Source organism: Aulonocara stuartgranti (genome assembly GCF_965226115.1).
Source record: "Aulonocara stuartgranti genome assembly, chromosome: 15".
In the NCBI taxonomy this organism is placed as follows: domain Eukaryota; kingdom Metazoa; phylum Chordata; class Actinopteri; order Cichliformes; family Cichlidae; genus Aulonocara; species Aulonocara stuartgranti.
Window position 1 is genome coordinate 10,385,169 of NC_138951.1, and position 285,636 is coordinate 10,670,804.

Consider the following 285,636-nt stretch of genomic DNA (forward strand, 5'->3'; position numbering starts at 1 on the left):
CTGAAGCTTATGCTATGGGATTTGATGGTGTGAAAAAAGTTCATCCTGGGATAAAGAACCTTGTAGGCGTTTTGTTAAACTTTCTTTAACCTGTAGCTTATGGCCTTTAAAGCCCTGATCCATGACAAGAGGTATATTTTATTTACTTGCTGAGGCCATGGCCACATAAATGAATACTTTTGAAAACGCACGTTCGATCGCTCTGTCTTGTTTTTTCAGAGATGTGCGTTTCCCACCCAGAAAAGACCCACCTTGAAAGGGGATAACTTTAAAAACATCTCCACAGTAGTTATAGAAAATGTAGCTTTTGAAAAATCTGACCTTTCTAACCTTTTGCTGCATGTAAACAGGGCTTCTCACTTTCCTTTACTTGAGTCTGTTTTCTCTAACCTCAGCTTCCTTCCCCCGTGACGCAAGGAAGGAATGAAAGCGAGTTGCATTTTCCATATGGGACATCCCTCCTTAATCTTTTTTATACCTTGAAGTGACATCTGCCTGGTCATGACGCACAGCTGCACAGCCTGACATTCGGCTTTCATGAATTGCTCTGGACAGTCAGAAAAGTGGCAAATATTTCACCTAAAGTCTATAATTAGTTTGTAAAAGTTTACAGGCACAGTCAATCTATTCGGCTCTAGAATAGGTAGCCTTAATATTTGATGTAATAGCCTACTCTGCTGCTTGGTGGGGAAATAAATAAGTCACCATGGCTGAGCTGAGATGCTTGGAAAGGAACAAGATGCCTAGCTGACTAATAAAAAGGTGGCATGACATTTTTTATGATTCACTTATTATATAAATCACACCCTCCAAATAACTCCAAGGTGTAAAAATATGGTCACATCCTTTGTGTAGACATGGGTTTCGTTTTTCTTTCACCATCCACAATCAAACTTAGAGTGACCACATGCTTTCTACTTCCTACACGGGAACCGGTGAGGACAAAAGAAAGGACACGTTAAACAAAATCAAACACAAAATGTCAAATAGATTTTTTGTTTGTTGGTTTGTTTTTAATGTCACCGACTGAGAACCTGTGAGAAGCTTTGCTCTCACCGTGTGAAAATCCCTAATGTGGTATCAGAAATAATGTAGTCCTATATAAAAAAGGAAGGTTTCAGGACTCCCATAGGCCCCTTGCACAACCTTTAAAAGCAATAATTTAAAATAACTTGACGTAATTGCTTTCTGGCTGGTTTTATCAGTCTCTCACGTCATTGTGGAGGAATTTGGCTACTCCTCTTAACCATATTGCCCTCAAGGATTGCGAGCATTTCTTTATGCACAGCTATTTTAAGGTCCCACCACAGTATTTCATTCAGGCTGGATCATTGTAACACCTTGATTCTTTTCTTTTTCAGCCATTCTGGTGTAGATTCACGGCTGTGCTCATTGTCTTAACCTTACTTTAGTGCACAAGGTTTCCACAAGGTGGTGGGTCACCCCTCCACCACCGTGCTTCACAGTTTGTACTGATAAGCTGTGTTTGATTTTCACCTAATGTGGTGTTGTGCACTATGGCCAAACATCTCATGTGTCTGAAAGACATTTTTCCAGATGTTTTGTCATTGGTTCAGATTCATCTCTTCAAACCTAAACCATCCTGCCATGTTATTTTTAGAGAGAAGCTTTCTCTGTGGCAATCCTTCAAAGTAAACCATAGTATAACCATAGTCAGTGTTTTTCTATTTGTACTGTCATGAGCTTTAACATTTAACACACTAAATAAGAGTCTAAACATCTAACTCTTGGTTTGTTTTTCCAGTTTCTCAGCGCATTGCATGCTCCGACCTTGTTGTACATTTGCTGGGATGACCCCTCTTGGATAGTGGCATTGTGTTAATGTAGACCTGAATGCTTCAGACCAGCGAAGTTATTTTTTTTATAGAGATGCTCACACTTGCTGAGGATCAGTTAATCAAGTGCATTTGATTAGCACGACTTGGCTCCTATGGAAGCAATAAGCATGTACTTCATATTTCACAGGAGTGCACAGTCCTATGAAAACCTTTATGTTTGGTTTTTTGACCCCCAGCTGGTCGCAGCAGATGGCTGCCCCTCCCTGGTTCTGCCTGAAGTTTCTTCCTGTTAAAAGGGAGTTTTTCCTTCCCACCGAAGCAGTTGCTCATAGAGGGTCATCTGGGGTTTTTGCTGTTTTCTGTATAATTGTAGGGTATTTACCTTACAATAAAGGGCCTTGAGGCAACTCATTGTGATTTAGCACTATATAAATACAGCTGAATTGAACTGAATTGAATATATAAGGAGTCCTGCTGTAAAGAAACTAAAGACTACTTTGAAGGAAATAAATACTTTGTAGGATGATCCACTAGAATCCCTAACCATTAAGCGTTGTCACAAAATTCAAAATATATTCTCTGGTTTTTAGAGATACCTTCTCAACATGAAAAAAACATGAGAAACTTATCTCTAGTTAATATATAAGAATGCAATAATGACTCAAATGACACCTTATAAGGAGACGGGTAAGGTGTTGTATCCCCTTACCCTCCAATTCAATTTATAAATCGGGCATTCAAGCACCCTTTGTATTGGATTTCTGTATCCCTGTACTTAACACAGACCCACTGCAGATCAGTGATTCTTTGTAGGATGGAAAACATCAGTGGAAGAGCTTTCTCATCAGAGACCCCGTGAACCTTTTTTTTGAAAATGTCAGTTGAAGTCTGCAAGAGCAAACGTTGGCTTTGATTTAAAATGCATTCAAACAGCTGACACATTCAAAGTGATGCTGGCCAACAATCAATATCTGGGTTAGAGGTTTGCAGACAGTCAATGAGGATTTAAATAACTGGAGAAAAGCTCCAGGGATGGACCTACTGTTATGCAGGAGAGAGGGCACGAGGAAACAGTATTACCTAATTGCCAGGACTCCTGTGGGATTAGTTTACAGCGCAGTAGCACAGGAATTACTGTTAACTCAGAAAACCAGCCAAACAGAAGATCCACAAAGTCTTTAAGCAATAAAGTGTCCTTGTGTGCAGAAGTTTATGTTCCCTGTGTTAATTCATTTTGCCATAACATTTGACAATCCACTCATTAGATTAGATTAGATTAGATTAGATTAGATGAAACTTTATTAATCCCTCGGGTGGGTTCCTCCGGGAAATTCAGTTTCCAGTAGCAAAGCACCGAAAGAAGTTGCATGTTACAGATACATTAAGGGGAATGAGAGTAGGGATATAAGCATAAATGCACCATATATACACATATACACATATATAGATACAGAATATACAATATGGATAAATAGGATTGCTCATTTGAGTGAGTTTAATGCACAGTGATTATTGCACAGTCAAATATAAGAAAGAGACAAAAAACAAAAAACAAATATTGCAGATATTGCACCGTGTAGAAAAGCCCCTACAGCCCCTATGATACAGGTGACAGCTCAAAGTTACCTGTGTGTTTTGTCAGCTGTGTTAAACTTGTTAACGTCAACCTTTTCCATGAACGGTTAGTTTCTGCTTCATAACATCCTCTTCCTCCGACTGGCTTCATAACCGGAAATGAATCATTCTATTATAACTGTTATAGGTACTATAATGGAAAATGTACTCCTAAAAAAAAGCAAAAGGTGTACTTTTTATACTTGTTTGTATCAAAAAAATGAAACATTTAAACACATTAATACAAATCCAGACATCTATAGCTCATGGACATCAGCAACTATAATACAGACAGGAATATGGCATTCCCACCTTGTGGAGTTCATCTAATCAGGTCCTGTGTGCTGTTCTTATTATTGTTTCCTTTGAGGCCTCTCTGTACTGAGCATTGCTGATGCAAGTGTCAGTCAAACATAAGGGAGTCACTCCAACATGTCCAGCACACTAAGTTCTGTGGGGCTGGGAAGTCTTTGCTGAACATAGTAAACCTGCTACTCTCTGTTTATATCCAATGGTTCGTTGGTTGCTTTTTCACTCATCTTCACTTCACTGCTGTTGATTTTCTTTACTCATTTCAGGTATTACCAGCAAAATAGTTGCATGTTTAATCATCTGGGAATTTACCCAGATTTATTTATTTAGACAGAGATCTTGATATACCCCCCCTCCCACACACACACACACAAATGTTCAGCACAAAGTTACGCTGATGGGGGAGGTGCTGAAATCAGGGTGAGTGTCCATTTAGTGAAGGTAAACGAACTCCAGAGGCCCAGTGAGTCCGGACTGACGAAGGAAGGGAGGCAGGGAGGCAAGCAGGCGAAGCGAGAGGACGGGCCCTTGCCAGTGACTGCACAGTTTGGGGGACACTCCTCTCTTGTGGACTGGGCAGTATACCCAAACCTTGTCGCCTGGCATGAAAAACCCCCCTCGGCACTTGGTGTCGTAGGCTCTTCTCTGTCGTACTCCGGCGCTGGCCAGGGCCTGGCGGGTGTAGTCATGAACCACCTGCAGCCGCTCCCTCAGCCTCCTGTAGTAGTCCATCTCTGGCCCACCATCAGCGTCCGGAGCTCCCGTTCAAACATCAGAGCGGTAGGTGTGCACTGGCTGGACTCCTGAACCGCAGTCCGATACGACCAAAGGACCAGGGGCAGATGTCAGTCCCAATCCCGCTGGTGGCGGCTGGTGAGAATGGCGAGCTGGGTGGCCAGCGTGCGGTTGAAGCGCTCAACCAAGCCATCGCTTTGAGGGTGGAGCGGTGTGGTTCTTGTCTTCTCCACCCCCAGCCGCCGGCAGATCTCCCCGAAGACCTTTGATTCGAAGTTACACCCCTGGTCACTGTGGAACTCAGCCGGGACCCCAAAACGGGTGAACATCTCCTCCACCAGCTTCTCGGCCGTCGTCGTTGCGCTCTGGTCCGGCACCGCATAGGCCTCTGGCCACTTCGTGAAATAGTCCATAGCCACCAACACATACTGGTTCCCTGACTCTGTGATGGGAAAAGGCCCTAGGACGTCCACTCCCACTCTTTCCATTGGGGCCCCCACCAGGTACTGCTGAAGGGGGGCAGTGGAGCGTTGAGTTGGGCCCTTCTGTGCCGTGCAGGTGTCACAGCAGTGCACATGAAGTTCCACATCCCGTCGACAGCCAGGCCAGTAGAACCATCCCCTGAGGCGGCGGAGAGTTTTGGCGTTCCCATAGTGTCCTGCCCCCACCGAGTCGTGGACCAGCTCAAGCACCTGTGACCGCAGCGACCAAGGCACCAACAGCTGCAGGAGATCTCTGCCCTGACCGGGAGCCCGCCATCTCCGGTACAGGAGGCCGTCATGGGTCTCAAGATTGTTGTGCTGGGAGTAGTAGGCCTTCACCTCGGGCTCCTGTCCCGACACCCCCGTCCAGGCGGGGCGTTGCGCCGCCTCAGCCAGGCCCCCACCTGAACCAACGTCGCGTCGGCCTCCTGCTCCCGCTTCAGCTGCTGCGTTGTCAATGGGAGCCACCCCCCTCCGCCAGCTGTGGCCTGAGCAGTAGCCACCCCCAGCACCTCCTGAGCCCGCTCCCCCTGTCGCAGGCAGTAGCGGCACTCGACGGCTACGCAGGGCCGTCTGGAGAGCGCATCAGCGTTGCCATGCTGTTGACCTGCCCGATGCTGGATCTCGAAGTCGTAGCCCTGAAGGACCTCCAGCCAGCGGGCCACCTGCCCTTCTCGGTGTTTGAAGTTCAGGAGCCAAGTCAGAGACGCATGGTCAGTGCGCAGGAGGAACCGGCAGTCGTGCAGATATGGCTGGAAGTGCCGCACCGCTAGCACTACGGCCAGCAGCTCCCGCCGGGTCACGCAGTAGTTCCTCTCGGCTCGCCCCAAGGCACGACTGAAGTACGCACCACCCATTCTCCAGCCTCGTCCTGCTGGGAAAGGACCGCCCCGACTCCTACATTGCTAGCATCAGTGTCCACAATGAAAGGTTGCCGGGCGTGGGGGTAGGCCAGGCCTGGGACTCTGGTGAGGGCCTCCTTCAGCTGTGCAAAAGCCCCAGCACAGGCATCCCCCCAGCCAAACAGCTGTCCCTTGTCAGTCAGGCGGTGGAGGGGGCTGGCCATCGTCGTGAACCCCTTGATGAACCGATGGTAGTAGGAGGCTAGGCCCAGGAAGCTCCGCAGTTCTTGGACATTCGAGGGAGTCCGCCAGTCCCGGACTGCAGCCACTTTTGCGGGGTCAGTGGCGACACCTCGAGCGCTGATCACATGGCCCAAGAACGGGGTCTCTCTCACCAACAGCTGGCATTTCGCGGGGTTGAGCCGCAGCCCAACTCGTTGGATGGCACTCAAGACCTCGCTCAGGTGAGACAGTACACTGTCGAAGTCGCCGCCGTGCACCAACAGGTCATCCAGGTACACAACGCAGCGGCTACGAGGGATATCCACGAGCACCCTCTCCATCAGCCTCTCAAACGTCGCTGGCGCATTGCAGAGCCCAAATGGCATGACCCTGAACTACCACAGGCCCTGTCCAATGGTGAATGCAGTCTTAGGCCTTGCTTCGGGGGCTAGCTCCACCTGCCAGTAACCACTGCGTAGGTCGAGGGAGCTGAACCAGCAGGAGCCGGTAACGTAATCTAGGGCCTCGTCGATCCGCGGAAGCGGGTACGAGTCCTTCTTGGTGACTGCATTGAGACGGCGATAGTCCACACAGAACCTCGGGCTGCCATCCAGCTGAGCGGCAGCTGCCCGACGCCTGTCTTGTCTGGTCCCCTCCGCTCCCTGCTTTTGGCCGCGCTGGAGGGCAAAAGTCTCTGCGCCAAGAGTGATAGCCAGCTTCGCGATGTCGACGCAGGCCCCCCAGCGGCTCAGCAGATCCAGGCCAATGATGCACCGGTCTTGAATGTCGGCGAGCCAGAAGTCGTGCACCAGCCCCAGATCCTTCACTTGGATTCCCAACGGTTTCTTCCCCCACATAACAGTTTTCTCCCCCGTCACTGTCATCAGCTGGGTGTCTATGGGCAACCAACCCTTCACCAGTGGCCCGGATGTTCCAGGGAGCATGCCAGGTCGTATCAGGGAAATGGTAGACCCCGTGTCCACCAGGGCCTGGCATGGCTGGTCCTCAACACAGCAGCTCAGGTAGAGTCCCTTGAGGTTCCCAACTCGGCCCACCACCGTGCATCGTCCTTGGAGGGGGGCAGGAAGCTGGAGCGGTGGTCCCCTCGCTACACCGCTCCCTCCTCGTTTCCCTGAGGCTGCGTAGTTCTGGTCTTCGGGGCTGGTGCTGGGCAGTCACGCGCCACGTGGCCAGGCTCATCGCACCGGTTGGTCGGTTGACGAGGACGCCTCCGGGGCACCGAAGCCTGTTCTAACGTTTGAGTCTAAGGTTTATTTTTTAGCACCTGACAGCTCTTTTTTTGCTTCTCATCCGTAAATACTCTGCATATTCTTTCACGTGATTCAGTTTATTTTGAAAAGTCTCAACAGGATCTTGAGCTTTATTGTGAAAGGTTTATGTGGAAAATAAACAAGCGGACAACGCATGAGAACAGGCGCTTGTCCGTCTGTAGTGTGGTTATATTAAATATAAGAGAAAGAGAGAACTTTAAGAAATTAATATAGCCACTACAGTGACCATCAAAACGATAAAAAATATTGCCTTAAACAGTTTATTTTGCGACACCACGAAACAAATGATAGCGTAAAATGAAACGATAGATGTTTTTATATCGTCATCTGATATATACAGTGTTGGGGAGTAACGGAATACATGTACCGCCGTTACGTATTTAAAATACAAAATATGAGTAACTGTATTCCGTTACAGTTACCGTTTAAAAAGGTGGTATTCAGAATACAGTTACTTTGTTGAAATAAATGGATTACACTGCGGTACTTTCCTGTTTCATTTTGTCACGGGTCAGGACTGTTTGGGTTTTGTTTGACAGCTACGTTCTGTCGTTCCAGGCGGCAGCGTTACGGTTGCCATGGTTACAGGGCGACGCTCGCTCTCTCTCTCTGCGACTGTGTGTTTCCTGGGTGAGAGAGCGCCTTTTCGTTGTTGTTGTTGTGCTAAGCTAACAGGCAGAATGCTACAAGCATAGCTCTAAAGAATGTAGCAGTGTAGTCCGTGTTGCAGGGAGAATGGACTGCCATACACGTTATGGGTGTGTGAGCGCGAGGAGGGAGAAAAGGGGGAGTGGAAAGGTACGAGATGTCATTGAGGAAAAACGGGAGCTGGAAGCATGTAAATATAATAATAACCACTTCAGCCAAGAAGAGTGCCTGACGAGCCCAGTTGTAAGTAAGCTATTAACTTAGACCCCCGGAGAGCAGTCATTTTGGTTTTCTACCTTAGACCCCCGCGGAGTCATCATTTTGCGTTTCTACCTTTAAAAGCCGGAGAGCAGTCAGTCAAATGCTGGAGTCATTCATATGTATATTAGGTCGTTACCTAGGAATTCTGGAGGGAGGGGAGTGGGGGTGAGTGATTGAGGGGGTGGGGGAGTGGAGTGTTTCAGTTTGCCATCTTAGGGAGAAATCAACACATGTCCTTTGTATGTCCTTTGTTGCTGACATTTATTGATGAAAACAGTACAAAAAACCAACCATTTGTACACATATTTACAAATAATGATAAAAAGTGAGTGAGTACATTTCAACATTTTCAGCAATCACTCACAATCCTGGCACTGCCACGGTATCTGTCGTCTGCATTTACCACATGTGTACCTGTAGCAGTGAACACATCGCACAGTGGCCTGATTTTTTTTGCATCTGTGTTTGACCTGACACGTGGCCCTTTTTCCAGGGCTCGGTGTGGAGGGTTGTGTCCGAAGCAACTGATCTTTTCTTGCCTTCTTCGCAGCTACATGAGAGCGAGCCAACTCCCTTGCAAGCTCCACCAGGAACTCCACCCGTCTTTCCTTCGTCCCGGTGCATGCTTGATACAGCACATGTGCATTCAGTGCTGCCATGTCAATCATGTTATAAAACACGGTGACTGGCCAGCGCCGTGTTCCTTTGCGGACAGTGTACTCCCGAACCATCTGGTCCATCACATCCACGCCACACTTTGTTTTGTTGTAAAGGGTGACAGTGTTTGGCTTCCTTTTGGTAGTGTTATCAGTCTGAACCACGCTGTGCATGCTGCTAAGAATATAGACTGTCTTCTTACATTTGGCCGCATACGCCGTCAGCGTGGCAGCAGAGGTTGAAAACACCTAAGAAATAAGATAAATTGTTATTTCCATAGCCCTTTTACACACAATGAAACACATAAACATAGAACCACAAAAGACCTGCAACATACCTGAGTGGTGAATTCATTGCGATCTGTCTGTCTAGTGGATTGAGGAATTTCCCTGCGAATCTTGTTGACTGTGCCGAGGATGGTGGTTTTCCGTCCAAGAAGTTTTTGCGCAAGTGAAAGCGATGTGAAGAAATTGTCCGTGGTAACATTTCTGCCCTTGTCTAGGAATGGTTCCATCAGCCTCATTACTACATTTTCAGAAAGTCTCTCCCCAGTGGGACGATTGGGGTCCTTGCCAAGATATGGGAAGACATTGCAAATGTACTTGGATTTTAGGTCGCAGGCCACCCAAAACTTGATCCCAAACTTGTCCGGTTTACTTGCAATATACTGCAGGAAACAGCACCGAGTCTTTGATGGGAAAAGCTGTTCATCAACGGTGATATGTAGACCAGGGTTGTAGCACGTGATGCAGTTGGTGACAAATGATCCCCACACACTGGAAATTGCAGCGAACTTATCAGTCTTTGCTCGATCACTGCGGGTGGACTTGTCATCAAAGCGTAGGTGTTGCATGATGTCTTGGAAGCGGTTTCGTGCCATAGTTCCAATTATCTGTGGGTTTCCCAGGTTTGCTGACCAGCAGTCGTTTACCGATGGAACCCTGTAAACCCCCCGCAAGATGACAATTGCAATAAATGCCATTAGTTCAGGGAGGTCCATGAACCAATGAATATGCTCCGTTTGCTGTGCATGTTGAATAGTCCATTCTTGAATGCTATGAAGCATGTCAAGAGTGATGAAACACAGGAAGCTCTGAAGGCGACTCGAGATACTTCTCCTGGCCTTAGCCATTGGCTCTCCATCTGCAGTGTACAGTTCTATTGGGGTGAAAGGGAGACGGGTCCCCACATGTTCTTCACGCCACACTGTGCCATCTTTCGCTGTCTCAGTCCCCAAACAAGCTCTCTTTTTCGGTGGAGAAGCAGTCTCCTCATCTGCAGTGTGAACAAATTCAAATTGTGAGCAATGGGAAGGTCAAACAAACTTACTAACTACATCCACTTACTTGTTTGAAATGAAAAAGGAAATAACATGAAATGAAACTAACCGGAAGACTGATCAGACAGCTCTGAGTCCGAATCCGGCTGAACTTCTAGGTCTTCTCCATCCGAGTCACAAGGGTCGACTTCCGTCAGGATCATTTCCAACGCCTGCTGAGTAGTGAGTCTTCTCTGCATTTTCTTTCCTTGGAGAGGAGGTCCGTACACCACAGAATTCTTCAGGGCAATGAAGGGGTAGGCTAAGTGCAGTGAGATTGTGTCATATATATACCCAGTACAAAAAACACCCAGTGCTCTGATTGGTGCACAATCATAGAGATGATTGTGCACCAATCATAGAGCACTGGGTGTGCCCCGTCACAGTACCCCGCTTAGCGGGGCACACCCAGTGCTCTATGATGGCATTTATTGCAATTGTCATCTTGCGGGGGGTTTACAGGGTTCCATCGGTAAATGACTGCTGGTCAGCAAACCTGGGAAACCCACAGATAATTGGAACTATGGCACGAAACCGCTTCCAAGACATCATGCAACACCTACGCTTTGATGACAAGTCCACCCGCAGTGATCGAGCAAAGACTGATAAGTTCGCTGCAATTTCCAGTGTGTGGGGATCATTTGTCACCAACTGCATCACGTGCTACAACCCTGGTCTACATATCACCGTTGATGAACAGCTTTTCCCATCAAAGACTCGGTGCTGTTTCCTGCAGTATATTGCAAGTAAACCGGACAAGTTTGGGATCAAGTTTTGGGTGGCCTGCGACCTAAAATCCAAGTACATTTGCAATGTCTTCCCATATCTTGGCAAGGACCCCAATCGTCCCACTGGGGAGAGACTTTCTGAAAATGTAGTAATGAGGCTGATGGAACCATTCCTAGACAAGGGCAGAAATGTTACCACGGACAATTTCTTCACATCGCTTTCACTTGCGCAAAAACTTCTTGGACGGAAAACCACCATCCTCGGCACAGTCAACAAGATTCGCAGGGAAATTCCTCAATCCACTAGACAGACAGATCGCAATGAATTCACCACTCAGGTATGTTGCAGGTCTTTTGTGGTTCTATGTTTATGTGTTTCATTGTGTGTAAAAGGGCTATGGAAATAACAATTTATCTTATTTCTTAGGTGTTTTCAACCTCTGCTGCCACGCTGACGGCGTATGCGGCCAAATGTAAGAAGACAGTCTATATTCTTAGCAGCATGCACAGCGTGGTTCAGACTGATAACACTACCAAAAGGAAGCCAAACACTGTCACCCTTTACAACAAAACAAAGTGTGGCGTGGATGTGATGGACCAGATGGTTCGGGAGTACACTGTCCGCAAAGGAACACGGCGCTGGCCAGTCACCGTGTTTTATAACATGATTGACATGGCAGCACTGAATGCACATGTGCTGTATCAAGCATGCACCGGGACGAAGGAAAGACGGGTGGAGTTCCTGGTGGAGCTTGCAAGGGAGTTGGCTCGCTCTCATGTAGCTGCGAAGAAGGCAAGAAAAGATCAGTTGCTTCGGACACAACCCTCCACACCGAGCCCTGGAAAAAGGGCCACGTGTCAGGTCAAACACAGATGCAAAAAAAATCAGGCCACTGTGCGATGTGTTCACTGCTACAGGTACACATGTGGTAAATGCAGACGACAGATACCGTGGCAGTGCCAGGATTGTGAGTGATTGCTGAAAATGTTGAAATGTACTCACTCACTTTTTATCATTATTTGTAAATATGTGTACAAATGGTTGGTTTTTTGTACTGTTTTCATCAATAAATGTCAGCAACAAAGGACATACAAAGGACATGTGTTGATTTCTCCCTAAGATGGCAAACTGAAACACTCCACTCCCCCACCCCCTCAATCACTCACCCCCACTCCCCTCCCTCCAGAATTCCTAGGTAACGACCTAATATACATATGAATGACTAGCCAATTTAGCTTCCACTTCCAGCATTTGACTGCTCTCCGGCTTTTAAAGGTAGAACGGTAGAAGCCTGGAAATCCCAGTGTTAAAACTCGACTGTACACCGTGTTCGTGTTTTCCTCCGAAAACAATAAGTTCCGTTGGAGCAGTCTTTCAACGCCTCTCTCTGTCTCTCGCAAGAAAAGTTGACCCACACAACAAAGTAAAGCTATTTTTCGGCTACAAGCTGACAGGGACCCTGCCGTATTAGCCAGAGGTCCCTTTACTACAGTTCGGAGTCGCGGACCTTCAGTAATAGTAATAAATCACACAGCAATAGTACATTCACGTAGTTGTAAAAAGCATGATAATATATTAAGTAATCCAAAGTATTCAGAATACGTTACTGTCATTGAGTAACGTAACGGAATACGTTACAGAATACATTTTGGGGCATGTATTCTGTATTCTGTAATGGAATACATTTTAAAAGTAACCTTCCCAACACTGGATATATATCGTTATGTCGAACAGCCCTAATACAAGACTTGACTAGACACTAGATTAGACATTAGTTAGCCACCGGGACTAACGAAGGTTAGCAGACAATCTGGCGAAGAGCACTGGTCTTATATACAGCCATCGGCGCAACTTTGTGCTGAACATTGGGGGGGTCAAGATCTCTGTCTAAATAAATAAATCCGGGTAAATTCCCAGATTATTAAACAGGCAACTATTTTGCTGTTAATACCTGAAATGAGTAAAGAAAATCAACAGCCTAATTATGCAAGATAATTCCTAATTTTATTGGGGGGGTTATATTGGTTGGGTCTGATTATTGGGGATGGTCATAACCCCCCTAACCTCCCTGGAAATTACGTCCCTGTAATCTCCCAACCACGGAGATTAGTAGCAGGTGTAGGCAATGAAAAGGCTGAAGAGGCTCCACTCAAGGGCAGAGACCAGAGCCTGGAGGAAACACACAGCCACTCAACCGGACCATGACATGGTGTGCAGCATGTCCTTAAAATAACAGAGGAAACTCTGCAGGTGGAAGACAGAATAAGAAGTAAATTGTGGAGTAGCCTCCTCAGAATCTGGACCTCATCATTACTGAAGTGGCTAGAATTTGTCTAAACAGAAAGCCTTGATCCAAAAATGAAGCCTAAACTTTCACACCAGCCTCCCATTTTCCTTGCAAAAATACAAAGAAATGATGGGTAGTTTAAGATGCAGTACCGTATCTTACAAACAGGGTCAGGTTTTCTGTCAAAATAATAAACCTATATCCTTATAGTACTCACGATGACTGTAATTATATTTAGGAATCCACTAAAGCAATAACTATTCTCATTGCAATAAAATGATCCTACATTGCAAAGGACAGGTGCTTAGAAACCAACTCAATGGTAAAAATCAGATCCATGTAACTAATGCCCACTAGCCATTAGAAACCCAACGGCAATAAGCAGGGGCCACAGGAGGAGACAGATGCTGCTGATGCTATATCATGAGTGGGAGACTGACTAGAGTACATTCCTAAAAATAGCTGAAATACTACACATATACTGAATTAGTGTGTGGACACTTTAAATAATGTGCATGACATCACTCATATATGCTGGTTATGAACACTCATTCACTGTGAAGCTGTACAGTTTAATGAAGGAACAAGTCATGTTTCTTCTCCACCATCATCTGTAACACTTCTAAAACCTAAAACGGATTAATGAGATGATAATACTTAAATGGTAGGTGTTTAGACAGAGTTATTATTTGGTGGTGATTCACATCCTGCACAGACCTGCCTTGGGGTTGCAGTGTTATTAAATAGTGGAAGCAATCAACATCAGCGGGGAGCTGAATTACACTCCTAAGTGCTGTAGGAATGCATCATCTCTGTTTGTTATAACCTTTATTTCTCCACTGAAGAGGAGGCTTAGCAAGCATGTCCTTTTTGTTTTAGCATTCGCATCCAGTAATGACTCAAATTCACAAGCAGGCGCTGTCCAGAACAAACACCACCTGCAGAGCAGGGCCACATGGAGGTTAAGCAGGTTAAAACTGCGGAGAGAGGAGAGAATAGCTCCCACTTCAGAATGCCACTTCCTGTCTCGCCTTCAAGCTACAAACATCATACCCCTAAATATAACCAAAGAGTTATACTTCCTTATCACTGATGATTATCCGAGCCTTAGGCGGTTCAGGAGAGTTGTGATCTGGAAGGTTTTATCTTTTTCTCTTCCTGCCGACAGTGATGACCGGGATTTGTGATGTAACTAAAGGGCTGCCAGGAAACACATTCATCTAAGTAACTAGTAGCCTTTCAGCCTTTGGTGTGTATTGGTGATATTCATAGAAACTAAGCATCATTACCTAAAAACAGAGGTAATATTTTGTGTGAAAATGCTGTATATAAAGTAGAGATATTGATTTTACATTTAGGCGTATTAATGCAATATTAGAGTATTTAAAGGTTTATCTGAGGGGGCTAAGATATTTTAAAGATTGATTCTTGTATAAGTGGTTAAATAATCAGCATTTTTAATTTTATGCTTAATTCACAATTCACCCAAAGCTTTAATATGATTACTGTAATAATTTCTTTGTTTTTCTATTTGTTACTGATCAAATTTTCTATTTTCCAAGTGTGGCAGTGCATGGCTCGCTAAAACACTTTGTGAAAACGGGATAAGCTGTGGTCAAAGCACGTCCAGGCGGACCCAAAGGGAAGATCAATACACTGTGGTCCTAGAGACTGAAGCTACAAAATTTTCTAAATAAAGAAAGCAAGACTGCAATCAGCAGAGGTTCTTTCACAAGAAGGCTGCAGTTTCAGTGTCAGTGTGTCCTCGTATTTCACAGTAAAGGATGGAAAATTTAGCTATTTGCTGATCAATCCATTAGGAGATTAGTGGGAGTATCAGAAAATAGTATGTAAAGGAGATGAGCAGGAGAAATAATGACACCACAGTGTATCAAACCCACAGTGAAGCACCGAGGTGGGAAGATTCATGTCTGGGGGTGTTTTGCTTCTCCAGAGTTGGAAAACTCCACCGGATCAACTGCATCATTAGAAGCTTCAAAGCTTTACTGGCAATATGAGAAAAACAAAGCAGACCAAGAAGCGCTGACTCTGAATGACTTTTCTACACAGTCACTTCAGCCCTATTTAACATGTAACAACAGAGAAAGCCAGGAATTCCTGACATGACACGAAGCTCTTTGGATGATTTTCAGAAAGTGAGGGGCAGGGAGAGAATGAACTATTCTCCGTGAAAAAAAAAGATTAAATTCAAAACAGATGCTAAAATTTCTTCACAAGCAGTCTCACAATTTTGGGTTTAGTTGGTATATACGTTTACCAACCACGTTATTAGCAGTTTGTTCATGCATATATCTAATCTACCAGTCACATGGCAGCAAATCTTTGCATTTATGCATGCAGAGATGATCAAGACGAGCTACTGAAGTTCAAACTAAGCAAACTAAGAATCTGCATAAAAGGGGATTTAAGTGACTTTGAATGTGGCATGGTTTTTGGTGATGGGCAGGCTGCTAGGGTTTACAGAGAATGGCCAAAAAAGAGAAAATATCCAGCGAGCTGTGGTTCTTTGGGTGAAAATGATGCCAGAGGTAAGAGGAGAATGGCCATACCTCTCCTCTCCTGTTAGCTAACAGCGGGAATTAAGGCTACAACTCACACGTGCTCACTAAAACTGAACAATAGAAAATAGGAAAAATGTTTTCTGGTGTCATGAGTCTCAGCTTCTGCTGCAACATTTGAAAGTTTTGGTCACAAATCGGTGTAAACAACATGAACACATGGATCCATCCTGCCCGGAATCAGTTCAGACTGGTGGTGTCTGACATGAATGCATGACACGTAACACAACACATCTTTGTATGTGCATCGCTCATTAGATATTTGTGTCAATGAGAAGGTGAACAGGTATATCTGATGAACCTCCAATGAAAAGGTGGCAAAACTTACTTACTAGGTAGTCAACATAAGACAATAACGTATCATTTTAAGGTCATTTGGGCTGATTTTTCTGTTTTAACTGTATCATAAAGTAATAGTTCACATGTTTGCAGGTAGTCAGAAAAGACTGTTGCTTATTGATGAGTAGTTGAAGGGGGCAGACTGTGGATGCTTATATTAAGAATAGCCAAAGACATAATTAGGTCACGATATGTGCATTTTTTTCTACTCTTGCTTTGTATAATGGCAGTCAGAGGAGGTATCCTCAATACGGTCAATTCAGGAACATATCTCTGACTTTGAGCACAGCAACCTGACCCACATGCATCTGTAATTCAATATAATAGACCTTTTTTAAAAATCATATGAGCATCTTCTGTCTCATTTTTCACTCACTGTGTCCTTTCAGCTATAAAATGATAACAAATAGCTGGAGATAGGCCGGTTTATGAAAGGAAAGTGTTCTATATCTCTTACAATGGGTGCTTGTTCTCCACTTGTGCTGTTCTGTGTGACTTGTCCTTGTGCACCTAACCCTGCAGCAAACGAGCGGCAGAATGTGTTTGGCACTGGCACTAAAGCTTCAGCTGCACAATATTTCCGTTTTAAAAGCACCACGTGTGTTTATTTCTTTATTTGTGTGTATCATCCGCACTTGAGGTCCACTCATGACGTCCAAACAGTGAGTCAGGTCCTTATAATGAAGTTTTCACGCAGGGATACATGCACACCTTGTCAAAACGAGAACCACAGAGAAACGATCCAATCAGTCAAATCGATTGGCACCCTTCACTGTTGCTCAGAGGATAATGATGTCAGTGATTAGAGCTGACCTTTGAGGGATTTAAAGCGTGGACATGGGTCCGCTAATGAACAGCAGTTGTGTTTCTTTTTAATCAGTATACGATAACGTAAACATGCTTTCAAGAAATGCAGGGTACTTATAGGGTTTCAAGACTGTGTCGCAATCAGAGGAGGATTACAAAGAGGGGGGGGGAAGTTAACCAGTTAACCACAGCCTCATCACCCGGCTGATGAAGCCAGCCTCGCTATTGATTAAAAAGTGTGTGGGAAGCGTTTAAACATACCATACGCAAAACTCCACGAATGCACGACTCCTCCCCATCAAGAGAAGGAGCAGGAGACCCTTTACCTCAATCACACCCCGAGGCCTTGAGACGCTTTACTTCACATGTCTATAAAAAGAGCTTTCCTCCCTTAAGGAAGCAACAGCAGACCCTCTCCTACTGAGCATTTCTCAAAGAGCAGAGAGAAAGCAGGAGAGGAGGAGAGGGACCACAGTTTAGAGTCACCAGTCTGGAGGATCTGTGGACAAAAGGAGTGACAAAAGCAAGAGGAGAGAAAGCATCTGAAAAAGGTAACAAATATATTTATATGATTTGTTTTTTTAAACTTGCTTGTTTGGCGTGACTTGTTGGATGAGCTCAAATTAACTTATTTGCTAAACTCCCTTATTCATGGATTTGGGAATTTCTACTATTTTATATGATGTGCTTGCAGCAAAGGATACACAGTTATGATGAATTCAGCTTTCCTTTAATGTAAACAAAAGGTGATCTAACTTACAAAACAGTAGAAATCATTTCACACGTACAATTTTGCATTTATTTTGATTGCAGCGCTCATGCCTCTTTTATCGGAGTCTGTCTGTGGAGAGCACAGCTCAGCTGTGAGTCATTCAGTAGGAAGACGAGTCTCTGCCAGACTCGCAAAGACAATGGCTCACCGAGGACTCACTCTTTAGAATAGTGAAGGAGGAAGTGAGAAAAATCCAATACCCCGGCAAAGAAAAGAAAAAAGATTGTTTACATCTTTAAACGGTTAACACGCCCAGGGAAAAGTTTGACAAGTGAGACAGGATTTTTCTCAACATCTGTGAAGCATCAGATGACTGGCAGTGTGTCGGATTTAACCAAAAGCAGTGAACATGGGGTTTATATACTGCACTTCGGTTTCATATTATAGATATTACCTTTTTATAATAAGAAAGCTGTCCTCGAGACTGATTGGAAATAGGAGAGTATAGAAAAGAGAAAACGCAATAAGAAGCATGAGAGGATATTCATCCTCATGACTTCAATAACCAAATTGTTCATATTCAATTAAGTAGCACACTTCAAAATGTACTTATTGTTGTGTATTTCTGTTAAGTTTTATTGAGACAATTAGATTCATTTTTTCCTGCTTGGTTTCCAGGCAAGAAAACAACTCTGAGCTCAGAAAATGAAAGTATTTTAGGGTCTATTTTGAAATCCCTGCTAGAAATTTATGTCTGAAAGGAAGTCCTTTATCAGAATTATTAACAGTTCCTTTGGCTGTCCCTGAACACAAGCAGCAATACTGTTCTCTCTATTCTCCCAACCTAGTTATAGTCTGAGAGAAAGAAAGAAAGACAAACAGCTCCCTAATGTCTTAGCATGCAGTTTGGTCAAATCCACTTTTATTTATTGCGTCCGATTTCAAAACTAAGATGATGACAGAAAAAATGTTCATCTGAAAGCTTCAAAGCAGAACTCCACAACCCATTGGGTGATGTCAAAGTAGCTACATCTGTCTTCAATTAGTCAAGACTGAAAAAAAACATTGCAGTCCTGCTGCTGAAAGACAAAAGTTGCTTCATAGCTCCTTGCGTTTTCAAAAAAGGAAGCTTAAATTTATTGGCAGTAGAATAACACAGCCTTGCAGCGGTAGACAGTGACATCAGGATCCCAGCTGGTTGCTCTCTGCACACAGAGAACAGTGCTGTGAAAAAGTATTTGCCCCCCTGCCTGATTTTGTTTTCATTCAGTTTTTTGTTTTTGCATATTTGTCACACTTTCACAACATCACATATTTTTTTTAATATTGGACAAATATAACCCACATTAATATAAAAATGCATTGTGATCCCAAAGAATTCTGGGAAAATATTTTGTGGACTGAAAAGACTTTTTTTTTTTTTTGGAAGGTTAGAGTCCCGTTATGTGCAATGTAAAACTAACACAACATTAAATAAAAAGAAAATCATATCAACAGACAAACATGGTGGTGGTAGCGTGATGGTTTTTGCTGCTTCGGGATCTGGAAAATTGATAGAACCATGAATTCTGCTTCCCGAACATAAAATCCTGAAGGTGAATGTCAGGCCATCAGTTCATGTCTTGAAGCCCAACCACACTTGAGTTTAACACACAAGCAAGTCCACCTCTGAAAAAAACCTAAAGGAAGGGTTTGGGGGTGGCCTAGTCGGCGCCTGGACTTAAATCAGACTAAGATGCTTTGGCATGACTTTAAAAAGACTGTTCAGGCAAACCCTCTAATGTGTCTGATTTAAAACAATTCTGCAAAGAAGAGTGGACCAAAATTCCTCCACAGTGACGTGAAAGGCTCGTTGCTAGTTCATGCTTCGCTTGCTGCCAAGGGTGTTCCACCAGTTAGTAAGATTAGGAGCAATTACTTTTTCATACAGGGCCTTAGGTGTAGGTAAATTAAATCATCATTTAAAAAAAAATCTTCAAATCTATTATCTTCATATATTTTCAGTCTAAATCTCACATGAAATTAACCCATCAAGGGAACAGAAGACCCTGCCCTGTCCCTCCTCTGTTTTGAACCTCATCAGTCCTGCTGATCATTTTGACACAGTCCTCGGTGCTGAAGGTTCATCCTTTGAAAAATAAAAATAAAAATACTGCCACATGTTTGACACCTTCAAAATAAAATACATGTGCTCCTGATAAACAAACACCAAAAAGAGAACATAGTTGTTTAAGTTCACGTGTTTAAGTTCATGACACACCAGCTACAAAAGCTCGGCTCTCTGGCTATTTCGAAGGTAGTGTTCAAACACATCACGTTACATAAGGACGGGCGGAAAGTGTTACGCAAGCGCAATTATTAAGAGACACCTACTGTATTTCTTCACAAAATAACATTTCAAGATGACTAATGAATATTTTTGTCTGCTGAGACTCAAAGCTTTCCCCACTGTGGCTTCACTTCTGCAGCTCCACCCCAGTCGAGTTGGTGTCCTGTGCACCGGGCTGAAGATGGTGTGCCAGTGCTGGTTGTTGGTGGCGGTGATGGCATTTGTGTGCATCCCCGGGTTTGAGTCAGTATGCTGGGACAACTCCATCTGCAAGGACCTGAGCAACAAGGCGAGGATACTGGTAGGTCGAACAGCCCTGCCACTTCTTTTAGATCGTCATCACTGGCCAAGAAAACTTATCGGAGCCCTATGTTGCACATTTTCATCTCATCCGTAAGCGCAATGTAAAACATATTTAATGGAATCTGGTCAAATTAAATGTAAGTAAACCTTACATTTTAATCAAAATTATCGCTTCCACTAATCTTTTTTTTTGTTAGTGTCAAGGTGATGAGTACTTAGAAGTACTTAGAAAATGGAAACTTAAAATTCAGAGCATATAACATTACTTCCTTTTCCCCCAGCAAAGCCAGGAGATCTGTGGTGATAGTGAACAATTTCATTCTTTGACAAATAAGTTGATGTGAAAGCTGAAAAGATGAGTCAACACAGTCCTTAAATGTAATTTCTTGTTTCTTGAGTTGTCCATGTGATAGTAGCCTTAAGTGGGTGTGTTTGGATACAGAACAAGCTGCAGTTATTTTATCAATGCAACACTAAATTTAAAACCTAGAAAAGCCATCTGTAATTTTTAACACCCATAAGCAATAAAGGGGATGTTTGTTTGTTTGTTGTTGGTTTTGGGGATTTTTTCCTATCATGCCAAGTCTTATGACTTCACCAGCAGCTGTCAGGGAACTTCAAGTCTTCCTGCTCTGTATGACATTATCTTTGCCATTTCTTCCACACAGGACTGTGTTCACCTCTGCATGTCTGTGATCCAGACTGAAATCCCAGAGCTCAGTGCATTGGCCCTGAAAGTTGACAGTGATGCTGATGCTGGTGATGGTGGTGGTGATGATTATGATGATGACCTCTTACTCAGAGTTATTCTAGCCACACTGGCTTCCCATGACAAAATATCCGAGTCAGATCTGAAAGCCCGCAGCGACGAGCGGCGCTCCTACAGAATGGAGCACTTCCGCTGGGGCAAACCAGCAGGACTTAAGATGCGAGAGCCAAAGCTTAAGGCCCGCAGTGACGAGAGACGCTCCTATTCAATGGAGCACTTCCGCTGGGGGAAGCCCTCGGGCCGTAAACGCCGACCTGTTAAAGTCTTTGCCTCTTCTCTGGAAGGAGGAAGCTCCTCTGAGGGCCGTTTTCCCTTTCAGGCTCGCAGACAGCTGAGCAGTAGCGAAGATGAAGCGGAGGGGGACATTGATGGAGGAAGTAATGAAAATCAGGGATTGCTGAGGGCCAGGGACAGCTCCAAATCACAAAGCCCCTTGAGCTTGCAGGAGAGGAAAGATAGGACCTATAAGATGAGTCACTTCAGATGGGGCAGCCCACCTGCATCCAAACGTAACGGCGGCTTTATGAAGCCGTGGGAGGAGAAACCTCAGGGGCAGCTGGCCAAGTTCTTCAGGAACATTTTAAAGATGTGAAGAGAATAATGGGATAAATGGAAGATTCAGCAGGGGAGGCGGATAGCTCAGAGAGTCAAATAGCCATTGCATGTTAGTAACCACATGTCTTAATTTTAAATTACACAAACTCGTTGCTATCTTTTAGCATGTTATTGAATGTCTTTCACCGACGCACCCACTGACTGCCTTCAACTTCTTGGCCTCGAATCCAAAGCATTCTGAGAGCATACTCATCTTAACTTTATGAAGAATCAAGCTGAACAGTGACCGTCACAGCGAGGTCAAAGGTGACTGTAAGGAAATAAATTATTGAGACAGTTTTTAAAAAGTCATGTCTTTATGTAAATAAAAAATAATATTAAAGATCCTGTTTGTGGCAAATAATACATGGAATCTTTTGCCTAAGGTCATTTATTAAGCAAAACCTTGATGAGAGCTGACAAGTTGTGAGCTCTCATCAAGTGTGAGTTGTTATGTCTGTCAAACTGCGTTATAGGGCATTTTTAATGCATTGAACTAACTGGAACCCAATCTAACAAGGAAAACATAATAAATAAATAAGATCTGAACGCCTGGAGAAATGTTGCACAAGGTCACTTAAAAACAAACAAACAAACAAACAAATAAACTATGAAGACACGAGGGGTGACTCAATACTTTTACCCAGGACTGTGTCTTTAGACAAATCTGAGGATTTAGGGGAAGGGGAATGGACAAAATTCTGAATATTAAGACTGATAAAATACAAGAAAAAGGATTTAAACGTTTTTAACAACAAGGTGAGTTTGAGTTTCTTTTAAACTTGTGGGTATGGTGGAGTATCCTTTATTCAGAGGTAATGATTTGAGTATCTTTTACTGGACAGCAGTGGAGCACCTTCTCTACCAGACTCATTCAGCTCCACTGTCACCAGTATGGATGCATGAAATCCTTCATACCATTTTCATTAAACCATTATAATAGAATGAGATAAATAATTTCTTATTTTTTTAGGACTTACAGAGTCCATGAATGATTGTGCATAAGTTTAATGAAAATGCAGCCAGACTTAGACTGCCACCCACTGGACCTGAAGCATAACCACAGAAAATCAGCACTACTCTGAGCTTCAGCTGCTTAATTAATTCTTAATTCTCAGATTGTTTAATTTCATAGCCGACTGTGACACCAGGCTCAGAATACATAATAGTGTGACGTGAATTTGAGGTTGTGAGTTCAGATCCTTGAAAATGCTACACTATAGGAAAAATGTGCTACTCATGTGCTGGGAGATGGATCACGTACTCAGATGACCTCAACAGGAGGTAATTGAATTAAACATTACTTTGAACACTGCGACTACCGAACAGTGGTGCCGGATTTAATGAGTCGACGTGGTTTTTACCAAACGATGATCCCCTTCTTCGTCTCAGAGAGTTTCCATTAGCAGGCAAATTAAAACGAAGACAGACTTTTCATGGTTAGAGATAAATTTATTCTACAACACGGTAACATCCACTAGCATGCAAAGTCAGGTATGACACGCATAAGGCATTTTCTCCATGTAAAAGCTGCCTTTCTCACTAGGTATTCCAGTTTTTAAAGTGCAAAGTTCACAGAACAGATTTGACCTACAGCACTAAATTGTAAAACAGAGCTATTAACCAGACATGTAATGACAAAAAGTAAGTTTGGATTACCGTCAGTTAATATTACATTACGTGATGCAATGACGACACGCGGACTGATAGATTTACAGGTCTTCACTGCCAAGTTCAAGATGCTGAAAACACAATTTTACAAGGTGTAACTGGAAGGTTTAGACAGCTGCACACGGCTCTTAAGTAGCTTTTTCTGCATTAACGTGGTGGAAAGAGTCACTGGACAGAACTGTAAACTACGTCTGGAGAGCTTGGTCTTCGGTAATGATGACACAGACACGCACACACCTGTACGAGCGTTAGCACAGACACATAAATACGCTCACTCGCGCACTGATCAAAAAGGGGTAAACGTGAACAGACGATCACATACACTGGCATGTGCTGACACGGATATACACAGGACATGACATTCAAAAACAGAAAAAACAAAAGAAGAGCCAGTGGAAATGCTCATGACAGGGATGAACTAGACACCGTCTTCTGTTCTGAACAAGATGGTTGCAAAACGGCTGGAACGGGTGCGGTTCACTCACAGAAGCAGCACAGAGGGAGAGAGAGTGAGGGGTGGTCTCTTAAAAATGTCACAAAACTGAACCATCACAGCACCACAACAACAGCAGGCACAATTTAGAAACGCACAAACATGATCTGCTACCTACAGTTGGACCGTGTTAGCCAGACTCTTGACAAATTATTGCCATCATACTTGTTGTTATACCTGTGTGTGTGTTTGTGCACACACTGGGCTTTTAGATGTTTTTGAATCTTGCTGAGACATGCAGCTGAAAAAGCTGCGGTATAGTAAAAAAATCATAGTGCAAACTCATTCCAGCAGGACTGAGAATGTAAATGGAAACAATGCAGGTCAGGGTTATGGTAATGAAACCTGTTTGAGTAAAGCTGAAAATGATCTTTTTCCAGCATTGCCTCGGTAACCCTTTATTAATCGCTGTGACATACTGGCCTTGAGATGATGCAAATTTCTCCTGTGGGCTGCTCAGATGTTAGGATTTCACGTGCTGCTGGTTACTTATTAGAGATTTTAACATTGTCTATCTGAATACTAAGTGGATTTCTCTTTTATCTATGAACACAACCAGTGCAGAGGCAGTCTAAAATTAGAATATACAGTATATATACACACGCACATTAACATCCTTATGCTGTACATCAGCTTAAAGATTTATATATTCCTCTGTATGTACACATTTATATGGAAAGGGGAGAAAAATAAATGTTTTTTTAGCATTTGATCTGGTAAACATTGCTGTAAATCCTTTAGTGTGGTCATGACTGGTGCAATGTGTTTTAACTAAATAGATTAATATTTAGGTAAAAGAAACAGAAAGAGGCGAAAAAGCACTTCTGGGTAACACTAAGAAGGCAAAACCAAGCTACAATAAAGCCTAAAAGATGGATGCTCAGCAGCTAAGTGGCATGGGAGATGAGGATAATTACCTTTATGTCTATACAACAATCAGACATACACACAAATACAATCAAGTAAATTAAAATGTTTCAGTTTCCACAAACACTCTTTCTGGTCATCAAAACAATTAAAAAAAATAAAAAATAATAATAATATTAATAAGCAGTCTAGCAATCTAATTTTGTGATCAAAGGTAGTATGGCACCCTGGAAGGGACAAACAAGTTTAAAAAAATGCACAAGAATAATAGTGCTATCAAAAAGTTTCCAGTCGCAGGCATGCGACTACTCAACTCATTCTCAAGACAATAAATAACATCCAGTCGGTCAAGTTTTCCCCTCACAGTTCTTGACAATTTCTAATTTGAAAATCCAACCAGTGGAGTTTCTACAGACATCCCAGTCCCCAGTCACACAGGCCTAGAGACTGGTTGGAGACCACCTGGAGACCATCTTGAGACCACCTGGAGACATGAATATGCCAGCAAACTGCCAGCAAGTAGTTGGTGGCAGATGCAGGAGGTTGTCTTTAGTTTGCACAGAAGACACCAGCTTATCTGCAAACACTCGCCAACTACTTACTGAGCAGCTATGAAATTGTCTTCAAAGTAAAAGCTGCACCTTTTGAGACATGTTGGCTTCAGCAATTAGGCACAACTTTTATTTGAAGGTGAACTTTGCAACCAATTTCACCAGGCAAGTGCCATCAATTTCCAGCAACCACTCGCCAACTGATCGGGGATTGCATATCATTCCCAATAGGCCGCTGGCTGCCAGGGGTCCCTAACCAGTCTCTAGGGATGAGTAACTGATGCAGTAGAAGTGAGTGAAATACGTTTGTTTTCCTGCTCAATATAGACACTGGTGAGCTTGTTTTTGTTGCAATCAGAGGCTAAAATAAAATCTCAGACAGCTAAGAGGTGTTCTTTAGTTACAGCTGAGTTTGTCCCACGTGCACTGTGGCTGTTTGATTCCACGGTCAAGACGATTTTACAGTGAGGATCGGTTGCCCTTTCAAATCTTTTCTCTGTCCTTGAAGGCTCTACTGTACGCTTACGTTGCTGAAGACTTTGTGGTTTAGTAAACACATAGGTCAGGAAACTTCATCTCGTAAATGGGTACAGATCGACTCTGGCTTTGGCCGTAACCTGATGAAATGGTTCCAGATGGGCTGGGAGGGGGTCTGAACAGAAAGAGGAAGAAAATAAAGCTGTTAGTTCCAAAACATAAAAATGCAGGTATTCTCCTGTTAGTCAGAATGACTGCCATCCATATTATTATTGACTACTCCCATCCCAAAGCTCTGTCCCTTACCTGATTGTGATCTCAAAGATTTGATTTAGTTTGCTCTGCAGTTGTGTGGCCTATAAGGGACAGAAGACATCAAAAACAATACATTTAAGACCTTCTTTTAAAAAAAAAACTAAAAAACACCCCACACACACACACACACACACACACATAAGCAGTTTTTTTTTTATTTTTCAACAGGGTAGGGGGTCTATACCCTGGCACCACAGTGGGCAGCTATCTCCTCAAAGGGGGCCTTCTGGAACTTCTCCACCACTTGTCTCCTCCGCTCCCTCTCCTGCTCCTCCATACCCACACTGTCCACTAGAGGGAGACAAAAAGCAATATAATGTAGCGTGTGCCTCAAAGTGAAAACATCAAGACAAAGTTCACGGACACTTTATACAAAAGTAGTTTGTATTTGTTCCCTGCTGTCATGCTTTGGTAAATTACGTCAACATTTAGAACATCAATCCATCATTGTAAACTAATAAAAAGGGCTTTGCAAATGAAGAGAGTGGATTTACCAATGGCATTTTTCAGGGTTTCAAATGTGATCTCCTCTGCTGGAGTCCTCTGCAGACCAGAACAAGAATCTATGTTAAATATCTTTGTACAGGGTACATTTGAGGGTACAGGGTACAAGGTTGTGAAGTCTTTTTTTTCACCTCTTCCTTCTCTGGGCTATTTCGGGACTCAACCTCCACCTGAAGTGAGATGGTCTCACCGATGCTCTTTCTCTTGGACAGACGGTCCTCATCTGGAAGCAGAGTGCAGAAAATTTATTGAGTTTTTTCAATAACTTTTTTCACCACATGTTCATATGCCTCTGCAAACCGCCTGAGTCATGCTGTCCATACTCTGCACAGTGTTAATACAGCTTCAAGGTGGGTACAAAGGATTGATGGCACCAACTCAGACCATCTGACCAAATATGAAATATGGTAACAATCTCCCCTTTTCTTAAATAATAGAAGAGTATTATATTATAGTAAGGCTGACCTTTAGAATAAAAAATGTCACTTTTCCTACAAGACATCTTTGTGAATGTTTCTAATAATTGTTATATGAATTCATGAGTTATGGCTAAAAACCTCTTTTTGTGAGGTCACAGTGATCCTCAGGAACCACCAGAATGTATTGGGTCCATCTTCAACTCCAAGCGGATAACTTTGACAACCAAATTTTAAAGCAATTTTCTCAAGAATAGAAGGGATGAACAAATGGAAAGATAATTCATCATCGACCTGAAAACAAAATGCTCACAATCTCAGCTGCTGCTGGCACAGTGACATGAAAAAAAGAGGAAATATAAACAAAAAAAACCCCCAGAGAAATTAAGACCTTTGCATCCGAACGACTAGTTTTAGACTCCTTACCAGTATACTGAGGGACATAAGGTGTGGCGAGTCTCTCTGTATTATAACCACTTCCTCCAAGGCTCTCTGTGATCTTTGACTGGAGGAACAAAACACTTCCTTCTACTTTGTCCAGTGAAGAATGCAATCTAGGAAGAAAAATAAACTGCATTCAAAAGCAGGAATTTAAAATTATTACTGTGTATCTGAATATCAAATTAAACACTTGTGGGTTGCAGCTGGTACATACTTTGGACTGTCAACAAAGACGGCCTCGGGCAAAAGGTAAGGACTCTCTTTCTGTCTCACCTCAATTACCTAAAAGGCAGAGAGTCAGGGGATAAACAAACAGTTACAGTAGCATTAAAACACAGACACGCAAAGAGGCTCAGACACACACCTCGTGAATGTGCTGGCAGAAGGCTGGGACGGTGGTGAGCTGGCAAATGAGGTTGAGGTAGGCGGCGACAAGGGCATGAACAGCACAGCGGTTATAAACAGGCAGAGCCTCGTCGGTGGACAGAGCCAGATCCTGGAAAGGAAACAGAGACACCGCACTGTGAAACACCCTACCTCAGAAGGATTTGTTCTCATCTTGTAATGTTTGGTCGTTTTATTTGTTTTTGATTTTAAACCATCAGCTATGACACTGTCCCAGTGTTACAGCTGATGGTCAGTGTCATTTGTGAAATGATACATGTGAAACTGACGCTTTCTAAGCTGCGATTAGGATATTTTTCATCTTGTAGTTCAAATGTAGTAGATAAATGCAGCTCGGGGAATAAACAGGCTACTTAAAACTCTACATTTATACCTGCAAGGCAAGTGCGAGGCGAATCAGGTCCACCACCACCTCTTCATTGGCCAGCTCTACACTGAGAAGACCTAACAGGGCAAAGAGGGTCTCGTAGTGCTCCCGGCCACTGCTCTCCTCCTTGCAGCCCAGGTAGATGTGGCGATATAGCTGCTGGGCATGCTGTGAATGGATGAAGCGCAGGGTAAATGGAACTCGAAATGTCTAGTGCAGATACATTGGTGTAAAGATTTATTGTCAAAATTATTTTAAAATAAATATTTAATGTTTATGTGAATTTACATAATTCACAGGGATGTTGTTCAGCAGGCGGAACAGGTTGTCAACTAAATAAATTTAAAAAATTACCTTCTTCATGAATAAATTGTCCTGCCTGGAGCACTTGTCAACTTTGAGCTTCAGCACAGAGATGTCCGAGATGCTGCTACACAGAAAGAAGACCAAAGAGACACAAACTGTAACTGAAGTATGGGTTTATAAGGGAAGTATAAAAACACTTCAGCCCTTCAATCTTCCTGCAAAAACAATCACACACCTCATATTGGCAAACTTGGGCCTGTTTTCATGCCTGTCAATGAGACTGAGGAGGATTTGCAGCACCAACAGACGGACTTCTGGATCCTCGGTTAGAGAGAAGGACAGCAGGGGCTCCAAGAAAGAGCTGGGCAGCGCTGTCAGCATGTTGGTAGTCTGGAAACCTGCAGTTACCTACGAGGGGGATGATCAAATCCCACACATAGTTTACAAAACTGAACATGCACTGGAACATCAAGGTAACTGCAGTGTGGTTATAATTTCCCAAGTTAGCAATAACTTGAGAGACTCTTATGCTGCGACAGTGTCGCAAACTATCTTAGTTTAAGTGACACTTCTGAGACTTTCATTAGCAAAGATCAAGAACTTGCCCATAAAGCCTAACAAGGCCACTGATTTTACAATCATGCGGTTTGATAGGAATACGCATTTCGTGTCAGTCTTTATAAATTCATGAAGATCCACAAGTTTCTTAAAAATTAAATCATTGAGAAATGATAACTTACCTGGACCAAGGACTTGAGTAACATAACCTGAATCATCCTGGTACCCTCAGGCCTGGAATTACAAACAGCAAATAAAGACTGTGCCCTTAAGTTTACCAACATACAGGTGAATACTGTTTGAGTCAACTTACCCAGAGTCCGAGGAGGGCAAAGTAAGGTGAATTCCAGGAACAGGGATCTTTCCCATAATGAAGAGCATGACCTCTGATCTCTGGTAAGTTGGTAGAGTGTTGGCAAATGAACCTGAAAGGGACAGAACCAGACAGTTTGTACCAAATGAAATAAAATGTTCAACAAAAGAAAAAAGAAAAGAAAAAAAATCTATATTAGTAATTAGGAATCCTCCAAGGGACTCATTTACTATTTGTTTAAACAGGAGAAAAAGAACAAGACTAGTGGAGTAGCCTGGATATAGGAAAACACTCAGAAGAGATCAAAGTGAGTTTAATTAAATAGGCAACATTAAACACTGCCTACACAAATATTACGTAGGTAATTTAAACACCATTTGAAACTGTTAGTCACTCCAATAATTGAGAAGCACTCTACATGTCACTGAAACGGGTAGCCAACCAGAACAATCCATGCACACAATATCAGATTATTTGAAACTCAGTGAGCATGCATCAACCAGCATGCAGCCTGTTTCAGTTGCTCCTGTTTGTTCTCTTTACTTTAATTTTTTTCTTACTTATTTCTTTGTCCTTTACTTTGTACTTAAGAGTGTTCGCCTGTTTTAATAGCTTTCTTTTCAATCATGTGGATATCTTTACATACTTTTCTTAGGGATTATTAAAGTATTTTGATTGTTGATTGATTGTTTGCTAATGTCAGCAGTGCTAGGGTCAGCTTACAGATATATTTCAGGCCCCTGAAGGTTCTTATGTGTACCAGATATTTTCTACCTACCAACCAACCACCTACCAATTCTTAGCATTTATGCTCCTGTAACAACTTTTAAAAGTATTACATCATTTTTATTTTACAGCAGTAACATGTAGTTTATATCCAGAAACTATGCGTGATATATTATGACGCTATAAGGTTGCCTGGCAACCATGCAACCACAGGCTAAAATGAGCTGTGATTTTTTTGTTTTTTTGCTTTAATGCACCTACACACAACGCATTATAAAAGCATCCTATCATTTACTAACAGCAAAAACAGGCCAAACCATGCTGGAGCATGGGAACATACTAGTTGAATAATAATATAACCAACTAATATTCTGTTGCCAAATAGCATCTGCAGCAATCCACACACATATAGTCACACACATACCTAGTAATAACAATTACTACTTGCACATACATCTACTAAACACTCCCTCACTAACAAATACAAAGCACTCAGACTCACCAATGGTCCTGATTACAGCCTCCTGCAGCTGCCTCTCCTCATGAGCTTTGATGATCTTAGTGCCGATGTTGGTGCTGCCGTCATATGAGCCGGTTAGCTCGTAGTCTACACTCAGACGAAGTTGCCGCAGCAGGGTGTTGAACACCTCTAGCACTGTGGGACCTGCAAATACACAGTTTATAGTTAAAAAAAAAAAACATTCACATCTCTATGTGTTTATGACTTTACATGACCTTGGAGGATTGCAACTTACCTACAGAACCACTGGCTGCAATGGCAGCTGCTTCCAGCAAGACTTCCACTATCCCAGCTCGCACCGTGGCTGAATTCTTGCTGTTCGCATCCAGGTGACCGAGAAGTTGCTGGATTACCAAGTGTGAGTGCTGGGACTGAAAGAAAAACAACAAAAAACCGAGGAAATTATTGACCTGTCTTGAAAAAAAGAAAAATACAGAAAAGAAAAAAAGAGTGAGAGAGAAAGTGACAGAAAACTGTTGTATTGAAGTAATACGCTTAATTAAATGGCAAACTAAAAACTGGATATTGGTGATAAAGTGCATTACTCCTTTTGCATTTTTCATTCAGGCCCAAAATGAACCACAGCTGTGAGCAAATAGGCTGAAGCCCAAATTGAAATCAGTGAGAACTTCATGAATATTGAAGCACATTTCTTCTTTGCACCACTAAAATGTGCAATAACCACTTGCAAAGATTTAAAAAAAAAAACATGGTGGTCAAAAATTCATACAAAAGTTTTCCATATTCCATTTCAACCTAGTAATGAAGTCAGCAGAGTGTGAGACAGAGAAAAGAGGCAAGGGTAAGGCTGTGAAGGATATCATGGCAGTGTATCACTCACCTGAATGGAGTACATTATGATCTTGAAGCAACGCACTGCAAAGGTCTTTCCCTCCCATAGAGAGTGGTTATCTAAGTGCCTGTGGGGTTATGAACAGAGGAAGAGAAACAGGTTGGATACACAGGATGTAATAACACAGCAGTAGGGATGATGGAGAGCAGTAAGGCATAAAGACCGCATTTAGCCCAGACAGCATACATCATGTCTGGGTTTAAGAATGAATGTAAAACTGAAAATAGGAGTTAGTAGTGCACAGATAAATACTTACTATGACATACGGTTTGCTTTACAGTAAGTAATTAAATACTTAAAAACATTCTCTCAATCTGACATTGATAGAACGTGGAAAATGTGCAATTAAGCTGAGCACACGACTGCTGAGACTAAAATTGACAGATAATTTAAAACGGATTTGCTTAACAATATAAATGTAAAATATAAGTGTGCAAGGAAAATGTGTGTAGGACATGGGAACAGAAATGAAGAAAAAGGCATTGAGGCACTACAAAGTACCTAAAACTGGGCATTTTTAAAACCCATAATGTAGTCAACATTTACCTCTATTTGCAAGGGCCTGAAATATTCATACTGTTATATCCAATCTATTAACTTATGTACCTGCCAACTAAAAGGTCAGCCACAACTTCCAAAACACCCCTGCACAGCCCCCGCACATGGGCAAATGTGGGGACAGGAAAAGGCTAAGACAGATAAAATACTTAATTTCAGGAGGAACAACCAAGATGGATAAATTCAAATACAAAAAAAAAAAAAATCAGAAATGTATTGGTAGAACAAAAAAGAAAAACTTAAATAAGATCACGTCTTGCAAAAATAAATGCAGTAATATAGAATTTAAATGTCCCATCTGCAAACCATGCAGTCACAATTCAAGAACAACTCCATAACCTTGCATTGACCTTGTCACAGCCCCACGTGCCCATTAGTGTAAAGATTAAGATGCGCCTGACATGCAGCGTTGTCTTCAAGTTTACTCACTATGTTTAAAAAAAACAAAAAAACAAACAAACCACACGACCGCATGCAGGAACACATCACAAACAGAGGCTATTTCTTATGAATACGACTGTTTGGTTGTCTCACATCAGCACGGGCGTGACGGCATTCTTGATGTTGCCATAGGCGGCTCGTCCAAGCAGCTCCCTGAAGCAGCGCTCCGTCAGCTCCACCGGGCTTTCCTTCTCCTTCTCTGATGCCTGCAGCGGAGAGGGAGAGCGGCTGGCAGGGAGCGATGAGGGTGAGGAAGCAGAAAAGGAGAGGAGTGGGGGGGGGGGGGGGGGGGGGGGGGGAGCAGGGAGGAGACGAGCAGAGAGAGGCAGAGGAAGGCAAATTGGGAGGGTGCAGACAGAGAGAGAGAGAACAGAGAACAGGCAAGGCACTGAAATTAACTTAATATAATGACATTTCAACAAATGCTCTATTTCTTACACAAACACAGTCTGTACGGCTGAATCTCTGCAGCTGTGCTTCTGAGCTGACTTTACCCTCTGCAGTTTGTCTGCAGTTTGTCTGCAGTTTGACGCATTTACGTACTGTGTCCAAATTTGTACACGCAAACGTTTCATGTCAATCGTGTGGTCTCTCGCTCTCGTGTCCAGCCCTTTTTCATTCTCATGTATAGTTAAAAACATCCGCCATAGCTCCATCTTGGTCTTGACTAGCCTCGGGTAGTCCACCAATGATGACATTATTTATTCAAAGCCTAACTCTTTCATCTTGCCTGCTGTTTCCGTGGAGCAAATGTGAGTTCCTGCCCCATCTTTTGTATTCAAAACTAAAATACGCAAAAATTAAAAAAAATTAAATAAAGTAAAACACACTAAACTAGCAAGAGCACACAAGCTGATGTCAGTGAGGTTTTTCAGTGATATTTTCTGTCAGCTGCAGAAAAAAAAAATATCATGCTGTTTAAAGTTTCTTTATTTGTTCAGTGGTTACAAAGCATTGTGGCAGAAAAAGGTTGTTTCATCCCGCGCAATCTCTCTCAAGTAAACATCTGCTGTGAGGACAAATTTGCATCACCAGTATTTGAAAAAGCGAACTTAGCTATAGCTACCTGATCTCAGATGTGCTGTTTATGAGTCTATGTGAAAAATACCTCAGATGAACAACAAGCTTCTGTTTTTTTTAGGCAACTACATACATTACAAACAATCCTCATGTGTTCTTGAAGTTTAAACACAAAACAAAGTCCAGAGAGCTTCTGTCATCTGCATCAATAAACTTTCCCAGTCCCAGCTGTCAGAAGGTTGACTAAAGCTGATCTTTACGTGATTTGAAAATCCACCATCTGTAAGGTAATTAGGCTCTGTACTGATTGCTGTGGGTAATGACAAGCTAGACCCAGTGTGAGAGGAAATGAGGATGCACAGCAGGGGGATAACACACAGAGCAGAGAGAAGCTGAGAATGAAATGTGACTCCCTGTTGCAATAAATCTGTCTGTCTCCGTCTTTGAATAACTCTCCCATTTCTATCACTCTAATTTCCATTATCTATCCTTCACCAGATCTCCCAATGTTCTTTTTGCTGCCCTCCCTCTTTGCTTTCCTAACTTTCAGATCTCGGCATTGACGTCAAAGTGAATTTGAGTATGTGTAATACAGCCAAGAGAGAGAAACTCCAGACTGCTGCTGGCATCCTCTACCTCTGTGTTTGTGAGCTATAATTCTTCACCCATTGCAATATTTCTGTGCATGCTTTTTCCTCCTTTCATATTCACTCCTTTTCTCTTTGGAATCTGAACCACGTGTCTTGGTTTCCTTGTTCTTGGCTGCTCTGGGTGGGTTACCAGATGTCCAAAAGGGGAAACAGAGCTGTCGGTGATGACAGTGATGATGAATGACATGGGTGATCGCTGGCTAGACAGCCAGGACAAATATGGCCTAATGTGAGACAAACAACACCAGTTGGCTATCGTGTATCTGGATTGTGTTATCTAAGGCAGGCAGGTCAACACTAGCTGCTGTTAACTCAACAAATTTCTCTCCACACGTTAAATGGTGTGTTTAAGCTCCTTTGTGAGCAACTTAGACAGAAAAGACTTTCTCCTGGTAACCCTCGCACTGTCATAAACTTCAACATTTAAGCTTTAGGTTTTTTTGCAGATTTTCTGAGCTTGGCTGAATAAATTGGTGGGAGGTCCACTGCTGGGACGATTGGCCACTGTCCTCAATGTTTTCCACTTGTGAATAATCTTTCTCACTGTGGAAGGATGGACTTCAAATTGATTGGATATGGCCTTATTGATGGGTGGCAGCAATTACTTACCTAAGATCACTGCTAAAAACTTCCCCTCTCAGCCAAACGCTTCAGTCCTGCAGACTGCCAAAACCACTGCCTTTATAGAGGTTCTCAAATTCACTGATGAGCAAATAATCAAATTTATTAGCAGGAGCTAGTTGCTACTTACCCTCTTAACTGTTATGAAAGCAATAAGGGTGCTTTTCACACAATGCTTCTGCATTTTGGCTTAATTTGTATTAAATAAACAATAGCACACTGTAATATGTCATATATTATTGTTCATCTGAGGTTGCATATACTCAATTTTCAGAAGTGGTATGGACCAGATGATTTTTATGAAACGCTTACACTGAAGTTCACATGTCCAGTTAAGCACTATGAAAAGCCTCATCTTAGTTATTATACCACAGCATGTATTTTTAATTTCTCTTTGATATTTGGGCTGATTGTTTTTACATTCATCAGGACCCAAAGAATTACCAGATATTTTTTTTACCTAATTTTTGTTTCTAAGAAAAATGAGAGCCACATATTCGTTTAAAATTTTGATAGAACAATAGCAGTATAATGTCGTCGTAAGTGGATATCAGGCCCTTGTAGAGCAAAATTGAGTATTTTGGTCTAAATAACCCAAAATGTGATGTCCACATGTGTGGACGCCAGGTACTAGGAGGTTAATGGTTAATGTTTAATATAATACGTTACACTGAAAAGCTAATGGAGCACATCTACTCTGCTGCATATGTAATCCACATTTGCATTTTATTGTTTGCACTCACTCACCTCTCGGTACGCTCTCCACTCTGCAGGTTGAAAAGCAGAGAGGGGACAATCTTGTCCATGTGCTGAGGGTCCCAGATATTGGCCTGCAGTTCATCATTGACTGTCTTTCTCACCACACCCTGAAGACCCTTGATACCTGCCATGCGGATCCTTACAGCAACAATCACACACGCACACAGAAACCATCTGACTGGTTACTCGGCCTATAAATAGGTAACCATATTTAGGAAATTATATTTGCACCTAGCTTTGTTGTTTGAATTGCTGTTTTTTATTCTTTTCTTTTTTTTCCATGTCAAAGCTATATTTGATTTGTCAAACGATTTTACAGTCTATTTTCAGCAATAGAAAGCAATGACTTAACATTTCTTTTCTTTTTTTTTTAAGTGTACAAAAGAAAATGTCCAAAAAAGGAATAAAAACTAAAAATAAACACTACCCATGTAGACTCAGAATAGCACTTATTTAACAACTCCATCTCTACTGCAGTCGAGCGTCTCTGTTACGTACTTGGTGCGGATGTCTGGGTCCTCATAGCCTGAATGGCACATCTCACTGAAGCGGGACACGAAAAAGTCATAACTGCGGTGGTACGATGGCGTATCTTCTTCTATGTTGGCAAATTTTACAAACTAACGACAGAAGAAGGTAAGACAGGGGAAAAAAAGACATCCAGTTTTAATAGCATACAGATACACTTCAGCCTAAAAGATTTACAATAATATGCCCATTCCTTAAAAAGCCCAAGCCCAATAACCTGAGATCTGAGTGGTGCATATCTGGTAAATTAAAGCCAAACTAGAGCTCTCTTAACACAGGATTAAAAGTGAAAAACACAGGGCAGAGGGAGGCTTTCCCACTGGGCAAGAAAATGTCACCAAGTAAACAGGCTGACATTTAGCTTCACACGACTCTCCAATTAATAGATTATGAAGTGAATTTCTTTAGAATCAAGCCAGATCATGATACTATGTGAATCAAGAATTACATCATAAAAAGTCAATACAGAAAATCATAATTATGCCATGCAAAGTAACACAGAAGTGTAGAAAATTAGCATCTAATGACGTCCTTGCTGAATCATTTCCTGTGTAGAGAATGAGTGCATGGAGTGGTTTTTGAAATTTAATGAAGTATCCTTGAAGTATCCTCGCTTCAAATTAAATGAAGCGAGCCGATAACAGTTCCTGTGAAGCCGCTCAGCTGCTGCAGCAATTTACTGCCACAGTTGATTCCTGGAAGCTGCCCAGTGTTACTGGCAGTAATGATGGGCAGCTTCCAGGTATTAATGTATCAACTATGCTGAAACTCTTCTTATTGCTTTCAGTTAGTTATAGAATTTTAGCATAGTGTCCAAAACCAGAGGCAATAGAAAACAGAGAAAACCTCCATCATCTCAATCACAGATTCCAAAGAAATAAAAGCAGGCTGACACAATCAATAGGTCTGGTGCTCAGGGCTGTGTTAGAGATTTCTCAGGAGTACAAGGTTTAGTGAAGGTTTTAGTCAGAGAAACAGAGTGCAACAATATCTGGCCAAGTTTGAGTCCTGTTGTAATAACCTCTTTAATCTTCCTTTTAATTCATTTCTCTCTGACTCTGACCTGCTTCTGATGAGCTACACTGTGCACACAAAGACAGTCAGAAGCTGTATGGCAGCTGCTCATGGTTTTGGCTGGTCTTAATATTTGTGTAATTTATGTCAATTCAATGTAGTTTACAGTTTGTACACATGGTGTCACTTCTGTGTGATTCACACAGAACTAGGGCAGGAACTTTTACATGCTCGGGGCCCTCATGCTTAGTATACCATGCAGAGGTATAGCGTCATTTATGTACTGAAATATAGTCTTGAATGAACAACTGAAGATCTCAAGCAATGTCCACACTGGGAGCGTCAAAGAAAGCCAAGGGCATTTGGCGACTTCAAGCAACTACAGGTAAAACAACCTCTGGAGATGCAAAGCGTGTGTGTGTGTGTGTGTGTGTGTGTGTGTGTGCGTGTGTGTGTGTGAGAAAAGAAGGGGGCACAGAGATAAACATTTTTATTCCCAGAGGAGTGACTGAAGCAGCTACCAATGAGTGACATATGACCTCGTAGTAAATAAATTATAGTTACCTAGGCAACCAGAACCAGGAATGTCCACAATTGACCAGCCTTTAGTCACAAAGCCTTGTGTGATGAGTGTGCACGTAGCTTTATGGCTCTATAAGAACGGTACAATACAGCCAACTAACAACAACCTGTTTCACAAGCCTGAATTTGACACCTACTGGCAGTACTGAGCACATTTAATACAACAAAATACATCCTGATGCAATAAAACTTTAATTTTGTTTTTGCACATATGTCGGGAAGTCTTACCTAGCCTAGTTCACAGGTCTGAACACCACAGCTTGACAGGTGGATAGGAAGTTTAATTAAAATAACAAAGAAAAGATCTTTGTTGCACAGTTTACCTGCACCATACAGTTTAGACTTCCCTTTCAAGCCTCATCACTTTGAGATTGCACTCAAAACATATCATGGAGGAGTTTCAAAGCACTTTTCAGTTCAGTGACTTTTTGAAGGTTCTGTTCTGTGTCTTCATGTCTTTGCTGGTGTGTGAATTCAAACATAAAATAACATTGCAAATTATATTATTTGGTAACAGAAATTGTCTCACGGTAAATTAATACACGGGCCTTTTTAAACTCAGTAAAGAGGTAAGCTACTCAGTCTCTGGCCTCACTTGAAACTGTCTTTAGATTCAATTTTCCATTTCATTAAGCATTCTATCATATGCAGCTTTTTAACTTGCGGGTGCGGAGGAGGTCTGTTTAGTTTGTCATGTGCACAAGGCTATGCAGGTCACAGCTACAACCTGGCAGCCAGATTAAATTTTAAGAAGGGCCTGATTTTGTCCCATAGGCATGTGCTCTACATACACACACACACATTATATAATTTTATTTTGTGTGTATATATAAATTTCTTCTACTTGCTGAGTGTGTCAGGCTTTGTATTTGTGTTTTGGGTTTATAAAAGTGTGCAAGACAGAATGACAGCGACAAGCTAGCATGTCTCATCAGCCTGCACAGATGACTGCAGAGCATCGGCCGTATAGTCTAAAGCTAATCTGATTTCCTTTACGTGTCCTCTCCTGACCCAGCAGACAGTGCTGATAGCTGCTTCCCACATCAGAAGATACTCATCACTTCTCTCTGCCTACCACTCCGTCCCTGAGCTCTGATCTTTCTCAACACAGTATTCTCTCAAGGTTAACATCTCTCGCCTTTTACCATCACGTCAGGAAAGTAAATGCACCCTGTCAATTTCAGATAATACCTCTAAATCCACTCAAATGGGCAGTATTTGCTGCAGCAGGAAAGCTTAGAAACTAAGACACATTAACATCCAACAGCTTGGGTGTGAGAGCATTTCTGTAAATTTATATCACTAAAACAGCTGACTTGTGTCTGAAAAGATAGAACACATTATAGCTAGGCAAGTTTTCTTGATTATTAAATTGTAAATCAACTAAAGAAGTGTCTATGTTTAAAATCCAATAATATAATCTGAATGAAAGGACTAACATCCAGCAACATTGCACCCCTTGATTTGTTTTCCATACTTTTACTATTTTATACTACAGGCACTTAATTCTGTTGTAGATATAAGACAAGTATGCAAACCTATTTTTCCACAAAGCAAAATTGACAGAGAAATGCAGCTACCAGTCTTCTTTTTTTGATTGTTTGTTTGTTTTTGGTGGTTCATTATAAACAATGGGAGTCATCAAACTGATATAATGCAATAGTGAAATCCTGGAAACTCACTGAGTTGGTTCCTAGGATCTGCAGGCTGGGTTTGTCTGACTCCAGAAGCTTGCGCACCATCTTCAGAAAGCTCTCCACAAACAGGTTGATGCTTTGGCAGTGACATGCCATCAGCAGCTGGTCCAGGGCTTCCATGGCTATGCACACATACCTGGAATGGCAAAAGAGAGAATAGAGAGTCACTTTAACCCTGAAGATAAATGTAGTCTGTGCCTGCAAGAAATCAAAATAAGATAAGCTTTCCCAGACAAACTCTGGAGACTGAGCATATTCAGCTGGACTCTGCCAAGTGTAAATATAATCTGTACAGGCTGTTTGCATTTGTGAGAATCATTGCAGGGTGCTCAGAGAAAAACAACTTCACTGGAATATAAAGTAAGTGCAGACTGAACAAACACATCACAACGCATAACCCAAACCAATCGTGTTCTTTTTTATTAAAAACAGACCCATTTTCCTCCATGTCTTGTTGGTTATATTGCGAAGATAGTGACAGTGAGTTTCGAATGTAACGAGGAAACAGGGTCAAGAACACGCACGCAGAATACAAAGAAGGATTTTTACAGCACAGTCTTAAGCGCTTAGATAAGCTCAGATCTTATGCAGAGATCAGAACAAATCTCTTTGATGAAAGGATATTACAAGCACCATTTTTCCTATTACCAACAGCCAAGCCACCTCAAAATCTTCCCAGAATTTTTATGTTACAGCTTCAGTTGTGCTAGATTTAAATAAACTGATATGTGGCAAAGAATAAACACAAAAGACGCACAAACACCAAATGTTTAAGAGACTACAGTTGAAGCTCACCCGTATCTATGCCGAGCCACATCCCTTGACAGCCTCTCAGACAGGTAGGCTCCGATACGGTCCAGCTTCTCTGGAGCTGACAAGGCGTAGAATGTCAGCTTTTCCATGTTGGCCTTGACCAGACCATCCTAGGTGGGTGACAGAGGGAGACGGCAAAAGTGGGACACTTTGCAATAATCCAAAGGATCAGTTAACCCAGAATTTAAAAAAAAAAAAAAAAAAAATTGTCCGATGGGATTTACATACATGGGTTAATGTTCACTAACAGGCTTTGGCTCGGTTTACTTTTACAGCTTTTTTTATGTCAATGGGGATAATAATTTATAAAATTGTTGTTCCAGAAATGTTTCTCTAATGCAACTGTGTGTGTTTAGTGACAAATATAAATCTATTCATTTCTAAAAACCCCAAATCAATGAGTATAACTAGATCATCAGGTTTTAACTCCTACTTTTCCCCTTGACCTACTTTACTGCTCTTCAGTTTGGTCTGGGGGAAGAGAGAGCTAAAAACACCAACAGTCCTCTGAGATCTCACTTACATTCGGACAAGACCAAAGAAAAAAAAAAGAAAAAGAAGAAAGGAGTGAATGAAATAAAATTTGAAGGTTTTACACATCCGGACAAGACATGAGCGGTGTGTTACAAAAAAGAAAGAGTACACCTCATATTTCTGTAGCTTTTAAAAGTCACAACTGTTTTTAGTCTCTGACAACCTTTGGCCCACTTGTCTTTATAAAAGCGCAGATCTGTTAAGGTCCCATCAAAACATTTCAATCAGGTTGAGCTTTGAACTTATACTGGGCTACTGCAACACCTTGATTCTTTTCCTTTTCCTCCATTCTGCTGCAGATTTGCTGCTGTGCTTGAGAGTATTGTCCTGATGAACGACCCAGTTTTATTCAAGCTTTAGCTGTCAGACATATGGCCTCATATTCGACTCTAGAATACTTAGTTGCTATACTATAGTTCATGGTTGACTCAATGACTGCTGCAGAGGTCCTTTGGCCGCAAAACAAGCCAAAATCTTCACCCCTCCACCACTGCACTTGATAGTTGGTATGAGGTGTTTGAGCTTGATTTTGGTCTTGTCTGTCCAAAGGTCATGTCCCAGAAGTCGCATGGTTTGTTCAGATTCAGTTCCGCAAACATAAGCTGTTCTGTCATGTCCTTTTTAGAGAGGGTTACCAAGCGTTTTTCTGGTAACCCTGCCAAACAAGCCATACTTGTTCAACCTTTTACTAATTGTGCTGTCATGAACTTTAACATTTAAATTTGCTAGAGTCTGAGATGGCGGGGGGGGGGGTTGCAGGAGGGGTGTCTGACAGTCTGACTTTGAGATGATACGATATCCACTGCTGAGAAGTTTGGAAACCACCCTGAAAGCTTTCCACTTGCGAATAATCTTTCTTCCTGTACAATGATGAAGTTCCAACTGTTGGCAAATGGCTTCATTCTCATTACTTCTCCAAGGTAATTGCTGGTGTCTTTCTTTCTTTGCTTTGTGTTAGCAAATTTCCACAACTTAAGACAACATGATTTTTATTGTCTTGATACATAAAACCTTAGAACTGGAAGAAGGTGTAATTTGTTTTTCTCAATATTGTACCCACATTAACAGAAAAAAAAAGTTACTTTCATAGACACTGTATAAATGAAAATGGGTAACTCTCTGTAAAATGATAAATCTTGTGATGAAGACATGAGCACCAGTGGAACTACTTATACAACCCAAGCATCCTGTACATAATTGTTCCTTTTATTGTTATAAGTTATGAATATAATTTGCCATTTACACGCACAAAAAAATAGCACATCACAATATGTTCAAAACAACTCACTCATGTTAGCTGGGGATGTGTCTCTAACCAAGGGACACATTTTAGCAGGATGAACAATAACAATGCCCCTTTTAATGTAAGTGCCTAAGTGGTAATGTCACAGCATGCACAAAAACAGGATGCAGTCATTGTTTTTATATATCTGAATTCAATCTAAGAGAGCACATCTGCTGTCATACCTGCGTACGAAGAATGCGCTACCAACTACCATCTTCTTGAAATTAGTTTAATGAGCAATAACCAGTTTGACTGTTAAGTTTACCTACAAACATGGCTTCTCATCCAAACCATCAACACAATTTTTAAGAGAAGACAGAAAAAGCACCAGTGAAATTAGTAGCTTTTTTTGGTCGCTACATTTCAGAATTTTCCAGTTTCACTACCCAGCCACTGCACATTTACAAATTAAATAGGACCTCAATTCTTTTCCAAATTTATTTTTTAGCAAAGACAAGTAAAAAAGAAAACAAATACATACAAACCTAAGAATACATTGCTATATTTAACTTCTTTACCATCAAGTATTTCAATAAATGCATATATACACACATTCACATGCTCACACGATGTGACACAATTTCGAGTCAACATTATCAGACTCCTTAATTATGCCTAATCTGCTGGAGCACCATTAGTTACAGACTCAGCCACTGCAGGTTTCATTTTGGAGCACAATAAGCAGGTGCACAGAGACAAAAAGCAGGGGGGGGAAAAAGAGTTAAGTATAACTATGCCGCTGTACTGCAGACCATAGATCTAAAAGGTAAAGTGGGTTACTGCAGCAGCATTGAGGCAGTAATGAAGAGCAAATCAGCTTCTTCGTCTCAGCCCAGATTAATTCCCTTTATGAGTCATCTGCATCAGATCTCAGTAAATCAGAAAAATGGTAGGAAAGATGAGCTTTGAAGAAGGCAGTTATGTAGCTCAATATAAATCCTCCTAAATATAAATTGCCATAACTATTTATATTTGCAAGCAAAGCGACCACAGATGGATCCTACCAGCTAAACCTGGCAAAGCTCAATTTTTATCCTTAACGTACAATGACCCCAGTTATTTTTTATCCACAGATACGAAAGCACCAAATGATTTCTATATGTAACTCTACACTATGTAGACGAATGGTATTTGACTTTGACAACATGAGGTATTAATAAAAAAACAGAAAGAGTCACTTCTCACCTCTGGATCTTCTGGGAAGATGTTGTCTACCAGTCTCTTGTACCGAGGCCTGAGTGCCCCGCAACAGCCACAAACCCCTGAGGAAGGAGAAAATGGAGAGGAAAAACAAAAACAAGAGAGAAGTGCTCAATTAGGCTTGTGCAGCATGACTGATAGAAATACAATAAATCAGGTCTTTTTCCTTTTTTCTTTTTCTGGTAGTAGTATTAGTCTGCACTCTGTCAGCCAAAGTAATGAGGTAGTCTCAAATCAGCCACATTTCGGTACCGATTCAATGAACACTGCAACAAATGGGCAATAAAAAAGTCATTCCAGTTCAGCAACTAATGACTTCACATTATTGCTCTCTAGGGCTGCCACGATTTGTCGACTAGTCACGATTACGTCGACTATCAAAATCGTCGACGACTGATTTAATAGTCGACGTGTCGTTTGAAGCTTTGTAAGATCGCAAAAGACGCAGGAATAATAGCAGGATTTAAGAGTGTAATAACGGACTGAAACAGAAGATGGCAGCACAGCATGTACAAGGATGCCAGCTGCCGTTAAACCCCGAAGAAGAAGAAGCAGCTGTGTCCCAGAATTCATAGCGCGGCCCAGCTTAGTTTCCAACAATGGCGGTAGCTAGTTAGTTTTAATATTACTCTTATTATTCTTTCTGGGTCACAAAATAAACGTTTAACATATTTTCAGGCGAGAATGTAGCTGTGTAAACCTCAAATATCGGCTCAGTTTATCAGGACACCACATATTTTCAAAAGCGCTCCGACGTTTTCGGAGACGTCTGTTACCCACTAGCTCGATAGCTAGCCGGGGGCTAGGTCACTAGCGCCGTGAGAACACCGGACTCCCGGCAAATTGTTTTCAAACCCACCGCTGTCTTTCGTGACTCAGGTTAAATATATATGAGTCACTTAGATAAATTAAAAATGTTGTTGTTTGGCTTTTTTTTTTTTTTTTTTTTTTTGTATTTTATTTGTTCCTGAGTAAATCGGTTTGGCTGAGATTAAAGTTATAGTTTTTACACAGCTGAATAAACGTCAAGCAGACAACTGATTATCAGAAGTGTGAGATGCTGGAGAATATACTCCGGTGTCCTGTTATATTTTAGATAGCAAGGAGTTTATTAAACTTTACCGAAACAATCTGCAAATTTCATTAAAATTGAATAAACTATCATCTTGTCTTTATTTTTAGTTAGCACCTTAAAAGCTTAAAGCTGTAAGCTAATGATAGTTATATAAGAGCAGATGCTGCTGGTGCAATAAGCTGTAGTTTTACGTCCAGTGATGGTTGCTGCATTTTATTTTTGAAGGACTTTTTGTTTATTTTGGATGATGATGATGATGATCTGATTAGTCGACTAATCGCATAAATAATCGGTGACTAGTCGACTATCAAAATAATCGTTTGTGGCAGCCCTATTGCTCTCACAACAGAAGTAATGGCTGAAAGCTGGAAAAAAAATAAGTTACAGAAAATAAACATTAACTTTAACAGAAGTCATACTGACCTGTCAGCAAGAAAAAAAAAAAACACAACTGCAGCCAGGAAAATGGACAAAATGGATTTGTTCATATTTGTCAACTGACAATAGTCAGGCCGTAATATCATTAATTTAGCAGCATACATAAATATAAACGCATGAACTTACAAATACATATAGCCTGAGACAAATAAAAAAAAATGTGTACAGTAGAAGGTGACTTCATGTCAGCTTTTAAAGAAATTCCTATACACACAATACGCCTACTTCATGCGGTACGGGTATGACATAATCACTCAAACTTTTGTTTTTAGCGTTAAAAAGATTTATCAAACCGAAACTTTATGTCACAAAACACATGTCAAATCAAGGCGATTCTGTGGAAAGACACTTCAGGACACCAACATATGGAAGGAATGTGGTCACCAGACAATTACAGTGACAGCAATGCCACTGAGATGAAACAGGCACACACACGCACACACACACACACACCTCGCTTTCTCTCAGTCAAGACAGCCTTAAAGAGAATGATGCAGCACAAAGTACGAACTGTGAACAGTGATTTTTTTCTGACTTTGCACTGAGGAGAAAGCAAGCCAGGCAGAGAGGCAGAGAGCTGACATGATTGGTTGAGGGAATTCAGCAGTGATGAGTCATAAGGAAGACCCTGTGAAAATGAAAAAGGGACACCCTCCAAAATTCCCAAATTACGCTTTTACCTTTGAAGCATACGTGCATTTTTCCCCCCATCTTACTTCCTTTAAACTCACCGTGTGAGTTTTAGAGTCATAAAGCTAGACGAAAAAAGTAGGTCATAATGCAGTCAGCATTGCAGGCAAGTAATGAATGGTTCTCTGACACAAATAGAGACAGGAGGTATTTAACGTTTATTAAAAGAAAAGAAAATCAGTGCACTAAGAAAGATTTTCATCTGCCCTTCCTTTCTCCCAACGTCATCTTCTTCCCTTTTCTTAACTTAAATTAAAAAGTCGTTTATTAATCATTATTGTTGCTGCTGTTACACAGACTGAGCAACGTCTCATGAAATGGCAGTAAAAAAAACATTCTGAGCACACAGACAACATTATTAGCGGTCTATTTGCTACACCTTTGCAATAATGGCTTCCATGGATGGGGAATGGATGTTTGTGTCTGTGTGTGCCTGTATGTCTGTGTCTATATGTCAGGTTGGGTATCAGACGCCACCTCTCAGGGGACACCTCAGGCCCTCCAAGGTTTGGAGGCCTATCTCCGCCCACCACCACTTCCCCTGCCAGTGGCGGACTCCCTCAGGTGTCGGTGCGTTGGTGGTTCTTTGTGTCTGGGGGTGGGCGTCCAGGTACACACCGGCTCACTCCTTGGCGGCCGCTTATCGGGGCCTGGAGCCTGGGGCTCGCTTGGGCCCCTTCGGAGGTGGGGTGCCCCCGGCCTCTCGGCCTGGGGCTCGGTCACTCAGGCACAGCTGGGGGCCGGCGGAGCTCATGGGCGCGTCACTGCAACTCCCCCTGGCTTCTGCTCCGCGGCTGCTGAGTGAGCCCTCATCTGGGACTCTCCTCAGCTCTTACTGGAACAGTGGCGCGGCTGCCCCTCTGTTGGTCTTCCATGGTCTCTTGTGTTCTGGGGGCCTCTGGATGTCTGGAGTTTTGATCTCCTCCATACCCGCTTCACACCCCGGAGGACGGGGCTGTGGCCCCCCCACACACTCCCTAGCAGATCATTACATGGAGAAACCTTTGGAATACAAGCGCGCTGATCCACACAGGTATGCACACGGGTGTTCACTGCTCGTAGACCCAAATTACACCTTTCTTGGCTGCTACCTCGAAGCACATCTGTCCTGCGTGCTGCACAACAACATTGAATATTTAGTATTTACTGCTGTTTACACTTAGCTAGATTAATGCGATGGTGTTGTGTTTAGTATGTTGCTTTGTTTTTTTTCTGCTTGTTTTCTATTCTTCTCTCAACAGGTGATCCAGGAGATTTTTATTTTTTTTCTCCCCCCCTTTCTCACTGTCCCTCTCCCCTTCTGTTTTTCCTTTCCTTCCTCTTTCTTTCTCCCTTTCCTATCCCTCACTCATGTCTGTCCCGTCTGTAACATCTGAAAATAAAATATAATAAATAATAAAAACAAAGATCGACCAAATGGACCAATACGGCAATGCCACGATGATCCATTTGGCAAAGTAAATCCATTGGGTATCCTTGCTGGTCTTCAGACAACAATTCTGATGGCTAAAGAACCAAATGGGACAGGCAAATAAATAAATAAATAAATAAATAAACAAACAAACAAACAAACAAACTACTACCAAAAAAGCTATTTTCTGTTCTACAAACAACACCATCAACAACACTGCTCACGCTATGCCAGAACTGACAAATATGACTTGCAAAATACTTTGTGAAATCCAATAAATAAGAAAAGCCTATATATTTGGACGTGACAACATTTCCCCTTGTTAAATAAATATAAGTGATTATAATCACCATGCCTTGGTGTTAGCAACGTATCTATTAAGACAAAGACGGGAAATGTAAAGATTTTATGCACTCTTCAATATTTGTTCATAACGAGTCATATCTGTATAATAACGTATTAAAATATTACTTGGTAAATATCAAACACTGATATCAAACCATGAGTGTGTAACACCCACGATATAACCACACAAGATATCGCAATACCATGTTGCATCAATTCTTTCCCTCATCCCTAGTGTCTTTGTTAGTACAATCATGACAGGAAATTATACCTAATTGTGTAAGCAATCATCTTCATTGGGACATGTGTTGCTGCTTGAAAAACTTCCCATCACAAGACGTTGTTGGAAGTCAAATATGTGTGAGAAGAGGTCATGCATTACCAAAGTTAATTATAAATGGACACTTTTCAAGCCTGAAATGTGAGACACCTGTACTCCCAAAGAAACAGGACTATCCAATCTAGAACTTAATTGGCACAATCAAACTGTAAAAATCAAGGAAACAAACATCAGCCAATGCACCTGAGTCACTGATGCTATCCCTAACGCTGAGTCCCTTCTCAAGACAAAAGCAAAGCTTTGGGTGGAAAATGATTTATTCCCAAGAGATGTGCATGCATGAGGGTTTTTTTTTTCTCAAAGCACAAACATATCAAAGTCACATAGTATAACAACAGAAAAATTAAAAACAAAATATTTTCACACACTTTGTCTTATCTTGCATTTTTGGCCAACCAACTTTTGAAAACAAACACATTTAACATTTTATATTAATTCCCAGTATTAAAAAAAAAAGAAAGAAAGAAAGAAAGAAAGAAAGAAAGAAAATGAGTGTTGAGACTATTTAGACTTCTGAGCACTGCTGCTATAGAGATCGTCATTTAGACCGAGCAACAAGGCTGTGTATCAACATTTAGTAGCCTTCTGCTACATTATCAGTGACCCACGCCTGGCAAGGCAGCTGCAAGAACAGATAAGATGTCCCTAATAGACCTTTTAATAAAGTTATCACTTTGAGTACTAAAAGCGCGTTTTTCAAGACTCATGTCTGCTCTCTAAGTTGTGTTGAACTCGGTAGGAGTTGTCATCCATGTGCTCATCTCAGGGAAGTGTGAGTCTACTCGTAGCACTTCTTCTCTTTCCTCTATCACTTCAAACACTAATGAGGCCTCTGCAACTCTCCCTCCCTTCCTGCACCCACCTAAACTCCATCCACCTCCTGTTCACATCCTTGTTGTATTGGCTCAGGGCATGAGTGTAGGAGTCAACACTGAATTAATAAAAAAATACAGTGGGTCCCTAGTCTCCAGAAGAAAGGGTACCGGACAGACAGAGAATGGGCAGGAGAATGAGAGAAAGACATATACAGAGATGGGAGTGTGATGGGGGAGGTGAAATGAGATGTGCTGAATGAGTCACAGATTAGTGCTACTTATTGCATCTGCTCTGTCCAGGACAAATCTGTCCTGTCCTCTCTGTCAGCTGCACATAAAATTTTTTGGGGAAAGTCATTTCTAAATAAACTAAATTATGTAATATATTGCCATTTTATTTCACACACCTGTGGTGCAGCATTTGGATATATCCTGCCTTTTCCCTCCTTTTTAAAAAATTGTAACCAGTTCTCTTTACTTCAGTGTTAGATCAACTGACTGACACCAAACAGCATATTTGTTTCTACAACTCAACAAACTTGATGAAAGTGGCTCAAAGAGGCCGATTACACCCACAGGTCTTTATAACATAAAATTAAACTACCGCCATTTAAAACATTTAGATATTCTGCTTGCACTCTAATTGTAATGTGTGTACTGCAATGCCGCTTCTCTGAGGAAATTTCTCCAGCTGATTTGCTGGCACAGAAATTCCTGTGATGTTTCAAAGTTGTGTTCAGTTTCTGTTATAAGGAATGAGGGCTGTTTTGTGCTTCTGCTAATGATGGGTTAGTTAGGGAGAAAAAAAACTTAGAAGGCAAAACAAAGTGGGTGCACAATGATTTGGTCGACAGTGGTGAAAAGCACAAAGCAGGGGGTCTCACGACATCCACCCACGCTGTGCTGCAAGGTGACAACACATTTATGGGCTGGACACCGAGCTCCTCCACACAGACTCAAATAAGGAATAAAACCTACACAGCAAACACTGTGAGCAACACACTGACGAGCTTGAAACACAGGAACAATAAATCACTTGTAGCTCTAACACTAATACAACGACAAGGTGAACATCTATCGCTACTAATTGGATGTTAAGCTACACAATCTTCCAGCATGAAGTTATGAGTGGATATATACACACATGTAAGGGTGGGGGGGCCACCATCCTTCAAATCGCCACAGGAAGAAGCCAGCCAATCACAATCTATTTTTATCCTCCTAACAATGGGCCGGTACATTAACAGATTACACTCTCCATTTCCCCCAGGATATCAGCTTAACATTTCCACTTTAGGGTGAGAGAGAAATGGAGAGAAGGGAGGACAAAACTGCACGTGGAAGTAAGAAAAATAAAGGCAAGCAAAAATACATAGCTACAGAAGACATGTTTTTGCATGATAATAACAATTTTTGAAAAAAAAAAAACAGAAAAAAAGAAAAAATCCTCCACCCACTTACACAAACACCATGAGGTGTTAATAACTGCACTGTGGGTTCCCACATATCAGCTGTAGACACTAGTGCTAAATAAAAAAATAAATAAATAACAGAAATTATCTCAAAGGATGCTACAAAAACATACATGTGAATGCACAAGGTGGTGCATGACGCTTTACGCATCTTGCAGTGTCATCTGCACCTGCTGTCCCAAATCTGCTCTGTTGTGCCTGAAGTCACATGGCGGATAAGAGAGAATAAATACAGTCCTGACACCCAGCAACAACAATATTTAACACACTTAATATCTGCCTGTGTGTATGGAGGTGTGCGTATACTTGGGAAACAGAACTGCAGGTGCACATTCAGACCTCACCTTCACCTAGGGTCATGCAAAGCGGTGGTTTTGAAGGCCAACGCTGACACACAGGCATACAGTGACCTTGCTGTAAATATACATACTTCCCCAAGAAACACATCACTTCTCATGAGGGTTACAAAGCAAGCTGCCCTTCAGGGGTGTCATTACATAAGAGGGAGGGGGGAGAGAGACAAAGTCCTGCTATTTTTACATCAGCAAACATCTTCAAACGTTGTACTCACACAAAGAAATGCAAGCACACAGCAGAATCTGGCAATACGGAGAGCAAACGAGAAACGAGGAGCGCGTAAGCAAATAACAAATAATGAGCAAGCCCATTTCAACAGCTAACCAGTATGCACAGACGCTGTCACTGAGTTTGGGAATACTGTACAGCAGATGAGGAGAGGAGCAGAGTACATATCATAGAGAAGAGGGTGACAGCCTTTTGGGAAGTGTGACAGGGAATAAAAATATTTGGGGATGACATAAAAACTACTCAAATGTCCTGCTTATATATAACCATAACACTCCACCATACCTGCCCACCATATCGCTTAGGTATGTTTGAGGTACTGGAAAACATGGAATTTCATAAGGAAAACATCATATACATCAGTTTTTCAGCCAATTAAGCCAAGAGCCAGATTCACAGCACACATTCGATCAGTGTGGGTGGAAGCAAACATGGCTGGTGTAATCCGACCAACACACTGATGGCCAGACCCCGCTGCCAACAAATCTATATAACACAAACCTGGTCCAACACACTATGAATCCCTTAAACCTGCACAGACACTATAAGCTGAGCACACTGTACAGCCTTCAGTTTGAAGCGCCTGTGTTAAAAATCCACTCCAAACCAAAACCTTACTCCATCAACAGTCTGCAATTCAAAGCAAAGCTGGCTACATTTTTAATTAACACTAATCAATTAACCATATATCAACATGCCTCAGTAACATCAGAGCCAAAATAAATGTCAAAAACCATCTGGGGGATTTCATCAAATCTAAAAATGATCTTACCAGAGCTTTTCTGTTTTTAAAGAAACATAATTTAACACATAGTATCTAAAATACTGAAGAATCATACATATATGAACGCAAGGTTATAACGCAAACACCCAAAGTTAACCAGAGTTAGCAAATACTTAATACACTGACAGAGAACACACCCTGTTAACACCAACTATAACAGAAAGAAACATTATCAGTGATAGTTAGGAGTAAATAAGTGTCTATTACCAAACATAAACATCTTCAAAGCAGAGTCCCCGAGTAATCTATTACTGTAATGTAACAGTGAGTATCCTTTTAAGTGTCCAAGTTCTCATAAGGCGCTTTCAGGAGCTGCTACACTCTAGTCAGAACTGCTTTTTATCGCAAGAAAGCCGAGAAGGAAACATCTTTGTAGAATGTAGGAAAACAGGCTAAACGGCGGATGCCTGATATTACTCACATGTTTACACAGCCCAGAATGCACAGACCAATACGCAATGGAAAAAGGATTGTTAACCTTACCGTACATTAGTCGTGATGTGGAAGTCGCTCACTACGGCCGTTTATGTTTTCTTAATGCAGCTTCAGTTCCTCATGCAGACACACTGCTGTGCCTAGAGGCACTGAAAATGCACACAAACACACGCACCGCTCAGCCTGGGATAAATGCCTGCACGTGTGCTTGGAGCTAAAAGGCATATGAATGTGCACCGTGATTGGTGCAGAGGCTGGCTCGCTGCTATGAGTTACACACGCACAGTCTCCTTGCCATGCAGGCACACACACAGTCATTCACACACTTGCGCACAAAAAGGGGCTGAGAGGCAACGTCAGAGGAAAGCATGCCGTGATGACCTTGGATTTTCCCATTCTTCTGCAACAGTGCTCCTTCTTAACGGGGGCAGTGCAGATTTTGACATGCAAGCGTGCATACAAGCACACCAAACTCACTTATAATCTACCTTTCAATTACAGAGGGAAAAAAAGGCAAGGACTGACAGAATAAGAGCGAAATGTGCACCACAAAGATGAAAAGGGAGAATACCTCCTTCCCACACAACCCTCTCGTCTCCCTCTCTCCAGCCCCTGCCAGCATCACTCTTGCCCTCCTCTCATCATTAATCTTCCCCTCTTTTCTGCTTTACTTAAATTCAGCTTTTCCTTCTGCACTTATGCAACCTTCTGCCACACTTCCTTACAGTAGGAAATGTGCGATTACATAACCATGTGTACTGATATTTGCATAAACAAAAGCAAATAACCATTCCTTTTAATGAAGTGACAGTTTACGTTTTCTCTTCCAGGTTTCATTTTCTAAAAAAAAAAAAACAGCAGATAAATTCAACAGTAGGGCTGGGCCATATCATACCATTTATGGTAATACATGCTGGGCAACGGTGAGAAAATGAAATATTGAATATGGGTAAAACACGCATGCGCAATGCCTTTGTTTTCATACGCACATGGCGGAAAAAGCACGGCGGCGACAGAGAATGAGAAGGGCGAAAGCAGATCGTTGAATGAAACGGATGAACCAGAATTGGTTTGTAAAAATGCTGCAACTTCAGTGGTGTGGAACTGGTTTAGCTTTCATCCGTCAAATACACACCAAAGCACTATTTTTGGCAGAGCATGCTAGCGGGCCGTCGTTATTACCGTGTTTTTTGGAAACTACGCCACACTTAAAATCAATCCTTTTCTGAAAATCAGCAGTGCCCCTTATAATCCCGTGTGCCTTATGTATGAATTCTGGTTGTGTTTACTGACCTCAAAACAATTTTATGTGTTACACGGTGCTCGAAAATCTGTCAAATGTTTTAGTATGACTTTGCTAAGCTACGAACCTGCACCGCTTGATGGATTGTCGGAGCATTACAGCTATCGTAGGCAGGAGCCTCGTGCAGTGATGCGTACGGTGCTTTAACATAATATTACCGTATTGTGTGTGTATAACCTCTTTTTAATGTTTTGTGGATATTATACATGGTTATGCTGAGGATATGTCGGCCAATTTCCATTGGAAATGCCTTTTGATTAAACTGTCAGCAAGGAATTTGCATTTGCACTGTTACATTTTTTATATAACTTTAATGCACATAAAAAACAGCTGCTTGTTTATGTGAAAATACATAGATGGGGTTTTTTTGCACTAATAAAGTTGTGGAGTTGTAAAGTAATTTGTCTAGTGTCAATTATATCGTCAGTTATATCGTTATCGCAAATTTTCAAATGTATGTCGTGATAAATATTTTTGGTCATATCGCCCTGCTCTATGCAACAGCGCTTGCTTCCATCTCACGAATGGCAAAGCTCATCACCAGAGCAACATGAATGCGCCACAAAAGCAGAACTTTCAAATGAATCCTATCTTTTTATAACTATTACCACAAAGCCATTAAAAAGAGATACGATCATCACATTTGTTCTAATGCACAAATTTGCAGCGGTTTGATCAGAAACCTCACAATACTGCAGTGCACTCATAAAAACTCAAATGCACACTTATTATGTATTAAGTGCTCAGTCTCTCTGGTTCACAGTTTTCAGTCTTCTAAGACGATCTTATAATGAACTAAACATCTAAAATAACAACATGTTAGGTGTTTCTCTCTTATGTGAAATAGTAGCAGCTCACAGGGTTTTAGAATGCAAAGATCCATCAATCAAGCTCAGTTCTGCAATTCCCAAAAGTGCATTATTGATTGCCTATTGATTGCCAATGAAATCAGCAGTTGTACAATTAATTGAGGTTGGCAATAAATTGATTGTAGTAATAAATAAAATCTGCCTTGGTAACTGGGCAACACTGTTTAGCAGCACCTTGTATTATTAACTGTGAACAATCTCAAGCAACTTTGAGAGAGGCAGACCCCAAATAATAGTTTCCATTTTCACAATGACTTATTTTTAAGTAATGTGAATTTGGGAAGTATGGTAAAAACCAGCTATTCAGTGACACTAAGCAGGGTCCCAAAGACCACAGGGGAGGTGATGTTGTCACTTACCCTTGCCAACGCGATGGTCCAGAAGGGTACGACAGTCCAGTGCCAGCCTCTGAGTGGCCGGGACATCAGGCGGAGGCAAAGGCATGGTAGGCAACAGACACACACACACACACACACTCAGACAAACACTACTCCTTTCATAGATACAAAAACCTTTCTTCCTAAATCCAAACGTATATAATATAAACAAAACTTGGTTTCTTGTTTAACAGAACTTGGTTTCTGCACCTACACATAAAAGCTAAACTTCCATCCCAACACAAACACTCAAACCTAGAAACAAAACTTCTCCAAAAACTTTAAAATACAACTAAACTTCACCAAGACACCCCACTGAACACCAACTTGTATGTCCTTGTCACACAGCTTCCTTGTAATGTATGCCACTGCATACACAGGTTGTCCGCATTAACGAAGAGATTAGTGATTAGTCCTTCTATAGCAGCTCTGCTCCGTGTGCATCCCTCTCATTAATAAACATCTCACTGACACAATGGACCCCACTATCCAGCTGGGACTGCTCGCTGGGCGAGAGAGGGAGAAAGAAAGAGTAGGGTGGAGAGAAGCAGGGCAAAAGGGGCACTGTGGGATAGCCATTCAGTGAGTGGGCTTGAGATTCAAGGAATGCAGCCATGGATGTCAGCTAAGGATGCCAGCACAGGCAAAAGGTCTGCAGGGGATTTTTGGTGCAAGTTCACACACTTGGCTGCAGGACCAGATAGATCATCCAGCCGAGAAACAACAATGGGAAGCTTCTATAACAAAAACTTTCCTTCTATCTGATAGCAGTGGTTCATCGTGGAGTGTATGTTTATTGGTGTATGCATTTTGGGCTCCTTTTTTTGGTTCAACTTCATGTGGAGGACATGATTTATTACTCTAGGCAGTGATGGAGCAGGTGTAAAATAGCTTGCCGTTAACGCACCTGACATGCTGAATATCAGTCACAAGGAGGCGTTGCTTTTCCAGGATCCAAGAGAAGGGCAGATGGGTGGTACTTAAGTCCTGAGCTGAGTCTCCACCACTGCTTCGAAAATCAGGAAAGCTGCTGGATTGTCTTCGGCCTGCTGAAGTTGGAATGCCCAAATTAGCGGAAGCACTAATATATACTGCTAACACCGAGTATATCCGAACCGATCATTTTCCTTCATCGTTTTCCTAGCCAGTGACAAGAATATGGTGAAATTATCCTCCAGCATCTGGACAGAAATGCGAAATCAAGAGTTACCGGTTAAATAATAACACGTTAGCATTCCCATTCAACAACCATTTTCTTCTACAGCACTCCAGTACATTTCCTTGATTTCTTTTAAGTTTAGACACAAACTTGTCTCTACTAGGTGTAACAAGCCTAACTCCTACGATTCAAATGTAGGCATAGCTCCTAGCGAAGTATGCTAACGTTAACGTGGCTAACTATATCTATAGCCCCCCGTTATTTATTAATGTCGGAAAACATTTTTTGCTTACCATGAATTAAAAAACAGTTAAATCCCAAAAGTATGAGGCATGCGGACAGGTAACGGTGGACAACTTAACTAAAGTTTAGCTACGCCGGGACATCATTTACTTAGCCAGACGGCTAGCAGAGCAGTTGCTCCTGGCTAGCCGTAAATATGGTGACAGCCCACCACTCGATTGAGCCTTTAGTCATGTTAGAACATGTACAATTCACACAGGACCTGCCCCTGTCTTTGAATCACTGGATAAATACTGAGAGGGAAAAACATAAATTTAAACAAAGCTTTATTGGGTAAGATTCTGAAAACATAATAAGAAATAATACAGATTTATTGGAGTACAGAAAAAAATACAGTACTAGGCGTAAAGTTACTTAATCTAATAACCTAATTTAATTTAGTCTAGTGGATGTTACTGATGTTGCAAAGCAGCTGGTAAGATTATAAAAGTCAAGAGGACACTGGTAGTCATTATACATGACAAATATTGGCTTTTTGTTTCCAGAGAAGATGCCAATACAAATCATCTGAATACAAATTCAAACGCCATACAGTGTTTAAATCAACTCCTCAAACGGTTTTCTATTCAGTGCTGGACTCCACTGGATGATACACTACCTTTCTTATTTCTTGTGCAATTCCCTTGTAAATTTCTGTCAATTTACAAACAGTGGGACTGATAAAGGCTCCCTAATCTTACCTTTTTTCCGTTTACATATAGAAAAATCTTTTAAAGAAATGAAATGTGGATGCTATGTGTTTGATGCATTTTCCAGCTGCGGATGGGGCATCCTGCTTTCCAATAGTCTTTCATTCTACCAGTTGGTGGAAGCACTGAGTCAAGATCATTTTTTTAGACATTTTAAAGCTTGTTATCGTCCATAATCACTCTTTCACTTTAAGATTAACATTGCATGAAAAATATTAGGAAGTGAACATTTAACACATTACTTTATCTGGCACCTTGTCAAAACTTGGTGCTGCCATTCACTCCTCGGGATCTTTTAGCCCTACTGTGCCATCAGTGTTTTATGTGGTGTTAGTTTTGAATAACATTTAAATGAATTTAATTACATTTAATTATTCAAATGCTCGGCAAGATATGGCCATAGTGCAGGTTGTGAGTCCAAACAGTTTGATTAGGTGCTTGTACAGCTTTTGAAGCGAGCCTTGAGGTCTGAGCATGGAAGCCTCTGTAAACAGCATGGGAAATCGATGCAATTACTGGTGGCTTACCTGAAGCAGTGTGTGTGCTGAGGTCCTATGCTGCCTGCTGATGACAACTGTTTTCACCTTATAGGTGAAACATTCAGGTACTTGTAATAAGGAATTGGGTTCGCTATGCCATATGGGCCCTCAATCTTTGGGGGTGGGGAGATCCATTGAGAAAAGGGGCCGCCTTCTCAAAGTATTGCTAAACATCTGTTTGTTTTCAAGCTGCTGTTTGTGAGTGAGCAGTAGGTATACTTATCCTGATGCCAAAACGAAATGGGTTCATGAAGTTGCCGTTTCAGTAAGTACTTGTAACTGATAGTAATTAGTGTATTTTGATGCAAGAGTAGAGCAACATAGTTATCACATTAGTCTAATGCAGCCAGGCCTATTGGGTGAAGGATAGGTCTCAGCCTGCTGAGAAATAAAATATCTAATAAAATACTAAAACATTTGAACTTTTCACCACCATAGAAGGACTTGAGTTAAGGGCTTGGGATGATGATGCCTCAGTTTCTGGATATGAGGCGTCTTAGTTGGAGACAAACAGTACTCTGAGAAGCAGGCTACGTTCTCAACAGATTTCTGTGGTTGATGAAAATTGTAAAATGTCAGTGAAATGCTACTTTAGAGTACTCTCTGTAATGCTTTGACCCCTGCTGACCTGTACACTTCCTTACGTTAAAGAGGTTTGTACAACTGCCAGAACTTCACACACGTGTCAGAGCTACACTTCAACGGACAGAAATAGCTCAGTGTACAACATATGCGCGATCCTTGGCACAGTCAGGCTGTTAGGTCTGTTCTATTGCTGGTATGGCTTTAGTTATCTCATTAGTGTGTAGCCAGAAATGTTAGTCGTAATGCTAATTATATTCTGAGGTTTTGCCCATAGTGGACTAACTCCTAGTTAGGTGTAAACAAGTTTACAGTTCAATTCAATCAGAGTCACAAAAGAAAACCACAGACTGTCAGGTAAAGTAGATTAACAATCACAGACATTTGTATATACAGAATATCAAAAGCTGGGTCATTACAAGGTGATCTGCACTCATCTTTACTTTACTCCTTCCCCCTTGTTGTTTGTTGTGCCATTTGAGGAGTAAACATACTTAAAGGTGCCTTATTTCAAGTGTCAGAGAGCTTTGTTGATAAGGAAGCAGTTAAAGCAGTACTAGTTGCCTTAGACCTGGCAGCTATTTTTAGTTGTACCGTAATCAGCAAGAAAGGTCTGAGCTACAGCGTCACAGTGGGACAGATGGAGACTCATTACATCAGTCTTAGGGGGTTTGCAAGTCTGAAAAACTTTAACCAGCTTACAACAATAATGACCATAAGCCAGCTGGAGACATCAGCCCAGTAACGGATTCAATCATCGCAGATCTCGTGCTTTTCTTTGCTTCTTTAACCTATTGCACACTCAGTATTACCCTGTACAGTTTGTGTGGATGTTACCATGAAACCTGTTAAAAGCAATAAATACATCCATATTCATACGACTCTGCATTATTGTATCGACATTATAATCAATCCGGTCCTTTTGTGTTGTATATGTTGCAGTTTCTTCTGCCCTCTTGGGCATCTCTCTCTTAAAAAACACATGTTTAATGTCTTTTTAGCCAAGTAAATAAAGGATATTTACAACTGACTTTGCCAAAAACTGTTTGCAGCTTCTAATTTGCGATAGGGATGTTCTTTCTGACTCAAAATGTCTCGATATTATTCATAAGAGATACATTTGACATATGTTTGACAACTTATAAGCTAACAAGTATTTACAACAGTTTAAATACAGGCAATTTTTCAGAAATACCGGAAATTAGCTTATGACAGTTGATCACTTTTTGGCATAATGCTGACTCTGCTGAAGGTGTTTTTCCTTCCCTCTGTTGCCAAATGCTTTTTCATAGGTGGTTGTGTAATTGTTTCTTTTTTCTTTCTAATATTATAGGTTTTACAATATAAAGCACCTTGAAGCAACTGTTGCTGTGAATTGGTGCTATATAAATAAAACTGAATTGAATTGTGAAAAAACAAGTCTTTCTATTGTGTAACAATAACCAACCTCATATACTGTATGATAATATATAAGAAATCCAAGCAAAATATTATGTTGGTATTGCTCTTGGAGCAATGTGTTCATCCATCAGAATATAATTTAACAATTTACTTCATAAGAAAGAAAAACAACAGAAGATTTGCTGACTGAAGTCTTACCAGATGGAGTGTTTGTAAGAAATATTGTATTTATATAGAAGCATTGTCAGTAATTCAGGGTTAGAAGACAAACGGTAACTGGAGAGCTCTGTATTTCCAACACTGAGCTTCGGCATTAAATGTGGAAATGACTTCTCTTCACACAGACACACACATAGCAAGCAGAATTTGTGTTATCGTGGGAAACAGTATTTGATGATTTTGTATTAAAAGCTAGAACTTGTTCTTTAAGTTCAAATGGGTAACTTTGGTAATTCATAAGATAATAACATGAAATTTGTATGTTTGTGTTTTGTTATGAAAATCTGGACCTTACAAATAAAATGTTAAAAATAAAGAAGAGCCTTGAAATTTGTATTTAGACAGATGTGGAGTGACTTTGTACACCTACTCAGAAACACTTGGATTTTAAAATGTTTAGCAAAGGCAGCTTCGTTGCCTTTTGTTTGCTGAAGCACCTTGGGCTCCTGCTGCCAGGTGGGAGATGATTCAGTTTCCTTGCTCTCACATTCAACCTCGCTTTGCCTTTTAGGCATTGTTTTTGCCTGTGCACTGTATGAAAGGAATTTGTCACCCCCGTGTCTGTAATTTCACAGACAGGTAGTTTAGTAACCAGAAGCCCAAAGGCATGAGGCAGCACTGCTGTTTTATTATTATTTTTTTGCACATTACCAGAAGTAAAACAAAGAGTGTATTAAAGTGCTATGTATCAATGCATTAATGTTTCCCCTGCTTCAATAAGATTTGTTGACTTGACCAAATGAGAGCACACTGCCTTTACCTTGGTGTTATCCTGGTGCCAGTGACCTCGGTTTTACAGGCCAGTGAGAGTGGCCGCTGACTAATTAATCCTCTTTGCACTCTTCACTCCTGCAGCTCTGCTTTGTGGCAGTTCTTGACATCATTTCAAAACAGTCCAGATGGTGACCTGCAGTCCTGAAAGAACGACTCCAGGAGTCTCGCCAGGCCTGTATGTCGCTGTCCGCATCAGTGTTGGATACGGCATTGCAACGAGGGCTGCTTCAAGTTTCAGTTTTCCTTTTATAGGTTGTGTCTTAAATATCAAAGCCGATGAAATCAACAAAAATGGATTATGATGAGCTGGATGCACGTATACAATGGCAGAAACTAGGTATTGTCAGTGGATGCACTATACGGGAAACGTTACAGGTCAGTTGTGTGGTTTACAATCCTTTTGCTTCTTTTTTTTGGGGGGGGGGGGGGGGGGTCCTTTGACACATTGTAGGTTACGGGGAGCTTATTGTCCGCTTGGGACAGCTGAAACTGCTGAAAGAGGAATGACAAAGGGATTCTTCTACATCCGAGAAACTGTAATGTTTGTAATGTTCAAAAACAAATAAAGATGCACACTTAATACTATACCTAATTACTCATCTAATATGATGTGTTTTAGCATATCCAGTCTGTTCTGTGCAGATACATGATCTTGGTGAGAATCAGCCCGGTGGCAGTAGACTGTGAGTGGGTGGGACAACAGCATCCAGAGCCAGAAGGACCTGGAGGAGTTTAACTCTGAGCATTAACCAGCTCAGCTCTAAATCTGGCCAGATAATTCGTTGGAAAGCTGCCTTTCTTCTGGCACACACTGCGTAAACACGTGGAGCCGACCAGGTGGCCCTTTCTGGCATGGTTGAACGTGTGCAGCATAACAAATTTTATCTAAAAGAATAAGGAACTCAGACAGATTTGTTACTCAATTTATATAGTGCATAAAGACCTTTGATTATTAAATCCTTCACGCGGGGTATTCAGATGCATCAAACTGCAAAAATCCTTTATATTTAGCATTTTATGATAGTAGATGCATCAGTGGCTTTGGTACAGAAAGCCACCCAAAGTTCCTCTTTATAAAAGTCTATCAATCAAATTCCCTTTTCCTCATTTATTCAAACAAATACTCACACTGCAGGTCATTCATAATGAAATATTTCTGTAAGACAAATTCATATTAGGCAAAATTAGGTAGATGAAAGATGAAAGTTGAAATGAATTAAAGTGGGTTTACTTTACATGTTAATTACTGGCCATAATGTCCAGTTATCTCTTTGAATTTAGTATTCTACTTTGACTTGTCTGTCAAAACAGCTTCCAAATCTGTGATATAAATAAAGTTGTAATTATTATTATTATTATAAAACTTACTGATGAACTCTAATGTTTTTTTAAGCAATAACACCAAATCTGGTCCTTACTGACTCCCCTTTTCCCTTCACGTTCCAGGCTCCTACCTGCTCCTGATCCAATACCAACAGCTGAGGTCAGCTGAGGTCGCCACCATGGTGACCTTCGCTAACACAACGCAGGTCTCCCCCATGGGGCTGCGTGAGCTGCCCTGTGTAACCCCCACCATGTCCCCTGGCCTGCGGCGGAAAAAGATGCTGTGGCAGAACGCAGTAAAACACATCATTATGCAGCAGGATCTCAGTACCCAGGTGATTGAGTTTTAGATTGTTGTAAATGTGTTCTGATTTTTTTTTTTGTGCACACTAGTATTGTGTACTGGAAGAGGCTGTGTCTGTCTGTGTGGCGCTCTGGCCTTATGACGCACTTTTTATACTGCATTCAAAAGTGTACCTCACTAATGGCTATCAAGCACACATGAAATTTTTGATTCTTTTCAAAATAAAGCTATTACTCTTACCATTACAATCTAATGCGCTCTTACCATTATGCATATCTAATGTGTGTTGAAATGGTTTTGGCATTTATATTTCAAAAATGATTCACATTTACAATAGACATGTGATAATAAAGCAAGCCTCACAAGATCCTTCTAGAAGCAAGTCTCAACATTCAGCATCCATAAAGGTAACCGGTAGCACACAGACTCATTCTATCCCCATGTGGCAAATAAGAGACGAAAGCAAAATAAAGAAAGTTACAAGTGAAAAGAGACAGGTGTGTAGCAGCTTTGTACACCTACTCAGAAACGATTGGATTTAGGTTTTTAGCATTTTTTGCCTTTTTTGTTTGCTGAAGCACCTCGGGGTCCTGCTGCCAGGTGGGGGATGATTCAGCTTCCTTGCTTTCAGACTCAACCTTGCTTTGCCTTTTAGGCCTTGTTTTTTTTTTAACCTGTGCATGGTTTGAAAGGAGTGTCTCAACCCTGTGCCTCTTAATTTCACAGACAGATACTTTAGTAACCAGCGGCCCAAAGGCATGAAGCAGCACTGCTGTTTTATTATTATTTCTACATCATAATAGGGGTAAAAGTAAAAGAGTATTAGAAAGATATGCAACGATGAATTAATGTTCCTCCTGCTTCAAAAGGATTTGTTGACTTGGCTAAATAAGTGAGCGCTGCCTTTACCTTGGCATTGGCCTGATGCCAGTGACCTCGGTTTTAAAGGCCAGTAAAAGTGGCTGCTGACTAATTAATCCTCTTTGTGTGTGAATGTGGCTGTTTTTAGACTATCCATGTAAGTGTAATTGTTATTTTTGCATGCTGAATCTTGTCTACCCTGATTTGCCAAATAAGATATAATAGCCTTGTAACTTTTTTGAATGAAGGATCCTGTTTTTATCCTTTGACAGTTGGGTGTTGAACCAGCACGCAAAATCTTTGTGACAGATACCTACATAGAGGAGATCAACAGGCAAATCCGCAGCAAAGCCTCACGTGGGGTAACAAAGCGCCGTTCTTCCACGTTCAGAGTCCATCCCTTGGTTCGCGATTCCACCAGCACCGGGGGTGCTTTTAACAACTACTCCAGCGACGCTGACTTCTTCGTCCACTGGGGTCGAACTGTCTGTGGTGTCTACATACCCACGCTATTGCACACCTTCAAGTCCCACGACCTGGAGAAACTCTACCAGCAGCACTCTTCCACCCAAAGACGTAATTCTCTGGCCATCACCAATGTGATAGACGTGGTGGCCAAGCTGCACATGTTGGTTCTGTACCTGGCATTGGCGCCGGAAGCTTCCACAGACACTTTGCGTGGCTGCCTGACGGGCATGTTCATGGTGTTAGCAACAGTTCTGTGCGTCATAGTGTTAACCCACAAAGACTCCGTGTCCCCACAGTGGCTTCACTACGCCGGCCTCGCCAGCTGGTTGTCACAGACCACACAGGTGCTGGGGGGTCTGGTGTACGGACTAGAAAAAGACCCATCGTGGTACCTTTTGTTCACTTTGTTCGCAACATACACACTGCTGCCATTACCTCTGCTGTGGGCCATATGTGCGGGCACCCTGTCCTCAATGCTGCACATTCTGGTAGAGATAGTATGCTGCTACACTGATGCTTTGCTTCTGAGAAAGGTGAAAAAAAAAGTCCCCTTTGAATTTCCTTTCCTACTGTTACATTTTTTAAATGTATATCATGCCGATAAATCAGTGATACACTGTTAAGGCTTATGGAAAGTTTGATTTCTTAGACTTTACAGCAGTGTTAGGCACAAATCTACAAAATTTGAGAAAAAAACTATTTCATTGTACTTGTTGAAAGCTCATGGGTCTCTATTGACATATTAATCAACAAATAATAAGGAATTAGAAACCCTCCCCCCAAGCTTCAGTCCAATACTCTTTCCCCAATTTCCCCTTCAAACTTTTTTTAAAGCTTTTTTTCCATGAATTAATGTAGTATTCACACTCTTTCGATGCAGGTGGTTGCCAAAGGCCTGCTGTACCTGGGGATGAACACAGCTGGCTTGTTCATCCACTACCTGACAGACCACGCTCAGCGCCAGGTTTTTCTGGAGACCCGTCGTTGCATTGAAGGACGCCTCAAATTAGAGCAAGAGAATCAAAGACAGGTACAATGAAGATGGGAGCTGTCCTGAAATTTAAAGCCAGAGAATTATCTGTGTTATGATGAAAGCTTTGGTTGCATTAACTCACTTCCATGACTCTCACATTGTTACACTTCTTCACAGGACCGCCTAGTTTTGTCGATCCTGCCTCGCTTTGTTGCCTTGGAGATGATTGCTGACATGAGTGCTATGGAAGATGATCTAAACCCTCAAGAGTTTCACAAGATCTATATCCACCAGTACAAAGATGTCAGGTATACATGCATGAGTTAGTATATTAGTAGTTAAATTTGTAACCTTGTAACCTTGACTCGTAAGATTTATAAGCCAAGTGGGTTTCACTCTGATTATCAAGTTGCAGGCCAACCTAATGCCAATAGTAAGTGTTTGCTATGTCATTTCAGACTTTTTAGTCCTTCTCTCCTTCTTGTAGCATCCTTTTTGCAGACATCAAGGGTTTCACTTTGTTGTCTATGAACCTGTCAGCCCAGGATCTGGTTCGAACCCTCAATGAGCTCTTTGGACGTTTTGACCGACTGGCAGAGGTGAGGGCCTGAGCGAGCCCTTTTTGGTTGATGTAAAACATCTTCCAGCTTCTAATGTCCTTCTTCTTCTTCTTTTATCACAGGAACACCACTGCTTGCGGATAAAGATACTGGGAGACTGTTACTACTGTGTGTCAGGGGTTCCCGAGCCCCAGCGTGCCCATGCCCGTTATTGTGTTGAGATGGGTCTGGCTATGATCAACACTATACGGTCAGTCATCATATTTAAAGACACAAACACAAGTTAATTAAAAAAAACCAAAATCACGTGGTTTTAAAATTATGTAAATATAACCTCAGCTAAGTAACAAAAGATTAACACAAAACAAAGCTGAAATGCAGAAGCACTGTGTGAAAATTTTAAGTACTCCTTTGCTGCTTCCACATGAATTAAGCAGGTAAGTAGCATCCAGATCCTGCTAATTAAGTGCACTTGATTAATTGATGATCAACAACTGTGAGCACCTAAGTAAAAGCAGAGGTCTGGGCAGTTTGCTGGTGTGCAGCATTCAGGTGTGTATCAATACATTGTGTAACACAATGCTTCTGCGTCAACCTTGAAAAAGGGTCCACCTTCTTATGGGTCTATAGGTATCCATATGAGAGTGTAAGATCCTATTTTTGTTTGTAAGACACGATCACTTTACCTCACAAAATCACCAGGTATGTACAGAAGCAGCTGAACTTCGACATGGACATGAGGATCGGCATCCACTCGGGCTCTGTCCTCTGTGGGGTATTGGGTCTGCAGAAATGGCACTTTGATGTCTGGTCCTGGGACGTGGGCATCGCCAACATGCTGGAAGCGGGGGGCATACCTGGGTGAGCACCAGCAACCATTAGAGAAACTCCTGTCAAGTATGTTACCTGACAAAGATGTGCCTGACAGGTTTCCAGGCTTTCTGTAAGATAATATTTAAGAAAAGAATAAAAAACGTGCTATTTAATTTCGTAATAGGTACATTTGGAGGGGGTATATATTTTCATCTGGTGATGCATTAATGATGACCTCTTGTCTTACATCATCCACAATATTTTTTAATTTCTTTCTGCATGAATTTTTCTTTCTCCCTGAAACAGACGCATCCACATCTCAAGGGCAACTCTCGATTGTCTAGAAGGCACTTACAAGACAGAAGAGGGCCATGGTCGTGATAGGAATGCTTTCCTACGAAAATACAATATTGACACCTTCCTCATCTGCCCTCAGCAGGACAGAGACAAAGTTAACCACATCAAGCCCCCCAAAGTTCAAAAACCAATTCAAACCTGGAGTCCGGACATACCTTTTAAGACTGTCGTTGACATGAACAGCGTAAGTGCGCAAATACCAAACAGAAAGGAAGGTGCTGAATTTGGTGCCTTTGGTCAGGTGGTGACGAATTTGAATTGAAGAATCTGAAGAGCTCGGCACATCTGAGACTCACCTGTACTCACCTAATCAGTCATTTCTATTCTTTTCTTTTAGATTCTAGCTGCTTTTACAAATGGCTCAATGCCCACCCTTTGGCAGTCCAACTCGAGAGAGATTAACAAACGCATCAAGCATGCCATCGAGCTTCGAAGTAGTGAGCGTATGCACAGAGAGCACATCACACCACTGACCCTTGTCTTCAAGGACACAAACATCGAGGACAAGGTAGACTGTGAAGAAAAGATAGAGATGCAAACTGTTTTTTAAAGACGCAGCTAAAAGTGACATTTATTTTTCTCGCTTTTGGCCCATCCAGTTCTCCCAGATGAGAGATGAAATGTTCAACTCCAATCTGGTCTGCTCCTTCATCCTGCTTCTGTTTCTCATGGCTGCCCAGGCCCTCATCCCTGCCCCCAGGTAGGAAACTCCAATATGTTACAACTGTTAATTCCACTTATTATGATTCCATTAAGTCATTTTGTACCTAAATCCAGCTTATAGCATTTTAAATAAATATCAATTCCACATCGGTATAACCAGTATTATAAAAAGAGCTTCCTGTAGTGTTTTGACCAGACTTTATTGCTACTGTGCTTAAGTTTTTGTTTTTCTTTACTTTGGTGCCACCTGCTGGTATTTAAAAGAATGCACTGACCCGTGCAGTCACACTGGACACCTGAACTTGTTTTTTTCTGTTCTACACTGTATTAATATTATTAACATTCATGACTTCACTCACTTTCTTCTTCTTCTTAACCCCCTCTTCCCTCCCCAATCGTAGACTGTTCCCTGCTGTCCTCCAGTTTTCAGTCTTTCTGCTTGCCCACGTGCTGCTGCTACTTGTTGCCCTTGCCGAAGAGTTCAAGTGGACTCCTTCATCACTGCAGCACTTCTGTTGCTGGATTCATGAAAACAACAGTGCCCGTAACCTGTTTACTCTCATAGCGATCTTCATCAACTTTGGGTTGGCCTCTACTGACATGGTGAGAGTCTGAATAACACAAGAGAAGAGTAATTTACATAAACTGCCATGTTCTTCAACACGACTTTTTCCTTTGTATGTCTGCAGTATTGCACCTGGTAACTGACCCTTGTAAACCAAATGCACATTAATTTGCATAATCCTCTCTGAAATGCATATGCAAAAAGAGGAAAGTTGCACTTCCCTGCTGATATTTATAGCACACTTGGCATGCAAACAGGACAGAGGAGTGCAAGAAGGTAAAAAATGAAGTAAGCACAGGGGTCTTTCGTGTGATGTAAAAAGCCCATTTAGATATAAGAAGGTAAAGGGGTTCTTTTGCAGTGATAAAATTATTTAGTAAACCTTCTTTTTATTAGAAAAAAGCACAAAATTAAGCAAAACCTCATTAAAGGTTTTAAATCACCAGTTTTAAGAAAGTTTGACTACCGGTTTATATTTGTTATGCTCTATGATGCAGAATCAGGTTGGAACATTTTGTGCTGTTTGCAGGTGTGGTGCATCCTCATGAACACAGGAGAGGCTGACATAACTGAGAAGACTGGCACAGGCTCACGTCCACTCACTGTCTGCTCTTACCCTGAGGCAAGCAAACAGTAGTTTAAATTTGGGACAATTATTATAGAGATTTTATGTGATTTCCTGTTGATTTATCCAAATGTCTGTCTTGTATTAAAAATACTAACAATAAATCACATTGGGTTTCAGTAAAATGAGGTTATTACTGCTTGTTTCATCTTTCCCAATTTGTTCCCTTTAGATTTTTGTGTTGAGCGGGGTGATTGCCATGGTGACGTGTGCGGTTTTTCTGCGTCTGAACTCGCTGCTGAAGCTGGCAACGCTGCTGCTAGCAGTGGCTGTCTACTCCTACCTCAGCCACCTCGCCTTTGTCTCACTCACGCGCCACGATACGCTGCACAGGTCAGTGTATGAGCAGCGAGCAGCATACAAACTGCACAGCTGCTGTAGTTTTACTACACAGTGCTATATTTAAATATTCGCCTCTATACACAATTTATGATCAAAAGTTTTGGGCCACACCAGTTAATTGAGCCAACCTCATCCTACATTAACATCAGCACAAAAACTGTGCACTGGGAGCTTCATGCCATGTGTTCCAAAGCTGAGCATCTCCTTTAAGTGTAATGTGTAGGTATATTTTTGCCCACAGAGTGTATCGATTTTCCTAATATACTTTGTTACAGGTCTCACTATGTCAGAAGAAATGGAATTTCCTTCCTTCTCATGGCCATATTTATTGTTGCCGTCTTCTATAATGGACGTCAGGTGCTCATACACTTCATTTTCCCAGATTGAACTTATAGATGATCCTGTCACTATAGCAACACTTTCTGGTCTGTGTTATTGAAACTAAAACTGTTTTCTGTCACACAGGACTGTGTTGCAGGTAGATGATGTTCTATCTCACTGTATCTTTTCTATCCAGTGGGAGGCTACTGCCAGACTGGACTTCCTGTGGCGTCTGCAGGCCCAGCAGGAGGTGGCAGACATGAGGGAGTTGCGGGAACACAATGAGTGTTTGCTATACAACATCCTACCAGTTCATGTAGCTCAACATTTCTTGGACCGGAGCAAGCATGACGAGGTAGCTGAAACACCCCAAAACCTTTAGCCTCACTTCTTTTGACTCATAGTCTGGTCCACAGCAGAATCAGTCTGAGTAACCATCAGTGCTTTGAAAATACTGATTGGACCAATGAATAGCAACCTCTGTCTACGGTTTAACCTATATTGAAATTGTACAATTAAAATTAACGTTATGTAGTACTTTTTAAAATCTGGCACTTTCCTTTATTTATAATCCGATCATTTTTTAAAAGATCTCCAACCCCACTGGGTGATATGCAGCCCCAAACCATGACAGAACCTCCACCATGTTTTACACATGGCTGTAGACACTCAATGTTATACCGCTTTACCTCCTCAGTACATAGCGACGGTGATTTTAACATAATTTCACATTTGGATTCACCACTTTATAAGACTCGTTGCCATGGATATTCAGTTACTTTCCTCCCTGTTTCCCTTACTTATTAATGGCTTCTTGACAGCCACCCTTCCACTGACACCATTTTTGATCAGGCTTCAGTGAACAGTAGATGGATCAACTGAGGGCCAGGTGCATCTCTCAGGTCCTGTTTCTTCTTTTGTCGTCCACTTGTCCAGTTTTAAGACACATCATGCACATGCATGCGCTCTTGGTGCAAAAATACTATTTTATGACTGTCAAACTGTGTTATACTTTGCATTTTTCATCAATTCAACTAAACAAATTGGAACAAATGATGTGGTTTTATAACGTTGGGCGGCTCAAGACTTTTGCACAGTACCTTACCTGACTCAAACAAAGAGGATTTTGAAGAAATCACCCATCATGACTCTTCTTTTAGGATCTTTACTCCCAATCCTATGATGAAGTGGGCGTCATGTTTGCCTCCATCGCTGGGTTCGATGAGTACTTCGAGGAGAAAGAGTTCAAGCATGAAGGAGTGGAATGCCTCCGCCTACTCAATGAGATAATTGCCGGCTTTGATGAGGTGAGTGTTGGACTCAAAATGATCATATGACAGTGGTTTATTTATGGATTATCCCTTTTGGTCCAATTATTTATCGGTTAAAATAAAACAGAGACAGTGTAGTTCAATCCAGGCTGTGGGTTGACACAAGTCCTGCTTTGATAAATAGGATAGCCTCTAATTGCATAAGTCAGCTGCTAAACTTGATGTGTAATTTAATCTTATCTTCTAACAAGCTGTTTGAGGAGCCGTATTTTCACCATGTGGAGAAGATTAAGACAATTGGGAGCTGCTACATGGCGGCATCAGGTTTAGCTCCAGATAAACAGGTGGGAGATTTTTCTGTATGTGGTCTTATTTCCTTTTGTCTTATTAGCTTTGCTTTGATTTGTGGTACTTGTTATGATATTATCTCCTTGCATGAAACTGTATGTTTATCTTTGTCTCCTCCAGAAATCAATGGATGAATGGAACCACCTGAGCGAGCTGGTTTTGTTTGCATTGGCGATGCAGGAGACCTTGAAAGAGATTATTAGGAACTCTACTCAACGCTTTCAGCTGCGTGTGGGTAAGAAGCTGCCCTGCCACAGCCCCACAAAAGCACACACGCACGATTTCTAGTGTTGTAGCAAATATCTGAAATTATTGTCTGGGTTTGGACTCATGCAGGCATTGCTCACGGGCCCGTGGTCGCTGGGGTGATCGGTGCCACCAAACCGCAGTACGATATCTGGGGCTCCACAGTGAACTTAGCCAGCCGCATGGACAGCACAGGTGTGAGCGGACGCATCCAAGTACCCGAAGCCACCCGAAGGATCCTGACAGATTGGGGCTTCGTCCTGGAGCTGCGTGGAGAAATATTTGTCAAAGGGGTGAGTGGAGACTGACTATGAAGAGTAGTTAAGCTTAAACAAGTGTTGTTTATTTTTAAAACGCCACAGCATTGTGGTCTATAAGGTAAGGTTCTTAAATCAATGAATGACATCTTCGGAATTAGGAACTTTATTCTGACTTCCAGAAGGGGGGGAATTATTTGATCTCCTTTGATTTTATTATGTTGCATTTTTTAAGGGTGGGAGAAACATTTTATACAAAAACCTCAGAGTTTAAGGTGATTCATAATGTGTTGCTATGGCTGGATCCTTGCTCTAGAGGTTTCTGTTCGATAAACCATCTCAGTTATCCAGCAAGCATAAAAACATCTTGCCAGCAGCAAATTTATGTTCAGAAAGTCTTCATTATCATACAAATTTTGTAGAATAACCTCTGTGTTTAGCCTAACTGTGACAATATACACATCTTCACTTTTTAATCTATGTTTTTCATTGTAGGTAAGTGAGCACCAGGGGAAAGTCCGCACCTATTTCATCAGGACCATGCGCAGTAAGATGGCCAAAGATGGGACAGATGGCCGCCTGGCAGGGCAGACAGGAGGACGCATGACGCTGGCAGAGGTGGTGTTCAGTCTCGTCCAGGCCAGACACAAGGAGAAGATGAGAGAGGGCAACAGGAGGTTCAATCGGACTCCCTCCAGACTGCAGCGCTGAGGAGACTGTCAGGGTCAAATGGCTGCACGTAGGCCAGGACACACTGCAGCCATATTCCTTTAATGCTTTGCCATAACTGAATTAGCTTCACAGACAAAATACTGAGCTACCCGTGGCAGGAGCCCAAACCTGTTTAAGCCTTTATTCTTATTTCTTCCAATACTGCATCATCCCCATCTTTTTTGGCATCTCAAGCAAAATGGACAAGTTAAGAGGAATTTATAGGAAATCATCCATGCTCATATTTCTTGACTTCTGGACCCAAACGTTCATCTTTGCATGACACACCGAGTGGTATGTGGTCTGAACTTTAGTTGGTTAGGAGTTAACTGTGCTATTTAATCAAAGTTCTGGCCTCTTACATTTCACAAGTATGTTGTAAGCAGTGCAAAGTGCTTTTTCATTACTATTATTGCCATATCTATACACTATAAGCACTGATTTTAAGGTTTTTTGTAAAAAAAAGAAAGAAAGAAAGAAAGAAATGGTAAATGGACTGGTTCTTATATAGCGCTTTTCTACTCATCTGAGCACTCAAAGCGCTTTACACAACTTGTGCATTCACCCATTCACACCCATTCGCACAAGCACATCTTTCTAAGTGCGCTATAGCTAACACTCACACACATTCATACTCCGATGGATGCATCGGAGAGCAATTTTGGGGTTAGTATCTTGCCCAAGGATATTTGGCATGTAGACTAGGGGAAGCCAGGAATCGAACCACCAACCTTCCGATCAGTGGATGACCTGCTCTACCACTTGAGCTACAGCCAAAGAAAGAAAGAAAGAAAGAAAGAAAGAAAGAAAGAGCCAACATGTCTTTATGTTTGCTGGGATAACACATCAGCAAGACTCCAGACCTCCAAGCAAAACACTACCTCTTAGTACAAATTCTCATAGACTACAAATGGCCAATATAGAATGTTGTTTGTTTGTTTGTTTGTATTATCTTAATTAGTACATTTATGTTGTGAAGTCAAGCATTATTTCTACTTTGTATCCAATAATTTCACATGTGTTAAAGAGATTTTGGTCAGTATATTTCACTCATGCAACATAATCCAAAAAGAAAGAAAATCCCTTTATTTATAAAGTGATTGCTGCTTGGTTTACTTTTGTAAATACTGTATTTGCATAGTTTCCACTGAGCCACTATTTCTTATTTTCTATCTTGTCAGAGTCAGTGTTGTTCTGAATTTATGAGATTCAGAAGAGGAACACTGAAACAGTTTTAATGCCAAAAACACCTCACATATCACTGTATTCCTCTTACTGTCATGGTAAAAAAGAAAGCAAAACCTCTGTCAGTACTAAGGTTCTTTGTGTTAGGACCTAAAAAAATCATTTCATCCTTACAAGATCTTAAATGCATTGAAATACAACCTCAGATGTAGAACACCACATGTAGAAGCAGTGTGTGAAAGTACACTAAGTCCACCTCCGTAACTTGTAGAACCACATTTAGCAACAATAACTTGATGTAAATGTTTTCTGTAAAACTTTATCTATGTGAAGGTCCTCAGTCATCCAGGTCATGGTAATCCAAGGGGCTGGGAAAGAAAAGCGAGTGGACTCCTCTAAGTTTCACCTGTCATCCGTGAAGCTTCTTCATTTCTAAGATCAAATGGTGGAGAGTCCCATGTTTAAGCCCTGATAAACGTTATCAGTATCTCACATCCCTGTGGAGGAATTTTGTAATATTGTTTGCAGCCAATCATTTATGAACAGCTCTCTTTCAGCATTTCAGTCAGTTAAGGTCTGGTCTTTGACCGAGCCATTGCAACTTCTTGATTCGTTTCTTTTTTCAACCATTCTGTTGCAGATTTGCTTCTGTGCTTGGGATCATTTTACTGTTCAATGAGTCAATTACAATTTTTCCCTGTCACAAAGGTGGCGGGGCGATCATGGCTCAAGAGTTGGGAGTTCGCCTTGTAATCGGAAGGTTGCCAGTTCGAGCCCCGGCTCGGACAGTCTCGGTCGTTGTGTCCTTGGGCAAGACACTTCACCCGTTGCCTACTGGTGGTGGTCAGAGGGCCCGGTGGCGCCAGTGTCCGGCAGCCTCGCCTCTGTCAGTGCGCCCCAGGGTGGCTGTGGCTACAATGTAGCTTGCCATCACCAGTGTGTGAATGTGTGTGTGAATGGGTGGATGGATGACTGGATATGTAAAGCGCTTTGGGGTCCTTAGGGACTAGTAAAAAGCGCTATATAAATACAGGCCATTTACCATACCAGGCCATTCACATGTGACTCTAGAATACTTTGGTATACAGAGGAATGACTGCAACTTCCTGTTGCTGCAAAACAAGCCCAGAGTATTACAATTCCACCACCGTGCTTGAGAGCTAGTATGAGGTGCATGTGCTGATATGCTATGTTTTCACCAAATATGATGCTGTGCATTATAGCAAAAGATATTATAATAGTGAGATATATAATATAATAGTGAGAATAAGGTTTTTCACTATAGAATGATGGACATCAAATTGTTTGGAAGTTTCTTTATAAACTTTTCCGGACTGATAGGCAGCCTTTGCTTTGCTCCTTGGCATTAACACACACCTGAATGCAGCAGACCATCAAACTGCCAAAAGTTCTACTTCTTTATAGGTGCTCATACTCACTGACAATCAATTAATTAAGTGCATTTAATTAGCAGGACCTGTCTGCTACTTCCTCTGTTAATTCCTATGGAAACAGTAAGAGTGCACTTAGTTTTTCACACTCTGCTTCTGCACTTTGGCTTAGTTTTTGTGGACGACACTGTGTAATATGTCATATGTTGATGTTATTTTGTTGTTCAGCTGAAGTTTCGGTCCTAACTAAGAACCAGAGTGATTATGTCCAGATATGTAAAATGGTGTACTTTTTTTTTCTTTTTTACCTTGATCATTTATTAAAATCAAAATCAAACAAAGATGCTTGGTTTCTCTTGATGTAGGAATGTTTTACATTGTAGGTCTGATTCAAACTGACACAAATTCACACCAGTCTTTATTTTGTTTGTCTTTTAACTTTAAATATTAATGTTAAGCTCCTCTATGGGACTTTGTGCAGTTTTTAAATAGATACCAAAGACACGTTTAATTGTTGTTACAGTATAGAAATGTTCACGGCGAATAGTACGTCTGTATCAGCAAAACTTTTTACTTCATTTTTTAATATAATTTTTACAAAAACATTCAAACCAGTCCAGTTTCTATTAATAAAATCAATTGTTGCCATAAAGCTGGGTGCTTTTAATTTTTTAACTCTGTATTATTAATTGTTAATGACATGAGACTCTTATTAAACTCTTTTTTCAAGGTGTATTCTTCTTGGAGGTGTGTCTTCCTTTCTTTGATAGTCACGACGATTGCTCGTGACTCCATTAGTTTTGTCTGCAGCCAGCGCGGGTATTCTGCAGCCGGCTCACTGATGCTCTATTTTGAAAGATGGTTCACCCGGAAGGTTCACAGAAAAAAAAAAAACATAATCTCTACAGAAGTTAGCTCATCTAGTATCTAACACTCCTTTCCTAGACATAAACAAAGGTTTCCTGACAAACATTGTAGACTGCAATCACATACTGGTTTTATTTTCCATTAAATTTTTCGATTAAGGTTCTGTAACATTATCTCACTGAATGCTGCTTCACTGTTGTCATAGGACAGAAATATATTTATTTTCACATTTTTTTCTAAAATTAATCAAATATAAATATATGGTCTATAAAAAGCCTTTATAAAAGCCTTAAGCATAACAGTAATATAATCATATAATAATAATATAATCATAATAATCATATAATAAACATAATAATACTATACATTAATCATAATAATGTTAATAGTCACAGTGTTTTTCATGTATCTGTTGGATTTTGTATAGTACTGAAGAGAATTTCTGTGTTTCTTAAGTCAAGATGCAAATCTAAGCAAAGCTGAAAAGGGTTTGTTGTTGTTGTTTTTTGTTGTTGCTGTTGTTTTTTAGTTTTACACAATTCAGTTGCATATTTTAGTCATTTAATTTTTAAGGTATGTGTTAATGGATTTTGTGTCATTTTGATAAAGTTTTGAATTATTTTCCTTTAGATCTTAATTCAGTTCTGGTCTTTAGTGTAGGTAGGTACTTTATTAATGCCAAAAGGGACATTACTGCAGGATAAATGATTTAAAACATGTATGAAAACAATGAAAACATCATTGTACCACAGCACACAGGTCCGGTACCACGGGTCCGGAGTGAAGGCCTTAATGTGACACAGGGCAAACATTTTGTATGCATACACAGTGATTACAAAAATGATATAGCCTCTTTATTACCGATATTCTCTGCAGCACATGTAGCACACCATGCATCACAGGCTCTACTTCAGAGGCTAAACTCCAAATTTCAATGTCTAAATCTTAAAAATCACACGTTAAGATGTATGCATGTGCAGCATACTGTCACCTTCACTCGCTCATATCTCACTCAGGAAGAATGGGATTGAGATTGCGAGTTTAGAGCTGTAGTTTTCCCAGATGAGAGAGCCGCTGGTGCGGTGGGAAACAGAGACGGAGTGAGAACTCTCCACGTGACTCTTCTCTCTGCAGGCACGCGGGCTTCTCTCCGCCAGTGCGTTGATTGTTGCGGTTCCTCGTCACCCGAAGAAAGTTGTTCGGCTCGTGGTGAATTTGTGTAGTTCTGTTTTATTTTAAAAAAAAAAATCAACTATGGCAGACTCACAAGAGGACAAGCTGTACAGGGTAGAATACGCCAAAAGTGGCCGCGCGTCGTGCAAAAAATGCAAAGAAAACATAGCTAAAGACTCGCTGAGGATGGCTATCATGGTGCAGGTAAGGTGGCGACGTGTGGAGGCAAAGCCGCTCCGTTAACTGGCTTGCTATCTGGGTGCTGCTATCTGAGTAAAGCATGCGGGCTGTTGTACGGGTGTAGTGGATGGGTAGGAGCAGACTGGAGAGTAGGAAAATACAGCTTATGGTGTGGTTTCAGTTGCGCCGAATCAGGCCCTCGTTAGCATTTAAATGGCTGACATTGTCTGTGCACTCCTGTCCATCACAAAGAGCCGCGGAGCCTTTTTGTCTCTGTCTGGCTATTATGCATCTTGCATTTCATGAGCTAATTTAATTTATGCTTGAAGGCTGCAGATATTCAGAGTTTGTCTACCCCAGAAGACAAATAATAGGGGAAAAAAAATCACAGCACACAGAAGCAGAAATACCACTGCGTGGTAACTGCTGCTGCCCCACAGAGAGGTAATCACTTAAAGAGTCGGAGAGCTGCTTATGTGGCTGCCTGTTTACTCATGGTTGATGGGAACAGCTCAGGATTCTCAGGTCACTCAACTTTTCTCTCTAAAGACCTGCCACATTCAGTCTGTGTAATTCATACAAATCCTCGAAGTGTAAAGTACTTTTTGTGCACTTCATGCACCTTTTTTATGAATGTAGGGGTCACACAGGGCTCTATTCTTGAGCCACTTTAGTTTACACATTGTATAAAGTATGCCTTAGTAAAATAAGAAAAATATGTTTTTGAATCTTTGTATATAAACCTTAAAAAATGTGTTATGTCCTAAATATACAATATTTATTCAATTTTCATAGCTATACATGCTAGAAAACGGCATGTTTACATCTTATTTTTTTATACTGATGTCCATAAAAATGTCTCAAAGCCATGGGCTGTTTGTCAAAATTTTGCACAACCTGGATTTAACTTAAGAGTAGTTCCAAAGTATCTTTGTGTCATGTAATAAATGGATTGAATGCCCTACACATAACATTGCATTGGTAAAGAAAAGAGATGATTAAATAAGTCTGGCAGGAAAATATTACCCTTCTGAGGCATCATATAACCATCGAGCTGGAAGAAGCAATTAGAGACGCTTTACACTGTAAAGTTAAACATCTGTGTTTTTTGTTCTCCAGTCTCCCATGTTTGATGGGAAGGTCCCCCACTGGCACCACTTTTCCTGCTTCTGGCAGCGAGCATCAGCTCAGTCCACCGCTGATATCGCTGGGTTTTCTGATCTCCGCTGGGATGACCAACAGAAGGTGAAAAAGGCCATAGAAAGCGGTGGCGCCGCAGGAGGTCAGTACTTCAGTTTTATTAGGCTGTGACCCCTCGTGGAAATGGTTGGACGACTTAATTAATGTTATCTTAAGCTTCTTTTAGTTATAATAGGCAATCGGAGGAGTAACAGTGTTACTAAGCAGCGGTTAAACATTGCTATATCAAAGAATCAATCAGTGCAACAGCAAAGACAAATCATAAAGTAATTTCACTCTTTAGTGTAAATGCCCTTATCATGAGAGGAGAACATAATTACCTGCTCAGTCACAAGGATTTATAGCAGTTGTTGACTTTGGAAAGAAAATCAAAGACTGTATTATATATTTTAAATGGTTTCCTGATGACTAGACTATAGGTGAAGCTTTGGTAGGCTTATTTAGAGCTGAACACTGAGTCTGTCAGTCATTTGAATGAAAACAGACAGCTATTTCAATTGTAGTTGGTCTGACATAACTCAGATTTAACCTATACATATATCTATACATCTGTAGACTCATCATGATATGTTTTATTACTGATAACTGAACCAGCTATAAAAAGATATACATGTTCAATTTATGATCTTGTAGGGAAAGGTGACCAGAAGGGTGGCGCTAAAGGCGAGAAGACGCTGAATGACTTTGCTGTGGAATACGCCAAGTCAAACCGCAGCACATGCAAAGGCTGTGAGCAGAAAATAGAAAAGGTTTGGGACTGCTTTTATTGTCTGAAAACTGTTGTTTAAATTTAATTATTTAATCATCTGGTGGGTTAACTTTGTCATTTTCCCATAAATATTTGATCCATTTGAACCTCCAGGATCAGATTCGTGTGTCCAAGAAAACTGTGGACCCCGAGAAGCCACAGCTGGGTCTTATTGACCGCTGGTACCACACGGCGTGTTTCGTGAGCCGCAGGGAGGAGCTGGTTTTCAAGCCCGAGTATAGCGCCGCTCAGCTGAAGGGATTCAATGCACTGCGGGCAGAGGACAAAGAAGAGCTCAAGAAGAGGCTCCCTGCTGTCAAATCTGAGGGGTGAGCCAAAATCATTTATTCGGTTTGAAGCCTGGGATTAAAGTTATGATCAGCTCTAGCGTTGATCCCTGCTGTTGGTCTCATTTAAAGCCTCTCTGTCCACCACTGTCCTGCAGCACATAAAAATAGCTTTAAATGTGTCCCTGAAAGCCGTCATGGTGTAGGCATAAAGGAAAGGGTTGACAGCAGAGTTTGCGTGTGACAAGATGATGGCTGTGAGCAGAAGCTCAAGAGGTACATAGCAGCGTGGACACAGAAGCAGGAAGCAGTTGATTATGTGAAGTGGGATCCAGCAGACCGTAAAGAGGAAAAGAACCAGAAAGAGAGAAGTAGCTGTCTTCATCTCTCGCCGCATGCTGGCCGCGGTCCTGATTTGTCCGTCACCTCTGCCGCTTTGCTCAGATGTGATGCGCCGCACTTGCTGCTTAACTGTGACAAAGATTTGGGCGTAGATGAGGAACATGATCACCAGAGGAGTGAGCACGCAAGCAAAGAAATTGAAATAGACCATGTAGGTCATGTCCACCACAAGGACGAAGAAACAGTAGCCCGTGTCAGGCGGCGTCTTGTGCCAGCCCATCAGAGGCACAAGTCCGATGAGAAACGCCAGAATCCATGTGGCGAGGATCACCAGCACAGCGTTGCGAGGCGTCATCAGGACCTGGTATCGGAAAGGCATGAAGATGGCGATGTAGCGCTCCACAGCCACTGCCAGCAAGCTGAAGATGGAGCTCTGGGTGAACATGATTAAAACGCTGAGCATGAGAAGACACAGGTAGAGATTGTGGTGCGGCATGCCAATGTCGGTCAGGATGGCACAGGGAATGGCGATTGCGCCCACACAAATGTCAGCAACTGCGAGCGAGACCAGGAAGTAGTTGGTGACGGTGCGCAATTTGCGGTTGAGGCCCACAGCGACACAGACCAGTAGATTTCCTGTAGTGGAGAAAAAGGCGATGACGAGCTCAGCCGCCATGTACGTCACGTTGGGGGAAATCACCAAGTCTTCAGGTGGAGGCGACGCTGAATAGGAGGCATTAGAAATGGAAGCAGATGAAAAGTTCTGGAAAGCTTTTAGAAAAGGGGGCAACAGATGGGAGGAGTTGCTTGTTGTTTTTTGGAAAGTGTAGAGTTGGAACAATGCTGTGGTGGCCTCCATGTTTGTCCTAAAAAGAGAAATAAGGTGCAAAACAAACTTGGAGTGGTAATAAAATGCATTAAAGAAGGAAAATTACTCACCCGTCTGCAGCAGCTCGCATCTGTTTACGATGATTTTAGCAGAGAATCTAAAAGCTTCTTCAGTATTATTCTTTCACTGGCCGTCTTCACTCAGAAAAAAAGCAAACAGACTTCTGCTGAAACGCATTACCACATTGATTTATGTGCAGCCCCACCCCCATCCTCCTCCTCCCCATAGATTCAGCTGTTGTCTGATGAGTGAGGTTTGTCTGAGACTTGGATGGTCATTAACTGAAACACGTGTGCATGTCTGGTCTCCCAGGATGCTAAAAGCATTTTCCTCGTCAGAGCAGAATGCACGATATCAACACTGACACCTGGGGCTGTGCAGACATGTACCAACTTGCGTTTGTGTGTGTCCATTAACTGATTAGGCCCAATTGGATCTGCTTAATGACTGAAGGTGTCAGAATCAGGCTTGTTGTTCCTCATCTTGACTGCTATCCTGTGATCCTCTGAGGCTCAGTTAGGAAGCTAATTTGGATGTTTTTTCACCTTCCTTTTGTCCTTGTTGAACTAACTGAAAAAAAAAGTTTTAAAGAAATGTTATGTTTGTCCTCACAGAAAGCGGAAAACTGATGATGTTGATGGAGCGTCAAAAAAACAGAAGAGAGAAGAAGACGACGAGAAGAAAAAGCTAGAAGAACAGTTAAAGGTACTTTTTAATGTTACTTCTCACGTGTTAAACTTTGATCTTTTCCGATGTTGCATTAATTTGTTTGTGCGTGTGTCTTGGCTGCACTTCTCTGCAGAATCAAAGCCAGCTTATTTGGGGAATTAAGGACAAGCTGCGAAAATATTGTTCAGCCAATGATATGAAGGAGCTGCTGATTGCAAATGGCCAGGAAGTTCCCTCTGGAGAGACCAATGTAAGAGAAGCTTGTTGTATTTTGTGTCTAACGTAGCATATTGGAAAGGAGATGATTCTATATTTACTGCTCATGAATACAGTTAAAGCTAAAATTTTCTGAGGAGTGCTGCTGTTCTTCTGTTTGATGACGAATGTTTTTGGACTTGCAGGTAGTTGACAGCCTGGCCGATGGTATGGCTTTTGGTGCTCTCGAGGCCTGTAAGGAGTGCCAGGGCCAGCTGGTGTTTAAGGGTGACGCCTATTACTGCACAGGAAACATTTCTGCCTGGACAAAGTGTGTGTTCAAAACCACAACACCCTTACGCAAAGACTGGGTCATTCCCAAGGTTGGTCACCTCATCTCACTCTAACTATATGTAGACGTCTTTTCCACAGTTGCAGAACAAGTTTGTCTTTGTTACCTTTTAACAACTAGTCCACATTCCTGTTAGCACAGCACAAGCTGGAGCAATTACTATGGCTGGATAGCTGCCCTGGACAAAATCTGTGGGCTGCATGTGTCAGTCTGTATTATATTTCTTGCAGTAGCCCCTCCCGTAGTCACTGAATCATCCTAAGTTTTCTGTGGTGGTACTGTCTTAGTTTTTTGACACCAACAACAGTCTTTCCTGGTGGAGCGTGTGAAACTTTCTAGAATACGTACTGTCACCAATGGGAAAATGAAAAGTAAATAAATGAGGTGGCCTTAGCCAATGAGCAGGACTGAGGAAGAAAAATTAAACTGCTATATAAAACTAATTTGTAGTTACCTGTTTGCTCTGTGTCTCTGAAATATTCTCTCTTTCCATTTTAGGAATTCCACGAAGTTTCTTTTCTGAAAAAATTCAAATTCAAGCGGCAGGACAGGGTTTACCCTAAAGAGGCTCCCACAAAAACCCTGACAGCGGCCAAATCAGAACCACTACCGAGTGCATCCAGCGCTCCGACCGAGCCACTGCCACAGGGAGCACCTTCAGGTGAGAAAAACTTAAAAGACTGTGTAAAACATTAAAAATCTTCCTTCCTCTTGGTACCACGGACAAAATGCAATGAAAAAATTCTTAACATTTTTCTTGTTATTAACAAAATGTTTTATTCTGTGTGTTTTGTCCCTTAGACAAGCCTCTTACTGGCATGAAGCTGCTGACTGTGGGCAAGCTGACTAAGAACAAGGATGATCTGAAAGCTGCTGTGGAAGAGCTCGGTGGAAAGATTACCGGCACAGTCAACAAGGCCTCATTGTGTATAAGCACCAAGAGTGAGTAACGATTTGTTAAAGAGAGAATTATCACAAGTACTCTCAGTAAGAAAAGGAATGATATAACATCAAACTTTGCCATGTATTGACAGAGGAGGTGGAGAAGATGAGTAAGAAGATGGAGGAAGTAAGGGACGCTGGCGTGCGTGTGGTCTCTGAGGATTTCCTCACTGACATCAAGTCATCGGGCAAAGCCCTCCAGGAGCTGGTCTCCCTGCACGCCATCTCCCCCTGGGGGGCAGAGGTTAAAGTCGAAGCTCAGGCTCCATCTGTGGCCTCCAAGTCTGGAACACAGGCTACTAAGAGCACAGGGAGGGTGAAAGAGGAGGAAGGTAAAGGGCACTTAATGTGGAAATACTGAATGAATGCATTAGAACAATTGCGGCGGTATACAATGTGACATTTAGTGCATACATTAAACAGTTGTGGCATTACAGGTGGTAGCAAATCCAAGAAGATGAAACTCACAGTCAAAGGTGGAGCTGCTGTGGATCCAGACTCAGGTAGTCATTAGTACCATGGACTGAAAATGCTTCATTTCTCTTTTTTTTTTCCCCCCACAATTTTAATTAATTATTATTTTTTTCCCAGGTCTGGAGAACAGTGCCCATGTCTTGGAGCAGAATGGGAAGATGTACAGTGCTACACTCGGTCTTGTGGATATTGTCAGAGGAACTAACTCTTACTATAAACTGCAGCTGCTTGAGGATGATGTACAGAAACGGTAATCGGACCTCTTTGTGTTGGCTGCAGTTAGGCTTTGCCTATCGTTTACCATTTCCCCCCATTCGTGGAAATGTTATCTATCCAGACACTAACTCATGTATCTCTTCCCTCTGTGACATGCGTGTAGGTACTGGGTGTTCAGGTCATGGGGCAGAGTGGGTACAACTATCGGAGGAAACAAGTTGGACAAATTCCATGACAAGAACTCTGCTCTGGATAATTTCCTGGGTGTGTACAAGGAGAAGACGGGCAATGACTGGGGCTCGTCCAACTTCACCAAATATCCCAATAAGTTCTACCCGCTGGAGATTGACTACGGACAGGTACACATACACAGTAATAAGTCAACATCTCGTCTGACATGTTGTGGATTTTTAATTTCTTAGTGACCCCTCGTGTTTCTGTGCAGGATGAGGAGGCAGTGAAGAGGCTGACAGCCACGGCTGGCACCAAGTCAAAGCTGGCCAAACCTGTCCAGGAGCTAATCAAGATGATCTTTGATGTAGAAAGCATGAAGAAGGCCATGGTCGAGTTTGAGGTAAGACTTGCCTACCACACACTGAAATCAGGATCTTCCAGTTCTTTGGGTTATTTTTACCATTTCGCCCGATGTGGTATTTACTTCACATTTTCGCAAGTTCATTCATTCAAGTCAGATGGATAAAACATATGCAGTATACAGTAATATTTTGACTTAGAAGTACAACTTTAAGAAGTATATTAAAAAACCCAAAAAATCGTGTCTGATGCTGTAGATTGACGTCTGGATAAATGTAAATGTGCTTTAGTTTTTGACATTTTAGGCTGTTGTCACAGACATAAAAATAATTTACTGATGTTTAAGAGATTAAACAATTTAAGGAAAATACTCGTCTTCATTCACAAAGAACATTTTAAGTGCTTTTTATTTTAGCAGCAGATTAGATAACTCTTCTAATACAATAAGTTAATTTATAATGATGTAAAGTGCTCTGTGAGCATTACTACTTATTATTACCCCTCAGCTGTAAAAGGCTGACCCTGCTGGGCGTTGGGCAGCTGGCTTTGAAACGCAAGGTTGCGAATGTCATAACTTGAGAACAAGGCAACAGAGGATTTTGAAAATGATACCATACTGGAACTACTAGAATGCTGAGGGGTAGCACTGGCATCCACCAGTATTTTTGCACTTGACAGGCTGATTTATTCTTCTTCTGTCTGCAGATTGACCTCCAGAAGATGCCACTCGGTAAGCTGAGCAAGAGGCAAATCCAGAGTGCCTATGCGCTCCTCACTGAAGTACAGCAGGTCAGTGACAGTCAACAGCTCCTCTGAGAGTTGCATCGGTATTTATGTTGGATTCCTCTTTATATACCGTATTTTCACGACCATAAGACGCACTGTACTAAAAGGCGCAGTCTCAGTTATGTGTGCCATTACTGTATTTAACACACACATAAGGCGCACTGGATCATAGGGCGCATACAAGTACCGTATGCGTATTTAAAAATAAAGCGGGAGCAAACCTGAGTTCGGTACCTTACTCACATTTTTATTACCAGTAATCGTCATCATCAACAACACACAAGCATACAAGTGTGCGTATTTAAAAATAAAGCAGGAGCAAAACGAAGTTTGGTACTCACATTTTTATCATCAAACCCATCGAAGTCCTCATCCTCTATGTCTGAATTGAACAGCTGCGCTAAATCTCCATCAAACATGCCAGGTTCACTTTCTTCACTGTCAGAGTCACTTTCCGTGCCGTGCGGCTCCTCGGAAATGATGCCGGCTTTTGCGAAAGCTCGAACAACAGTGCCAGCAGACATGTTAGCCCAAGCATCTACAATCCATTCGCAAATTGTGGCGTAACTCGCCCGGCGCTGCCTTCTACTCTTAGTGAAACTGTGGTCTCCATCGGTCATCCATCGCTCCCAGGCCGCTCGCAGCCTTACTTTGAACGGGCAGTTCACACCGATGTCCAGCGGTTGGAGTTCCTTTGTCAGGCCTCCCGGAATGACAGCAAGCTCACAGTTCATTTGTTTCACTAGTTTTTTCACATCGGCTGTGAGATGGGCACGCATAGAGTCACAGATTAAGAGCGATGGTGATGCGTGGAAAAAACCACCTGGTCTCCTTACATACACCTCCCTCAGCCACTCTTTCATCATTTCCTCATCCATCCAGCCCTTTTCATTTGCCTTAATGATGATTCCTGCTGGAAACTTCTCTTTAGGCAAAGTCTTTCTCTTAAAAATCACCATAGGCGGCAGTTTCTGTCCATTAGCATGGCAGCCAAGCACAACAGTAAAAGAAGACTTTTCGTGCCCCGTTGTGCGTATCGCTACCATGCTGGTCCCCTTCTTCTCCACAGTGTGACTCACCGGGATGTCAAAAGTGAGCGGGACCTCGTCCATGTTTGTGATGTGGCTGGGCTGGATGTTTTTGTCGCCGATGTGTTTGCTGCAGTAGGAGCGGAAGATGGCCAGCTTTTCCTTATAATCCGCTGGAAGTTGCTGCGCTACCGTAGTCCTGGTCCGGATGGAAAAATGGCACAGTTTCACAAAAAGTGAAAGTGAAACTGCTTTTAGCCGAATGGTGACCGTCGAAATGCTTCTCCCGCTCGTTCTTTGCTCGATGATCCACCGCTCGAGTCTTTCCTCCAACTCGGGCCACCTCGCCTTATGTCCGCGGAAACTCAGCTGCGTTTTCTTGACCTGCCGGAGCTTGCTTTCTAGCTTCCTCCATTTGCGAACCATCGATTCGTTAATCTTAAATTCTCTCGCCGCTGCTCGATTTCCATGTTCCTCCGCGTAGCTGATGGCCTTCAGTTTAAACTGTGCTTCATAAGCGTGTCTCTTTGCCATTTTCAGGGTTGCGCCCACACTTCACCCTTTAGCGTTCTCATGGTGTTCTCTACTACGTCCTCCTTACAACACACAGGGCGCACTGCGCTATAGGGCGCGCCGTACTTTTTGAAGAAAATCTAAGACTTTTAAGTGCGCCTTATGGTCGTGAAAATACGGTAACTCTGTAATGCTTTGAAATCCATTTTAATACTATCGTTTGGAATGAATTTTGGACATAACAACTAGTCCTTCTGTACCAGTGGTTGGATGAGATCTGTGCAGCTCCTGATCATGCAACGTTTACATTTTTAACTTACTTTTGTTAAAGGCTGTGTCAGAGTGTGTGTCTGAGGCGCAGATACTGGATCTCTCCAATCGCTTTTATACCCTAATACCTCATGACTTTGGCATGAAGAAGCCTCCACTGCTCAACAACCTGGACTACATTCAAGTAAGGACTCATAAACTGCCCAATCTAGAGTTTGACCTTTCTTTGTCATGTCACCACTAAGCCTAATGCAGAGTTTAAAAAGGTTGATCTGTAAATGCATCACTGTTTTAGGCTAAAGTTCAGATGTTGGACAACCTGTTGGATATTGAAGTGGCTTACAGCTTACTGAGAGGAGGAGCCCAGGACAATGAGAAAGACCCCATCGACATAAACTATGAGAAACTCAAGACAAAGATTGAGGTAAGGAGCACAGCTCTTTAGAGAGTAAAGTTTTGTTCTTAATCATCAACGGTGGGCAAGATTTCATTTTTGCCCTGATGATCGATTTAAGTTTTGAAATGTAAAAACAAAAAAATGCATGTGACACATCTGTTGCTTTACAGGTTGTTGACAAGACCACAAGTGAAGCTGAGATCATCGTGCAATACGTTAAGAACACCCACGCTGCTACGCACAACACGTACACACTGGAAGTACAAGAGGCAAGTCTTTTTTTTTTCTTTTTTTGAATTTATTGATTGATTAACTTGGTAAAAATGGGTTTAAGCAGGACAACCGCTTCATTTTAATGGCTTTAATAGATTTGGAATCTTAGTTTGTCTTCTGATTGTGTTTCTGTATTTTAGATATTTAAAATTGTCAGAGAGGGAGAGCACCAGCGATACCGTCCATTCGAGGAGCTGCACAATCGCCAGCTATTGTGGCACGGCTCTCGAACCACCAACTACGCCGGTATTCTGTCTCAGGGTCTCCGCATCGCCCCTCCAGAAGCCCCAGTGGTGAGTGTTGTTTTGAAACCAGGTTGATGATAAGATGTGAAGAATTAAAAACCTCTCCTTCTAATAAATACCCCAACTTTACCCATAGTTTCTAGTGTTTAGTCCTGCATAACATTACAGTCCTGCTTAATTTTCTCCAGACTGGTTACATGTTTGGCAAAGGTGTGTACTTTGCTGACATGGTGTCCAAGAGTGCGAACTACTGCCATACCTCCCAGTCAGATCCTGTGGGCCTCATTCTGCTCGGCGAGGTTGCTCTAGGAAACATGTAAGTGACGGTCTGAATGCAAAAAAATATATATTTCATCCTTTGAAATGTTGGCCTGACTGTGTAAATAAATGCAACCTCCTTTTTAACTAATGCAGGCATGAACTGAAGAAGGCTTCTCATATTACAAAATTACCTAAGGGCAAGCACAGTGTTAAAGGTGAGAGACATAATGGGTTGCAGCATTTTAATTGGTATTATTTTTCTAAGTGTTTGGTTCACATGGCAAACATTGTGCTTAAAGCTTTGTATTTCTGTTTAGTCTGTGTCCCTAACTGTAATTTAGATCCACGCTTTTCAGCGTAGTTCTTAACAACGCGATGAAATTCATCCCAGCAGGAAATATTTACCTTTGTCTCTGTCAGTTTTTAAAACTGCGTGTATGTGCGTGCATTTAATAATATTCACTTTTGGGGTTTTTTTATTACAGGTTTGGGTAGAACAGCTCCCGATCCAAATGCCACTGTCACTTTAAATGGAGTGCAAGTGCCTCTGGGAAAAGGAGTCCACACTAATATTGATGACACAAGTCTGCTGTACAACGAGTATCCTCTAATATTAGTTTGTTTGGTTATATGTGTAATGATTTTTTTTTTTTACCTGCTTGTCTGTACATAACCTGTGCAGTTAAAAAGGTGAGTAAAATTTGTTACATTTCTATCTTACAGTCACCGGCCATTTCATTAGGTGTATCTGTTCATTTGTCATTAATACAAAATCTAATGATCCAGTCACATAGCAGCAACTCGGTGCATTTACACATCAAAGATCAAAGAGAGGTTTACAATAGGGAAGGTAAGTTAAGTCACTTTCAACATGCAGTACAAGTAAGGTATAATAAATTAAAGACCAGTGAGTTCACCCATGGAAACAGTTTTATAGCTTTCTGTCTTTTAATACAGGACTACACTTTTCATTGTGTAGCTCACCCAGCTGTCATGCATAAATCGACTCATTTGCACTGCTTATAGCAGTGAAGACATGAAGATGAGACAGTTGAAGGGTTGTGTTTATGTCCTAACAGCAGTCACCACAAAATAAATTGTCAGGGTATTTGTGTTTTCAGCTTAATTTGTATCTGTACCACCTGTTTTCTTTAACCGTGCTCCCTCAGGTACATTGTGTATGATGTAGCACAGGTAAATCTGAAGTATCTTCTGAAGATCAAGTTTAACTACCAGACATCCCTGTGGTGAGAGGGGCTGCGCACGAAGCTTCTTCATAAAGAAAGAAAAAAAAGACCACTGTTGCCTCCAAAATGCTTGGGCTTCATTCTCTGCAACCGAAGATGTTTAAAAAAGGAGTGATACTAAACCGTCCTTCATGGTGGATCCTTGGAAATCTCTTGTCACTTTATTGTGTTTTCACCAGGTTTATTAAGTGGCAGGCTTCCTTAGTAATACATTAGGTACCTAAATACTGGCTTCTTCACATTGCGTACATCAGTACCTGGAGAGGTCTGGTGACAACTTCAGAAAGTGTTGGTAATCTGTCACTGCAGAAAGATCTTATTTTCCTGTAGTTCATAAGGTATAGTCCTGCAAGTTTAGGAGTGTTCAAGAGCCAGTCTGCAAACATACACAAACCAATAATTTGCTGTGAATCCACAGTAAAGTGAAGACTAAGATACTGTAAGCATTTTGACATGTATATACTTGTTTTGTTCGCATCTCTAGCTGTCTTCCTCACTAAAAAGAAAAAAAAATGTGATGAGTGTTTATGCAAGGTGCCCTGTAAAAGATAAAAAAGGCCATACTAAGTGTTTTTTTTAAATGTCTTTTTCTTGCTTCTCTCAAACCCAAATAAAACATTAGACATGAAGAAGGGTTTCTTTCAGTTTGTTGGAGAAGGCAAAAATCAAGGTCATTTGCTAAGGAGCATTCCTGGGAATGGTATAACCTTGATGAAAAATCATTGTCAAATACTTTCCTCTAGGGATCAATAAAAGTATTCTGATTCTGAAAAAGCAGGCTTTGGCTTCATTTTGGTAGGAGATTTAAGCAGTAGAAACTGTCTTGCCTCATTTCCCATTGGCACTGTAGGGTAACAAAATAAAGAGTTAATATGCAAAAAAAAACCAGCAACAGGATTTTCTGTATTTAATGGTAACAATTTATGAGCTTACTAAAGTGAAAAAATTGGAAGAAGAAACTTACACTTTCTGTGAGATTAGAAACTCATATTTGCACAAATGATTTATTTTTTTTTTTTAGTTTTTCATCTGCTTTTTCCTCACAGCTAAGAAAAAAATCTCACGTATATTTGGTTATTTACTAATTAATAGATAAATGGTACCCCATATGCTGTGTTTTATGTTGCGTATAGTATAAACAAAATCTTTCTTGGTATAACTGCAGGTAAAAATAAATACATTTACTCAAGAGAGAACATTTCATTTCAAACACAACACTTTCCAAACAAAGACTAAAACGTAAAGGAGAAATGAACGATAACTGATGTGGCGTATGAAACAATGGCTGGTTGCTATGCTCCCATTCCGAGTCAAGTTTTTGATACGAAACGATTTCCCAAGGATTTAACTTCACATTTAACATGTAAAAGTTGGATGTGTAGAAAGTGGATGTATTTGTTTAGATAAACAAACTACTGGAAGCAGTTATTAAGCTACCATTTAAGCAAATTACGGGATTTTTATTTCTCAAATCGCCCTCCAGAGAGAGTCCCGACCCAGAATGCATTTTGACAAGGTCTTTGAAAAAGCGGCGCGGCTAATTCAAGATGGCGGAGATGGACCAGCTGTTAGACGAGAGTGAGTAACAACACAAATTCAAGGAGTTTTGCATTGTAAACAAGCAGCAGTCCCGCGGTGGTAAAATAAATAACTGGCCAAAACCCGATATCGCTGACCATGTAATGGCTATTATAGGTTCTGCGCGGACTTCATAAGCTCATTTTAGACGCAAACAGACACCGGGTCTGTCTAAGTCAGCTAACGCTTGTTAGCGCGAGAGGCTAACCATGGCTAATGTTGGAGTTGAACAAGTTACTCTAGCCCAACTGGGTGAACAAATACCGTTAGCTTAGCCCCGAGCTAACGTCTGCTAACCTTAGATCGCGTATAGCAGGAACAAAAAGGCTGCCGCTACGCCACTAGCTGCTAACAAGCTATCTGTTTTGCTGGACTTATTTTCTATTTTATTGATTTATTTTAGTTTTCCATGACACTTTCATCATTTTTAGCGTTCCTTCACCCTGGTTATAGTTATGCGTTATGTATCATTATTGATCTTGTGAAGGGAAACTTGCCAGTTCATTTGTCTGTTTACACCTGAAACGGTCTCTGGGAACTTACCTAATGTAAATAACGTTATTTTACAGCTCATAGCTTAGCTTGTCCGGCTCATGTGTAGATACGAATTGCCCACAGCTGATGTTACACCCGTGTCTGACAGCTCCAGTTGGGGGTAAAGGCCTAACCGAGTCCGCTAGCTTTATTTTTAATTCCTGTTCACCTGCCTGGCTGCTGTCAGGGTTTAAAGCACCATCTTACTGATTCTGCGACAGGTGAAATGAGCATTTCGTAACTTAAAAAGGAGAACACTGGCAAATAATATTTATCAAAGTTGCACCGTTTTAGATTTCGTCTATGTGGTGTTGCTTTTTTATGCTTTTTAATGCTCTACAGCAGGGGTGCTCAATCCCAGTCCTCGAGAGCTACTGTCCTGCAGCTTTTAGATGCATCCCTACTCCAACACAGCTGAATCAAATGTTTGATTACCTCTTCAGCATGCCATCAAGTTTGGAAAAGGCCTGATAACAAGCCATTCATTTGATTCAGCTGTGTCGGAACAAGGATGCATCTAAAAGCTGCAGGACAGTAGCTCTCGAGGACTGGGATTGAGCACCCCTGCTCTACAGTAATGTAGCCTAAATTGTTCTCTTCCTCAGGTTCCTCAGCAGAGGCACTCGTCAGTCTTAAAGGTATGGATTCCCTTGTATTTATGCTTTTTACTGTTTACAAATATACTGGGTGCTTCTGAAACGTTGACTCGAATTCCTCACTATATCGATTAGACCTGTGTCAGATCACGTTGGTCAGAGCTCTGTAATAGTTTCTAATTGCAAGCTTACATGGCATAATGGTCCTGTTATTGTTTGCATGTGATTTTTGTCTGTTGGTATAGGGTTGTTAAGATATAATTACTGATTTAAAAACTGTTTTTGGTGTTCTTGTATATAAATATGTTGGTATTCTCACAGAGGGCAGTTTGTCCAACACTCTGAATGAGAAAAACAGCTTCCCTCGAGCTCACAACACCAGGGGACGGCATTCCTCTGTCACAATGGACACGGTAAGTTAATGCAATGAAAGCAATGAAAACTTCGAAAACAAAGAGAATCTGTTACACACGTTGCTTTAATTACTAATATGAAAAATATGGTATAGTGGTTAACATAGTCACCTTACTCCATAATTATGCTTCAGTGGGAAATTTGTGCCATAACTATGTCATAACAGGAAATCCCTCTAAAACCCTATGATGAAACCCTAAGGCATGACATGACGCACACCTCCACTGAAACGGAACTAAATGTGGTGTCAGTGTAAGCCGCAGCTATTGTAATTGGCCTGTTCAGTACCATTGATTCCTCCTGATGCATTTCCGGCTACTTTTTTGCCACGGTTTTGGAATTTTTCAGTGAAAGAATACCAATCATGTCAAAGCTGCACCAGATCAAGTACTATCCACTGTGGTGACCCGTTGGGAAATAAGGGAGCAGTTCAGTGTATCTTTTCTTTCCTTTTAGCAACCAAGAAGTTAATTATTACAATGCAGTAATACAGGGTTTGATATTTAAAAAAAAATCACAATTATTTCTTCTTAAAATGAAAAGAAAGAAAGTCACTTCATCTTATGTGAGAGAGCTATGGCCGAAAATGGTAATGTATGGATATATCGTTAGTGTATGCATAGTTACTGCCCTTTGCTCATCTTAGCAGCATAGTTAAGTCTTTTGCAGTTCTGTTTACATCTCAGGAGTTGATTTTCTTACCTCCATTAAGTTGTTTCATGCCAGTGTAATGTGATGTGGAACTGGAAGGAAAATGCATTTCATCTCATTTTGCATGAATGGGGGTCTTTACATTTACTTAGATATTATTTCAGAACCTGTGTATTATACATGAGAGTTCCCAGAGTAACATTTGTGTTAGCCAGGCTATTTATAACGCAACATGCCAGAATTTCTACTGCTAATAGACGCCTAATATGGAGAATGCCACAATGTTATTTATAGATTGTTGGTAATATTTTGAATTTACATTGTTCTTGCAGCCTACACGGAGCTCGAAGCGGAGCCGTTTGTTTCGAGATGAAGATGAGCCACCGCAGCAGCGTCTTCCGTCCAGATCTCCACGGAGGAGCCAGAGAGTCACCACCACACCACAGGTAATGATTGCATTCTTCCTTACGATCACGTATATATTGCAGTTAATACATTTTCCTGGTAATGCTCCAGTTAGCACTGTTCATATTAAACTTTAAGATAATTGTGTCACCTGTGCAGTTTACGAGGCCCAAGATTAAAAGTAAAGTAAATTGTGTGTGAAAATAGTGCACTATTTGCCTATTTGCACTACTCTGCCTGGTTTACACTCAATGTCATTTACCCTTACCTGAATATTGTATATTGTATATTGCATAGCTTTCTTGTTAAATTGTATTGTATTTATTTAAATTTTTACTTTTTAATTATTTTATTTGCATTTTTTATTCACTCTCTTATATTTAAATGTTCATTTGCTATTTCATCTAGGGTTTGAGAGTAACGAAATTTCTATTCTCTGTATGTCCTGTACATGTGGCAGAATTGACAAATAAAGTTGACTTTGACTTTGACTTTTGACTTTGAAAAGTGCTCATCCACTTGGATTACTTGTGACGAGATATATTACACTTGGGTGTTTGAAAGTTTTCGTAGTATAAAAGTTCAACTTTGTTTGAGGTTTGTTTTGGTCCAAAAGCTATCTGTTTATACCTGACCTGTTTTTGGTACGAGTGTCTTCAAAGAGTTGAACATCATGTCAACATTAAAATAAGATAAAATGTGAGTCCAAATTATAGCTAATAACTTAAATTTAACATAAAAATCAATCAATAGCCAAAAGAATAAGATAGAGTTTAACTTTGGATATCCATATGTGTATATGAATAAACATACGCATATACACACACAAATATATAAAATCTAAACTAGAATTTTTTAAAAAGGCTCCTTGCGGGGTAATGTGAGTTTCAAAGGTTATGCTTTCTGACCAAGTTGGTGTGCCTGAGATTGAATAAGTTCATCATATCTCTACAGCATAACAGAATATGATTTGTCTAATGTAACCCTTTCCAAAGGAGTTCTTTAAAATGCCTACCATATTGTTGTTTATGAAATGACTGTTGTTTTAATGGTTTTCCTCACAGAAATTTTCTAACATCGTGACACCAGATAAGAAGGCTTCCCAGAAAATAGGGCTGAGATTAAGAAACCTGCTGAAACTGCCCAAAGCTCACAAATGGTGCATCTATGAATGGTTTTATTCCAATATTGACAGGTAAAGTCTGATTTTTATTTATTTATTTATTTTTGTTCCCTGATGAGTACACATAAATAAATGAGATAAAAAATAAGTTACCCACGCATAACTGGTCTTCATGTTAATTCAGCTTATCATGTTAGTCAAAAGCAAATTGGTAATTATAAAACTGTTACTGTTGCTTCTCTTTCTTCCAGGCCTCTTTTCGAGGGTGACAATGAGTTCTGCCTGTGTCTTAAGGAGACTTTCCCCAACCTGAAAACAAGAAAGCTAACCAGAGTTGAGTGGGGTACAATAAGGAGGTTGATGGGGAAACCTCGACGGTACGCTGTGATTTTTACATAAGTGTATGGAACAGTTTCCTTATGGACTTGATGTGTCAGGATAAAAAGAACTGGCATTACATTGCTGTGCTCTTTTGTCCCTTCAAGGTGTTCATCTGCATTCTTTGCTGAAGAGCGAACAGCATTGAGGCAGAAACGGCAGAAAATGCGGCTGCTGCAGCAAAGAAAACTAACTGACGTGTCAAACTGCAAAGATCTTCCTGATGAAATCCCTCTGCCTCTCATCATAGGAACCAAAGTCACCGGTAAGATGACTGAAGTGAGCGCAAGATTTTCAAATGAGCTGCAGTGTTGCATTTTACATTTTTCTGCTTTGCACTTTCAAAAGATATATTCACGAAATTGAACTTAAGAGATAGAGAAGTTATTTTATCTGTCCCCTGATCTATCAGCCATTTTTGGGGAGAACTTAAGGATGACCTAATTAGAGCAGTTTTACTGTGATTTACCTCACAAAACACAGGTTTGGTCATGATTTAAGAATTAATATGCTAATTATGGCACAAATGAAAACGGATCCCTCAAAGGTCAAGTTGAATGATTTTTGTATCCAAAAGATCAATGGTTAGCTCGACTGTGATGAGATGACGTTTCATAGAAACGTTATTTTCTATGAAACAAAACGTGTGTCCATATGCTAATTTGAGGTGCCCACCTTGAAATTGTGGTGATTGTACAGATCTTTTGTAGTATAGCAACGCATATTTGAAGGATTGTCTACACTCTGTTGCTTTATCAGTTGACTTTATTGGCGAGCATAAACAAGGAATTGCTAAATTCCTTCAAAGTTGAAGGACTGCAGTCTTTCCTAACAATACTGTTTTTTTTCTCCATACAGGTGACCCCCCCCCCTTCTCACCGTCTCTTCTCCCCTTTGGTTTTCTTTCTCTCCCTCTTTCTTTCATTCTTTCTCCCTGTCCTATCCCCCAGTCATGTCTGTCCCGTTTGTAGCAACTGAAAATAAAATAAATTCATAATTATAATAAAGGTCAATCAAATGGACCAATATGGCAAGGCCATGATGATCCACTTGGTAAAATAAATCCGCTTGGCATCTTTCTTGGCCTTAAAACAACAATTCTGATGGCTAAAGATCCAAACGGGACACAAAAAAAAAAAAAAAGAGAAAGTTGAACAATAAGAGCACAAGACAGTGAACAAATCAATCATTTTAAAATATGGTACTGGAGTTGAATTTGATCAAAACTATGGACAATTAAAGGACCAAGAAATCAAGCCAATAACATCTTTGGATGGACAAATAGCAAAGCGTCTACTTGGCTATTTCAGACACCAAATGAATCTGTACTCGTAAAACGTCAGATCCTTTTAATGGTGTGGTGTAGGCTGTATCAGACTCCATATGTGAATAATTAATTTATTTGTTATTTATTTATTCAGGTTTAAATCAAGTGCATTTATCTTTGTTCTACAGCTCGTCTCCGAGGACTCCATGATGGGCTGTTCACAGGGCAGATTGATGCAGTAGACACCAGTGCCGCCACCTATCGTGTCACCTTTGACCGCACTGGCCTGGGAACTCACACTGTGCCTGATTATGAAGTCCTGGTAAACACTTTAACTTAACTCTCATAAAAGCTTCACTCTCAGTGTGATTTTGCCACACAGGAGAAGAAGAAGAAATGCCAATAGCTGTATCGTAGGAATTTCACAGGTCATATTATTAACCATCTTATTGTAATTTTCTTTTCCAGAGCAATGAACCTAATGAGACCATGCCCATTTCAGCCTTTGCCCAGAAGCATCGGTCAGCACGCTATATGCAAAGCCTCATGACTCCGCCTAGAGGGCCCTATCCCTCTGCTACCACTCCTGTCCATATGGTATTCTGAAACTACATTTACTACCATTTGTTGATTTGCTGACACGTTTGGCCATATTCGAGTTTTGTTTTTTCTTTTTTTTTTTTTGTTGTTTTCAAATAACTGCTTTGTTTGGCCTACTATACACTATACGTTTTATACATTAATGCTAATCAGTGGGTAGACTGAAGAATTCCAAGGTGGGCTAGTGGCGCAATCACTTAATTCCCCCTTAGAAGCTGATTCCTCTGTAAAAAAGCCAGTGAAACCTTTGCCGGACACCTTTTTCACAGCTGTGTATCTGTTTGCCCATCTAAAAACAGATTTCAAATGAAGATTGTTGATCTAACTGGCCTTTTTTTAAACAACAGGACAATGACCCTCTTATCACCCAGTCACCATGGAGGAACAAACTGCCCGGTGCTGAAGGAGATACACTGGGAGGATTTCCTGTCAATTTCCTGGTCCAAGTGGTGAGGAATTCCTGTCAAATTGAAAACTAAAAAGGTGACGTCCTTCAATGTAGTTCTAATGCTTTGTCTTGTTTTTCTGTCCATTATTAGACAAGACTGTCCAAAATCCTCATGATCAAGAAAGAGCACATCAAGCACTTGAAAGAAATGAATACAGAAGCTGAGAAGCTGGTAAAGTCATTATAGTTAAGTTACTTTAAAACATGTTAAATGCTTCTGAAATATCCACATCAAGCTTACCTCAGCTATGTTTTTGTTTTGTGTTCAGAAGTCATACTCGATGCCTATTGATCTGGACTTCCAGAAGCGATATGCTACCACCGTGCTTGAGCTGGAGCAGCTAAATAAAGATCTGAACAAGGTTCTTCATGAAGTTCAGCAGTACTGCTGTGAAGTAAGTGAAAAGGCACGCTTACACTTAAACTTGAAATATTTTATTGCAGTATCTGATAATTCTAGCATGTTTTTGTTTTTTTTCTTGTTAGTCAGGAACGAGTAAGGAAACAAATGAGTAAGAGAGCCTTGTGTTAAACATCAGTGTACATCTTTCCAGCTCGCTCCTGATCAGGGCATGGTTCCAGCAGACCATCCCACAGAGCTGCGGAGGCGTAGTGAAGAAGAGGCCCAGCAGATGGTGCAAATGCGCATCAACGCCATGAAGGATGGGCAGCAGAGTGTGGCAAATCCCAGCCTCACACACCTCATCTCCCGTCTCACTGCTCTGCTCCTACAGATCAAGGTAGAAGATGTATTTTTATCACAAGTGTGTCAGGATGATAGGAGAGGATGTTAGGATGTCACACTCTGTGTGCAAGAAAACAATTTGTTTGAAATTCAATGCAAAAATTTAGAGCTTCGCAGCAGTAATTTGTTAAGAAATGTTGAACTTCAAGTATATAATACAATATATGTTTTATCAATTAATCAGTAAATATAATATAATACATCCATGACTTCTGATTTGATTACCTGTTAATCATTCATTCTCCTGGCTTGTCTCAGTGTTTGGCAGATGGTGGGGATCTGAATTCATTTGAGTTTAAATCTCTAACAGACTCTCTCAATGACATCAAAGCATCGATTGATCCCTCCAACCTCAGGTAAAGGACCAAATAGTGTTTCCATCCATTTCTAACAAAAGAGCAAGAATGACTGTTTTTAAGACAAAACTGAATATTTTTCTCCTTTATTATCTGTGAATCTCAAAACTCCCAAAATAGTGTAACTGTTAAAACAGTATAATCTCATATTTCATGGCTTTTCCTAAAATAGGATAGTGCAGCTATGTGGTATAAAAATAAATAACTTTCTCATTAGTTTTACTGGAGTCATTTTGATTCCCACTGAAGTCTATGCAAACTGCTGCATGTTGCTGAGCAACACACAACATTTACACACTTTGATGTGAATGATAATGTAAAATGAGCCAGAGCTAGCTGCATGTGATTGACAGATAACTATTTAGGGCATTTGGTTAGATCAAAATATTTACAGCAGAGCTGAACAGGGTGGGATGTTGAGTGTATGGCAGGACATGTGGAGAACCGGGCAGGTTGTTGGCTGTGCCGAGCAGCATGGGAACCCTAGCTGAACTGATCACAGAGTCTAGACTGTGGAGACTATTCAGAGCAATTACAAAGTAAAAGTCAGAGTAAGAGAGCAGAACTGAGGAGGGCTGCAGTTCTTTTACAATAATTAATTTACTAAAATTGGTTTGTTTTAGCTAGCTGCAAAGTTTGTTTATAATGTAGGCAGTGACCTGTCAATTTCAAAGCGAGGCTATTCTTTTTATACACACTTTATTTTAACTAATACAACATGTATTCTGAAATTTCCAAAATAATTTTGATGTGTTATGGTGTTGTTTGTTGTATCATTTGCTTATTGGTGGATGCTAAAATATTTTTTTCCTTTCTAAGATATATGATGAAATAACAAATTACAATTATCTGCAATCTGTTTAGTGGTTCATACATTTGCTGAACAAGCAAAAGTTGCTGATGTTGCAGGACCACCTGGTTGTTCCGTTGTTAACTGTTCTTCATAACTTTGGTTATTTTTCTGCATTTCCAGTTGCTTCCAGAATAACGTTGAGATCCATGTGGCACACATCCAGAGTGGCCTTAGTCAGCTGGGCAATTTGCATGCATTCGCTGCCAACAACACCAATGCAGTCTGAGTACCTGCATCGTCCCGCCCACGCACAGGTGCATGTACACACACGGAAGTGCGGTATATCCATGTTTGTCTTGTGAAATGGTGCTTTTACCTGGACTGTTAAAAGACTACAAAGAAGGCTCATGTCGATGCTGTGGATCTTCAATTTGAGTTCTTCCCAGATTTCCTCAAGTTTTGATCGGAATGGAGAGAAGAATGCTGAATATTTTACCCACAAGCTTTTGTTGTATCAAAATGTTTGTGCACCCAACTGAATGAACACAAACCCGAAAGAGTCTTAAAGCTTTTTGCCACGCTCCACATTTCCAAAATATTAAAACTGTTATTTATTTGGTTTCACGTGCCAAACATAAGGTTTTAACAGTTTTTATTGCCCGTATTTATTTATTTTTGAGTAGGTGTGTATGGTTATGCAACAATATTTTGCTATTTCTGATGTTTCCCTCTAAGTTGTGTGTTCTGTTGCTCCTTTAATGATAAGTACAGGGGAACGCGAAGGAATGTTTTATAATTAAAAAGTTATTGTAGATAATTGTACAATATCTGATTATTAGGAATATTGTCAGCCTTTCTGCTGTGTATTCTGAAATGGCTTTTGTAATTTTGTGCGCACTGAAGAGTTTTTTTTTTGTTTTTTTTTTCAGTATTTTTTTATAAAGGAGAACTCTGGGGTTTTGATCTTAAGTGTTTCCATATTTTACATCGGCTGTTGCTGCAACACCCCCCACACTAAGTCTGTATCACTGACCTTTAAACCCCATCAACAGTTCTTTCCTAGAGATTCTCCTTTTTTTCAGTTTTTGTAAAGTTGTATATGAGAGTGCCCCCGGGCAGTTGTATATAAATGTTTCTTTTTATATTAAACATAATATTGAAAAGCAGGTTTTGGCTTTGTTTCATTTATTAACAAACAAACAAATTCATACAAAACAAATGTCTTTTTTTTTTATATATAGTTTTAAAATAAATACACTCTCACACCTCTTATGATACATGTAGCTTTTGTAATGCATCACATAAAGCCACTGAAGTTTGCCATTGCTTCATTTTCCCAATCAGAATCCGAGTCGGAGAAGTCCTGCATCTTTCTGGCGGGGATCTGGGAAAAGTGATCGAACCTGTCCCCGCTGGCCCTCGCCTGCGGATACTGCATTTGGCATCTGTTGTCCTTAGATGATGATGGTGTGCTGAAGGGGTTCTGCATTGGGATGGGAGGAATCACAACTTTCATCTCTGGTCCAATGGTTTTGTTTGGTGGGAAATTGTCATACTCCACCAAAACCTTTGGAGCTTGGCTGTTGGTCATGTTGGCGTCCATGTTTGTCTGGTGCTCTCTCCTGGGATAGAGAGGGACGCTGCAGCTCGAAGTGCCAGCACTCTGCTTGTGTCGCTGCATGTGTTCTGGATTCATTCTGGCGCCCTCCTTGTCATAGATGCGGGAGGCAGATGCTTGGGCGTAGCTGCTGGGTTTGCTTGGAAGAGTGTTCCTGTGGGTGTCCTCGATGCCTTGTAGGTGCACTGTAGACCTGAAACTTTCCTCTAGTCCAAAACCACCCATCTGATGTACTTCAGCACTGTGAAGATTGTCACAAACTGCAATGGAGAGGGGAAAAAAAACAAAACTAAGCAACATGTTTTAGAATGTAGAAAAAAGAAGCCACAAACTTGAAGTTAAAACTACAATGAGTGACACTGAGCAGGCTTGACCTGATGTTAGAGTGAGGATGTGACCACAAAACTAGTGAGTAAAGCTAATAGCTACCTTTTTCCGGAGCCATCCTGTTCTGGACTTGGATAAAGGGACCAGCTGCTGGCGTGCTGCTGACCTTTGTGGACGTTGATGAGCTAACCTGGCGACGAGACTTGGCCCTTCTGTTCTGAAACCACACCTACAATTTTGGAAATCCGTTAATTCACATCTTACCACTCCATAAATCCAATTTTACCACAAGTGTGGAGTAGCGAGAGTTTCCTGTGATCTTAAGTGACTGTGTTTGCCCTTTGACCATGCAAAATAAATCAACCAATTCAACAAAGTGTGGCGTTTAAACCGGACTTCACCTGAATTCTGGACTCCGGCAGCCCAGTCAGAGCCTCCAGTCTCTCCCGTAGGAAGATGTCGGGATATTTAGTGTCGTTGTAAACTTTCTCCAGCACCTTGATTTGCTGTTGGGTGAAATTGGTCCTCTTTCTCCTGTGGGTCAGCATTGCCACGCATTTGTCCGCCCTGGGAACAGGATTTGCGGGGTTGAAGTAGTTTCCACCGTCCGGAGGTCCACATTCTGAAAAGAAGACGCAGGCGCAATTTAGTTATCATTGCGTAAGTTGAGCTCTGAGGCAGCTGTTAGGCCGGTATTTGAAAATTAACTTTTTGTTGGGGTTAATGATCCCAGAGCCACCAACCTGGATTCACGGCGTTGTTCATCTGCAGAGGCCCTTCGTGATACATGTGGAACTGGTTCGCCTCCCCGACGCGCATATTCCCCTGAACTGCAGACATCCTTTCCGCTTTATCCCCGGTGACTGACTGACTGAGCTTGAGATCCGTGCGCTCGCCGGATTTAAATCCTCCTGTGATCAAAGGTAAAGCTGTCTAGATGTGTGAATGGGTCTGCCATCGGGGCCGACCGGCACTGCAGCGGCCGTGCAGCGACTTCAGACGTCTGCGGGCCAGCAGAGGTGTGAAGCAATCACACCTGGAACGATGGTCCGGCCGCAGGTCTGTTTAAAGGAGTTTTAATGGAATCTGCACGCTCAATACACATCGGCAGAGAAAACATTTATCCGCTTTGGCATGGATGAAGCAATAATGGACCCTCAGCCTTCAAAGGGAGAAAGACGGAAACGGCAATTTCCCAAAAAAGGTGGAGGAGTTCAAAGGACTATACCAGGACGCTGTGAGAAAACAGATATAAGCGCAAGCATTAGGTTTTTATTATTATTAATCTAACTCAAAACAGGGCATGATTTAATAATTATGTATACCCAACAAGACTGGCTCTTTATACAGGTTATTCTGCATCATGCCAGCATCCCAGAGTATCCCAAAGCCTAAAAACCAACAACAACAAAAACAAAACAAAGCTGTCAATAAAATCTGAAACTGCAGAAACGACTGTTAAAAGGATGACTTCTTACACCATATAAAAACCCTTTTGTTAGATGGCAAAACATTTATTGCCATCTATAACTGCTATTGAAGAATTTTCCTGGCAGTAAACTTCATTGAAGTGAATTTGCTGTTATATGTGGCATTAGTTTTGCTTCAGTGACAGTAAGAACAACCAGTTCTGCAACAGACCTTTAGTCCAAGTATAGAGCCCTGATCTCAACCTTAAGGAGTCCTTCTAGAATGTTGTGAACTCTCAAGTCATTAAGCCTTTGCATGTTATCAGATGATGTAACCACAGACTGTGGGGCTTTTTCAAGTTTGTTTTTTTTTTTTTTTTTAAAAACCTTTTAAACCCTAATAACTGACAAAATATTGAATTGTCCACATCTGTCAGGAAGGTTATAAGCTATGTTTGGAGGTAAAAGAAAGCATAGATTTTCCATGACTTGCCCCCTCACACAAGCCTTACTTTGTGGGAAATGATGCCTCCTGAGCCTTATCAGTGTCAACAAAGTGGATTTCAATACACAAACCACGGTTAAAAAGTACTTGGGAGCGGGCAGGTCTTATTGAATATGTCACCTCCGTTTGATTCAGAGGGGGGATTGAGTCAAGAGGTCAGGAAGCCCTCCCTCCCCAAAGACAGACTAAACAATTTTGTGCCTCATGCTCCACTTTTTTGCCTGCAGATTGAATTCTGCACTATGCTATGATCTGACAATGCAACAATTTCCAGATTCCTTGCAATATTTCCTCTCACAGATTTTACAGGATACAGAGCTTACTGGGTTAAGTCATCTGGGGAGTGTAGTGCAAATTTGGCAATGTGTTTGTCAGCGTTTAAAATAGAGCATGCATTGTTTACTCTTGGGGAGTACCACTCCTTGACAGGCCAAAATTTTAGGTGATTCTTCATATGTTAATCCGTACTCTTGATGGAGGTGCAGGGTCCTTTATTAATGAACATCTGCAACAATGACGGACCACCAGGGGACTCTGACATAACACATGCTCTGCTCCCTTTTTTAAATGTACTTTGATCATTTTAAGTCCATGTTTACTTGTGTGTGCATATTTAATGTGTGTCTTTTTTTGTTTCCGCGGCGTAACGGTAATCTTAACCTTTTTGATCTCTGTACTTCGACACTTACTTTTGTTCAAATAGGATTTGCTTGTTGGCTAAAGCATTCACAGTTCATAGGGTGCTTTGTCTGGGGGCCCTAATGGGGTATTGCCCCTTGTGCACAGACCAGATTGCTATGCTAAAAATCTGGGTCCTCAAGTTCTTGATGTTTTGTGACATTCTTCTGATGGACCTGGAAATCATAGCATGGACAATTTATTTATTTATTGTTATTGTTTTTTTTGTTTGTTTGTTTGGTTTTTTTGCATTGATTTGTGATGACAAGCCATGGTAGATTAAAAATGCTAACCTAGTACAGCAACTGCATGAAAATTCCTTGCAGCTTTACCTTAGCTGTTGTGGTATGTTATATAGTTTGTTTAGTTTGGCAGCCTATGACAGACACTGGGCACTGTAATTAGATTAAAAAGCAGATCTAATTTGATTGATACTGATAAGATGTAGTTATCAGGCTGGACTACAAGCAAACACTGGACTAAATTCTTGTGGGGGATTAATACTGCTGCTCCTGTAGCCCCCAAACAAAAGCAAGTTCACACCTGGGCCAGGCCACTATACATTTACCCTGCAGACAGACAGGCAAAGTATTCTCACAGGTTTTCAGCAATGTGTTAAAATGTCACCTGTCTAATGGGCCCTTGTTATAATGTATTTCAGTACAATATTTGTGTATTTGAAGGATAATTTAAGGAGCTGGAGAGCATGTGCTCATTCAAAATGTGCATAAGTATTATCCAAAGCTTAGGCCAAGTCTTACTGTCAATGTACCTCACCTGGGCAAATGCAGCAACCATCATTAGCTAATTACAAATAAAACATCGGGGACATTAGTATAGCATAGTATATATAGTTCTCCAGGCTTTATGAAGGTTTTTTAAAGTTTTTCTTTGGACATTGCCTGCTTTTTCATAAATTTTCTGTCCAGTCCTTGTAACTGATCATTTTCAGGGGGATAGTTCTTTTTGTTTGTTTGTTAAGTCACTTTACACTGACCTGTGAATCATTCCAACATAATAAAAAGGCCCCTAAGTCAAGTATTATTGCACTATTCCCAAAGAACTATTAACCGAAAATATGGCATATTCCAGCATGGTGTGCAGTGTGTTTTGAAAACTAAAAAACAAAACAAAACTGGGAAGCATCCGATTGGCAATGGCTTTTTCAGCATGATGATCCCAAACACACTGCCAGTGCAGTAAAAAGCATACCCGGATAGCTCCTCACATCCAAAGAAGAGATCTGAATGTTCCTCAAGAAGCCTGGAGAACTATTCCCAAAGACTTTTTAAAGACATTCCAAGAAAGCTTGACAAAGTGAGTTCAAAATGTGTTGAAGAATAGGGATGATCATACCGGTTATTGACATTGATAGATTGTATCTTTATTTTGAACATGTTGAAAAAGTACAACAACATAGAATTAAAAGAGACAAATAAACAAAGCAAAACAAAAGGAAAACGAGCAACCACAACTACAAATAACCTTCATGTTCAAAAAGGAGCAGGAAGAAGCATAAGCTTATAAAATCGTTATATGGAAAACATGGAAAATCGATTAAAAAAAAAAGACAATTTATCCATTGCATATTTTAAAATACATGTTAATTTTTATATGTGTCCGTTAGTGTACGTGACGGTTAATAAAATGCTGGGGGGGGGGGGGGGTTGTTTGTTTTTGGGCAAGTCTTTTTATCTGTTGGTAAGACCTCGTCATTATTTACATCGGTGAGGGGAGAGAAAACAACCGGAACTTCCGCTAGATTGAAACGGAAGTAGGTACGTGGCTGCTTCAGCTGACAGTCTACATGATGGCGACAGAGGTTCAGAGCGGCGACCTCGACAGCGCTACTTCTAGCCGGCTCGAAGTTTCCATCGATGGCCTCACCCTCACTCCGGACCCGGAGGGCGAGCAGAGCCAGGCCGAAGAACCGGAGTCCATACCCACGGAACCCAGCACAGATAAGCCGGGCGGCGCTGAAGGCGAAGATGGAGAGACTGCCAAATGTGCGATAGAGAGGAAATGGGGCTTTCCTCTGCTGGAGCTGTACGGAATGGCCCTTAAATTTTTTAAAGGTACTTCATGTTTGTTTCAATCCCCAAGCGGTGAGAAAGCTGCTCGAACAGTTTAAAGTGTGGCGCTCGCTGGTTCAGGCTAGCAGGTTGCTAGCATTAGCTGCTAGCTGTCACCACCGGGACTGGTGCTACTGCTGTCAGCCTCGGTGTTACATTAGCTTCACGGCTAACTAGTATCTAACGCTGCTGGCCGTTAAAGGGTAAAACAACCACGGCACTTGTGAGTGGCCCCTTTGTGTCAGCTGATTTGCCACTGTTGTCTCCTTTCTGGGTTTTTGTCTTTGCACCAAAGAGGAGTGACTATACTTATTACCAGTTTGCATATTTCTATGCATGCTTCCTCCACCAAACGAGGAAGATTTCCATTCCAATTGAATGACAGCTTTTTCTGGGCTGTGTTCAGGAGCTTTTAAACACGCTCTCCCTCTGCTGTGACTGAAGCGGGACTGCATCAGGTGGCAGCTGCCCTCAAAGATTTTTCCTCCCAAAGTACTCAATGACAAGTTCCTGCTGTGCTGGAGGAATTATTATTCTGAGGATACAACTGCTGCATAGTTTTAGCTCGCCGCCCCTAAAAGCAGTTAACCACGTTTTCAGTCTATGGGGGGTTTATGTGACGGCTTGACTGTTTTTACACCTGCCCTTTCATATCACTCCTATGTTGCTACTACTTGTAGTACTACTTTTATGTGTGCTCTGGGAGCCATTTTTAGGCCTTCTGGACATGCTGGGGTGGATTTAAAGCATATTGAAATACCCTAAGTAGTTGAATAATTGGAAAAGAAATTGTGATATGTGTGGCTATATTCTGCAGCCTGACCATTCTAGCTAGTTCTATATGTCTGCTTTACAAAAAGCCACAAATCCTGCAAAATACTGTGTCCATACTTTCCAGTCATCGTACACAAGTGTAAGCTGCATTGAACACTGGGCATTTGTGCTGTTTGTATTATGGCAGAACACTTGTGATGACTGTGCAAACAGGTCGGGGCCTGGCTGCCACTCTGTGTGATAGTAATCTGGGCTTTGTATCCTTGTCAGTGTGTCAGACAGGGTTAGGTCTACTTGCTCAACTTGCTCAACTCAGATGCCTAAATCTCCCTTTTGCCTCACCTTAAATCAAGCTTTAGGTATGACTAATGTCATCTCAGTGTTTCATTCTTAATGATTTTAACCACAAAGAAGCTTGAAAAGTTTAGAGTGGGAGAGCACAGTTAGGAGTAATTATCTGCGCTTTACAGTCTTGGCACAAGAACATAACACTCCTGTACGTGGGAGTTTTTACTACCTTGTTGTGCACACAAGCTGCACTGTAGTATTCACTGCAGGTGGACATTAACAGGATTGCCTGCAAACTCATTGCTTCCACTTTGCTGCCTTCAGATAAAGATGGAAAGGCCTTCCACCCGACCTATGAGGAGAAGCTTCGATTGGTGGCTCTGCACAAACAGGTGTTACTCGGTCCTTACAATCCCGATGCTTCACCAGAGGTCGGCTTCTTTGATGTCCTGGGCAACGACCGCAGGTAACACCAGCTTGTGTGTGTGTGTGTGTTCATGCATGTGACCTTTGGATTGTAGTGGACATCTCAGTGATTTTTGCTTTGTATCAGGAAACACACACTCGTGCATTTTTACTCATTAACAGTTTGAAATGGATTCAGACAATGGGTGAAAATCATCCTGTTCAGAATGAAATTTAAAAAAAATAATGCACCTATTATTGTCTACACCTTGACCTGTGTGCAGGAAAGAGTGGGCTTCACTGGGTAACATGGAGAAGGACGATGCCATGGTGGAGTTTGTCAAGCTACTTAACAAATGCTGTAACCTCTTTGCCCCATACGTCACATCACACAAGATCGAAAGGGAGGAGCAGGAGAGGAAAAGGTGGGAGGATCAGCTTCTTTGTCCAAGGGACATTCATCTGCTAGTGTGTCTTAAATTTAGTTTCTACCTCAATTTGCTCTCTATTTATCTAGAAAAGCTGGAAAGCTGTGGTTAGTTTGGGTGGATAGGTTATACAGTATTTGACCTTGTTAGAATGTCGTGATATTCATGTATATTTCACAGTTTGGGCTTTTGTTTGCATGTAAATTATGCATTTTTATCCATTTACATTATTTAAATCATTCAATTCTTTTTTTCAGGAGAGAAGAAGAAGAGCGTCTAAGGCGGGAAGAGGAAGAAAGGGAGCGACAGAGGCTGGAGGAAGAGAGACGGAGGCTTGAGGAGGAGGAAAGGCTTAGAAGAGAGGAAGAAGAAAGGAGGCAGGCAGAAGAGGAGAGGCTACGGATTGAGCAGCAGAAGTATGTGTGGTGTTTGTTGTTTCTTTTTTAATTTTATATATAAGCATTCCTCTCCTTTTGTATTTAAATCTGTATGCTTTTTTTTTTTAAATCACTTTTTATTTCCACGTATTTTGTGAGACCGAAAACAAGGGTTAGTCCTGTGCTGACACTTGGCCCAAAGATGAAAATCTCACTACAAATCTGTCTGACTTCCTGTTGTTTTCCTGTATTTCCATTGTCATTCATTTTAATGTAACCAGACAACAGATAATGGCAGCATTAAATGCGCAGACAGCGGTGCAGTTCCAACAGTATGCTGCTCAGCAGTACCCAAACAGCCCTGAGCAGCAGATGAGCCTCATCCGTCAGCTGCAGGAGCAGCACTATCAGCAGTACATGCAGCAGCTCTACCAGGTCCAGCTGGCCCAGCAACAGGTAGGATGCAGAATCTCAACATAACATAGACTTTTCACTGATTGAGTTTTATTGTTCAATATATAGGATTTGCAGTTAATGTGGGAGTACTTAGAATAGATTAGAAGGATTGCCTGCAGGTCTTTCTTTGGCCCCAAATTCAATCTGATCAGTTGACCCCTGAGATTAGTCCCTTAATTAACTCTTCATTATCTGACTGAAAGGAATGTGTGTCAGAGCCTAGCAGCTGTATTATCTAGGATAGATTTAGTGTAGAAATCCCTTGCTAATAATTAGCCTTCCAAACTGGGTGGTATATGTCTTGACAGCACACACCTTTATTCATGTCCTCTTTAATATCCTGACTGATGCATAAAACCTTCCTGTAAGACATCGGCCTCCCTTTAGAGTCCTTCCAGCTCAAGTGAACTGTTAAATTGCAAAGGAGTTATTGAAAAATAGCCAAAAATGTTTTAAACCTTTTGACTTGAATTACTTTATTTTATACCATTTTTAACAGCCAGGTGTGGTAAACAAAAACCTCAAACAAAGACTAAGATGAAAAATCCCTGAGCAAATCAGTTGTTCAAAAGTCTAGCCCTAGGTCTACTCGTATGCAGCAAAGCTGAAAAACAGACCCTTCGGTTTTCGAGATGTATAGGATGTTGCCAGAAGATGGAAATTTAATTGTTAATAATCTTATCCAACCCTAACACAGCCCTGGTGAAACTAGATTGTTGGTTTCTCTTTCTCATCCTAGGCGGCCTTACAGAAGCAGCAGCAGTCTGATTCAATGGTGCAGGGCACCCTAGAATCTAGCAGCTTCCACACAGGTGAACCCATCCCCGCATCCTCAGCCGGACCATTGTGTGCTGCTTCACCACAGACTGGAGAAGAAGCTCCAACAATCAATGGAGGCCAGTCAGACTCTTACTCAGAAAGTATGGATCGGGAGCCAGAGCCTGAACCGGCAGAAGAGGTCTCAGAGAATGGACCTTTATTAGGTTGGTGGGCTGCTCTATATCCATCTCAAAATAAAAGCATGAAATATTGGAGCGGCTAATGACTAGGGGTCAGACAGGGTAAGCTCTCTGTCAGAGCAGTGAAGCGGTCTGCCAAGCTTGAAACCTGATGCTTATCTGCTGTGCCCTTGTTGATGTAACCTGGAGGGCAGAAGAGCTGGAACAAGTGACACACAATAATGTGTTGGTTTAGGTTTCCTCCAGTCACATATTCCGCTTACTGGAGTAAAAGACATCACAGTAGATATGCAAAAGTCCTTGGTGTGAATCCAAAACACATATCCCTTTCCAAATGACTTCCTTCTTCCTGTTCAGTGGAATGATAAATAAAGCTGGGGTAGCTGTGCCTGCAAAAACAAATCTTTGCTATTATGCACATGGATTCTGGTTTTCTCTGATCGTTCTGAGACACACAGGTTTCCTCCAAGTTGAGCTTGTTTGGGATTCGGTCTGTATATGCTGGAAGGGAATCGCTTATTAGGGAATGCACTGTTTGTTTTGTAAGAAATCTGGTAGAAAATAGATAATGTCTTCTCTTTCCTTTTGATTGCAGCAGAATCCCCACCAGTCATAGCTGCTCCTTCCATGTGGACACGGCCACAGATCAAGGACTTCAAGGAGAAAATCCGTCAGGACGCAGACAGCGTGATCACGGTGGGGCGCGGCGAGGTGGTGACGGTGCGTGTTCCCACTCATGAAGACGGCTCGTACCTGTTCTGGGAGTTTGCTACAGACTATTACGACATCGGCTTTGGGGTCTTCTTCGAGTGGACGGACGCAGCCTCTGCTTCAGTCAGCGTGCACGTGTCAGAGTCCAGTGAAGAGGATGAAGATGATGAAGGTGAGGGTAGTTTTTTTTTTTTTTTTACTTGCTGTACTTAAACACATTCCTTATTATTATGTAAACAGCAGTTATGCATTACAGCCTTGAGGCTTCTCACTTAATCATACCATGATTGGTTTGGTTAATTATTCATGCTGGATGCCCCCATACAACCCCTACAATGATTTGTTCTCCCCCCAGGATCGAACCAGGGTTAGGCGGCTGTGTCAACCACTACTGTGACTGTTTCCTTTCACTGTTGGGTATAAGCCGTACAGCTGTTTTTGGTTTTTATATATAATATATAGGGAATTTAAATAGTGAATTATATTTATATAGTTTTACTAGTGGCAACACTTAAACTCTTATTTTGAAAGTTTAGTTGCCTCTAACCAGTTAGCCCTGACTGTTCCCCTCCTGTATTTTCCCTGCTGATTGGCTTGTTGGTCAGGTTGATCATCCCTCTCCAAAAAGCACTTTGTCCCACCGTTAATGGTGCTCCAGTTCCAGTATCTTGGACTGTAGCTGGCGATGGTGGTCATCCTTTTGCTTAAGAGAACTACCGTCAGTTCAAATGCTTGTCATATCAGAATAAGCTGAGAACTGGTTAACTGTGTGTGACACTACGGCTACGTTCACACTGCATGCGAAAGCGCATCAAATTGGACTTTTTTGACCCATATCCGATCATGGTATGACAGTGTGAACGGCACAAATCCAATATTTTCAAATCCGATCTGGGTCACTTTCGTATGTGGTACTGAATGCGAGACATATCTGATGTTTCAGAAAGCGACTGCTGTTTGAATGGTCATGTTGCATTAAATCCGTCTTTTACGTCACTGACACAAGACAGACGCCAAGTATCAGCGCTGGAGAAGCGCCCGATAAGACATCGCGAATGCTTCGTGGCCATCCCGTGTAGATGTTAGTGAAACTGTTGGGAAGACAGCATTGGAAAAACGTGAACATTTTATTCGTACTGTATAATCTGCAGATTCTGACAGAAATCTGTAACTATCCTTTGAAGCACCGCTCCTCTCTAAAACAGCAATAAGGATAATTATTAGGCCATATGTAAATAACAAAATAGCTTTATAACTTAAAGCAAAATTGGGAAACGTAAGACCCGAAACAAGTCTTTATATTAAGGGCCATCAGTCAAATAATACTGTTTGGTCTGGATCTAAACAGAGGGCGTTGTGTGTGACGTCTTCTTTTGCGCATGCGGGCCGCTTTGAGGGTTCACACTAGAGCGCGTTTGCGGTCACATTTTATTTGTAATGTGAACAAGCAGACAAAAAAAATTGGATTTGATCAAAAAATCGGAATTGAGCATTAAGACCTGCAGTGTGAACGTAGCCTACTGCTGCCCTCTGCACAACAGAACGGTGGAGTCGGTCCACAGAACGAGAGACATGCGATTATATCACTTAGTGCCAAGTTATTTGTTACAAAACTACTGGGAAAATAAAATATTTGCTAAGAAATTAAAAAAAAAAAAAAGTGTCTGTCATGATGCTCATGCACTTCTGTACATGTACACACAAAGTCTGCATGAAGGCTGTCAATGCTCTAATTAGTGTTGTCTTGTGCTTTATTTCTGTGGCTTCAGTTATAAGCCCGTTTGAGAGATTAGTAACTAGTTTTCCATTAATATTTTATTCTTATCCTACACTTATAATTAATTATCCACTGACTCTTGCCATTGTAACAAAAGTCCTGCCTATCTTTTGTCATATAAAGGAAAGCATATGACTGAATACTGGCAGTCAAATTATTGAACAACATTCACTTTTTTAAATAATATTGATATTGTGCTGTTCTCACAGTCCAATTAAATGTTTGGATGCTTTGTCACCTTTAAGTTCTAGTGTTTTCTTTACCTCTCACACTAACCTGTAAGGAATACCCACTGTTGGGCTCATTTCTTGGAATGTAATGCAAAAATCATACAGCACAAAATGTATTTTTGTTTGCGCAAATAATGCATTGGTGGTTTTTTTTGTTTTGTTTTTGTGTTTTTGTTTATGTTTTGTTTTGTTTTTTTACCTGCAGGCGAGCCAACCAGTGAGGAAGAGAAGGCCAAGAAGGAGGCAGGGAAGCCTCAGGTGGATGAGATTGTACCGGTTTACCGGAGGGACTGTCATGAGGAGGTGTACGCCGGCAGCCACCAGTACCCAGGTCGCGGAGTCTACCTGCTCAAGTTCGACAACTCCTATTCACTCTGGCGCTCCAAGAGTGTTTACTACAGAGTCTACTACACCAGATAAGCCTGAATACAGACACAAGGGGAGCCAAGGAGTGTGTATGTTCGTATATATAAATATATGTATGTACGCGTGTGTGTGTTTGTGAGGGGGGGGAGGGTGAAGATTTGTGTGAAGGCAGCCTGTATTTGTGTGTATGTGTGCGTGTGTGTGAAGGAGGAAACTACCAGATTAATTCTGGATTAAACCACCAGAGGGAGACAAAGAGACACATCTGGAGTCGTAGTCTGGAGACTCGACTAATATGTATTTACTGTATGTGTACGCGTGACCCAAGATGCACCCATGCTAGATCCCGTTATCGAGCCCTTGGAAGAGGAGTGCGTATACCCGTTGTATATTCACCACCTGTCCTTGCTGCATTCACACCAAGCTGTAGGACTTTGCTCTCATGATATATTTCACCAGTTTCCTCCCCTGGGCTCCACTTAAGTCACCAAAGCCCGGCCCAGCACTGTCCAACACGGTGGCGTTGTGGCTGCTTGTGCTCCAAGTGATGCTATCATAACCACAAATGGAAACTTGGCGGCTCCACGAGCCTATGTTTCCCTTTCTTTCTTTTCTTTTTCTGTTTGTTTGTTTGTTTGCTTTTGAGTGGAAAAGGTGGTTGTTTATCCCAAAAGTACACAGAGGACAATGTTAGAAATCAATTTATTATTAAAGATGTGCTTCATAACACTATGCCTTTTACTCAGAGATCGTCTGGTCTTTGCCAATTGTGTTCTCACTCATTTAAACAGCCCGGGTTCTCAAACCTGCTCATCTTTTTTGTTGTCACAAAGCCACCGTACCTGTATGAAGATCTGAGAGGATTGTGAAGTGGAACGAGTGGTCTTTTTCATCATCTTCTCGCAAACGTTCTGTTTCTTATACTTATTTCGAGAGTCAGGTTACAACAGCAGTGTGTGTCTTTTTAAACTTGCATCATTTATGAAGGACCGGCAAGAAGTCATTCAGTAACATGGGTGTTGAAGGAGGGTGTGCAAAACATCATTCACATGGTAATTTATGGCTGTGAGCCTTATCGGCTGCAGAAGCGTCACAGTGTAAGAAGTGTAAAAGTCAAATCGGTGTAGGAGTAATTTCCGTTCTCCCACAAATGTTTTTCCGTTTGAGTTTTTTACAAAAGAAAAAAGTTGCTTGTTGACAGTCCCTTATCATATGTGTTGTTCACCACTTGTTAATTAAAGACTCACAAAAAAGAAAGAGCTTGTGTTGTCAATGTTAGCAGGGGGATTTGTTTTATCATTCCTGTTTTCCTGTTCAGAGCTCTGACACGCACGTGACAATAAACTCAACTAACCATCCTTTTTTTTTTTTTTTTTTTTAGGTCATAACACACTGTTACATCTGTGTAGAAAATCCATAACACAAAACTCTGTTTTGTCTACTTTTTTCCTTTCTTCCTCTTTGAGTTGTCATCTCAAACATTATGAATTAAAAAAATAAAAAGGAAAAAAGAGCTGATTAGAATTGTGTTCTGCGTGACACGGTTGCTTACTAACATTTAAATGTTTTTTTTATTATTATTGAAAATGTAATTTAGATTCATTCTGTTCTTCAGCTACGCATGACATATGTACCCAACATCTGAGTGCGTTGTGAGAATTGCTGTATGAACTGTGCTCTCTGAATCAAAGTGATTGTCGAATATGGCAAGTGGGCATCGAGGACATTTAATTTCACTTTATCACACTTTAGTTTTTTTTTTTGTGTGTGTGTGTGGGTGTGTGTAAATGCAAAGCAACTTTAAAGACAGAGGCGGAGTATCTTGCAAGCCAGTTAACCCTCCAGTGTTTGCAGAGCATCATTATTTAATGACTCCTGCCTCCAAATCCATTCAATGATTTGTGCAACAGAATGTCACTACTTGCGGCTCACACAAGCCGTAAACGTCAAGAAAGTCCCCGTAACCTCAAATGTGATGTGTTTTTTTTTTTTTTTGTTTTTTTTTTGTTCGTGGCTCATCAAAGGGTTTGATTTGAGATGTTTAAGCCTTGTATGTAAATAATTCTATAAATGATGTTTATGTATGGGTTTTTAAATGTGGAAGAAGGCTGTGGGTTTTTTGCGAATGAATGCACTGTAGTATGACACGTGCATTTTACCCCGAATGAAAGTCCAAAACTTGTAGAAAGTACGAGACTCCCTTAACATAAAATTTCATTTTTTTTGTATGGTTTTAATGTTTGGATCTCTTATGATTTGCAAGATCTTTTTGGGCATATATTTAATCTTGATTAAACGTATCTTCATCTCTATAATTGTCTGCTTATTGCTGCTTGCTCTGGTTTCTATAGCACCAAGGCGTCAGCAGAAAAAGCACAAGTGGATGTAACTCATTTAATAAGAAGACAGTGCCGGTTCACTCACAGTTGATTACCCATGTGCTTGATTTGCAGCGACACAAGCTCATGGGTCTTGCCTCCCAGTAGTTAAGTGGCGAGAAGATTTGTATTTTAAACAAACAGAGGATACGGGAAATGTGAGGACACCAAAAAATGGCCTTGGAACAACACGCCACTGTCAGGCTTGTTCCTTTTTCCACCAGTAGTAAATGTGTCATCCTCACGCTGCTTTCCTGTCAAACACAATTTGTGCTGAGGGAAGGACAAATGCGGATATTGCTCATGCCTGAGAGAACAATCCACTTAACTTTGTGTTTTCTGTGTATGTGGGGTGTCTCAATATTCAGAGCGGTGGGGGCATAAATCCAACATTTCACATGCAAATATTGAGCAACGTGCTACTAAACTATTGCCACATAGAACATATTGAGTAATGAGAAAACGGTGAAAGTGACAGGAATGCTTGCAACTATGCTGGGAGTTGCAGTATTCACTAAAAGACACCAGGGGGCGCATTAATAGCTACGGAGCAGAGACAGGACTTCATCCACTAAACTTGTGGCCTGTTAATTTTAAAAGTGAGTTGAGGGGATGGTGTGCCCTTGAAAAGAGCTGTGAGGAATTTAAAGAGCAGATATGGGAATGTCAGATGGTGAACAGAGGAGCTGGACAAACATGCCATGTGCACACACTGAGGTCATAAATTACAGACAAGTGTTCAGAGAATGTGTTACCATGAGGTTATTTTAAATGGTATGAAAAAAACTTATGTCTGTTTGCTCTGTAATAACTGTGGGCAAATTCCCCTTTAAAAATAAATGTGCAACAGACAAGAGAAACATTAGCGAAATAGCAAGAAAATAACATGACTACCTCAAAGTATCCAGACTACGCTACCTACATATCATTTTGTTAACGCTATGATTTTTGACTTGATGACTTTCATGAATATGAGAAACTGAGAAACGATCCGAGACTTACTAACTCAAAATAGCTAAAAATGTAAGAAATTGAAATAAACTCTAGAAATTATAAAATACATATAATTACATTTGTGTCTGACAATCTCGACATATTCAAAATTAGTGTGACAGGTACTAGCTTAAAATGCTAAGACCATTTAAGCTGACTCAAATTTTGAATTTATGGATGGCATTTTTTTTCAGTTGCAGAAAAACGAAAATAATAAATTAATAAAATGAATGTTTGTGTTCGACAGTTATTTATTTATTTATTGGGGGGTGGGGGGGGGGGGGTTAATGTACTTATGTAAAGTCAGGGTTAGGGTTGATGAGAGATTTACTAACTCTATATAAATATATATATATATAATAAAAAAAAACTAAGTATAAGACTTATTAAGTCAAACCATTTGAGAAAGATTTTAATTTTGATTTCAGATAATAAATAAATAAATAAAAAATACGATCCAGGATCTACAGCTTCCAGGTTTCCTGCTCGTTTCCTTCCTTGTTCCGTTTTCTGAAGAGCTCCGGTCCTTGTTTTGTGACAGGCCGCTCTCTCCGGAGGGAGGCAGGTAAACTCTGCGCTTCTTTCTGGCTCCGGCTCCACTCGCTACAGGTGGTTGTAGTATTTTCCGGGTTTTTATTTGTACTTTTCCCTACTTTTCCTTGTGATTTTTTTTTCTTTCCAGCCTGCACTGTGTCTGGTTGAATTTGAATAGACTTTAGGAGGCAACGTCTGCAGTGTACAGCAGCACAAAGTCCCCATGCTTTGAAAATCAGAATATGGCGGGATTCAAGGATTATTCCTCAACCGCGGGGAGGGAGTTCGTGTTGGGTTTGTTTTAAAGCTTTGTTTTTCTCGGCGTGAACACTTTTCGGTCCCGCTGGAGTTATTGGTATGAAATAAATATGCCCTTTCACCAGAGGAATATCGAGCCCCGCCGTGTGAGCAGGCTATCGGCGAAGAAGGATGGCTGGAAACCCAGGGAAGAAGCCGGCAAACGCAAACTGCGAAAACCCGTTTTGTTCTCATCGCTGGATGAGGTTGGCTGTCATACGCTGACTAACGTAATACATCAACTTTCCGACCTTTCCCGACATGCCAGCGACATCTTCCTGGGCATCGAGATGGAGGCGGGGATGGTGTTTAGAAGATCCTGCAGGATCGAGGAGCGCCTGCAAATTCTGCAGGATGAAGTCCACAAGCTTGATCCCAAGAAAGTGAAAATCCGTGAGTCTGCACTGTTGGCCACTTGTTTTTGTCCCTCTTACTCTACTGATCTTTCGGCTCCAATCACTTTAGCTTTCTATGAAATGCTTACAAGCCACTATAGAGCACTAAATGAGATCCAGAGACATGCAAAAATGCATGCAGTGAGTTCATATTTGTAGATATGATGTGCATGTTATGTATGATTCGAGAGTTTAAATATGTCTGTGTGAGAGAGGTGCGTCTACCTTCTGGCTTTTCCTGTTATGATAACATGCGCAGTAGTGTGGAGAGGTCCAAGGTGACTGTCATGATTTGTCTTTTTAAAAGAGTCAAAGAGGAGTGACCACTGACTCCTGCCCACATGGCTTTATTTGCCTGATTGGGACTTATGTTAACAGGGGCATTGTGTCAGAAATGATGGATATCCTCTCAACATACTGGCCATCTGTATCCAGGTCCTCAAAGGGCACTGAGATCCCAGGAGACCCTTCACCTTCCTCATCTCTCCTTAATGTCCATAAAGCTGATAAACACACAGACAAATGGAAAATCAATTTCTTTACTTTTAAAGTTTTGTGATTTGTTTAGCCTGCTTTTATTAAAGCTCCCTCCTTTAGGAGGGTTAAATATTAACTGAGACTGACTCATGCTCTGGTGACTGTGCAAGCAAGACTGAGAGATAGGCCTGCTGAGCTGCATACCTGAGGCAGAGCCTTTGAATGACTGCATATCTGCCTCTCGACACCTATTTAAGACTCTGTTATGTGGTAATGTGTGTAAACCCAGCAGTTAAGGGATCATGTTTTCTATTGAGTCCCTGCCTCTTTTTCTTATCTAACTTGCTTCCGAAATGTATTGCAAAGTAGTGCTGGGAAGATTGGTGCAAATTCCTCTAAACCCAAGTGAAAGAGGAGGATTTCATCTCTGACTCACTCACTTTTGTTTCCTTTTTACTGTCCTTCCTCCTGCATTTGATCTGCGTCTGTCCATCCTGCCTTGTGTCTAAATATGACTCACCCTTTGTCACACAAACACACACAGGTTCAAAAGTGACTGCAGAGAAATGATAAGCCGAACAGGCAGACAGATCCCAGACGGAGGTGAAGGGGTGTAGGGGTGCCCACTACATGACAGCAACCAGTCCCAGTCATGACTCGACTGCTCCCATTTTCTGTACCTGTTGGAAGTTTTGATGCGGTTTTAGGCGGGACTGGGAGCTCTTTCTGAAAGGGTTTGTCTCATTTAAAGACCTGATTCATCAGAAGCCGAAGACGAGGTGTGAGAGAGTAGGCTGGAATGCGGTGTGTTACGTCGCGATCTGCAGTTCCCACACGCCCTCAAAGCCGTGCGTTAGGTTTACAGAAGCGCTGAGTCTAGATTTATTACAACGCAGACACTGAAGCTCAACGCCAGCTTTTTCCACACATGGAAACACCTGTATTTTTTTTTTTTGAAGTGCCCTCCAGCGTTAATCCATGAAAAGAGTCCTGGATCTGAATATGCCAGAACACCTGGCAGAGTTATTTTGAATTTGGTATTTGAATAAAAGTTACTGTGTCATGCGCATGACTCCAGGAAACAAAGCATTCTTTGCCATGTTGTGCTATTTTACGGCTGTTTCTCACTGGTTTACAAAGTGAGGAGCGGCTGTTAAATGACAGTGTTTAGAGTTGGTGTTTACCTCAAATCCTTGATGAGACATAATGGTATGTTGCTTGTTGGGTAGTGCTGACTACCCAACCCTGAGGAATGCACTGTATTACATAAATTTACCAGCCTGCTTGTAAATATCTGCGGCTGGTCACCCTGTTGTCTTCTGCTCCTGTGGCTCAGGGTTCCTACGCTAACCTCAGAGCTCTGAGCCAGATCATGTTACTGGTGAGGGGCATGAAGAGGGGCTCTTGTGCACTGAAAAACTGACATTGAAGGAAGGGCGAAGTAAGAGTGTGTGTGTGTTTGCGCGCTCCTACCTCTACACTCAGTGTAATCAGTGGCAGTTTGAACAGAGACATGATAGGAAAATGGGATTTCCTCATTGTGTGTATTTTGTCTGCTTTATTCCACTGTTGATCCATGTGTTCTGAAGGAGCGGACCCCAGAGCAAAGGTCACAGGTCATCCTCTCATGCCTCAGCGGGGAACACCTGACACTCAGAGTCAAGAGTTTAAACAAAGTCTAGTTTGGTTAGCTTGGATTTCTGCTGGCTGCCAACAACAGCCACTCCTGCTAAGTTTGGCACATGGATCTCGTTTGCTCCACCCTGGTGTATTACTTGTATTAAGTGCAATTGTATTAATAATATTAATAAGGCTAATGCCATGGATAGTAGAAATAAAAACAGTTTCAAGTCCCTTAACCATGCTGTTTGTTCCAGATGAAGATGTATTATTATGCCTTAACTAATCCAAACATCTATCTCTCTAGCTTTCTCATCAATACTTGATTGTTTTGGAGCTCATACTGATACACAGACTCATAAATACAGTTCAAGTCAGACACCGTTCATTGACAGTATCCCTCCACTACCTATTTCCTGTCATTTCTCCCCCTTCATCTCTACAACCCATCTTTTGTTCCTCATGAGAAAAGTTCGACCTTGAGAACCACGCCAGACTCTGCTTCCCCCAGAGGTCTGTGCACTTCTGTACACCAAGTAGCCATCGCTGTGATGTCACAAGCTTGACTTTTACTTGAAGTATGAATTTAGCTACATATTAGAAACGTATTCTTTTCTGCCAAATATAACTCTGGGTAGATTTGGGAGTATGCTATTTTAATGTTAAAAGTAGGTCATACTAGTGAAGGTTAATTGGAGAAAGGAGAAACTTGGGGCCTTCTTTTGTCAGTTAACTTGATGCCCACTAGCAGACACACACACACACACACACACACACACACACACACACACACACACACACACACACAGAATAAAAAAAAAAAAAGCATGTTTCCAGCTGACCTGCTAATGTCTACAGTCCATCTTGTCTCCCATACACACACTGATATACATGTTAAGTGCTTGGAAATTCCTCCTCCTATCCCTCAGATATTTATAGGCATAGTCTTTGCCCGATGCTCTTTCATGAGTAGCAATGTATGCTATCATGTTTAGGGTGTGTTGCTATGTTCAAGTGATTCTTCTTGTGTTGGGAGGGGGAGTTCATCCTCAGAGTGGGACTGCAATCAGTTATTCAGATAATAACAGTGGAACTGCTTGACTGACATCAAAGTTGCATCCATGTCAAAAGCCAACGAACAACAAATTAGTCGTGCCTGGATAAACTAATTGGTGTTTGTGGCTTTTTTTCTAACCCTCTTTTCCTGTTTGCCACACAAATGCACACTCACATGCACAGCCCTGTTTATCCTACCTCAGTTCTCCCTAGTCACTATTCACTCTGGCCCACTGTGGTCCCCTTCATTCATCGATAGAGAGCAGTCATTACGCAGCCAGAATCCACAAGTCGGTTCCCACGGCGCTCGTTCCAACGCCGGCAGCCTGGCCTGGTTCTAGAGGTCGACCTTCTCCCATCAGGAACAAAAGAGATGGGTCGAAGAAATGAAGGGAAAAAGTGAGAGAAAATGAGTGGGAAGGGGCTGTGGAAGTGGAGGGATATTGCCAGTGAACTGTGTCTGACTTGGACTGTGTGTATGAGATTGTGTGTTTGAATCTACAGGCAGTGCTCTCTCACGGCTCCAATACATCCCTGGATTTAGATACATCCCATCGACTCAGTGCTGTCTTGCAGTTTCTTAAAACATAATCTGTCAGAGACAGATTTGCTGTTGATGGTGGGAGACAGTCGAGTTAATAAGGAAACAGCTAAATTTAGATTTGTGTATATGCGAGCGCTGCCCTGACTGTGTTTAACCCCCGATTCGAGCCACAAGATCATTCTTACAGTATACAGTAGTGTATTTTATCACTTATTTTACACCAGTAGAAGATGATAGGCCTAAGCTGTGGTAATCTGGTTGGTTAATGGCTCCGTTTCCTGGCCGCTTCTCCTCCTCACTTGTGTCACTCAACTGCAGCTGTAATAGATCTAGTTATTTCCTGAGCAAACCACATGTCATGAGAGACCTTACTTATATAAAGTAATAAAAATATCACATCGGTGTTGGAATGGCAACAGATGAAAGCCCTTATAATCTTGGTTGATTTGTATCTCCACTTGTGAAAGTCCAAAAATATCCTTGAACTGGTGGATATGTTTGCGATTACAGTTTTGCTAATAGCAGATGCTGCTTATAGCACCTTTTTTCTTTTTCTTTTTTTTTGTTTAAAGGTTTTTTGTTTCCGTTTCTGTCTCTAAATATAAACTTAACTAAACAAACTGATAAGCTGGATCCCAAATATTCACTAGATGTACCTTTTCAACTTTTTGTTAACACAAAAAAAGAGAAAATATTCAATGGTTGTCAATTTTCTGGGTGGCAATGCCTTGTTAATGTCGGGAGAACGTCCAGACTGCTTCAAGCTGATAGGAAGACAACAGTAAGTCAAATAACCACTTGTTGAAGAAGTTATGCAGAAGAGCATCTCTGAACGCACAAAGCAGATGGGCTACAGTAGCAGAAGACCACACTGGGTGCCACTCCAGTGTCAATGCCACATCCTACCAGAGTATTGTTGCTGGTCACATCCATCTCTCTATGACACAGTGTGCTGATTGGATAACTTGTAACTTGTTTGGTGAACATGACAATGATGTCACTGTCCTTGAATGATCTCCACAGTCACCAGATCTCAGTCCAGTAGAGCAGCGGTCCCCAACCCCCGGGCCACAGACCCTAACTGGTCTGTGAGTCATATGGTACTGGGCCGTGAGAGCTGAGGCATGGGTGTGAAATTTATGGTTTTCAGGGTTTTTTCTTTTTGTTGTTATTTTTTTAAATCGTTTTTATTGTTAACTCGGTTTCCCTGGGTCTTTTCCCGTGTCTTATGAATAAATCTTTTTTTTTTTTGTACTGGTACTGGTTTTCTTATTTATCCGCGACACCTTAAAGGCCGGTCCGTGAAAATATTGTCGGACATAAACCGGTCTTTGGCGCAAAAAAGGTTGGGGACTTATGCTGACGGCAGTAAACTTAATTAGATAAATCTGTCTCCCTACTGTTGAGATTTCATTGTTGCTGTCGACACACAAACATGCGAACATCTCCGCAATCAGAGAGCACCACATGATGGACTTATAGGTTAGTAAGTCGGCAATTGAGGGTGCTGTGGGGTAATCCAGGGTTTAACCAGCATGCAGGGAGATGAGCAAGATTTAATCCCCACTGTCGTGACCTCTGCCTGACAGGATGCAGTGGGACATCCTCAGGGTTGTGTGTGTTTTTGTGGTATTTTTATTTTCATATATCTGTTTTGATGTGTGTATTTGTACACTCAAAGGCCTTTACACAGATGCATTACATTTGGACCGCTGCTGGAAAATTCAAGTCGAGGTCACGGTCGGGTTTTTACACAGCTATTGTTTTTAGAGGAAAAGTGTCACAAATAGCCTGATGTTTGTTCCCAAATGTATTTCCTACGGAGAGACAAACAAAAGCTGAACCGTCAGCAGATCTCAAGTGAAATCCTGTGTTTGCCTCTAGACCACAGAAACTAAATATATGCAAATATACCTTCTTTTTTTTTTTTACATGAAATATTGCAAAACATTTTCACAGCTTCTGTGTGAGTGTAAAATGACATTTCAGCAAATTTTCAGCGGCTCTCCTTTTTGCCTCAGCTTTCCCTTCCTCTGTTTTAAAGTCTCTTCCTCGCTCACTCCCTTGCTCTCGCTCTCTTTTCCTGTTGTTTCATATGGTTTCCAGACCTTTCCTCTCTCATCTCTGTCCGTCCTCTACTCTTTGATGTCAACCCTTATACTGCCATGCTGACCACAACAAAGACAAGGACCACGCTCACACTCTCGGCTTTCTCTTTTTATAATCAGTTTTTGTCACGATCTTTTCTCTCTTCTTATCTTTTGTTTTTCCTCCAGCTATCCTTTTTTCCCCTTTAAAGCATGTGTTCCTTTTTAAATGTGTTTAATGCTCATTCTTGCCTTTATTTAAAATTTATTGTTGTAATTTTATATTATATAGTGGTTAAACAGCTGTTATTACATGCCTCATGACTGACTAGCTGACTTACTGACTTACTGATCTTCAGATAATCATTGTTTACAGTAGCTTGAGTTTTCAAGATTTATGAATACCCGGAAGAATGTGTGTATATGATGTGTCCATATATATATGGTTAGAGCTTTCACAGTGAGTAAAATAAACTCTAATAATGTTGTCCTACACGTTTTTGTCTGGCGTCCAGGGAAGCCTTTTGTAGATATAGCAGAACAGTGAGAGTAAGAGAGAAGCAATATAGTTTATTGCTGTGCATGAGTGAGATTAGTTATTCTTAATTCAGAAAAACCTACAAGATATCCAAAGATGAAGGCGTGAATTTCCTACTAAAAGTTGCGTCTTTAAATTTCATCTTTTTTTAAATCTTTTATCTTGACTCGTACATTTATGTAATACCGTGCACTGCTATCTACTGTATCCTGCATGTGTTATTAGACATTATATACTGTAAAGCAACCTGTAGAGAAAAACATGTTTGCAGTTGGTATAAAGTGATCCACAACAGGGCATATTATGAGGGTATCAACCTTGCTTTGACTTTTTTCTTTTTTTGCGAAAGGGACAACAGCTGCACAGTGGTGGCAAACCTGGTGCAGCATTTCATGTTTATTTTATGACGTTAAAGAGTAAAAAAAAGTGTCACGTAAAGCTACACAAACATCTGTTGGGAGCAAAATAAAGGATGGATTTTTATCAAGTATTAGATTGTGGTTTATCAGTGATGTGTACAAGAGGCAGACGGAAGGAAGAAGATGGGCCGACAGGGAGGCACATCCATTCCATCCAGTACATAATGACATACTGCAGCAGGTGGGAGCTTATCTAGCAGGAATATAAAGGCTATTGTTATCCTGGATCTGCACTAAAACTGCACTCAAGGCCTGGAAACGCACCATACACACATGTCTGAATGGCTGCCTGAGGAAAAATAAACAAGGATTTTCTGCCACATCTGTCACTTGTGCCACTTAACCAAAGCTCACACAGGAACACACAGGCAGAAGCATGCAGGTCGTGCACTCAAACTCTCTTAGTGGTATGTAGTGTCTATCATTAAAAGAAATAAAATGTAATGGGCCACTTGGCAGCAAATAACACTGTCTGCAGAATATAGATCACATGAAGCCAAGGCTTCAGATTAGATGCAACAGATGACTTTGGGGTAAATTGAAATATTTGCACTTTAAACCTTGCAACGGCAGAGGCTGGTGTGAACCTCCTGCTATATTTGGACTGAATGATAAGTCTTCAGAAACAGCTGTCGGCTGGCTTTTTTCAGGCACATTTTTAGTCCCGTAAACACTGGCGACATTAGCCAACTTGAATATCCTCAGCTGAATAAACAAGTTGCGGGACAAGAGGGTCATCAAGAGGTTTTTTTTTTTTTTTTTTTTTGTAGACTAGCTGATGTAATGTTTAATACTTGATGAACATCTCAGGATTTGTTTATTCAGACATGTGCATTGTGCAACTGACACTTCTGGTTGAACCCGTTGCTTGTAATTCATAGACCGGCAATAGCGAAATCAGTTGATAGTCTTAATAATATAAGGCTAGGTTTCACCAGCTGTGTGATGGAAAAGTTCCAGACGTGCATCAAGTGTCAGCTATGTTGGTTTGAGGTGATGACGGTCTGAGGGAAGTTGTTGGGTAAGCTTTGTAGTTTCACCCTCAGTTTTATTTGTCATATGCAAGCTCGGACAGGGTTCTTGTGTTTACTGATGCTGCTGGGAAGATTGTTAGAATGGTAAAATCACTATGTATCCTGAAGGAGCCATAGTTTTTTAAAAAACTGGATCAGGTAACCCTGAACTCTCTCTTAGTTGTGCTGAAATAGGCCTAGGCTACTGGGGGTTTCCCATGATGCACTGAGTGTTTCATCTTCATGCACCTCTTTTCACCCACTATGTCAGCAGTTCCCAACCTTTTTTGCGCCACAGACCAGTTTAATGTCTGACAATATTTTCACGGACCAGCCTTTAAGGTGTCACGGATAAATATAACAAAATAAAATGATACGACCAAGACAAAAACTGTGGTATTTTGTAAATATAATAATAAACGCGAATTCACTGTGTAATTGTGTAACTTTATTAGCAGCGTCCTCCTGAAATGCACCAACAACACTGAGAGTAACATCCTCCTCTCTGCCCCTTAACGCTCTCTGGTTGATATGGTAACACTTAAATATTTCTTTCAAAATAAGACACAACTATAACACAGGAAAAGACACAGGGGAACCGAGTTAACGGTAAAAACCCCGAAAACCATTAATTTCACCCGAGCCTCAACTCTTGCGGCCCGGAAACAAACAGCTCACGAACCAGTACCGGTCCGTGGCCCGGTGGTTGTGTTTATGCACCACTTTGAATTTAATCATTAGTTATTATTAATCTCGGTCTCTTCCACGGTGTCTATCCCCCCTTGACTCTCACCCCTAACCTGTCACGGCAGATGGCTTGCCCTCTCTGAGTCGGAGGTTACTTGATACTTGCTCACAGGAGGTTGTGTGATCGTTGGGATTTTCTCTGTACTGTTGCACGATCTTTACCATACAAAATAAAGTGCCTTGAAGCAGCTGTTGTGATTTGGCGCTACATAAGTACATTCAATTATACATTACATTAGTCTGCCTTGGGAATCATTCCATATAATGGCCTTCAGTTTCATTATGCCTGCAATCTCTAATTATTTGTATAAAAAAAGTCTTAATTATGTATTATATCAGGAACTTTTCTCTTGATTGTTTTTTTTTCTAATGTTTATTTTTCTTTTCTTTTTGTCAGAGCTGTAAGATAATGTGCCACCTTCCTGGCAGTGGTCAGGAGGTTCATTGTACATACCCCACTCCCTACTTTATGGCTCCCTTTAGTGATTACATTATGCGGCTTTGGTTATTGCATGTTTGTCTGGTGATTGTATGGTAAACAATGGCCTGTGCCACCTTACACGTCACTGTTTCCATTAGACCTATATTGACAACAGAGCACAATAAAGCGAAGAGGCTTGCTGAACTGCAGAGTTTAGTAGAATCTGCTGATCACTTTGACTTGTTGTTTTTTTTTCCTTATTTTTTGGCTTTAAACTCTTTAACGCTTGACTTTCCTGATGCCTTTGCCGCCACCTTAAAGAGAAGTTGAAGTAAACAAAATTCAAGACGTAACGTGCAGCCATTACCTGGTGGATACCAGCATACTTTAGGTTTACCCATATTCCTTTGAGTAAACCTAAAGTATGTCAGCTTAATGTTGGTAAAGATCATAAAAAATCTTCACCTTGTCCTGTTAGACTGAACAGTTATGACTGTCTTGACTCATCACCATAAATATCTAAGCTCACCCTGACCAATTTTACTGGCTCATTTTCACCACCCACAAAATCGCCAGAATTGTTTATCTTTCTGTCTGATTAGTCACTGAGATGTATGTGACTTAACATGAGACTGTTCTCTCTCTCTGTATGGTGTTTTTTTGTTTTTTCACCTTGTGTGTGTCATCGTAGTAAAATGTTTTCCCAGGGATGCCTACTGTAGTGGAAATTGCCACAAATGTAGGACTTAGAACTTTGACAGGTGTTTACACTGGAAGTCTGGACTGATTTTGTCGATATGATAACATCACAACTTTGGCAGCTGCAGGACTACTGAATTTTTTTCAGTGAAGTTTCCTATTCCCTCTCAGATAATTAAGTATTTGGTTTGGAAGTCCTCTCAGACTGCAAGCTCAAACTCTCAAACAGTTAGAAGAAAAATTCCTGCGAGTGCAACAGGCGTAAAGATGCATAGTGAGAGTTTTGAGTTGTTTTGTTTACTTCGGTAATTTCTTTTCAATTAATTACTCAAATGGGCATCGGTATGAAGCCTTTGTTTTTCCTTCTTTTGCCTGAAGCACTTTCTCGGCTCATCATTAATCACCGTCTCGCTGCAGAAGGCTCCATGGTGTTTGCATGTGTGTCTGAGAAAGTGTGTGTCACTGTGAAATATGACATACTCCATAAAGGAATCCCCATTGACTACTGAATCTTCCTCTGTAGCAGCTTTAGCTGTCTGCCTCATCCACAGAGACCTCATTGTGCATATATGTGTGTGTGCCTTCACTTAAACTTATTTGTGCTCTTCCAGTCTTCCATTCATCAGTATTAGCGCAGCCTGGTGATGGAGTGGTTAACACTGTCACTTCACAACAAGAAGTGACAACAAGAAGGCTGGCTGGGGGCTTTCTGCTTTGAGTACATCCTCTGGGTACTTTTTCCCAGAGCTCTTTCCATGCATTTTAGGCTAATATTGTTCTAAACTGGCTATGGATGTGCAGTAGGTATACGTTTGAACAGAACAAAATAAAGTGTTGTATGAGTGTATGGATAAAATGTGACTTTTTATGTGAAGTGCTTTGTCAGTAACAATAGAGAAGCACTATATAAATTTGAGTACATTTACACTAAATTCTCTGTTTTACCAAGGCTACTACATGCACACCATTGTTTTTCTTGTGACATTACTAATAAGTTTGATGTGTCACATGGCCCTCTTCCTATTGTATCCAAGATGGCCGACATCTAAATGGCCACCATGGTCACCACCCGTCTTGAGGAGTTTGCCCCCTCACATATACTAATGTGCCACAAACAGGACTTTAATATCACCAACCATTCCCATGTTATTAAGATGTATCCATATAAATGGCCCACCCTGTACTATGGATGTTTTCTTTTTAGCACTGTGTACCTCCTTGCAACCAATTTCCTTACAACTTGTGGTTGCCAAGCAGTCGGTGACGAATCTCTAAGCCTCGTCTTTGACAAACAACTTCATAATGACTGCTAACAACCTCCACCAACCACTTGCCAACCTGTCAGGCTTTTTTTCTTCTTCTTGCAGCTGATGGTTTGCAGGGGTTGCCGATCAGTGTCTCGGGCTGAATAACTGTGGCCCAACAAACAGCAACAGAAATTTGTTTATTGTTGTGATTTTGTCTGTTAAACATGAAACTTGCCTAAGGAGGGAAAATGAGGTTCAGGGACTGGTTGCAACATGTGCTGACGTCTATCAACACTCAGAAAAGAATAATAACTTGGATAAACACATGTAAACAATAAGGCACTGGCCTTGAAGTGGTAATGTGGGCTCTCAATTGTGCTTTTCAGTGCATGGTTTGTGGATCATAACTCACACAAAGAGGAAATAAAACTAGTGCTAGACATGCACAGTGATCGTCCTTGGGCATAGGGATTCATTGTTCCTCAGTAAACCTCAGCATGTCAGAACACTCAGCGTTATTAATGTTAATACTTGATGATTATGAGATGGTGTATTTATTCTGGTTTTTGTTGATACTGTTCTGTTTGACTCGATCACACCTTCACGAGTTTGTTGATAAGTTGCTTGGAGACAAAACAAGGCTCTAATTGTGATTAACCAGTGCACAGATTTGGTCTTAGCGTGGTTGGCCACACACAGCAGCAGAACGTCCTCGAGTCAGAACATCTGTTAAGTGAAAGTGGATAGAGTAAAGGACACGGCTTGCTTCCACGGTCCGATTAAATGTTTCAGGATTGTTGAATTATTGACAGAGAGAGCCACTGAGAGAGCAAGGGACCGAATTTATTGATTGACTTTACAAAAAAACTGTTGAACAGTGTACATATTCACATTCAAACACACACAACAATAGTTTTGTCCAGGTGTGTGTGTGTTTGTGTGTGTTCAAAAGAACAAGAGAGGACATTAATCGAGGCCCTCCCTTGCCACACAGTGAGAAGGGATTTTTTTGGAGTCGGTGACGGGGATTATGGGGAATATTATTTCATATGGCTACAGAATGGTTAATCTCCTTAAGCTCTGCTGGAGTCTGCACACCCATTTCAGTTACTGCCCATTAACGGAGGCTCCATGTGAAGCTGAAAAGACCAGGAAACAAGGGTGTATGTGTGTGTGTGTGTGTGTGTGTGTGTGTGTGTGTGTGTCCATACAATACCTGTTGGTTTATAAATGTTGAAAGACGGTTAGAAACATGAAATTACGGATAACATTAATTAAAGGATCCTTTTAATTATGTTGATATTTGAGCTTGTTTTTAATGCAATAGTAGTTATGTTAAAGTTCTTGTGAGGTCATGTGAATGGCTTTCTCTCATGTATTTCAACCACATTGTCATTCAGGTGCTGTTGCTGTTGGCTCAAGCTTTTCTCTGTCCCACACTCTGAGGTTTACGCTGGCTTCAGAAGGGGGCAGATTATAAATGCAAACCTGCTTTTTTTTTGCTTTCTAATGAGATTCTTAGACTCAAATTTGCCTCCTAATCCAAAAGTGCCCTGCTCAAACAGCCTTTGCAATGAAGTGAAAGCCTCTTGGACTTGAATGGTCAAACCTTTTAGGCACTGATATGTGTTTTGAAGGCTGCTGCCAGCTAATGTCCTGGTATATTGACTCAGCTGTGTTTTTGACCTTCTGTCTCTGTGTGTGTGAAAGGAGTGTGTGTGTTTGTGCGTGTGCTTCAGTGAGACAGGCTGTCATCGTCATAGCTGTTTGATTTGGTGTGTTCCCTAGTGTCAGGTAGGTTTTTTTTTTTTTTTTTGTTTTTTTTTTTGGAGTTATTATTATACACAGGTTGCCAAATAGATACAGACGCAGCTTCCAGAGAGTGGACACCACTCACACACTTCACTTTAGTTAATTCAGCTGTATCCCTGATCTGCCTGCAGGAGAAGTGTCTGTGGAAAACGACTGTAAACATGTGAACTGTTACAATAGCAAATAGTAAGTTAATTATGGTAAAAACATAGACGGTATAAAATATGCCAATTAACAGACTAATATTTCTGCCAAATAACAGACTAATAAAAAAACTAGAATTTCAACATCAAAAGTGAAAAACTAATTTTTTGTTCTATACTTAATGTGACCAGATGTCCCTCTTTATGTGGGAGTGAACTGGATTTTATTCCTTTCCCTCTTGTCCTACATCTTGAGATAATGTCCCACATTTTCAATTCAATTCAATAAAACTTTATTGATCCTGAAGGTTGGCCCCGAAGGAAATTGGGTAATTGACCGGTTCTCCACTTTTCTAAAGTCTGGCTTTTACTCGATATATATGAAGGGAAGTCTTTTAATTACAGTCAGAAGATCATGTACTCATCAGGGAAAGTTACAATTTAAAAAAAAAAATCCAAAATTTGCAGATGTTGGTGAGTATGATGACAACTAGCACAAAGCAAATTATATAATCAATATAATCTGAGAAATCTGAGTTCTTTGTCTTTTTCTGTTCCTGAAGACAGGAAGTATGTAATTGGTTCTTTTAATTGCCATAAATTTATTTTAAATTAGTTCAAATTCAAATTCAAATTTTATTTGTCACGTACACAGTCATACACAGTACGATATGTAGTGAAATGCTTGGACAACTGCTCGTGACCTAAAGAGAACAAAAAAAGGAAAAGGCTATGAATAAGATAGGAAATAAATATGAAAAATTAAAAAGGGTAAATTTAACTAGGAAGGAATAGAATATAAATTAAGGTTAAAAATGAAATAACTGTACAACACAAATTAGAATGAAGGGTAAATTTAACTGGGAAGAATAAGATAAAGATAAATATATAAATTAAAGTTGAAAATAAAATAACTGTACAACAAAATACACAATACACAATATAGAACTATATAAGAATGTATGAAGAAATCTAAATATAAATAAATATATACACAATAACAGCAGCTGTACAAGTATTAACCGGAAATGAAGAATATAGTGACCAGTGTTGTGCAAAACCAAAGTCCAGAAAGTCCAGTGTGTGTGTAAGAACTGTATGTGTGGGTCAGTACTGTGTGGTGGTGTGATTGAGAGACCGTATCGCCTGCGGGAAGAAGCTCCTCCTCAGTCTCTCTGTGTTGGTCTTCAGGGAGCGGAATCGCTTTCCTGACCTCAACAGAGAGAACAGTCTGTTGTTGGGATGGCTGAGGTCCTTCACGATCTTCCTGGCCTTGGTCCAGCACCGCCTGCTGTAGATTGAGTGCAGGTCAGGGAGCTCGGAGCGGATGGTGCGCTCAGCTGACCGCACAACCCTCTGTAGAGCTCGTCTGTCCTGCATGGTGCTGTTCCCGAACCAGGTTAAGATGTTTCCCGCCAGGATGCTCTCTATGGTGCACGAGTAAAAGTTCCTGAGCACCTTGGAGGGCAGTTGGAAGTCTCTCAAGCGTCTGAGGTGGTAGAGACGCTGTCGGGCCTTTTTCACCACGGTGTTGATGTGACAGGACCATGACAGGTCCTGCGTGATGTGAACTCCGAGGTATTTGAAGCTGTCCACTCTCTCCACTGGGCACTCGTTGATGACGGGGGTCTGGTAGTTCCTCTCCTGCTTGGTGCTGAAGTCCACTATCAGCTCCTTTGTCTTACTGACGTTTAGAAGGAGGTTGTTCCTCTGGCACCAGTTCTCCAGATTCCTAATCTCCTTCAGGTAGGCCGTCTCGTTGTTACCAGAGATCAGGCCCACCACGACGGTGTCGTCAGCAAACTTGATGATGGTGGTGGAGCTGGTAGTGGCCACACTACCAGCTAGTTTATGTTCAAAACATGTCAGCCAGTAATGGAAAATGCTTGGTGCAACTTTAAAATTCCTACAAAAAGTAATACCAATAAAATGAAAGTTGGTGGTGCTGCATCCCGTTTCTTTACAACAGAGATCTGGTAAGTTGCCTGTCAGGCGTGTTTTCGTACAGAATCCTGCAGAGTAACAAATGTTTTCATACTGAAAGAGTCTGGAGGCACCGTGGTCCCAGCTGTAGGTTATGAAGCAGACTTGTGGTACCGGTGTATCAGGTAACTGTTATTGTGCGCCTGTCAGTGGTATCATAAGGGCTGAAGTCACCGTAGCCCAGTTTCACTCGTGTTGAGTTCATTGGTGATCGAGAGGGATCTGGTTCCTACCTCAGAGCGCTTTTGTTTGTTCAGTGTGTGCATGTTTCAGGTTGTGCTGTAAGTGTACACAGACGCGGTGTTTTTGTGTCATTTTAACCCCCTCCTCTTGTTTTCTTTAACTTGATCACATATGGTTCCAGTGCAGGTTGTATTGTGTTTTTGATAGCTAAAACAGTTAACTTTTTAACTGCCTGTGAGAAAATGCATCAGCATATAACAAGACCGAGAAGAGAGAGAGGATGTTTCACCTTTTTAATTACTTTCTGTGCTTATTTGTGTGCAAATGTCTAATTTCTTTTTCCTCACTTGCGTCTCTTTCTCGGTTCTTAGTGAGAATGTGAGGGGTTGGGCAAATGAGTACTCCTTAGGTTTTAAGCAGCATCACTTGCTTGTAACAAAGAAGTAGTTTCCATGATGCATTTATGGAACTGGAAAATCCCAAATGATGGCAGAGTGGGAAAGATTTCCGGGTCACAGGTGGAGAGAGCACTCAAAGAAGAATAAGTTTGCATAATGAAAAGCACCCACAGTCTGCCTGTTTGCCTCCTGTGATCCTTAGATCTCTCCATCTATTGCACTCTAACACACGCACACACAAACCCACACATTCCTTCTTCGTTTGATCCGTTAGCCTCGGTGGGGCCCACAGTAGCTAAAAGGGCGGCACCACATAAAAGAAAACCCCCTCCTCTCTTCAGTTAAGTACCCTCAACCCCAACAGTGTGCTTCTACTCTCTGCTGGGATTGAGATGATTTCACCCAATCGGCTGCCTCTCCTACTGTCAAGGCCTCTTCTCCACCCCACCCCCAACCTCTTGGAAAAACTTGGGTCTAGAGGCCCAAAGGTCCTGAATGAAGCTGGAGCAGCGAGGCAGGTTAATGGGGCCGGTAAGGACTGTTGCCCTTGAGGGACCAGACCCTGAGTCCCTGAGCCCCCTGGATGTTTGGAGATGAGAGATGAGGATCTTTGTTGTGGGAAGACTGAGGCAGTGATGAGTGGTCTCGATGGAAATTGCAGATCCCCTAGGGCTGGAAGAAAAAAAAAACAGGGAAATCCCTCAATCTCTCTCTATCTCTCTTTTTTCTTTTTTAAATCATTCATGAAGAATCTGGTCTTTGTTCGGCATTCTATCACCCTGTTTGCTGCCTTGTCTTTCGCTTTAATATCTGCTCCTGTCAGTGTTTCTGTCTTCATTTCTCGCTTTGTCTTTCAAGTTGGAGAAACATTTATTTCTGATCGCTCTCCTGGACAAAACCTGAGTGCAGATGCAAACAAGCTTGTACTCATACTGTAATCGTGGGGTGTGTGCAGGCGCTCAGTGTGTACTGTATTGCATTGTAATGTCACTGTTATGTCCTCTTCTTTGTCCACTGCTCACTCCCTTTGACTGAACTTTCCAAACCAGTCAGTCAGGCTCACGGTATTTAGCACATCTCCTCCTTCTCCTCCTTGTCCTCTCATCATCCTCCCTCTTCCTTCTTCTCTTGTTTTGTGCATCTTTTCTTAAAGTGTTTTTTTCTGGACTGATCTGCGTGCCGTTGAGGCTGACAAGTCAGACAGGGCTATACACAACAGCGAGGGGAAAGAAAAAGAGGCTAATTCCCCCTGGCAAGACCAGTGAAGTTGCACACAAACACAGGCATTCTTGGCCAGTCTCGATCTCTCCCAGCATGCTGACCATTCGACAACAGTTCCAACTCAGTGGCTCCATAGACGGAGGGGGAGCTGTGACAGGGAGCGAGCGGAAACGAGAGGGTAAAAGAGAGGAGTTGAAAAGGCGAGAGGAGGGTGAAATGCAAGAGGATTAAAAAAGGAAGAAATGAGCAAAAATGGGGGAATTGGAGGCTTTTAACACACACATGACAACACAGACACACAAAAAGGAACTAATGAAGGCATTTTATTTGACTTTTTTGGACACATTTGGAAACTTGGAAAACATTTACACGCTATTTATAAAACTGCTATCGTTGCAGCCATGCTACACTTCATAACTATACACCGCAGCTATGAGCCCCTTGTTTTTTGGATTTATGAGCACAATTTTAGCTGCCTTGTTTCTTTTTTCACATTGTTTTACTTGTGGGATTAAACTATGTAGGAATTTCGGATTTTAAACAATTTTTGTTGATGGAAGCAAGAAGGAGAGGGGGGAAAGTGGGAAGGGTGAAAGGGAGGGACTAGCAGGGAGTTTATGGTAAACAGGCCTAATAGCATAACTGGGTGTCCTAATTGGTCAGGGATGAGTGTGCATTGTTCATGTATGTGTGTGTTGGGGAGAGAGAGTGAGGCTCTTCAGGAAAACAGCTGTCTGAGTGGCTTCTTAAGGCTGGGGGCATTAGGTCGGACGGAGCCCCCTTAACTGGCTAAACCGTCTAAACACACACACCCCTGTCTCTTCACCATATGGGAACCCAGCCCAGTAGGCTTTTCATGTGGTTGCGGGCTCAGGGAGTGGATGGGAAGGGAAGCGGTTTCAGGAGCAGGGAGGTGACACACGAGGTCTGAGCAGTTCTCCTCCTCCTCTCCTCTCCTCCTTGTTTCATCTCTTTGTTTCAACCAAACACTTTGAGAAGTCGGGGTTCATATTTTTCAGGGGCTTGCAGTGACACAGCGGTTCGCGGTTTGGACTCGACCCCAACAGTTTTCCTGTTGCTGCCAGAGTTTGGGCGGAGTGCTTTGGGTGTAGTTGACTAAGTTTTGCCACATGTGTGGTTAGGCAATTAAAGGTCGCACCCCAATACTCTGAGAAAGTCTTTCTTTTTTTTTTTCTTGCACACTTCGTCTAAACACTGATGTGATGCATGCGCGTAGAGATTGAGTAATGCTGGAATTAATCATCTGACTTATAAATATCCCATAACTACATCTACAGCATGACAAATATACCCTTAAAAAAGCTGTTTTTGCAAAGAATAATCCTTCTGCACTGACAGATTAACCCACTGAATTTTGAATTGTGTGGAGCTACTAAAGTCTGCCAAGCTCAGCCTCTCTCGCATATTACTTAATCTCTTCCCCCCATCACCCAATCCCACAAAGAAGCCCATTGTATGAGCTCACATCTACTACCGACCAGCGTAGACAGCTTGAAATGCAGTAACACCATAAGTCACATGGACACATGCGTGCACCCACACACACTAATGCACTACTTTTCTCTGGCTGGCTTTCTTTTGTGGGTCATTGGGACACTGTACATGGAAAGTGGTGACATTTGTATGTGTTTTAGATTTCCAAACTGGAAACACCTTGATGGGAATTTCATAACTGGTCTCTGGGCAACACAGAGACAGACGAGTGGAGTCTTTTGCACCTCCATATCTCTTGCAGCACAACTGGAATTAATTTGTTCTTCTTGTCTCTTTATTAATTTAGTTTCTTATCAATATGACTGATAATGATAGCAAACATTTGTAAATTTATGGTCAGCATTATTAAAACACAGTTATTAGTATCATAGTCACACCCAATCCGCTGCTTTTGCACTGTCTGCAGTTTGCGTCAGCGTTGTGAAGACACTGTATGGAGCTGACTCGTAATCACTGAGCCGTAATGGTGATGTTTTTCATTAGTTAGGCTAATGGCTATGATCTCATCGGTGGAAATGATTGCTTTGTGATGGCATCCAACACAGAGATTGCTGTTTACCTCCAGCACAGCTTAGTTTAGGCTGACAATGTAATTTTTCCAGGTATTTTGTTATATTTTTAAAGAAAAGGAAAGAGGGAAAAACAAATCCATCGGAAACTAATCGGGTGATATGGAGGTGTCTTTCTCTTTATAAATGTCTGTGATCAGCTTAAAAGAAACTTTTATTTACAGGAAATCCTGCTATTGCAATTAAGTTGCCAATGATACATTGACGTTTAAACCCCGGTCTTAATCTTATAATAGGAGACGATTTGAGGTAGAAAATCACCGGTGTTGCTGGTAACTTTAAAGATGGCTTTGTTCTATTCAGTAACCAACGACAGTTCGACAACACTCTGCACCACCCACCCTGCGGTTCAAATGCTCCCTGTCCTCTGCCTGTTGATACATTTCTAGCTATGGTTCAGCCTAAATATGGAGATTTTTCGAAACATGGACTCTTGCAAACATGATCTTTTGGGTCAGGCTGTGTGTGGCTTGTGTGTGGCTTGTAAAGCCACACACAGCCTAAACTTTGGTTTTCATAAACAGTTTTAAAAGCTGGTTTCTCTATCCAACTAAACGTAAACACAGAAATTAGTCCCCTGGGCTCTAATTATAGGACTCCTCAGTGGCTGTAGTGTTTTAGTGGGGCACTTAGGAGACTGCTCATTTTCCAGAAATCAGCTTTCCCAGATCTCAATGATGTTTGTACTGAGTACATAATTAGCCTGGCCTAATTTGGGTATCTGTGAGAATAAGACCCAAGGTGGAAAGTCCAGTTTGTGTCCTTACAGGATGCATTGATGATTTTAGGGGATAATGTTTACTTCATTCATGGACACAGTCTCACATGCACTCACTGCTACTGGTTATTGTGTTTCCAAGACTGTAGCTCTGAACTGCGGTCGGTGTGCCCCGCTACTGTGTGGTGGTGACATGTAGTGATAGGCCTTCTGTTGCTGTCTTTCCTCTGCTGCAGCCCTCCACTGATGCTGTCCAGACACACACACTCTCAGACACACGCATTGCTGCCTCATGATAGCTCAGCTGTCTCAAAGCTAGTGCCCAGTATTAAAGAAGTCTGTACTTCCTTTAACATCTTCATATTTTTTCCTTCTGTCTGCTTATTCCTTCACCTGTCTTTTTATTTCGCTAAGCTGTAGCAGTGATGGGATACAGCATGACCAAATGTTTTTAAGCTCAATCAGTGGAAAGACAGCGCAGCTTGATTTATGGTAAATACATGTGTGTGTCTGTTTGATTATGGTTGTGTCCATAATTGAAACCCTTGTCGATTTGTTCCCATGCTGATAATAAGTGTGAATTAAGCATCAAATGATGAGGAGTGTGAGAAAAAGTCTGGTCTCACGGACACTTGTGACACACACACACACACACACACACACACACACACACACACACACACACACACACACACACACACACACTCTCTGAGTGTTAAGATAAGAGTTAAAGCCCTCGGCGGCTCATGTGGCAGTGTTTTCAGTCCTGCGTGTCGACTCAGACCAAAGCCGCTGAAGCACAATATGAATCTGCACGTTTGTACCTGTGTGCTCTTTTATATTTAAAACACATCCCTAACATCAGTGAGTCTGTTCAGAATTTCTGAAGGTACTGAGGTGTTTGTGTTGTTACTGTTTCACACACTGAGTTTATTGCCTTTGTGTCTTTTCCTTCTCAGTATTTGTTGTCATATTTGTCTTCTGCCATTTTTCCAAATTCTGGATGTTTTAGAGACAGGAAGAAGAAGAAAAAGAGGAGGAAGAGGAAATGCAGGGCGCTTGGAAATAGAAATCCTTGCTTTATGGAAACGTGCATGTTTACATGCTTTTGTGTTTCTCCGAATGCTCAGTTGTTCACAGTTGTGGCAACAGCTCTCCGGCTTTTTGCACGTACCAGATTGTTGATACGTACACTCTGCCAGGCAGAAGAAGTTAGAGTGATGTGTGGGAGGAAGAAGAATGATAAATTCAGCGATGAACAGAGATAGAAAAAGTGTGGAGTGAAGGGAGTCAGACAACGGATGCTGTGAATATGCAGATAGTCTGCACGTGACTCCGTTGCTCAGATTTATTCAACTCTCCCTGCTACCTTGCTTTGGCATTTAGGTTAACCATCTCTTCCCTGATCACATTTCAGACCATGAACCATGAGCTAACCATTTGATAGCCATACATTTCTCAGCATCCTGTGGGAGATGCCACTGTCAACTACATCCTGTTCCATTTCCTGACCCCGTCACCAGTCTCCCTAAACCCCAGACCCTCGACAGCACACTCAGAACGCAGAGGAAAAATGCTCTTATTAGGACAACCGTCTCATCCAGTCGCCTGCCTTAGCATGTTCTTTGCGATTGTTTTCCAGTCCAGCCACAGGATGTGACACGTCTCTCGCCGTTGTTTCCTGCTGCATTGGAAAAGTAGAGCAGCAGTGATGAATTTGTCTGCGGAAAGGGTTAGCCAAAAAGGTTTCCGCATGCTCTGCAGGTTATGATTAAAGCAAACAATGTAAGCACCGGTGCGGAAAGTTGTTCACACACATAATTACCTCTTTTTTTTCTTTTTTTTTTTGAGTTTATTTTATATGGAGACCAACCTAAAATTTTGTGCATAGAACAGACAAAGGAAAAACATAATAGGTGCAAAAAGTAACCACATTTAAGTCTGTCTCAATAATCAAAATTGGTTTGGTAGAGTCCCGGCCTTTTCTCTTCTTAATTGTAAGTAGTGTCTGTAATTGCATCAGGTTTAGAGGACCTCTTTGTGTACCAGTGGAGGGGATGAGGAAACGGGCCAGGAGGCAGAGAAGGAAAATGGTGACAGGATGATGGGACACTTGGGAGCAGAGGGTAAAAGTCAAGATGCTGCTGAAGAGGTGAAGAAGTGTAGAGGTGGGGAGACCTGAACCGAGCATTGAGGATGGGGGATGTAAGAGTTATTTTACATTGTCGCTGGACCAATGAAACAACATGATAAATGTGTAAAATTACAGAAAAGGAACTTCCTGTTATTTAATTGTTTATAAGTTAATTAATTACTTTGGTGTACTGTGAATAGGAGTAGGGGTGTACAGTTAAAAGTTCAAACTCTATGCACTCCTTCACATTTTCTAAAGCACATTTTCAATTCTTCGCTGGGCTGATTTTGGACCCCGGGCCTTATGTTTGACACCCCTCATTTAAAACATAAAAGTTCGGAAGGTGAGACAGGTAGTTGGGAACTTGGAGTCCCGTACAAGCTCGCTTTCTCATTGGTGGCTCAGATCAAATGCAACCTGCCCATTCTTCAAGCTTGATTGCTCAGCAGCTTAAACGCACAAAGAACCTATTTCACAAGTGTGTGTTCTTCACGGCGTATGTACCACTGACCCCCAACTTGATACTCAAAGAGGCCCGAGGACCCGCTAGAAGAGAGTGTGGACCATGCCTCATTGCCCTGGTAACAGCAGCCTCTGGCAGATAACAACTGCATCACCGTAGCAACCTTGGGGTTCAGGGGGGGTCACCACTTAGGAGCTCCTTTGAATACATCACTCCCCTCACACACCCCTTTTTCTTCATGACAGGTTTTTGATTGGCCATCGCGTGTGTGTGCGCTCCACGCGTGCAGCGAGGCGGTACAGACACCGGAGTATGTGATTTGAGCATGTGAGTGTATACAAGTCTTTGAATTGATGTTAGAAGTGAAATTGGACTTTTTGATGCTTTTTGATGGAGCATGTTAGCTGTGTAGTTATTAGATAGCATCATGCCTGTTAAAGGGATTAGGATTTGGGCCCGGAAGCAAAGGAGGAACCCCTATGCAGGTTTGTGTGTTTGATAGTTTTGGAGTGTATGTGTAGAGACAAATTGTTTGTACACACATAGGAACAAATTCAAGAACCGCGGTTGTGTTTAAAAACTCAGCAGACTTTTAATGGAATTGTCTTCAAAAATTTGCAAGAAGATGGTGTGAAGTCAGAGGCAGAATTAAAGGAGTCGAGGGAGAGACTGGGAGCTAAAATAGGAAAATAAAGGTGTGAAGAGTGTGAATTGGAAAAAGAAAGGTGGGGGAGAGATACAAAGCTGGTGGTAATCAGCAAACAGTGCAGTGTAGGCTGAGAGCTTCCTTTGTTCAGACTGTTGGTTTTCTGGGATGGGTAAAGAGAAGCTGGATTCTGAGACTAAGTTGAATAGTGGACAGAAGAGTGAATGGAAAAAGACGGAGATACAGATGCACTTGTCATTGCAGGTGAATTTGATCTATTTTCTTTCTATTTACACAGTATTTAGGTTATGTTATCGGTCACTACTGCTGTGAACTTGAATGATTAGTTAAACTGGGGATGATTGTAAGAGATTATTGAGCGAGACAGCTAAGCAGGTTGCTTCTTTTTAGAGGTCAGAGGTTGCAGCCTTTGATGCAGCTTTAACAATAGCGGCGTTACTCGGTAATAGTGTTGCATATAATTTGATATATTTTTTTAATTTACCCTTTTTTACTGTGTTATTAATCAGGATTTTCATCAGCATATGACACCTTTGAGCACTGATGATGAAACACTTGCTCTGTGTGGCTAAAAATTCACATAATTGTCATGATTTAGATACTGCGGCAATAAACTGAGTCCTGTTAAAGCCTATGTTAACACTGTCTGTATCTGCAAATGTTTTGAAGGCTATAGTTCAATTTGATATCAAACACCTTTTAATATAATTCCATAAAAGTTGATTTTTTATTAAATTTACTCAGATTGTGTACCTAATGATGTGGGAACTCCGGATGTTTTAATTAAATTTCTTCATTGTACTGTGTACAATAGAAAAAGTAGACCCTGTACATTGTATACATATCCTTTGACATGCAAAAATCTTGAGTCACGCTTCATTTCTTTATGTTTTGCTTGGAAAAAAAGAAATAGGTGCGGTGATTTATTGAAGGGTGTGCACACATGAATGGACATTCAACGCTCTTCTTTGGATGTTTCTGCCTTTTGTGTTTTTTCTCTGCTTTAGTAATGTTGAGGTCCGGGTCTGAGGAAGCCAGTCTATAACTTATTGTTACTTTTCTGTGTTCATAATTGCATCGATTTTGGTAAGATCTCCAACACCACTGGCTGAAATTCAGCCCCAAACTACAACAGAGCCTCCACCGTGTTTTAAAGATGGCTGTAAACACTTATTGCTGTACCTCTCTTCTGACCTCCTCTGTAAATATTGATGACAGTTAAGCCAAAAATGTCAAATTAGGTTCAGTGTGTTCCTTTTTCTTAAGTATATGACATTCAGATAATATGAAATGATAGTTTTTAGGCCTGTAACTTAATCCTTTTGTGCGCCACTTGTCCAGTTTCCGCAATTTTAAGGACACACTGCACACCATGTAGGTATGGCAAGTTTTTTTTGACTAATAGCTCTTTGGGAATCACCTTAAAGGTGCAAAAAATGCTCCTTTTATACCAACACAAATATTGAGCCGCTCACCGAACCATGCCGGTTTCTCAGCGATAGCGTTAGCCAATGCATAACTAATATGACATGACAGATAAATGTTAGCCACTGATAGACTGATGACAATCAAGAAGATTTTTATTGGCCGATATTAATGTTTGGCAGTGTTGTGCTTAGTTGCCAGCTAGTTAGGTACAACAGGCCAGCACTAATGCAGTCTAAGCAGTCCTGCAATAGGTCCAGCATTAAGGTAAGTAATAACAAATATTTATTAATTAGAGTTCAGTTCAACAGCATTTCAGATTAATCTCCAAAATGACCAGTTCTTCTTTAGTATATAGCATATAAAATGTTTTCAGAAATAATAATTTGTATTTAATTAAATGTGAAAAAATAAAGTAATTTGCAGAGACAGCTTCACTGGGCGATAGTGATTGTCTGGTCATTTTTTGCGTAGCAGCAGGAGAGATTTTATTGATCTGTATCACACAGCAGGACAGTTTCTTACTCCTTCTGCCAGCCTCCCACCACACATGTATACGTACACCCTTACCATGCAACACTACCTTCAACCCCTCCAGTAATCACTGATCCAAGGCGTGACATTGCTCATTAGCTGAATGAAACCGTCTTGTATTTGCTTTTTCTGACACAGAACTGGAATCATAGGAGTGGCTCAAGAAGAAAAATCTGAAGTCATGTCCTCCTTTTGAATCTCTATCTTTGTTATGTTATAGCTTCAGCTCCCGCACCTCCCACCCTCTTGCCCCTTCATGCCGTCCCTCCTCCTCTGTCTCTTCCACCTCCTCACATCAGCCTTAGTGGCCTTGATGAGCACTGAGTCATATAGAGCGATTGTGAACATAAGGTTCCTTCTAAGACACGCACAGACTCGAGTACACTGTGTGTTTCTTGTTCACTTTTCAAACCTTTAAATATTTTTCTGTGTTGCTTCTGGAAAAGCATCTGAAATGAATGCAGGTTAGGTCAGACGGACAGCATGGAAGCTTAAACATTGAAAGGAACAAACGGTCACGAATAACGTCTAATATGACTTCGAGGAACCATGTTGGGTCTCTGTGCCAGTAAACAAACATTTCCTCTTTCTCTCAGGCATTAATCACGGGGTAATTGAGTGCCTGTCAGTTGTTGTTGCGTCTTTATTTTGCTGTGTCTTTGCAGCTCCATTATCTATGTTCATTCATTCTGAATCACATCTCAAACGTGTCGTAACACAGCTTTCGGGGTCGTCCTCAGTTCACAGAAGAACTGAGCAGCATGAATGAAACTCTCGTGGGGGGATTTTTTTGTTATTAGGCGTTTATCGTTGCACAGCTTGCGACTTGCACATAATAATTAAGAGAACTCCAGATAGGAGCAGAAGCCTATTAGTAGCGTACCACTGTGGTGAATAAATTCCCATTTTTATTTTGTCTTACTGGTTCTACAACTAACTGGGATGTGCTCAAAGCACTAGGAGGGATTTGGTTTTGTCAGTGGGAAATGGGAAGTGAAAAGAATTGCAGACATATTCAAAACCTGCATGGATGTACAGGAGCGAGTCACTGCTGCAATTTCCCAGTCTCAGTGGGCCCAGATCGGGAATGCAATGATTCAGCTGTTTTGACAGTCAAATGTAAATCTGAGCCAGTTTTCTCAAACACCATGATTTTGAGCTCATTTTGCATCATGGGTAACATACAGCCCACTTTGATCTGAATAGGGCCGAACTTACTTACTAAGGCCGAAGAAGGTTAACTGCACATTTAATTCCATTTAATATAAGAATAAAAGTGCAAATTCAGCAGCACGTCTCGGTTTTTCTCCGTGATAAAGAAATGCTGCTGAAGTAAATGAACGACATCTATGTCAGAATGTGTAAAATTACTGAAAAACCGCAAATTTGTTTTATAGCTGATGGTGAAATGCTGATATTAAGTCAAGAGGTTAATGTTTACCTCTTGACTTAATTAATTAATTTATTAATTTAGTGTAGTATGAATTACAATGGCGAAGTCCCGTATTGGTAAAATTGTAAAGCTTGTGAAAATACAGTTTAAAGTCCAAAATCTATGCAACTATTCACAGTTTCATCCAGATTGTTGGATTAGAGTCTTTTCCAGGCCAATTCTGGCTCTGGGACCTTATGTTTGACATCACTTATTTAGACACACCAGCTCTCTTTCTTTTCTTGGTCAAGTCTAATCTCACTTCATGTTTGACAGTGCTGCATTGTACGACTCACTCAGTTGAGGTCAACACAATTGCTATCATCCTCCTCTGAAGGCTAAAAATCTCCTCTTTCATACTCTGATTAGGAATGGTGAAAAGACCTTTCGCACCTGCATGTATCACTGAGCATGCCTTTAATTTTTATTGAACATGGAGGCACATCATTTCTCGAGGTCTGAGTTTGAGTGCATTAATGGTACGTTTGTACGGACCAAAGCATCTGCCGAATGAATCTAATGTCATGTTTCTCTTCTCTCCACATGTTTTGCGATCGCCCCTCAACATCTATCCAACCACTTTACCACTCAACGTGCAACTCCACAGGTAAGTGGGGTTTTTTTTTTTTGCCATTTTTTTAATGATGTTTTGTAATACTAGAAATTCCCCTGACACACACATAGTCACTGATGAACCAGAATATAGGCCTGATTTCTTAAAATAAACGTCAGAAATGTGTGAAGCTCTGTACATTATGAATGCACTCGGATTCAAATAATGGTGTTGTGTGTTTAGAGTGGGTAAAACACAACAGTCGAAAAGCCCTCAAACTGTCTCCTCCTCCCTGACGTGGGAACAGAAAGTGAAATAATGCCTCTGAGATCATTAACCTCAGTGTTTTGTCAATGCTATACCATGCAGAGCCCGCAGGCGCCGTTCTGTTTTCCCCTCTGCATAATTCACACACACACGCATGAATCCATAGTCGTGCAGGCTCACAAGCAGCGCTTTTGGTAACCGTCCACACAAACTCCACTTCTTCTGCCCAGCCGTGAAATGTTTTCTCTCACTGTAGTGCTCTGACCTGCTCTCACACTCTGCTGACCCGTATCACTTCTTTTCCCACTGGTCGTCTTTCTGTCCTGCCAACAGCCTGTAGCTACAGCTGGCTTGTCAGCCACTTAGAGCTGATGATTTAAAAGCATTTGTATTGTTTTAACATGGGGGGAAAAAGTTTTTTGTAAAGAACTGGAACTGCCCTTTCTGGGACACAGAAGGTTACAAAGGTGCCACAGGGGATTTCACCCAGTTCGTGGTTGTTGAAGTTGTGTACTTAGGTAGTCTTGTCAGTTGACTTTTTACAGGTATAATCAACATGGCTTTTGAAGCAACTATTAAAATATTGACTATTATCCAGAAAAAAAGGATATTTGGAGATCATGGACTATGTTATATAGCTTGTTGTCTCTCGTTAAAGTCTTTAAAGGTACAGTGTGGAAATTCTCATCACTAGGTGTCAGTAGATTGCAGATTACAGTCAATTCTGTCTGTTCGTAAATCTAGCTACGGTGGCTGCTGTAGGACAAACACACAAAAAAAGGAAGACAAACTTTTTACTTTTTTCAAACTCTTATTTGCCAAAATTACATCCGGTTGTACTTTTCGAATTTACTTACTTTATATTTATGCAGGTGCAGGCACAAATTTAAATTTAAATTTGTTCTCTTCTTCTCCGCCTTTGATGTACTATGTGGTAAGGTTGGGCGATATGTAAAAATTTTCCAACCGATAACCCTCAGTCCAATACGCGATGATAGGTGATATATTCGTGCAGGCACAGACTTTTCGATGGGCAGAGCAATGTAATCATGCACAGACTGATTTGCACATTAAGAATTTAGAAGTTTTGTTTGGAGGGAATATTTTACCTTCTTTTCTTGTTTGCTTCAGTATTAATATAGCTACTTTTTGGATTATTCATTTATTTATTTATTTGAGATGCACCAAATTGCACCAAAGAATAGATAGATATATATGTAGATAGATAGATATTTTTTTTATGTTCGCTGGAAGAGACATTTTCATTTTTAACTTGCTTTCTGTTTAATTTTGTATTTGTTGTTTGGCAGAGTGTGTAAGACAGATAAACGCTGGAATGACCTGCAAACACAGTTATAGTGGAAAAAAGAAGCCATTTTATCTTTGTTTCCCTCCCCACCATTGTGTTTTTTTTATTTAAATGTTTTTTTTCTTTTCTGAACATTGGCTACTGCCTTTCTTTCTTTCTTTCTGTTATGAGTTTGAGGAAATGAATCGCTGCATTTGGGCGCACTCTGGGGAGGATGCTTTTAAAACAGAGCTATTATTTTTTTCGTTGACTGCTTCTCTTAGCTTCAACCAACATTATTAGCAAACTTACTCTTGAGCGAATAAATAAATCGCCCTTGTAAAAACAATTGGTGAAATACTTCGTACAATCGCCAAACCAAGGAATTTGGCTGTTCTCTAGCCACATATATAAATTGCAATTACGGTACGCGACACACCAATGTCCATGTTGGCCACTTTATTCGAAATGGGGCGGGAACATGGCGCCTTTTACGACCTGACGCATTTTTAATACAGTAAAACTAAGTTTATGAGAATGCATCACTTTTAATACTCTAATAATTCTTTAGTAGTAAAATATTCTTTTTTTCCATTAAGTAACATCAAACGACTGATTGCACCTTTAAATTGTGGAAACATTAAATGTGGGAAAAGATGGCCTTTAGAACAAAGAGTGGCTGCTGTTTAAAAACCTCTGTGTTGACATCTTGATAGGACTAAATTAGTTTTCAGTCAATGGAACATGAATTGCATGCCATTTCAAGTTTCTAATGATCCATTACAGTTTGCTTTAGCTCAGTTTAAAGTATCGCTCCCTTTCTTTGCCTTTGGCTTGGTTAATCAGTTGGTAAACATGCATGGAAATGGCTAAAGTTTATTGCCTGTTATAAAGGTACATTATGTTAGAGATTCTTTTGAAGATATCTGACTGTGTCCAGATGTAGATAACATTTATGCGTTGGACTGTATGGTGTCTCCCGAGCTTGCTTCTCCTGAAATGAGGTTACGTGTACATGTAGGTACATGTGTTATGAAGAGCTGTAGGCGACACTGGAGCTTGTGTGTCTCTAAAGGTTATTAACTCTGCTATTCTCAACTCATTATCTGAGCCTTTGGGCAAAAAAATAGATGAACTATCTGTTCTCTACAACCCTCCTATCTTCTCTTGCAGGAGTATAAAATATTTGACTCTGCAGTGGAGAGAATATCTTTGTGCTGTTAGTATGTCTCACATCACAATTTTTCAATCAGTGAATCTTAAAGCCCTGAAAACTTACATTTAAATCTTTAAAGCGTTGTGAAAGATTTATCTATACGATGCATATCATGTTTTTGGGGCTTTTTTAAATTAAATCTTTTGATAAGATTGGATAGATTTTGTTTTCAAATATTCCTGGATTCTGATTAATACATATAAAGAGGGGGGGATATTTTTTTAATATAGTTTTGCAAAGCTGTTGTAGTTTTGCCACTATAATCTTGCCTGAGCTGTTCCTCCGAGGGTCATATCGCTTTAGACCCCCCCCCCAAACAACTTTCAGATCGCAGTGTCGGACCATTTTTGTGAAAAAGCATTACCAATCCAACACCTGCTTAACAGCATGTTTAGCCAGCTGTGCAGGGTGAGAGGGTAAGCTGGGTGTTACTGAAAGTAAATGTGCGGTTATCCCCTTGCTTGACCACATTATGACTCCCTCCTTACGGATGCATGGATTTTTACGCCACCTTACAGTTCGGTCATTTAGAGTGTCTTTAAATATGTTGGATTTCTGATGTTTTGAGGCAGCTCAGCTCATCTTATAAAATGTAACCCTCTCTTAGTGCTTAGAAAAAGCTAAAGATCGGTCAGGATTACTACATTCAACGCATGATTGTTATTCCCATCTGCGGTACTTGAGAGTGTATATTTGGGAGTGTGGCTCTGTTATGGCACCTGATTCTCTGTTTGTCTGAGGAAAGGTGGAGGCAGGGAGAGGAGCACCATGCCCCTAGCATAGAACAGAACAGGCACCAGTAAGGACATATGCTCACCACCCACTTAATTAATTAATTGAGAATACAATTATCTAATCCATCCAAACATATTCAGCTTGGCTACGGCCTCCCCAAAGACCTCCTTAATCTCCATTAACAATAAACCAAAATAATTAAATGATACATTGCCTTACTTCATAGAATTTAAGCCTAAAGAATCATGCTGACAGATGTCTTTAATTTACTACACCAGGATATCTTTTATAACTTCTTTACACTGACAGAAAGGGGAGTTTCACCGGTCTGTTCAACATAAAATCTTGGTGGGCTATATGTGGGCTGCGATGCAGAATGAGTTTGACATCTGTGATCTAATCTGTCAGTCACATGACAATAACTCAGGACATTCATTGAGAAATGTTTCCAGCACTTTGTTGAATCTGTGCCACAAAGAATTAAGGTAGCTCTGAATCCAAAAGGGGGTCCAACGCCATATTAGCAAGGTGTGACTACTGAAGTGGCTGTTGAGTGGACGTGACATTGATTAATGGGTGAAAGGTGCTACTGCGATGGTCTTTACGCCCAGCCTACAGACAGCTATGCAGACCCTCGTCTGCATGTTGTAACGGTGTCACTAAAGCGTCACAAACGACCGGTCTGTGGTTGAAAAACCCTCTTGGTAACCTCTACACAAAAGGACACAATTGCAGTACCATATATAGAGCATGAAAATGAGTAGGCATGGACAAGTGTTTCAAAGCGGCTTGGGAATGTCCCGCCACTTTAGGTTGGTTTCTGTAGCTTAAATAAACAGCTGTATAAAGGGCAATAAGCTGAGCTGTCAGCTGATGTGGGCTGGCACTGACATCATCAAAAGTGTAAAGCAAATGAGGGTGACTGTTGTCTAGACAAGTGGGAGGTAGAGAGATCAGCCACAATAATGGAGTATAGCATCAGTGGATAACTCGGCTGAAGAAAGGCCACCTTATGGTCTGCTGACTTTACGGCTCTGTTTTATTGAGGCTGTGGAGGCTACTGGATGCTGTAAGGAGTTTGTAAAAACATCAGCTGTCTGACTCCTTCTGTCGTGTTAAAAAAGATCCTTTGGAGTCTCCCCACACTTTCCAGAAAACTATAAACAGTACTTTATTCCAATCTAGTTCTTTTCCTGCTTTTTAAAAAAAAATTTTTATTGTCAGCTTTGAAGAATTTGTGTGTTTGTATGTGTTGCCAGTGGACACATTCACTTCACTCTGCCTCCTACAGAAAACCAGCAGTTCATCTTCTGCTCTCCAAGTTGTTTTTGGCTGCAGCAGTGTGTCACTTGTAGCCAGAAACTAATGCTGAAGACTTTTCCCTGGCTTTCAGAGCGCCACAACTCTTACCTTAAGATTCAGTATTTTAGGAATTTGACCCATATCAAATACTTACAGTTGGGATTCCTTAGCTTTGATTTTTTTCTTTTTCTGTTTTTTGCCATTTTTTTAAAGACGGATTTTTTTTCTTATGGGTTATTCAACTTAACTGTGTAGTAAACATACGACCCGAGGGCCAGAATCGGACCATCAAAGGTCCATGTGCGAAATGATGGGACATGCCTGCTATATACTTCATTTATAGTTTATTAATGGGTAATTGCAACAATTTTCTGTCTTTTGAGTAAAATAAAGCAAACACACAAGTTGACCAGAAAGATCCAAATATGTCAAAATAACATAATGTGATTTTCAGCAGTTTTTTTAAGTTTTGGACATGGTTAGCTTTGTTTTAGCCTTTTTTCAAAATCATTACATTTGTTGACTATCCTTTAAGTTGTAAGATGAATGATACTGTAAAGCAAAACACACACAGAAATAAAAAATATCACAGAGCCCAGCTGCACTGGAGTTTTTCTTCCCAGGAATATAAGCCGGTTTGAAAATATTTTGGAGCCCTGCAGGAAGAGAACGATCAGGTGAAACCTGAGATGCAGTGGAAAAATACAAACAGTACCTGTCCTGAACGGGGCTGTAATTCCAGTTTTTAATCTTCTTTTATTTATCTTATTTTCTGGAAACACAACCTTCTCAGAGCCTGTGGCAGCACTTACAAGTACATGTGCGCTATCACAGTCGGCGTGAAGTGTTAGCCAAGCGTATGCAAACAAATAAACAGAGAAGACACCGGCAAACACATACCCAGACTTATGGACGTCTGGATGCAGATGCATATTTTCACCGGTAAGACATGCTCACAGCTGCACACAGACGCACACACATAGAGGGAAAGTCCCTGCTGCAGCGGTGTGCTACGGGTGGGTGGCCGCGACCAGCAGTGGCCTTTGGCTTTGAGTCCAAGGTGGGCTGAGAGTTTGTGTTCCACCCAACCCCCTTGGTGGAGAAACACAAAGAGCCACTGTGTTTAAGAAAAGAGTGAAGGTATGATAAGGTGGAGAGAGGTCTAGAGAAATGGGGTGGTGGGGGTGCTGGAAAAATGTTGAGTGATTTCTGGAATGCTTCAGAGAGATTTGAGATGGACAAACAAAGAAAAGCAAGCTGAGGAGGGAAGATGAGCCTGAGACAGAGGAAGATGACACAAAAGGGATGAGGAGAGCCAGAGAAAGACAGATGGAGAAGAAGGAAGGAAGGAGGGAGAAGTAGAGGGTAGCCAGATGGGACTCCGCTCTGAAACTTGTGACAGCCCGTGGGAGGAATATCTTTGCGAAACTCTTTTTCTGATTGGTGTGTTTGTTTTTGACAGCCGTACTGTGTTGGATGGTTAATCATAGCACAGCAAAAATGAACTCTCTCTTTGTTTATATTACTCTGTGTGGGTGTATTCAACTCGGACGCTCTATTTTTGAATCGATCTATTGTGTGACTGCGTGTGTGTCCTCCCCATTTCCTCCATGGCTTGTCTCTAAATTGCCTTGAGACGGCGGCGTGTAACGGCTGGAAGGCAGAGCAGCAAGCAGTTCTGGCCGGCAACTGCTGATCTGGATTCTGCTCTTAAATCCATGTCTAACAGGATGGCTTGCTTAGGGAGCTGTACTTGGATCAGGAGTAAGGAAAGTAAAGCCAGCGTGAAAAGAGGTTGCAGACTAGAATCTGTGCAAATGTGTGCGTGTGTGTTGTCGCTAAATTAAAGCTGGTCCCAGTCCAGCGTTTAGAGGAGGTTTGCGTCGGGTTGATGTATTGCTACGAGCCTGGATAAGAGGGATGAGCTCAGAATAACGAACATTTTTGCCTCCCTCTGTGGGTGTGTGTGTGTGTGTGTGTGTGTGTGTGTGTGTGTGTGTGTGTGTGTGTGTGTGTGTGTGTGTGTGTGTGTGTGTGTGTGTGTGTCAGACAGCTCACAGCTGTAGAGGGCAAAAAGCCAGACCCAGAGTCAGCCTCTATTGTCATGATAACGGTCGGCCTACCGTCTGCTTAATCAGCATAATTCTGCCTCTCAGTCTTTCTGTCTTTCATCCTCTGTCTAAATCTCATACTCTCTCTCTGTCTGTTTATCTTTCCATCTCTTTTCTTTATCATCTAACCCTCATCTGTCTTTCTTTTCTACTTTTATGTCTTCTTTTATCCCTCCACATCGCCCTCCCCTCTAAATCAGCGTTAATGCCACCGCTGAGTGTCTCTGGAAGAGCTGCAGCTCATATGCGTTTCTGTACACACACACACACACACACACACACACACTCACACACGTACACGTCTTGTTGTGGGTGAGGGCCACACACGCGCTTGAATGGCTGAGCTGCGAGTCTGCTGCTACTGCTATTTCACACATCCTGGCTTTTATTAGAGTTTTCCTCTCACGGTGTTCCACTTGTGTGCTTGTTAAAAAGGCTTTATATATGTAAACACATGGCGTAATTATCTGCTGTGTTGTTTTTAACTCACACCTTCTCCCTCTCGCGCGCACACACACACACACACACACACACACACACACACAAAGACAGCAGTTTCAGCAGTGGTCTGCGTCACCTGTAGTGAGCAGGTCCCAGTGGGATTTGATGGGCGTCTTGCCAGACTGGAATCCTGGTGGGTTGCCAGATTGGCTGTCAGCAGATGAGCTGAACTTTGCCTCTGACTAAATATCCAGCTCTGACCCTTTTATTTTTGACATTCCTCTTTTGGGAGGACAGCTCAAAATCGTTGTACTTTAATACTACTGAAGTCTAGAGTAAATGATTTGTTGCACTAGTTAATATTCAAATGTGATGAACATTAGAATATTTTCGTCATTGTCCCTACCCAGTTTTTTTCCATTTCAAGATCACTACAAATGACAAAAGGAATCACTGAGATTGGCACTAAAACAAAGTGTCTAATAAAGAAACTGCATTTATTTTAAAAGTGACATTCATATGGTTCATATTTCCTTAATTAATAGCCCAGCTAGACAGATCAACTTTGAAATTAAAATTAAATATACAGGAGATTCAGACGTAGCAACACCCTTAGACAAAAACTGGTTCATCCCAAAGACAAAATACCCCAAAACAAACTAAACAACATGGTGTATTAGGTGCAGTGCACAGAAGAAACCAAACGGCGACTCCTCAAGTGCATAGCACAACACAGGAAAGCCACCTCAACGGGACAAGACTCAGCAGTACATCTGGAACTGTGGGAACATCTGCTCACATTTTGGACCAAGGAGACAGACGGTTTGTAAGGACTAAAGGAGGTTGTCTACCTTAGTTATGAATGATGAGTGTTGAACAGAGTTTGTTGCTTACGACGCCAGCTACCGGCCACCTACAGTCTACAGTCCACCTACAGTCTACAGTCCACCTACAGTCTTGAGATTCCTTCCCAGGCATTTCAACCCCTACTCACACCTTGCCTCAGGTGACCTCAATATCTCACCTGATAGTGGGGTGGTCCTGTGTCTCATAGAGGTTTTACCTGGTGGTCTCAGTTGTAGTAATGACCCACACCTTTTTTTCACACCTTGGCTTATGTGATGACAAGTAGTGGATTAGCGAACCTCAAGACCATCTGCACCAAGGGTTCATTACCTGGGACTTCCAGTGGTTTAAGAACCGAAGAACCCTCTTGGACGAGGGGCAAAAAGTCTCCACAAACTGAAAGAAGTCCAGCTGTCGTCAATTTCAAACTCCTAAGGCAATTGGAGAATATTTAAAAGTGCAGCAGGTCTTGTGAAGTCGCGGGAGATGCACTGCTGACACTGCTGTTATTCTTTTCTATCAAACATACGGATAGAAAAGAGTAATATTTCCATACAGGATTGGTTGGTCTTGGTTAATGATTGCCTACAGTGCTGTTGATCAATGGGGTGCCAGTGGAAACTGTGCTACTGTTGTTTAAAAGGAACAGGAAAGGGGGAAGGCATGTTAGGAGGCAGTGAGGGAGAAGGAAAGGTAGGAGAGTAGAGATGAGAGTAGGGGCTTTAAATGTAGGATGGATTTGAAGCTGCCAGGCAGGAGGAAAAGAGAAAGATGACAGGATAGTCAATTTTCAATTCATTTTTATTTTTAGCACAACAAAAAATTGCAACAACACTCTCCTCATGGCGCATGAGAAGATAGCGACCCCTAAATAGCGATGGGGTTGTGGTGACGGCACATTTGGTAACCCCTATACGATCAGTTGAGCAACTATATGGTCGCCTTAAGCAGTCGTTTCGGGAACTGCTATTTTGACGGTTCATGATGGCATTGTTTTCTCCCCTGTATGTTTCGCTCTTACTTTCCTATATGCGTATATACATGTTGGCATACTTACAGTATTTAAGTTTCATTTAAGATTCATGTATCAGCTTGTGGTAATAAACTGAACATTGTTCTGTCGTGACGGGTGCTTCCCTTTTAAACAGCTGTTGTGAAATTGCTGTCACCACTTGAGTTTAAGGGGAAAAAAACATGAGCCCAAACACACGCTCTCTCCAACGAGCACAGTCCTACCTGTTACGTTTCAAATCTGGTTCAACCACATTTCAACTTTACCCAAGCTGATTTTAATTACTGTAGCAATGACAAACATGCTGCCCTGCGGTTCAGGAGTGCGTCAGGGAACAGTTTTTGGACTAGAAACGTGCTTCGTGCCAGATTTTCGATGTCACAGTGTACTAGAGAAAGACATATCTTTAAGGTATTCAGATTTCAGCTGGAGTTGTTCAGATATCACTAACACACCAGTTCTTCTCCTTTGGAATTCACCATCTGTGCACAGTTTTGCAAATTCCATATTCTGCATGAAAAATACAATGCATATGCAAACCACATCTGGCCCCAGGTCTGCTGGACTCACTTCTCTGCTCAGGCATGACTGATCAGGAATGCACAGTCGACCGCACCCTTTCTCCCTTTCAACCACTGGACGCAGTGTGTGTGTGTCTGTCTGTGCTTGAGTGTGTGAATGCCCTACTCAGATTACCGGAGTTCATTTGTCTTGTAAGCTCTGGTGCCACTCCTTTTTATTCTTTTCATGCTAAAGTATCACCTCGTCGGCCCCCTCTCCTTTCCTGTTTGCTCTTTTGCCTTTCTTTGTTCGCTTCAGACTGTTCGGTCAGAAAGATGAACAGAAACAAAGCCTTTCACCTCGTAAATCTGCGGCATGAGCACAGGGAGCCTGTAGACATATCGTTGAACTCGATGCAGCCTCTCATGCTGAATTTATCTGCTTCACAGATGTGGCTCGGATGCACACCCAGTCTGAGCTTCCTTGTTCTTTGTCCCAGTGATGGTGTATTTGCTCACACGGTGCATGTGTGCATATGCTAGAGCGCACAGGCAGACTTACAAGCACACTTTTAAGAGTGTTGAGTCAGCAGCTGCTGCTTCGGGTTCAGGGGTGAGAGGTCAGAGGTCATTACCTGCTTTGCGCTTTTGCCTTTATCTCTATGGATAATCTGCACTCGCACATGAGTCTTAGACACGGTGATGGGCCGACACGGGAGGGCCGCAGAAGAATGGTGCTCCTAGTTAAGCCTGCAACTTTTTTACCAAGAAGTAAGAGAATTCAGGAGCACAGTATAACACACAGACACACACAACAATGACAGTATACAAGTACTTTCAGCTGGAAAATTGGACTGTGGAATGATGGAGCACGTGGGCAGCGGGATGTGGGATTTGTCTTCTTCCAGGGGGAAGTGACAAAAGTTGACTCCAAAGGTTTGAGAGAGTTTAATCTTGGAAAAACTCAACAAAAACTTGAGTGTGTGTATGTAGGGCTTTTTTGTGTGTGTGTGTCATCAAAGACTTATTCCATAGAGACCAAAAACTGTATAATGTTTGAAAAAACTGTTGAAATAGCTGTGTTATCCTTGATTAAAGATCGCTATCTTTAAAGGCACGCGCAACCATAAATACACAAACATGCTTTATTCCCTCCAGGCCTTGTGATAGTGTTGTTTACTGACTGTCATCAGATTGTAAATTGTTAGGCACGTACAAAAATGAACTGACACATAAACATACAACATTTTCTGGACGATTTAACCTTTGGATGAAGTGCCAAGGCTCCTCTGACCTGCAGCTAAACGTTTGTTTTAGGGGTTAAAGTAATTTCAGTCTGATGGCCTCCTCCTGTGGCCTGAAGTGGTAATTGCACACAATATAGGCTGCAGAAAAGAAAGCAAGCTTTGTTTCACGTGATTAAATGTGTGAGGCGGCAGGCTTTTCCCCCCCAATTTGTGGGAAACCATAAGTTTCACAGTTTCTAATAGATTTAAACAAGTTCTGCAGTAAGTTATGCCTGTGTAAAAGTGTCCAGATGCAGTGTGAAGTGTGACAAATAGGGTGTCAAATAAAATGTTTTCAAAAAGACAGACATACTATTGAGAGTGCAACAGCTGATCATCTTTACGACTGATTAATCTCCTCTTTTCTCAGATAATAGATGATTATTTTTATCTGCTAGAAGATCCAAAAATGATGTCTCAAAAAATCCTTTTTCCTCCATCCTCTCCAGAGCGAAACCTACTGTTATTTAGCACAAAGTAACTGGATTCCCACCGAAAGCACACACGATGTTTGTCGTTTTTCATCAAAAAAAATCAAAAAAATTATTTTCCAAATGATTTAAGCCAGTTCATTCTGAAGGAATCAACTACTTAATCTTAAAAAAGAAAACAAAAAACTGCACCATATTTCATGGAAACTGATGAATATTGTGATGCAGATTATATGAAACAACAACAAAAAAAGTATGGTAGTGGACTTCAATGCTCCAGAGGTCCAGCAGCCCACCACTAGAGGGCTGTTGCTAGGCCTGGCCTACCTCTCCCCCTGGAGGTCTGAAGTTGCTCAGCAGCTAACCTGAGAGGACACTTTATACTGTGTGACTCACATTTTCCTTCCCTAGTAGTCTATTATCACATGAGTTAATCACTTTACTCCCTGTCCCGTGTTCCCTGTGTGCCTGCGGTTTGTTTGTGGTTGCCTTTATCAGTCGTGATTTCTTAAATATGCAGTTTTTGCCAGAAGGAGCAAAGCACGAACATTGAGTATGACTTATCTGTGTAGGTGTTGCGTAGGTGTCGTATCGGGGTGGCCAACGTTTATGATTAATGTCTTTCTCACACACCAGCCTTTCAACCTCCCATAACTCTTAACAGTATTATTGTGTAAATCCAAAATGATGTAATAACACCTGTTTACAAAGAAGACAATCAACAGATAAGTAATGACGTCTCTTTAGGTAGAAATTTTTGAAAAGTGGGCGGATCTTCCTGTAAGTTGCAGGTGTAAATATATTCTTGCTGTAATTGAGTTTCATCAGGTGTAAATCTGACACTTGTGTGTGCAAGATTCCAACACCTCCAGGAGGAACTTTATATAGAACATACAGTATATAACACACGCATGCACATAGAAGTCAAGCATGCTTTCCTTTACTTACATTACCGTCCTGTGGATGTACCATAATGTAAAGCAGATTTCCTAAACACTGAATGTGACTGCAGTCGAACCAAATTGGGGAAACAAATGCCTTCCAGAAATACGACTTTAATCAGCTGGTGTCAAACCGTACAGTTTAGAATTTGTTGCCCAAAAGTGGTCTTTTACAAACAAACACACACATGCGCAAAGGCACCAACTGTCCCAGTAAATGTGGGGTGCTCTGGTGTAATAAAAGCCTTCCTCTGTGGTGGAGCTGAACCCCTGTGTTTAACTGCCTGTGTGAATGTGTTACCGCTGAGAAGCACACACTGTGAAACTGCACATACTGGGATTTGAAACTTGGCAGAAACACTGAGTGAGGCTTTTATAAGATAGTTGTGCACTGCTGGATGCGCTAAATGCTACTTTTTTCCAGCTCGGCTTCTTTATCTGCTGTATTTACCTTTTGTTTGGTGAGTGTGTATCAATGTCAGGTATACCCAGGCACTAATGTGTGATTGGGTTACCTGACAAACAGGTTGGCCCTCATGTCCCAGCTTTATGTCTGTTGGACACAAGCAGTGGCAGCGTGTGTTTATATTTAAAATCTATACATTTAAAATCTTATCAGAGTACATAGTTATATCCATTCAGTCTCTTTCTTTTTGTTCCTTTTCCCACCTGGTCAGCTCTAACTGTACCGCTTGTCTTTTTGATGCAGGAATGTGTGAATCCAGTCAATACTCTGATAAGATTTAGAGTAATTTAGCCTTAATTGCCCTGTACTTCTTCACTGTCTGGATTTTTGTTTGCTTTTCCTCTTGTCCTCTCTTGTCACGTCTGATAGGAGTGTCCCAACATGACATTAGTGACCCATGGTTTCCTGTTTAAACACCAGTGTGTTTAGAGTCTGCATCGTTTTCAAAGCTAATCACTGACACACGGCTCTGATGGTATAATCGTGTTTACATTCTGAGGTAACGTGACACTCTTTTTGGAGCCTTTAATGTCTCTGATGAAAGATTAAAGCCTGCTTAAAATGTGTTTTGTATTTAATGCCAACAACAGGGAAGAAAATGGTCTGTATTTGATTTATAGTTAAGCAAAATATGTTTTCACATCCAGTTTTAGTTAACTATAATAACCTTGATCATAGCTGGAAAAAACATCTTCTCTATGTCACTCTATTCAAATTTAATTGTGTACATTATCAAGGTTTTAATGGATTAGACACGAGAAAGCTGTGCTTCTGCTTCTACGCAGTCAGAGATGTTTACGCTCTTCTTTTGGTGACACGCCACCAAGCTGAAGATGCTGAATGTCCACTTGTCTATAATCTGCAGTTTAATATACTGATTATCGTCAGTGCTTTATCTCCTTCATGTGCACTTCATTAAATATAAATGAGGGGGGGGGTTTGAATCACAACGGTGACCTGTGATGAAATTTTGACTCCATTTATGGGTCATGTTATTAAGCTTCACTTCCTCAAAAAAGAAAATAAATTAATCCTGAATGCAGCCAGATGCTCTGTGTTTGAGTTGTCCGTTAATCGTGTTCTTGTGACTGTAATGTCTCTTGACAACCTTAAAGAAATTCCTTCAAATTTGCCACCAAAGTTTAGATTTTGGTGGTGAAATGTTCACTTGCTGTGACCACACGTTGGTTTCTTTTCTTGTGATTTCTTAGGGAAGGAAAGAAAAAATCTTTTTACACGTCGGGCTGAAACTTTTACTTCAACTCAAGGATTGAGTGATTATAATTTGCTGCTGTTTTACAGGTCAAGGTCACAAAGCACCAGGTTAACTATTAGTTATGTCCTTATCCCCCTACATCATTCCCTCTGTTGTAATAAAACCTACTTTGTTGTCCCACTTTATTGACGTCTTACTGATCGCTGCTGCACAGTAGAGTAATGCTGGTTAAATATTAAAGGGTTTATGGCTTTATGTCTCACCACTGTGACCGAAGGTCTTCAAAAATATATCTGTAGCGTGTACTTGATTGCCTATATTTGTATATTCCAAGCTAGGCTTGGAAATGAGCTTTGGGCTTTGTGCACAAACAAGTGCCGACGTAGTAGATTTTCTCTCTAAGGGGAACCTCAAATGAGGTCGGGGACCTGAGAGAGCAATAAGGGTTTAAGTCTAAGCTTGCACCACATCGCAGTCACAGATCTGGAATCGTCTTTCAGTAGCGTAATGGATCCATAAAAAAAAACCTTACAGTGCCAGATCTTTGTCTTGACGATCTGACGATCCTCTAATTTACCACCTTTTCTGGGGTAAACAAGAAGGTGAGAATGGTTGATGAGGTTTCTCAGCCAGGCCTACGTGTGTTTGTGTACTCACTCATTCAGTTTTTTGTCACACCTTAGTGGTATTGTGCTCCCTATGCTTTTACACTCAGGTGGGAAGGCTCCACCCCCCCTACATACATGTTTTTATCCCTGAGGGCCTTTGTGTTCCTCACACACTGCATGTTTCCCAACAGTAGTTAAGGGTTAGTACTGCTGAGGCTGGGGTTAAAGCTGTTTTGTGTTCAAAATGAAAGAACCTGTGGGATATTGATAACAGGGAATGTAAATAGAAGCGTATGTGGGGTGGAAAAAAGGTGTTTAGGAGGTAGGAAAGGACATAAGGAGGGTGTGATGAGTGGTTGCCATGCCAGTAAATGAATGGCGGGGCGGAGCAGCGATCAGGGAGCGCAGAAAACAGAAAGAAGAGAGGCAGGGAATAAGGAAGAAGGGACGGGCTGACTCGTATTTCAGCTTCATGTGTGAAGGGTTGGGTGTAACCTTAACCCTATACTCACAGCACAACTCTAGTTGTGTCAACTCTAGTAGTCACGCACTTGCAGGACTTCAGGAGTCCCGAAGAGCGGAGTCTGGGCAATCCTCACCAGCATACCCTTTCTTTTTAACTCACCTGGGTGCGATAAGCAGGTGTGGGCTTGCCTTCCCAATTCTTGCTTTATCACTGGTGTAGATCAGCTGATTGGAGAGCCAGAGCTTGGTCAACACTGGGACCTTTTATCACAGCCTTTGCTTAGCACGCCTTTTCCTCAACCACTAGTGACGGTAATATTTGCGGAAAAGGGATCAAAACAGGACTGAGAGGAAAACGAATGAGGATTCGCAAGAAGTTGGTTGTAAATTCTCTGGAAAAACTCGACAGGCGTCCTCATTTCTGCTGCACACCCAGCAAAGGGAGTATCACATGTGAGTGTGCCTATGCCAGCGCGTGAGCATGCAAGTAACTTCATCAGGACAGCAACAAACCCGGGAACCTCTTAACCCCTTGGTCAGGCCCTGGCTCTAAGATGGTGCGACTCAGCTGGCGCGTGCTAACAACTGGAGATAACAACACTCAGGGGCACACATGGTCGTGAACAACAACCGCTGATTTGCTGAGACTGAAAAGAATCGTAGGGTAATTTGGAAACCTCTCTCCACCCTGTCATGCACCACTGAGGAACATAACAGAAAAAGGGGACTGTGCACAGAGAAGTGTGCGCCGCGGAAGGGCGGTGATTTTCCTGATTGCTGGATTGCTTAAATACCCCTTTGGGTTTGGGAATCACGCCTGGAGTTTTAAGGCACAAAGGAGGACAAGAAAGGAGAAGATGATTTAAGTTTTTGCGGCAGAGAGATGAAGTGAAGGAGGAGGCTGTGTGGGTCAGAGTCATGATGTGGAAGTGCGCTAAGCAAATGGAAAGCAAAGCGGGATATGGCTGAATGTCCTGCTGGAACTAATTCAGTGCTTATTGTTGAATCTGAAGAGTCTGAAACAGTTTAGTAAGTGTGAATATCTGGACAACCCACCGACCTAAAGATTTACGGCTGGGGATTTATTTATTTTTTTGCTCAGTTTTAAAGAAGACCTCTCTGAGGGACAATGAGAGGAGACAGGAGATCCGCATCATTCCGAAAGGAGAAACCGGCGGGCCTTTCCCGGGCTCTCAGCTGGCTCAACGTGTCCAACCTCTCCCGCCAGAGCAGACGCGTCTTCCAGAGCCAAAACGAGCTCAACGTGGTTCACAGCCGCCACCCGTACTCTCAGTCTCACAGTCACCTTCACACCTCAGACGGAGACGAGCGTGAGGACGACGATAACTGGGTGTACCGGCCTCAACACAAAATAGGTGAGAGTGGGGAAACAAAAAGAAAAGCAGTGATTATTTTATTTTTATACTGGACACACACCTACTTAACCATATGTGTTGGCTACGTCTCTTTGAGCTTGTTAGAATGGTTCTTTGTTCTCGAGCTCAGTTAGAGAGACAGTGTTTACACGCACAAGCAAAACGAGTACTGTTTCATTCTCTTTCTTATGGCACCCTATTCTCAATCTCCACAACCCTCACACTTCCTGGTTCCCTTAGAGACTAAGTTGGATGTGTGTGTTTGTGGTCAGCAGGACTTGTGGCTGGTCAAAGGGCACTTTGTCCCTGTGTGATAAGTCAGCAACGATACATCAGCGCGGTGATGTCACAGGCTGGTACCAATGTGAGTGTAGGATTTGGTGCCAGGGAGAGGGCGTGTTTGTGTTTGTCTAGACCTGGATAGCTCATCAGTGAGACCAAGAAACTAAATAATAGTTTCTTTTAGCTCTTTAGTTTAGAATTTTAATATTGGACATCTTTCTGTCTGAGGTAAGAATGAAATTTAAACCTGGCAGTATTTTAGGGGTATTAAGTTTCCAGTTTCTCATTATTTATTGATTGGTTCATTAGTTGTGTGCCGGGGTACATGCATCTGTGCATACTCGGTCAGAGGTGTCAGTTAGACTTTAGGGAGAGTGGTTGTAACTGTAGCCTAACCTTTACCTGAGAATGGAAAAAGACACCCAGTGGTAGTCGCATTAACTCTCACACTTGCTGCCATTGGTAGTTTCACTCACACTGTACATTAACATTAAAATTATTGCCAATACTTTAGATACACTTGGAGCGGGATAGGTTATACATGCATACATGCTTGGACACAAAGATTTTGGTGAGGCAGGTGGGACAAAAATACAAACCAAATAAAAAGCAGATATTGTAGCCTAAGTTTCAGACATTCAGGAACAGTATCTGCCCATGTTTCACTCGCTATTACACTAATGGTAACATAACAAGTTGTTATCAGTTTCAATAGGCAAATTACATGTGTTGTCTCTCTGCCTGGCTCTGCGTTTTATTTTTAAAGCAGTTCAGCAACATGACGACTGGTTGCTTCCAAATCGGAACTTTCTTTATCTTAATGTGGCCAACAAATCGGTGCAAAGCTTCCTGGGGTAAGATTGTCACAATAGCATGGAGACTTACATGGAGCAATAACAATGATTTAGCAGCATAGGCGCCACATGTAGCCTCAGTCTGCTGTCGATGCTAAGAACATATTTTGAATCTGTGTCCCTATTGGTGGTCAGGGCTGGAGTAGTGTCACCTGACAGTATATGATGACATTTTGTTGCTCCAGAAAAGTGAGCTTGTTGCTGCTCTTGTCAAGTTTTTGCAAGTTTCAGCCCTTCCTTCCTTCTCACTCTACCACCTCTGAACCTGCCCCTTCCTAAAACAGCTCAGAGACGCACATAGCTGAAGGGCCTGACATTTTTCTCATAGTTAAAAGGTTAAAGCAGAAGCCGGTCAAAGTTTATATGGTAACTGTATTGGTATGTAGTGTTTTGTTTTTAGTTTTAACTGAAGGATTTTTTTTTTCTGGTTATAATCTTGAACTTGAGATTACATATAATATTATTTGTGTCCTTTAACTCTAGAGATAAGCGTTGCAGCGCTGTGGTGCAGCCTAAACCTTTATGGATTTTATATCTGCAAACCAAGCACGCGCCCTTTTATTGCCCGCATGTGGTTCAGTGGCAGAAAATGTCTTTGTATTCAAGCCAAATCTTTATCTGAATGTACTACACCGCATGTGATTCCACTGTTTGATCTGTCTTACGTAAGAAGATCATCCTACCTTATTTGCTGTCTGCCTATCTCATCCGTGGTTGCCCCTCACGCTGGCGACAGGAAAGCTCTTTGCTGTCATGATTTCTTCACAGATCTCTTTCAGTCCTTTCTTGGAATAATTACAAAATCTTAAATCTAAAATTTTCACTCACATTTTAAAGAAACAAATCATTTTCCCATTAAATATTCAGAAAAAAAAGGGGGGACTAATTTATTTACCAAGGGATATATTTTCCAACTACAAAGCTTGGAGATGGAGATGATGCATTCAAGTGTGAATAAGTGATTTTAAACAATAACAAGACAGGAACCGATCAGACTTATTGCATTAGATTTTTGTTTTTCACAAGCTAATGCTCTTTCTCCTGCTGTTTCTTTTTACAGCCTCTTTCTTTCAGTCTTTCTCTCTTTCTCTCTGTTGTAGACAGACTGTATCTTTTTATAGCTAATTCCAGGCCAGAGAGAGTGTCATAGACAGGTCAATATAACACACACACACACACACACACACACACACACACACACACACACACACACACACACACACACACACACACACACACACATATACGTAGTGTACAGATGCACACTGCACACAGAGGAAATGTCTCGGGAATAAGTCTCCAGTTTGAACCTTAAGTATTTTTAACATCTGGATCTTGCTTCCACACGCCTGCCAAGACCCATTACAAGGCATATGGGCAGCCACGCACTGTGCCTCTGTGTAAATATAGCCCGAAAATGAGTGCCTGGGGATGCAAAACCTACAATTTTGATGTAGACTCCAGCTCGGCTGGTTGGGTGTTTGCCTCGGTTGTTGAGGTAACGGGTGTGTGAGTGAGTGAGTGCTTCCTGGGCCAGTTGCAGCCCCGACAAAACGTTGCAAAAGTTGTTTTATTTATTGGTTGTTTTATTTATTGGTTTATATATATATATATATATATATATATATATATATATATATATATATTTATTTATTTATTTATTTATTTATTTATTTATTTATTTTTTATTTTTTTTCCAGACGGAAATGGTGACTCGTCAGACACCCAGCCTATTCATTGTCTGCAATGCCTTTATAGTTATGGGTTATATACAGATCACTGCTGATTGGTTAAAACCTCCAACACACCCACTAAATGAGAGGAAATGTGGCCCAAAAAGCATGTTACCAAAAACCTGCAGGTTTCAGTAAAAAAACAAAACAAAAACAAGGCAGAAAATGGCAAAAGTGCTCCTGGTGTGGCTCAATTTGACATTTATTAACTTTATTAAGATTCTTAAAAAAACTTTGAGCAAGTGTAACATATAGCTATATTTTGTAACAGCTATTCCTTCCTGTTTTAGGAATTGAAATACAGGTGATAGGGTCCCAGTTCTTTTGTATATCAAATTAATTTAAACAAATGTAAATAAATATATCATTACCAAGAATTCTAAGGGAATAAAAGTAAAACAAAAACAATCAGTTCATTCAATAAATTTCCTCCTGTAGCTGGCACCTGATGTGTGCTGAAGGATCCAGTAAGGATCCAACGGCTTATGCTGTGTCCCAATTCTAGGCTGCATACGACCGCTGTATTTATTATCTAACTGTTGTTGTTTTTTTCCATATAATGTCATTGTTTGATTTATTAGCTCCGTACCAGACAGTGTCATTTTAAGTTCCAACAAACCATCTTGCAAAAAACAAACTGTGGATTTGGAGCAACTGCAAAATCAGTCTGACCCCTGATCTCCAAAACGTCACAAAATATCACAATGCCAATTAAACTTTATAAAGGGATAGTTAAATGTTTTCCAGGAGCTTTCCTATTCTGTGTGTGAGCTGTTTTACCACCATTTGTTTTGGTTTTTTTTGTTGGTTTTTTCCCTTTTTGATAAGGGGCACTTGGAAGCACCCATGTCAGAGAAGCGTCGCAAAATTTAGATATTTAATTTACTGTCATAGAAAAGCATAAAAGGCAACATTTTGAATAAGGAACCAACCTGCAGCTGGTGGGACCCCATCAGACAGTGGAATCTAGGTCTCAGTTGTTAACTGTACTCCTTATTGGTTGTTATTTATAGATCATCAAGCCACCAGATGAAGGTGCACTCAATGTCTTCTTGTTTATCCAGATGTTTTCCTTTGGCAAGTGTGCCTGCACCGTGTTAACATGGAAGTTTGGAGATTTGGGGATTAGTCTTCAGCAGAGTTTTACGTGTGATGTAGTTTTTGGTATCTACAGTATGTCACTGTGTCACATATTTGGAGCAGGAGCACAGTGACCTAAATATTAACCATACCTTGGCACGCCACAGCTGTGGCAGAACCAGAATTAGGTTCCACATTATTGAAGATGTATTTATTAAGGCAGGCTTTAAGAAAAGGGTATTTGAGGACACATTTCTCTTTGTGGGATGCTTGGTGAAATTTTTGAGAGGCTTCACAGACCAAACTCTTGCATAACTGTCTTTTTTTTTTTTGGAGGGTTTTATACAGGCACACACAGAAACACACTCATCATTACCGTGTAGTCGTTGTGTAAATCCAGATTAGCAGATGATAATTTGCTGTAGGGAGAGGAGATGTATAAACCAGGAAGGCCTCATTAAAAGACAGACACAGAAATCTGGTGATGTGGCCCACAGCCCAGGGCTAAACACACCAGTGCTGTACATAGAAACACGCGAAGCATTCATTAAAAAAAGCATATCTATAACAAGTGTTATACACTTCTAAACTGCTTCTAATCATTTTTCTCTTTTCTCCTATGTGCTGCTGTCGGTGATGATCCACAGGTAAGTCCGAACTTTTTCTTCCTCTCTGATCCTCCTTTGTATCTCTTTGCCAGCTGACCCCAGATCAGTCTTATTGTGTGCTGAAATGCTCCTAATCCCGGTACACACAAGAGTTCAGCTTTAGCTCAAATTAAGTCACCCCCCCACCAATCCCTTAATCTCTGATTTTTTTTTTCACCCACCCTTTTGAATCATATTGTATGTATTCTATTACCTCTGTGTTGTGGCCTCTAATCCACAAAAGGCCTGATTCACTGGTGAAAAAAGGGCAAGCAGAGGAAAAACAAGTGATTACGTTGCTGAACATGGTTTTAGCAGCTTGTGAGGGGATAGAGGTCTCGGGGTTTAGTTTGATAGGATGAACTGATATTGTCCCAGTGGCGAGGTAAAAAAAAAAAGACCTCTTCACGACAAATGCGTGAGTTATAATGACGTAATACGAACAGAAATAATCTTTTTCCGTCATTTTAGAGCCAATATGTTCATGTTTATCCTTACATGTATTCTTTTTTTGTTCATTTTCTATCTTTGTGTTTTGCTACTAATCACTTCTTCTTCTTCTTCTTCTTTTTTTTAAATGGCAGAGTCAGATTTTTTTCAGATTCCTTCTCGTCGCGTGTCTAAATATATAAATACAAACAAGCTTAGTTGCTTAATTTTTATCTGCCTTTGCTATTTAGTCTTATCTCTAATGCAAAGTGTGCCGCAGTTAAAACATGGCATACTTGCACAGCAGTGGATGTGACAGAGGATGTCCTGGACACTTAGATAAGATGCTGTCTGTGTTTCTGATACGGGCCCTTTGACGTGATTCAAGTCCTAAAACGGTGTTTAATCTGAAGGCGGTCTGCATTGTAGAAGCTGAAATCTCCCTGTATGTTTGCATCCTGCACCCACAGAAGGAGGTTGTCACTGTGTGCTGCCATGTAGTCCATGTGCAGAAATATACTTGAAGAAGATAATCTTTAATAAAACAATTCAATTGAAGCATGTTATGGGCTGAATTTTTCAAAATTGCAATAGTAAATATATAATTCATAAACGTGAGAAAAGAAGACTGAGTAAATATTTGAAATTAAGTTTATTCCTTTTTTTGTAGATCATTTAAACAAGAACGCTGTAAAATTTTGCTATACTGACCATTGGCTCGCACTGACTTCGGAAACTAATCTTAACAAGACTGTGTTTGTGTGTAAAAGCGAAGGAAATCCACATCTCTGCTTTGACAGTTTCAGCTTTGCGAGAGTGGTGATTACGCAGGCCTCAAAACGCTGCTTGTAAGCCAAAGGTTTTATAGGAGAAGGTTAAAGTTAAAGCCATTCTGGCCAATTAAGGTGAAGGTTTGATGAAGTGAGATTTTACTGTTTGGTTAGATGGGTTTATTCAAGCATTTTTCTTCCAAGGCTGCGTTTTTGTGGCTTTCTCATTTCAGTCAATCATGCTTTCCTTGAGGCTCCACGTCACACGAGGTCACACTTACACATTTGCACACTAGTCAGCCTCTAATTGGCCACATCTGGTTGAGACAGATGTGTTATAGCCTGCAAGCAACAATCACGCTTGGACGTCATAGTTTTATTACGATTGTGCCAATTTAATCCTCTTTTGGAACATCTGCACAGAGCGTACACTCTGCCAAGTAAGTAGGGAATAGTTATAAATATCAGCATTAATTATATGCAAGGTTAATCACCGTTGCTGTAATTATGTAGTGGAACCATAACATCTTAAAGACACGAAGTAAGCCTTTGTCTGTTTTGTGTCTGCTAAACATCTGTTTATACAGTATACAACAGAAGTGAGCACACACCTATACAATATCACTGTCATATTATTCAAAACTGCATCAGCTTACAGTGCACCAATTCTAGGTTGTCTACTTGGGTATTTTTTCTTGATGTAAAATGAAAAGCTAACAGTTAAAGTTTCCATCCATCCATCCATCCATCCATCCATCCATCCATCCATCCATCCATCCTCTTACATTTAACAGACAGATAAATAATGTCTTTATTGAGTTCTGGGTCTTTAGTTGCCTGAACCAACCTAACTGTTTTTTACAGTATAAAGTACCAGCGTCTGTGTTCCAAGCTATCACTCTTTCCAAGTCTAACAATAACCCTAACTATAGATGAGGGTTGGTAGATCACCTCCTGAATTACGGGTTTTGCCTCTTGGATCAGCTAACACAGCGCCATTCTGTTTTGGACGGCTATATTCCTCTTCTGATAAAGTTCAGTAGTCACCAGTAGCCCTGGGCAGATTCATAGCAAACAGGGTTTAGCCATCACGCATTGTTATGTACTGTATGTGTGGGCTTTGGAATATAAATGAATGCTAAGGGTTCTGGGTTTTACATAACTTACCACAGATCACTTAAGATCAAAGGCTGCCACACCAAATGTGTTTTTGCAGAGGAAGAGAAAGCCATTACAGCGCATCATTGGTTATCAATGCCATTTTGCATTCTGCTATCCAGTCTGGACTAAGCCAAACTTTATGTTGACTCTTTATTTTACTCTTGTCAATGTGCACTGTGTTGTCTAGCTGCATATATTGATTTACTGGGTTTGTAGAGAGTATGATTTTCCCCTCTTTTTTTTAGATTTGAAAGCACAGTCAAAGTCTTTGATTACTATCATTTCAGCAAACCTAAAACTAATCTTCCTTTTGTGAAAAGCGTACCTCATGTGAGCTTTACAAAGCACTTTAAGTCATAGAGGAATGGCCCAGAATCAGATCCATAAGCTATTCTCGCTGCACATCTGAACAAGGTGGTAAAAAAACATCAGTTTAACACCCATAAACCAGATGTATTTTCATGTGTATTTCCAAAACCTTGTAAGTGAGCCTGTATTTCTGTCTGCGACTGGCACGACGCTGAGGGCGATTGGGATCGGCCTGCCTGGAGAGTTTGTGATGCACCACGCTTGTAACTGCGTCTGATAACAAGCAGTTGAATTGTGGGGATTAAAGCGATTATATTTGATCAGCGCACAATGGATCGGCCTCAAGCCGGGGCCCCCTGTCTCACTCTGAACTGCTGACTGCCCAGATTCTCTGCCATCATTATCCAGTAAAAGCTTCACACTGTGCATATTTGTGTGTGTGTGTGTATATATTATTGTTTTTATTTTTGCCTCCTCCCAAGCAACAAATGTATTCTTTAAAACCATGTATTTGACTAAATGCCACATATGTATACATATATGTGTGTACTTGGGTATCTGTGAAGGTGACCAATCAGGGGGCTTGTGGGTGACAGTGGAGTTTTAGATCGAGGCTGAGCTTCTCGCTCTGATGGGCGGGGAGATGGGGTGGGGTTGAGGGTAGGGGGGTGTCAGTGCGGTAGAGAGATATCCAGGGATGTAGGGAGAGAGGGAGGGGAAGCAAAGTGAGGGGGGGTCGCAAGGCAGTTTCCTGCAGTGTAGAAGTTGGCTTGCTGCCACTCGGAGCGTGTGCATGTATGTGTGAGAGGGGAAAGAAGGGGAGGGAGATGGAGAGTGGAGTGTATGTGTCAGGATCAGTGTGTCTGCGTTTGATCGGCTTGAGCGAGCGGTGTGGAGAAACCGGGAGAGAGGACGAGAAAAGGAGGACAAGCAGAATGGTTATGAGGAAATGGTGAACCGCAAGAAAAAAGGAGGAAACTGCAGTTTTGTTTGGGGGAAATAAGTGAAGAATCATGTTCTGTCTGAAAGGTGAGTGTAGCCGCTCATTGCATGAAAGCTCTGGCACTGACTCGGTGTGAGTGTGGAGTTTTCCCCGGGACTTTTGTGAGACAAAGAAAAGTTAAACTCCATCCCTCCCCTGTTTGGAAAGTAATCTCTCCCACAGCAGCCTCCTCTGCACAATATCCTTCCTTGTGTCTTTTTTTTCTTCAGTGAAGGAAACACTCCTGTTAATCATCTCTTCCTTTGTTCTTTCGTTCCATCTCTGATTAATTAAGGGTCTTTGAATTCAAGCATACTGTATTTCCTGACTGCGGTTTGATTCCCCTCCCTTTCATTTTACTCGTATTATTCTCGACTAAGCAGAGTGTCTCTGCACGCTGCTGGCTGTGATCCTGTTTGCATTCTCCTAACTTTGGTGTGGGTTTCAGGGGCGATGAGCGATGTGTAGAGCTGCTTACACCCGTACGTATCGCTGTGTATTCAGTGTGCACGTTGTTCACAGTAACAGCTGGCAGAGCAGCAGTTGCTGGTCTGCTGTCCTGCAGAGTTGGGGGCCATGTGTTGGCTATTACTTCGCTGACAAGCTGAAATGAGATAAAGGGGAAACTCGCTCGTCTTTTACTGCATTTGACATTGTTTTCTGTTATTAAACACTCATGGAAACTATGCTACAAAGAATAGACACATAATGCTGTTTGGGAGACAACACAATGCTGCTGATAAAGAGGGAAAACCCGCTTCCCTGCCCGCTCCTGTCCTTCCGTAACTTTTAGTCCTGCTGCTTGAGTCATATTCCAGAACATCATGGTGGTGATTTCACCTGTCATGGTTACAGGGATCACATGCAGCTAATGCTGACAACACATGAGCTGTTTTATTATGAAGAATAACATTTTATTGTCTCATTTGACCTAGTTTTAGGTTGCAGTGCCGAACGATACTCAGTCAAAAGCAAGAAAGTTAAGATGTTAAATATATATTTAAAAAAAAAGAAGAAACCTTTAGTTTTTTCTTGGTAAATGATCCAATCAGCTGTTATTTCAGAAATGAGGAAATGATCCGTCTTGTTAAACCAGGGTTGTTTGTTCTCTTTCTGTAGCCTGCAGATTAATGGCTTCCAGAAATGAGGTAATATAAAGTGAACACATCAACTATACGTGGCAGTCTCCCAGTTCATCAGCTGTATGCAGTAATTTATGTTGTCAGTTACACTGTGAGATTCGAGTCCGGCTTGGAAAATGGAGAGAAACAGATGTTGGGGGAGTTGAGCCGGAGAAGGAATTCAGTTTTTTTTTTCTTTTTTAGATGAAGCCATTTTTTATACACGAGATTGGCAGTTTTTCTCATGTTTTTCTGTGGTCAGCAGTAACTAACCGTACAGCAAGAGGAGGATTAATATTTAATGTTCAGATTGCTGAGTGTTTAAAAGTTGTCACACCAGGATCAGGTTATTGACATGTAGATGCTGCTTCACTTTAATCAGCTACAAGCACGATTCCCAGTTTGGGTTTCTAGCTTCACAAGTGATGACAAACTGACCCAAATACTCAGTATTACATTAAATACCATGATCCGACCAGTAGATTACTCTACATTGGCTGCCAGTTACAGAATGTCCACTAATGTTATGATATTAACCCCCCCTCGCTCAGTCGAGGTTGCCAGCTCTGAGACAGATGTGACATATTTCAGCCCATGTTCTTCCACAGCCAGCTGTGCTGTGTGGCCAGGGTGAATCACCACCACCACCCCTGCAGTAAACCTTAGTGTTGCAGTGCAAGCCATTTGCAGGGCCAGAATTAGGCTCTGTGACTTGGTGTGCATTTTGGTATGTTGCATAAGTTATTTATGCACTTGAGCCCCAGTCAGTAGATGTGGCATGAGCAGGGATTAGTTTGAGCTGGAAATGTCATTCTCACTTAAATTGGAAGTTTCCTGCAGCCTTCCGGGGGTTGGGGATATAGAAAGTTACATGTTGATGAATGTAAGCCTTGATTAGCACTAGCATTAGTTGTGGGCATCTCAGGCTATATCTACTTTTTGATCCTGACTTTTCTGGGGTTTATTTTGCTCTCCTGTGTGCAGTTCACTCATTACAGATGCTTCATATGTTTTTCTTTTATAGTGGGCAGCAGTTGTGACATATTCTGATGCTTATTTAACGACCAAATATTCCGTCATCATAGACCGTATGACTCTGCAGTGTTACTCAGATACTTTCAAGCTTTTAACCAAAACTTCATTGAAGTTAGTCATCAGAAAATTCAGCTTTTAAACTGCAATGACTTTATTCTTAATTCCACAGAGGATTTTTTTCAGCCTCAAAAATAAAGTATATTTTGCAAGTGGTCTTTTTTCAGTCTGGGTTTTGAGCTGTTGGCACATGCATGGGTGATGAGCGGAAGGTGGCATTTAATTTAAAAAAAAATTTTTTTGGTGTAGAATCTGTGTAAACTGAGTTCCAGGTTTCCCACATGCCCCACATGTCAAAGGCATTCAAGCACTTTACTGTAGATTATCACCATTAAAAACTACAAACATGTCAGCAAACAATGATCTCTAGCAGAAAAATAGAGTAATGACCTATTTAAGCTCCTGCACTGTTGTTGTATGTTACTATTTTCATGTTGAAACACGTGAAGGTATCATGTGCACTTGTGTTTTCAGTAACAGATTCTTGTCCACTACCTTTATTTCCCAGAATCATTAAACAGCCTACCTTGTGAACTTGCTTGAACTTGTAAGAGGACAGTCCTCCAGTAACATCTCCACCAGTGCTGTGTTTCTTGAGACATTGTGACCTCTTCACCGGAGGCTGACCCACTACCTGTCCCCTGGCCTTCTGGTTAGGAGTGTTGATGGATGTTCTCACACTCAGTGTGGCAGGTGAAGGGGAAAAAGAGGCGGACAGGAGAGAGGTGTTAACATGTAGGCAACAGTTTGTTTGTATTCCTTGAGGGTTAGTTGGCTTGTAAAACATGGCTTGTGAAAGACTTTAGGATATCTGACCTACCTTTTTTAAAGCCAGTTTGGTGACATAGCACTTAACCTAATGTGAAAAACGACAACATGTTGTAACCATGAAGATATTTCTGCTTGTTCCCATCTGCATTTTAATCTAAGTAGATAGAAAAGGATCGTGTGTCAAGAGCTACAATGCAAAGTCAGATTTTAAATGTTATCTAAAACCAACGTCTAGCTGTTTGTTGAGTCACACTTTAAGAAAATGTAGTCAGACCACTCGTGCTGCCTGCTAGACTTTAGCTAGAATTTTTTTAGTTAAAAAGAAAACAGATGTAGCTTGGAGATCAATGGCCTCGTGGGTAGATGGCTTATTGCAGGTTTTGTCAGTGATCGATACATGACTTGGTCGTAAATCAATCATTTTAATATGTAAATGAGCATGGGAGTTTGAGAGGAAGTTCACAATGGGATGTTGTTGACCTCTGTAAACAAGTCGTAGCAGAAGAGATCTTGGGCTTGATAAGTAAACAATAGAGCGTTAAGTTCCAGTGGCCTGTGAATGGGATCTGCCAGGAACCCAGTGAGCTTTCTGTCTTCTGAAAAGAGTTTTCAAAACAATAGCTTTTTGGGGGCAAAGTTTAGAGGTTTGGAAAAATGTAGGACTCAGTAACGGGGTCTTATTGTGTCTTTTTTCTAGTTTGAGACAATAGTAATGCAAAAAAAACTTTCTTAGCAAGCGAGTGTTAATGGGAAGTTGTTTTTTCTTCTTCTTGGGACAATGCTGGAAGTGTTTTGTTGTCCGCAGGGAGTCGGTCATTGTCTTTTCAAACTTCACCCGCAAGTGGATGACTTCCCCAGACAGAAGACTAACTCAGCATGCAGGTGCTCCTCTCACTCCATTCAGACCTTTTGCGTCTCCATGGCTACCATTGTCCCCTTCCCAAAGCCTTCCTCTTGTCCAAACCCCCCCCCCCCCCCCGGCTACAAACACACACATAGAATCTATGTGCAAAAGTTAGTGTACATACACACTTGTGTAATTTATCTATTATTACACACAAACCCTTCCCGTGTGACTTTTACATTGTTCACTAACTAGGTGCGCATGCACACGCACACACACACGCACACACACACACGCACACACACACACGCTAATAATCAGTGGAATGTGACACACTCACCGCAGTGCATGCCAGGCAATACGCAGCCATCAACTACACACATATATTCGCAAACATCTCTTCTCGCGCACATACATGTGCTGTACCTGTTTGTAAAAGGGTTGTAATGATTCTTTGTCACAACTGAAACATCCCCTGTTGTGATGACGGTCCCATTCACTGTGTTGCTTGTGTTGGCCTGCATGACTTCACACCCCCTGATGTTGTTCTCTCAATGGGCCGGGTGAAACACTCTGTGTCCATGCATGTATGGATTCAGGGCAACAACGGCGCTAAGTGCAGTTTAAGTGCAGCCACAGCCAGAATCTTTTGGCTTGCCCATTGGGCTACGTGTGTCTACAAACTGTTTTATACGAGCGGCTTTGTGGCTGCGCGCACGCATTCTGTGGTTTGTTCATTATATTGTGTGTGTGTGTGTGTTCACAGTGGTTTTGGTTTTTGTAATCAGCTTGCGTGTTGGCTGCCTCATCATGCGCTGGAAATGATAACCATCAGTAATGGCTGTTCTAGCCTCTAGCTATCTGCTGTGGCTTTGGCAGGATCACAGCTACAGTTCCACCAAAGTTGCATAAGATTTGTGCACTGACAGAACTCTCATGAATCAGTCTGCACGTTATTTTTCAGGTTATCTATTAAAAACGTGAAAATAGTAAAAGGTGTCTAATCCAATTTCTGAGATTCAAGTCTTCAAACCACAAATATGTTCAGCAGGTTCTCGCAGAGGGAGAGGCTTCAACCACAGAGTTTGTTTTATTTTTTTTCTGGAAAAAAAAGGTTTAATAGTTTTGATGATTATAGCTTAGATGTGTTGTGCAGCACAGGTGTAAGCCACCACCAGAGGGAGGCATTTACCTTTGGTGCTATCAATGAATTTCTCCCTTTTTATTTGCCTTACTCTTTTCCATTTAACCCCATTTTTATTCAGTTTACTAGCCCAGATTGTGTTTGAGCTCTCATTCACTTTTGTTACACTTGTTCATTACCCACTCTTCAGTTCAGTGTCACTCCATCTTCCTGTTAATTAATCTGAGCGTCTCAAATAATTTTAACCTACCTCACACTCACAGCCAAGCAGATTAAAGATTATACACACCCTCACCTGGCAGGCAAGTGGCTCGCCGTGTTTATTAATCTGCGATCTGTTTCTTTGTTTTTTATCTTTTAATCTTGTCGCTGCCGTCTTTACAGTGAACTGTTTTTCACCGCTATCTAAAAATCCCCAACCTGTGGTCATCTGTAGCTTCCTCTTGAGTTTAAATCCTTTTGCATTTACCAGTTGTTGCCTTCCTCGTGTGTGCATGCTTCATGATGGTTTCAGGTGAATATCTGCTTAGTAACGGCAGTCATGTGGGGCTAAATCTGAGGCAGCAGTTTAAGTGGCCTACATGCATGCGTCTTACGTCTGAGTTTGCGTCATCCGAGTTTAACCTACTGACACGCCAGCACGTCAGGTCTTCCTGAACTTCCACACATTTGTGAAGTTGAGGTGATGTACTTTATTATCTGCAACCTGGTGTCCATCTGTGGTTTGTGTCTGTCACAATCAGAGGCCTGGAGGCTGGATAATCTGGGTTTACAGATTAGAACAGAAATGCCGAGGAAAGAGGAGGGAGGAGGAGGAGTCCAGAGGACATACCGTGTGGATGCCACTGGACAGTCCTGATGCTCTATCTCCTGTAGATCGAAGAAAGAAGGAGGATGCTCTTCGATGCTGAAAGCTTGGCTGAATACCCTTTTGGATGGACTGATTTTTTTTCTAGTCTTTGGACCTCAAATAGTTTCTTGACAATTGGCAGATTTTTTTGCACAATTTGTGGTGATGCTTCTGGGTTTCTGCAAAGGACATATATTGTAGAAGAAAACACGATTTAACCACAGACATTTTCAGTTTCTAAACCTTAGTTTTTGCGTCTTTGGATTATTTAGAAATGTTATTGTGGTCTTATTTTAGGGTCAGAATTGTTTTGTTTTTTTTTAAGTTGCCAGCATTTCTTCAAGACAGCCAACCAACAGTCATGTTTTTCAATAGTTTTATTCTGCAATGCTTCTGTGAAATATTTGTTTTGGAGATAAATCTTGTAATCGAACACGGAGCGCAGCTTTCTTTGTCAGGCAAATCAATGTAAGTCAATAGGATCCCCTGAGAGAAAGAGAGGAAAGACAAAAACAGTAGGAGGAGACAGAGGGAGCACTGGCTCCCTTGTGGGATGCAAAAACGTCCATCCTGTCTTTCCAGAAAGAGAGGAGGGGGCCTATTGAGAGTTTGGAATTGAAGGTGGGGGCTCCACACACATACACCCTTCACCCGTCCATCCCAACACTACAAGTGGAGGCTTCAGAGAAGGAGGGTTGTGTAAGACGAAGGAGGAGTAGTTGGGGGGGGGGGTTTGGGTCCTGGATAGAGCAGGGGAGGGCAGGTGGTGGGGGGTTTTAGGTCTTAGCAGGGGATGATCACATACGTGCACTGCCTCTCCTCGGAGCCGGTGGTCAACTGCTTGCACAGGGGCTGCTATGAGGACTCCCCTGGCCAGAAACGAACTCTGTGCTCCTTCCAGCCCACCAGCAAGATGGGGAACAGCCTCCAGCATTCGGCCGTCCCCAGCCCCAGGCCCGCCAGGCCAGAGGGCTGCCTGCACAAACGTCTGCTCTCTGTGTCAAAAGTCCACCAGAAACAGGACTCGCTCTGGACACCAAAACCGTTGCTTGGATCTGTGGCTAAGGGCTCGCCAGGGAAAAAGCATCCCTCCTCTGATGGCAAAGGTACAGATTAAAGAGAGTCTGCAGTTTTTTTGTTTTGTTTTGTTTTGTTTTTTTAGAGAAAAGAAAAAACAAAAACAACAAATGACTGTTGGTTTGTACTAGAAAGCTGTTCATTTTGTAGTTTCTAAACAAATACTAAATAGATATTTTTAATTATCTAAAAGATATTTGGGTGTATTTCCAAGATGATATGAGTCTTAAATTGAAATCCACTGTGATTACAGTGTCCAGGTAGTAGTTGCTGTTGGCACTACAATGCTGTTTTGCTACTGTAATGATTGTGGTGTTTGACTTGGCTGCAGAACAGGCTCCTGCTTCAGAGTTTAAGTCACCTGAAGTGTTTTTAGGAGATAATGATACGCTGTATGTAACAGTGCCAGGATCACAGCAGATGCAATAGAAGCTTTTTTCACAAAGCCAGGCTTTGTCGCGTCTTGTTAGGGTATTTCCATCCTGCTGTATCTGAGAGATCTGTGCCATCTGGTTTTGCATGTGCATCTCTGTGTGTTTGTGACCTAAAAGACCTTTGACCTTTCATGTATGAGACAGGTTCTCCAGGAAGTAAAATGCTTTGAGTTATCTCTAGTTGCTTGTGTGCATACTTTAAGACTTTCCTACTAACCTTGGGCATGAGTTTGAGCCTGTACTTACTCATTCACACATATATTTGCATGGATCATTTGGTCCCATGTGCATGGTTGCATCTAGACTATGCTTCACTGTCATTTGGGACAGACATAACTGAAGATGCTCCTCTGGGTGGCCACCCCTGGGAGCAAGACATAATAGCTAGCAGCTGGAGGTGATGGGCTAGGCCTTCAGGGAAATGTAAGAGAGCTGACAGTATGAGGGGGTGATGGAAGTGAAACTGACGGGGTTATGAAGGTGACCCACTTTCACCTCAGAACTACATAAAGGAGCCATCAGGGCGGCAGGAAAGAGTGTTAAAAGATAACAAAAAGACTGACCTGTGTCCACATTTCCTAAACTGCAGCTCAGTGGCATCTAATGGATCTATGAATATAAAACAGAAGAGGCCATTAGGGAAGTAGGCAAGGCAGAGACTTCCTGAGAATCCAACTTTGATAACTTTTATTGTTTTTATTGGCCCATTTTGAGTCTTTCTGTCCATCCACTGGTCTTCCAATTACTCTTTTAAAGTTTTTCTCCATGTATGCACAGCTAAAACTAAACCATTTATTCCAATATGTGTGCATAACAATATGCTTCCACAGGACTGTGGCCCTTCCTCACGCCTGCTTTGACTAACACGCCGTGACAGCTCAAGATGTTGCTGCCGTCGGTACAGTATTGTCCGGGCTCTGTAGGTTGAATCAGCCTGCCTGTCTGTGTTTATGCACGGCTGAACGGATAACCCTCTTACTCACAAATTGGAACTTGGCTAATATGCCTTTTGTGTGTGTGTTTGTGTCTTTGTCCCTGTGTTCTGTGTTGTTGTTCTGGGATATTTTTTTTATTGTTTCCTTTGTTAACACATGATTCTCCAGTTCTTTTTATAAATATAAAGTTTTTTGTGTATATGGCAATCAAAGGGTGATTCCAGCATTTTTTCCCTGCATATGTTTTATAAGGCTTCTCCTCCAACCCTCCCTTTATTTATTTTTTAATTTTTATCAGTTCAGAAGTGGAGCAGGTGTTCAACCGGATGCCCCATAATCCCTTGGTGGGAAGTCAGATTCAACTATCGACCAGTCACTGCCAATGGCTCCCGAGGGAAGTGCACCTGAGGGAAACCATGCTTGTAGAGTAACTGAATGAGGCCAAATGAAATGGATTGACTGCGTTTATAGGGGAAGCTCTGCTGAGAATCAGTTAGGTTAAATATCTTTTTGGCAGTGGGAACTGGAGGGTTGGGTTCAGCCTCAGCTCTTTATCCTCGTCTTCCTTTATGTGGTACGTTCACACGCATTTCCCATCTTTTAGACGAAGATGAAACCCGTGAGTTTGGAGACACATCTGAATCAAAACATCAAGGAGTTGAGATGAGAAACAGCCCACCCCCCACCTTCACTGCTCTCTGTGCTCAGTGAACCAAAAGACAAAAGCAAAAGAGTGTTTCTCTTCTTGCCATTATTCTCCCCCAATTTTCTAAAACTACCCAGAATGCACCTACCGGTAATTAGTTCCTAAACTTTAACTGAACCTCAAAAACTCCTGGGTGTGAAGACGACTCTCAGCTTGCAATTTCTAAAAATCTACATGTTTAAGTGTTTCAAATGCTCATTACTATTATCTTCCTGCTTCAACCATTAATCTTTCTTTAACTCTCGACCCCTTGAAAGCCTGCTAAGAGTAACCCTTTAAGCTTTTTTCCCTAAAATAAGCAGCTTCTGTCATGTTTCAGGCCAGCTTGTAGAACAAACTTCCTGATGGTGGTTGTCTCTGCCTATACAGCTACCCGTGGAAAAAACAGTAAACTGTTCACATGGTTGTCAAACCACATGTTTATTGATATACACTGAGTTGTCAAAAACTTATCATTAAGGGAACAGGAAAGCTCTACCATAAGCTTCACCTATCCATTAATTATGTGTCACTATCACCTGTTTAATACCATTATTTTGCTCACCCTAATGTTAACCTGTAGTGTTAGGTACTTCTAGCACCTCACTTAAAACTTTTTATTTATACCTTTAGGTCACTACTTAGTCTATCCAGTATTAATCCTACTGGTAGTTTTTTCCAGGCTTGTAGGTAATGAAATGAACTAAATATACTTGAATAACAAACAAATTGGGATTTATAATAAATCTTATTAAAAGAAGATGGTTTAAAAGCACCTTCTGGATTTCTTGTACTCTTGAGTAGGAATCACTACTTTACTCTTACGCCCCAATGTGGTCTTGTTTGATTCTGGGATTTTTTTGTATTTTGTGACAAAACACAAGTGGTATTTTTTTTTTTTTTTTTAATTTTTGTGGCTATTTCAAAACACACACACACACACACACACACACACACACACACACACACACACACTTTTGGGAATTGAGGGTCAGGGGTTGCTTTGGGTCATTCAACTGTAAAAATGGGTTAAGGCTCTGTTTTTCTTTGCAACCCTGTCTATCTCAATCTTCTTCACCTCCACTTTCCTCTCTTTCATTAATGAAGCCTTTAATGCTGTTTACTGTCTGTGCACAGGGTTGTGTATCTGCATGTTTTCTTTTCCATTTATCCACTTAGAAAATAAATGCTAGAGCATCCCAGCACACATATTTCCTGTTCACATCCCTGGATATGTTTATGCGAGTATGGCATAAAGTAGGTTTAAGTTAATGCAGTGAATCTAACAGATGGAGACCTCTCAGCTTGTTAAAGGCCTAATAGGTAATGGTTTTCCAATGACTGGTTAAACAGGTGCTCTTCCATCATGTGTGACCGAGGGCTCATGAACTAATCACTGACATATATTGAGAGGTGATTCAGTTGTGTGGAAGTTTGTCTGCGTCTTTATCCACAGACTCCTCCCTGCCCAGTTCTTTTTACTCATCCTTTTGTATTTGACGCTTATTTGACACTGGCGGTGGTCTCCAGATGTTATTGTCTCAATTAAGTGTATTTGGATTAGCACTGTTCTTTATTTGCTCGAGCATGGTGGTTGTGTCTGCTCAAATTAACCTCCAAAATCTTTCTTTTATTCACCACACGACCGCTGAGGAAACATAGAAAATGACTCGGAGCGCAATATAGTTTACAGCAGCCTGGTAACTCTCACAAGAAGACATTTATTATTATCACAGCTGTGTTTTACTTTATTATGTTCCATTAATTATTATTATGTTCCATATTTATTAATGTATTTGTTGACATATACATTAAAAAAAACCTTAAATATAAAGATGCACCATTGACCAGCCGGGGGCCAGAATCAGATGATTTCCAGTGCGCTCAGTCCAAACCGGTGACTGGCCTCTTAGCCTCACGTGTGTCCGATTACACGTCGGTCCGTTTCATGCATATGTGACGTGCGTATTCATAGACACAGTAACCTGTTGTTAGGAGGACCACTACAAACATTTTCATAGCAACCAAACTAATTAGCAGCTGAAGATGGGCATTTTAAAGAGGCTAACAAAGGGCTCCGAGTCAACCACCAACCAGCAGCCTCGGTATTAGCAAAGAATCAGCAATTAGAGGGAACAAGACAAGTGAAAAAGAGAAAGCTTACTATAAAATCTGTCAGGTAAAGGTGAGTGTATAGCAACTCATTTTCAGTCATTTAAGTGAGAGAAAATCTGCTTACTTATTGCAGTTCAATAATTTTTTTTATTATGAAAACAATATTTTGCTTTGAAGAAATTCTGATTTGCTGTCAGTTTAAGCTCTTAGAAGGAAAAGTGGGAAAGGAAAAATTACAGTTTGTGCATCTCTACTTAAATAAACATAAAATTTAAATGAAGGAATTAAAATGGATGTGTTTTTAAGTCATTCATTGCATTTTATTTTTGTTTGTTTTTTTGACGAAAACAAGGTGTGGGAGAGTTGGTTTTATGCTACAGAACATCATAATTTGTCAAATAAAGCTCACACATGCAAATCACCAAAACTAGAGATCAGTAGTAAACTAGCATGCCTTTTGTGGTCTTCCACACACTCAGGGCTGAGATTAATAGTGCTGCAGGACTTGAAAGCGATGCAGGAGAAGAGAGAGAGAGAAAGAGAGGAGAGGACTGAGTCATGGAGAAGGAGGGATCAGGTGGAAGTGGGCCTCAGAGCCCCATATGTGTAACAACTGAGTTTTACTTAATGGCTTGATTATTACATCAGGACATATTGGCTGGATAATCACTGGGGTCTGTGGGGACATTTATCCTTTCATTGACTAAATGTGTCAAAGCAGAGAAACTGTGGGAGCTGTGACACAGCAGAGGGCTTGGTTAGCTTTAATAGAAAATGTTAAATCTTACTATCATTTACAGGGAATTTAATTTACTTTCAGGACTTTCTTCTTGCTTTTCTTCCTTCCCTTATTCTGTGAACCTACACTTACTGTAGTGGGTTCACTGAAGAAGACAAGACGGCAAGAAGTCTTGTTTCCCTGTTGACGTATGGAGCCTCCTGGTGGTTGTGTCATCTTCTGCACCTGCCCTTGTTGAGATGATACATGCAGATCTTTAGCACTTTGCTTTGTCTTTCTGTCTCTCTCTTCTTCTTCTTTCCTCCTTTTTGCTTCTGCAGTTTAATCGTACACTGACACACTCTCCATATCCATCCTCCTTACAGACAAATGAGTGTTTAGCTGTTTGTGTATATGTTTCTCTCCAGGTTTTAATAAATCTAGTGAGGCAGTCTATGTAAGTCATTGGCAGGCCTTTGATTATTCATGGTGATAAGTTTAAGTTCATTTCAGTCGGGCTTGTGCGTGCGGTAAAACGAAACACATGCTCACTGGCAAATAAATAAGAATCTATTTACAAAACGGCTAAAACTCAATTTGATAGTGAACGCAGAAGTTTTTCTTAACATTCTAAAAATGCCCGCAGGTCTTAGAAACAAATGCGATTTGAAGACTTTAATCTGGGCCGTTTGCTTCGGCAACAGCTTTTGCCCTCGTCTTTCTACTCGTGCAGTTCTACAGCGGGCTTGTTGTTAGTAATTGAAAAATCTAATTGAGCCGTAGTGCAGGATAAGTGCGTTTAAGCACCGCTTGGCCGTACAGACCTCGGTCACAGCTCATTTCTTTAATGAGAGCTGCTATTAGCAGGAGCTTTTTTCCACCTCATGCTGATTCGAGTCTGGCTCTCTGAGGTTTCTGGCCCCATTTGCCCTACTGACCAGTCTGCTCCCCCTTCTGTACATGCAGTTACATTCCTGACTACTCTGTTTTTAAAATGCAGCTTGTGTAAAACACAAAAAAGGGCATATTTGGTTACTATTTACTTCAATATTGCTACCACAAAGCGGGACGTAGACTTTTAGTTGTTACCTGTAAGATTTTCCTGCAGCTTGCTGTTGCATTTAAAAACCAATTTAAATGAAAATTTCAGCCTCATGGAAAGATACCAGTGAGCAAAACAAAAGAGAAATCTGGTGACAATAGTCTAACCAGCCTCACGGACCCCTCGCTTCCCCGCTGTTCACCCCCAACTCCAATCTTCCTTCTTCCTACCTTCTCCACAGCACCAGAACTTATTTGTGTCCCAGTCAGCTGGAGGTTCAATTAAGCCTCTGAGAGCAAAGCCGAGCCTCTGAAAAGCTCATGTCCCCCCAAAGAGACTGATTATAAAAGGAGAGGGAAGAGAGAAAGTGATTTTTAAGAGCCTCTTTAAATCTGTCTTGTTAATGAGTTGTCCTCACCATGGCAACGTCTCCTTTTCAGGGTTTTTTTCCCCTCCATGCCTCATGCATAGAAGGATTAGAGTTGAGACAAAAAAGAGAGAAGAATGTAGGGAACGGGAAGCTACAGCTATTTTCCTTGTTTGTGAAAATACAGGGGAGCTTTTGGCGTTAATGTTGTTTGTTTGTAGCAGAAGTTAAATTCCTCTATTGTGGTTACTTTTCCAGAGAAGCGTGCAGTTGCTGCTTTCATTCACCACAAGGTGGCATGATAACACAGCTGCACTAAAGATAAAACAGGCAGCATTTACAGCGATTTCCTCATTTTCCTAGTTGCTCATCTGCACAGCGTCACTTATACCCAATATAATTGTTAATTTATGAGACTAAATTAAAATATTTGAAGGTTTTATTGCAATTGCCTGAAAGACTTTGGATTCAATTATCTGCCTATTAGCCACTGTGCATGTGTTTATCTACAACAAAAAGAGACACATGAGGTGTCACAAGGAATCTAATTTGGAATAATAGCGGTTTTAAATTTTGGGATTATTTGATCAGGGAGCTACACTAGTTTCCCTTGTGGGCCATTAGGAGGGCGCACTCCCTGCAAGAGAGGTCTGCTCTTTCTATTAAAGGCCCCATCCCTCTTTCCATTATTGCTCAGATGGGACAGAAGGGGGAGGGACGGGGAGAGATGGAGGAAAGGAGGGGTTAAATGGATTTGGGGTTGTGCTTTTTCCCAGACTAGGTCTCAGCATAGGATTATCAGTGGAGGAACACAGGCTTAATGCACGCATGTGCGCTCACATATAAACTCCTACATAATTCATGCCCATATATGATCGATAAGTCACATGAAAGCACCAATCGCAGCTTCTCGGTGTGTACAAGTGTTTTACAGATACTGACACACGTCAGTCAGTGAACTCTGAGCTTATCCTAATGCACGTATAACCCTCCCTGGGTTAGTGCAGTCTTACACCACTGTGTTACAAAAATTACATGCATATGTACAACACAAAAATTATGGTTTTGGCCTAAGCGTTGTGTGACTTCAGACCTTCTAGTCAGCTAAGAACATTTTGTGTTTGTAGTGCGCTTTTAATGATTAGCTTGCAGACAGTTGCTGATGTCATACCACAATACTGAGTTTTACAGAAGACATTTGGACATGTCAAGTAGGTGGGACAGAGGTGCGAAAAATGCAATTAATGTTGGCTGGGATCTAGTCAGCTGCTTCAGTTTCAGGGTCCTGGTATTGCGCGTGGTGTAACCTGACTTAAATGCTGGCAGAGGAATTAATGCTGATTGAGAGGTGAAGAAGAGAAACGGTTACAGGTAAAGTCAATTATGTCCCTAACATGTCCCCAATATCTGTTTTGTCAAATAAGATAAAATTATGTCACTTTATTTTTTAATTTTGTTGCAAAATTAGATTTTCAAACATGTCAACTCTATCACTAAAACCTTTCAAAATGTTGCCATGAGACAGAGTCAGTCTGTGATCGGTTTGGGACTGAATGGTGTCATGCTGGCAATGACGTGCAATCTTTTTCTGATAGCACAGCAGTTAACTGTGGTAAGTTATTGAAAATCACGCATGTTGCTGTCTACATAGACAGAAATTCATAGTATATATGTACATATGTAACCAAATTACAACCAGCATGCAGCCTGTTCATTCAAGACTCATTCAGACTGATGGCAACATGTTGGTAATCTCACTGCATTTATGAATTAGACAGGAACTGTTTGTTTGAAGAGTGATTGCAATCAGCCTAAATGTTCTTGTACTATTTTTATTTGTGTGACTGAGCCATTAGCTTGCTCTGAATCAGGTGGTAGCTTTGTCAAGCTAAGTGTGTCCAGTAGATTTGCAAGTGGTTTTTCAGAAACCACTTGCAAAAGTTAAAGTTACCTCAGGATGAAGGTGCATGCAATGAGCTCTCTCTTTATTTATTTAAAACATAGATATTTGGTGTCCCTGGAATGATGCAGTATCACCACACAAAATATCACAATACTATACTATATCTACCTGTCACACCGCTACCGTCCATCCAGTCCATCCTTATTCTGCTTATCCATGCCATTATAATTCCACTCATGTAGGAAACAGAATTTTATTTCTAAATTTGAAATCATCTCATTCTCCAGAATTTAAATACACTTGATTTGACTTTCTCTCTGAGGGAACTAACTTTAGTCTGTAGACAGATTTTACTCAACTAAAAGCAATCTGGAGTCTGTAAAACATCCTGGAACAATCCTGCAAAGGCAGATGTTAATTGGATCGATGTTATAGGCCGGATGAGCAGAGCCAAAAGCAGTCATGCGTTTTAAATGTATCTGTTATTAACAGTAATCAATGTCGGCCACCAGAACTTGCATCCGACTTTATAACTAACCCCCCACTTGTGCTAAATCCTCGAGGATGATTGTCTTGCTCACTTCCTTAATTTGTTAGTCAATTGGCTGTGTTTCTAATAGTTGATTGGATGCTTTTGTGTCGCACCCCCCCCATTCCCACTACTTACCCAGACTGACCTAGTCTTACTGTTGATGAGAAATGAGGTGCAATGTGGGAAATGGGTCAAACACCACAGCGTCAATTACTGCTCCAGTTGTGGAGATGCTGCAGATGAACACATGCAAACATTGTGGCTGATATGGCTTTAGCCCACTTCCCACTGGTCTCCCTGTGTTTTTGCTGATATAACACATGCACACTCTTGATTTTTTTTTTTCCTCCCTGCAAAACAAGCTAGCCCCAGGTGGCTTGTTGTTTTGTGCCCTTGAGCTACTGGAGGCACTTAACCTAAATTAGCTCAGTCTGTCTCTGTGCCTCTGCGCCTAAATCAGACAAGACCCTCGCCTCAGCAGCATGAGCTGAGTGTGGAGGTCATGATAACAGCCAAAAAAAAGATGTGTGACCAAAGCTCTGAGCCGTATTTTTGCTATTGTGTTGTCTTTGGCTGAATATATTTTAAGAGTGTTGGCTTAATATCTTAAACCAGTGAAATACTGATGCTAATGAATCATACTGTTAATGCAAATGATGTCATATTCCAGCTGTGACCTATTGATTGTTAGCAGTTATCCCAGCCTGGCCATCATTCACTCCAGACTTTTTATTGAGTGAGTCATGAAGTAGAAAGTCTGCTATTGTAAAGACAGCCGCACACACTCCCACATACACACACACAGATTTATATAGATATATAGGACACAGTGGACCCCTACAGCTGCTGCTCCCCACAGTGCACTATATCTGTATTTAATGCCAGATTTATGGCATTTTCTGCGTCAAGTTAATTATGAAATTGGATTAATGATTGTGTGCTGCTATGAAGGTGGAACAACACACACTGACACACACACAGACCATTAAGAGAGACGAGCAGACAGCTCTGGTGTTGAAATGTAGGTCAGGAAACCAGTGCAGCAGCCAACATATTCTCTTCTTTCTGTGCAGGCATCTTTACATGCATGCATGTGTGTATGCTGACATGCTTGAGTGCATATAGCATTCAGGCACATGTATTGTCTTATGGCTTGTATCTGTAAGAGCAGATGCTTGATTAAAAACAGAAGAAAACCAAACAGTTGAAGGTTATATAGTGATTCAGTGCAGTAAGAGTGATGTCCAGAATGTTAGCTGTCTCAGTTCAGTGGTGTGGACCTGCTGTGGGTACACATACCATCCAGCATACTTTAAACCATTATAATAAAAGCAGTTAGACAGACATCTAATACCTCAAACAGACAAAAACCTTACCCACGCTCCTCAAAGACACACCTAGGTTTTGCGGTTATTGATATGGCAGATCCTCAGAGGGCAGTGAAAAGGGCCGGGAGTCAATATGAGTGGCGACAGGATGGCTGGATGGTAATGGGTCCTAATGTAATCGGTGGGCTGTCTTTATGTTACACTACCAATGACTAGAAAGGGAATTCCACTGGGAAATTATTCTTCAATAGCATGTCAGGCGTGTAATACACACCCATGGTCACGATTCTGAGAAGTAACACACATTAAGTTGAATTCTTGAAGGAACAGTATGTATAATTTCGTGGCATCAACCTACTGAACATCTGCCGTCCACCATGGCTTGCTCCACGGAAAAGAACTGATCCTTGTGTTAACATAAACTGTCCAATTCTATATTAAATCTCTGCTCATGGATCCCTCTAAATCCTAAGCACTGGTCCTTTAAGTCAAGGTTATTACTGGTCATCTACCAACTTTTATTCCAGCTCCAAAGCACGAACAATCACAGCGTATCACATGCAAAGCTAGATAGTTGTGAGAAATATAGCCACAGCTTTGTGGACATGCTGACAGTTCTACATGTCTGCAATTCATTTAGTTCACTTCAATTTAATTTTATATATGTAGGTCCAAATCACAACATAAGTCACCTAAAGGCGCTTTTTTAGAGGTTCAATAGTCATCTTCTGGATCTGGGTGACCTTTACCTGGTTAAAGGAGTCTATCCTTTTCATGGCTGTAGTTAAAGCCTGGTCCTGTTCACACTAGGGCTGCCACGATTTGTCGACTAGTCACGATTACGTCGACTATCAAAATCGTCGACGACTGATTTAATAGTCGACGTGTCGTTTGAAGCTTTGTAAGATCGCAAAAGACGCAGGAATAATAGCAGGATTTAAGAGTGTAATAACGGACTGAAACAGAAGATGGCAGCACTGCATGTACAAGGATTCCAGCTGCCGTTAAACCCCGAAGAAGAAGAAGTAGCTGTGTCCCAGAATTCATAGCGCAGCCCAGCTTAGTTTCCAACAATGGCGGTAGCTAGTTAGTTTTAATATTACTCTTATTATTCTTTCTGGGTCACAAAATAAACGTTTAACATATTTTCAGGCGAGAATGTAGCTGTGTAAACCTCAAATATCGGCTCAGTTTATCAGGACACCACATGTTTTCAAAAGCGCTCCGACGTTTTCGGAGACGTCTGTTACCCACTAGCTCGATAGCTAGCCGGGGGCTAGGTCACTAGCGCCGTGAGAACACCGGACTCCCGGCAAATTGTTTTCAAACCCACCGCCGTCTTTCGGGACTCAGGTTAAATATATATGAGTCACTTAGATAAATTAAAAATGTTGTTTGGCTTTTTTTTCTTCTTTTTTTTTAGTATTTTATTTGTTCCTGAGTAAATCGGTTTGGCTGAGATTAAAGTTATAGTTTTTACACAGCTGAATAAACGTCAAGCAGACAGCTGATTATCAGAAGTGTGAGATGCTGGAGAATATACCCCGGTGTCCTGTTATATTTTAGATAGCAAGGAGTTTATTAAACTTTACCGAAACAATCTGCAAATTTCATTAAAATTGAATAAACTATCATCTTGTCTTTATTTTTAGTTAGCACCTTAAAAGCTTAAAGCTGTAAGCTAATGATAGTTATATAAGCTGTAGTTTTACGTCCAGTGGATGATGATCTGATTAGTCGACTAATCGCAAAAATAATCGGTGACTAGTCGACTATCAAAATAATCGTTTGTGGCAGCCCTAGTTCACACAACAGGTTTTTGGAGACAATCCGTTTTTTATTTGTTTGGGTATTTCTACAATTATCACTCCTTTCCACTTCTCAGCTGCGGAGCTCTAAACACCAAGTCCAAAGCTTAGGCCTTCACAGTGGTGCGATGAGTTTTTTATTTGCAGTTTTCTATGTTGCGACTTCCTAATGTATTCATCTAACAAGTAAGACTTTAAATAACCCAAATAAATAAATAAATATATATATATATGTTTGACTAAAATGACCTTCTTGAGTCAAACTAACCACCAGGAAACACATCAACATGCACGATTTCCATCATGTCACGGGCCTGTTTTAGCTTTAGTTTATTGTCCCGCTAACTTAAGATGGGGGGGGGGGGGGATTTCATTAGATTTAAAACTCTGTTGCCAGGGAGGAAACACACGGTTAGCTACAAATTCGCTCTGACGGTGGACATAAAAGTCTCAAATCAACAACAAAACTGCCACCTTCTCAAAAGACCCCAAAGGCGTAGGGGTACAAATCAGCCTGCGTGTAATACAACAATGTTTTAACTCTATTTAAGAGTGAGCTGCTTTTTTGTGTCCAAGCTTGTGTAAAAGTTTCCCTGTTAAAGGAATGTACTGGTATAAGATTTTTTTTAATGGCTGCACACTTCCTTCATTTTGGATTTCTCATTTTGCTGCTATGTCAAAGGTTTCAGAGACTAGATACAAATGCACTTTGCCTGTCCACAAGCTCAAGCAGAGGTATATTTGTGTATCCTCTATCTGTTTTCTCTGTCTTTCTCTTTTATCCTGGCTTGAATTTCAAAGTGGGGGGGTCAGTAGAGAGCGCCGGGTCAGACGCCAAGGGAGAGAAAATTAGACTTGACTGCCAAAAACTGCTGGGCTCTGGTGTATGTTTGTCTGTTTCTTTTCCTTACCGGTCTTCATCTGTTCTCCTGGATTCCACCTGTAGCTTTTCCCTCGGCTCTTATTTTTTTGTTCTTTTTCCCCCTGTAACTGCTTCCTTTTCTCTCTCCCCTTGCATCGTTTCCCATCAAATAGCTCCGCTTCTGCCACATCAAAGCACGCTTCAGCTTTTTGCAGATTCAACTTTGCTTTCCACCTCATTCTCTTTCTTCTCAAAGTCTACATGCCTTTTATGCCATCTCCATCAGTATTACAAAGGCATATTTCTGATTGATGCACGTTCCCACACGACTCTGTGTGAGAACAGCTTCATGATGTTTGAACATAAAACAGAAACATGCGTGTGTCACCACATCAACGCTGGCATACGCACACGTGAAACAGAAAACGCCCTTAGACACAAAGGACAAGGTTTTGCATGTGTTTTGGGACGATGTGTGCAAGCTCAGGGCGTTGTTTTGCAGGGTGTCATGAATCACAAAGAAGGAGAAGCCTATAGAAGGAGGCCCCCTCTGCTTTTCATTCAGGAGAATAATCAAACACTCGCACAGATACACACTGCTAACCTGTGCTCACAACGAAGAGAAAAACCCCCACACAATTTATGTTGCAAGAACCTTGATTTAGAGTAAAATGTCATCCCAGATGCGCTCAGTGAACTTTAAATTCAAACTGCACGCTCTCCTATTTGCATGCTTTAATTGCACCTGTCTAAATCCCCACTTAACAAATGCACTAACATTTTTTTGAGCTACTCCAATTCTTTCAAGTACATTTGTCCCAAATATTTGCAGGATGCCTCTTAAGTGGGTTTATACCCAGCCATCCTGAACAAACACTGCTAATGGGCCAATTGAAAACCTCCAGAAAGAAAAGCCTTGCAGGCACTGACTTTCTCCTGATGGGCCAGGCTGAGTGGCAGTGATTTGAACATTTTGATGGTGATCTTCAGTCGTTTTACTTATTTTGACAACAGTTGTGGGCTGAAGAGAGTTTAAATGTTAAAGAGAGAGATGGAAAACCTTCTGTCAGAGGAGTTGGTCAGATGGGAAGACTAGAAGAGGGATGGCTGGGGGAAAGGACTGTATAGGGAAAGCATGAAGGAGAGGAAGACCGCGGGAGTTTTCGTGTGTACCCCCAGTGTCATAAAACTGCTACGCGAGAATTTATTGAACTGTGTTTGTGTGGGTGAGCGTGCATGCGAACTTTACCCCGTGCCAGAATCATTAGTGGAAGAAAAAACTGTTACTAACTTGTTTACACAGCCTAGTCTGTCCGTCACTTTCGGTGTCTGTATGTGTGTGATGCTTGAGCTGAGAGCTGGTGTTTGTTCAGGAGAAAGTTTGAAGTTTAACATCATTTAACTGCCTTTTTACGAGTGCTGTAGAAGCAGATCTACAGCTAAGCATCAACTCAGTGTATTCCTTGTTTAGGAAACTCGTGAAGTAAAGATTTATGAGGGTGATAAATCAGCTAAAGCGGCACATTTTGTACACAAATATCTCCAGTGCAGCGATAACAGGTATCAAACCCCCCCCCCCCCCCCCCCCCCCCCCGGCCTTCCCACTTGCTCAATCTAAGTCTTTGTTGCTGCAAGATTATTCATGTCTTCTTCCGTGTTGGGAAGACCAAAGTAATCAGATTCCCTTTGACCCCCGATTTTATGCTTTCATTCAGAGAGGTGTAAAGATAAAAGTAATGGGGGAGGATGAGAGCAAGCAATGTGTTCCTCTACATGATATAAATTATAGATTTTCATTTAGGGCTGCTCGATTATGGCAAAAATGATAATCACGATTATTTTCACTGAAATTGAGATCACGATTATTTGACGATATTTATTTAACCCTTTAAGACCTACTATAGAACCAAGTCCACCAGAGCTTATATTATTTTTTTTACAAGTTGTAGTGCCATTTGTGGGAGCATTTCAAGTTGCTATACATCAATACAACTGTTATAGCCCATATTTTAATAATATGTATGCATTAAGTCCATAGTAATTACATAAATTGCAAAAAAGTGCAATAAACTACAAAAAAAATAGAAAATCGCTTTTGTTTTGTTTACATATATTTCTACTTGGAGAAATTTAAGAGGTTTATCCCTCAAAACTTTAAATACAATAAAGTTGCAAAAAATAGTTTACAACAACAGGAAATTTATTTTGAGTGTCTTCATAGTTTTATTTTGGAGATACACCAATTTTTATATACTGCAGGAAAAACAAAAAACAATCCTATGATGCAAATTTGCAAAGAAAACAGCATGTGCATCATTTCACTGTGGGAAGTGTTACGAACAGCTGATAGGAACGGCAAAGCGTGTTTCTGGAATATTATGTTTTTGTTCCTGCAAGCGCTTTTTATGCAATTTTTGCAAAGCTATATGTGGAACGAAACCGTGACCGAGGACAAGCTGATGGCATCAGATGTAAGTACAACTCCTCCGGTTTCATATGCAAAACAAATTATTGCGCTAGCTTACACGGTTCAGGTTCTACAGGGATTTAAAAATAGTTACACAAAACGGAGCGTGCTGCTCTGACCGGCTTTAAAGGGTTAACAATGACTTTAAAAAATAATATAAAATAGTGTGCAACACCACTGAAGTTTTTTTTTTTTTTTTAAACTCTCTTTTCAACCAACGGCAGTCACTCTCCTCTCCAAATAACTTCTGCTTAGCTTTCCGAGCTTCCCTCGGGTCCTCTTAATCAGCGGTCTCCACCCTTTTTTGCGCCACGGACGGTTTATGCCCGACAATATTTTCACGGACCGGCCTTTAAGGTGTCGCGGATAAATGAGGGAGGGGCTAATAATCGGCTCAGTCATTTTTAATGATCGTTGAAAGCCCAGATCGTAATCGTGATTAAAATTCGATTAATTGAGCAGCCCTATTTTCATTCACAAAAAAGTAAATGGGGGTGAAAGAGGAGCATTCGTCTTTTAGGGGTTTTGGTATATTTTCTTGTTTGAGTGATTTAAATTTTCCACTGCTGCTAGCAGGTTTGCAAATTGTGCATTTTCAGATTATTATAAGCAAAAATGTAACATTTTATTTAACATTTTAAAATACTTCCTGTTTAACTTTAGCACAAATCTGGAAAGAAATAAGGAGAGTTTAGTTAGGATGGCACTGATCCAGTGAAGGAGTCGGGATTTAGTGCTACACTTCATTGTTTAAGGCGATATGAGCACTTCGGTCGTCTCTGGGAAATCCTGCTGCCTGTCAAAACGATACGTTGTGCACTTCATCAATGCAAAATGTGCTAAATGTGTTGTTTTCATATGTTAAAAATTCATATTTCCTGTTTATTTCCACCTTACAGTTCTTCTCATTATTAAGCAAAAGGTGCTCAAGGCTACAGCTCGAACACAGTAGCACAAGATATGAAAGAGGGGAGGAAGAGGGTGGTGTAAAATCAATACAGACTTGATTATATTAGCCACTGTAAAAGCGCTGTTGCCTAAATTAAAAAGGAGGAAAGAAAGGGAAAAGAAAATTGGGGAAACTGGGGGCGAGAGAAATGTGACATCAGCAGATCAAGCAGAGTGGAGGGGTTTTAGGTGGTTTGCTTAGCTCTGTCTTCATAGGGCCAATTAGAAAAATAAAAGCTGGGTACTCTCAGATGAAGCTGTGTGTACGTAGATGCTGTTTGATTTTGGGGTTATTTGATCTTTTATATTAAAAAAAGAAGGTGAAGGTGGGTTTGTCTTTTGGGGATTGATCAAATGATTGAATTGGATCTGGAGGGAAATGGGGCTAAGCTCAGAAGTCTGGAATAAAAAAAAAAAAAAGTATAATGATCGTGAGAGGGAATGTGCAGCTGCCTCTGCCAGGTTGACGGGGAGCTCCAAATGGGGTGTGAAAACAGGACAAAGAAAACAGGAGTGCGGTGACAAGAGGAAGAGCAGGAGTCCCTCATCAATCTCTCTGTTCAACCTGCCACATTCATCACTGTGTGTGTTAATTAGAACATCTAGCTCTCATCTTCCCCTTTCCAATTTATCCTTTTACTTCCTATCATTAGCTTTTGACATGAGTCATCTGGTTGTATTACAAGAGGAAGTAATTGTTGTCTGTCCGCCGGGAATAATACTAATGAAACACGGGTTTTGATTTTGTATTCAGTGCAAGTAATTGTTGGATGTTGTCGTCAGTTTTTGCATAAATTGGAATAAGTAGGTTAATAATCTCACATTTGTAAATTGGGGTTTTGGCTGGTTCTCAAAGCAAGAAATACCAACAGTTAAATAATGTGAGGATTGCAATTGCAAAGCTACTTTATTAGCTAATTAGGTTTTGATTTGAAATATACTTTTACTTTGGCCTCACGTTTTATCCACCGACTCTGTGTGCTTCCTTTATGTGCTGCTTAGAGTATGAATGGATGAAAGATTAATATTGTTTGGGCTGGGGTGTTGCAGGGGCTTCAGTGGGAAGGAGTGGACAGACGTATGGCTGAATTGATATCCCTAATCCTGGAGGTGGCCTAGATTTGAAGACCTCCTTCGGCGGATATAGAGATGGTGACCTATCCGTTATACTGTGCGCGCGCATGTGGGCGTTTGTGTGAGTGACAACAATAGGCTTTTTAATGAGAGATGCTGTGTAGTCTTGTGCATAAATTATCCTAATACTGTACACGTGGCAAGCTGTATGTTTGACACATGGAGAAGAACTTTTAAGATGACACGGTCACCTGTCCTGACACCTTTACTGTGCCAGGATTTTTCCAGTTTTTAAAGTAGGTCAATAATAATGTCTTTAAAGAAGGTGATTTTCATGAGCAGGTCAAACACATGTTAAACTCGTTATATGATATTTAGAGACCTATTGCATGCTTTCAGTTCAGAAGAAATTGTGTGCATATATGCTTCATGCATGCAGAGGAGTGCAGCAACAGTGGATGTTAACAAGCATGAACAAATATGGAGGTTTGGATTAAAGAGGGATGCGACAGCGAGGAGGGAAAAACCTTTTTATCCATAAATTCAAGGATCATTTGCAGTGCCATTCAAGCTCTTGTTGGAGCCCCCTACACGCACCCTCCCTCGCTCTGCTCTTCAGCCATTTGGGCTGAAATTAAATACGGTCGCGAAAGGCGGGGCTGTCCTTCCCATATGGGTTTGTGCATGGGTGTGTGTTTGAATGGCTGGGTGCTGGAGTGTGTGCATGATAGATTGCGAGCAGATTGGACAATGGGGGGATTGTATGAAGTCTGTATTCATGTAGCACTGATTCACTGCCATACACAGCAGGTTGGGAATGATCAGAGGAGGAAATGTTGATTTAAAGAAAGGCAAAATTGACTTATTAGTAGATGATCACATTTTTGGATTATTGTTTTACAAAGAGATGCAAAATGAGACCAGATGAGCTAAATGTCAGTGCATGAGTGTAATTTACCGTAGGCAATTATATTTTCTGTTTGCATTGCACTTTGCTTGAAGCACCATCCACCTGAGAGTACCTCGTGAAAAGCTCAACATGTTTTTTCCCCCCTCCTGATGATGTGCAAGGTTGTTCTGTGGGGTAACTCGAAGTTTAATTACATGCATAAATATTCTTCTGCAGATGAGTCCCTCACTGAGAGGCTGCGCACCCGTGGAAAGTGTGAAAAAAGAGCTGCGCGAAGAACGATATGAGTATTGATGCACAAACCGAAAAAGCAACACAGTGACTGTACACGCTAATAAAAACTTCTATATTTTGAGCAAAGTAGAATGAAAGTGTAGAGCGATAATAAAGAGAGCACTGGAGAATGACTGATAATGAAAAATAAAGGGAAAGGCAGCCAGAACTCCTTGGTAACCAAAGCACAGAGGAACAGAGGGGCCGGTCCTACACCCCTCCTGCTGTGTGTGTGTGTGTTTGTCTCCGAGGACTGAACTGCCTGAGGGGGGGAGTGGCGGACGATTTGTGTGTGTGTGTGTGTGTGTGTGTGTGTGTGTGTGTGTGTGTGTGTGTGTGTGTGTGTGTGTGTGTGTGTGTGTGTGTGTTCAGAGAGACAGATAGGGGTAGAGACTTATTGTCAGCCTAGTAGACGCTCACGTACACTCGCAGCCAAGCCGTGAGAATGTGAGCGGAAGAGCACCAGCACGCCTTCATCCCGTCTTCTCTGTTATTCCTTGGATTTTTTTAGTTGTTTTTTAAGCCTCAACAAAGGCACTTATTATTATTATTTTTTTTTTTTCTAAGAGGGAGACATATACGCTGATCTGGAAAAATGGTGTTTATCGGGACCTCGTTAAAATCTGTAATTAAGTACTTCAAAAGGAAGGGTAAGACATTTTTTGTTCCATACTGATCATTAATGTGCATTTGAATAATCTCCCTATCAATACTGCATGTGGTTGGTTAGAGATTTTGACTGTTTTAATCATTTTTGACAGGATATGCATTTGTGTCTGAAAATTCCCACGGCGTTCCATTTATTGAAGCGGATTTAGATTTAACAGCTTCATTAAGGATTCTCTGTGTCAAAACCGTAATGATCTTTCTGATTTGATCGGAACTAATGGTGTCCTGTGGTCAAACTGCTTCCCTGCTGCCTCAGCTAAGCACAAACAAAACCCTCTGCACCCCGTTACCAGGTAACCGCTGGGCCAGGACTTCACAACTGTAGCACCAAATGACCCAACAGCTTGTTTAAAGGTGACAGTGAGAGTTGCCGTTAGTGGATGATGGTAGAATCTCCCCTGCACGTGTGCATTGTCATTTTTTTTTCCACCTCGATTGTCTGTCAGACTTGTATCACATGAGGTTTTGTTGATACTTAGGGTCAGTGGAACTAGCAGTAATTGTGTATTACCTGGAAACTGTTGTAGTTTCTTATTATTGTACTTTGAAAAGCCTGCTGCAACCCTAGTGACACCTGCAGGAAGTTAAACCCACAGCAACCTCATGAGAAGTACTTTTTAAAGTGCCTCTTGTGTACACTAGATTTTGTTTAAGGCGATTAGCTATTTTTTTATCAATGGTTTGGTATTAAGCAGATGAGGCTGTAACAAAGACATGATTGATGCAAAGCAAGCTGCTTGTGAAGACTGCGATTTGTGGTTTATTTATAGCCTGTGTGTGTGTGTGCTGAGTTAAAGCTGGAGTGATGCGCTTAATCATTAGCTCAGCATTTCTGTAGTCAACAAGTCCTGTGCTACTGTCTTGCACATGCCTGCACTTTGCACCTTAACTGCGCATCATGACAATCCCAATGCTTTTATATGCAGATCAGTGTAGACCTCCTCAGATGGTTGCAGTTATCAGTGTAAACTTTGGATTAAATGTTGTCCACAAAAACTTGTTTGCTGTAGACACACAAACAAAAGATGCTAGTTGCCTTTTTTAATTTTAATTTTATTATTTATTATTCTAGATATCAACAGTCACCTCTGTTTCCTTTTTTCTGACAAATTAAAAATAAAAGTGTTTACAAATTAAAAGTCATGTTTGAAAGTCGATCCATGTGTTTGGAGGTGATCAAGGACTTAGTTTAGGATTAACATAGATCTCTCCAATGGAATTTTATTGCTGTTATTGATCACACAGTTAATTCCACAGCGTGCATGTATGTGCGTGCTCGCGACTGCTAATGTATCTCAAAAGGATTGCTTTATGCAGCCTTTGCATTTTTAGTATTTGCATCGTTTTGCTTTCTGTGTTTGTTAAAGAGCATAGGCAGGGCTGGGATGTCGATGGACAGAGGGATTAGGGGACTTCTGAAAGACTTTCGCGCCACAGTCCACTATGTATGAGACTGTGTGTGTGTGTGTGTGTGCGTGTGTGAGTGTGTGTGTTGAGGAGCTTGGGGTCATTGTGGTATTGAAAGGCCTGATGTGGAGACTGATGCAGAGGGACAATAAATGCTTTGTGTCCTTAGTCCCCATCGCCTTGGTTTGCCTATAGCCTCACTGAGGTCTATTCAAACCCCATGGTCTAAAAGGAGGGTGGGGGAGGGGCTACCTGTGCTTAGTGTGTGTGAGAGATCAAGGAAATTTCAAATTGTATTTAGAAAAAAAAAAAAAGCAAGCTTGATAAAGCAAGCTGATGTGAGAACAGCTCCCGTTCACGTGCAGCCTGGGGCGTCAGTGACTTGCTCGAAGGCATGTTATAACTTTGAACTGTTGGTGTGACCTTGACTTTTCAATCTGCACTGCCACTCCCTGGTGTGTAAGTATCTGCATGTGGTATCTGCGCGTTTTTGTGCGTCTGGGCCTTGGAGCAGCATGGGACCGTCTTGTGGTCAGCAGCTTTGCCTCGTGATGCATTTGACTGTCTGACCAGTGCAAGCACGCTGCAAAACAGCATGACTACAGATAGGCAGATATGCAGTGATTACCAACACATGTATACACCACATCCTTTCCCCCCCCCCTCTCATTAACTTCCATTAAAATTGATCAATCTGACTGAGATAAAACACTTTTATGCACGGGCGGGTATTCTGACAATCCTGTATGGTGGACTACTTTTCAGATGAATTGCAAAGATTACGTCATTAAAACTTTCCCACCCCACATGAAGCCTATTCAGCAAAGGCAGAAGGATGACCGTCATGGAAAGTGCAACTTATTTTGTAAACAGATGACAGCATAGTGGATGAAAAACAGCTGAGAAGAACTACATCTGGCATTGATATCAAGTGTCAATTCATCTAAACCTGATCGTAACTTTCAAAATAAAATCAAAGTGGAACTTCCTGCTTAAATAAAAGCAAAAAACATGATTTAGAGATTTGTTAGTTGGGCCTTTTGCACTTGAGTTAAAATGACAGCCTTTGTGTGAACCAGAGCATCAGAAGCATTCAGTAGAGATATTAAGGTGGAATTGGTCACAACCTGAAGTTGTATGCACTTGGCTTATTTCAACAGTGGAAATAATCCACTTACACCCACTCTGTACTTTTTAGGTGATTAACAGAACAGTGCTTTTGACGTGGTCATTATTGGCATGTATTAGCAGTTATGTATATATAAAAGCAGTTGCAGTGTGTCACACTGTCATTAAGGGCCCATTTGCTGAAGTGTGTTGCCCCCCCAACACACTTCAGCTCATTTGCACCTGTGAAAGAAACCCTAAAGCAAAACACTCCCAGGCGTTGCCATGATCCGTCCCCTTCCTCCTGGTTCTCACAAACTTAGCCGTTCTCTCAGGCAGCTGGACATGTTGTGTTTGCAAAGAAAGGGACAAACTCAGAGGTCTTTGCTTACATTTTGTCTCCGTCGATGGAGATAGTTTTACATCCGCGATCACCCACTTTGGCTTGGATTCGCTCACTTGGTAAGCTTAAGAATTAGGAAGAGTGTGTGTTTGTTACATTTCGACAGCATTTTTATTCACACAGTGACTTGTGATGGCCTCATCGAGCTTCTGTTTCTGGGACTGGACTAGTGGGACAGAAAAGATGTGATCGCTTTATCAGCAGATATGACTGAGAGAAGGGTTTTGGATAATGAAAAGTGCCTCTCCCTGACCTTGTTAATTAATGTCCTTTCAATCTAAACAGTGGTGTATTTTGTGTAGCCTCAAAGCCTCTTTGTTAATAGTAAGCTTCCAAAGTGCCCAGCAATGTGGCCTGTTTGGTATCGGTGTCTTTGTCATATTTTATTTTTTTCGAGGAAGGATTTTTACAGTTAGGTAAGCGGTTTAATGGAATCAGTTGCCAGTAGTTACGAGTTTTTTGAGTTGGTATCGACTGATCAACGATTCCCTCCAACTTGTCCCAGTAAGCTTCTCCCTCCCCCTCTTGACTCGTGAGGCCTACTGTATGTGTGTGATGTCACAGATAAGTGTCATGTTGATTGAAGGCTGTTAAGTCTGCCACCTTCATGCAAAACACTTAAGCCTCCTTCCCCTTCCTTTTCATCTGCAAATACAATGAAACACTTTGAATAGTCAGTACTTGGGGACATTTTTCCACCACTTCTTTATTACTTTATTCTTTATTTACTTTTTTTTTTAAAGTTGGCCAACAATGCTGCTCTTTGGAAGACTTGCAGGGCCACACATGTTTCGGTTCTTAGTTCATTATTATTTTCGCTGGCCTTCATTTTTATGTCAGATTTCATGGAGAGGTTTTTTGTTATATCATGCAGAGGGAACTATATCGATCCTTAATCTGCTTTGTTTACCTCTGCAGCGGTGTCTAACCTGGATGAGGAGAGCAAGTGGACGGTTCACTACACAGCTCCGTGGCACCAGCAGGAGAACGTCTTCCTACCGGGAAGCAGGCCGCCCTGCGTAGAAGACCTCCACCGCCAGGCCAAAGTCAACCTCAAAACTGCCCTGCGAGGTAAAGACAAATCAAAATAGAGCACGTTATACACCACACACTGGAGCGACATATGAAGGAATTAGTTTTAGATGGGATGATAGATAAAATTGCCAAAATGTTAGATATGTAAATAAAATATCTTAGTAAGAAGAAATGTACATGGCATATATTTACACAAATAGCGAAGGGAAAATGCTGAATGTGAGCCAAACCAGTTACAAACTGTTGAATCTCACTCATGGGACTGTTGGTAGGTGGCGTCACTTTTATCGGAGTAAGCTCGTGACACTGGTACATTTGCCTGTAACTCAAAAAAAGATGTCCCGACTTGTGAGTTGTGTTCAACTGACATCGCAGACTTGTTTGTCCCGCTCAGTGGGGGAAGAGGCTCAGGCTTTGCTGACAAACAGAAACTCACAGCAGAGTGACAACTTGTTCAACTGGTCACAACTTTCCCAGGAACAGGAAGTGGGAATACCAGCACCTGTTCCTGGGAAAGCTGCCCCTCAACCATTTCACAGATAACAGTTTAGGGGGAAAAAATCACATATTTCCGAGTTTCTGTGTAGGACTGAGTGTATGACTGTACTACATTTGTTTGCATGCTCACCAGGGCCGGCCTTGTGTGTCAGCTGATTAGACACAGAGATAAAAGGCAGAAAGAGAGATAAACTGGAAAGTGTTTGAAAGCTGATGCTTACTGTTAGTGGGTTAATCACCGGTTCTAATGCACACACCCTGTTTTGTCTTCTGTCTTTTCCAATTTTCAAACCCCTGAACTGTTGCTGTTCTTAAAACACCACCTGGTAGGTGGGATTAATTCAGCCCCCCTCCCTCTCATCCTGTCACCAACCTATCAACCTGACAACACCACGTATCCCCGGGGGTCCTAACGACAAGACAACAGGTGTCCAGTGAGCGAGCACCTGTGGTGTCTGTTTAAGCCTCAGTGCGCTTTACAAGCAGAGAACGTTTACGGTTTTAGATTTTATCCTTGTTGGAGAGCGGAGCTTACCCGACTTTCAGTGAGCTTTGACTTTTTTTTTCTTTTTTCTTTTAGTACTGTACTTTATATGTGATCTTTTTTTATTTAATGAGGCTTGTGCCATTATCTCACAGGGCAATAATCAATCAGTCTGTGATATAGATTATAGACGTCTAATTAGGGGAATGCAAATGTATATTGATAAGTCTTTACGGGCTGATCTTCGCGCTGTACATCTCAGCCAACAGAGGAAACGTATGTTAGTGCAGCCATGTTTCTAACCTGAAACTATTTATTTATATTTTACTGTAAACCCATATTCAGAAACATTTCTAAAGTCCATAGTGACAAAAACTTGCCGATAGGAACTTTCAGTCCATATGGCCATGGGGGACGTCTTCATCATGAGGACAAGCTGTAAAACAGCTAAAAGTCCAACATTTATTTACATTATTTTCCAAAGCCATCCAGTGGGCCAGATGGAGTCTTTGCCAGGCCGATTCAGGCCCCCTGACCTTATATTTGACACTCCTGGTGTAGTGTATATGGCATTCACTTTATAAAAGTTGTTGGGGTTTCATAAGGAATTATATATTATTTTTTCGTAAGGAAGGTAAGGTAGTGTAAAACTCAATAGCAAATAAATCACAAAAGTAAACGTTACGCTCACAACACTAACAGTTTAGAAGTTTTATGTGGAGGTGAAACAAGGATCAGTCCCTGGGTATTGTAATCATATATACTACACAGTGCCACGAGGCTGATTTATTCTTTGCAAAGCCTAATAATCGATATCCAGTCGGATAGAAATGTGCGTCCCCTCTTTGTCCTTCTAAAACTCTCACATGGGCTTCAGCGTGTGTTTAGTGGATTATTGAAAATGTGCCAGCAGGCTGAAATACATTTTTAAAGTTGCATAACACGGTATTGAGTGATAACTGCAGGATCCATTTTGTTTGCCAGTGTTTACGATGAAATGAAAGAAAAATAATGTTTAAATACTTTCCCCCTGCATCCAAAAAAGTCAGTCATATCATAGTCATGCACCATCATCAGTACCTACTCCAGAATCAACGTCATCAGTTCCCTGCAGCTGTCACAGCTTTACATGTAGCCCTGACAGTTGCACCTTTGTGTTTTTTATCCTCTATTTCAATTTATATCAGCTTCAGATTGGGACACATTAGTGGTGAAACCAGTGGGACGAATGCAGTCTTTAGGTTTTTTCTTTGTACATCTGTACCTGCATCTAGCCCATTCACATGAAAACAATATAACACCTTTACCTGGCACAAATTAAAGTCCGCAGGTCAAAGGTCAGGGTCACTAAGACCTAATGAAAAACACATTTTTAATAGAAGATTTCCTTCACTGTTAAAAGTATCTGAGAGACTCATCTAGTTTCTGCTTTTCTTTTCATATCACTTACTTATCCCACCCCCACCCCTATCAGTTCTGCCTAGCAACAAGCCACACTTAGCTCATCAGAGCTTATTTATTTCATTTACCGTCCCCAATCATGCAACACCAATCATCTGAGCAGTTCCACTTCCCGTCATCGTCCTCATTATCATTGCTTTCTGAGTCCCATCTTCCACCGTTTCACCGCATCAACTTGTTGTTACAGTATCCACGCACGCAAGCCCCATCAGGATCCATTTACTGACAGCATTATACATGCATCAGTGTGCCTCTGTGTGGAGATGGGCTGTAATTAGCAGTGGAAATAAACAGGATGTAAAAGGGATCAGGAGCAGCATGTTTTAGGTGGCGGGCTAACAGTGATGTGAGCACGCACGCATGTTTAATTCACCAAAAGGGAGTTTGATCCTGCAAAACACACTGAATAAATATCCAAGATGAAAGATTAAAAAAATCAGTCATTTATAGAAGGGTTTTTACATTTGAATCGATCAGGATTACATCACAGAGAAAGATGAGATGTCAAAAAAGAAACACGCTTATTTTAAAGTGCCGTTAATTTTAGGGAGAAGCGTAGAAGTTGGATTTTGTGGTTATTTTAAATAAGGTCGCAACCTCATAGTGTGTTTGATCATTTCATCCTTCATCAGTAAAAGCATGAACAACTCTTGAGGCTTTTTTCTGAGGATGTTTAAGAAGTATGTGAATTTAATTGCCTCCTAAAGACCAAACAAAGGATGCATTAGTAGATATTTGCAGAGGGAGAGGAAGAGGGAGATGATGTGCTAGATTCCCCCCTGAGAGGAAAAGGGGGAGGATGAGAGAGCGAGAGAGAGGGACGCTTCTGCCATCTGTGTGTGACAGACTGAAGCTGATACCCCCCTCCTCTGGTTACACACACGCACACACTTGCCGTCTTATCTCACTTTGACGTACATACATCACAACCTCATCACGGCAGGTGGTGACGAGAAGAGGTGTGAGGCACGCTTGGCAGAGTCCAGCAGGGAACTTAGCGAAAACACACACACACAGACAGCAAATGGTTTATTCTACAGTACACATTTGATAATACAACACTATGTTTATGTCCCATAAATATTTCACACATTCTTCTTATCGTTGTGTTATGGGATGAAAGTTTGAATATTTAATAGCATCTGTTTGGATTATTTGGTAGTATATTCATGGAAATGAGTGAAGCAAAGCTTTGTATTGAGTGTATTTAAATAGTGCGAAATAAAATGTCGCTTTCATTATGTGAAAATTGCACCTTTCAGCAGGATCAGAAAGTTCTCATCAAAGGCCACCAAAGCAAATAAGTTTAAGACCTGTTTCCCTGTCTCTTTCTTTGTTCTTCAGAATGTGACAAGTTGAGGAAAGATGGTTTCCGGAGCTCCCAGTACTACTCTCAGGGTCCCACCTTCTCTGACCCCATTCAGTCCACCAGCAGCCTGCAGGATGACGGGGATGATGAAAATGATAAGAAGGTATACATAATCACAGTATGCATGTATACCCACCTAATTTAATGTATGCTTTCAAATGTAGCAGGTACAACAGGCTCTGCATTCTATTTGCATACAGGTGCAGAACACGTGCACAATAATTTAAATGGTGTTAGGCTCCCCTCTAGTGGCTGGAAAAAGAAGTGCCACCAAGTTTCAGTCTTGTCACATTGTGTAGCTTTCGGTCTTTCCATTTTTCTGTCTAATTTCTCAAATAAGGTGAGCGTGATCAGTACTGGGCAAAAGTCTTGAGCCATCCATCATTTCTTTATTTTTTTTCCTAAGGCGCCAGACTTTCTTGTAATTTTTTTGAAGTGGTCTTGAGCAATAGTTTCTGAAGGTTTTTCAAAGGTTTTCTCAGGAAATTGGCTGCTTTTTTACTTGTTTTCATTCCAGCCCAGTCACTCTGACCTGTGAATCATTCACGCATTTAAAAAGACACCAAGCCTGTGTTCACATAACAGAGAACTTTGCTAATACATAAATACATAATTATTTCCAAGTCGTTTGTTGAATCTATGAAAAATATGAAAGATAACACAGAGATAAAGTACTTGGCATATTTCACCATGGTGTGAGGATACTGGAGAAGTAGAAGTGGCAGAAAAAGAGAATTTACAGCAGATGAACAAAATCTGAAAGTCATGTCATGAGCCCAGACCTCAGTATTATTGAAACAGTGTGGGATCATCTTGATATTTTTCCCAGAAAAAATATAACTAAGCAAGGGGTTCCTCTAAACATTTGCAGAGCATTGTAGAAGAAATGCACACTTGTTGACCACAGTTGTGGGGCCTGTGATTTTTCTGATGTCTATAAACACTTCAAGAAAGAAACTAAAGAAGAGAAACAGAAATTTGAGGCAGAAATAAAGACGGGTAGAAAAAAATTAACAAGAAAATGAATCCGAGACAAAAACTATTATTTCTTGCTCTTTTCATCTGACAGACAATTTGTGTGAAGTGAAGCGTAAATGGTCAGAAAGCTGCATATTTCTCATCTTCTCGTTTTTATTTCGAACACACACACAGTGTGATGTGAAGGGCACTCAAAAGGGTTAGTGGGTCTTTCACTGTGTTGTCCCTTGGAGCCCCTCGGTTTCATCCTCGCTTTGACCCCTGACTTCCATGTTGTCTTTCTAAACTGTCGCCTCCCATCTCTTGTTTGTCCTCCTGTTTTCTGCACACTCACCCCATCTCTTCAGCTCAAGCCAATCCCCCTCTGCCCTGCCTTCCTTGCCCCTTCTTCCACTGTTCTGCTGTTTGTCCCCCTCCTGCTCTCTTCCCCATCACTTCCTGTTGTACTGAGACCGCTGAGCCTAACTTTGCCTGACAGCAGCTTCTAAAGAAGAAACAGGGCTCCCGCTTGAGCCACAGCTATGCAAAGTAATAAGCCATGCTTGGAACCAAACTATTGCTGAGATGTTTTTATATACATCCCCTCTCTTCACCTCCCCTTTTTGCTGCCCCCCATATTTACCCATCCATCCGTGCATTGTTTGTATGAATGCACTCTCAGTCAGGGGATAGGAAAAGTTTGAGTGATGCAGTAGTAATTGGTGGCAATCATCTGGATTTTGTAACTACCTATAATTACTACAATTTAGAATCATTTGGAAAAAGTGACACAAATGGCACTCACATCAACCTAAACAACATTGCTGCCATGCTCTGGACTAACTGCTCAACTTCAAGCCTGGACACTGGGGTAAAGCACCGCTGTCTGTTGCTTTCTGCCGTAAATTCACAATCCAGGGCCCTTAACGTGTCAGCACAGTTTACTGCATGAGTGATTCTCTCTCTGTGTCTCTCCGCACTGTTGCTCTGTAGCTTTTATCCTCCAATCTCCGACTGCTCTGTCAGTTCTCTGTGGCGGGTGTTTATTTGTGTGATTGTGTGTGCATGGTTGACCGTTTCCATTGGATAGGATGTTTACGGGGCCGCAAGCTTCTAAAGGTCACAGCAGTGTAATATATTAAAGTTTGTTCAGCTCATATTGGCACAATCTGTCATTTATGGTTCTGACTAGTAAATTCTATGATATTTATTTCCACTCACCTTTTATACCGTTATATAGACATTTATTCTTAGTAATAACTTTTATGCTTCGATCTGATGCTATTTTTATGTATTGCCTTTCATTGTGTCGCATCATGTTACCTCTTTCCTTGTTTCTTTCCTTTCCTCTCTTTCTAGTATTTCTTTCTTCAGCTTTACCCCTCATTAACATGTTATCTTTCTCTCAATCAGTCCACTGCTTCATCGCTGGAGGATGACAAATCTCAGCTCTCCATGAGGTCTCAGACGCCACAGGGCATGGGCGAAGGAGGGGAGGGGTCCGACCCTGACGGACAGGTGGTATGGAACAAGGCTGCCCTCCTCCCCACCCCAGAGGAGAAGATGAGGCGGGCAGCTCAGGCCGTACCCACAGACATAGTTGCCATCAATGTCACAGGTATGTCACACCTCATGACTTCATTCAGTCCGTCTCTCAACTGCTAGCAAGTAGCAACCATTCTTCATCGCCAGGTTGAGAACCAATGTCCCGATCCATCCGTAGCTCCATTTTTGTACAGTTTAATCGGCCTCATTCGTCCCTGGTGTCTCTTATTTTGCATTACCATCTCACTGACAGGCCTTTTGCTATTAAGGGAAATTTCTGACTTTTTTAGCAGTTTGATTGAGGTATCCGATGATAAAGAGAGTGTCAGCATGCTGACATGTCATGAGAAATTTGCATTTCAGTTTATTAGTTTAATTAGTTTTCACTGTTTCTGTTTACAAAAAAGAAAAAAAAGTCACATATTTCCTTTAATCAACCTTCTGTGAATGAGTGATTGCAGAATAATAGAGAACTGTATCCAGTCATCCACAGATGGGGTCAAACTTGCACGTGGCACTCAACCATGTCTTCCTCCTCTATGTTACCTTCACTCCTCTCATCATGCCTCTTGCAGACTGACCTTTGCCTTCCTTTATGCATGCGTGAGCGTGTGTTTATGCCTGAAAGTCCTTTGACAGCTTATGCCAGGGTCAAGGCTTTTCATCGTCTTTGTGTCAGATCACTGGCTGTTTGACAGATAAACACTCGTACACAGCAAATTTGTGTCAACTCAGTTCCCCTGTTAGCGCGCCACATCTTTCAAGGTTTTCCGCCACTCATAGGTACACTTATCTTAAGATTTGTTCATGAGATTCTTTTGGAAGGAGTCCAGCGGTGGGATGGACTCGCAGATAAGATAAGATAAGATAAGATAAGATAAGATAAGATAAGATAGAACTTTATTAATCCCTCGGGTGGGTTCCTCTGGGAAATTCGATTTCCAAAAAAGCACAGCACCGACAGAAGTTACAGAGTTACAGAATATTATATATAACTCTCAGTTCAGCATCAACATCTATATTTTATTGTTACAGTTAATATATCTGCAATCTACAGCCTTTTGACACTAATTAGCATTTAACGTGGTCCCTCGCCACACAAATCAGTGTTGTCACTTCAAATTAGTGGGAAAAAAGGAGTAAAACACCCACCGAGAGATCAGGGGCTTTGCCACTTTGGGAGGAATTTGTGATCGCAGCTATCCGCCCTTATATCGGTTTCTATTTCCCTGACGCCTGCAGGCTGTCACCAGCTAGTGAGATAGCAGAAAGAGCAGCAGTTCATAGCGACATATCACTCTTCCTTCAGGGAAACCGGACTCAGAGCGAGGAGATTATTGAGAAGCAGTTCATGTTTGCATGAGTACGTGTGTGAGTTTGAAAGCACCTTTCATCCCATATCTGTCCTTTCGCATGTTGAGCTTTGTGGTAAGAGCATGTACTTCTCATCTCACACATCTTACATCAATGTATGTTTATACCCCGTAATGGAAGTTTGCATAAAGGCCAGCCAAGGTTTTCTTTGTCAGACCCCTTCCTTTTGTTTTTGATTGGCATCACAACCATTTTCTCTCCGTGGGTTGTAAAAGACACTTTGGCTGGTTGGTGAAAAAGTTCAGTTCACCCAAATAACACAATGCATTTTCTCAATTAGGCTAAACTTTCTCGTGTTGAAGAGGAAGATTCACATGCTTGCTGCACAACATGTTTTTGTGGATCACTCTTATCCCACCACTGAGCATAATCATACTTAACTAGAAAGTGTTAAACCTTTCTATTTGAATCCAGCTTTAGTTCAGAAAAATGCAGACTTTTTTTCAAGTCCAGTTAGTAGTTTGGATATGTTGGATATCCAGACATAAGAACGATTTTAGGTATTTAATATTTAGCATTTCTCAGGAATTGAATCAGAAGAATCAGAATCAAATAACTTGTTAATCCCAGAGGAAATTTTGTTCACATTTGCTACAAGACAGTAACTAACCAATTAAAGTACAAATTAAATGATATAATATTAATACAAAATATAACATAATGTCTCTAATAAATAAATATGAAAATAAATAAAGTTAAAATTCAGGTGCCTCTCTTATCATATTAACTTAATAAGGGGAATAGGTGTTGTAGTCTGTACTTACACTTGTGACGTCTCCTGTCATATTTTGCTATATTCTCATTTATTATTTGTTTAGAACAGTCTCCGGTTCCACACGAGGGGTTTCCAGTATGTGATTTTGCACCTTAATATAAATATAACAGAAATCCTCAAAGACACTCTTGAGTAATATCATCCTTTAAAAAAAAAAAAAAAAGCAATGCATTCATCCTTAAAAATAAATAAAAACTAAAATCTTAAGTTTTTAGAAGCACAAATCAGTTTGAGACTTAAAATAAAAGCAAGGAAAGAAAATGCTGATTTGTAATTTGGTTGAACTGACCTTAATATTTCCTGCCCTGTTGACGTTGCATGTCCAACTTGGAAAAAACAAAAACCCTCCGCATGTCTGTTGAGTTTGTTCCTTCTGACTAACCGACTGCTGTTTGCCTGTTTGTCCGCCTGCCTTGCTCTCGCCCTCCCGGCTACCAGGGGCAGTGTTTGACCGACAGGCGAGCATCCGGCGCTCCCTCATTAACACTGACACCGTGTCCCGCCGGCCCAAGAAGGTCAAACGCAGAAAGACTATATCAGGGCTGCCTGACAACATCAACCTGGAGCTAGGTATGGATCACTGTGGAGCTACATGTTGCCCTCTGCTGTCCACAGACCTGTCCCAACACGCTAGACAAGCATCTCTTCTTCCTTTCTTTACTGCCAGCAACCTTGTTCTCTATAGGTTTATGCTTTTATCACACATAACTGTGTACAGTTAGAAACTTGGCGAGCCCAGGAGGGTCAGACTGACTCAAGTGAGCTCACAGTGTTGGATAAAGGATGTGCAGCTGCTACAGCTGATGTCTACATTATCATTTGTCCTCATTCACTCTCCTCCACCCGAGGATCTGCAGCCAAGAACAAGTTATGAAATCATTTTTTGTAGTTCTGTTGTTTTTCTTGTCTTTTTGTTATACTGCTTAAAAAACTTCTAACATAACAGCAGAGTTTGCCAGTTCTGTCATATGGTAGAAGGTAACGTCAGACTTTGCTTCTGATTGGTTGATCATTTGGATCAACTTTCTGAAGTCCTTTTGTCTGTGATGTGTGTATATCTCTGTGTATATCTGTATAGTGTATGCTGGTAGCATAAGATTATTAATAAACTATCTATGAGACAACAAGCCCTGATCTCAGGTCGATAAGCCACCTTCACATGCTCTTTCTGAGCATTATCATCCTGTCCTACATTAGAAATGTAAAGATGCTGAGGTCCCCTCAGAGTTACTCAGCTGAGCCCAGTGTTAAGCGAGTACTAAGCTCACTAATCTGACACAGTGTTCTGCTGACAGCACCGCATGGCTAATGTTTATTTACATGTCATTGAGCTTCGGGATGACAGCACCATTTAAGGGAAATGTCATTGCTCTGTGCGATAACATCGCCCAGGCTGATAGGAAAAGAGCTTTAAAGTCTGGTTAGTGCCCAGCTGACAACACCCTCTGAATGTCATGATTACTGGGCCGGGATAATTGTCCCAGTGCTCCATCCCTCCCCTCTCCTTGCACCAGAGCTGCCTGCAAAGTAGACCTGCAGCTTAATCTATCGCAGCAGCAACAGCCGAGCTGTCAGTCCAGCTTTTAGCAAAGGAGGAGGAGAGTGTATGTGTTGTTCAGAGCGAATGGAGAGAGAGAGAGAGAGAAGAAAGGACGCAAGAGTGTGTATGTTTTGGAAGACGAGCATCAACAGTAGAAGCCACCACAGATGGGAGACACAGTAGACATCCTCTCTCGTTTTACGACTCAATCTTCAAACTGTTTGTTTATTAGCTGGTATGTTCAGTGTGCATCTTTCTGTTATGTGCATTTTATGTTTGTCCTTGTGCATGACAGGGCTGGCTTGGCATGCACACGTGTCTTCTTGTATGTCTGTGTTCCTATTTGTGTTTTTTTGGGGGGGGTTTCTCTGCCTAATGCTTAACCAGCTGCCTATCCTGGCACCCAAGGAGACTACTTCATTTTTCTATCTGATGTAGCCAGCGTAGGAGAAGCGTAGTAGCAGAGCCTCTATTCCTTCTCTCTGTCTCTCCTCATATCCTTTTCTCCATAATGAAGAAGACCAGAAGTTATTAACGTAAATCAGGTTACACCAAATCAAATTAATTAGCTTCCATGTGACCACAGTTTATCTGACATTCCAGCCAGAAGAGCAGAAAGGTTTGTGGCTGAAGAAGTTATAGCCGGGGGGGGGGGTGAAGGTGGGGTAGCAGGAAGAGGAATCACATGTTGATATGTTTCTTTTTTCTTTTTCTTTTTTTTTTGACAACAGCAAAAGGACACGGCGGAGATCTCCGGCCACATTCTATGTTCCTCCCTGGACAGTACTCCACACTTGGCCGTACTGGGAGTGTCAACTCAACTCTCCGACGTTCGGTGACCAGAGACTCGAGCTGTCAGACAGAAGAAGTAAAGATCGTGCCCCCGTCCATGAGAAGAATTCGAGCACAGAGAGGACAGGGAATCGCTGCTCAGATGGCTGGCATATCCGCTTCCTCTTCAACAGGAAGTATATCCATCTCCAGCAGCAACAGCTCTGGAATACTGATGCTGCCGCAGCATTTTAATGGAGACCCGTCGCGTTTTCACAGTCTGCCCCGACAGGGCGCAAGAGTGTCCCTCAGTGCCGATCCCATCTATAGCAGCACGCCCATCAAGTCAGAGGAACATCTGCAGAGGCAAATTGGAAAGCTTCAGGTCGACGATACTGTGGTACACATGAGAAACGCCCCGAGGACAGGAACTTTGCCCAGGCCCAAGTCCCAGGAGTTGAAGGGGACACTGTCCAGTGAGTGGGGCGGGGGTCCGGCATGTGTGGTTTCCCCTCATGCTGCTTATTCCACCTCGTTCATCCCCAATGCCACCATGTCCAGTTCTGCTGAGGTTTTTACCCTTAACACCTCGAGCCAGCTCACCCAGTCCCCGGTCTCAGCTTACCCCGCAGCTCGAGCGCTCAGTCTGGCTTCCCCAACTAATGCTGACCTGCTGATCTCTAGTCCAGCAGCCTTCACCCACAGCTCCACCTGCCCTGCCTTGGCCACGTCTACTCCTACTCACACAGCACAGGATAGTGGCCTGAAAGTCAGAGCACCTGCCAGTGAGTCAGGTCACTCTGACAGTAGCACCCACAGCCACAGCACCTTGGCCCCCACTCCACCATCTTGTCTGCCGGAGGAGAACTGGATCTGCGACACACCAGAAAACGTGGTGGCTCCACACCGCACTCTGACCTCCAGTTGCTCCACTCCAATCAACCAGCTCTATGGCAGCCTGGATCAGTCCTCTAGGACCACTACTGATTCCAGCTCTCTTTACTCCCAGGACAATGATGGATACTACACCTCTATGCACCTGGACTCAGGCCTGCGCTCGCGCAGTCACGGTAGCGGGCACGGGGTGGCAGCTGGCCGGGCCACCAGACACAGCATGTACGAGTGCCGCGAGATGGCCAATCAGGAGGACTCTGGAAGCCTGTACAGTGACCGCTCGCTGTCACGCAGCATCTCCCTACGCAAATCCAAGAAGCCTCCCCTGCCACCAGCTCGCACGGATTCTCTCAGACGCAAGCCAGCTGCAAAAATGCCCCCCGGAGGCGTTAGCGCCATCAACGGTGCTAATGGGGAAAGGGGTACGACACTTAATGAAACTCTAATTGCAAGCTTGCAGCAGAGCCTGCAGATGGGGTTGAGAGGAGGGAAGGGAAAGGGTGCGTCGCCATCATCAACCTCTCACAGCCCAAGCAGCGATTATGATGACCCTTGGGTCCTCAGGCCGCGCAGTCACAGCAGCATCAGTGCAGGCAGCTCCGCAGCATCACTAGCAGCTAACGCAAACTGTGGCGGCGTGTCTAGTGTGTACTCTCTATGCCATGTGACACCTGCCCACAGTGACACCAGCAGCCTGCGCTCTGACTACGCCGACTCTTGGGGCTACTACATGGACTACCCTCGTAACAACTTGGACCAGGGGGAGCAGACACCCCCAGCCCATGCCGCAGATAACATGTCAGCCGGCGTTCACCCAGGAGTCTTACAGAATGGAGGAGGGATTCACAAAAGTCAGATCCCTGGAGCTCCAGGTCAGGAGCGAGAGGTGTCGGCGAAGCCCAAAGCTTCCACCTCCTCCCCAGACCGGGTGCATAGACTCACCTCGCCATCTAGTGGCTACTCCAGCCAGTCCAACACTCCCACAGCTGGAACCCCAGTGCCCGCCTTCGCCAGGTCCATGTCTCCCTCGGGCGGCCGGCCAAAACCCAAAGTCCCCGAGAGGAAGTCCTCTCTCCTCTCATCAGTTTCCATGTCCTCCTCTTCTACCTCCCTTTCCTCCAACACTTCAGACTCACTTAAGAGCAACGGTCCTCCTCCTCCACCACCACCTCTCCTCTTCTCCTCCTCCTCAACTCCCAACACCCCTCTCAGCCCACCTCCACCCTTCCCTCCCCCTCTACCGCCAAGCTCTAGCACAGCTTCCCTGACTCCTCCACCAGCTCCCCCATTGCCAACCACTCCCCAGGGAGGTTCTCTAAGCCTGAACTCTACTTGCTCCACCTCCCCGGAATTCCCTCCACCTCCATCCCCCGAGATGCTGATTCACCCGAGTTCATCTCCCAATGGGAGCTTCAGTCCCCCTCCTCCTCCACCACCCCCACCTCCTCCTCCTCCTCTGCTGGCTACTGTTACAGCTTCCTCCTCCCCATCTTTTAAGAAGGCACTAAATGATGCTCCTAAAGAAGCTCCTTCTAACAGTCCCACAAACTCACCTAAGCCCCTCATCACACCATTTGCACTTCAGAGCGTTCAGCTTCGTTCAGTCAAGCGACCAGAGAAGGAGATCACAGATGACAACAAAGCTGAGAAAACAGGGATGGACCTCCTTCAGGGGCTAAAGCCTCTGAGCCTGGATAGCTGTTACTCTCAGGAGCATCCCACTGTCTTACCCCTTTTGAACAGCTCTCTGGAAGCGGATTCCCATTATTCCTCACCATCGCCTGTGTCAAAGCTCCTGGAAGAGTTGTCACTGGATGACAGCATCACAGAGGACTCACCGGACATTGCCATCGTAAATGGAAAAGCTGATGATGAGAGTTACACACTTGTGAATGGGAATGAAAAAGAGGAGGCACTAGCATTGCCCAGTCCCGCACAGAGCCACGAAAGCTCTCCCATCAAGCAGAAGGCCCCACCCCCAGCAGTCTCCAAGAAGCCCAAATTTTCCCTTGTCCCACCAGTAAGCCCCCAAACAATAAATAAACTGTTTCCATCTCAGCAGGAAGAGACTAACATCCCCCAAACAGAAGACCAAGTAGATTCTCCGCGAAGACAAACAAAAGAAGAGGTGAAAGAGGGGGACGGTGAGCATCAGGAGGAGAGAGAAGACACTTTAGAGCATTTAGCAGAGCGCAAAGGAGCATTCACTGAAACCCGATACGAGTCTTGTATCACTACATCTGTTAGCAAGGAGACGAGTAATGCCTCTGGGCTTTATACCAACGGAGAGGCTGATGAAGAAGAGGAAGAGGACTGTGATGGGGCGAGCAGCACCACAGGGTCCATCAGCTCCAAGGACGACGAGGCAGGTGAGTCTGACTCGTAGTTTACTGAATATGTTTCCACAAAACAAACGCAGAAATGCAGAAACGGAAGCAGAAAGCCTTAATGTACTTATTTGCCAAAATCCTAAGAGGTTAGAAGTGATCCAGCAGACTGAGGGTTGTGCAATGGGTTCCTTTGAGCTGCTGTAAAATTTATTTTGCCCCTAAGCAAGCGAGCTAAACTTGAAGGCAGAAGCTTTTAAAGGTTTGAAAAGTGTGAAAACGAAGCGGGAGCGACGGCTTATCACTGGGACAGCAGCTCTGCAGCCTCGTGCAATCATCCCGCTTACTCTTTATTCTACTCCTCCTTCTATATTTTGTATGCGGAGATCTCTTTTGGCTGCTGTCCCCCTTCTTTTTTTGTCCCCCCTCCCGCATTGCTGCACACGTACACACACCTCAGCCTCCGCTGTCTACTCGAGTCCTCTCCACCATCCATCCTTCTCTTCTGTCCAAATATTCATTTTTGCCCCTCTGCCTTTTCTCTTGCTCTCTCTCTCTCTTTTTGTGTTAATCGCTCAGCCCGTGTTTTTCCTACTCAGCTGTCCTTCTGTCCCACTCCCTCTCTGAGTTAAGGGAAGGGGGGTAAGTATCCCAAAGGAGATGCTTTATGTGGTTGGAGGGACAGGGGGGAGGGGCCCGGTCGTATCGGAGGGGAGGGGAACGGATCTGGTAAGGGGATGAAGGGGAGGATGGGGAGAGCGTAAAGTGAGACTGCCTGCAGCGGCTCAGGCAGTCGAAGCTCAGACGTGAGCGCGGAGGTTAAGAGGAAGAGGAGGAGGGGGGAAAAAGCTAAACTAGAGGAAATGAAAGAAGAGGAATATCTAGAGAGGGAAGAAAATGTAAGGAGACAGTTGGACATCTCCTCCGTACGACTTCAGATTTCATAGGCGGCCAGGTTAATGCGACAGGATGGATGTAGGAGTGTGTGCTCCCTAAAAGTCTGCTCTCTCCTGACTGTGTTGGATGTAAATTGTATATCCCCCCTGACCTCAGGTGACGTCTTTGAATCCAGTACGGCCGAGTCGTCTCCAGCCCCGTCAGCAAACGGGGCGTCCGAGAAGAGCATGGTAACCCCGACTCCCACGCGACCCCGAACCACAGAGGACCTCTTCGCCGCCATTCACAGGTACGACGATGCACTCGTCTAATGTCCTTGTCGCCCTGCTCATTTTTAGAGCACCACAGCAACTTATTTTCTCCTCACCCACCTCGGCTCTGGATACATAATTTATTTCCCCGATCTAGTCCTGCTTCCTATTATTCCTACTTTTCTTTCCTCTCCACCTGCCCTCTCTGTCATTCCTGCTTTTCCAACATCCTCATAAACCACAGTGTCACCCTTGATTTGTGTTTTTCAGTCATCCCCCACTCTCTGCCCTCCACCTCTCAGTCATAACTTTATCCAGCATTATCCCATACAGAAGAGTACACATCTGTCAGAAAGCCGATCTCTGGCCAGTGAAGGGCTGTGAAGCATGAAGGCAATGGTTAATTTGTATACTAAGCGTTTGTGAGTGTAGTTAGATTACAATTGCTCATTTTTAGCAAGAAAAAAGAAAGAAGGGGAAAAAAAGGCTGTTGCTTTATCCATAATTTACTACCCAGGATTTCATTTTGCTGTATTTATGGTCCCCACATCACGTGTGCATGTATCATTTATTGCGCTGCCTAATTTAACGTGAATATTGTGTAAGCGTGTGTGCGTTTGTAGTCAAGGCAGCATTTGTTTACCACTCTCCTCCTCCTCCATCTATCGCACCCTCACAGCGTGGGAGATATAGAATAATTTTGCAGATTTGGGAAGTGATGACCGTTTCCCAGCGGTGCTGTTAAAACTAAAGAAGATCCCTCAAATAAAAGAATGAACTAGCACAAATTCAATCTGCAAAAAGTGCCCTAAACTGTAAATTCAATCGAGAACTGTTCAAGGGTGGAAGCACCGGGTATTAACTGTAACACCCCTGTAATACCACCTGCCCAGTTCTTTTTGTTTTTATTTTCGTTCACCTTCACGTTCCCCCGTCCTTTCTCTCTCACTGTCTGTGAAATCAGAGTAATAAAAGCCTCGAGTTGAAATTCCTTCACAGCAGCGGCCGAAAATACAAGTTCGTTGTGAGAGAAATCCTCCAAACCGAATGTAATCCAGCCAGCAGAAAGAAATCGATCCATTGCAGCCATGCTTATATTGCCTCCTTGTTTACCTCTATAACTGGGATTGGCACCTGCGCTCTCTGTTTGGATGTGCACGCACGTGGGATTGTGCGTGAGAAAAGTCTTATGTAATGCTGATGGGCTAATGTGGAAAGGGAGCTCACAGCGGATGACGCTAGATGGAGGTTGAATTTAGGGCACAGACATATTTTGCAGCGTTAGATTCTCACACAAACCATTTCCATCCCTTCAGTCCTCCCTCGCACTTTTTTGACCTTCACACAGCGCTGTACATCCCCACAGGTTATTTGCCCTTTAGGGAAGATTTCCCTCCAACGATCTAATCTGAGGATTAAAGAATTTTGTCTCCCTTATCACAGAATGTGTAGTTGTAATTCCGTTAATCATGTTTCTCCTCTCTTCTTCCACTGTGCAGAGAGGGAATGGGTGCAGTGTTTCTAGAGAGGTGCGTAGTGGCAAGTAGCCCCTTTCCTTTAATTAGCGAGCCTTGTTTTCACCACCGCCACGCTGATGCTGCCTTGGGATTAGCAGCAGTAATCCCTCGGTGCAACCCGCCACCCCCGGTATCACAGACACGGATTAATAAGGCTGTTTTTGCCTCAAGCCCTAACGCCTCCTAATTCTGCCAGTTGCAGCTTTTATTGCCATGCTTTGGTGCAGGAGTTATCAACACTCAAGGATGAGTGGTGCAGCAGACTATGCTGATACCGACCACAACAACCACCAACCGCCTCCTGCTGAGAGGAGGCCGCCTCGTCCTCATGTGATTAAAACAGCTCTGGGCGCTTTCCTCAGTTTGTTTTGTGCCGCGTCTGAGCTTTCATGCAGCGTTGCAGCTTCTGCAGCTTCTGCTGTAAAACCTCACCGAATTTCTTTTAACCTGAAATGTGTAACTTCTTCTTCTTCTGCTCCTTAGCCCTGGTTTGTTTCCGAGATACGCCGCCATGTTTGTTTGCTGGGGGCAGTGCTGACATATGGCAAATTTGGGACAAAGATTTGTGGAACGTGGGCAGCAGAGTTTTAAATGTAATCTTTTTTTTTAAGCTGCAGCACAAACATCAAAAAGAGTGGGCTTACATGTGTGAAATCCCGTGGATGAATAGTTAAATCTGAGCTCATTGCTCCCTGACAACACTGCCCCAGTAACTTAGTCCTGTATTTTGCTCTGTCGAGTCAGCATTTATTTGCCCTAAAATAATTTGATCAGCCGTGCTTCCGCTCGCTCACTCAGCAGAATTCCTCAAGACTATTTTAAAATCATCTTTTCTTCCACAGGTCAAAGCGCAAGGTCCTGGGTCGCAAGGAGTCCGAGGAAGACAAGACCCGGCCTGGGAGCCACTCGCAATCTCCACCCACCACCCCGACGAGCCTGTCTCCAGGGATGACGTCGTCGTTGCCCCGTCAGTCGGGATCCATCCAGCGCAATCTCCGCAAGTCCTCAACCAGCAGCGACACCTTCAAGGCACTTCTCCTGAAAAAGGGAAGCCGCTCTGAGACCAGTTTCAGGATGTCTGCTGCCGAAATGCTTCGTTCCACTGACCCACGCTCCCAGCGAACGCGCTCCGAATCGGCGCTGGACTCCCCCACTGCTTCTCCCTCCTCACCGATGGCCCTGCACAGCCCGGCCGGTTCCCCGGGCCGGGGTAAGAGGGCAGCTGACGAGCGGGGCCGTTATGATGTCTTTACCCTGTCCTCGCCGACTTCGTCGCCCTTTTCAATGGGCGGATTTAAGTACGGGCGCTCTCGGACGCCGCCCTCAGCTGCCAGCAGCAAGTACAACGCCCGCAGCCGAATCCTCAGCAGCCCGATGACAGTAATCTGCGAGCGGGACGGGGAACTGGCTGAGAGCGAGTACGGAGACACGGCAGAAAGTCTGTCTCAGCCAGCAGCTCAGGCTGTCCCTGTGCTCAAAGACTCCAATGGCACTTTATCCGAAGAAAGCAGAAGTTAAAAGAGCAGGAGCCGCCCCTTAGCTTTGGGGAGCTGAACTTATTCGTTGTAACCAGGCAGGGAGCTGGAAGAGGAGCCCAACACAAGGCCCTCTAGAGACACCTTCCTGAGCTCCACCCCCGCCCCTCTGAGGGAGTGGACATGTCTGGTCCTGATGCGGGACCTGGATGCAGCTCCATCACGGACCGGACAGAGCGCAGTCTGAAGCAGAGAAGTGGACCTGCTCCAGCTTTTTAAGACTGCCATGATTCTCATTCTTTCCTTCGTTTGGTGATTCACCTTTTTTTGTTCAAAGAATAGTGTTTCTTTTAGACCTGGTGTTCCTAGTTTTGTTTGCCTTTTTTTTTTTTTTTTTTTCTTTCTAACTTCATCCCGCAGGAGTCCTTTTAGTTTCACCAAAGGACTAAAAGTTAAGATGGCAAACTTAAGTGAATTGAAGGAATGGAGAAGTCACTGACTGTTCGCTTAACTTTGCTGCTGTGGTGCTACGTAGCTAGGAGAGAGTGGAATGTAAAAGTGTGCGGGAGGCTCGCCTGTTTTCAGTTTCTGCTTTTCCTCTGCTGGCTGTGGGAAGTGTTTGAGAGCACCGTGGCTTGCAAGTGTCGGCTTCAAACAGCCAATCAATATGTGGAACGGGCGCGAGGACGTGGTACAGCAGGTGGCTCCGCGGTACAACTTCACCTACGGTTACCACTCTTTGATCGGTGGTTTTAGTTTGCAGAGCTGGTGTGTTCAGGGGTCCATAGGAAGTGCAGAGGGCTCAGTGCTGCCACCTAGTGACAGGGAACAGTGTGGAAAAATTGTTGGGGGATACGAAGGTTCAACCAAAACATCAAAATTACTCTCTGAAAAGGCTCATAAAAGTTAGTTTGTAGAATTTGCACTGTGCACAGTTTTTTTTTCTTGGTGAATTAAAAAAAAATGTTTTAATAAACCAATTACATCATGTCATGTCACGTGTTTGGAAGTTAAGTAAGAAATGATAACATTAGAGTAAAAGAATATTTTATTATCTTTTAGTGATCGTGTGGGTTACCAAAGAGCTTGAAAAATGAAACGGAGTTGGACGTGACAGCAATCCGATAGTCTGACACCCCCGTGCATACGCTCCGAGAAGATCCACCAGACCCTGTGGGGGCAGATTTCTAAATAATTTCTATAATGCTGTTGACCTTTCTGTTTATCCTTTTGCAGTTTTATATGGTTCTATATGTAAATAAATAGAGAATTGAGTTTTAAGTCACACTTGACCTATTTTCAAAGACTTTGTACATTTTTTTTAGAACCCTCTGTTTGCTGAAAGGGAGTGGTTTCCTTTTTCGTAGATTATTTATTTTCACATAGGAGGGCGTCGGTATGGTTTAACTGGTCAGAGTCAGCTGACGGGTGGTTGAGGCACAGGAAAGAGAGGTTAGGGGTTAACCAGAGAAATCAAAAAGCCACATTTAGCTGGCTGACCCCAGCGAGCCGTTATTCTGTTAAAGACGCATCAAAAAGATTATATCAATTTTAACCAGCCTTTAATCTGAAGTCATGCCACACTGGTGCTCATGGCTGAATAAACGTGGTGACAGTCGTGAGACTTCATAACCTCCTAACAGCCATAACAGCCTGTGTGTTAATCACCTGTGACCAAATAATGTGTCTCCCAGAGCCCACCAGGCTGTGATTGAGCGCTCCTGAAAGCATCTGTGCTTGTGAAAAGACAGAGAGGACAGAAGAAGTAGTGGGAGTGGAGCTGAAGGCAGGCTGCTAACGCTCTCGTGTATGTCTGTGTAATAAAAACAAGGTGATATTTAAAGAACGCATCTCTGTGTCATTTCTCTGTGTGTGTGTGTGTGTGTGCGTGTGAGAGATTCACGGCCATCTGCCTGCTCAACACCCCAAATCACAGCCTCATTAGCGCCGTCGCCATGGCACCCACACTCGTCCGTCATCTGGAAAACTCCCATTATTCACCCTGCTCCTTCTGCAGGGGTCATCACTTATATTCCTTCTGGACATCCTATTAGGACACACTAGGTTAGAGCCTCTCGCGTGACTCCCAGTTAGCGCTGAGCCATCCAGACAGGACGCTGCAACTTCTCAATATTCCTGCATCAACGTCCTGCAGAGAGACACCTATAAATACCATTGCGCCACTGGCCCGTCAGTCTTCTCAGGGGAACAGAAACGCAGACAGTGTCTTAGTATTTTAAATGAAGCCCCGTCACCTCTGATTCAGCAGCCACCTGCCCTCTGACGCAGCGTCCATCTGGCTGCGAGACAGGAATCAATATGAACTCCCCGCAGCTATAATCACACTATTGACACTTCACCGCTTCCCCTCGTCTTTTTACATTCAAGACCACTCAATGGAGAGTGTTTATAAGTCATGGCAAATAAAGCAGGGCTGATCGCAGGGAGGCCAGGAATAGTAACCACATGTGTTTAGGCTGGAGAACAGAGTGCTGCTTCACTTATTAAACATCTAGCTTTTTTGCACTTGATTCCACACAGAAAGACTCCGGTCAGATGGGGGAATCAAACCAGGACCTTCTTGCTGTGAGGCAATAGTGCTAACCACCGTTTTCATGCTAATAATTTTCACATGGATTCAAATCCAGGTTGGGACCTTTCTGTGTGGAGTTGTTGGAGCGTGTTCTCTCCGGTTACTCTGGCTTCATCACAATCCAAAGACGTGCATGTTGGGTAATTTGGTTAGTCTAAACTGACCATAGGTGTGACCTATGTGTGTACCCCCACCTTTCGTCATATGACAGCTGGGATAGACTCCAGCACCTTCTCAAATCTGGATAAGTGAAAGAAAGGTGGATGGACTGATTTGGAGGGCATAAAATTTTACAATGTGAAAGTATTTAAAGATTCCAACAAGAATGCTATTAAAAAAAGCATAATAGTAGAAGAAAGTGTTTTAATCAAGCTAAATACTTAGTTTACCCACTTTAACTCATAAGGGCTTAAACCACAGAAGAAAACAGTTTTTGGGGACCCACTTACAGCAGCTATGTAAACTCCCTTCACCCAAACCTTTCCAATACTGGTGTTTAGGTGTTTCTGTCTGAACTGTGTTAAACTCTAGCATTCATTCACCAGTCAGCTGAGCCAAAGTACTATAGTTAATGAATGGCAGGAGTTATATTAATCTCAAAGACAAAGAGTTCTTACATGTGCATTATGAGATATGAATACTACATCCACACAGTTTCTGTTGCGTCCATACTGAACAGTAAATTTCTCCAGTTAATCTCACCAGAAAATGAAAGTACTTTCACATCATCAGCTCTAGTCTCCGCCAGGCTGGAGGGGAGGAGATAAAATTAAAATACAAAACTGTGGTGTTTAGATTAAAACAGTGAGCCTCATTATACCGATCCCCTCCACAGCATGTTTCGCTTTGCTGAGCACGGCCAACGAGATCAATATGTGTGTGTGTATGCATGAACAGAGGATAAAAAAAAATACATAATTTCTGCTGAGTGTGTGAACATGATATTGGGAACAATTCTGCCACAAATAAAATGAGTGACTCAGCAGACATCGGGCTGAGAGCGACGAGGGCGCGAGAGGAGACGTGAGGTGAGGTGAGGAAGGGCGAAGTGAGCCGCGGCTGACAAACGATCGATACGAGCGCCGAGGACGATCCAGATTTTATCTGTTACTGAACACGTGAAACTGGAATCTGTGACTGAAAAAGCCCAGCAGGAAATACAAATGACAAATACTTAAACGCACATTTATGATCCGAATAATGGTTTAATCATGAGTTATTGATTAGATAAGACAATTTACATTATGTAAACTTTCAAATTTCCCAATATTCTTATCAGTGCATTGCTCGTGCCATGATTCTTCATCCGAGTACTACTATGAGTAATAAACACACACACACACACACACACTTAATGATTATATGAAGATATAAAAGAAAAAAGGCACATTTTTATTAGCTCTCTGTCAATATTAAACCAAAAATGGTCAGTCTGAGCAATTGAGCACAAAGCTGGTTAAACACACATTTATATTCATTGACAAAAATGACAGCTTATGAGACGTGTTGCGACGGGCCCAGCCATTCATCACAATGGATGCATATGCGGTCGCAGTGGCAGTAAGTGAGGCCTGAGAGCAGATAAACTGAGATTTACCGACGCTCGGCCGCTTGCCAGGCAGAGTCACCTTCCCAGAGCTGACTGACAACACAAACCTTCTGCTAAACTGTGCAGCTGATCTACAAAGTCAAAATATGTTTAATGCTTAATCCCTTGCACTTGATCCCTCTGGTCATAATGGATTTGATGCGATCCCTTTCTTAATGCGACTCAAATCCAAGTACCAGGAGACACATTTTCACAGGCTGAACTCGTGGCGTGTGCAAATATTATACTCCAAAGTTCAGTGAAAACAAATTTGAGGCTTCTGCACTTTTAGATGCACTGATAATTTTTGTGTAGATTTATTTATTTATTTTTTTTATGGACTGCGAGTCCTCACTAAACTGCAAAAAACTATTTTTCCCCCCCATTTTGACTGCTGATTCACGTAACTCTAACTGACAAAGCCTCACAGTTGCATCTAATAGCCGTCAGACTGCACTTTTACACACAGCGATGACTGGATTTATCTGTGTTTTAATGTCCATAAAGGCACTAGTATTATTTTAGGACTGACTTAAAAACCCAACTACGAACATTTCCTTTGCTTTCTTTGTTTCCTACACACAGTCCTGTCACATCAATATGCGAGTGTAAACAAGTAGCAGTTAGTTGCCATGTTATTTGAACATTTTTCACAGCAAAGGCTTCGACTTGACGTTGCAGGAAAAAGCAGCTGAAACTGTTTGTTTGAAATTGTGTTTCATGATTATGGGTTAACTGTTTTCACTAAGTCTTCCAACAAGACCTGCAGGAAAGACTATATATATATATATTCTGGTTTACTTTTGAAAGTCTCACATATTCTGAGTGTAGCCAGTGATCCTAAAATAGATATATTTATGGTGTCAGCATGACTTAAACAGATCTTTGTTGATGGAAACATCTGATGACACGGCAAATCTAAGCAGCGTCGCCTGAGTGACACGTGGCTGCTCTCACCTGCTAGTGTGGGAGTGTAAATGAAAAGCAAGAAGCTTCGTGTCCGTCGCACACAGGAAAGGTACACAGTGTGCTCCCACAGTGAGCCAGCCTACACTGCCCTCCCTGGACCCGGCTCACACTGTGAATGTTATCAGTCACATGGGTGCTGTCCCTGCCCTGTCAGGCGCAAACATCTGCTGTGAAAAAGGAGGTTAGCAACATGCACAATCAAAAGCCTAAAATTAGTGTATTTTGAAAATATTCATTTAAAAAAAATATTTTTTTTTAAATTAAGACGTACTTGTGGGGTTTTCTGTTAACATAAGAAACATTTTCTTGACTACTTGGCTCCACCTACTGGTTATATTGCTTCACATGGCCGACAGGACCTCTAGTTGTCGTGTAATTAGTCTCCTTATCAAGTTTTTCAGTGAGTAATCAGTAACTTTTAGTGTAAGTAACAAATCTAACTTTTGTTTCTGGTCAAACAGAAATGTATCAAATCATCACATTTAAATTCCCTTCACTAACATTTTGATAGGATAGAGTGACCCAGGAACGCTCTACTGCTCCTCTTCGTTCTTGAGGATCCAAACCTCATTCCTGCGGTTGGTCAGTTTGAAAGGGCTGTCGTACCCGGCTACGTAGTACGGTTTCTCAATGTATTGGACTCCATCCCTCTTCAGACTTTCCATAAGCTTCAGCAGCTCTTCACGCTTCATGTTATCATTGGAGAAACCACCGTATGTCCTGGAGGAATAGACAAAAGATTGATTTCTTTCTTCTTCTTTTTTTTTAAAGAAAAAAAAAACTAAACCACTCATGGCTGATCACTGTATTTGTTTTGGACTTTCACAAAATAAACAATCCAAAGTCTAACCTGGCGGCTCTGTTTGTACCCTACCTGACATACACCGTCAACTCCTTCCTGTGCTCTATAAACACCTCGGGCTCGTTGGGCTCGGGTGGAGTGGCCTGATGCTCCTCTGGGATGTAGAAGGATACGGTGAACTGAGATTCACATGCAGGGCCGGCCCCGGGTTTCACGTAGCACGTCACGGGGGCCGTCATCTCCACTTTGGCCTCTATAGAACCAGCAAGAAAGGAGGTTCTTTTGTTGAAAAGAAAGAGTAGCCGCACATGCCAAACATGATGATGATGATGATAATAGGGCTGAAATATAACCAGCTTGTGTAAGATTTACAGATGTTAAATTTCCTAAACGAACTATCAGTCACCAGCTGGTGAATCGAAACTTTGGTGAATGGTGACAGCTGTACAGATGGTTGGGCTGTAACCACGATGTGCGCCAGATGAATGGGATTAAACGCCATGTTTACAGATCACAATCTCCTTATGCTGCTGACCTCAGGAGCCAGCAACACAAACAATATATATTCTCATAAATATTGCTGCAAACTGCTGAGCAAGGCAAAAGTAAGACAGGAGGAACTGTTGCAAAGTGCTGAGCAGGAACGAAAGTGCACTTTCTCCGACTTTTCCATCCATTGATGCCTTGGAACCCCAGTTCTCTGTAAATTTATTGTGCAACATTAAAATACTGCCATTGTGACGTGTAGGTTTTGTAACAGATTTGCCACAGCGCCACAAAATAAAACTCGCACAGCCTCAGCAACACAGGCTCAGCTTACCTTGCGTGAAGGTGATAGCAGTAACATGAAACTCACTGTTTTTATTGTTGCCTTGGATGTAGTTGAAGAGTCTACGGAAGCCAGTAGACAAGGCTGCTTCCAGCTGCATCCCGCTCACAGAGGTGCTCACCCACTTAGTGGGCTGGTAGGTGCGGATTTCATAGTCCTGTCCCTGCCACACACAGGCGCACAATGAGGATGACAATTGATTATTAATGAGCAATTTTAAAAAATATCCAAGATTATGTATACAAAATACCTCGAAACTGTGAAAAAGACAATCCCATTTTTTCTTCAAATGTGTGTTACAACAAAAATATGACTCATTTAGCCACAAATCTAGAAAACTGGAGTTGTGTGAAAAAAATTGCTGTGTGAAAATTTCACACAGCAAACATAACACAATGATTTGCAAAACTCCTAAAAGCATATTTTCATTACAATAGAACAGAAAAAATATATCAAATGCTGAAACTGAGAAAATATAAAACTTTTAAGAAAAACATTGGCTCATTTTGAATTTGATGGCTGCAACATGTTTCAAGGTGGTGTTGGTGGTGTTAAAAAGTAACATCTGGAGGAAAATTTTGCACCAATTAGGTTAACTGTCAGCACATCAGTAACATGACACAGAATAAAAAGGACATCTAAGACTTTAAATATCTCATCATCTACAATACATAATATCAAAAGGTGAGAAAAGGCCCCAAAATCAATTCTGGATTCTTGTGAGGTTTGTGCTCTCGGGCAGCATTGCTTTAAAAACAGGCACGAGTCTGTCATGGAAATCATTGCATGGACTCAGGAGCCCTTCCATAAATCACTGTCTATGAACACGGTTCACTATCCATGAATATATATATGAAACATGATCCAGAAACACTACCTTCTTCTCTGGGCCAACGTTCATTTAAAATGCACTAAAGCAAAATGGAAAATTTCTGTTGTCAGACATTTCTTTTGTCTGCCCCTCCTGTAGTTCCACCCCCGCTGTATATACAGGTTTTAGAACAACACATACAGCTTATCCAGCGTATACAGCTGGCATCCAGATGATGCCAGCTGTATACGTGCTATTATGAAGCTGTGCTATTACAACAGCACAACTTCATAACAGAAGAGTCTGGGTGTGAACTGACCTGCCTGCAGTTCACACATTTCACCACTTGAAAATATTTAGCTCGTTATGAAATTAATAATGCAACAAAAAAAGGGCCGTTAATCAGTTACAAATCTTATATCAGACAAGACTTTCTCGAATTGGTCTTTATTCTTGTTTATATTTAGCACAAACATCTGGATGATCTACTGGATAAATTCAGCATCACAAGAACTAAAAAATCAAAAAGTGGAAATATGCATAACGCAGTGCACACACGACACAGGGGTTAATAGTTTAACCAAGTTTACTGTGGTTTCTTCTGCTGTCAACTGAACATCAAGCACTCATTTAATGCACATCACCCTGTTGTCCCGTGACAGTGGGGACAAGCTCAGACCAAAGGTCCAATATTCTGTTTTATGAGCTAAACTGCAGAGCACTTACCTTTTTCTCCTCTGCAGTGAATTTCGGATTCTGCAGACCAGTTGAGAACAACACTTGTCCCACAGCTTTCAGCATGACTGATGATCCAAACCTCCTTTTCCAAGGATAAGACAGAAGCAAACTCAGCTTTCCAGCCGCTGCAAAGTTAAACAATAATGTAAAACCGCGCATCTTAGGTTATTCAACAACTTCCTACAAATGCAATCGCTTTTTTTTCTTATTTCGGTGGACGTGTAGCTTTTTATCAAAACACAGCAAAATTATTTTTTTTACAGTAAAATAATAACATATAAAGATAGAAAAAGACATAATTACCAGTCAACTCGAGTGTTTGGTAACCGATGTCTGGGCGAACAAGGTGTGTGCTGTTAGGAGCGCTTGTTTTCGTAACATCTCTTCCTGTTACATAAATGCGCATTTTGATTGGCGGACCGATTGTCTTGTCACAATAGGACACGCCCCGAGTAAATACAAGCCTTCTCTTGGAAAGTTCAACTTCAGCCTGAATTTAAACCGGTTTGGCATGAATGTGTACACCCTTTCGTACCAAAAAGTGATTTCCGTGTGTGTTTGTGTGTTATTTAATGTCTAATGTCTTTGCTTATATTAGTATACAGGCTGTGGTCAACAGGCTTTATAAAATGGTTTATATGTAAAATAAAGAAATGACCTGTTTTGAAAGTATCCTTGTCCTTATTATTATACATACTGTGCTCTACATTGTAATCAGCTCAGTCCTTTCTAGCCACTTACAAAGTTTTTATAGAACTATGTTTTATTTGTTGCAATTTCTGCTTAACATCATGTAGACTTTTTATCATGACAAATCAATTATATATGAAGTCATTTACAACAATTCTTCTACTAGAAATATATAGATTTTTAAACCAGTTACTGAAACTTTGCATCTGTTTGATTATTTCTTTCATAACTCATAAGTTTTCCTGTATACATTTATTTCAGTACAGGTTTTACATCCAATTTTATTTTAATTTCAGTTTAACAGCAACAATTTTCACATCTACTTTTAGTAATCTATAATAACCTTCTACTCTAATTGGTTGGGATGTATTATTTTGTTGTAAGATAATGAAATGATAACGTGCCTGGAAAATTCCAGTGAAATAAGATTTTATTGTGTTCAGAGTTGAAGGTAAAAGAGTAAAAGACAATGTTTCTCTTGTGTAATGTGTAAAAAGCAGCAGAACTGTGAGGACAATTTGCTGTTAATAGAAGTGACTCTCAATCTTATGAGTTGCCAGTGAAACTGAAAGGATTCAGAAAGTTAATGTGGAATAAATGACCCAGAGGATCAGATCTTTTATTATTATGAAGGCACATCCAGAGATACCAGTGGACCATAGTGGAGGAATCTATGGATAGACCTGATATGCTGAACATCAACCCAGCAGGTCCATTGTGCAAGGAGGAACAGGAGGAGCACTGCTGGAGGCCTGCACAATGACATCCAGCAGGCTACTCACCTGTGTGTTACTGACCAAACTATCAGAAACAGACTCAACAAGGACCAGCATGAGCTTCTGCCATCCTTTAGTGGGGCCAGTGCTCACAGACCAGCACCGTGCAGCTCTTGAGACTCTGCTGAAAAACAGGAGAAGGCAAGTTCTGTGGCAACCACCTGCAAAACCACTGCTTTTCCTTGAGGGTTGACCTGCACTTGTTAATGCCTGTACTTACACAGCAGGTGAAATAGATTCATAATGGTTCATGCTTCCAGAGTGAACAGATTAGTATTCCCAAAGCTTTATTTCTCTTATACTGGGCTCAAATTGGGTTTTACTGAATCTACAATAACAAATTCCCACAGTCTGACCACATTTCTAAAGCTGTGAGCAAAACAACTAAGCTACAAAATGTTGTGTGCACTTGTGTAATTTGGTTGGTATATGAGCACACCCGTTGCCTTCTAACAGCTTAATCCAGCCTTTACTCCAACTACTGTCTCCACCCAATATCACCAGGCAGTTGAACATATATTGTGGGAACAGCATCTCCCATTTATTTACTTATTAATATTTACATCAAAGAGATTGAAAGCTAAATTTACACCAGAAAAATAACTCATTTGCAGCATTAAAAAAAACAAAACAAAAACCAGACACACAACTAGAAGATATGGAGGCACAATTTTAAAGAGCAGGTGGGGTACAAACAACCTCAAAACTAAAGGGGACACCTTCCAAACTTCACTCCCACAGTCTAGATGACAGAGAAGCGTGGAAAGGAGAGAGCTGCTCCATCTCTGAATGCACGTTGAAATGACTGTGAGAACGACTTAAAGGGTGATTTACATGCTACACAGTTTTGCAAAGGAAAGCACCGCGACACTGTTAGTGTAAAGATGAGGCAAACAGACCCGTGTGTTTTCTTTAGAAGACCAGTCATGGTGAGAAGAAAGAATAATTACAGATGTGGATTCACAGTTTGACCTTGTGACCCTATCTATCACTGCTAATGCAGTGTGCACAAAAACAAGAGTGGCATTGAGGAGGAACTGGAGAAACTGAATCTATAGGGCACAGCAAACACCTTTGTCTCCATGTTGTCCTATAAGGCAATGCTACTCATTACAATTCAAAATCAAAGGTCGAGTCAAAGGAAGTGGAAAAGACTGAAAAATAGACCGGTCTGTCAAACGTCAGTTTTACGAGGACATGCCACTGCTAAAAACAGCAGCAAACAACTCCAACCTGATAACAAGATAACATGGAGGTACCTTCCAAAGGGTCATAAAGCAGTTTATTGATATTTAACAAGACAGTAAGCAACGGATTCATAAAAACAATCAGCTGTAAAGTCATTTTAATAACCGTCCTTTGATTGTTAAATGAAATGACGATTAGTGAACTGGATTGTACTCTTTGCCAAGGCTTCACAATCCAGCGCACTCTGTGTACAGTCTGCAGCTGACAAAGCCCTGTGACTGGGAGTCTTTCAGGGCTGGTAATGCTGGTGTATGAAGTACAGCACGTCATCTTTGGACAGTTTCTCAGGGTCCACTCTGGTTTGAGAATCATGAACTATAACCCCATCCACCCAGGCCCAGAAGAGCCGCTCGGAGTGGCACACGCTGCAAGGAAAAGAATTTGTCAATATTTTTCCATGAAATAGTGAAACAGCTTAAATGCTGTTTAACACGTTTCCTGTGTTCTATTGTGAATAAAACATGAGCTAATGAGTAGGGCTGTGCGATATGACCAAAATCTAATTTCCCGATAGAAGACATTTATCGTCCCGACAACGATATATATCACAAAAAGTTTACATTTTCAGCTAATTCTGTGAATCTTGGGCAACTCGACTTGCGTGAAGTGTTTTCAGCTGGGCGCCGTGTACCTGGAGTCGAGTGTTACATAAGTTGAAACGGCCGCAATTTTCTTCGTGAGTATTTATTACACGGCGTGCTTCGGGGAAAAGCCTGTTCTAAGGTTTATTTTTTAGCACCTGACGGCTCTTTTTGGCTGCTCATCTGTCACGTGATTCAGTTTATTTTGAAAAATCTCAACAGGAATTTCAGCTTTACTGTGAAAGATTTATGTGGAAAGTAAACAAGCAGACGGCGGAGCCACATGATCATTGTTGCTAATGACAACGCATAAAAACAGTCGCTTGTCCATCCGTAGTGTGGTTATTACTAAATGTGGTTACTAAATATAAGAGAAAGAGAGAACTTTAAGAAATTCTACAGTGACCATCAAAACAATAAAAAAAATATTGCCATAAACAGTTTATTTTGCGACACCACAAAACAAACGATAGCGTAAAATGAAACGATAGACGTTTTTTTATCGTTATCTGATATATATCGTTATATCGAACAGCCCTACTTATGAGATCTTAAAATATTTACATTCACTTATTATTTTTATTTTAAAAAGCATATGAACTTTTTCAAATGTGAATCTCTGGAATAAAGAGAGAAATTAAGAGGACGCTACATACTGGAAAGGAGCAGCAGAGTTCGGTGGCATTGCATAGGTCGACTCCTTGGTTGTTTTATTATAAAAGAACTTCATCTTGGAGTTTTTGCTGCACGCCATCGTCCACGGCTCTGAATGGTGGAGGAGAAAAGAAATCCCGCATTTATTTACTTACTAATAAATAAATAAAGACATTTTGCTCGCAGCATTGTTTGTGCTCGCAGTTAAAACAAATCACAACATACAGACCATTGACAGTCTTGATGATGTAGAGGCCCGTGGGAAGGAAGTGTCTGTCATCTCTGCCTGTGTAGGACAGACGTGGGACACCTCCTGAGCTCTTTGTCACTTTCATCTCTAGTCTGGGTGGGGAAGGAAATGACAAGTTTTTCTGACAAGCGCCATAAAAGGAGCCTTGATCTTGAAAAACAGGACAAATCTAAGAAGCTGCAGTAGTAAATATACACGGCAGCTACTCAAAGGGTTCTCTTCCCATACCTGACAAAGATTTTCTCCATTTCTTCCAGCCTGTAAACCTCCTTCACTCTGGGGGGAAAAAAGATGCTTTGTAATCTTTGTAATTTACCAAACTGCAAGTAAGATTTCTGCTCAGCGTTCGATCACAACTACCACAGCAGTACTTGGAAGCAGTATTTTTAAGTATTATAAACCATGTGAGATTGCATAAACTAATATTTAGTTAGTAAGAAAATAAAATTAAAAGAAGGCAGATGGGAGTACCTGATGGGGTTCATGTCTGGTCTGCTGGGTTTAGCCACCGCCTTCACAAACTTGTCAGCCATCTGGATCCTGGAAACATAACAAACATCATTTAGCAGACACAACGAAGATTATCTGAAACTATTACAATATAAAACTGAATATACAGGGAATACATTACTAGTCTTTTTAATGATTTTCTACTTTTTTCTCATACAAAGACCCATTTTTAAGCTAGTGGATAAAAATGTCTCACCGCTGATTGAAGTGCTGATCTCTTACATCAGTGCCGTTCAGTATTAGCACATCCATTACATGAACTGCGCTGATTCTGCGCTGAGCTTTGCCCTGAGGACCAAAGGGAGAGCGTAACACAGCTCAGAAAGCATCCTACTCAGCTGCACATAAACCGCAATGCAAGTCACGCATTCTGATTGAGGCTAGCTGTAAAAGGTCGATACCTTAAAAAATGTTTAAACAGAAAATTTGAGTCCAAGAGGACCAGAATAATAAGTGATAAGAAAACCTGAGTCTGTCACAGAGTTTTAGTCCATTCTCTCACCTCGCCCTTTAGTTCTTGGACAATCTCTACACTTAGAAGTGTATCTCTTGGCAGCTCCAGCTTGAAATTCTCCATTTTCTTCCAGCGCACAGGCATTTTCCCATCCCAGGTGTAAATCTGAGACTTCTGCAAAAGTCATCGAAAACCAGGTTTGATCAAAGTCGCGCAGACGGTAAAGTCTCTGGGGTAGTTACAGTGTTCAATCAAAACAAAGAGCAAACACAACAGAATTTATGACACTGCCTTGGTGGAGGTTTGAGGTCTTGGAGTGCTTCTTGTTATGCTTTGTTTTCCGTGTCACACAAACCACATTTTTTCATCCAACTCACCCCCAGTGCTAGAAGAAAGATCTGCTCTCCACCTCCCACAATGCACCTGTAGTCCATGACATGGCGCAACTTTTCGAGTGTGGTGGAGTTGAGAGGAGTCGGCTTACACTGGAACGACTCCACGTCTGAGCTCTGATATGAAGCAGAAAAAGAGCAGAAAGTGAGACACATTCAGAAGTTTAATGAGCCTATTTATAACACTGTTTCACATGAAAAAATCATTTGTCTTTTAATTATTCATTCGTTTCTACGGTCTGTATGGCAGAGCTCATTTATCAGCGCTGTACAGTACCCAGTAGGATTTGATTTAAACCCAAATTTATTAACTGACCTTAATCAGCTCATAGAATTTTGACTTTGGGTCTGACGAAGTAGGAGCGACTCTGGCCTTGTCTGGGACCTAAAAATTGACATAAATAAACATAAAGTGCACATAAAAACTTGTCTTTTTTAAGTCATTCTTTCAAAATTCTCTTTCAGTTTGGTATGTATATCGGCTTCTGTACTCACTCCCCAGAGCTTCAAACACTCCTTCCTGATGTCAGCTTGCCTTGTCTCTGAGAGATTCCTAGAGACAGTGTAACCCAGTCAGTTTCCAGACAAAAACACCATGTCAAACACGTGGTTATAGTGCAGCAAAGATAAATGTTCAACAGTGTTTACTCACGAGTCTACAACAAAAGCGTGGATCTTAGCCAAGGCCTTGATCTGGACTGCACAAAGGCTGAAGAGACAATTAAACACCATCTTTGTCAGTCACTGTGTTTCATGAGCAGTGATTGAAGGCTTTGTGGATTCTGAGTGTTTCTACCTCTCATTGGAGTTGACCATAAACTGGTAGAAGTCAGTGTCATCCTTGATGATATTCAGCGGAACCACCTCTGTAACGTCTCTGTCCGTGTTCCTCAGCTGGTTCAGCTTCAGGTTGACTCTGAACATGTATTCCCTGACTGCGTCTGAGCCGGGTTTCAGGCCACGGCACACAATGTACCTGTGGATGACAATGTGAGAAGAGATCTGTAACCTCACTTACATAAACCCCCTCATAAATCCTACATCGGATCTATAGATCATTCTACTTTCCCTGCAGTGAGCTGAGAGATTTAATCTGCAGCAGTTTAGACTTGCAGCACAATTTACCCTGGCGAGCTATCCCTATGAGCCCATCTTGGTGAATGGGATGCCACAAAAGCTTCTGAAGTGTAGCGTGTAGGTGGCAGAAAATGTAGCTATTTTACAAACACACTCTCATCGTATTCTCACATGTACAAAGACACATTATAACGTGGGCTCACCTCTCAGAGTTTGCAGGCCTGCTGGTGACAGGTTTGAAGAGTGAGATCCTCTCGAAGCAGAGGTAGAGCAGGTACACCAAACCCACGCTGAAGGGAGTGAAGAGGTCAAAAGTCTTACAGACAAAATGCCCACCTAGGGGAGAGAAAGTGAGACTTAAGCTGTGTCCAAAGTCATGGGCTGCATCCTCCTGAGGACCTGTCCTTCGCGGTCTACATGAGCCGGGTCCTTCGAAGACCGAGAAGGCCAGAAGTGCGAGGCTGTGAAATGGGACAGTCTAGCCTTCAGATTTGCGTCACTGCTGTTTCGGTGGAGTTTAATAAACTCGGCCGTCTGCTCCTTGCTATCTAAAATATAACAGCTGGCGTAAATTCTCGACCATCTCACACTTCTGTTTAATCAGTTTTTTGTCTGACGTTTATTCAGAGGAACCCACCTGAGGGATTAATAAAGTTATTTAATCTAATCTAATCTAATAACTTTGATCTCAGATAAACCGATTTACTCAGGAACAAATAAAACACTGAAAAAAGCCCAACAATAACATTTTTAAGTTATCCGAGCGACTTATATATCATGTTTAGCCTGAGTAGCGAAAGACCGCGGGGGCCTGAAAACAATGAAGCCGGGAGTCTGCTGTTCTCGCAAACTCGAGTGACCATTGAACCCCCCGGCTTGCTATCGAGCGGTTTGGGTAACAGACGTCTCCGAAAACGTTCCAGCACTTTTGCAAATATGTGATGTCTTGATAAACCAAGCAGATATTTGAAGTTTACACAGCTACTTTCTCGCCTGAAAATATCTTAAAAGTATATTTTGTGACCCATAAAGATGAATAAGATTAAGATTAAAACTTAGTAGCGGCAGCCATTGTTGGAAACTGGAATTGGCTGGGCTGTGCTATGAATTCTGGGATATGGTGGGCCACGAAGGATACACCCGACCCATCCTTCAAATCTGGGGAAAAGGAGGACGCATTTGTTGGCCGGACGCGAAGACAGCCTTCTTCGCGTCGCTGTGATGTAACTGGTCTACAAATGCGGCCTCGGGAGGATGCAGCCTATGTTTTGGGACACAGCTATAATGTGGGTTATAAACATACTGCACATGTGCACTGTACTGTGACAGGTGGTTAAAGAGAAAGTTTAAGAACACTAGTGAGTGTGTCAATTTACAAGCTTTTAAAGAGACATGCATACCCGTCCTGAGTGTGGAAATTGCAGTGAGGAATTGACAAAGCAGCAGCTGTTTGCTCAGGATCTCCTGGAGGTTCTCTTGGCCTTCCACGGAGAAGCCCTGGGAAAAAACAGAGACCATACTGAAACTGATCCAAACATTAAGCCATAATAACCTTTGTGAAGTTTGTCCACCTTTATTTTATCCTCATATCCTACAAATATTAGTCTTACCCCATCTGCCATGAGGAAATGAAGCCCTCTCCTCTCCGTGCTCTCCATGACAAAGTTTCGGAAGGCAGTCACATTTTCAGGCCGAGTGATGTCACCGTCACCCTCCACGCCTCCCTCACCTGGGATGCAGAGAGGTGACGATTTCACTGAATCATTCATCACTGGAAACACAAAGCCGTGTCTCTTGTCCCCTGGGTGTGACGTGCGGGTTTTGTAAACGTACCGTAATAAGGCTCGAACAGCTCGCTCGGTGCTGCATAAAAATCTTCCAGCTTGAAGTCGCAGGGTCCTTTCAGCGTCATGCCAAAGCCCTTGGCATGCCAGCGTCTTCTCCACAGCACATATTCTGAAAAGCCTCCAGGTCCTGCGCACACATCACCAAAGTAAAGAAGCTCGCCCTCGCGGTCCTTCGTCAGAGGTCTCTGCATAATGAGACAGAAGATTTATGTCACCATCTGTTTATATGGAACTTTGTGCTGTGATACAACTAAAAAAGTTCAGTATTAATCAGCTGACCCACTCACCCCTTGGGAATCCTTTGGGTTGGTGAACATATGGTCGAAACAGTAGTCCAAGTTGGCCATTTTCATAGCTGCTCTAAATACACAACGCACATAATACAGCTCATCATTGTCTTTAAATGACTGTCAGGCCATAGAATGCTGTGCAAAATTTTAAAAAATGTAAGAAGCAACCTAAATTAATACTCATAGCAGCAAACTACTATTAAAAAAGGAAACTACTTATATATTATTGACACTGGCTACTCATCCTGCCTGTGTTTTACTACCGAAAGACTGACCTGTTGAGAAAGATACCGCCTCTAATAGTCTCATAAGGGTTGGAGCGTGTCCGCGCTCTCCTCATCTCCTCGCCCTCCAGGTCATCAAAAATTGACTAAACATCACAGAGGCGCAGTGATTACACAGCTGAGAAATATGTAAACTTGTGTTATCTATGACCCTTCCATCATTTTTTTCCCGGTGTACACTTGCCACAATTTAAATACCTTGTGGGAATAAATTTAACAGAAGCAAATACTTGATGTAACTCACTTTGCATCGTAGAAGAGTGTGCAAAAGATCTTCTGTGCAAAACTCAGTCTCATCCTCAATTTTAAGTTTTCTCTGTCCAGAGTGAAAATCAGGAATTATATAAATAGACTGCAAAAGCAATGCATGCATATCTGTAAGTGAGAATCTGAGTTTCTGGTTTTACCGGTCCCTGGATCATCCAGTCTCTAAGCTCATCAGCGTCTGGGATCTCTGTGGTGCATTCTGGGAACCAATCAACCTTCTCAACAGCACTGGGCTGTGCAGACAAACAGGAAAAGAGACAAAACAGAGATCAGGTGACAGTTAATTGATCATTCACATATATTATTTCAAACCTAAAGATTAAAAAACACAAATGCCAAAAAGGACTACTGCCTACCTCGGGTTCATCGCGCCAGTCAACATTAAGTTCTCCCTGGAAACCCTGCAGCGTGAGACCCAGACCTCTTCTCCCTCGCTGAGTAGAAGCCTCCACGATCTCCTTGCGTCCTTGATTAAACTTACCCAAACCCTCGCCCTCTCTGAAGCCCATTTTGGCCTGAAAGTGTAAGAAATAGCAAAAAATCAAGTAAGTTAATAAAACTCAAAGGTCAAATTCTTTGTTGTTTGGAAATATTCTGAAAAGTTGAAACCCCCCCCCCAAAAATTTTAAATACATAGAAACTGTCAAACACCTCAGCTTAGAGAGGGTTTTGATACATTACCATGAGCTTCTGTGACACACTGTTGTACATAGCAAACTTGGCGGAGGCCTGCGAGGGGGCGTCATTGTCCTGGGTATCAAAGGATGATGATGATGATGATATGGAGGGCATCGAGAACCCGGGTCTTTGATCCTCCTGGTCACTAAGGGAGTCATTTTGACTAGAGTCTACACACACACACACACACACACGCACACACACACGAATTATCCATCAAATGTAACAATCTTAGACCATCTTACGCATCTATAAAATACATTTAAAAGCTACAGCCTCATGTCCATTCCTGGTATACCACTGCACCTGGAAAGGACTCTCACTAGGTCAAAATTCTTCTTTGCAATGGCTGACCATATCTTCATTAATATACTTGTAAATGAGAACAGGCTCAATGGGGTGGAAGCACACTTATGATTAGCTCCTCTTACAGGAACAAATCATGCACTCATTTTTCCCATGTAGTTGATATTTTTATGAGATTTTGCTGGCTTGTTGAAACAGAATAATATAATTGAGTTGCTAGTGTGTTGAAAATGTAAATTTTCTAGACTTGCAATTTCCCCCTCCTCCTGCTGAAGACAACACCTGCGGGATCCTGGAGAGGCAGTCAGCTATGCAGTTCTGTTTTACACTCTTGTAGAGATTGTCAAAGGGGTTGCACAGCCAGGAAGCACCTTGTTATCTTGGAGGGGGTATCTCTCATGTTCTTCAGTGATTATAGTGCTTGGTTGCCATTCTAGAGGATGAACTTTTTTCCCAACAAGTCACACTTAAGTCCAATTCCCACTCTATGCCAAGGCGTTCATTCTGCATCCTCAAATACTTGGCATGCATGCTTCCTGGTTCAACCTGCAGCAGGGCTTCTCCAAAGCCCAGGTCACAGGCATCAGCCTGAGCAATGAATATCTGCTGTAACTCTTCAGTAGGGGTCTGAAAGGGCTCTTCACACTCCACTCCACACAATCCACTGAACCCTACTGGCCTGGTTCTTCTTTGTCAAGTTATAGAGTGTAGAGAATCTAGGAATGAACTTTGTATACCAACCCACAGGTCCAAGTATCACTTGACTTTAGACATGATGGGATCAACTTTTTCCACTTGAGAAAAGGTAACTCCTTTACTGAGGACAGAACCAGCATTTCCTCCAAACTGCCCTCTGCACCTCTCCAGCCTTTCTTCATATGCTGCCCTTGAGATCCACGTTGTTAGCTTGCGTGTGTTACTGGTGTAGCTTCTCCAGAAGTGAACTGAGACTGAATACGATCCGAGCAAAACCACCTGTGGCCAAATTTGAGCATAAAGGGTCTAGCTGAACTAACGCTGGTTTTTCTAACATTTCTGGAGCCTCTGATTACGTTCTTCTAGCCCTGGTGATGTTCCCACACAATGTGGTGCTACTCTCTTGTATTAGATTTAACAGAATAAGAACAGGATATGGCAACTCAGGAATTGCTGCTACTTTCGAAAGTCATGGTAAAGTATGTACTTCATGTTCTTGCAGAGTTATACAGTGGGCAAATTCAAACTACATCTATGTACACACAGGTACTGTCTTCTACATCCCACAGTTCTTTAGGAACGTATTTGGGATACAATGTCCCGTTTATCAGTATGTTTACTAAAAGTGACAGAGAGTGTATCTTGGGAAGTAAATATTACAGGATTTTAAACAGAGCACACTTTTTTGTGTGTTTGTTTTTTACCAAGCAGAAGGGTTTAATATAGTCTACTACAGTTTGCTGAACCACCACCTACCCCAAACTTACCCCGTGTTGGTCTGAGAAGGCCAGCATAGCAGTTAACCCTTGGTCCCTTGTGACCAATCAAGTAGGCATCAACCAGGTCAGCAGCCTCCTGAGCAGTCTTTGGGTTGTGTGTTTTGACCCAAGCCTTCACCTTTGGGAACAGCACTTTAAGATACTGCTCAAGGACCATCTTCTCCATAATGTCTTCTTTTGTGCAGGTGTCATAAGCCACCCACTTGCAAAACAAATGCTTCAGACGTGCATATAATTCTTGGGGGGATTCTTTAGCAGGTGTCTTGTAAGATCGGAAGCTCTGGCGGTAAGCATTTCTGTTAATCTCATACGTTTTCAGGATAACAGTCTTCAGCAGGTAATAGTCTTTGGTGTATGCTGGGTCCATGGCCAGAATAGCAGTTAACGCCTTCCCTGTCAGCAGTGGAATTAGTCGGACAGCCCACTGTTGCCGTGGCCAGTTATAGACCTCTGCCAGTCTTTCAAAGGTGGAAAGGTAATGTTCAATGTTGTCCGACTCTTCTAACCTTTGTAACGTAGGTTCTCCGGCTGGAACTCGTGTTGGCTGACCGGCTCTGACGTCTTCAAGGTCCATTTGAAGCTGCATGACCTGACGTGACAGTACGCCCAGTTTCTCCTCCTGCTTGGCGGCCTTCTTTTCCTGTCTTTTATCTCTCTCCATTTGAATTTGTATGAATGTCTTATTCGCCTTGGCCAAAGAGGCCAGATTAGGCTCAGCAGACATACTGGAGCTAACTTCAAACTGAAAGTCAGCTTCCCCAGAGTCTGCAGTGGCACCTTCCTCCACATAATCATCTGTATGCTGCTGCTGCTGTGGCAGGGGCTTTTTGAGAGGCATCCTTAGTTTAGAATTTCAGAGCACATATAAAATAAAACTGGTTGGGCAGTTGAAGGCAGGAATGATCTTCGCCTGGTTCAATGATTTAGTTAACAATAGAAACTGAGATACTAGTGTGCTGTTGGCCCATGTATAACCAAAAATCTCTAGTAGGTGCTTCAGTTTTAACTATAGTAAGAAAAGATCGGGTTTGTACCTATATATAAGACTATTTTCTTTTGTTGTCTTTGTTTGTTTTAATTATCTACCTTGACGGGATAGTCTTGACTCGTCATCTGAACTGCTGTCATCACGATGCCTCTTTGTCCCATGAAGTGATGCAAAAGACACATCGGCTCGTCTCTTCATTACGGCTGAAAAAGAGCCAAGAAGATAACAGTAAAAAAATAAGAATAACAACATACAGATTATAACACAGAAAACAAAGATATGTGATGGGAATAAAGCAACTGCTACAACTACGATGACTAAAGCACAAGTTCATATCAACTAAAATGCAAAGGCACATGATGCAAACATGTATGAGATGGACTCATATTTTATGAACTCTTTACTAATGATGTAATTTAGTGACTGATGAATGGATTAAAAAACAAACATTTGGTCAAACAAGCTCTTACAGGACAAAATTAATATTTATACAGGACTTTGCAAAAAGTTTTAAGACACATCCATTTCTTCATATTTTGCTTACGAACAGCCAGACTTTCTTTCCTTTATTTCTAATTGTGGAAACTGGACACAAGGAGGACAAAAAAAAAAAAAAAGAAATAGCAGACCTAAAAAACTATCTACAGCACATGACATGCCCTGAGAGATGCATCAAGTCCTTCAGTTGACAAATTTCCCACATGTGGGACTAATAAAGGTTATCTTATCTTATCTACTGTTCACTTAAGTCTCATCAGAAATGGTCTCAGTGGAAGGTTGGCTGTCAAGAAGCCATACTTAAAGATGAAAACTTTTGTTTCAAACTGTTGACAGTATGAAGTGCGGTCAGGAGAGAGGTACAACAGTGAGTGTCTACAGCCATCTGTAAGACATGATGGAGGCTTTTCATGTTCTGGGCTGCATTTCAACAAGTGGTGTTGGAGATCTAATCAAAATTAATGTCCTGCCAGAGTCTGATCCACCACGCAATACCATCTCAAACACATCTGACTGGCAACAGCTTCATTTATTTTTTAGCATGACAATGATCCCAAACGCAATGCTAATTCAGTAAAAGCGCACACTAAAGCACTATCAGTCATGGATTGGACTCCCAAAGGCCCAGACCTCAACATTGCTCAAGCAGTGTGGGATCATCTTGATAAAAAACAGAACAAAAGGCAGCCAACAACCAAAGAAGAGCCTTGGATGTCCTTCAAAAAAGCCCTGGAGAACTATTCCTGAAGGCTATTTAAAGAAACTACAAGAAAGCTTGCCATGGAGAGTTCAAGGCAATGTTGAGAGTAAAGGTGATCATATTAATTATTCATTTTCTTGAATTTTACAAACTATCGCTGTGCCTTTTAAACTGTATTTCCATTTATGTTCGCAGATGTTTTATCCCATTTTTCTAGCAAAATATAAAGAAATGAGAGACGGCTCAAGACTAGTGGCTTAGTGATTCTCAGTGATTTCACTAAAAAATTAAGAATCTATATCTATATCCAAGTTTATCACTTTGATATAGAATAAGTTGATGATTTCATTATCACTTTAATTAAAAAATATTCATCCTCGACAATTTTTGTATTATGGTTAAGATGTCGCTTTAGGCTGTCAAAACAATTTTAAAAAAAGCTGAGGATAGAAACAAACTTTTGCTGTAACCCTTAAATGTTTTATAAAATATGAATGCTCAATATGAAGACAACAAAAAGAAAGAAACGCGCAAAGTTAGTGTTGTGTATTTCCTGTTATGATAGCTGCTATAAGGCACGGCTAAACATCAATTAAGAATATAATAAGCAGGTCAAATTATTTAGTTACATTGAAAATTAGCATAAACAGAACAGAGTTAACGTTACAGGAAACCCGAGGAGTACCTGTTAGCCTGCGTTACCAGGACTGGACATAAAACGTTAAATCTTCAAAGGTGAGAGAGAAAAAAAACTTCAAATATGACCCGTTATCTACTGCTTTCACTGCAGGTGTCTTGCAGACTGACCCATGTCGATTTAAAAAGTATATTTGGTCAGCTAACGAGAACAGACTTGGCAGGTCTACTGGGTGTTTTCGGTGAGTTCAGCTGAAACGAAACTGCGCAGCCACAGCAGCTTTGGTCGGTAGCTAGCTCCGTTAGCCGGCTCGTTTTTACCAGCTCGGAGGGAAAACTTCACTCCTCTGTTGTAACACAGCATCGACAGAACGTAACATCCGTATATGCTTCGGGCTTTCCCAGTTACAGTTTATTTATATGGAGAATTTGTAGTGACTATACGGTTTCGAAGTTTACATTAGCCCGCGTTGTTTTTGGAGCCTTCGTGGGTCCTTCTTTACCTGAGGACGCGCAATAATGATGCGTAAAGACGTCTTCTTCTTCTTCTTCTTCTTCTTCTTCTTCTTCTTCTGAGGCAGACAGACTAGACTGGAGTGTTGCTGCCCTCTCCTGTTTGTTTTTTGTTTGAAATTTTATTTCTCTTAACAATTAAACATATTTTAAAGACTTTCTGACAAATAATCTGAGTATGTTAGCAAAAAAAAAAAAAAGAAAAAAAATGCTACTATTATTTTTTTTTTTTTAGATCTTAGTGCTATATGATGGACAAAAAATGCCCTGAATTATTTTCTTAATGAACTTACATATGCTCTTTTGTAACTGAAAAAGGCCTGTTTTTTGCATATTGTATTTGTGTTTGTTAAATAAAAAAATTTAAAAAAAACACACACACACATTTTGACGCTTCCTCGTCTGATCTCATTTATTGGCCATATATCACTGTTTCTCAGGAGTCACTCTCACGCTTGCTAGGGACTTGTTTACCCAGTTCAACCCACTCCTAAGCCCATAATGTCCAATAATCTTTATGTACTTCTCGGGTTCTCAGGTACCCACCTAAAACTAGCCTCACAATTTTCCTGAATAACAGATTATTGATAGACTTTATATGGATTTCTCTTACAGTGGTTCAGTCTGCTGCAGAATCACATGACTCGCTTGTGTCTGCTTATACTAAGGTCAACATCCTGGCTTTAGGCAGCTTGAAGTCGCATTCAAGGAATCTGTATTTATCCGTGCCTAATAATAGCGAAGGCAAATTTACAGAAAACTTAAAATGTACTGTTTTTGAGTGATTAAGTGATTAGAGGTTCCTTTAATCACACTTGCATGTCTATAAGCTGGCCCCAGTGTTTTCTGGCATTTTCAACTCCTCACTGCAGGCATGTCATGTGCCTGCCTGCTTCAAGTCCTCCACCATAATCCCTGTCCCCAAGAAACCTAGGATCACTGGACTAAATGACTACAGACCCGTGGCTCTGACATCTGTGGTCATGAAGTCTTTTGAGCGCCTAGTTCTCTCCCATCTCAGGACCCTCACGGCCCCCCTCCTGGACCCCCTGCAGTTTGCATATAGAGCCAACAGGTCTCTAGACGACGCCATCAACATGGCCCTACACTTCATCCTGCAGCATCTGGACTCCCCAGGAACCTACGCCAGGATCCTGTTTGTGGACTTCAGCTCTGCCTTCAACACCATCCTTCCAGACCATCTCCGAGGCAAGCTTTCCCAGATGAATGTGCCTGATCCCATCTGCCGGTGGATCACTGACTTCCTGACGGACAGGAAGCAGCATGTGAGGCTGGGAAAGAATGTCTCGGACTCCCGGACCATCAGCACCGGCTCCCCTCAGGGCTGTGTTCTTTCTCCTCTGCTCTTCTCCCTGTACACCAACTGCTGCACCTCCACCCACCAGTCTGTCAAGCTAATCAAGTTTGCAGATGACACCACCGTTATTGGACTCATCTTGGACGGGGACGAGTCTGCCTACAGGAGGGAGGTTGAACGTCTGGTGTCCTGGTGCAGCCACAACAACCTGGTGCTGAATGCCCAGAAGACAGTGGAGATTATTGTGGACTTCAGGAAGCACACAGCCCCACTCCCCCCCATCATCCTGACTGACACCCCCATCACCTCTGTGGACTCATTCCGCTTCCTGGGTACCACCATCACCCAGGACCTGAAGTGGGAGCCCACCATCACCTCCGTCATCAAGAAAGCCCAGCAGAGGATGTACTTCCTGAGGCAGCTGAAGAAATTCAACCTGCCAACACGGACGATGATGCAGTTCTACACTGCAATCATCGAGTCCATCCTCACCTCCTCCATCACCGTGTGGTACGCTGGAGCCACTATCAGGGACAAACAGAGACTGCAGCGTGTTGTGCGCTCTGCTGAGAAGGTGATTGGCTGCAGACTCCCATCTTTGCAGGACCTGTACACCTCCAGGACATTGCGGCGTGCAGCTCGGATCTCAGCTGACCCTTCTCACCCTGGACACAGTCTGTTTGACCTGCTCCCCTCAGGTAGGAGGCTCCGGTCCATTCGCACCAGAACCTCTCGCCATAAGAACAGTTTCTTCCCCTCTGCTGTTGGACACATGAACAATAACCATATGACTGTTCCCACCACTAACACATGACCCTACGCTGTGTCACTGCATCATTCCATGTTTGGCACTGATCACCACCTGCACTCATGTATATATCTTTCAACGTAGCACTCTTAATTCTTATTCTCATGTATATATCTCATGTATATCTCATGCACATATCTTCCCATGTAGCACTTTTAATTCTTATCCCTACTTTTATTTTTTTCCATGTCTATTTAAGTGCTATTTATGACACTATGTTTGCACTGAAGCACCGCAGCAATTTCCTAATGTTGTAAACCTGCTCAACATTTGGCAATAAACCCCATTCTGATTCTGATTCTGATTCTGATAAGATTGAGCTAATCTGTTCCTGGCATGTGACTCAAGACATCCTGAGCTGTTCTCCCTTCAAGACAAATATTAGTATCTTGTATACTTTCCTGTGAGAAAGAAAGGCACTCAGGAACAAGTGAACATAACCTTTGTGGCTCCAGACAGTCTGCACACGGAGTGAAAATAATTTTTCTTCCACAGGCTAAATTTATATTCCCTTTGGTGTACTTTTAAAATCCGAGCACCGAGCAAAGCACTGTGGATAGTGGAGAGTTATTAAGTTTCCACATTCTTCATTCTGTGATGCAGCTTGTCAGTCACATGCTACCACCGAGTCTGTGAAATCCTTCTTGGAAGCAAGTGTCAAATCCTCACTTTCGTGACACCAAACACATAACCAGAGTCCTGCTTCCTTACAGTTTTTATTTTCCAATTTTTGAACTGCAGGACAATAACACTGTCACCATTATTACATAGCAGGCCTGACTCCTACTGAGCAGTGAAGATGGCTTTTTCCATAGTAAGGCATGTTTATTGCTAGAACACAAATCTATTGATTCTGCCTCACCCCATCAGCTGGAAAGTAGCAGCCAGGCATTGCTAATTAAATGCACTTAATTAATTGATCATCAGCAAGTGTCAACACCTCTATAAAAGCAGATGTTTGCTGGTCTGGACCATTCAGGCACGTGTCCCACCAAATTCACCCCAAGGTTAGACCATGCAATGCTCAGAGAACCTGCAAAAACCCCAAGAGCTACATCTCAAACTCTACAGGCCTCAGTTTGCATGTTAAATGTTAAAGTTCAGTTAGAAAAAGACTGAACAAGTATGGTTAGTTTGGAAGGGTGAAGAAAAATAAAACAGTAGCGCACATTATTATTCTTTACATGCCTATTTATAGTTACTTACCTAAACAGAAACTTTAGTTTTAGTTGTGAAAGTGTCCAGTGTCCCAGCTCAAATTTTGGGGAATAAAAACATGAATTCAGTTTGTTTTTTGACAAAATTTAAACATAGTTTAAGGAGGCTTTTAGAGAGACTTAAAAATGATTTGCTGTCTTATTTTTATGGCTGGTCGTATATAAATTTGTTAAGTACTGTATTCTACCAAAGGGTGGAAACAGACATGTTTTTAAAAATATAATATATTGTTATTTAGAAATATTTTGAATAATATGTTCTCATTCAGAAACTGATGTTTCTGTGTGCAAAATGTTTCCGCATCCTTGACAGAGCAGATTTCCATTGATAAACAAAATGCTTTCAATGGGTAGCAGATCTAGACTGCAGACATCCCATGCTGCTTTGTCGTCGGTTGATTGAACGTTTCGGTGGCCACTGGACTTGGAACACCGCTCACAAGTATGATAATAATTCACTGCACCTCCAATAGCTCTGCTAATCCATCAGTGACACAAATGCACAACCGCATGAAGACACAAGCACCGTCCAAAACCATGTGACCAGCTTACGCAATCAGGTCAAGGGTTTATATACTACCTACAGAGGCTGGACTCCTTCAGGGCAGATCATCACTGTGCAGGTGTGTGTCTGAGTGAGTGGGTGAGGTGTGTTTGCGTGTGTGTTTTTGGACACGGGGGAGAGTTGCTGTTGCCTCCACACTCAGGCTGGGGAAGAGAACCGAGGGCAAAGAGTCACATAACACTAAGAAGCAGAGGGATAACCAGTGAAACAGTTGCCTGGCTGAACGTCCTGAGGGAAACTCGCAGAGGGGTTTTGTGGTCTCACCTGTGAAGCATCAGCGAGAACAACAACAACAACAATGTTTTTCCGCATCCCTCGGCTGACCCCTGGATATATTAGATACCTCCAGGTACGTAAGATGCTTTGAGGTAATTTTCTTCTTTGGGTAGACATTAGGGGACATCTGCAGTGGCACAAACAGTGGAGGCAGCGTCTCCAACAACAAACAACTGTTGAGCTCTGGAGCCGAGGCCCTACAAATTTAACTGTGCTTCAGTAAAAGAAAAACAAAAGGCTGTAGATTTTAAACGAAACCATGACAAATTTCACCTCAGTAATATTTCTTTTTGCAGCCATTTGAGCAAAGAATTTTCCATAACATAGGTAAAAATTAGGTTTCTGTTATTGCATTACACTGGCCACCACCACAAATCCTTTTTGAAAATGATTCCACTAAGTCATCGCTGTGCTCAAAATGCCAGGTTTAGTGTGTGTCATGGTCGGATTGAGGATAGAGGATTAGAGCAGCCTGTCTTAAATGGATTTGAGTCAGAGATTCCTTCGCTTCCTGGGGTCAGGTTAATGCCCTCTAATTAGATCTCTAGAAGCATGGCATGAGACCCTGGAGGGTATATGGGACTGTATTGGTTTTAGAAACCTCCAGTATGGTTTGTGTCTGTTTTAAAAATGATTATTACTGTGGCTCAGTTCATCCCAGCTTATGTTCAGGAGCTTAACTCGTACTCCGGTAAAACAGGATTGTGATTTGTGTAAACAGAACTTCATTTTTATGAGCAATATAACAAAAGGCTGTACTCCTTTGCTAACTATTTATAACTTTATCTCCTAAATATGGAGAATATTCATGTTTTTAGCTCTGTGTAAGTCAATTTTTCAGACATCTAAAAATAGATTTAAATAAAAAACTGTTCATAATATAACGCTCAATCTCTCCATTTATAAAATAAAATAAATACATTTGGAGACTCCTAGTTTTCACTGGATAGTGCCTGGCACACCAGTGTTGAGCTCAGAAAGTAACTGAATCTGTGTCTGACTTTAGGGCATGTGTTGGATTGGCACTAAATTTTGAGACCCCTCCAAAACCCCCCACAGAGGACTGAAACACCGGCATCAGCTGTATGGGGTGCTTCAAGGTTCAAGGTTCAAGGTTCTTTATTTGTCACATGCATAGTTATACAAGTATAACACACAGTGAAATGTAGCCTGACACGCTCCTCGACATGTGCAAAAAAATTGGGGGGGGGGGGGTTGTAGAGGAAAAACATTATATTTAAATATATATATATATATGTAGTATATACAAATACTTGAACAAATACTTAATATTCACAAAAGTGGAGATTCTAGCACGGCTGTTCCCTTATGGTAAGACGATTGCTGGGCTGAAGCAGGTGTGCGACCAGGGCCACCTGTTCACTGATTCAACCGCAGCCAGAGCCAGGAGGATCACCAGGAGGATCATCCCTGGCGATGATGGTGGTGCCCGGTGGTGGAGGTTGTCGCAGCTGCTGAGTGGTGGTGGTGACCCCTGCTCTCTCTTTCAGACCCAGGCAGCCCAGACTGTGGTGCAGAGCCGGGAGGGCCCTGCTACGCCGCGCATGGCTTTCCTGCTGGGTCTCGTGGGTATCGGCATGTCCGGCTACAGCTCACGCCAGCTCACGCTGCACTACAAGCCCTCAAATCACCTCTTTAGATGAAATGGATGGAGAACACACAGACTTTTCTTTTTTCTTTTGGGAAATACGCTTATTAAATGTGGACTCCAGCAAGTTTGTTTTTGTAGTTAAGAAACGGTCTAACACCTCTAAACCTCACAGTGATTTATACACTTTCCAGTTTTGTGAGGTTTAGGGATGTTGATGAATTTTGTTTCCTGGCTCAAAATTCACAATAAGCAGAAACAAGTGAAAATGATGGGATAAATAATAAATAAGGCTATTTCCCAAAAACTCAAACTGTCGATTGAAGTGATGTTACCACATTGTATGTTTCTGTTCTGTATTTTTTCTTATGTGCATCCCTACTAATTATTCCCTTCATGTGGTTAAAGTTCAATATTTAATTTGTTATAATGTTGTGGTATTTGAGTTGACAAGATTGTTGCCTTAAGGCTCAGATAGTGCAGTTAAAAAGCAGAAAAACATATTTTAAAAAATCCCTCTTACTTCAAGTACCGTGCATTTTTTTTTTCAACCTATATGCAGTAACACAGAGGCAGCTTTTGATGTTTCTGCTGAACGTTGTTGATGCTGCACTCGAGCCACAGTCCCAGCCCATGTTTGGTGCCTTACTGTGGGAGTATTCAGTCAGAGCTGGCCTTTGAAACAGATTCACAGGCTAAAGCACTTAGCAAAATGCATCAGCGGTCTTCAAAGACACTAAATACAGCTTAGCCAAGCCTAAAGAAATCTCTTCCAAAATCCTCAATCTTTTAATCATTCCTTTCTTTATCTGTGAGATTTTGGCAAACTCTGTGATGTAACACAGAGATCCCAGCTCCCTCTTCTTTCTGGAGGAGGAAAGCCAGCGTTGTGATGTCTTGGCCTGTTTGTGCTTCTTGGATTTCTTGTGTAACAGAGAGATCAAATTAGAAGCATATTTAAATCAGGGTAACTGAAGTCTGCTTTCACTCTCAATTCTTGTCGAGAGTTGACAGCGTGGGTTTCTGATATCTTTTTCCGCTCTATCAAAATGCCAGAGAAGTGAAGAAAATCTGCCTGCTCACAGTCGGCTGCTCAGAAGAGCACAAAGAAAAATGCTTTAACAGAAACATAAGAAATGTGAAGCCTTTGAGATGCGAGCAATGCTGTTTTGCACTTTTTTGTTGTGTGTACATATTTTGTATATAATCGTGTACATATTGCATGCTGAATGAGATTAGTAGCCAATGACGTGGTGTGCTACCAGCCTGTGATGTGAGCTGGACTGGGGGACGTCTGGCTGGATTGACACACAGCACTGCTGTGTTGGTGTCAGGCATAGGAACCAGGACAGCCACCCTGGGTACCACCTGGACAGCCATGTGAATCCACCCGGATCTCTCCCATTTGCACCCCACTGTAAATCAAAGTGAATGTAGATGAATGACCACTACGGTCTCTTAACATAGGTAGACTCCTTTTCTGGGAGTGGGGGCGGGTATCTTCTGTGCACAGTAAATTTCAATGGAAAAAACCCTTTGACAGCATATGAATGTATTGCCTACAGGGAATAAAACTGATCAGTTAAACTGTAATTGTGAAGATGACTGTGTCATAATCACCTGGCTAAAGCAGTTTAGCGTGAACAGGTCACAGAGGACGTGCAGTTATGCTGCAATCCCTCAAAGATCTTCTGTCTTTTTTTAGATAAGCTTATACGTAAAGGTGAGAGGCTTCTGAAATACAGATATAGATATAGCAGTTCAAGAAGTGTGCTTTTTTATGTCTGTTAACTGCATGGCAAAGATTCAAATCTCCGTAGGGTGATTTTAAATAATATGTTGTTGTTATGCTTTATTATTGCTGAAGCTTTACTCGTTTAGCTTTCTTGTTAGTGTTTGTGGACTAATGGCATAAAATGTCTCAAATACTGCTGATTATCTGAGTTTGTAATTAGAACTGTGTATGTTTAAGCCCATCATCATATCCTTTATTTATTTAGCTAGGTCCTTTTGATGTTACAAAAGGCCAGAGGAGATTATTTGCATGCCACCAGAGTGCTTCTGTGTTATTATTATTTTTATTTTTTAATTTATAAGTAGTAAAACTGAGCTGTGGTGTCATGGATCGTTAAGGTTTACCTGAAGCATTCTAAATACACAACTCAGCACCTCTGAAAATGCATTATTTTGTACTGTTCAGTGTATTCGTGTGTGCTAATAAATCAGTAGAACTCAACACAAGGTCTTTTTTGTGTATCCTGCAAATTTCAGAGTCCTGATCTGAAGAAAAACAACTTTCTGCTATGTAAATGAAAAGAAGGTAATGCTTTATGTGCTCACTAGATGTCAGCGTACTTGTTTTTAGCCATTTTCTCAGGACGCAACAAGTGCACAACCTGGACAATATGGGAGGAAAGGAAATGACCCATCATTTACACAAGCTGAGGGAACATTATCAGCAAAGCAAATATTTGAAGGAATACTGGTATTTCATAAATTTCCACTGCAGTCCCACCTGGTTTGTCAATCACTTCAGTTCACAAAGTAGAGAAAATCCCCAGAGCATGTGCTTAAATCATATCTCGTGATTTAAACAGATATTTGTTTTGCTTTCTGCCTTTTTAAGGTTTTTGGTTGGTTACTTTCTGCAGGGAAATAACATATTGTTCTCTAACAGCTGGAGATTCATGCTGTTTCAAATCAGCCAAATTGACAAACACTTCAGAAAGTCACATTTCCATTGAACTGCTAACAAGTGAAGGCTGACCCACTTATAGATGTACATGTGAGCTGCTTTGGGAACAAGCCCTGCTCTATGTCGGTAGGAGCCAGTCATGGTTGCAGTTGTGCTACTTACAGAGAAAATGAGTGGAAATATACTGGGAACTTGTGATACTTGCAGTGATTAAAATGGGGTTTAACCACTTGTTGGTAACAGTCACACCAGTGTGGTGGCCACAGTGGGCACAGCTAAACATGCCTATTCTTCTGGGTTTTAAGAAAAACCTGTTTCCTCGGGGTGGAACATCAGGAAATCTTACTAATGAGCAAACATTAGAGAGGCAATGTGGAGACAGTTTAGACATGTGCACAGGAGGCATAGTGGATATAATGGACGAAGGATGTTGAAGATGAAGCTGCCAGAAATGAGGAAAAGACCACAGAAGACCAAAGAGAGGATGCATGAATGCCGTGAAGGACAAGCAGAGGGTTGGTGTCACATACATGATGAGGTGAGACTGCAGCAGATGAACCACTGCGATGACCCCTAAAGGGAGCAGTCAAAAAAAGAAGAAGAGAAGAACATCTGGAATCAGGACAGAGAGACATTTTCTTAGTCTGCCTCATTCAAGTTCACAAAAACACACTCACACACACTCACACATACACACACACACAGAGGTCCTTTGTGTTTCAGAGCCGTCACCTCAGCAGGCTCTTGTTACGTCCCTTAAAGCCAACAACAAAGAGCTGAATGTCTTTTCTACCAGAGCGATGGATGAGAGGGGATCAGGGGCATATCCACAAAACCTGATAAGCCTGATACCGTTGGTGAGACTGTATGTGTTTGTAGGTATTTTCAGAGTTATTTCTCCCTTATAATCACCTAATACAAGCACATGTTAATGAAAAGAGGGAAATTGTAACAAGATGGCCTGACTTAATAATGTGCATTGTACAGCGGCACCTCCAGTGGGTTTTGTAACAAGAAACAATCTGTCAATGTAGACAACAAAAAATTAAAGCGCCTCTGACCAACAGCAGGCCACAAGAAAAGCAAGCATTCCTCTCGTACTGTATGTCCCTTTCTTATAGCTTATATCCTCTTCTTGAATCAGTTCCACACATTATTAAAGAAAAAAAGGTGGTTTTGCAAATTTGTGGTGCCAAAACGAGACCCACTAATGTCAGCAGTTATGCAAGGGGTTTCACAAGACATAACCAAACACCAGCACCAGCAGCATCAGCAGGGAGAGACTCCTACGCTTTAACTTTTGCTACGCATAGATATCTAATCTGTCTTTTCCCCTCAAATACACCAAGATAACTAGAATCAAAAATGTAGCTTTTCAAAATATTCTTTATTACATACTTTCCTGTTTCTATTCTGACTTTAGAATGTCATTCAATTATGATTGGATTTTCATAGATGATTTATAGGCTGAAATGTAACTTTTCAGCAAATAGTTTCATATATCTGTGAAGCATAAAGAGGGAAATAAAGACATATTTCTATCAGATTCCCATGTACACACAGAAGCATAAACAGATTGATGTGAGAAAGCACTTTTCCTTTTTTAACCCTATGAATTTGTATGTTGTACTCACACGTTCTTTCTTCTTTTAAATACCCCATTAACAACAAAAGAGCTTTATTTTTTTAAGTTATATTTTTGGCATTTAAAATTAAAAAAAAGAACAAAATATAATGCTTTCAGAGTTTTTTCATTCATTCATTTCATTTGTTTGCTTAAACAGTAAATGACTGGAACTATTAAAAGGAATAAATTGCTAGAAAAATACTAAAAGGAAAGTTTGCACATTTACTAAGTAAAAGAATAAATAGAACAATAAAATATGAACCTTATTAAAATGCAGCAGCTCATTATCTTTTCTATGCAAATACAGTCACGTGTTCCCAGATTCATTAGTCAAAAGAAAAAGAAATTCAATCAATGATCTTTAATTCTGTAGAAATGTATTTTTTTTGTCATGTTTTGTCCTTCCTGGGCTTATTTATAGACTTAAAGAGGAAACAGCAGCGTTGTGGGTGCGTGATTGTTCCCAAACACTAAGGGCGAGCTGTATATGCAAAGACACATCTAACCGGTGTTAGGCCTACACTTCAAAATTAACGAGGTGTGATCACGTAAATGTCTCCTCTCTTTGTGCTGAAGCAGTGAGTTACAAGTGTTTGATAACACTTATGTAGAAAATCCTCTGGCATATATAACAGTGCAGCTGAGCAACATTGCTACTGCCAAGTCATCTATCTTAGGGGAAATGCCCTCAGACATACAGCACAATTTGTGCAATTGCCTCTGAGACCAGTGGAAACATGATTTATATTTACGTTTAAAATCCCAAATGCAGGATTGAAAAAGCATGCATTTTCCAAGCTCTGGCCCTGATGGTGTCCAAAACCCCAAAAACCTGCTAAACAGCTTTAAATCATGCTGTTTCACTGACTTACCCTCACGGTTATGGTTTCTGACCTTTCCTTTTGTTTTCTGTCTTCACCTTTCAGTGTTTTACGTGCCCTTCATTGACAGTCCTTGAACATACAGGCAGGGCTTTTGTAAGGAAAGAGAGGAGGAAAACTATAATGACTTTAATGTTTATTGGAATATACAGAAGGAATGGCTGCATTTGAGTGAGAATGGTCTAGGTTTGAATTCTGAAACTTTACTTGATGCGTGAATGTACAACCTCATTTGGTATTTTGATGACGGTGATGGAGAGGGCTGCTGGGCTGAGATCTGATGATTGTTAAGGCCATGGCATAAATTCATATAATATTCATCTTCATGAGATCATTCAGTGCCCCATAAATACAGGCAGCAACACACCCATCAGGGTTTCCTTTAATTTCTCGCCCATTGATACTTTTAGGCACATATTGCCTGATTTTTATGAGTGTTTGGTGGTTTTACTCTTACCTAATGTTTAAATCAAACATATATATAATGTCCTGCAGTGTTCAGAGAGCAAACATTTGAGTTTAAGTCACTCTTTATGTGACAAAAGCACAGCTCAGCTCAGCAGATATTCTCTTAGGAACATCTTGGTGAGTTGGCCTGTGGACATACAGTAATTAAAGCTTTAATCTCTGTTCTTGGCTAACATGTTCTGCTGCAGTGACCTGTGGATCTCATCAGATAGTTGCTGAGTCACAGTTAATCTCAGCCCGTCTCCTTCTGTTTGCTGAGCAACCACAGTGAGCATAAATACAGTGTAAAGACGATAAGGTGTTAAAAATAACTTGTTTTCCAACATTTATCAGACCGGGAAAATCTGAAAGATGATTTTAAAAGTTCTCTTTGCAACAACACACTGCTCAAGACAGGCTATAAGCAATCAGCAGTGGTTACAAAGATTTGTAATGTACACACAGCAAAATAAACAAAATAAATAAACCAAGATAAAGAGTGAAAAGTAAAAAGATTCCCAAATATCAACCACAAAGCTAAGGTAACTTAAAACTTTAGGATAAGCAGCAGTCTGTAAGTGAATGGAGCAGCAAATGTGAATGTGTTGTAGACACAAATAGTGCTTCGTAGTGTAGTGGGTTACACACCTTACAAGCAAAAGACCTATGGTTTGATCTCAGGAGCAGATGCAACTTTGCAAACATGTTGTGGTGTCTCTCTCTTTAAGGGAGTATCTGAAAGTAGTAGATTTACGGATGTTGACAGAGGGAATAACTCTAAGACCCAAACTATTTTGTTGACGTATGTAGGACATTAAGGAAGATTGGAGCAGAATTGCTAAAATTGCTTTGTGGAAATGAATATACAGGTGACTGTGTCACGGCGGGGATCGCTGGTGTGTTTATGGTGTGGACCCAAAAGCAGACAAGGGAGAGGCAGAACTGAATCCTTACTAAAAAAGCAAGCCGTTTATTTCAGGTTGATGTTAAAAAACAGAAAACAAGACAAGGTGTACTGGGACAAATAAAAACTAGAAACTAAGCTGGGAGCAGCTAAGCTAACTATGAAAACTAAGACGTGAGAGACAGGAACATGGAACTGAACAGGAACATGCAAAACATGAACATGAAGAATCAAAAACATGAACATGAACCTGAGCAGTAGTAAGAAAAAAACAGCCAAAAAACTCTGTGACCAGATATGACTCGCCGCGAAGACAACAGACAACCCGACAAAGGACAGAGGAAGACAGAAGACCTAAATGCACAGAAGGATACTGAGGGAAGTGGAAACCCCTGGGGGACACAGCTGACACAAATGATCATGATGTCACAGGGAAAAGTAAAACTAAACACACTGAACATGGAAACACCAGAACTTTCAAAATAAAACAGATTAAAAATGGAGCGACATGAACTGGGACACGCAAGCTTGATACAAGAGGGAGAGGGAGAGGGACACAGAGGAGAGAGACACAAGGGGAACCTACATAGAAGAGGAGACAACACATGACAAACAGAAAAAGACTCAGAAAAAAGGAGACATAGGTGAAACGTAAACTAGAGTAAAACTCAACTAAATCCAAGCTGGTAATAACCACACAAGAACTTAACGTATTTCCAATATAAGAATGTAAAATGTAAAATAAACTCAAAACGCTGGGTCGCAGACTCAGCCCTTGATAGACTGAGTCTAAAAGAAGGACTAGCATAACTCAAGCGTAAAATAGGCAGTAACCGTTAAATGCTTTAAGATTTGTGATGAATCTCAGTGCTCAGTAGATAGCGTAGCAGCATAACCCTGCACTAATTCAAAAGTGGTAGCAAAAAATCTCCTACCTGCCTCAAATTAAAGGAAGTATTTGATTTAATTACAAAGTTTTAAAACAGAAATCCCAGACTCCAACTTTACTTTTTTTAAAACCAGTTGCCGTCTGTGAGTCATAAAATTGACACTTACCAATTATAACTCCACACTATTTGTTGTGGGAAACTAACTCAGTCTTGGAGCCTGGTGCACAGTGATACATAAAAAAAGGAACATTGCATTCTTGACATTCCAGTAGGAGAGGTCCAAGGACTGATCCCTGTGGCACACCCCTATCAAATAATTTTCAAACTATCACACATTTCTTCTCTGATACGTTGTGGGTTGTTTTTTTTCCATTAACATTGCATAATCCACAGCCTTTTTTTTGCTATTTAATATTTTTCTCCTTCTTTCAGCTGCTCCCTTTTAGGGTTTTGCAGCAGTGGATCATCCATTGCACCCTATCCCTTGTGTCCTCTTCTGTCCCATCAACCCTCTGTATGTCCTCCTTCACCACATCCATCTGCGGTCATCCTCCCCTCCTCCTGGCTGATCCATCGTGAAGATCTCTCAATGAGTATGAATGACTACAGTAACAGTTTTGGTTTGTTACTTAAATGCTATTAAAAATCAAGAAACTTCAGATTATCAGTATTTTCCTTTTCTTTGTTTAAAGTAAACCCAGAATGTTGAATTTTGACCACATGATGGTAGCAGAAATAAGTTGCAAAGATGACACTGGCATATTTATTTAAGTCAACAAAGTTTAAGTGTTGCTTATTTAATGATTAAGCATTATGAGGCAACATTGTTGTTCATTTCATGTTTCTATTCTCTTCCAGTTCCTGAGAGAAAAGTTCAGCTCTTTAACTGCAAAATTCTGCATTACACTCACTTAATAGTTGCTGACTTTGTCTATGTGTCATCCTCTGCTGGAAAGAGAGCATGTAATTCACTTTTAAAGCTTTTCCTCTTTGTTGAAGCCAAAATGATGGAGTGAAGGTGGTCAAAGGTAACAAAACCAAAGCTTTCACCTGAATGACACCAAAATGCTCTGCTACAAGACTTCCATTCTCTCAGTAGTACAGAGAGGTTATTAAAACAGCCTTAAAATGACAAGAAGCTGCAACGTCACTGCTGCATCACTTTTTAAACCACATGTAACTGTCTTAGTGTATTAGTGAAGCACAGGTACACAATTAACAGGTTAAGCATGCTTAACAAGCACTACAATGGCCCAAATCTCTTGTTTAAGCTCTGTACGTGTGTGTCCATGTCAGATGTTAAAAGCAGGCCGGATAATCCCCGTTGTGTCCCGCCACGACTGATCATACCTGACCCAAGTGGGTCAGGTATGACCATACGTGACTATGTACAGCAGCAATTAGTCCACTAATGGGTATTGTTACCACAACATGAGTAATTAGTTTCTAGTAACTATGATACTTGACCTTCAAGCACTTCTCAAAGAATGAATTGTAAATATGTTAGTTAAACAGTATTATTACTGTCATGTTTCCTGTCAGTGACCACAGTGATTAACATTCACTGATATTTTTGCTGAAACATTAAAAGTCTATTAGATATTAGACACCCAGTATTAGTAAACACTGTAGGTGCTTTCTAAAGCCTTGGGGAAATTCATTAAATACAGGATTGTAATTCAGTAGGGATGCATTATGTTTCCCATTAGTTTGTACTCCAGCCTTGACATGTTAAAAACAAGAACTTCACTGTCTGAATTAAAATTATGTCATAAATATCTAAATGAGAAAACACCACTGAGAATAAAAAGAACTCTTCGAATGGGTTTCAATTTAAAAATGCTGTTTTTTTTAAATGGTAAAACATAATTTTTCCCGTAAATAAAGGGAACACAAAAATGTACAGACGTCAATCAGGAGGTCCCAGTAAAGTATAAAAGAACACACGTCACTCCATCCTTTGAATTTCTAATTTGGGGGGCTGGTAATTGTGTGTGGGTAAAGACAATTAAGGGGATTGATTAGTGATGTGCCTGTTTGCATCAGAGCCACCTCGCCCGTAAATAACCTCTGTGTTGATACAGTAAGAATGTGTTGATGCATTTCCAAGAAATGGTCTCAGGTGAACAGTTGACCCTGTGATTAACTTTATTATCAAAGGTCACTGATCTGACTGAAGATGGATCCTGACGGCCAGTCGTGGCTTACGTCAGCTGACACTAAACTTTATATACGAGCAATAGAATAAACCGAAACAGGTTATTGGGGACATTTGTCTGTGATGTAACCCTGTTTTCAGTGTCGGCCGTGTAATGATTCTGTTTTGCACCTTATTGTGGCGTAAGTAGTAAAATTACCCCACTAATGAATTCAGAACACAACCTTAGTGAAGTGTTGCACAACAACTTGTTTGGGTTAAAACACCTGTGACCAAAAACATACACTATTCTAGGCGTTAGAAACACCCATAAAAGCCACAAAAACACTCACTCTATGTGTGTGTGTGCTTTTCTAAAAAAAAAAAAAAAATCTGATAACATTTGTTTTTTCTCTCTTACATGTCTTACAACCTGGCTTGCATTTCCAGCTGGCTTACTGTATAATGAGGCATTGAGACAGGAATTTAAGGATCTTTGAATCAGGTGAATGGTCTTAAGCTACAGCTAAGCTAAACTGCAGCTATTTTAAGAGGCCAGCCCACCAGGATAATGTGTCATTTGTTTCCCCGAGCACCAGAGGTCTTTGAAAAAGAGATTTTTAAATGAATACACAGTGGCTCATGCTTAACCCAGCAGTCGCTGTCTATAGTAAACATGAGATCAGACTGTTAAAGATTTTGAGCATGTTTTTTTCTTGTTAATGAATGACTCAGCAGCTTTTTATTGAAGTTTGAAGTTCAACTGCTAATAGTCAAGAGGAAAAAACCCCTTTGAACAGTTCAACACATCTTAAGAGACACTCTGATCTGAAACTGAGTAGCTAAAAATATTTAAACAATGGCTGTGAGAAAAAACAAAAATCAAACAGGGTCTGGATCACAGCTATGCCCCCAGAAGTACATTGTTGTTGTTATTTAATTTTTCTTTCTTCTGTGTGGTCATCAGAATTAAAATACTTTATGGATCCCAGGGGGGAAATTGCTTTGTTACAGAAGCTCAGTTAAAATATAAAAACAAAAGTTTGGGACAGCGCAGTAGTCTGGTGGTTATCGGTGTTGCCGCTTAGCAAGAAGAAGTTTTTGGGTTCAAATGCAGGCTGGGGTCTCTCTGTGAGGAGTTTGCATGTCTGCGTGTGTTCCTTCCTGGTAATATGGATTTCCTCTACAGTCCAAAGACATGTGAGAGATTAGGTCAATTGGTGATTCTCCAAACTTTCTTTAAAAAGATAAGTAAAGTGCAATGTTAAACTAAATATTTAAAATTAAAGAATACTGTGTGCTCTTAAGGGTGAAAATAGCGCAGGTGTCACAAGTTGTTTGGTACTTAATTGAAACACAGACCAAAATAATATTTTCCCCAATCTTCCAGTGAGTCTTGCTGCAAATGGGAAACAGATTATGGAAATACAATGCCACAATGATAAGACAGCAAATGTGACACAACAGGCATGTCCAGCCTTTCTCGAGTAATTACAGTTTCCATGCACCTTAAGGTATCTCGATTTTCTGTCAATTTACTCTAGACTGTGTTACATGTTGGTGCGTCTTTATACGAAACACATACACATAGAAATGTTAGTCTTGGTTATTTTCAAGACCAATAACATGTTATAAATTAATGTCCCCAATGACAAATAAATTATGACTGGTGCCACGTCAGAATAAACAACGCAGCAACATACTAATAAGAGCATGTTGAAGCTAATAGTTTTGACACTGTAGTTTTTCTTCTGCGCCTTTAATTCAAATACAAAACAGACTGATGTCGCTATTTATACATTTTGACTCCCTGGTAAGAGATAAAAAAAGAGGGGGAGAGAGTGACAACAGCTATTCTTGGCGTATACTTGTATACTTCCTCTTCATTTATAGGTGAGTTGCGTTGTTATTGGCTGGAGATGAAACGTGTGACCTCTTCCTCTGTCTTCCATGGCAACTTCAAGCAGTCGGAGGAGCAGGGGGATATGGGAGGAGCGAGCGCTTGAGCTCCAGGTGGTCGCGCAGACTGCGTAAAAACGCACGACAAACTATTACGAAACGAATCGCGATCGTCACCTAGCTTCTGACACGTCTATGAATGAGCCGCTAACGGAGAAAGCGGTCTCGATTCTCGGCTGGAGAAACCACCGAGAGAGTTCAAAGGCTAGGGTGATGCGTCGCTGAAAGAGTTATCAAGAAAAGACGGACAAAGCGACGCAGGACAGTGCGGGGTCGACTTCAGAGTTTCTCATACAACTTTTTTTTTCTCTATAGGACCGACACGGTCCATTTCAGCGACAAGTGGAGATATGTTTAAGAAAACCAAGAGTAAAGTGCTGGTGGATTACGCGTCAGAGGAGGACGACATGTCCTGGCACTATCATCACTCCTACAAGGTAATGACACGGATAAAAAGCAAACAGAGGCATTCACTGCTAATAATGGTACGCTTATACTCTGATGAACTCGGGAAGCTGTAAAATTGTAGCAATACAAACAAAAAAACGAAAACTGTATCAAAATGATTGATTTCACCTGTTCAGGCTTTTTAAAAATGACTTTAATAAACACAAATAAGAATATAAAGTAGCCTGAATAATTATACATCTGTTTAAATAATGACAAATCATAATTCTTCTATTTCTTATGTTTTCTTCTCATAAAAGTTGCCAAATAGACTTCAAACAATGAAATGGAGGAGGTGCACAAGTGCTGAAACTCAGGTTAGAAAATGCAGCTTGGAGGTCAAAGAAGGGAGCCTGAATCTAAGAGCTAGAGTGTGTGGACTAATTTTGGCACAATACTGCTCAAGTATAAGAAATATAATTTAAATTAAAACGTAATAAAATAAAATACAGGAGGGTAAATTCAGCATGTTATTATAGAGATGGATATGATTTAATGTACAGTAGGTTAGGTTTTACATGCAACTTTGAATCTATTTGCAGTTTTCGTAAAGGTCAGAGGTGTGATTGGTACTTAAGAAGGCATGGTTCACTAATGCCTGTTTGTTGTGGGTTGTGTTTTTTTCTTCTTCTTTTTTTGTTACCCATATTTTCCAGGTAAACAATAAGAGTGTGAGAGGTCTAAAGAACCTCTGTATCACCACTTGTAAGCAGCTGGGCTCTGTCATGCTGATGGGAGCATGGGGGAGGATGCATACGCACCCACAGACACACAAGGATAGCCAGCCACGACTCATTGCTCATAAGAAATAGCAAGGTGACATGTTTATCAGTTGAGATTCTTGTGGTGGTGTTTTTAACCACTTGGATCAGGTTTTGAGTAAAAACCTATGTTGAGTGAGCATAAGGTGCTCACATCTAGTTGAATAGTGAAGCTCCAGTGAAAGAGGAGGAGGACGGGCGGCTTCCAAATCTCTGGATACATAGATAAATCTGTTAAAACTCATGGGATATTTTATTCCTCATAAAGGTTGGAGGCACAAAATAATGTGCTTTTGTCATGCTTGCGGTATGTAATCAGCTTACTGTATGCATGATCAAAGCTTCTTTAAAAGGCCAGCCATGATTTTAGGTTTCTTTTTGGTAGAGCGAGTAGTGAATCACATTTTTAAGGACATTTGCAACACCAATTACATAAAAATGCTCTCCTTAATCATATCAGTGTCATATTTTACTCACTGCCTGCACCTCCATCCCTGTATACACCTCAGACTACATGTATACATTTGTCATGCAGTACACAATTGGGAAAATCCACCAACATCATTTCCCAACATTTTTCATCTGCTGTTGTGACAGTGCTGATATCTGTGACCCTTGGCTTAGTTTTATCAACCTCCAGTAATAACGCATGTTTCCCTTACATGTGTAGGGGACAGAGCTGCTCTGAGTTCACTTTGTGTCTCTGTCGCCAGTGGTCACAAACAAAAAACTATAAACTGACCTAGGATCAGAGCAGCAGCTGCTCTTTAGAGATCCTGGGAAAGCAATCAAGGAGGAGGTGGGTGGAGGGGGGGTCTTGTCCCGTCTGCATGGCAGTAAAGTACATAAAAGGGTCAGGGGTCAGATCATAAAATGCTGTAAACACAGCAAAGACCCAACAGGATGAAGTCAGGATTAAAGTTATGATAACAAAGTCTGCAAAGGAAAGATTTTTTCCTTCCAGTTATTCAAACTGACGTAGCTGCACTGTCTGATTTACCACATGCAGAGCAACCGAAGAGGAGAGCGAAGCGAATCTGCAGCATTTTTGTATCACAATGAAATTGCAGGGATAGCCTTTTGAATTCTTCTGTACTTTTTAAACAAAAAACAAGAAAGACCCCCCCCCCCCAAAAAGGATTAATCCACTTTAAAGCTACAAAAAGTACCAAATCTACTAATTATCTTGACAAATCGAGGACAGAAAATAGACGAGATGACAGCCTGTAAGCACAACATGGGAAAAACACATGACTACTTAAGTGATAATCATGAAGAAAACCAAAATGGTCTTGTTGAGGCTGTCGATTGAGCTCTGTCCTGAACTTTGTGCTGAGTCACACTGTATGGAGTTTTTTTTTCTGTACCATTTTTCGGTATTAAGTGTAGCTTTCCTGAAAAAGAGAACATTGCTGGAAACTACTCAAAACAACAATAGTCTGATCTGTTGGCTACTGTGCGCCTACACTCAAGCCATCAGGGGTCAAGTTTCTGCTTAGGAGAATCTGAAATCCTGCTCTTTAGCTTTCTCCACCCACATATATCCAGGTGGCCCAAGAGTCAGCCAGCGACCTTCATTGTGTTATATCTCACACCTCTTCCTCTGTTATTTTGTCTGACAAATATACTTCCACGTATTTAAATCTCCTGATCAAAATCTTATTTTTGCTTATCGTCATCACAAGACAGCAGATCTCTTTGGTTGTAATAGTGGAGAGACCTGCAGTCGGACAGATACGGACAAGTAAAACACAAAGACAGGGAGGGAGAAAAGAGCAAGAGCAGAGAAATGCATAGCCTGAAGTTACTATCATTCCTTTTGTCTATGAACAGTGCACCGGGGTGACAGCAGGCCCTGTGCCTGCTTGCTTTTGCCACTCACTTCTACTGAAGTTCAACAAGTTGCAAGCAGCTGTCAGCTTGCAGAAGGTGTGTTTGCCTGTTTGTCTGTGGCTTACTGCAGTAACACTCCTAAATGCTTATATAAAACCACCATGACTGTGAAGTGGGGTAATAAGAGTATACATCACGTCTAGCGAACCTTTGAAGGCCTCACTTCTAAATCATTGAGTCATAAAGAGGATAGTAAAGGAAATGTGATCCCCTGCTGAAGGGAAGAGAGTTGAGTTCCTGGACCTCAGACACTTGTTTGGTCTCACAAGTTTGCCTCAGTCCAACACTAAAAATGTCATAAATAGGATCTGTCTGAATGCTTTCTACATTTAGCTGTTCAATACGGGGACCAGGAGATGGCTTGTTTAACTTGGGATGAAGAATGGGAACAGTGGGGGAGTCTATTTTATGAAGCCGTTTAGTATAAGGTTATTTAGTTTTTTTTTTGATGAATCTAGAAAGAAGGAGAGCCAGCAGAGAAAATATGGGGATTGCAAAAACAACCTGATAAAGACTACACGGATGGATAACAAGGAACAGGTGAGTTTAATCCGACACTTGGGAGAGTGGGGAAACGATCAAAGGAGGGAAGTAAAAGCCACAAAAGGATCAAACCTTCAAAATAAAACAGGAAATAAACTGAAAGAGGTACATGTTAAGGAATCAACAGCACAAACAAAGAGAAAAGTAGGGGTAATGACAACTGGGATAAAATGCAGATGATGATAAGCCCAAAAAATGTAGGTATACATCAATTCAAATGATGTGGCTAGAGTGTTAATAGTGGTGCTCTGTTCATTCTGCTTCCATGAACAAGCATGTGGCCTTTCTCTCCATTTACAGGCTTTCTTTTAAGCCGAGCAAACTTGCTTGGTATTCAGTCTACAGGCGTGATACTGGCATGCATGCCCTCATTTAACCTTTGGCAAAAATGTAAATAAGCACATTTCCCAAGATATTAAACTGTTTCCTTAAATGCTTTCTGTGTCCCTGGGTTTGGAGAATGTGGAGTATAAATATCGCTTCTTTGGTATTGGAATTCAGAGTGGTTCTTTATCGCCCGGCAAGCTCGGTTGTGAAACACTGCGCTTAAATGTGTGCAGACACAAAGAGGGAAAGTGAGAATGCAAAAAAGGCCGCCCTGGGGGTGTGAAATAAGAACTCCTGATCTCTGTTGTTAGGAGGATTTTTTTCCAAAACACTACTCCCCCTTGCCCTGAATCTCCTCCCCCCCCTCACACTCTCTGTTCTGAAGTTGTTAATGCTTTTTACGCTCAAACAGTAGTCAGCAATTGTGTGAGACTGTATCTTTGATCAGCTCAGGTGGCGGAGACCCAGCAGACTTTGCTCAGACATGTCCAACCACCATCTCTCCTCCTCTGTCCCATAGAGTTTGGAGATGTTAAAAGTTAATGCAGCTTTGATCATTTAGCAGGAATTCTGGCGCCGCTCCTATAGAGGCTTGGCTGTACAATTAATGACTTCAATCAACCTACTTATCATGATTTAATATCCTTAAGTCTTCTGGGGCAAGTTAAGTAATAAAACTGCAAGATATGGATGATGGGATGTGTCATTTAAAATTCTAAAGGAGTCTGAAGTTTATCAAACTGTAAAGTATTTTCAAGTGCAAATATTGCTTTTGAAAAATGCTTTTGCTTATTGTCACATTTGGCATCTTGGTGTAGAAGTTGAGACAGTTAGACTCTAAGAAGAGATACAAGTTAGATGTAAATACAGCTGAAATAAAACGATGGCGTGAAATAACACTGACACTGTAAGCCGAAATAATGGCTGGTATAAATACTTATGCCATGATTTGGAAGAGATGACAGAGGTGTCAGGTGACTGAAACTGGTGGGCAGGTGGTAAAAGAAAAGGACCTGGAAATGTCCACAAGAATTCCAGGAAAAAGTGAGGTGGAAAAAGTGTCGTAAGGGAATGACTGAGGTAGTGACAAAGATAATGATCCTCAATATATTTTGTAGTGGTTTGTATTTAGGTGTGATGTTTTACTAGGAGTGTACTTCCACAAAAACATAAAAAAGTGTATTTCAAATTTAATATGAAAGAATGCCGATTTTATTTACCCACCTCTATTTGAATACATTAAACTATACTTGTTCATTCAGTTATCGTGGTAATTTTATGACGCTAACAAATGAAAACACTCTTGTAGCATGTAACTAAATGATTACTGTTCTGATAAAAACTCCATTAGGTTTACAGTAAACTTTAGTACTTCTACTTTCAGAGCAAGTGCTTTCTTGCTGCAGGCCTAATTCATCCATTTCACACAAATGCCCTTTTTCCTATACCTAAGCACTTTTAAGCTAGTGTTCACGCATCAGGGGCAACTCTGGGTTTGGGATGATTGCCGAGGATACTTCAAATTGTAGACTAGAGGAGCTTTGTGGAAGTGCAAATATAACGGTCTTGGAAAAAAAATGAAAATTTAGTGAACTGTTATTGTTTGCTTCTTTCTGTTTCTTGCATATTTCTTGTGGGTGTGCAACTATAGTTAAACCCTACAATAATAAAGTGAAAACAGAGAAAACCCCAACAATCAGATGAACCCCTATGAGCAAACGATTTGGCAACAATGGAAAGGAAAAACTCCCTTTTAACAGGAAGAAACCCCCAGCAGAACCAGGCTCAGAGAGCCTGGTTCTGCATCCCAGTCTGCTTTTAAATACTCTAGAAAACATGTATGCTATGCCTTCTAAGGATGCTGCCTAAGGGAAGCATATGTAATGTAAACAGAATTGGTCCTAGGAAAGAACCCTGTGGAACTCCATAGTTAAAGTATTTGAAGAAGCCTCCCCATTTACATGAAGAAATTGGAGTCTATTAGATAGATATGAGTCAAACCACTGCAGCGCAGTGCTTTTATTACCTACAGCTTGCTCTAATCACTATAATATTCCTTTAACAATGTATATAACCTACTACAGTCTCGAGGAGTCATTGTGGAATAAAAGTGGATAAACATGCAAGTATTAAAGCAGACCATAAAAATTGCTTATATAAATAATAAGAGGTAGAATATTGGTGAATGGAGTTATTTACATGGTTAAACAAAATGCACAAGCCCATTGGCAATTATATAAAAGCCAAAACAAAGGGTGTCAAATAATAACACAAATACAACGTCTATATTAAAAACAGTCTGCAGACTGAAACACAATGAGACCAAAATAGCTCTGTTCAGTCCACATATTGTTGAGGACCATTAAGGGAAGAGGTCATGGGTTTGTTTTCTCTCCCTTTTGTTTAAATCTGCCCTCAGAGCTTAGTGGTTTCCCCCCATCTCTCCCAGCTCTCTATCCATCCATCCATCCCTCCATCCCTCCATCCCTCTATCTCGCACTCCAAATACGGTGTGTTTGTGTTAGCACTTGAAAACGGTTGCCTCCCTTTTTTTTTTTTCTTTTTTTTTTTTAACAGGAAGGCATGCGCACAGTCCGCAAACACACAATCCCTGCTTTAAAATGTGAGAGTTTCTGTTTTGGGGCGGGGAAAGGTTGCTATTTGTCTTAACTCACTGCGGGTGTATGTGTGTCCTAGGACAAAGACATACAAGGAGAGGAAGAGGATGAGGAAGCCGTCACTGCAGTCTCCAAGGTAAACAGCACCTTCACAGCTATTCAGACAGAACACAGACGCAAACAGACTATCTGCTTCCAAACATACATCAGCTTACACAGTTGACACGTGATGGTTGTCCGCTCAAAGATATGCACTCAGGCGACCCACGCTTATCTTTCTGTGCACACGCTCAGAACATCGCAGGAATCGACCCTGAAAGAGTCAATTTTATGTCGCCCAAAACATCCAGATGCTTTAAATGGCCAATGCTCTGTCAGTTCACACACGCACGCATGCACAAGCTCAGTGTCACTGCACTGTTTATCTGTAAACACACCAGCTGTCAGCCATCATCCCCCGTCTTATCCTTAACCTTATCGCTGGAAAACTGTCTGGGTTGTTTTGTCACTGTGTGCGTTTGTATTGTCAGCCTTATCCCAAGAAAGAAAAAAAATAGGTTATTTTGACCTTTCAGTGGACTGTTTCTTTTATTTAAATCACTTCAGTTCAGTCATCTAAGGTATCGGTTTTTATTTTGTAGGAACCTCTGATGTCATATCACAACATGGTTTTGTAAATAGTTTGAGCAAAGCAAAATTACAAATTGGAATATTTTCCATTCAAAATCATGATGCAGGTGCATTTGTAGCTGAAGACAAGTACAAGGCCACTTTTCTGGGAATCTTCTTGTTTTTCAGCAGGTACTTGAGGGTCACCAGCATTTTGCCCCTTAACTTGTATGCCTTGCCTCAGTGGATCAGAGAAAATAAAGTTAGTCTTCACTTGCAGAAGGCTTCAACCTGCGAGTTTTCATCAACCATAACCATATTGGGCTTGCTAACTCTCTAGTGGCACTCTTTAATGCTTTACTTTCCTAGCTGATCTTCTGCAGGAAATCGTGCACTGTTCACAGCCAACTTTGACAGGAAATGACACTGCGTGCCATTCTTTGACAAAGGCCTCATCAGCCAGATTTTACTACGTGGCTTTCTTCAGATCATGAAAAATGGACAGCGTGTCCTCCTGGAGCACAACAAGTTTGACTAGCAAGATGGTTTTTGTGCACAGTTGCATCTCCTAGTTAGAGGTGTGGTGCAAAATGTGGGGCAGGCAGTTGTTGTTGCCTTTGAAGCAACATCCCCTTCCCTTTGGAGGCTGATAGCCTCAAGTGGTGACGGCCTGGAGTTTATTAGCTTTGACCGTCCATTTGGTGATTTCTCTTACGGCTTTATTATGCCTCAGCCTGTAGCAGACATCTCTCGGTGCTTTAGGACATCCAATTAAGATGTGTTTCAGGGTTCAACCAGGCCTGCTCCACACTGCATACAGGTTGTGTAATCATAGTGATGTTCATTAACACCATACATTTAAAACCCCAAAAATTAACCAAACATGTTTATGAGAAAGAAACAATGATTGAAATGTATTACTGTGACTGTGTGTAAGCATCCATCACAGTTTGCACACAGCCTTCCTGGTTCATTTGAAACTTCTAGTGCGTGTGTACATTTTTTCTGTTTAATAAGCAAGCATCTTAAAACCTGTCTGACTGCTTATATTTGACTTTGTCCAGGCACTGATACATGTAGCACTAATTATGTCAGTCAGTACTGCATCCTCACAGCTCTTAGAAACAATGACCAAAATAATTAATATAAGATTTAAGGAGTCACAAATTAGCTGAGCTGAAAGTGAGTCTGCTGGAGGAAAGCTCTGATCAGCTAAATCAGCTTGGTCATCACTGCTGTAAATATAATAAACAGTGGTTTTATTTTGAGGGTTTGAGGACATGTGTCCTTTGTCTGTGGAGGTGAGTTTTATCTCAGCGCTCTGTTCATCTTATAATCTGTGCTGACGGCGGTCCTTTACTCAAAGGCGTGCTGTGTGTGAACTTGTTAAGTCTGATTTGAAACCGCACACAGGTGATTCATTGTCTTTCAACCCCGGCTGGTCGCTCGCTTTATTGTATAGCCACTGTATTCGACTCAGTTCACAGGACATATTTCATACACCGTCCTGTTTGTGAGGACGGGGTGGCCGAGCTGGAGAAGGGAAGGAAACTGAGCATTCTTTCGAGGAGCTGGGCTTTTTGGAGTGGAACAATCAGTGTGGAAGAAAAACAAGGCTGAAAATAGCCACAGACACTGTGGAAGGCTGCAATTCTTTCACCCTCTGTTGTTCCAGCTCATATTAGGACTCACTAAGTGCACAGGGAGCCCTGAAAGTGGAGGTTACCTGTTGCTGTTTCACTCTACGATGCTTCAACAATGTTCATTAAGCTTAATGAACATGCTTTTGTACTTAAAAATAGGCTTTCATGGGCAGATGCTTCTTTACTTTCAGAACTACCACTCTGTTCTATACATTTTATCTAATGCTAAAAATAATGAATTGAATAATTAATTGGTTAACGAGTCAAACTGCAAATTAATGGACAAAAAACATACCCCAATGACTACCACATGAGGCCCCTAAAACCACTTGTGTGCTTTCAGTCCAAAGCTAAGCTAAAACAACCAGCTGCTGGCTTAAATTTTGTGGGAAATATGGGAACATGTTATTATTCACCTTATCAAATTCAAACAAGCTTATATCTTAAATGTTGTTGTTGTTGTTGTTGTTGTTGTTGTTTGTTTTTTTAAAAATTATTATTTAAAGCTGTTTTTGGTGTCATTAGAAAAAGCAAATCCACTAGAACTTTTCAAGGTATTGCACTTGACCCATAGTCCTGTGTTTTCTCTGGGCTCTGTTTACAGAATATAAAGACTGTAAATTATGCATAAAAAAAGAAGATTGGGTTAAGATATGGGCTAAGAAGACAACTCTCACCTTGCAGAGGAGAGGTAGCACAGGGCGTAGAGTGGGTTGTTTATTAATTGGAGGGTCAGTGGTTTGATTCCTGTATATGAAAGTTCAGTATCTTGGTTTGTTTGTGGTTCTACCCCTTTAAACTGTTGCTTTTGGTGCACTGGACAGTTTTTAGATCAATTATGAAATTAATTGGTGATATAAATAATGTTCATAATAACCAAGGCCTGATTGTGAGCTTAAAACCCCCCTGAATTTATCCCCAATGTGTGCAATTCATGCAGCAATCCCTCTGCTTCAATGTCAGAGGTATGGAAAGAAGAATTTGGTCCATAACACCTCCATTGTTCTGCCAAGCGTGAATAACACAGAGAGCCAGAGAGCCATTTGCTTTACCTTCTTGGCCAGTCACTGAGCTGCTTTGGATCTAGAGGCCCAGAGGTTAGAGCACAGTGGCAGAATAGGCAGGCCTCTATTTGTGCAGGCATGCATGCAAGCACATACACTCATATACGTCCATTCAGAAAGGCTCCAACTCTTTCGGGATCTCCGGTTTCTTTGCTGGACAGCTCGAACTGCTTCTGCAAACCTTATGCAGTTTACACTCGATGGCACTCGGAGAACAAGAGCTGGGCAGTCAAGAGTTGAGACAGGGTGCTGAAACAGCTGAGATGAGGTTTTGTAAATGTTTTTTGATGATAATAAACAACAGGAAACTGGTAGGGGGGCAGTTTGCCTGCAGGCATGTTCAGAATGAGAAGTGAGTGGAGGATATTTGGGATTTTTTTTTTCTACTTATAATCAAAGAGACTTCCTCTGAGTGAGATGCAGAGGGAGATATGATGCATTTTCACTGAGTAAAGTGTTTAAAGATCCATCAGAGATATGAGCTGTATCTTAAGTATTTGCATGTGTATGACTTTAGCTGGTGGAGCCTATGTAGTGGTAGTTTTGTAAAGTTTGTTTTATCTGTTGGTGACAGATCTTATCATACGTGTTCCTGTTAGGCTTTGGGAGACAGCTGATTTCATATCCAGCTCATTGTTTGTTTGTTTGTTGTAGCTGCTGGTGGCATCCTCTGGTCAGAGATCTGTGCAGGTACTGCACACAGAGCCCTGAACTAAAGTCCTTCATAGGTATGAGAACAATAAAAGCAGTTGAAAGGTCATGTCAGGGTTAAGCTCATTAATCATGTAATATTGTGTATACTGAGAATGCACACTCAAGCAAAGGCGACCACGGATGTGAGTAGGAGTCAAGACCTTGATAGCTGACCTTGGGAATTCTTCCCAGGCGAGAAACAAAGCCAAAACTTTGTTCCGCGGTCGCTAAGGGCGGCTGCGTCAGTGCTCGGCGGAAATCTGCGAGGGCATGGCAGGGAGGAATTCTGATGTGACGGGGAGGCTGGGATTTTCAGAGGGAGTGGAGGATCTCCCGGTGGAATGTGCTCTATGCCAGTGAGGCCCATAACAGAAATTCCCCCCTCCCCAATCCAAAAAAAATAAATAAAGATTGCACGTTCATCAGTGTGAACATGCTGCTCCTCTCAATTCCTGCAAAGCCAACTTTGTGAAATCCTCGTCTTCAGGGTGTATCAATCACTCACAAACAGGCATACAGAGATATCAAGCTAACATGCAACAGATGAGTGAAATCGAGTCAGATCGGCATTTCAAAAACACTCTTGTCTTGCTGGTGTCTCTCAGGAGGCCAAAGTGAAGAAGATCATGTCCAAGAAAGACAGGAGGGAGAAGAAGATGTTCTCATCTAAAGATGACGAGCGTTTCTTGCTAACTGGAGAGAAGCTGGCTGACCGCAAAGGGTGAGGTTATGCGCTTATTACCTTTATCATATTCCAAATATTTCTCTTACTAGGGGGAAAAACTGAGCTAACACAAAGTAGAATATGTGACAGAAAATAACTCCAAATGAATAATAAGAATAAGAAGCGCTCCACTGTTTTCGCTTCTATCATGGTGTAGAAGGCAATGTTGTAAGAAATGGTCTTTCTGAAATTATTGATTACCGATCAGCAGTTCTATATAGACATATTGATTAATAGCATGCAGTAAATGCACAGTCACGTCACAACTACCCACAACATTTCTGGTTTCCATCATGTTTATACAGAGGCACTCAGTAGCCATTACTGGTCAAGTGTGTGAAGTACAAACATTTACACTCCTCACTAAATATAATGGATCCATGTCAAAACCACTTGTGTGTATATTTAGTCATGTCACAGCTACCCACAATAAATATATATATATATATGTATTCATGCATGCCAAAGCTTTATTGTCCAGCTGTTGCTAACTTTCAGACCCCTTGAGGAAGTGGAACATGTATGAAGGTGGAAATCTTAATCAGTTCACTTGCTTTGATAAACAACAGGAATTCCCATATAATAGCTCACTGTAAGTGTTTCCCACCCAGACACTCCTGTTTATGTAGGACGGGGGAGGAGGGGGAGGATGGAGGGGTGGTTCTTAGTAAGTGGCTGTTATATATCAACATGTTTAAGACTACAGTTATGGTTATAAGTTTACAGGCACTCATCGTTGGAATGTATGTCATGGTGATTTTGTACTTTGAATGATTTCTTTTAACTTTTCTTCTACCAGGAATGATTGTACAGCAAACATCTGCAATGACTTTAAAAATCAAGAATTGGGTGAATGTATTTTTTTTTCTAATCCACATAGGCTCACATATCTGCTTACACTCATTTAAATCTCTCCAGTTGTTTGAAATCATCAGTTCAAACAACTGCGCGTAATCAGATGTTTTTCAGATGTGGCACAACTTTTCCAAGGTTTGGAAGAAACCCCAAACTGTCATGCTCATATGAAAGAAAATTGCTTAAATGTTCAGCATTCAAAAAGTTCAAATCTGCTATAAACTGGAATGTGCTTTTTAAAAAAGTAATCAAAGATGTATACTGTACAATCATTCCACCCAGAAAAAAAAAATCAAAGAAATGATTAAAAAAATCCAAAATTGCCTTGATATTAAAATGTCAGTGAATGCAAATTTCTGACCACAACTGTATATTTATTTCCTGCTCAAAGGTCTCACAAGAAAATCAAGGATGAGGAGAAGGAGAAAGAGAAGAAGGACAAGCCAGAGAAGGCCAACTGCTTCTGGGAGAGTGTTACGATGACGATGAGGCAAATCTCCCCTGCCAAAAAACTGGAGAAGATAGAAGGTTGGGAACCACCACACTTGGAGAACTTCGCTGAGACTGCTCCTGATGAAGCGCTGGTAGGCAAGAGCCAAAATGGGGACGTGGCAGAGTCATCCCCCAGCTCCCTGAGCATCCCGGCGACGGCGTTAGAGCTCCCCTCCTGGTGTGGACGGGGTCAAGAGGAGGACTCCTCCCGCTACGCTAACCTGTTGGACTCCAATGATTCAACAGCTGCCGTCAAGTGGACGGCCCGTGCTAAAGTCAAGCTGGCCGGCATCAGCAGGATGAGCAGAGGGATTGTATCAGAGAGTGCAAGTGTATGGGAGGGGTTTAAATAGCAGCACTTTATACCTCTGTACTATCAATAAATCTGACAATCTGAACCAAATATTTCTTTCTATCTAGCTCTGGACACAACCAATGTTAATGTCAACATCATGCTGACATGTTGTAGTGAATCAGAATATAAGACGAAGTATTCTGACTGAATTTGTGACTTTTAAATCACAAAAACTACAACTGAACAAAGGAAAACCTTCAACTGCTGTACATTTTTATCTGCAATACTCACTGGCATGGCAATTACATAAATAATGTTGCCAAGAAATAAGAAAAGTGATTTTTATTTAATCTTTGGGGCGTCACTGGTAGAGACTCAATGAAGAATATCCTGCTGAAGACGTTTTTGTTGGCTCTCACTTCCTTCCTGTCTATGCAGTCGCAGTATGTGAGCGATGAATGTCTTAAGCCTTAACTTGTATATTAATTATGGGCTGTGCAATCACGAAACAGCTTATGACATAGCATTTACGTGTAAAATACCCGTGTGTGTTTGAGAGTGACAGAAGATGACTTTGTGGGAAGACAGCTGGCATCACGGCTCTGAGATCTGAATCTCTGCTGTTGTATTGGGGCTGATGCTGCACTTGTGCCATATCAGACTTATAATAAGGATTTCTGATCAACATTCATGTCAAAATCTACATTAAAACGGAGAAAACTACATTTCCGGCATGTAATAATTGAAAAGTGATTAAAAACTCAATGGATTTTGTAATATGCTGACAATACATTGCATTTTAATCCCCAGATGACCAACTTTGTGATCAACTCACCATCTTTATGACATGAACATTTGTAAGATCTCATCTGTAGCATCTATCCCATATGATGGCAAAGCAGCTCTGCTGGTGGTTTCATGGACGGATGTTTTTAAATCTGATGCTGGATATTTGTAATTTTGCTAATGATGGAAAAAGTAAACGCCAAACTAATACTAGGACCATTTCTCATGAGAAGCAGTAGCTCTGTGCACTTGTGCCTTGTCATTAAAATGACATCATGTGTTTGCTGTAAACGACCAATCCGCTGAGCTCATTGATGCACCTGTATGTGCTCGACCACACTTCCTGTCTCCAGTTACAAACCAGTGTCTCGGGATGCTATAAGCTTCACCAGCAGGAGCAGCAGAAGTGTTTTTGTTTTTGTTAATTCTTAAATGCTGTGTGATATATTATGTATATTGGCTATAACACATACAATGAAGAGTCTTCTTTTCCTACGATGATTTTTGTTTTCGTGCTTTCCATTGATATGTACTCATCTTTTCTTCTTTTTAAATGGGTTATTTGTTTGATACTGAAATCTGCTTCATCACAACCAGAGATCTACACATATGCAGCTCCACTGGCCGGGATGCCTGTGACTTGTATTTATTCACTAAAAGGCTGGGACTCATTTTTCTCCAGAATAAAGATCTAGACTGACACGCTGCCTCTGCTTCTTTCAACATTTTGCGAGTGAAGTAAACACACTGGACTTTGCTTTTGGAAACTATCTGGACTAATTCAGTGATCCAAACAGAAATGGTCTACTCTGATCCCCCCTCTCTCTCTCTCTCACACACACACACACACACACACACACACACACACACACACACACACACACACACACACACCGAGATAAATAGAAAGAATACTGCAAATATATTGTTCTATTAATAATTAAAAACATAATCTAACCCTTACAAATAGGCAAAATGTGATCTTTCACTTCTTGTTTTCCAGTCTCCTTTTTAACTTGATTACATGGCTTCAGAAAATTGAGTCTCATCAATCAAGTAATAACAGAGTACAAACAGGTTTTTAGAAATATTTATTACTGAATAGCTACTTCCTGCCCCGGAAAAATCATGACAGTACCATCAAGAGTATGGGAACAGTAGAGGGGTATTACAAAAGTTGGAAGGATACAAAATGTTCTTTTTTTTCATAAATAATGCTTTGCAATTTACCTGTCACATGACAGTTCTGACAAAAGTAGAACAACCTGATCAGCTGATGGGGTTTTACTTCTTTTGTGTGTGTGCGTGACGCATTGACGCTTTTGATGTACACAGAGCACGGCAGGTATTCACAGAGGACAACATAACAGAGACGCAAACATGGCATGCAGTTATTGTAGGAAAATGCCACCAAAATGAAACGGAACAAAAAGCTGTTGAACCCCATTAAAAATAAAAGATTAACACAAGTCATCTTTTTCTGCCACACAATAAATGTTAAACTTTCTTTTTAAACACATTACCATTACTTACATACTGAGCCCCCTAAAGATCACTCAACAGAATAGTTCGCCAGGCTACATTTACCTCGCAATAACCTTTTATCTGGCTGATGAATTTAAGGTTGAGCTGTATTATACAAAAGAAACAGACTGGATCTCTGAAAACGACTGCAGACAGCTTTAAGTCACTTTAGCGGCAACCGTGCCTTCACTGCAGCAATAATGGCTGGAACATGGTTGCTTTTAATGGGAGTAAAACTTGCACTGGGTCAGGAATGTGTTGATGCTACTTCATGTTGCTGATACATAAATCAGAAGCACCACAAATATCAAAAGTACCACGCCTGCTACAGCTGGACATCCATAGCACCACAGACTGAAACACAGCAGTGGGCAAAGTCCAAGCTGGGGAGGTTACAATAACTCTCTAAAGGCGATAACTGTGGCGTGTCTTTTTGTATAGTTATGGTAACTGATTTTAATATATTCAAAAAACAAAACAAAGCCGCACAAAAAAAACTAAATTAGAAATGAATTTGACTGATAGCATTATTGCTACAAAAGTCAAATGCATCTCAAATATTTTAATATATATATAGTGTGCCTATAGAGCAGATAGTAGTAGTGCAATAATATCAATATTGTGAAGTGCTATTATGACAGGCCTGGTGCAATAACATTAACTAAACATACAGCAACAGCTAATGGCAGAAGAAATGCTTCCAACCAGTTCAGAGATCTTTTTCCAATCAGTTTTAAAGAGTAACTGAACTGGACCGACGCCTGCAATCACAGGGAATGGAGGGCAGACTGCTTTTGATACTGACAGAACACAAATGAACGTATTATGGTCGTAGATCGCTTTGTTGTAATGATGCAATCATATCCTTTCATTTTCCCGCTTGTGAGGGGAAAGGAAGTTCATATCAATGTGACTATTTTATGGTTCGTTAGAAACGCATCTTTGTGATTTAAAAAAATAAATAAAAATACATGTCTGCAGTTAGGTTCAAAATTTGTGCAGACTTTCAGCTTTGATTTAAGCAGTTTTAGAGAAATTTTGCTTTAACTGTTTGGGGATTACAGCCATTTTTATACACAGTTCCTCAAATTCAGAGGATCAAAAACGACTGGACAAGTTAACAAAATTTCAGGTACGAGGATAGTTTTTAATACTTGGATGAAAATTCTTTGAGCTTTTTCCCTGGACCTGCTCTCTCAGGCCTTTACCGCAGCCACCTTCAATGGCTTCTTGATTGTAGGTCTCTGCATTGAGTTTTGTATTTAATAACTGTAAAGCATACTCTCATGGGTTGAGATCAGGTGACTGACTTGCCCATTGAAGAATATCCCATTTCCTTGCCTTGAGAAACTCTTTTTTGTTTACTTTTACAGTATGCTTTGGGTGACTATCAATTTTCACAAAGAAGTGGTGTCCAATTAAGGTTTACAGCATTTGTTAAATCCCTTAAGGCTGAAAGTCATATCTTCAATGTTTGATTTAAATTTAAATTCCACATGAAAAGAACTCCAGTCATGATCTTTAGGGGGCTTTGTACTTAACATAAACATGCTAAGATTTGCTCTACATATATTTCCTTTCAAAATATTCACATTGCATTTACATCATATTTTATTCCCTGTGTAAGGAGCAACCTTTCTTGTCTTAAAAGACAAACATGTATGCGAAAGGAGAAAGCCTTGCTTATATATCACCTTCTATCAACATTCTGAGAAATCCTCTCATTTAATTTTTCCTCAATTTACGGAAATAATTGTGCGTAAGGAAGTAAAGACGTAAACGAAATAAAGAAAACATTTCTTTGAAGCCCTTTGTATTTGGGTTAAAGACATCAAGTTCTTGTACACACCTCTTGGTGTGGGAGTGATGCTAAACGGATGCTTCAGGTGAAAAACAGCATGGAGGGTTTAAAACTTGAACAGGTCGATAAAGTGCTGCGGAGAGATGGGCATCAGGCAGCTGTCTGGATCGTTGGCTGTGCACGGGTGGCCAAAGTCCTGGAAGGAAGTCAACAGCTTAATCATTAGAACGAAGGCACACTGGGAAACCTCCGAGTTGGCGCAGTCATGATTCTAGCATTTACTTAGAGTAGAATTAAAACTGATTACAGCACAGAAGCGAGCTCTTACTCTTAGGGTGATTTAGTAATTATGTCATAAACTGTGAACATAACAGCACTGGTTATGGCAGTTTTAATTAAAAGTTCTCAGGGCCATGTGTCACTGTTTACTCGTGGTAAAAACACACGGCCTATTTAAGTGCATATAAAAGATAAAATGTGATGTGACACTTGATAGATAAGCTTGTGAAAACTAAACAGAACTTAGGAAGGATTTTACAAAAATGTGGTGAGCAAGTTCTGGATGATAGCACATGGAAGTGTCCAAATATTTATGTTGGACAAAGTGACAGCTGACATTCAGGGGGAAAAAAAAATCTATTTTAACCGGAGCAGGTTAAAGGAGAAGTCAGCGGAAACAATGTCAGAGTTTACAAAACACGATGACAGGACAGCAAAAGACAAAACTCAATACAAGGAAATGAAATCGGACCATCGGGGCAATCATCGGGGAAATGAGACAAGATGGCAATCTAAGAAATAGAAAAGCATTATGGGACATAAAGTACCTTCAATAACAAAGCCAGATGGCAATCCTTAAGGTATCAGGGACAAGGGGAACCAGGAGAAGAGGCAGGAAGGATGGGTGCCAAGCAAGGAGAAGGATGCAGAGAAAGCAGCAGGTTAAATAATTTAGGTACCCAGGAAAGGATAATAACGAGTTTGTGGCAAGTAAATAAAGAAACAAACAGAGGAAACTGAATGTATAGGAATACTTTTTAATAAAAGTGCTGCACTGTTCAGTTTCTGTATCTCTAGAAGTTCCCTGATCTTGCTATAACATGATCTCTGTCTTAGTTAGTTAGTTAAAAGATCAGATTTTCTGTGCTGCTGAAAGCAAACCAGTCGGTTAATTTGCTTGACACTATAATTTTTTTTTAATTATTGTACTGTAATCGTGAACAAGGATCTGCACTACAGGCAGTGCTCTGCGGTTCTTTTTGATTCAGCAAACCTTTTTATTGCTGGCTTTAAGAATTTAGAGTAAACTGAATATTAAATAATTAGAGTTAAAAATACAAAAGCAATACCAAGGAAGGTAAACTATTCAAAATATAAAGATATGACTTTTCTTTTAACAGCAAGCAGTTAAACTTGGACTAAACCTGTTAGGTTATTTCAGAATAGCAGTCTGGTGAACTAAATTTATAATATAATAGTCATATTACTATTACATGACTACAAGTCATGTTAGATTTTATTCATTACATATGTGCCTACAGGTTTTGATTATCTTGATCCCCACCAAATCTCCCACCAAAATCAATAAATCAGTATAAGGAAACGTGCTTAGACTGTTGCTGCTGCATTGTCTCGTTTACCTTCCAGAAGAGGATGCTACAGTGTTTGCAAAAGTGCAACGTGTCGCCGTACTGCTCCTTCATGGGGTAGTGTTTCTGCAAGGTGAAATACATCAGCTTCCAGTCCACATTGTCATTCCTGGTTATGGCTAAAGTCCTGCAGAACTGCAAAAATGCAGTGGGCACGCACACACACACACACACACACACACACACACACACACACACACACACACACACACACACACACACACACACACACACACTTTTACCAGCTATTTAAAACACTCTGGGGATAGATGCAATTAAAACAAGAACAGTGTGTATTTAGATATAATCAAGAACAATTCCTCATTAACATCAATCCTGAAAGAGTGCGAAAGGTCTAAGATAGTGTGCTTGGGTGTGTGTGTGTGTGTGTGTGTGTGTGTGTGTAAGAGCTAGAGGATAAGCTCATTTGCGAGCTGTGAATAAATTGTGCCAACTCTGCCCTCTAGTGGTTAACATGGGCTCTACTTCTAGTTCTGAAGCAATCCAGTTTTACAACACTCGACTATATATGTATGACTAAAAGTAATAAAACCTTAGATTCAAGCTCAGATGATTAAGTGTAATACTCACCGGTCTGTCCGAAAAGTGAAAGAGGCAGAGTTTCTTCCACAGTGTGTTGTTCTCACTTAGGATGTGCAATGTTGGTGTGGCCTGTCCCAAGTTAATGATGTCACAGGCATCAGAGAACTTATAGAGGATCTTGTTTTGCATGTGCAGGGGCAAATCACTGAATGACATGCCAGTGCACATTTGCTGAGGAAACAAGAATCACCAAAAATAAATAGTGGACTAACAACACTTCTGTATTTCACATTTCTCCCACATTAAATTCAGCTTGTAAATTGGACCAGCTTGTCAATAAGTCATAATTCATAAGCAGGTACAAATGGAGCTACATGTATAGCACTGTAAATAAAAAGGCAGATTTTTAGCCTACTTCTCATTTTAAACAGCACTCTTATGACAAGTCAGCGCAGACAGATTTCCAGCATGGCTGCTATTTTAGATTGCTGTCTGGAAGTTCTGCGGTCCACCTACTCTGCGATTTCAATACAAATACCTTGGGGATCTGCAGGTTGTTCAGCTCCTGCTGCCATTTAACAATGGTTTCCAGACGGCACAACCAGATGTTGACGTTTCCCACGAGGACACACCTGCCATGGATGGTCAGACTGTGCAGGGTGGAGCTCAGGTCTTGTAGAAGCTCTTTGACGAGGCGTGGGTTATAGTGGTCCTCCAGAACTGGAATAAAAACACAAGCAAAAGAGAAACATGAAGGAAAACACCAGGGCTATTGAGGAATTTTTTTTTAAGGATCATAACACATTTTTTGTTGTTGTGCGGGCTCCTGCCGTAAACCACCCCATATACATAACAAAAAGACAAATGGAAAACTAATATTTCTTTTTACAAAAAAGCTTCAAGTTTGCAAAAGAACTAAAATGTGTTTACCAGAAATATACACACCACTGAAGGATGAAAAAAAAAAATACAGTCCTGGTCTGTCCTTTGTAACCCTGTAATGATGGAGCATGCTAGCCCTATTGGTTTTGCGGTTAAACATGAGACTGCAACGACTGAACAGCAGGATGAGAGAAAGCATGTTCTGATCGCTCAAAGGCTTCACATTCACACACGCACACACACAAAAAATCTATAAACATAAAAACTACTTTTCCCAACACAACACGCCCTGAAAAAAACTAAATTAGAGTTTGAAAGCCGCTGACACCAAAAGTAATAATGAAAATAAAGAGTCTGTATGTGCAATTTATCCCTCAGACACCCCATGTCAGGTCTTCTCACCCTTTCGTACAATCTTCTCCAAGATATTGAAATAGTTTTTCTGGGCAGCTCCACTCAAAGACGTCAGCTGCGATCTGGCTATTAGCTGAAAAAGCTGTGGGTGACAGAAAAAAAAGGAGGAGCTTAAGATGCGCTATATAAGTCATACAATTAAAAGGTTTCTTTAACATCATGTACGAGCATCAATGCTCACTTTTGCAACGTAATTAAATCTTCTCAAGTCCTGAATAGCGCTGGAAAAGTCTAGCCGGTTGAGAGCTTCGCCGAGTGTGCAGTATCCATGTCGCTGTAGGTACACATCAGAAAAAACATGTGCACACAAGCTCTGTTAATTAAAGAACTGACTAATGTGTATTTTCCATTAAAAGACAATCGCTCCTTTGTGTGAAACGCCTCAGTACTCACTTCTTTTGTGCTCCCTTTCTGAATGTAGATCCATTTATCTGTGAAAACAACTAAAAAAAAATGCAAAAACAAACATTTTAATGAAAGCTTTCTTACAGTTGTGCATCATTGAATTTTACATATTTTAATGACAAGAGAGGGACAAGATATTTCACCTGAAACTTAATGACTTTTTAAAAATGTATTTATTTGCAAAAGTTTGAGTCAACATTGAACATTATAACATTTCCAAAGTCTGAAATTGTTTAAGGGTTTCTGTATGGATTACATTACAAGTCTTACTGATACAGTAGGATAATGATATAATACAATCAATTTGTGCTCTCTAGAAGAACTGATAGTTATGAAAGTTTCAAGATCATTTAAGGGCAAATTATTATTAAAAGTATAAAAAGTTACTTCACTTCAGATTTTCTATGTAAATCTTAGCTATAAAATGCAGAAGTACTTAGGTAAGCTAGACAACCTCAAAAGGTGCTTATTAATATTATAATGGATGCACTGCATCTGGAGACGGAGGACACTACAAATTGATAAAAAAGACAACATTTGCAGCACAACCTTAATCCAAATCCCTGAGAGTTTTATTTCTGTCTCACTGACTTTTGCACTTTTGTACTTTTGTTGTTAATCTTCATGCCACAAAAAGTTCCCCGAGCCAAAACAGTGATTATGTGCAGCTGAAACTCACACTGGGATTTAGTGTTATTGTTGTAGAAGTCCTTTTTCCTCTTTGTGGTGGAGAGCTCACACACATCTCCAACAAACAGATTTTCATTGTTGCCATTGCAGAGCCTGTTTGGACAGAGGAAACATGTGCGTAATGCATTAATAACACTTCCACGCAAGTCTGAAAACACCATGTAATTACAAACCACCGAACCACTGTGGCGTCGCCCTGAAGCAAATCAGTGACTTTTTACTGATAGCCTGTGTGTCACAGTTGCACGGCAAGATGGCTCATAGCCAAGTTAGGTGATGTAGTGTTACTGAACTTATAGGGAAAACCAGTGTGAGAAATAAATAATTAAAGATCAGAGGAAAAAAAGAAACTGAAGGAAACCTGTTGTATTACTGCTACACTGATATGCAGGCCAAGGTCAAACATGTCGGACAGAGGTCTCAGAACATTAAGCGTGCTGTATCTAATCTTTGTTGTTTCTTGCCTCAGGGCTGTGTTATTTTTGATAACACAGAACTTAGCATTTTCGTTGTTGACCTCAACTTCACATTGCTGTCGGAGAACACTCAAAAAGGCCGAGCTCCAACAGAAATACGAATTAAAACATGTCACATTCAAGTCAACATAGCGAATACAGATGTTCCCAGGGTTTGTGAAGACGTTTCTTACCATTTTTACTGCATAAAAAGGCTAAAAATTCAGATTACAGTCCTGTGTTGTGCGAGAGACTTGTTGCTTACTTTGTGCCTGTTCTCTACTCTTTCAATCTACTGCCACAAAATTAAACCACCAATTAGGTAAATTATTACTATGTCTTTACTAAATTCAGGTCAAAATATTAACTAATACTCACAAAACAAATTACTTGTTGAGTACAAACAAATTAAAACAACTATCTACAAATAAATCTATGTGAAAAAACAATAAAAAACAAAAAACAAGCTGCAAAACTTCAATCATGAATAAGAGTGTGATTATGGAGTTCTGGTTCGCTGATTTTCTAATGAGCGTTGTGAGACAGATCAAATTACTGAACTAAGCTGGTATCTGATACACTGCATTAATAATCCATTGGTTAAATTAAGCGGCAACACTGCCAGCTAAGAGAGAATTCTTGGTAAGCTAACCCCTCCCTGGGTGTCATAGGGTGAGACGTGGGTTCTTTATCGGCCATGTCACCAGCCTGTCATGACTGACAAGACAGACATGCTTATATTTAAATCTAAAGCCAATTCAAAATCACTGGTTAACCTAACATGCATCTACACAGGTACAAGGAGAACTTGCAAACTATACACAGAAAGGTAGCATCTACCGAGTCCGCTCAGGCTCGGGATTAGAACCCAGAACCTTCTTTCTATGAGGCAATAGTACATTGTACCATGGTGCACCCATAGCCCTTGAGTAAGTCAGAGTCCTGTCAGTGGGGGTTTCCAACTCAGGGTCATCATATGGGTCATGTAGTCTTTAAATAGTTCCCAACAGTGCTCAGCGAGCAGTTGGAAAGTCTGCTGATAACACACAGACTTGTTTTTTAATCTCATACCTTTTAAAAATGTGTTTCCAACTTCTGTGCTGCTATATCTCTATGATGTGACTAGCATCATGCTAACCTTTGGAACTAGTGGATGCTTTTTTCCTTTTTTTTTTTTTACCCGATTGCTTTCTAGAGGTTGAAGAACTTGTATATTTGGTGCATTGACAAAAATGTCCAGTGCGGTTGGTCCCATGCGGCTTCATTTGATATGTTTTGTGACTTTTTCCTCTCTTTTTCCTGCTCTTAAGCACTGGATTTTCTTCTTTTGCAAAACAAGTTGGTTTGGACCAATCCTGTCTACCCCAATGTAGAATAAGATCTTGCGAGTGGGGCCTCGCAGAAGCACAAAGATAGCGGGGGTGGACTAGTGAAGACGGAGGGGTCAGGACAGGGACAACTTTGCATATTCATTGATCTGTCCATGCTAACAATCAAAAAAATAAAATAAAATCAGGAAAAGAGGTAGAGTTACATTTAATACATGTTAAGGCACGAAGGGAATTTTTTCATGGAAAACATCTTCGAGGAGAGCTCCAAATAAGACCCTAGGGCAAATGGATGGTATTTATACAGTCCTTTCTTTTGAACTTATCAAAACACTAACAGTGCAAGCCACATTTCACCATTCACACGTATATTCACACCATTAAGTCCATTATTCTGTGGACTTTATTGATCAAATAAACCAGTGGACGTACTGGGTATGCAGTCTCCTGGTCAAGGACACTTCAACGTGTAAAACAGTCAAACCAGGGATCAAACCACCAGGCTTCTGATTAATGAACAATCTAATCAACTCCTGAGCCACAGCTGTTCTACATTACACTGGTTATCAATTCTAATATACTTCCAGAAGCATATTTAAGTTGGTCTTATGGAATAAGAGACCAACTTAAATTTTCTCCAGCATAAGTAAAGACATGGCTTTGCTTGTCTGACTACAGAGTCAGCTGATCAGAGTGAATGAGCTCCACAGTAATCCCTTGTCTCTATCCATTTATCCAGTTGCACAGGCATAAACACAAACACACTTGCAAGCGCAGTAATCTGTCAAAGTGAATTATAAAAAGGTGGAATTCAATAGGGTGACTTTCTTACACAGGCTGCACATGGAATAACCGTCTCCAAGGAACCAATAAAAACATCACAAAGGAACAACTTATTCAAAAGGATTTGTGGACATTTTAAAATCCTCAAATAAAAGATAAACAGGGCCCTGAAGGGAACACGTAGTTCCAAAGGAAATTAACCGAATACAAAATATAGTATGAAGACTTTTAGATGATGTTCTAGTCTCTTAGTAGACAAACACATTTGATTAAGTTCAATCAATTTACACGATTACTTGTAAGAGAAATGAGCATTAAACTGAGGTTCAAACACTCAACTGACACTCGACAGCATGAAGATCAGTGACCAGTTTGTTTTAGATTTACACACGCACTGTGATCTGAAGTACTTCTGTAACACTGTGTACCATTCTAGTACACACCCAGTGTATTGTCTCCTTTCTTTCTGGCCTACATGTGGTCGCCTGGCAAACGTACCTCGGTTGCCATGAGGTCACTGGCTTTGTGGAGGGAGACTGCATCTGAAGAGCAGCCAATTTGCCTAAATGATGTAATTAGTTATTGTCTGATGACAGGCTAAAGACTGCTGACGAGTCACTGTGGTACCGAGAAGTACTGTTAGTTAGACAGAAAATTCCCCTGGCCTGAAGGGGACGTCACCAACTGCTACTGAGATGCCATCAATTCCACCCTGTCAGTACCAGCGTGACACGAACCAAACCCTGCGTGTGTGTTTACGTTTTATGAGGCTTGCTCATGAACTATTGTCCACCATATCAACAGTCTCTGGTCCTCACAATGATCAGAGATGTCACCAGTTGACTTGAGAAGATCACTTTTCAGTAAACTCTAATGAAAATGCAACAAAATAAACAACAAATTTCTAAACAACAGAGGGAGGGAGTCAGATAAATTCAAGATGTAGAAGGACGTGCCAACATATAAATGCCTAGTCATATACAATGAGGCAATTAATAATCCTCCATCCAGTAAAACTCCAAAACACAAGCAGAACAAGAAGCTGGAGCAGAAAAAAATACATACAAAAAGAAATGAATGAATACAGAAAATCCCCTCTTGTCTCCTCATTTTTACAACTGCTCACTGCCAGTTGGCACATGTCAAAACAATACAAGTTTCCTGTGGAGAACAACATGAGCTCTGCTGTGGGAGGCCACATGAGCTGCAGACAGGGGCAGTGTGTAATATAAACCAGAAAGACGAAAAGCAGAAGATGTTTTTTTGGTTTAGCTGATCTCAACAAGCTGTTGCCATTAAAGTCTTTAATCCACTAAGCCCCATTATTTGAACACACAACAGCCAGCGTGTTTGAAATTGGAGGTTATCATTATGCACTGTTATCATAAAAGCCAAGGCTTGTAAAATAGTTATGATGTCAATTCTGAGAGGGAACCTAAGGTGTAACCTGTAGTTTTCCGTGATTAGGCTCAGTCATGGCAACTTATGCTTCAAACCTAACCTGCTCACAAGCACATTAACTTCAACTCATTTTGTTACAATCTAACAGCATGCACGATGAACGTGTGTGAAAAAGAAGTGTCATATGCACAGAGGTTTAGGATTAGCTGTATATACTGCACACAGGTCACATTCAGAAGTTGTTTGTATGATATTACTATGTAGTCAGAAAGAAAAAAAGTTGAACTGTGTGATGTAAATCACCTCATAAAAGCCTAGATGTTATGGCACCAATTCTAAGCGATTTAATGGTTCGTGAGCACTTCTGGTCTTATTCTTGTAATTTCACCAAGAAAAATCCACTGCGTCCTGGTGGTTTGAGACGGACCATGTAATTGGAAACATTAAGCTTTTGTTTTATATTCCTATCATTTAATTTCCTGTCAACTCTCCCCTGTTTTCTGTTTAATAATGGAAAAAAAAATGTTTACTTGAAAACCTTCTGAGAATGCTCTGCGGATGCTGGACAGTGTCTGACAGTCATGTCAACATTTAGAGAGAGACTTGGCAGTCGATCAGTTGTAGTCAGTCCATCTTTATACTAAGAGTTGCAGCGACATTAAGATTTAAGGCACTATTGGAAACATTGGTTTAGTAAGAAACACCAAGCCAAAACACCCTAATAAAGTTTAACATGCTTAAGTGAAAAAGTTATGACCCTGTAATACTTTATGCCCTGAGAGAAGCACGACTATACTTGCTGTGATTAAAACCTTGAAAACTTGCCAAAAAAATCGAAAACAAAAAACTTTGACACTTTAAAATAAATAAACAAACAAAAACACACATGCTTAGACTATTCTAAAACTTCACCACATTCATAAGACGGCATGAGACAGAACTACTTGTAGAGGTAGCATAAATAAATCTGATCAAAGACCTTCATACATACACACATAACAATTTGGTTATTTCATTAGGAATTTAGTAGGATTTCAAAACCCCGATTGAGGGCTCTGTGAGAAAATGGAGTAACACTTCCCAGTATTAAATTGAGCAAATCAAATTCCAAGTTTTCCCAAACGGTAACAGCCTTCTCTACCTGAGGTTGGCTGTGAACTCTCTGTCATTATTACCACATGGTTGTTTCATTATTCCAGACCTAAACTGACCTTCTGCTGGAATTTTGTGTCTTTAAAGAGGTTTTTTTTAGCTAGAATTGTTAACCACAGAGCAAAGCAACTGAACTCTGAACTCATAGTAGTGGAGCTTTTTCACACGAGTCACATCCAAGCCTTTACCCGAAGTCTCCACACTGTGTTCAGACTCAGAGATGATTAAGGAAAAGGTGAAATTACGCTGAAAGCTCAAGTAGGCCTACTTTCTTTTAACACGGAAAACTGGAAGAATCACAAGAATAATCAATAAAGAATGTGACTTATACGCAGAACCAGATGAAAATCGAATCTAATCAATATTTGCTCCACTCTCACAGCGAGCGGTTTGTGTGTTTTGTCACTTGCTGTGCAAGTAGTCTGCAGCATTGAGAAACCTTGATGAGATATCACATTCAGATTTGTCACAATTAAATAATTGGTCATAATTAGGAGACTCTTTTTCACATAAACACAACTACAAACACTCTTTGCTCTTACAGAACTACAGGATTCACTGCCAAATCAATGTCATTGAAAACTATGTTAAAATATGTCGACTCAATTCTTTTTTCTGTAACAACACTCTTTGGCAAAACCAAGCTGAAATTATGGGAATGTACAGTATAATCACCTCATAAAAGGTCAAAAGTTTACATACAGTCATCGTGAGAACCAATGTCATTGCTGATGGTGGCTGTGGCTCAGAAGGAAAAGCAGGTACCCTACAAAATTGAAAGGTTCAATCCCTGCTCCAGTTTGCATCCAAGATACTGAACCTGAGTTGCTCCCGATGTGCTCATCAGAGTCTGGATGGGTGTGAATGTTGGACAGAAAAAGCTTTGAGCATCACTGTTGCCTCAAAGCAAAAACAGAGGAAGCTGGGCCAGATAGCAAAAGCATCTGCATGAGATGGGACACTGAACCAAATATTAGTGGGCGCATATGTATACTTTTGACCCTGTGCAACTTAAAACTCCTCATAAATTCAATTTGTGTGAAAGTCCTGCTGTTTTTAAAGTCATTAAAGATGTATGCTGTACAATCATTCCACCCCTGAAAAAGAACAGTTCAAAGAAATCATTAAAAAACCCAAATTACCACAACATTCATCCCCATAATGAGTGTATGTAAACCTCTGAGCACAACTGTATGTGCTATGGCCCTCATAATAAGTGGTTGAATGATTAGTGAATTGTTGCCTTATGTACCCTTTAACCCTGGGCTATTAGGTATCTCTATAACAGACTTGTGTAAACAGGTCATTTTACACCAGTTCCCCTTTAGCTTCAGTATTATCCTGAAGGAGAGTCAACTTACAGTTAGGGATTAACACATATCATAGCTTAGAAAATTCTTCAGTAACAGCAAACAGCAACCCATGACATTAGATCCATTAAGCCAGGTATTACATGTAATTAGCCTACTGTTGTGGTTACATTTTTTTATTTTACACATATAAAAGAAGCCTGAAAGAGTTTGTAGGTCTTACAAAGTTTAAAAATGTGAAAAATATCCAGAGAAATGTTGTTCAGCGGATATCTGTCCACTCATGTATCCTTATTAAATCATTCACCACTGCTCCTTTTAGTTTTTTCCCCTTTTCTATTTTCTAAGAAATCTGTGATTCTGTAATCCAATTTAGAGTATCCACTGAAGGCCTAGATTGGCCTCTAAAGGCACAGTTGGATTATACAATAAAAGCAACCTGTTTTGATTACTATACTTTTAATATAACTCATAAAATTTTACAGCACTCCAAAATGTCGTCAGCAAACTAAAAATGGTCTAAGTACAATGTACATACAAGCTACTACAAACATATTGCCATATAAGGCAATGAATGTAAGCCAATAAACTATGATCTACTTTTACTCAAAACTGATTAAACTCCTTGTTTTTTTTAAAGGAAGATGACCAGCAATTTCGTTTTTTTTTTTCATTCCATTTTAGGCTGTATCAATATTTTGAGCAGCAAAACTTTAGATATACTACTGTTATGCATTCTCTTTTGCACGCCCTTATGAGGGTCTCAGGGAGGTTGAAGCCTATCCTAGAGGTGGGGTACACCCAGGACAGGTCACCAATGTGATACAGAGCTAAAGTGCACTTTAATTGGGTGAATTTTTGACTACTTAAATATGTAGAGCTCAGACAGAGATGATACTAAACCAAAGAAGTTTGATTAAAGGTAGATAAAGGTGAAGGCAACATACTCTTTCAAATCAATCTCTCCGTTGTTGTCCTCCAAAACATCTCCGAACAAGATGATCCTCTTCCAGCCATCTTCCGTCTTTGTCCAGCTCCACCCCGGCGATCTCCAATCCTTACCCAAGAAAGGCATCTTGTCTGGCAGGTGTGAGACTGTGAGCAGAGAGGGCCGCTGCTACTTCACACCTGGAGGTTTAACCAGCTTTTGTTAGAAAATGATTTTTTTATTCTTGATGCCACCATGCAAAGAAGAGAGAAATTTTGAAATCTAATTTGTCCTTGTTAAATACAGCATGCTACAATAAAATTTCACAAACAGTTTTAAGCATTTAACCGGTTATATTCACATTATGTTCACATTAGGTTCTACTGAAAAAAACAACAACTTTTAAATGAAAAGGTGAACAAGTTATAAATATCACCAATTTAATGGCAGTTCAAAAACACTGAGATGATTTTTTTTAAAGCTTACAAATTGAAACTGACTGTTTTTAAACAAATCCCACCACACATAGATTCTTATATTTTATGCCAGCATTGGTTAAAAAAGGTGAAAATAAAAAGTATTATTATGGTTTCTCACACTGTAGCCTGCAGCTACCTTTCAACTGCATATCACATAAAGCAGAGGGCCATCAGCCATTCTCAATTACCCTGTTACAGCGCGTTTACAGATTTAACACTCGTATGTAAAGGGCCAGACTAAGCCACAGCGTTTTAATATACTTAAATAACATACCTTGCAATATCCGTGACGCAATTATATATTTTTCTACCTTCAGAATTTGGACAATGACAGCGTTAGCGGGCGCTGTTAAAGTCGTTTTAGCTATCAAACACGAAGCTGTCAGTCGACCCAAAACAAATAATGACGACAAGAAGAAAATAATGAATCTCCGCTACGCTGGTATAAGACTGTGAATTTCTGAAAAACGGCCAAACAAACCGTTAAACAGAAGCAGCTCTTCTGTTGTGTCTCTGCTTACGTCTCTAGCCTTCCCCTCCTGCGGAGCTGGAAATATTGACGGAAGTAAGCGCGAGAATTCGTCAATTCACGCCCCCTACTGCTCTCTGATTGGTCAAAAGGTCTGTATTTATCTTGTTGCTACCCAGATTCGGGAGGCCGATTGGATAATCACTCCTGT

The 285,636-nt window shown here is 41.4% G+C and overlaps 14 protein-coding genes and 1 long non-coding RNA gene across 34 annotated transcripts; 8 read left to right on the forward strand and 7 right to left on the reverse strand.

Annotated features, from left to right (window-relative positions):
- Nucleotides 1-6,401: 6,401 nt before the first annotated feature.
- LOC309689787 (uncharacterized protein) lies at nucleotides 6,402-10,417 on the reverse strand (the record flags this gene model as incomplete). The annotated part of the gene is made up of 4 exons (XM_082506451.1): nucleotides 10,253-10,417; nucleotides 9,202-10,139; nucleotides 9,081-9,112; nucleotides 6,402-7,173 (listed from the first exon to the last, which is right to left on the reverse strand). The coding sequence occupies exons 1-4, from the start codon at nucleotides 10,380-10,382 to the stop codon at nucleotides 6,402-6,404; spliced, it is 1,872 nt and encodes a 623-aa protein (XP_082362577.1). The 5' UTR covers nucleotides 10,383-10,417.
- Nucleotides 10,418-15,952: 5,535 nt separating this feature from the next.
- On the forward strand, nucleotides 15,953-21,996 carry LOC309689226 (pro-opiomelanocortin-like). Its single transcript, XM_082505505.1, has 3 exons — nucleotides 15,953-17,474; nucleotides 20,104-20,265; nucleotides 20,936-21,996. Exons 2-3 carry the CDS (start codon nucleotides 20,146-20,148, stop codon nucleotides 21,626-21,628), a joined length of 813 nt encoding a protein of 270 aa, XP_082361631.1. The 5' UTR covers nucleotides 15,953-17,474; nucleotides 20,104-20,145; the 3' UTR covers nucleotides 21,629-21,996.
- A 1,065-nt stretch (nucleotides 21,997-23,061) lies between these two features.
- LOC309689225 (protein EFR3 homolog B) lies at nucleotides 23,062-58,143 on the reverse strand. Of its 7 annotated transcripts, none has more exons than XM_082505503.1 (24): nucleotides 55,507-58,143; nucleotides 54,962-55,100; nucleotides 43,101-43,177; nucleotides 40,079-40,206; nucleotides 39,269-39,419; nucleotides 35,961-36,082; nucleotides 35,451-35,600; nucleotides 32,506-32,640; nucleotides 31,402-31,480; nucleotides 30,796-30,931; nucleotides 30,543-30,704; nucleotides 29,315-29,426; nucleotides 29,184-29,235; nucleotides 28,679-28,851; nucleotides 28,492-28,567; nucleotides 28,144-28,305; nucleotides 27,730-27,861; nucleotides 27,580-27,647; nucleotides 27,351-27,478; nucleotides 26,640-26,731; nucleotides 26,499-26,547; nucleotides 26,189-26,295; nucleotides 25,996-26,045; nucleotides 23,062-25,864 (listed from the first exon to the last, which is right to left on the reverse strand). In XM_082505503.1, exons 2-24 carry the CDS (start codon nucleotides 54,966-54,968, stop codon nucleotides 25,759-25,761), a joined length of 2,454 nt encoding a protein of 817 aa, XP_082361629.1. In that variant the 5' UTR covers nucleotides 54,969-55,100; nucleotides 55,507-58,143; the 3' UTR covers nucleotides 23,062-25,758. The 7 variants fall into 7 exon arrangements, with proteins under 7 accessions (XP_082361629.1, XP_082361627.1, XP_082361628.1 ...); XM_082505501.1 differs by having other exon boundaries at nucleotides 54,962-55,103; XM_082505502.1 differs by having other exon boundaries at nucleotides 54,962-55,235.
- A 1,642-nt stretch (nucleotides 58,144-59,785) lies between these two features.
- Nucleotides 59,786-71,534, forward strand: LOC309688575 (adenylate cyclase type 8). The gene is made up of 21 exons (XM_082504397.1): nucleotides 59,786-60,095; nucleotides 61,167-61,378; nucleotides 62,481-63,209; nucleotides 63,557-63,706; nucleotides 63,827-63,957; nucleotides 64,137-64,248; nucleotides 64,332-64,459; nucleotides 64,912-65,070; nucleotides 65,329-65,563; nucleotides 65,717-65,887; nucleotides 65,979-66,079; nucleotides 66,444-66,645; nucleotides 67,137-67,229; nucleotides 67,405-67,565; nucleotides 67,850-67,931; nucleotides 68,092-68,250; nucleotides 69,056-69,202; nucleotides 69,418-69,510; nucleotides 69,635-69,749; nucleotides 69,851-70,053; nucleotides 70,513-71,534. The coding sequence occupies exons 1-21, from the start codon at nucleotides 60,044-60,046 to the stop codon at nucleotides 70,726-70,728; spliced, it is 3,651 nt and encodes a 1,216-aa protein (XP_082360523.1). The 5' UTR covers nucleotides 59,786-60,043; the 3' UTR covers nucleotides 70,729-71,534.
- Nucleotides 71,535-75,271: 3,737 nt separating this feature from the next.
- parp1 (poly (ADP-ribose) polymerase 1) lies at nucleotides 75,272-88,024 on the forward strand. Its single transcript, XM_082506928.1, has 23 exons — nucleotides 75,272-75,548; nucleotides 76,644-76,806; nucleotides 77,358-77,473; nucleotides 77,587-77,801; nucleotides 79,605-79,695; nucleotides 79,793-79,909; nucleotides 80,061-80,237; nucleotides 80,705-80,867; nucleotides 81,008-81,148; nucleotides 81,241-81,480; nucleotides 81,586-81,651; nucleotides 81,740-81,872; nucleotides 82,002-82,197; nucleotides 82,284-82,412; nucleotides 83,078-83,161; nucleotides 85,031-85,153; nucleotides 85,265-85,393; nucleotides 85,537-85,635; nucleotides 85,780-85,932; nucleotides 86,073-86,200; nucleotides 86,299-86,360; nucleotides 86,631-86,745; nucleotides 87,315-88,024. The coding sequence occupies exons 1-23, from the start codon at nucleotides 75,426-75,428 to the stop codon at nucleotides 87,394-87,396; spliced, it is 3,045 nt and encodes a 1,014-aa protein (XP_082363054.1). The 5' UTR covers nucleotides 75,272-75,425; the 3' UTR covers nucleotides 87,397-88,024.
- adorb1a (adenosine receptor B1a) lies at nucleotides 77,812-79,123 on the reverse strand. Its single transcript, XM_082506930.1, has 2 exons — nucleotides 79,041-79,123; nucleotides 77,812-78,967 (listed from the first exon to the last, which is right to left on the reverse strand). Exons 1-2 carry the CDS (start codon nucleotides 79,058-79,060, stop codon nucleotides 77,857-77,859), a joined length of 1,131 nt encoding a protein of 376 aa, XP_082363056.1. The 5' UTR covers nucleotides 79,061-79,123; the 3' UTR covers nucleotides 77,812-77,856.
- A 619-nt stretch (nucleotides 88,025-88,643) lies between the features above and the next one.
- On the forward strand, nucleotides 88,644-98,446 carry lin9 (lin-9 DREAM MuvB core complex component). Its single transcript, XM_082506929.1, has 15 exons — nucleotides 88,644-88,970; nucleotides 90,110-90,142; nucleotides 90,422-90,513; nucleotides 91,498-91,611; nucleotides 92,635-92,765; nucleotides 92,945-93,070; nucleotides 93,179-93,336; nucleotides 94,527-94,660; nucleotides 94,807-94,935; nucleotides 95,286-95,387; nucleotides 95,478-95,558; nucleotides 95,656-95,781; nucleotides 95,941-96,126; nucleotides 96,390-96,487; nucleotides 97,461-98,446. The coding sequence occupies exons 1-15, from the start codon at nucleotides 88,940-88,942 to the stop codon at nucleotides 97,564-97,566; spliced, it is 1,647 nt and encodes a 548-aa protein (XP_082363055.1). The 5' UTR covers nucleotides 88,644-88,939; the 3' UTR covers nucleotides 97,567-98,446.
- Nucleotides 98,447-98,570: 124 nt separating this feature from the next.
- mixl1 (Mix paired-like homeobox) lies at nucleotides 98,571-101,045 on the reverse strand. The gene is made up of 4 exons (XM_082506219.1): nucleotides 99,969-101,045; nucleotides 99,627-99,847; nucleotides 99,328-99,454; nucleotides 98,571-99,158 (listed from the first exon to the last, which is right to left on the reverse strand). Exons 1-4 carry the CDS (start codon nucleotides 100,063-100,065, stop codon nucleotides 98,578-98,580), a joined length of 1,026 nt encoding a protein of 341 aa, XP_082362345.1. The 5' UTR covers nucleotides 100,066-101,045; the 3' UTR covers nucleotides 98,571-98,577.
- Nucleotides 101,046-103,575: 2,530 nt separating this feature from the next.
- acbd3 (acyl-Coenzyme A binding domain containing 3) lies at nucleotides 103,576-112,975 on the forward strand. Of its 2 annotated transcripts, none has more exons than XM_082504702.1 (8): nucleotides 103,576-103,892; nucleotides 105,276-105,417; nucleotides 105,641-105,781; nucleotides 106,042-106,200; nucleotides 106,443-106,617; nucleotides 107,357-107,600; nucleotides 108,172-108,459; nucleotides 110,500-112,975. In XM_082504702.1, exons 1-8 carry the CDS (start codon nucleotides 103,625-103,627, stop codon nucleotides 110,712-110,714), a joined length of 1,632 nt encoding a protein of 543 aa, XP_082360828.1. In that variant the 5' UTR covers nucleotides 103,576-103,624; the 3' UTR covers nucleotides 110,715-112,975. The 2 variants fall into 2 exon arrangements, with proteins under 2 accessions (XP_082360828.1, XP_082360829.1); XM_082504703.1 differs by having other exon boundaries at nucleotides 108,175-108,459.
- Nucleotides 112,976-114,574: 1,599 nt separating this feature from the next.
- nhsl1b (NHS-like 1b) lies at nucleotides 114,575-216,535 on the forward strand. Of its 10 annotated transcripts, none has more exons than XM_082504386.1 (9): nucleotides 114,575-115,255; nucleotides 196,434-196,586; nucleotides 200,338-200,465; nucleotides 202,733-202,937; nucleotides 205,452-205,583; nucleotides 207,285-210,587; nucleotides 211,599-211,731; nucleotides 213,193-213,222; nucleotides 214,053-216,535. In XM_082504386.1, exons 1-9 carry the CDS (start codon nucleotides 114,934-114,936, stop codon nucleotides 214,726-214,728), a joined length of 5,082 nt encoding a protein of 1,693 aa, XP_082360512.1. In that variant the 5' UTR covers nucleotides 114,575-114,933; the 3' UTR covers nucleotides 214,729-216,535. The 10 variants fall into 10 exon arrangements, with proteins under 10 accessions (XP_082360512.1, XP_082360514.1, XP_082360517.1 ...); XM_082504394.1 differs by lacking the exon at nucleotides 114,575-115,255 and adding an exon at nucleotides 138,065-138,174; XM_082504389.1 differs by lacking the exon at nucleotides 114,575-115,255 and adding an exon at nucleotides 157,075-158,382.
- A 1,928-nt stretch (nucleotides 216,536-218,463) lies between these two features.
- hebp2 (heme binding protein 2) lies at nucleotides 218,464-223,426 on the reverse strand. The gene is made up of 5 exons (XM_082505127.1): nucleotides 223,319-223,426; nucleotides 223,004-223,140; nucleotides 221,494-221,629; nucleotides 220,710-220,890; nucleotides 218,464-220,555 (listed from the first exon to the last, which is right to left on the reverse strand). The coding sequence occupies exons 1-5, from the start codon at nucleotides 223,419-223,421 to the stop codon at nucleotides 220,369-220,371; spliced, it is 744 nt and encodes a 247-aa protein (XP_082361253.1). The 5' UTR covers nucleotides 223,422-223,426; the 3' UTR covers nucleotides 218,464-220,368.
- Nucleotides 223,427-224,996: 1,570 nt separating this feature from the next.
- On the reverse strand, nucleotides 224,997-238,193 carry cmtr1 (cap methyltransferase 1). 2 transcript variants are annotated; one of them, XM_082505507.1, is made up of 24 exons: nucleotides 238,120-238,193; nucleotides 235,881-235,985; nucleotides 233,017-233,183; nucleotides 232,692-232,850; nucleotides 232,476-232,568; nucleotides 232,313-232,384; nucleotides 232,060-232,154; nucleotides 231,782-231,854; nucleotides 231,481-231,679; nucleotides 231,258-231,376; nucleotides 231,048-231,144; nucleotides 229,851-229,983; nucleotides 229,367-229,546; nucleotides 229,223-229,279; nucleotides 229,066-229,123; nucleotides 228,887-228,955; nucleotides 228,556-228,687; nucleotides 228,227-228,352; nucleotides 227,921-228,012; nucleotides 227,686-227,754; nucleotides 227,443-227,490; nucleotides 227,194-227,306; nucleotides 226,967-227,075; nucleotides 224,997-226,094 (listed from the first exon to the last, which is right to left on the reverse strand). In XM_082505507.1, the coding sequence occupies exons 2-24, from the start codon at nucleotides 235,978-235,980 to the stop codon at nucleotides 225,959-225,961; spliced, it is 2,496 nt and encodes an 831-aa protein (XP_082361633.1). In that variant the 5' UTR covers nucleotides 235,981-235,985; nucleotides 238,120-238,193; the 3' UTR covers nucleotides 224,997-225,958. The 2 variants fall into 2 exon arrangements, with proteins under 2 accessions (XP_082361633.1, XP_082361632.1); XM_082505506.1 differs by having other exon boundaries at nucleotides 237,666-238,147.
- A 3,831-nt stretch (nucleotides 238,194-242,024) lies between these two features.
- LOC309689977 lies at nucleotides 242,025-246,158 on the forward strand. Its single transcript, XR_014271573.1, has 2 exons — nucleotides 242,025-242,386; nucleotides 243,825-246,158. It is a non-coding gene; the product is annotated as an uncharacterized lncRNA (long non-coding RNA).
- Nucleotides 246,159-255,413: 9,255 nt separating this feature from the next.
- Nucleotides 255,414-269,914, forward strand: LOC309690080 (testis development-related protein). Its single transcript, XM_082506931.1, has 4 exons — nucleotides 255,414-255,899; nucleotides 262,131-262,187; nucleotides 266,666-266,781; nucleotides 268,031-269,914. Exons 1-4 carry the CDS (start codon nucleotides 255,813-255,815, stop codon nucleotides 268,482-268,484), a joined length of 714 nt encoding a protein of 237 aa, XP_082363057.1. The 5' UTR covers nucleotides 255,414-255,812; the 3' UTR covers nucleotides 268,485-269,914.
- A 374-nt stretch (nucleotides 269,915-270,288) lies between these two features.
- On the reverse strand, nucleotides 270,289-285,533 carry fbxo25 (F-box protein 25). 3 transcript variants are annotated; one of them, XM_082505897.1, is made up of 11 exons: nucleotides 285,438-285,533; nucleotides 284,497-284,677; nucleotides 277,110-277,213; nucleotides 276,419-276,468; nucleotides 276,207-276,299; nucleotides 276,014-276,107; nucleotides 275,268-275,449; nucleotides 274,778-274,960; nucleotides 274,178-274,321; nucleotides 273,365-273,391; nucleotides 270,289-272,733 (listed from the first exon to the last, which is right to left on the reverse strand). In XM_082505897.1, exons 2-11 carry the CDS (start codon nucleotides 284,622-284,624, stop codon nucleotides 272,644-272,646), a joined length of 1,095 nt encoding a protein of 364 aa, XP_082362023.1. In that variant the 5' UTR covers nucleotides 284,625-284,677; nucleotides 285,438-285,533; the 3' UTR covers nucleotides 270,289-272,643. The 3 variants fall into 3 exon arrangements, with proteins under 3 accessions (XP_082362023.1, XP_082362024.1, XP_082362025.1); XM_082505898.1 differs by lacking the exon at nucleotides 285,438-285,533 and adding an exon at nucleotides 285,231-285,425; XM_082505899.1 differs by lacking the exon at nucleotides 273,365-273,391.
- Nucleotides 285,534-285,636: the final 103 nt, after the last annotated feature.

What these genes read in the sequence shown, in the direction of transcription:
- lin9 (XM_082506929.1), top strand. Translation starts at nt 88,940, where the DNA reads ATGGCGGAGATGGACCAGCTGTTAGACGAGA. An exon ending in CCTCTGTCACAATGGACACG is followed by an intron (nt 90,514 to 91,497) that starts GTAAGTTAATGC and finishes TTGTTCTTGCAG; the next exon opens with CCTACACGGAGCTCGAAGCG. An exon ending in TCAATTTCCTGGTCCAAGTG is followed by an intron (nt 95,388 to 95,477) that starts GTGAGGAATTCC and finishes GTCCATTATTAG; the next exon opens with ACAAGACTGTCCAAAATCCT.
- cmtr1 (XM_082505507.1), bottom strand. Translation starts at nt 235,980, where the DNA reads ATGAAGAGACGAGCCGATGTGTCTTTTGCATCACTTCATGGGACAAAG. An exon ending in ACTGGATGATCCAGGGACCG is followed by an intron (nt 232,385 to 232,475) that starts GTAAAACCAGAA and finishes CACTCTGGACAG; the next exon opens with AGAAAACTTAAAATTGAGGA. An exon ending in ACCCAAAGGATTCCCAAGGG is followed by an intron (nt 231,680 to 231,781) that starts GTGAGTGGGTCA and finishes CTCATTATGCAG; the next exon opens with AGACCTCTGACGAAGGACCG.
- mixl1 (XM_082506219.1), bottom strand. Translation starts at nt 100,065, where the DNA reads ATGTCTGCAGTTCAGGGGAATATGCGCGTCGGGGAGGCGAACCAGTTC. An exon ending in GAACAACGCCGTGAATCCAG is followed by an intron (nt 99,848 to 99,968) that starts GTTGGTGGCTCT and finishes TCTTCTTTTCAG; the next exon opens with AATGTGGACCTCCGGACGGT. An exon ending in CAGGATGGCTCCGGAAAAAG is followed by an intron (nt 99,159 to 99,327) that starts GTAGCTATTAGC and finishes TCTCCATTGCAG; the next exon opens with TTTGTGACAATCTTCACAGT.
- nhsl1b (XM_082504386.1), top strand. Translation starts at nt 114,934, where the DNA reads ATGCCCTTTCACCAGAGGAATATCGAGCCCCGCCGTGTGAGCAGGCTA. An exon ending in CCTCAAAACTGCCCTGCGAG is followed by an intron (nt 196,587 to 200,337) that starts GTAAAGACAAAT and finishes TTTGTTCTTCAG; the next exon opens with AATGTGACAAGTTGAGGAAA. An exon ending in GGTGCAGTGTTTCTAGAGAG is followed by an intron (nt 213,223 to 214,052) that starts GTGCGTAGTGGC and finishes TTTCTTCCACAG; the next exon opens with GTCAAAGCGCAAGGTCCTGG.
- adorb1a (XM_082506930.1), bottom strand. Translation starts at nt 79,060, where the DNA reads ATGCGAGCTGCTGCAGACGG. An exon ending in ATGCGAGCTGCTGCAGACGG is followed by an intron (nt 78,968 to 79,040) that starts GTGAGTAATTTT and finishes TTCTCTTTTTAG; the next exon opens with GACAAACATGGAGGCCACCA.
- hebp2 (XM_082505127.1), bottom strand. Translation starts at nt 223,421, where the DNA reads ATGCGCATTTATGTAACAGGAAGAGATGTTACGAAAACAAGCGCTCCT. An exon ending in CCAAACACTCGAGTTGACTG is followed by an intron (nt 223,141 to 223,318) that starts GTAATTATGTCT and finishes TTAACTTTGCAG; the next exon opens with CGGCTGGAAAGCTGAGTTTG. An exon ending in CCAAGGCAACAATAAAAACA is followed by an intron (nt 220,891 to 221,493) that starts GTGAGTTTCATG and finishes CTGGTTCTATAG; the next exon opens with AGGCCAAAGTGGAGATGACG.
- LOC309689226 (XM_082505505.1), top strand. Translation starts at nt 20,146, where the DNA reads ATGGTGTGCCAGTGCTGGTTGTTGGTGGCGGTGATGGCATTTGTGTGC. An exon ending in GCAACAAGGCGAGGATACTG is followed by an intron (nt 20,266 to 20,935) that starts GTAGGTCGAACA and finishes TCTTCCACACAG; the next exon opens with GACTGTGTTCACCTCTGCAT.
- fbxo25 (XM_082505897.1), bottom strand. Translation starts at nt 284,624, where the DNA reads ATGCCTTTCTTGGGTAAGGATTGGAGATCGCCGGGGTGGAGCTGGACA. An exon ending in GGAGAGATTGATTTGAAAGA is followed by an intron (nt 277,214 to 284,496) that starts GTATGTTGCCTT and finishes CTGTCCAAACAG; the next exon opens with GCTCTGCAATGGCAACAATG. An exon ending in GATTTAATTACGTTGCAAAA is followed by an intron (nt 276,108 to 276,206) that starts GTGAGCATTGAT and finishes TGTCACCCACAG; the next exon opens with CTTTTTCAGCTAATAGCCAG.
- acbd3 (XM_082504702.1), top strand. Translation starts at nt 103,625, where the DNA reads ATGATGGCGACAGAGGTTCAGAGCGGCGACCTCGACAGCGCTACTTCT. An exon ending in CTACGGATTGAGCAGCAGAA is followed by an intron (nt 106,201 to 106,442) that starts GTATGTGTGGTG and finishes TAATGTAACCAG; the next exon opens with ACAACAGATAATGGCAGCAT. An exon ending in TCCAGCTGGCCCAGCAACAG is followed by an intron (nt 106,618 to 107,356) that starts GTAGGATGCAGA and finishes TTCTCATCCTAG; the next exon opens with GCGGCCTTACAGAAGCAGCA.
- parp1 (XM_082506928.1), top strand. Translation starts at nt 75,426, where the DNA reads ATGGCAGACTCACAAGAGGACAAGCTGTACAGGGTAGAATACGCCAAA. An exon ending in TTCCCTCTGGAGAGACCAAT is followed by an intron (nt 79,910 to 80,060) that starts GTAAGAGAAGCT and finishes TTGGACTTGCAG; the next exon opens with GTAGTTGACAGCCTGGCCGA. An exon ending in GAGGTTGCTCTAGGAAACAT is followed by an intron (nt 86,201 to 86,298) that starts GTAAGTGACGGT and finishes TAACTAATGCAG; the next exon opens with GCATGAACTGAAGAAGGCTT.
- LOC309688575 (XM_082504397.1), top strand. Translation starts at nt 60,044, where the DNA reads ATGGCAGAAACTAGGTATTGTCAGTGGATGCACTATACGGGAAACGTT. An exon ending in GAAGCGGGGGGCATACCTGG is followed by an intron (nt 65,071 to 65,328) that starts GTGAGCACCAGC and finishes TCCCTGAAACAG; the next exon opens with ACGCATCCACATCTCAAGGG. An exon ending in CTGTCTGCTCTTACCCTGAG is followed by an intron (nt 67,230 to 67,404) that starts GCAAGCAAACAG and finishes TGTTCCCTTTAG; the next exon opens with ATTTTTGTGTTGAGCGGGGT.
- LOC309689225 (XM_082505498.1), bottom strand. Translation starts at nt 54,121, where the DNA reads ATGCCTTTGCCTCCGCCTGATGTCCCGGCCACTCAGAGGCTGGCACTG. An exon ending in GGACCATCGCGTTGGCAAGG is followed by an intron (nt 43,178 to 54,036) that starts GTAAGTGACAAC and finishes CTCCTTCCTCAG; the next exon opens with GGGTTTGTGGCTGTTGCGGG. An exon ending in ATCTTTGAGATCACAATCAG is followed by an intron (nt 25,865 to 25,995) that starts GTAAGGGACAGA and finishes CTTTCTGTTCAG; the next exon opens with ACCCCCTCCCAGCCCATCTG.
- LOC309690080 (XM_082506931.1), top strand. Translation starts at nt 255,813, where the DNA reads ATGTTTAAGAAAACCAAGAGTAAAGTGCTGGTGGATTACGCGTCAGAG. An exon ending in CCGTCACTGCAGTCTCCAAG is followed by an intron (nt 262,188 to 266,665) that starts GTAAACAGCACC and finishes GGTGTCTCTCAG; the next exon opens with GAGGCCAAAGTGAAGAAGAT. An exon ending in AAGCTGGCTGACCGCAAAGG is followed by an intron (nt 266,782 to 268,030) that starts GTGAGGTTATGC and finishes TCCTGCTCAAAG; the next exon opens with GTCTCACAAGAAAATCAAGG.